The following is a 288358-nucleotide window of genomic DNA, read 5'->3' as shown; positions in this document are numbered from 1 at the left end:
GGAGGTAAGCTTTATTTCTCTTTGAATTTTATAAATGAGGAAACCTCCAGGAATTTAATCAGTCAACTAGTCAACAATCATTTATCCAGCATGCCCATGCTGGCCCCCATGTACTCAGAAAGAAAATGATACTATAGTTTTTCTTCAAGTGCTTAGATCAAGTCACATTCTTCACTGTTTCCTGAAAGGCAAATGTCTGCTCTAATCAATGAAAAATTGAACTTGGGGTCTTCTGTTAGAAACTCAATCTAAATGCAGTACAGATGCCTAAATAGGAAAAATAATTAAAGGCTTTCAAATCATTGATTTTTGTTCTATCGTTTCCCAGGGTATGACCAGGTCTTGACATGCACATAAAAATGTGGATTTTCCTGTTCATAACAAGTAACCACAGAGCTACCTGAAAACAACCCATGGATGAGCTATGTCATCACAGCTGAAAAATGCATTAGAACCAAACCTTACTAAGAGAAATAGCAAGGCCATATCTTCAAGTGTTTTGTGAATGTTTAAAGTCTATAAAAAGTCATGGAATGTATAAGAGATTTCTGTTTCATTAAGATAAAGTCAATGATGAAATTCAATGAATTTTTTCTTTTAGTTTATCCTGTGCATTCCTGCTTAATGCTTACTCCTGTGCCTCGTGCTATACCACAGCAATTTTCCCACTGCTTTAGAGGAGGGCTCATTAGACTTTGCAATAAGAAGTACTTTAAACTTCTGGGCCAGAAGATCTATGTGACATCAACAGAATATTGCTTTGGTAATGCAAATGCAGCCACAGACAATATTAAATGAGTATTTTTATGTAGTCATGTTTCAATACAACTTTACTTATTAGAATCAGTGGTGGGCCAGAATCGATCCACAGACTGCAGTTTGTCAACTCTTAAAGACTTTAGAGTCTTTTCAAGTCCCTTGGCTCCGTAAGTTCTGAGAACAGGCGCCATAGGCATTGTCCCTTATTATTGGGGAAGAAACCAGATCTGAGGGGGTCAGAACGAGAGGTAGAAGCCACCTCCTGGTTTTTCCAATCCCAAGTCTGGCATGTGCAGTGCTTATTACATAAAAGAAGCCCAGCCAGGAAAAGCCTATGGTTAGTCTTCTTTGGTTCTGACTGTCAGGAGTATGGAAGGGACGAATTGATGGCTTTTATCAACAGAGAAGTTTTTGATCATGCAGACAGAGCCATTGTGCAAGGAGCCCAGGTTTCCATTCCAGTTTCACTTCAGAAAACACAGCATGTTGAGGCAAGATGCCAGACTCCCCTGAAAGTCCATTATCCCTCGAAGGATTTTATGGGTTCAGGGTATCTGGGAGGAAGGACACATGTGGTACTTCTTTTCTTGCCTTTCTAGAGACCTGGCTCTACCCTTGAAGGCGAATCAAGCTACTGCATGTGTCCAGCCCAAACACAGTATCTAGCTCAGGGAAGGTGTTCAGTAAATTTCTAAATGAACCAATGACCTTCTGAGAAGGCACTCAAGACATGGAATGGACTAGTATCTTTTTTGTATTCTGTTTCTATTAGGGTTTAGGGGCTTACTTTTCTTGACTTTAAAATGGAGCCCTCACAATTCTCACAAGATCAGAGGTGGTTGAGGAAGCAGCTACTACAAATGGAAGTCAAGAGTTGGGCAGATGCCTTTATTTCAAATGAAATAAAGGCCTGTGATGCTTGTGAGACAGGAATGAGACCAATCATTTCATTTTCCTATACTAGCCAAAATATTCTATTTGAATCAACTTTATTGAGTATGGTTGTGTATAATACAATATACTTTTATATAGATTGTGTGTGGTGCACTATACCTCAATGTGTTCTTCAGTATATTATGCATGATTTGTCAAGCTTTGACATAGGTGTATACCTGTGTAACCACACCACCACCCATATAAAGCATTCCACAACTCTGGAAATTTCCTTGTATTCTGCCAGTCAGTTCTCCATTCTGGCCTCAGGTCATCTCTGACCTGCTTTTTCTGTATTGTCTTTTATTAAACACTTTTTCCTTCATGATGAAAATAATACATACTAACTATAAGGTACAAAAATTTAGACAATCATAACAAAGAAAGACAAAACCTTGGAAAGTCACATTATCCAGAAATAGTCAATATTGTTATTTAAATTTATCTTGTTGTCTCTCTATCTCTGTCTCTCTTTCAACCCCTCCTCTCCACCTTCCCACCCCCCAATAGTGGCAGGATTGCAATCTAGCCACAGCTCCATGGGAATTGCTTATGTGTCTGAACTCATGATTTGCTCACAGAACTCCTGACTGATTTCTAGGTCTTGAATAAAGACATAGTTCTCAATAACAGAATCCTGGGTTATTATTAAGACTAGATCTTTTGTTCCCCATTATGTTTTCTAGTTAGTTGTTTCTGTTATAAAAGAATACTACTGGGGTTTTTCATAGTCACTTTACCTTGTATTCTCATTGACCTCCTTAAATTCTGTTATTTCCTGTAGTTTTTATTCCACTTTCTTAAATAGTAGATTCTACTATCATAGATTCTATATGTGGAAGACTTACTTTTGTAATAGTCATTTCATTTTTTGCTGTCTGATTTTATGCTTATTTACTTATTTTGTCTCATTGAGTTGGCTAAGATTCACAAGTAAGTAAGGATGGTAATAATTGGTGTTCTCATCTTTAAAAAATATTTTTATCTTTCCTCAGAAAGTATTGCCCTATATTTTTTAGTGAGGACATTTTTAGGTTAAAGAAATTAAATTATATTTCTAATTTAGTCACAGGAAAATAATTAGAAATATAGTCAAAGACATAGTTAAAAATGTAGTAACTCTGGCATATTGGAAACATGAAAATCTAGAAATAGTTTATTTTAAAAGTTTTGGATGATAAACATTGCAATAATTAAATATGCTTTTGTATATTAAATTTATTGACATAGGAAAGTGTTTATCAGATATGATCAAGTGCAAAGAAGTAAAAAATATATTGTATAACATTATCCTATTTGCATATAATTACATGTGTTGGCTATGATTATCTCCATGAATAGAAATAGGAGTGTTTTTTCTTTCTTTTCCTCCCAACATTCGTACAATAAATATTTGCCATTTAGAAATATACCCAACTCATAGCCACATGACAAGTCATTTTCATGTTTTTATAGTCATTAGGACAAATATATAATGACTTGTAATTTAGCTAAACTTTTAATAGCAGGGATATATTTATCTCTGTCCAGAGATCAACCCATCTTTCCAAATGTGTTGAAACACTACCATCAGTAAATCCTCCAAGGAGTGTCAGCAAAGGCTGTGGGTAGTCTCTAAATTCATGGAAAGAGTTTGGAAACTGCTTTGCAAACACACACAGTTTTCAAACACATAGGGAAACCAGGCTGTGCTATCTCAAACCAGTGGTGTGCTGGTAATGTTTAACAACTAACCAACTTCTCTCTCCTCTCTCTCAAGAAAAGTAAGAATCAGGTTATTGGAATCACTGGAAGAAGAACCTATGGTAGGCTTGCAGTCAATGTCATTGTGTGGCTGGTACAAAAGAGAGGGTAAGTTTTTAGAAACTTTTATAGACATTGTCCACAAAATCTTATTCCTGTTGAATGTGAGATTTTTTTTTAAAGAGAGGCCTCATTTTGTATATCATCTAAAATTTCATTTTGTGTTAATTGACTTTCACTGTCTGTGACAAATTAGAAAGAAAAGAAAACAGGTCTTCCAGTAATAACTTGAAGACAGCAAGGTGTCCCATGGGGTAGATAATGGGTCAGTCTATGTGAGGAACTCAGTGACGGCAACATACTCAAGGGAAGCTTCCTGTAGGAGGTGCTCAGGTTGGCCTTTAGAGGATGGGTAAGATGTTAACATACTGAGAGGCTTTCAGATAACTCCTCCATCTGTGAAGGGGTATTCATGCTTGGTGTAGATATGCTGTCTGCTTTTACCACATATCCAGTTCACCCCAAGCTCTACACTAGGTACCATAGGCAAACATTGGCATTTAGGGCTGAATGATGTCATGGGAGTTAGGGATCCTTGTTCTGCTTCCAACACAGTCTCCCTGTGCAGTACCAAGAGGCTTGTTGTTCTTCCCACTAGCCAGTAAGAACCATGAAGGGAGGGCTGTTCACCAGAAGGTGAATGGCACATAGTTCAAGCCTGGCAAATGGTGTGCCCCCAACAAAATTTTTAGCAAACAAATGAATTGGGTGAATTTTCATCTCACCACCTGAAAAAGGAAGCAATCAAATAAAATTGGTGGTTTTCAAATCATGAATTGTAAAAGCTTACTGAAGGGCATTGTGATCCAATAGGCAAAAATCAAGCCTCCATTCCATAGTCTCTGTCGGATTTCATTTGATGAAAGAATTTGAAAAATTCCACATTACCTGACTTCTAACTTGGATTCTTTTTGTTCTAAGTGGGTAAGAATGTAAACAATAGAGACCCTATAATCATTGGCTTGAGCAGTCTCAAAAGCATTAACATAGATACAGGAACTCTAAGGATAATGGAACAGAGAGGCTATTGGGCAGAAGTATAAAACAATGCTCTTGGATAGATTTTTGAAGAAGTCCCCTCTGCCCCTAAAAATGAATGTGTAGTTTGTTATATCCTTTTATGTCCATTGAGAAAGCTATGGATATATGTGTTATAGACAGATATCCAGAGTGGAAGGAAAGAACACCATAGCAAAGTCTAGCCATGGCAGAGGCTTTAAGTTAGGAAATGTTTGGTGCTTATGTATTAAGAAGTCAGAGACAAAGGGACCTAAGGCTAATTAATTTGTTCAAAACAGTCATTACAATGTAGGCTTATAGCATGTGGCCTTTTCCCCAATGGTTCCCAAACAGATGCTCTGGCTCAGTCATGGCATCTGCTCTCCAACAAAGAGAAAGGTAGGGGAGTCAATCTGTTGCTAGCTGAGCCTTTCTCTTTATTGGGAAAGTCAGTTTTCCAAAAGCTCTAACTAGTGAACTTCTATCTTCATTGGCCAGAACCATAGTGTGCGGCCAAACATGGCCTGCAAAAGGCCCAGGAACTCAAGTTTTCAGGCTGGATGGTCAACAATGGGATTGTGTTATTAAGGAAAAGGAGAAACTAGGCAGCCTACTACTTGCCATGATGTATTTTTCTTTTATATTGCCAAAATGTCTCCAAGGAGAGAGTTCGTTTGGAAGAGGATAAAGAAGATTTTGCAGGGGAAAATGTGAAGGATACTGAAGCAGGACATGTATGCAGCTAGGAGGCAGGCACCAACAGAAAACAGCCATTGCTGCCCTGCCGTAGCAGGTGCACAGACCCCGAGAGCACAGGGCTGAGCTTTAGCTTCCTGCTTCTCTTCTCTCTGCTTAAATTGTAAGTAGAAGAGGCCCCTGTGACATTGCCGTTGAAGGCTCCAGGACCAGCCCTGGTGAGCACTCCTTCTTTCTTCCCAGATCTCCCACAAGGACCCAGCATTTGAGCAGATGCTCAAGGGCCCCACTCTCTGGTACATGAATGGAACCTCAGTCTCTCTTACCATCAGCTAACAGCTTCTTTTATGTCCTCTCCGTCCCCTTCAAGAAGGGAGTAAATTGACAGTCTTGTTTTGTTTCAGGAGCAACAGAAACCATCCAGGAAGATGAGTGGGAACCAAAGCCATCACATCTCTGTGGCCACTCTGTGGCCTGCTAGACCCGTGCCTAAGCAACCACTGCCTCTTCAGACACAGTAGCTTCCAGGGCATCTATTCCATTGTCAACTGACACCTTGCCGTCATCTTCTGGATGAGGCCATGATGAGACCCTGGGAGGGAGCTGTGAACAACCACCTGTGGTAGGGTACTGCCTGGGCCTCAGGCCTTTTGGATACCAGATATAACATACATAAGATAAAACACCAAGCCTTTTTCCTGTTCTCTACTCTCCATTCAACATGCCAGACACTCTGACACTGTCTACCTGCAGATAGCATTGCATCATTCAAGCTGGGGTTCATACCCAGAAGACTGCTCCCGACCTTTGGTTCCAATCCCAAGTTCCAGGCCCATGTTTCTGACCCATGGGTTATAAATCAAGGTTTCCATGTCCTCTTCCTTGGGTGCTTCTTTGGGTTAATTTGTTAGAAAGATTCACAGAATTCAGAGAAATGCTTGCTTCTGTTTATGACAAGGGATATTATAAAGGATAGAGATGACTTGACCATAAACATGGAGGAGCTAGGGGGAGTCAGGTGGGAAGGAATGTAGACCCTCCCTGCCCTCACCAGCCACTACCCTCCAGGGACCTCCATGTGTTTAGCTATCCAGAAACTTACCAAGTTCTGGCCTTTGCGGGGTTTAATGGTGGTTTACTCAGCCCTTCTTTACCACCATAGGTTGAAACTGGGGCTGAAAATCTCAAGTCTGTAATCATGCCTTGGTCTTCCCAAGGACAGGTCCTCTTCCTGAAGCTATCTGTTGGTCCCAGTTGTCATTTGTCTGATTAGAATTCAAAAGACACTCTTATTACCCTGTAGATTTTGGGGGGTTCCAAGAGGAAGATAAAATATGCCTTTCACAATATCACAGCATAACTCACTGTGGCTAATGCTTGTGAGAAGGGAACAAGGAAAGTCTCCACGTTTCCATTTTCCAGGTGGAGACCTAGGGCCAGTCTGAGAGTGGTCCCTGAAAGCTCACCCAGAAATACTCAGGTATCCCTGCAACCAGAAATAAACCAAGATCTTCTTTGGCTTCCTCAGTGATGGCAGGCCATTGTGGGCCACAGCCAATCCCATCTGCCTGAGAGTTTTCACACATCTCCAACTGCCTCCTCCAAATCAAGTTCATGAGGAATGCAAATTAAGAAGCTATTAATCACTTTCCAAAAGTACTCTTCACTTTGTGGATTGCGTCAACAGTTCCTTTAAAAGGCAACATCCTGCTTTGAATGTGATCCATCTCTCCCAGATGTCACTTAGGAGCTTTCGGGAAGTTGGCTAGGGAGCCCAGGGAAGGCACCCTGTGCTGTGTGGTTCCTCTCTTTTCCATTCCCTACTCAGCCATCACCCTCACTGCCTGCAACCCAGGCGTTACCAAATCCCTACTCTATGAGACATTTCTGAGGGGTCCTCCTAAAGCAGATGGCAGCCGAGATTCTATTTCTTCTCCCAGGATATCAGAAACTACTGAGTAACTCCATCACAACTTGCTCCCTGGGGGGAACAGAGTCAATGCCAAAACAAAGAGATTTACTGCTTCTGTAGATCTGAGGCCTCCCCCTTCTTCTTACCCACAGCCAGTCCACATTTCATCACAAAAATCTAAAGAAGCCATTATTTTAGGGGCTGCAAATGAAAAGGAGGAGTAGGGGAGAGAGGAAAGAGAACATGATGTCTAGGAATAATGAAAATCCTCCCTTCCCATTAAAGGTGCTTTGATTTTTGACAATAATTCCAAGAAAAGGTATTTTTGGTACAAGTGCTAGTTGTCAGTATCTGCAGAGTTCTTCAGAGCTCTTACTTACATGAGTTGTAAGTAAGAATGAGAAACACAATGGAAACAATCTATATCCTGGGTTTTCTGGGCGCAGAATTGACTTTACATATATTCTCTATCTTTGTGCTCTTACATGGGCAAACATGGTCACTGTAGCTCGAATCTGATCCCTCTTTTTGTGTTTAAGGTGAGCATGGTAAACTCCACACTTGAATGGAAGCCCTAGTTTGGACTGATACCAATAGAACCAGGCCACAGTGGGAATGGCTTTGGTTATAATAGCCTTGTATAAGAAGCTGTGATAATGTCTGACTTTACTGACAAGCATTTGTGTGTGTGTGTGTGTGTGTGTGTGTGTGTGTGTGTGTGTGTGTGTGTGTGTGTGTGTGTATGAGTGAGAGAGAAAGATAAAGAAACAGGGAAAGAGAGACAGAGACAGAAGTAGAGGGAGAGAAAGAGAGATCATATGCTATCTTTCTTTTCTTTCTTTCTTTTTTAAATCTAAGAGCCTCAAGAAATTCTATACTTCTGTAAGGAAGTCACTGAGCCTAGCATAGAACCAATAAATTTTGGAATTCATTAAATCCCTTAATAACTACAGAAGGCTAATATTGAAGGCTGTCACAGCATAGGAAGGGTGATAAATCACAGTCTTGCTTGTGTTATGAAGTCTATAGTAAAATAGACCTAAAACATATGAGACATCAAGGGACACACAGCCCTTCCCCTCCCCTCCCTCCGCCACCTTGGAGACAAGAGACAAGAGAATAGAAAGGAGATAAAGAAGTCTGTTTTAGCCCCCAAGCAGCCAGGAGGAATCAAGGAAGAAAGCTGGGGAAAGCCAGTTTGGGAGGGTGGAAAACAAGAAAACAAGAATGAAAAGCACAATTTCCTCAGGTTTGATTAGATCCAGCAAAAGGATTTCTATAAAGAAAGCATTTTGAATTGGGTCCTGTTTTTGTTTGCTGGTTGGTTTGTTTTTACCTTCTGCAGGAGTACTGATTGCTGCCAATGCTGTCTATTAATATAAAAAGAAAATGTTATTTATGTTATACTTACTTTTTTGTGGCACTGGGGATTGAACCCAGAGCACTGCATTTGCTAGACAAGAACTTTGCCACTAAGCTACATACCAGCTTTACACTTACTTTGAAATAGAATTTTGGATGATCTACAACAAAAAGTGGAAACCAAGGAAGACAACAAATCGGTCATAAAAGTAGAAAGGTGAAAAAAGTCCCCAGATCAAGGCAAGCAATTGAATGACAAGGAAAACTAAGGACAGCTACTATGGCTGGTTTTTAAACTTACTTCTGGTATTCCTAGCAGCCAAAGCAAAGAAGCCACATGGATGATAACCTAGATCTCATTGTCTGATAAAAGAAAACATGCCTCGCTAAAAGATACATATTGGCTGGGTGTCAGTGGCTCAGGGCTGTAGTCCTAGCTACTGGGGAGGATAAGATGGGAGGATCCTAGTTCAAAGCCAGCTGGGGCAGAAAAAGCTAAATGTGAGGTCTTGAGTTCAAGTGCCAGTATTATACAAAAAAATAAACAAAATAATTCAGATTACTTTTAAGATAGAATCTCACATTTTCCCCAGTTGACATGGAGCCTCACTCCATCTGATCTCAGCCTTTCATGAAGCTGAGATGACAGGTGAATGTCACTGTGCCCAGCCTACTGGTTGAGATGGGGTATTATGAACTTTATCCTCTGAGTTGGTCTCCATTCACAATCCTCCTGATTTTTTTTAACTGCCTTGATCACAAGTATGCAAAACAGTTCTCCAAAGAATATGTGGCTACATTGCCTTCATTTAGTCCAATGAGAGGGCTTCTGGAGAATGGCTATAGATGTTGGCAAAATGTTTAGTAAAGTCTCCCACAATCAGTGACAAAATCTGGACTGGAAAAGAATAATACTAAATGTGTCCCTAAGTCATACAAATACAGAATTAGAAGGTGATTCCATGACACAGGTGAAAGTCCATGTATGTGTTTAGAAGTTTCCAAGAGAACCTCTAGATTGTGCATTTGGTGTCTTACACTTCCCTAATTTTTATTAATGGCTTGGAAGGAGACATGGAATGTAGCCTTATTGGGTTTGCAGATGGTGCAAGGTTGGGAGAATTCATTAATATAATAGATAGCAGAGCTGAAATCCAGAATGTTCTCAACAAGCTGTGCTCAAACCAAAAAGATGACATGCAGTCAGGATGATGATAAACCATTGCCATTGCGTTGTCATTGTCACTTCTGTTAATGGGCTATACAAGTTCCTAACAGAAAAAAAAATCTCATTTCGGTGGCACTGTACATGAAAGATATCTGGTTAATTTAGTTGCCTTCAGCTTAATATGAACTAATAGTTTCAAGTTGTTGCTAAATAAATGAATTCAAATTCAGGCTGCATTTAAGGAAGCATTTAGATTTGTGTCTGTGAAATGATGTTCCAGGAAACTTTGGAAGCCAAGAGCTTTTAGTAATTATCCCATAAAATAAAAAGGATTTGGTTCTAGGGTTAATGGTACTTGGGAATTTTTATGTTACACGAAATTTCAGTGCTGGCTAAGGAGCTTGGCAAATGGAGAAAAGGGACCATAGATTCACCAAGTGTCCTACATTTATTATGTTCCTTCCTTGGAACATAATTTGGGAAATGTTGCCTGAAAACTGGAAGCAATAGACTAGGTGTACTCTGTTTAACCTACTTGTATCTCAAGGAATGCATTTGAGTCTTTGTGCCACATTTATCTGCCTCTCTGGACAGTATAGATAGTCAAACTTCGCTCAAACAATCCAAGTAGGAAAGCAGACAGTATGCCAGAAAGTCACAAGGCTGAAAGCCAGGAAAGCTTAGTTTCTGGCATGTCTTGAACTACCCAGTCTCTGCTCTTTTCTGGTCTCTAAATGGAGCCATCATCCTGTCACTAAAGGAAAAACTCAGGTCCCAGGGGCCTTCTCCAAAGACCTGGTGAGCCCAGAGAATAGGTTACCACCCACAAGAGCTGCCTCATCCCTACTGTCAGGAAACAAAATTAGAACTATCCATGGCTACCACTGGTCACTTATGAGATGGATCTCTGACCCCAACACTTTGTGTTATCCACATGCATCCCCACACCAGTCCTACTTGTAGAACCACTTTAAAACGTGGAGCAATCTACTTCCAGTTACCTCCACCCAGACTGTCTATGCCCCAGGAAAAGAAAATCTCTCCCTTTTTCCAGAAGCTCTAGGAAATGTGAAGTAAGGCACTTCTACCTCAGACTCCCTGCCTGACTCTTATCTCACTAGTAACTCCACCCCCCACCCTAGAAATGTTGGCACTGGGCATGTTGGGCTCTCGGCTCTCAGATGGTGATTGGGCATGCCTGGCTTTCTTAACGCTTGCTCTTGGTTCTTTGCAGGAGGCTTTCTACAAGCAAAGCGGTAGTAGGGAGGATAGCCTAACTGTTCAGGTTCGAAAGTTCAGAGTACAGGTAAGAAAGACAGGTAAGCATGGAGGAGCTGGTGATTCTGTGCCTGAGTGTGCCCCCTTCTCCAGGCAGAGGCGTGTGGGAGGTCTGAAGTTCTGAACTGATTTTAGTACAGTGTCACTCCCCAAGTGCAGAGGCCTGAAGAAAACATCGATTACTATGATCTCTATGATCATAGCGAACATTTATTGAGGGCTGCCACCTCTAGGCTCTTATGTAATCTTCAATAACACCCTGTTATAATCCCCACTCTATAGAGGAAGAAATTGATGCTCCAACGAATTAAGAGAGTTGCCAGAGGTTTAAATCCAGGACTACCAGGCACTGAAGCAGATCTTCTTGGCTATTCCGTAGATTGCCTCCCGCCTTAGAGGCCAGCAACTTACTTGGTAAAAAGATCCTCAGGCTGGTAGTCTGTGGATGTGAGGTAGAGGAAGAGGACGAAATTAATTGATTCAATAATTAAATGACTTTAAATGAGCCCTATTCAAAATTCCCCATGCTATCAGGATTTAGGTCGTTGAAGCAGAGAGAAGGGGGTCTCAGATGATTGGGGACATGGGTACAAAACCCAAGCACGAGGGCAGAAGCCTGGGTTCAGTGATGGAATTGTGGCTGGGGTGATGTCTATCAGCTAATGCCCTCTGCTAGAGCAGCCCGGCTCCCTGGACTGACTTGGTCAGCTTTGTCCCTTTGATGCTGTGAGCAGAGACTATGAAGGTGGAAGGAGAGGGAGAACTTCCTTTGGATACTCTATGGCTACCTACCTGTCCCTGGATCAAGCTTGAGGGTTGCTGCCAGTCCAGAAACAGGGATCTGGGGAAACTCTGAGGATGTCTGGCTATGTGCCTATGAAATTGGCTGGGTCTGCTCACACTAGTTCATTCCCTGACTTGCTCCAAAGCCAAAGGTTTGAGGTGGCTCACTTATAATAAATGGAGCTCCATGATTCCCCATAGATGGAAATTGGTTTCTCTTGTGCTTTCAGAATGGATTAAGGTGCTTAAGATGAGGGGATTCATGGGAAGAGCTGGTTTATGTTTCCAACACACACACACAATCTTCCTTTCTGTTATATTTTCAAGATGTCTTCCAACATCGTCTCTGGGTAGAGGTGGCCATTGGCAGAACCAGACTCTTGTGAAGACTGTTTATTTTACTGAGTTTGAAATTTAATGCTGCATTCATTGCACTTATTCACTCATTCGTTCATTCATCAAATATATGCTGAGTAGTTGTTTCATGCCAGGAATATATGAAGGGGCAGGAGATTGATTTCACAGCTCTGATCCTAATAATGCCATGTGACAAATCCACAAACCCCAACAACATACAACACGAATGTATTTAGCTCCCAGGCTACATGGCTGGGAGTAGTGGGTCTTGGCTTGCTCATGTATCAGTGGGTTGGCTGGGATTTCGTTAGGGCACTTTAACTGAGGAAACTCTGACCTAGCATGCTCTTCTCAGAATAACAGTAAGAGCACATTATGAACATGAATACATAAGACCTCTGAGACTCACACTCTTGTTCAACTCAAGTGGCCTAACCCACTTCCACAGATTGAGAATAGCCTTCCCCTCTTTTTGATCACTTGGCCATCAGCAGGTCATGGGTGAGGACCTGGGTCCAGCAGTGAACTCTAGCTCAGGCAGTATGAGGAGAGCCTGTCTACAGAGGACATTGCTCAGTGGTCACTGCAGTAAGTGGCATTGAGGCTGACATTTCAAAGATAAGAAGGAGCCAGGCAGGAAGAGTGGAGTGTAGGAAAGGCCTAGGCTAGATGGAACAGTATGTACAGTCCTGGGAGAATCTAGAGAATGAGAGGAAGCTGGCTAAAAATAGTTTCGAGCTCAGGGTCAGATCAGGCAGACCTGACAGGCCAGAAGCATATCTCATTAAAGGGCTGGCCTACCCTTTTCCCCTCTGTGGATGTTTTGTTCTCTCTTGTCTGGGATCTTTTCCTGACTCTCATGCAATGCTTTGTGCCTAGTAGGTGCTTGATAAATATTCATGAACTAATGAAGCACTATGGTTAGGAAAAGACAAATATGTGCATGATGCCAGTTGCCTTCTCTGACCATTCCAACTACATAGGTTGCTGAACTCTGTGCCCCATACAGGGCTAGTTCCTGTCGCTACAAGGATGCTGGAGTCTGGAATTAAGTCACTTCCTCTGACACATTTTCCCTGTTCCAAGTGCTTAGACAGGAACTAGTAGAAAATATGAATTTCTTCCTTAATTTCAAATGAAATGGATTTCCAAGGAATAGTAACTCTTACCATGAGAATCCCCTCAGGGGCCCCAATATTCCACATGAAGGTGAAGATTGGGTACCATTGGAAGAACAATAGCTGGAATCTTCTGAGTCCATTTTGAGTTGCTTAGCCTCATACCCAATGGTGCAAACATGATCTCCAGATCCCAGGCAGTCCTGTACTGGCAGGCCTTATGGTTGGCGAGCTCGGTTATCCTGGCATCGAGGAAATCCTCAGCCTGTGCAATGTGCTGGCACAGAGGGAGAACTGAACTGGAGATCTAAGTTGAAGCCACAGCACTGAAGGAGCTGTGGTACCTTAGGTAAGTCACATCAAGACTTGGATCCTCTGCTGCCCTCTAGGGGTGGGAAATGAGTGGGCTCATCTGAGCTAGGTGGTCACTAGGGGGTCACTATGACCCCTTCCAGTGCTGACCATCTCTAGCTCAATCAGGAGGACACCACAAAGGCCAACCCAAATTCTGAAGGGAGTGGCTGCCATCTTGGTTGGATTTCACTCAGGAGCTTTCTCTGACACGACGGTGTCATTTCTTCAATATCTTCTTCATCAGTATCACTATTTGAATGTACTGATGTCATTTCCCTTGAGGTCCCCTCAATGTGAGTTAGAGGTACTGTTTTATCATCCACCTCACGCTATCAGATCAATGGGCCTATAAACATAAAATGTGTAGAATATGCCTTAATGGATTCCTGCTATCCAGTCCATTTGCACACCTGCACAGGGCTGGCATGAGCATGCTATATTGAGTTCGGGGGGGGGGGGATCTCATTGAGAATCAAATAAAGAATCAGCCAGTATCTTGGCTGTCATCACTCACAGGCACCCTGAGAAGTTGAGGTTGATTATATTTCAGGTTGATTTATACTTTCTACCAGGTGGTGTGGTCCCTCTGGCTAAACCATCCATTTATGTCCTATCTCCACAGCTTCCCAGAAGTGCGGGGAGGAGACTGAAGTCAGCTGCATCATTTGCTTTTATCTCATATCCAGTGGCTAGTGATTCCTCGTCCTCCTGAGAGGCTGGAGCTCTGTCTGCCTTCAATGAGGACTTTGCCTACAACCCAAGGGTAGCCTTTGGCCGAGACTAGTTACTATTCTTCAAGACCATGCACCAGCCATCACTCTGTGTGTGTGTGTGTGTGTGTGTGTGTGTGTGTGTGTGTGTGTGTGTGTGTGTGTGTGTGTGTGTGTGTGTGTACTTGAGCATGAACTCAGGGCCTGGGCACTGTTCCTTAGCATTTTTGTTTTGCTCAAGCTTGGAGCTCTATCACTTGTGTCAACCATAAGCCTTAGACCTCCCGAGTAGCTAGGATTTTTATTAATCCTTAGACCTCCTGAGTAGTTGGGATTATAGGCATGCGCTACCAGCATCTGGCAAGCCATCACTTTTGAAGATGGGAAAGTTTTCCTTCTATAGCCTTCTGTTTTAGATGGTAGTAATGATTGCTTTGGGTTTATTGAGTTTGGCTGTCCTTCCATGAAGCCATATTCTTGTCATATGCAGAGATAGTTCTTAACATATCCATAGCAATATGACTCTAGAGCTGGTGTTCTGTCCCTGTACCACATTTCCTTGGCTGTCTAACTTAAACTACCTTCCACTTGCCAAGTGTCACCACACCCAGAATTGTAGTCTATGTTCTATGGTCTACAGAGAGAATGCCCTATCTATGAGTTATTGGAGGTGAAGCTAAGTTTCAACTGTCCAGAGATGGGGTTAGTATATAGTTAGTGGGATTTCAAGAAAATAGAACAGAGATGCATTGGCAGGATCCAACTGGAAGGCACTGGCTCTGTCCTCAGAGGCCACTGATGTCCTCTTCTGGCTATCTCCAGATGACTGGATTTGGGCACCAGGGGATTTAAAACACCTGCATCTCTGAGACCTTCTTGATTGTAGCAGATGTTACTCTGTTTAGTTGATCTATGATCCACTGGATTCATTTCGAATCAGTGCAGAAATTCTCTGTGAATCTCCTACAAGAATAAAAATCCATGCTAAATTGTAGCCTGAGTTAGTTTTTTCACACTAGTGTTTGAATTAGTATGATCGGACATATGTGTGGCATCTCCAGCAACTCAGAACCCAGATTCAAAATCAGATCGAAGGCCATTGTCTCAAGTCCAGCCATTTTCCTCAGCCATTGTACTTTCTATTATTATTATTATTATTCTTTGAGACAGAGTCTTGCTATGCATCCCAGAATAGCTTCCAACTTGTGATTCTCCTGCCTCTACCTCCCAAGTTGCTGGGATTATGGCATGTGCCACAATGCCAGACTCACTCTTCTATTTACCCTTAATTTACAAACAATTCTATCAAATGTGGCTAGTTGGTTTCCAAGTCCTTTGCAGATTAAAGGAAGCAGCTGAACAGGGGAACGAGTGTCCACTGGCAACTGAGCTAAGGAGATTTGACAGCCTGACAGATGGACTCTGCACAGAAGAATGGATCACTGTCAAAGCATTTTCGTGGAGGTGGAAAAGTATTTTACTTAGAAAAATACTCTTCATTTATTCTAAATGATGAAATGTTAAATGGTTTGACATAAAGTGCCAGATACATGAGGAGTTGCTGATTTTATAAATGATGTAGTTATAGTTTTTTTAAGTTGTTGTTGTCATTTCTGAGACAGGCTCTCACCACATAGCTCAAGTTGATTTCAAACATACTATGCTTTTGCCTCAGCCTTCCAAGTTCTGCGTTAGAGGAGTCAGCCACTACCCTCAGCTATTTGAAGGTTTTAAAAGTTTTTTTGGTCCATTCATTTATTCGTGTCTTTCTCTTTGTATTTGTTTTAATAAAATAGTCATTGGATTGGTCCATGACTTGCAGGCTCATAGGAAGGTGAGATCATTTCTGACACTTTCCCCATTTCTGACACTTCCATGACAATGCGCTGGCTATGTTTGGTGCAGATGGATCAATTTCCAAGTTAATGAAGCCTAAGGAAGCCCCATCGGTTTTTCATGGTCGACACTGACTCCAATGCCAGTCATGTGCCGCTCTTCCTCCTTCAAGTCTCACATCACTGGGGCAACTCAAAGGTGACCTGTGTTCTGCTGACCTCCCCCATTGCCTGCAAAGGTAAGTGCTGGAGATCTGACTCTCCTCTCTCCTCTCTCCTTCCTATCTTCTGTCACTTTAGGCAGAGGAAAGTAGAGGCCTGAGACAGAATAGACTGGATAAGGGTGAAGGGCAGGGTTAGGGTGAGGAAAAGAGACACCAGCAGTTAAGCAAAGCCAAAAGTTTTCTATGATCATGACTTAGTGGGAAGTGTGCAACCAAAGAGGGGCAAAATGTCGGTCCTGGGGTGCTGAGGCAGGACAGGGAATTCAGAAGGTCAGGCTGTTCACAAGTCCACCTCAAGCAGACCAGTCACTTCTCAACTGTCAAACTCTCTGGAGGAAAAATAACCATTATAAAAGAAAATGATGGGCTGGGAAGGTGGCTGGGAAGGTGCATGCATGAAGCCCTGGGTTTGATTCCTCAGCACCACATAAGCAGAAAAAGCTGGAAGTGGCGCTGTGGCTTAAGTGGTAGAATGCTAGCTTTGGGCTGAAGAGCTCAGGGACAGTGCCCAGGCCCAGAGTTCAGGCCCCACAATTGACAAAAAAAAAAAAAGGCAAGCCAGATGCTGGTGGCCCATGCCTGTAATCCTAGCTACTCAGGAGGCTGAGATCTGAGGATCATGGTTTGAAACCAGTTGGGGCAGGAAAGTCCGTCAGACTCTTAACTCTAATTAAACCCTAGAAGACAGGAATTAGCACTGTGGCTCAAAGTGGTACAGCCTTGAGTGAAAAAGCTCAGGGTCAGTGCCCAGGTCCTGAGTTCAAACCCTATGACTGACCAAAAAAAAAAAAAAAAAAAAAAGACAATGGAAGAGGGGATTAACTCCTCTACTATTTTTAATCCATTTTTCTTCTTTGCTTATTTCATTAAAAAAAAATACATATTCAGTCACCCAAAAGAAATTTTTGGATTTCAGATGGTGCCCTGAGCAGAGTAGTCAATAGCTGAATGTAAATAGTCTTGCTTTTCCTGCTGTCACCGTGCTGGGTTGGAGAAATGACTAGCCTCCAGGATTTTCAATCTGATATTTCTCCCAGTGAAATATATGCATTTATAATAGGGGAAAGGAGGGAGTGAGCAGTATGAGCTACATGTAGGTAAAAGTGGGCCAGCTTGGCCTGGTTCCATGGAGAAGCAGGCTGCGTGTCCTGCCTGCAGGGGGCCTCTGGCCTCAGGTCTTGAGTTAGCATCTCTTCTCCAGTGTCCTGAGGTCAGAGATCTTCAAAATCCAACAGGAATAAAAGTTAAGAGTGGCTGGGAAGGAATCTTCCAGTGGTATGAAATTAGACTCTGGTTTATTCATTTGTAAAATAGCACTGACAGTCCCAACATCATAGGGTCATTATGGAGATTAAATAATGCCAGTGCACAGGCACCAGAAAATGCGGCTCTCCTGTGGTTTTCTTTAATGATTATTATTACTTATTTTTATTTTTAGTCTTTGATGTGACCTCTCTTCTAGAACACTATATCTCTCTCTATATATAGATACCCATATCTATATATCTATAGATTTATCTAGATATCTATGCTTATATATCTGTATATATAGATACCTATCATAATGATCTCTCTCTATATAGATATAGAGATATATAGAGATATATAGAGAGAGATCTATTTCCTCTTCTTCCAAATCCCTTCTCTGAATATATCATACCACTTTCTTTAAGATGGCCTCAGGGTGCTGCCATGGTCCCCAGTTTATAGGGACTCTGCTGCAGGGACTTTTAAGAAAGTAATCGTCTTATTGTTAAAGAGCAGGCATGCTCCTTGCTTACCTCTGACTTCAGATGCAGCACATATATTCATCAACTCCCTAGCTTGCATTAAGAGTTTTGCTCCACTGTAGACCAAGCAACTCTGGAAGACTTAATACTGTTGTGTGCAAGAGACTGTTGTACAAGAAACTTTGCTGGGAAATCCAGTTCTGGATTAAACTGGCCTGACACTCATAGTAGGAAGACATGGCAAGATGTGCAGTCTGGAATGCAGTTACTCCCTGTGGACTTCTGCTCTATCCTGATTGGCTGCTTGTGAACTCTGCTGGTTAGTCCTTAGAATTGAGGAACCCTAGAATATTGAGGCTACTTGGGAAATGAGCTTGCAGCCGGCCATTGGAAGACATACTCCTACAGTGGGTCAAGTACCATGCTAGGCACCTGTACGCTGAGCTCACTGTTTAAGCAACGGATGAGCGACAGGTAGTCTTGCATGGGGACACACAGAGCACAGAGGATAGGCATTTAAGCTACCCCAAAAGAATCAGTGTGGCTTCTGTGAGCCATCTGAAAGGAAAAGGAAGTACTAGATAAGACAATGGGAGATAGAAGGAAAGGGGGACATGGTTCAATTGTTAGACTGCCTGCTTAGCAAGCATGAGGCTTTGAGTTTAAACCTCAGTACCACCAAATAGACATGAGGCCTTGAGCTCAACTTCCTGCACTGCCAAAAAAATTAAAATAAAATAGTAGAAAAATAAAGAGGCAAAGATGTCCTACACCAAGAGTACTGCCTATGGTAAAAGAGATCTTGAAGCCAGCAGTAGACTGGTGGTTGGAATACAAATGGCTCAGATGAGGTGGAATTTAGCATTGTCAAAAGAAAGAGCAGTGTGGGTTCAGATGCACTAGCAACCAAGCCCTGACCCCTGCAGGCCCCAACCTCAGGGACTGAATGTCCTCCAAGAACTCTGAATCTAGGCAGGAGAAGCCAGTGCCTTTTCTCATTACTCGCAGAGCCAGCAGGCATGAGGTGAAGCCAATCCTGCCTTGTCCTGCAGGGACTGCTGGGGAAATGACTTAATTTCTCTGAACCTCTCAGCTTCATCAGCGAAATGGTGACAAGGCTGACCTCCCATGGCTCTGGCAAAGTGTAGGTAAGATAACATAAAAGAAAATGATGGCATCTGCCATTTAGCAACTGATCTCTGCTGGTTCCTCTGGAGGAAGGCGTCACTCCCCCCACCCCATCCCCATGGCTGTGGCATGTGCAGAAGCTGATGCGAACGCTAGATGGTGCACTCTTCCTGTCCAAAGGCTCCTTCAGAACTGTGGGACAGTGGATGATAGCTTCAGGGTCTGCACAGGCAGCCTGGGAAATGCTGGCTAATCCAATGCCCTAATTTAGCTCAAAAGGCCAGCTTCAGCCCTACAGCGCGTCTCTCTCTTTGCCTGGACTCTTTTTTTTTCTCCTTAATTTCTTAGTGGATATACTGTATTTTGTACCTTGTGTTTGTTTCTGGGGGAAAAAGCATTTATTTAAGCACTCCTTATAAATGCTTTTCCTTGTGGAACATGGCAGCTCCCAGCCATTCATTTGCCTGTCTCTCCTAGAGTCTAGTTGGTTAGCAGATGAGTATTTATTAATTTAATAAAGGGAAGGCTTTAAAGTAAACTTAAGTGAATCCTGTCATTTTAAAAATTGCCACAAAATCCAAATATCAAGATAGAAGAACCCATGTTTAAAGAACCCATGATGTCTCTGTAAAAGGATCCCTCCGATGTGGCATGGGTCGGGCGTCATTTCAATGTGAGGCATAGAGCCGTGGCCTCCACCTGCACCCGTCTCTACCTGTTGACATTCTTGGGCATCACTCTAGATCCTTGGGTATCACAACGCCTTCTAGGGGCATACTCTAGTCAGGTCAAATCCTAGAGCCTTCTGCTTTGTGTTGCAAGTCAAAGTGGATGCTCTGGTTTAATAGGAGGTGATGGTTCTGTGCCAAGCCCACATTGGGGTAAGGACTCATTACTGTGCCCTTGTCCCCTCACTTACCTAGGGGGGCCCAGGTGTTCAGCAGCAGTACGGCCCACAGCAGCATGCCCTGCAGGCCCAGTGGCATGGGCTGGTGAACCCCAGGACACCCCTCTTCCCTCACCTGGCATTACACACAAATGGAATAATGGGCCCAGATTAGACCTCACCAAAGGACTGGCTTGTGTACCCACATGGCTTCTTGTTCTGTGTGGCTGTTGGTTCTCTGAGTAGCTTGGATGACCACACAGAACTTTACTTCCTTAGACCCTGGCTTCTGGAGGATAATGAGTGTGCCCTGGCCTGGGTTTTCTGCTGAGAGGACCACATGATTGTCAGGAGGTAGACGTTCTTCTTCCCTCTCCACTTACCCTGCCACTGCCCACCATTGGAGCTGAGGAGCTCCTTGTGTGGCTGAGTGCTGGGGCCTCATGCTAACTCCTATTGCAGACTAAGGACCAAGAAGACAGCTTGTAGCATATGGCCTGGAAATGGCCCTTGAGATTGTGACTTGGGCCTATTCATGGGAGCAAGCCCTTATTCCATCACCTGTATGCATGTGCTTCATAAAGAATGCATGTGATACCACTCACCGTGAGGACTCAGGCTTCTGTCCCCCGTGGCCTTAGGGAAGCTATGTAGCCTCAGGGTTTTGGATTGATCCTCTTCTGAGCGGAGATGATACCTCCTGCCTCACAGGATGGGGGCAGGGAGGCAGTAGATGCCGTGTGTGGAAGACCTTTGTGAGTTCTAAGTAGGGTTCAGCCTTGGGAGTTAACTGCTGTGGTGGACAGGCCAGGTATAATGCTGTAGTAACTGAAGACAAACAAATAGGAGGGTGGCTAAAAACTGAGTGTAGAAGCAGATGGCTTGTGAGACGTGCGAGACCTTGATAAAGAAAGTGAAGTAAGTGTGTGCGAACAAAGATAGCACCGGAGGAAGGAGCTGAGTCGGCACTGAATATTCATGATTCACACTAAATATACATGAGGTGCAAGAAGCCCCAAGTATTCAGGATGCATCAGCCATGCAGGAGACCCAGGAGGCACTCAATATCTAATCAGTCATTCTATAGTGATGGCATGATGGTCACATTCCAGCCCCTAGAAATGCAGATCAACACCCCTGGCCTTCAGCAAAACTGATGAGCTCAGCTGTTGACACACTTGCTTGTCCTGTGTCTCCAGTGGAACACCCGTGTGTTTGGGACGCAGGCATCTTCCATTATTTGAGCTCCATGACAAGCCCCAGCTTGGTGCTTGGTGCTAACTACATTAGCAACAGGAAGGGCTAATTTGGCAGAGCTATAGCACATAGTTGCATCATATAATCTAGGATTTGGAGGTGGTTCTTCCATCTCTCTCATAATATTGTGTGTCTCCATGCTGTCTCTTTCCTCTTGCTACTGTGTTTTGAGTGAATTCAATTAGCAATGCCAATCTGAGCCACTTAACCTAGGTCCATGAGCCCTTTGGTTGGGCGATTGGGCCAGCCCACTGGGAGTGGACTTAGGGATACCATTGCAGCAAGATCATTTTCCCCAGAACCCTTGGAGTAGAATGGAGTCAGGCAGGAACAGAATTACATACAGCCCAGGGCAGCTCCTGAGCTGTGGGTGCTGTGTTTGTGGGGGCAGAAGGGGAGCATCATCATGCTGTTCCTCTAGGGAGGTCCCTCAGGCCTGCTCCTTGCTGCCCTGCATCAAAGACCAGCTCCTAGAGAGAAGGCTGAGTGTTTCCTCTTACCACATGCCACAGATGGCTTGATAGGGATGCAGTGGCTTCCTCCCCTAGTTCTAAAGGCACAGGGTGACGTGAGCTCAGCAACCACTGGTGGACTCATGTGCCTTCCTAACAGCCCGACCCACATTCCACGATCACTCTCACCTCCCTGTGACCCTCCCAGGTCATCTGTGAGGAATGAGAGGTCCTTCTAGTTGTGTGACTTAGCAATCCATATGCACACTTTGTATCTTAGGCTCCATAATAGCAGACATTTGTTGAATAGTGCCAAGCATAGATGAGACCTTCCCCTTCCTCTTCCCTTCACCCTTCTCCCCTCGCTTACTTTCCTCTCCCTCCCCTCCTTCCCTCTCCTCCCCTTCCATCTCTTCCTGTCTCCTTCCTACCCTTTCCTTACCTCTTGGCTTCTCTTCCTCTTGGTTTCTATTTTTTTCTTTTCATTTCCTCTCCTTTTCTTATATAGCTTTTGGTTTTTTAAAAATAGGCATACAGGCATTGGAATAGATTCTAACACAGAGATGAGAATCCAGTTTCTGTTCTTTTCAAAAATTTTATTATTGTTATTGTAAAAGTGAAATACAGAGGGGTTCTAGTCACGTAAGTCAGGTAATGAGTTCATACATTTCTTTTTGAAAGATGTCACCCTTTCCCTCACTCTCTCCCAGTTCTTCCCTCCCATTCTCAGTTACAAGTTATTTGATTTGTTTTCCACATAGTGTCTAGTGAGTACCACTGCTGCATTTGTTCACGCTTTGTCTCTCCATGTCTCTACAGTGTCTGTTCTTACAGAGATAGCAGCCTTGTGGGGAACTATACCAGCAAACCAGCCCAGCACTGAGCGCAGAACACATGTGGGGCCCACAGATCTGCAAGGAGAGGCTTGGAAGACATCCTGGAAGACATGGTGCTTGATTTAAAAGCTGAAGGCAGAGGTAGGTGGAAGGCAGAGTGCGGGCAAGCGACAGAGCCTTCCACAGTAGGATTCATCAGGAGAGTGACATGTGGTTGTAATAGGATCCGAAGTGTGGGGAAAAATCACTCTAGTAGCTTAGCAGAGGAAATGTTGGCAGATAGAGAAGTGGGAAAACGCTGGAGTAATGTAAGTGACCTGTTATAGGAAGTGGCAGGTTCTCATAACTCACTCTGGAACCTTCTCTCAAGTGTTTCTTAGAACTCAAAGGATCCTCACAGGTATCTATCTATTCAGCCAAGTCCACTTCTAGTCCACCACTCTTCTCAGCACACCCTCAAACATCCAGGAGAAATCCCAGGCTGAGAGGGTGACAGAAAAGGGGCAGTCTGAGGATATGTGGGCACAAAGACAGCCAAGGGGGGAGGAGAAGAGGGAAGAAGGGGACTACCAGCGGATTTCAAAGGTGCTCTTCAGCTCCAGCTGCCAGTCACTCAGCTGGATAGACACTCTTACTCTGTCCATTTTGCAAAAAGTAAGAAACCAACACAACAGACTTAACCAAAGAAGCCAACAGAATGTTCAGTGAGCAAGACCAGATGCTTTTACCCTGGCTCCCCAGATGCAAGACCAGGCCTGCTGGACAGGTATCGACCTCTTTGCTTCCATGGCATTTTAATGCACATGGGCAGGGGAGGGGGGGAAGAAGGGTTATCTGGGGGTTTCTTGATTTCTTCTTCAGAAGAAATCATTGTATTGGTAGGTATCAAAGTTAGGCCCAGTCAGGAGAGAGATACCATATGGGAAGTTGAAAGGAAAGGTTTTGAAACTACAACAGGGCCTTGGAGCTGGGAGGGTTATAGGAAGAGAACTATTCAATATGATAATGGGTGTAAGAGGATTACTGTTCATCCTGCTGAGATAGAGAGACCGAGGAAGGCCTCCTCCAACCCTCCTACCCACAGTGGGTCCACACCTTGTTGAGGAGCACACTGCTGTGGCTCACTCAATGGCAGAGAAGTAACTGTGGTACCATGCCCCCAGAACTTGCTAGAACTTACTGGAATTTTTCCCCCCTTCCCTCAGGCACCAAAGGAAGCTGTTCATAGGAAGATGTCTGAGCAGAGGCTTTGCTACTAAATGGCCCACTGTAAAAAGTGCAATTTCCTCACAGAAAATATTGAAAAGACATATATTCAGGGGTTGAGATTTAATAAAATTAATCATTTTTACTGCTTCATCGAAGACATTCTTAGATGAAATTGGCTTTTTTTCTTCTTTTTACTGCAGGCATATGGCAGTAAGGGACACGGTGGCTAGTCAATGGGTCTGGTGCTGCTGTCTTGATTTCTGTTAAGGCACCCACACAACTCATTTACCATGGCCTTTGTACCATCAGCATCAATGTCAACACAACATGCAAAGGGGAAAGCATCTTTGAATGATTACTAAGATAATTTTGAAGCCACAGTCCCCTGGAAAGGATCTTGAAACCCCAGGAATCTACATACCACCCTGAGAGGACTACTGAGTTCAATAACTTGTCCAAACTCCTACAATGGGAAGTCATAGAATAAGAATTCAGACATTGCCCTGCTAGCTAGGATCTTTTTTTTCCTCCCTCCCCCCAAACCTGTCACAGTCACCAATACATTGCATACTTCTTCCCTGTCAGAGTGCTTGGTAGTTGAAAAATAAAGCAAGAATCCAAACGTCACTTTTGTTTCTGGTAGAGACCTGGTTGGAAGATGTAGCATTAGTTCTGCTAAACAGCTGAGCTTATGGACTTGATGTTAAGTCCAGCCGGCCATGCACAGAGCACTGGCCTGCCAAGAACTGGAGATGGTTAGAAGAGGACCTTCCCCAGAGAGGTCTAGTAGAACTGGGGCCTTCTGCTGCTGCCTACCCCAGCAGGTAGGAGAGCAGTGCTGAGCATGGCTACTTATTTCCAAGTCAGGGAAATCTCCCTGTGGTTTTTTTCAGCAACCACAGATGAAAATTCAGTCATAGAACCGGATTTTCAGATGCTTCAATTCCTCTCTTTCCATAGTGGAAATGTTTTCCCTCTACTTTACCCAGGATCCTCGTTGTACCTTGCCCAAATAGTCTCTGTAGACAATTTCCTGTCATTTCTTTGATATCTTCTACATCCTTTATCTCCCCTTTGCAACATCCTACACCATCAGTGAAAAGTAATCACATGCTTGTTTAGAGAGCTCAGGCACACTGACTCCTGTAAATACTCCATCCTTACTAAGATACAGTGGGGAGTCAGGGGTACAGTAGCAGGTCTCCAAAGGGCACAGGGTAATGGGGACTTCAAAGCTTCAGGCTCATCAGGCCAGGATACCCAGAAGAGATTACCCTCTGGGATACTGGATCCTCATCAGTGCTGCTCATATATCATGGTAATTCAACCTATCTAGATGGTCTGTCCCCTAAGAAAGACCACCTCTGGGTACCTGGAGAAATAAATAAATCATCCAATGGCTAAGCAGCCTTATAACATCAGGAATGGGATAAGTCAGATCTGCTATAAAACAGGCCTTTCTGGTGATTCAATATTCATGCTGCCAGATGTGCACGGGCCTTGTCCCCCTGGACAGTCCTCCACAAGCAGCAGCAAGCTCTGCTTTCTAAGACTTCACAGAAGCAATCAGCTCTCAGTTACTATCATCCATCTGTCTGTGCGTGTCCTGATATCACCTCTTAGCAAGTGGTGCTCTCAAAACAGGCCACACTGTCACAGTTTGCAGATCATTTCATGTTTATTGCATCTGTTTCTTTGTTTGGTACTAAGGATTTAATTCAAGGTCTTACTTGCTAGGCAAGTATTTTACCACATGTACCATATCCCCAGTCCTTTTGCTTTTAGTTTACCTTTCATATAGGATCACCAACATTGATTATGTTGGCTTCAAACCATGATTCTCCTATCCTCACCTCTCAAGAAGTTGGGGTCATAGTCACATACCATCACACCTGGCTAGTTTTTGAGGTAAGGTCTCACTAACTTTTTGTCCTGGCCTTGAACCATAATCCTCCTATCTCGGTCTCCTGAGTAACTGGAATTACAGACTTGCACCATATATGCTTGATTTACTGATTGTACTTTTGAGTGGTTACTTCTCAGTGGTTCTCTCCTAGCCATCCCCACAGTACAATTTACTGCTGCAGAGATTTTCTTTCAGTGGATCCTAATCCCAGTAGGTCTCATCAAAGAGCTTCCTACAACTCACCCTTCCCATAAAATGACACACTTGGTTTCTCTTAACTTATACCGCCTACCTTGTCTATATAACCCATGGAGCTCATATGAATATCCTTTCAATCCAAACACCAGATTGTCTGCAGGGGCTTTAAGGACAGTCATTTCTTTGAATTTAAGAGTTTGGAATTTCAAAATTGAGACCTACTCTTTACAAATACTTAAAAAAAATATAGGTAAGCAGACAATTAAGTGTTTCTAATAGGCATTTAAGAGCTAATCTTTAGAAGAAACAAAACCTTACCAATAAACCCTAAGTATTTATCTTTCAGTCTGAATTCCCCACTTAATCTTCCATATTTGAGCAGTTTCCTTTGGGGATTATCTGTTCCTTCTGGCTTGGTGTCTGTATTGTTTGAGTGTTTTCACTATGAAAGTATTAAACAAGTTGGCCTTTGAAGGCCTCTATATGCTTAAAACAAAAACAAAAACAAAAACTAGAGGCTCCTAACTTAATTGTTGACTTGGTTTACAAGAGTTTGCTCAAAGGGATTGGTATATGTACATATTGTGGGATGCTGAGATCTCTTCTTCCTGTGTGTGTGTGTGTGTGTGTGTGTGTGTGTGTGTGTTACTAGCAGTGTTCTAAGTTAGAATCACTTGAGGGGTTTGAAACACAGTTTCCTGGGTTCCACCCATCACCTTCTTCATTGGAACACATGTTACTTTCACAGCATGTCCCATTCCTCATCTTTACAGATGATTTGATGTTGGATTCATTTTGGAATGACTGATACCCTGGATTTGCCAAGGAGGTAACTTAATTCACAAAAAGCTTCTTCTTCGCTCTATGCAAAGAATCCTGTTTCAGAACTTACCAGATAACTTTTCTTTGTCAGTTCTTGCTTCTTCCGCCACACTCTAAGATGGACTTCAGGAACAGGCATCTAGGACATGCCAGCTAGTAGAAGGCCTCTATCAGATGGGCCCTGGTCATCTTCATGTCTTGGACAAATGGAAAGCCACATCATTTTGTTTTAATTTTTATTTTGTAAATTGTTATTATAAAAGTGATGTACAGGGAGGTTACAATTACATAATTCAGGTAATAAGTACATTTCTTTTTGGGGGCAATGTCACCCTTTCCTTTATTCTCTCTCTTAGTTTTTTCCTCCTGTCCCCACCTACAAGTAGTATAGCTCATTGTCAACACGGTATCTAGTGAATATGACTGCTGCATTTATTCACACCCCAATTTTATATTCCTCTTCTTCTTCCTGATCTGTTCTTCCAGACTTCCCCCCAGTTTCCTACCCTTGGAAATAGATCTGAAAAGGCTGCGTCTGACCTGAGCCACATGTGTGTCTCGTGGAGAGGAGAATGAAGGAGTGAGCATTTGGTTTACTGGTGCTTGCGTACACATATTAATTTTTGGGTCTTCATCTGTTTTGGTAGACAAATCACAAACATTTCAGTGAATAACCGCGTCTGTTATGCAAATTGGTTTCCGTCTGCTGGTCTGTTGAGAATAATCTTCCATAATTACAACAGTTATTTACTTATGGGCAAATCAGCTTTCTTACCACCTTCTGCATTCGCCAGGGACCTCTACCTGCTGCAGGAGCCCAGTGTCTGAGTAAGACCGTGGGCTCTGACTTGATGAGCCTGTGGTCTGAGCTGGTGGGCCCCAGGAACAAGGGGATACACAGTAACTTCAGTCAATGAGTGGGAATTAGGCATTCCAGTGCTTCTCCACATGAAGGTATCTAAGACTTAGTCCTGAAGGGTTTTGTAGCTAGTTGAGGAAGCAAGTCATGTGGAACAAATGAAAGGTAATTAAGCCCTCCAAAGTGTAGTTCTTCTTAAAATTGTTGCTGTGAGTATTCAGCCTGGAAGATTTAAGTGTGGCCTGAAGGATTTGAAGATGCCTTCTGGGAGAGGAACTTGTCATGGATTTACAAAGATGAGACACATTCCTGGAGAGCTTCAGATGGAAAGGCCTAGAGCTGAGGCCGGAGGGAGGAGTTAGTCTCCCAACGCCTGTCTGGGTATTGAATAGCTGCCTCCGTTCTCCTAGTAGAGTGAGAGGCAAGGAGATTACCTAAGAAGGCCAGGAAGGCTGAGACAACATTGGAAATGGCTTCAGAATCAAAAGACAATAGAAGGCTCTAGAAATCTGGGTGAGTACCATGAGCCCTCCTTATCTGTTGTGGGTTCTGTACAGTGTCTACAGATTCACCAACTTGGGGACTGAAAATCTTAAAAAGTTTTCACCTTAAACGAACTTTATAACTTTGGCTCCAGGGGAGTGGGGAGGGGGAGGAGGGGAAACGGGGGGGGGGGGGAGATGGGAAGGGATGGGAAGATGAAACAAAGGAGGAAGCTACAATGCTTGATAAAAACGTACTCATTACTTTGCCCATGTAATTGTAACCCCTCTGTATGGTATTTTCACAATTAAAAAAAAGTTTTCACCTGTACTGAATATAGATAGACTACTTTTCTGGTCATTATTCCAAAAACAATGTAACATAGCAACTATTTATATTATTGTACCTATTTATATTGAATTAGGCATTCTAAGTCATCTAGCCATGACTTAAAGTGAATGGGAGGAAAGGTGTAGGTTCTAAGCAAATATGATGTCATTTTATACAAGGGACTTTGCCATCTTTTGCTATCTGTGGGGGGTTCTGGAACAATTCCCATGGATATCGAAAGATGGCTACTTGAGACCTGACTCAAGGATCTTGCTCTATGGTGAAGCAATCCGTGTGGAGAGGATGAACCAGATTAGAGGTGTGGGCAGGGGAAGCACAGCCCTGCTTCCTTTCCTGGCTCTTTTTCCTCTTCCCTTCACAAAATAGAGTTTTCACATTGAAATTGTGAGGATATGACCCAAAGGGCAGGACAGAACTTGTCCGCCATATTTTACAAATGGGTAAATAAGACCAAGGAACAGTGTGTAACCAGACATTTGGTTGAGTTATGGGGGGCTCTCAGGTGGTGGTCGTTCATTTCACTTAGTTATGATTGGTAATAATACTTTATCATGTAGGAAAGTAGACATAGGGGATTCATGCCATGCATTCTGTACTGTTCTTAAGAGTCTGATTATGATATACCTTTGTCTTCAAATGCCTCTGTTACAACAAGAAAGAATTCAGAGATGTTTCTTGGGCAGGGCTATGGGGAAACTACTGGATTATCAGCTGACAAGCCTTCTTCATTCATCTGGTGACCACTTTGGTGGAAATGATTAGAAGATTGAAAGCCTGAGGTACCCACATGAAGAGGCTAATAAGAAATCAACTACAATGGAATGACATAGTCTTTTCCCTTTTCCATGCAGGACTGGGGAGTTTCATGAAGAAAATAGGTGAATAACAGAAAGTAAAGCCACACTGTTTTCTCTGCATGTAGACTTGTAATGTCAGTAATGTGACCCAACCATACTTAAGCGTCATGCAGTGTTATGCAAGTAAAGACTTGTCTATTGTTCACGCATGCATTTATTCAGTTAGTATTTATTGAGCAGTGATGTGCAGGCAAAGGCATGCAGATCTGAGCACTCAGAGATGAACAGACATAGTCCTTGCTTTCCATGATTCAGTCTAGTCAAGGAGAACCAGATATTTTTGGAGCTATAGTCAGTGCAGTCCTCTGATGAAGGGAGAGTGTACGGGGTTATGCAGTCTAATAAGGGCTCCTATTCAAGGGTCAGGAAGCCTTCTCAAAGGAGGTGACATTCCATTGTAAAAGCCACACTGGTTTGCTGGCAGTTACACATTTCTTTCTGAGGACATTTGCACTTGCTGGTCCTTTAGGAACAAATGTTCCTGTTCCTTTTGGCTGTTTGCTCCTGTGCTTGCTCAGGGTTTGGTATATATAGAGTACTTTCTCAAAGGGCCTTCTCCTGACCTTCCTCCCCCAAATCCAAGTGATGATTGCTCTGTTATTTATACCTCATTTTAAAAATTACTTTATTGTTATTTTAGAGGTGATATGCAGCGGGGTTACCTTTACATATGTCAGGTAATAAGTACATTTCTTATCATTGGTTCCCTCATTCTCTCCCATTCCCTCCCTCCCATCTCTGTCTGTGAGTTATGTGTTTCACTTTCATCAAGGTCTAGTGCAGCCGGGGGCTTGGCTGCACTTTTTCACTCATTTTCTGCTGATTCTGTGCTACCTACTCCACCCTCTTTCAGATATGCACATGTATATGATGTATATGAGGTAAAGAATACAATCATCTAAAAATGAAAAGACAATTAAGAAAAGGTCCTTTGTTTCCTTATCTTTGGAGTTTGTTTCAGTGTGTTTTTTATTTTATATACCTATGAAGAGGTGCTTGGGTATTACAACTTGGTTCTTTTCTCCTAAGACTATCCTCTTTTTTTTTTTTAAATTGTGAAAATACTGTACAGAGGGGTTACAATTACATGGACAAGATAATGAGCACATTTCTTATCAAGCATTGTAGCCTCCTCCTTTGTTTCCTCTTTACATCCCATCCTCCCCCCTCCCCACCTCCTCACCCAACCCTCCTCCCCACACCCCCCCCCAAAGTTGTAAAGTTTGTTTTCCACATAAGGACTTGTACGTCTCATTGTTGCAATGGGTCCACCTGTATCCCTATTTAAACGATTTCTTTTTTTCCTTCCTCTCCACAAATTATAACAACAAACAACATCAAATACAGTGAAAGCAGGGGTTATACCACGGGGTAGGGACATACAAAGCAACAAAGAAATCATCTTATAAATATGTTAGAAACAATCGCATGAAAGAAAAAAAATTTGAATACTTATCTTGGGGTTCATTTCACCTAACATCAACTTATCTGACCTTTTCTGATTGTCTCAGACACATACTAGTTATTGCAAATAAGGGAAACCATGGGACCTATGTTTTTTTGGGCCTGGCTTACTTCACTTAATATAATTTTTTCCAAGTCTTTCCATTTCCTAACAAATGGGGCAATGTCATTCTTTCTGATGGAGGCATAGAATTCCATTGTGTATAGAGACCACATTTTCTTGATCCATTCACATACTGAGGGGCATCTGGGTTGGTTCCATATCTTAGCTATGGTAAACAATGCTGCAATAAACATAGTCGTGCTGGTAGCTTTAGTGTGGTCTTGTTTGTGAACATTTGGGTAAATGCCCAAAAGTGGGATTGCTGGGTCATAGGGGAGCTCTATGTGGAGTCTTAAAAATATGGAACGCTTCACGAATTTGTGTGTCATCTTTGCACAGGGGTCATGCTAAGCTTCTCTGTATCGTTCCAATTTTAGTATATGTGCTGCTGAAGCAAACACAAGACTATCCTCTTTTGGTCTCACTGTATATGGGTGTCTAAATCCTTTATATTTTGTCACATGATGTTGCATTTTAAATATAACTTCTGCAGATCAGGGAGAACATGCACCCTCTGATTTTGGCTTACCTTGCTTAACATAATTTGTTCTAGTTCCATCCATTTTCCTGCGAATACCATTACCTTATCCTTTCTAATGACTGTGTAAAATTCCATTGTATATAGGTACCACATTTTTTTGGATCCATTCATCTGTAGTGGGACATCTGAGTTTTTTCCATATCTTGGCTATTGTGAGTAGGGCAGCAATGAACATGGATGTGCAGATGTCCTTTTCATATCCTAGTTCATGATACTCAGTGTAGATGTCTAGGAGTTATACCTCATTTAGTTTATTTTTTTCTTTTTCTTGGCCAGTCCTGAGGCTTGAACTCAGGGCTTGGGCACCGTACCTGAGCTTCTTTTGCTCAAGGCTAGCACTCTACCACTTGAGCCACAGCACCACTTCTGGCTTTTTCTGTTTATGTGGTACTGATGAATCAAGCCCACGACTTCGTGCATGCTATGCAAGCCCTCTACCACTAAGCCACATTCCTAGCCCTATACCTCATTTCTTTACAACACAAATATATTTGTCTCTATGTGAAAAAACAATTTTTGTGCCAATCTAAGGCTTGAACTTCTTTTGCTCAGAGCTAGTGCCCTATCACTTGAGCCATAGCTCTACTGGCTTTTTTTTTTTGGCTTTTATGGTAGTTTTTTGTTTGTTTGTTTGTTTTAGTGGAGGTAAGAGTCTCAGAGATTTTCCTCTCATGTTGGTTTTGAACAGAGATCCTCAGATCTCAGCTCCTGAGTAGCTAGGATTACAGAGGTGAGCCACCAGCACCATTTCTATGTGAATTTTTAAATAACTGTTTACTTTCTCCAATAGTTTATAAATCATCTGTGTCTGACAACCAGAGAACACTCAATAAATACTGGTGGAATACATGAGTAGAGTTATATAAACAAGGAAAGTTAGAAACTCTGAATCTCTGTGTCTTAATCTTCAAATAGGATTATTTGTCTACTGATTCCCCAGAACTTTATATGGTGAAAGGGACTTTGCAAGTGAGCAAAGGAGTTAAAGGTAGGAAAAGTCTCTGAGAGGTTTATCTGAGAGGATCGAATGTAAGTTACAAGTTTCCTCATTAGAGTATGACAGGCAATCAGAGGTACAGAGGTATGATGACCAAAGCAGGCACTTAAAGGTGTTAGGCAGTTGACCTTGAAAGTGGAAGAAGGAGCCTTTGATGAAGGGGCATTAAATTGAGATAGGTAGGAAATGCATCTTCTTCTGGAACCTTCCAAAGGGGCCATCCTTAATGACATGTTGATTTAGCTCCATAAAACTCACTTTGAGTTTCTAGCCTGTAGAACTGCAAGAGAAAACACTTGTATTATTCTAAGCCTCTAAATGTGTGTTGTTACAGCAGCCATATGAAACTAATACATGTTGGGAAAAATAAGATAATGTGTAGGAAGACTTTGGAAAACACAAAGCCAGTAATTATTAGTTCATAACGGCTCATCCCTTGTTTATTCCCTTTCTCTGTACAATGAGATCCAGTTCCCTAATGAGGAGAGATGCTTGAAATAATAGTTTTACACCCCAAGGAAGTATACTTTTTTCATGGTTTATAATTGCCATAGAGCTTGAAAATCTTCCAGGTTTTTTTTTTATTTTTTAATTTAATTTAATTTTTTTATTTCTTTCGTGCTAACTTTTTTTTTTTATTGTGAAAATACTGTACAGAGTAGTTACAATTACATGGGCAAGATAATAAGACCATTTCTTATCAAGCATTGTTGCCTCCTCCTTTGTTTCCCCTTCCTATCCCTTCCCATCTCCCCTCCCCCCCCCACTCCCCCTTCCCTGGCCAAAGCTGTAAAGTTCGTTTTTCAACATAATGACTTGTACATCTCATTGTTGTAATGGGTCCACCTGTAACCCTATTTAAACGATTTGTTTTTTCCCTTCCCCTCCACAAATTATACCAACATCAAATACAGTGAAAGCAGGAGTTATATCGTGGGGGAGGGACATACAAAGCAACAAAGAAATTATCTTATAAATATGTTAGAAACAATAGCATGAAAGAAAAAACATTTGAATACTTGTCTGGGGGTTCATTTCGCCTAACATCAACTTATCTGACCTTTTCTCTTCCAGGTCTTATAGTTCTTAATTATGTTCTCATACATATGCATCAATTACTCACATGCTTGTACCTGGATTGTTATTACAAAGATAATTTCTATATATTATATAATGTGTCATATTATATATAATATATATCCCTCTGAAAATATCCTGTGAGATATCTCACCTCCATTGCAATTATCTGCTTGAATCAGGACCCACTTGCCAATCTTCCCTGTGCAATGGAATTAAACCTCCACTCTTCTTCGCTTCAGTACTAATGCCTGTTTATTCAACCTGGCAATTTTCTTCTTATAACTCCCAGTGATTGCAGATTGGGTTTTCTGGGCTCCTATCTGCAATCCTGGAAAGAATCAGGACTGTCTAGTCCAGGAGGTGATATGTAAATGACAGTGTAGAAGAAAGAAAGAATGTCCATATTTTTGCTTGCTATTTTTTCTTGTTAGAAGTGGTTTTGTCAAATTTGCGCCTACTCAGTTCTAGCAGTGTCTCAGTGATAGAGAGGCAGGTTACCAGCAAATCAACCACTCTGCCAACTGAGAGCAATGTGAGTTTCCCAAGCGGCCCTCTGGTGACTCTGATTCCCACATGGCTCTATTTACCAGTCTAGAAGCCCATCCCTCTCTGATCTCTGCCCCTTTCCTGTCTAGCGGAATCTTCATGGGGGATCTTCCCTCACACAGACTTATGATATTCTCTTGATCACTTTCCACTGCTATTTGGACTTTAAAAGAAAATTTCCTTTGTGGGAGAAGAAACTTTCTTTGGAAACTGCACATAACATGAGCTGTATTATTAGGCACCTCTCTGTGGTAAGGTTTTCTTATCTGCACAGTGGAATGCATAACATAAATGTCATAGTGTCAGTGAGAGACTAAATGAATTAATTCATAAAATGCTGGTCACTGCTCACTAAAAAGATTTCTTTTTTCCTCAGCTTCTCACTCCCATTTTCACACTTGAGAGGACATAAACACTCCCTGGTATGTTTCCTGTAAAGGAAGACACTGAAACTCCCACCAGCCAGGGAGTTAGCATCAACTGGTCTGGAGAGAAGCCTGCAGGCCATGTTTTGAGCAAGCTGCCTGGGTGTGGGTGCCACTGATGCTAGTGATTATCAGGCTGAACTCTCGTGAGATTCTTTTATGCGGTGAGCTTGGACAAGAGCATTTCAGCACATGTATTAGTTTCACAGTGCTGCCATAACAAAATACATTTGGGGGCTTAAGGTAGTACAACTATTTCCTCGTGCAGTTCTGTAGACTGGGAGTTCAAAACGTATTTTATGGAGTTAAATCAAGGCAGTGGTGTCATCAGTGTATATTCACAATGACTGTTACACAGGAGACACCCAATGTGCCTGGGCCACGTCAAATGAGTGCCTCTGTGTACTTTCAGTATTCCCTGATTGAAGACTATGTATAAAATACACCAGTACAGTCATCTAAACCTAAACCATCTTCCTAAGGGGCATCTAATGCTCCCATTCCCCCATTCAGCAGATCTAAATCTCTCAGCGATTCCCAGTCCAAATGCCACCTTCTGGAAGAAACCCTCTCTAGTTCCAGCTAGCACGGCCCATCTCTCCTACCAGCTTCACTTAATCATTCTTCCCTCCCTCCCTCCCTCCCTCCCTCCCTCCTTCCCTTCCTTCTTTCCTTCCTTCCTTCCTTCCTTCCTTCCTTCCTTCCTTCCTCCATCTCCCCCTCTTTCTTTCTTTCTCTCTCTCTCTCTCTCTCTCTCTTTCTTTCTTTCTTCCTTTCTCTCTCTTATTCTTTGTTTCTCCTTCCTTCCTTCTTTCCTCTTTCTTTCTTTCTTTCTTTCTTTCTTTCTTTCTTTCTTTCTTTCTTTCTTTCTTTCTTTCTCTCTTATTGTTTCTCTCTCCTTCCTTCCTTCCTCTTTCTTTCTTTCTTTTTCTCTTTCTTTCTCCTTCCTTCCTTCCTTCCTTCCTTCCTTCCTTCCTTCCTTCCTTCCTTCCTTCCTTCCTTCCTTGCTTCCTTCCTTCCTTCCTTCCCCCATCTCCCCCTCTTTCTTTCTCTCTCTCTCTCTTTCTTTCTTTCTTCCTTTCTCTCTCTTATTCTTTGTTTCTCCTTCCTTCCTTCTTTCCTCTTTCTTTCTTTCTTTCTTTCTTTCTTTCTTTCTTTCTTTCTTTCTTTCTTTCTTTCTTTCTCTCTTATTGTTTCTCTCTCCTTCCTTCCTTCCTCTTTCTTTCTTTCTTTTTCTCTTTCTTTCTCCTTCCTTCCTTCTTTCCTTCCTTCCTCTTTCTTTCTTTCTTTCTTTCTTTCTTTCTTTCTTTCTTTCTTTCTTTCTTTCTTTCTTTCTTTCTTCTTTCCTTCCTTCCTTCCTTCCTTCCTTCCTTCCTTCCTTTCTTTCTTTCTTCCTTTCTTCGGGCTTGAACTTGGAGCCTAGTAGCTGTCCCCAAGCTCTTTTGCTCAAGGCTAAGAGTCTCATGGATTTTTATTCCCAGGCTGGCTTTGAACCTAGATTCTCAATATCAGCCTCCTGAGTGGCTAGGATTGCAGGCCACTAGTACCTGGTTTACTTCATCATTTCTTTTTGTGTGTGTGAAAATACTGTACAGAGGGATTACAATTACATGGGCAAGATAATGAGTACATTTCTTATCAAGCATTGTAGCCTCCTCCTTTGTTTCCCCTTCCCATCCCTTCCCATCCTCCCCCTGCCCCCTAGTTCATCATTTCTTACATACGTTCACTCCTTCAGCAGCTTGGCAGCTCTTGATGGTCTTCCTCTAATCTGACTCAAATCTTCTCTCTTCTCCTATTTCAGCTACAAGTGTTTCAGTCTTCTCTGTCATCCTGCTTGTATTTCCTTCACTAGATTCCTTTTTTAAAAAAAAAATTGGATCTTCCAAATACCATTCTCAACTTTTTTTCAGAAAATGGCTTTCATCATTGTGTAGCCAAAGGAGGCCTTTGAACCCCGGAGTGTGTAAGCATCATCTCCTGTTACCCTTCCTCATCACACTGCCCATTAAAGCCCTGCAAGGCTCCTGCTTCTCTGTGCTTGTGGGATTAAGCCCAGAGTCTTCAACGTGATCTCCAAAGCCCTGTGGGGTCTGCTCTTCCTCTTACATCTCTAGTCATTGTTCGATGAAAGTAACTTAGTCCTGCCCACTGGGCGTTTGATTATGTCTGGGGTTGTTTTTTTTTTTAATTCTAGCTTATTGTCCTAGCCAACTTTGTTTTCCACATTGAATAAAAATCTCATTTCTTTAGCAAAGTCTCCCTTGGGCCCTTAAGTTTCCATCACATTTCTTTGTTATATGGTCTCCAAGCTCTGTATTTCTCTCATTGGCCTTTTCTTACTATATATGTATATGTATACTATATATGTATATGTATACACACATTAATATATTATATATAACATAATATATCATTATATTATACACACACACATCAGATGTATAGGTACTTGACTAATGTTGCAGGAGAGCAAGGACTTGCATGCTTTTGCTCATCCTGTGTGTTCTTTACCTTAGCTGGGAAGGCTTAACATGTGCCAGGTGCACATACGTGTGGAAGGAATGAAGGAATAAAAGCTTGCAGGAAGAGTGTGTGGTGTTTACTTAGAGCTGAGACCTGTGAACCCACCCAGAAAGCATTTGGCATCATTAATCCTTAGGAATCAAAGTTAAGCAGTTGATCTCTAGTTCATATGTCAGAATTGAATTTTACTTTTGTGTGTGGAAAGGAATTTATAACTTAACTTAGAAAGATGGACTACTATGATTAGTTGTGATAGGGAAATTTTCATTAAGTTGAAGTCCTCAAAATTCTGGAAAAAAGTAGGTTTGGCTGATTAAATATCTTATAGAACAGGCCCAGGAAGAAAAATGTTTTCCAGTGAACAAGAAGGTAATGGCTGTGATAAGACAAAAGAAGTGTGTGTGTGTGTGTGTGTGTGTGTGTGTGTGTGTGTGTGTGTGTGTGTGTGTGTGTGTGTGTGTGTGTTTGTGTGTGTGTTGGAGTGGGGCATGGGAGAGGTGGAATCCAGGAGGCTCTGGATTGAGATCACATACCAAAGGACTTATTTAGAGTAGGGTGCTTGAAAGGTAGAGGAAAATGTGGAAGGATCAGACAGTATGCTTATTGAAGGTCAGCCGTGCACAGATACTGCAGGAAATACGAAATCTTGCAAGATTCTGATCGTGGAAGCTATAGTGCTTGCTCTGGTCCTCCAGAGCCTCTTCTCAGATATTCCTCTAAATCTGAGAGTGACGAGATTGTCCAAGGCAGTCATAACATCTCAGGCAATTACCAGGTCTAGGGAGGTTCCTGTGTCCATGTGGGTCAATCAAGTCCCTTTCTTGAAACTCAGAATTGGAATATTGAAGGACGTGAGGGAATTAATTCGTCAGAACCGAACATCAAGCCAGAGTCAGTTTTTAGGCTAACCAGAGCTGAAATCACAGGAGTAGAAACCAGGAATGAGAAAGAAGGTCTGCAGAGAGGAGACACACAGCCAGTGGGAGGCCAAGAAGCAGGACTCTTTGTATCAAACAGTATAGCTGCTTGGGCCCTGTGCTTTCCAATCCCTTACATTCTTCTTCTGGCAGGCCTGGCTGAGATAGGTAACAGTGAGCTCTCTATTTTTTCAATAGTTTAAGTAAGTCTCTCTGTCTTTTAGAGTAAAAAAAAAATTCAAAAAGCAATCCATGATTGAACAGGCAATGGGGAAAGTAGTTTCAACTTAAATCTGGGATATATTTGGAAGGGCTAACTTTGCCAGAGGAAAGAGCCAAGAACACAGTCTTAGAAGATATGAGGTAGAGACTGGGCACAATGACTCATACTGGTAATTCTGGCTACTTGGGTTATAGAAATAGGAGAATGTGACCCAGGCCGAAAAAAAAAATAGTGAGACCTATCTCAGTGAACAAGTTGGGCATGGTGGTTCAAGTCTATCATCCCAAGTATGTAATAGGCATAGGTAGGAGGATGGTGGCCCAAAGGCAACTGAAGAAATAAAAAACTATGAGCCTTTATCTAAGGCAGAAAAATCAAGGGGCACTGGATGCTTGGCTCAAGTGGCAATATGCTTGCTCAAGTGTGAGGCCCTGTCCCAAACCTGGTACATGTTTTAAAAAAAAGATGAAAAAATAAGAAAAGAGATGAGATATGGTACTCATTTATAATTAAGCTCTTGCATTTATGCATACATTGGCATCTTAGTCACTGTGAGGGAGGGGGTTGCTCCTGATTGGGTACCTGTAGTAAGGCTGTTGCTGTATTAGCCCTCCCAAGACTGAATTCTGAAGTGCAGACTCTTCTTTGTCACCTTGGGAGATGGTAGAAGAAGAGATCACCAGGGAAAGGCCTGGTCCAACATTGCCTTCATTCCCAAAAGAGCAACCTGGCCAAGGAAAATCTCATAGATTCCTCCCCTGCTTTTTAAGAAATCAGTCCCTTCCTGAGGCCCTTATGAAATAGCACTGGGTTCTGGTTCTCTGGACAGAGTCTCAGCCACCAGCTATGTGCCTTCAGATGTTCAAGGGCACAGTCTCAGCACTCTCTTCATCTGCCTGTATGTTGTCAGCTGGTCGGCGAATATTTACTGAGCATCTCCAGGATGCTCATTTCTGTAGCAGGTGCTCGGTGTACTTGGCTTTACTTGTGTAAAGCAAACAGCTAATGGACTACTCCACGTGCTGTTCTGTTGGAAAGGTTCAGATGCTTTGGTAGGCATTGCCAGGGCAACCAGACCAGGAGTCTAGTAATTAATTAATGATGCAGTAATCACACCCAACCCTCCCTAAACGAAAGAGGAACCTGGCTGGAATAATTTTCTTCTTGATGGGGTATGGGCCAAAAAGAAATACATTTGGAGGGGTTAAATACCATTTTAAAGCTACTGGGGGAAAAAACCAGAAAAATATGTGTATGTATGTGCATGTGTATGAGGGGGAATTGTGGATGAAAACAGTTCAATTTCATAATCAAGCAAAGGGCTAGCAGCTAGTTGGGTTGTTCTTAGGAGAGAAAGAAAACATCACATTAAAAGTCTATCAAGGGTGAAGCTCCAGCTCGTGGAAAAGCTAATGAGGACTCCTGAGAAGATCCATGTAGAAGAAAAAATTTGTGAACGAAGATGCTTACATATTTGTTTTATATAATTGTCACTATATGTGTGGAAGTTTATGTAATAACTGCCCTAGGGTTCTGTGAGATACCTCTGCTATACATGTAATCAATTGATCAACTTTGCTTAAGCTAGTTTAAGGGTTTTGGATCCTTTCCCTCCCCTTTCCCTTCCCTTCTCTTCCCTTCCCATTTCTTCCCCTTTCCCTTCCCCTTCCTTGCTCTTTTAATTTTCTTTCCTTTTCCTTTGGACAACTGAGCTGTGATTTCATGAATCAAGGGCCAGAACTGGTTTCTGTTTATACAGCTCTTTCTTTGCTGATTCTAATGATTCTCTATGTAATTCTGGAGGATGATTTATTCCTGCCCTTCTATCTCACTCTAGCTAACAAACAAACCAATAAAATCAGATCTTTCTAGGATTTGTAAGGATGCCCAAGGCACAAATCCCTCAAATATCAACAAGGACTATAAGTAACTCTATGAGACTATGTATGACTGATGCCGGACTTGACTTTGAGGGAAAAATTTTTTTCCCCTGGTGACAGACACTTGACATTTATTATTTCTTAGAAATAAGCTCCATTTTAAGATGAGAAAACAATGTCAGAGAGGTTGTGTACCCCCCAAATAATTGAGGGTTCCAAGCTACTGAAGATTTAGTTGGCTAATGAAGTAGAAACAATATGAAATCCCCAATTTGGGGATCTCATGGAAAAGCAGGACTAAGCTTCTAGAAATGATCCTGGACTCACACTTAAGAACTTCTATGAGCTGGTCACTGGTGGCTCACACCTATAATCCTAGCTACTCAGGAGGCTGAGATATGAGAATTGCAGTTCAAAGCCAGCCTGGGCAAAAAAGTCTGTGAGACTCTTGCCTCCAATAAATCACTAGAAAACCAGAAGTGGCACTGTGGCTCAAGTGGTAGAGTGCTCATTTTGAGCTGAAGAGCTCATGGACAGTGCTCCAGGCCCAGAGTTCAAGCCTTTGTGATTGGCAGAGTGAAATCTAGGGCTCTAGCTGCAAGGGAGGCAGAGCGGGAAGTAGCTAACTTTTCCTTCTTGCTTGAGGTTGTTTTACCTCTCAGCAAAGGGAGAATTTCTTAGGGATAGAAAGTGGTTCAGATGTAGCCTAAGAAAATTCACATGCCCTCCAGAGTTGTGAACAAAGACTTGTTTAGAGAGAGGTAGCTGGTGATTGTTCTCCAAGAATCATCCCTTCACATTTCCCCTTATAGGGTTATTGATGTACAAGGAGACACTCATTTTAAAAAGTCATTGAACAAAGGGAGTCAAGTACTTTCATCACACTTACCATGTCATTAAATGGTGGAGGCTTAAGAGTACAAAAGGCCCATTTTTAACTTTCAAGGTGACAGCTCAGTTCTCACAGCCTGAACGACTGTGTGGGTGGCTGGCTTAAGATGACCTCTGTGCCAGGGGCTTTGTATGCAATGTCTTGTCAACAACCCAGTCAAGATGAGTTCCCAGTGCCACTTTTGGTCCAGACAATGAAACCATGTTGTATAGCTCAGAAGGGCTGCACGTGTGCAAGTCACAGTCAACAAGTAGCCAATCCCAGGCAGGAGCCTGAGGTCTATCTTGTCACAACTGTCATCCCAAACTGGGGAAATGAGGACACAGTTGCTTATATTGGTGCTGGCACTAGGTGCATCTCTGACTGGGGCCTCATATGGGATCCCCCACTGACTCCACACTCAATGTGTTTCTATCACTTGCCTTGACGAATACTTGCTTGATCCTCTTGCTTTTGTTGTTTTAGTTGCTATTTATTTGATCCTAGGGTTTTTAACCTTGTCTGTTTTAGCTCCTGTTTGAGCCACAGCAACAACTTCAGCTGATTCTGAGTAGAATGGTATCATGGAGGCCCAAACACTCAGAGACCTGCCCCCCACCCCCCCAGCCATGGGCAGGCTAGAGAGTCAGGGCCTCCCCTAGCCTATCTAAAAACTCTGACTCTCCACGATGACACCCATCCTTGACACGTGTGAACCATCGATGAGAGGGAGCTCAGCCTTTTAACACCTTCTGAGAGGCTTCAGGGTCTTATATCCTCAGGCCAGTGCACTGAATGCTAGCAAGTACTTTCCCTGAAGAACAAAGAGAGTCTGCCAGTGGTAATCAGGGGAAGGAGTGCTCAATGAGCATTGTTAAGGCCACTCTGGTGAGATTGTCAAGAGGGTCATGAGGGATGACTTCCAACTGAAAATATTTAGCAGGAAAGACTACTGTCTTTCTGAGAGACGTTTTGAGTGGCTAGGAATGTAGGGGAAGACATGCACACATACATACACATGTGCATGCACATGCACACACAGAATAACTATGAGTCAGTGAGTATAACTGGTCTTTTATTCTTGTTTTATCCCACCTTCCACCACAGGCCCATGCTCTGCCATAATAATCTAGCTATAGAGTTTTAGATTGGTCTTAATGAGCACATAGTCCACATCTAAGTTTAAACACTATTGTTATTGCATTAGCATAGATGGCCATTTCCATCAGTTCTTGCAGAAGAGATTCCATGCCTATCTCTAACACACACACACACACACACACACACACACATACACACACACACACACACACACACAGTCTAACCCCCCACAGTATATGTCTCATACATACTGTTTCTCTTACACACACTTAAACAGTGTGTGTCTCATGCATACATTGACATTGACATGCTCTCTCTCTCTCTCTTTCTCTCTCTCTCTCTCTCTCTCTCTCTCTCTCTCTCTCTCTCTCTCTCTCTCTCACACACACACACACACACACAGAGTCTCTTACACATATACACACAACACACACCAGTGAAAAGTTCAGAACCATTTTCTGCACCCTGGAGATTGCTTTGTCTTTGAGAGCCCAGAAAGAAAAACCCATCAGCCGTCAAGGATTTTAATTATTTATTTTTAATTACAAAAGCAACGCATGAAAATGCTCTGGTAGTAAAAAATTCACACAATACATATCAAATGAAAGTGTCCCCAGGTGAGGAATTTTAAACAGCTCTGATCCTCACCCATCAACCCCTAGCTCTGCCATGAATCTGTTCTGAGGAAGGAAGTGAATCTGGGAGAGGTTATAGAATCACAGAGCACTCAGATAATGGGGAAAGTTGGATTCACTTGGGAGACTTTACTAGAGCTTACTCTTTCTGTTTCAAAGTTGTTGACTTTGTCAGAAATGTGCTCATAGAATTAGCTGTTTTCTCTTAAAAGTGGGAGGGAGAAAAGAGCATGCTTCGGCTTCTCCATGGAACCTAATGTCTGTCTCTATGCCATGCCTCCTTCAGGCTTTAAGGCAGGTGCTCACCATTCTGACTGTATCTGGCCATTGCAAGTGGGAGAGTTTTTGTCAAATTCATCTCTCCCTCAACAACCTTCTAATAGTGCGCATTTTCCCTTATGACTCAATAAACCCCTGTATAAATTTGCTTCGGAGCCAAATGGAGATGGATAGAGTTTTAGAAAAGGAGTCAGAAATGCATTGCATGAAAGATCGAGATGGAAAGGATTGTGGAGACCATCGATTGAGTTCTCCACTTTACAGATGAAGACATCACACTCCAGAGAAGTTTAGTCTCATGCCACAAATCACACAGGCAGAGTTAACAGTAAAGGGAAAACACTCAGCCCAGTTGCATTTTCCATTATACCGGAGCAGGGATCCAAACTGTCACTGTGAGATGCATAGAGGACCTAGGCAGGATGCATTTCTTGGTCTCAGTTTCTTTATCACTTCTGTCTACCTGAAGGCAGCACTGCTAAGAGGATCAGATAGAATAACGGAGGTTAAATATCATGCCAAATTCCGGGACATTTTCACATGCAAAAAAAGTTTAAGTTGGAAAACCAAATATTCTTAGTTATCTATAGCAATGGTTCTTTTTTTTTTTTTTTTTTTTGGTCTTTTCTTTTTTAGTACTGGGATCGAACCCAGGACGTTGCACTTGCTAGGCAAGTGCTTTGCCACTGAGCTACATCCCAGCCCAGCAATGGTTCTTAAAGCATGATCATCACCCAACTGAATCAAACAAAATTCTGGGGAATCTGGGCCAGGAAACTTTTCTTCTTTCTTAATAACTCATTAGAATAGGAGCCCCTTTCCTCAGCAGTATTGGTAACGTCTTACTTCCCTCTGTCTTGTTTTATCTGTCTGTGTTGTTTGTCAGATAAATTTCAGAGACAGTGGGTATTTTTCCCCTTGAGTTCATTTAGAGGCAGTGGATTGACCAGTGGTTCTCAAACTTGGGTGCCTGACACACTACTTATAACATTTCAGCAGGCAGAGGTGAGACGGAACCATCTGACTGCCAACAACAGAGTTAATTCCAATGTGCATCTAGGTCTGAGACTTAGAGGTTTAGACCATGCTAATTCTGATGTGCCCTAGGCCTGAGACTCAGTGTTTTAGACCATGCTGACAACAGAGATGGGGTTTGATTCCCAATGTAAGATCTACTTGACTTTGCATAAAGAAAAAAAGCTCAGTTTCTTAGTGATATTCTGGATACTTTCCCTGGTGTGTCATTTCAAAATAGGGGCCCTGGTAGAAAATGAACAAGGAAAAAGATGACTGAATGAATCAGGAGCATTTACTAATGAGTCAGGGCAATCAATATACAGAGATGCATATATATAGGACTATGCATTTTTACCTATAAAATATTTCATTTCTTGTGAGAAAATGGCACATTCTCTTGTAGAGGTGATTGTATTTTTTATTGATAGGTACATAAAAAAGACTTTTATTCTTCTCTGATTATAAATGTATTAACTAACTCAGGAGCTGGGGATGAAAAGGTAAAAATGTTTTGTCAGCATCAGTGAATAGTGATCAAAATGAGTGATGTTTTTAATGAGAAATACTTGATGCATACATGTAAGGAGAAACTGAACCTCAGGAAACAGAAAGAAATCCCCTCCCCTCAACCACCTTTATCATGAACCCTTTCTGGGGCCTTCTTGTAGCCCTAAAGGAAGACCAGAACAAGCTTTCAGGCAGAGCCTGGTTGCTGCAGTAGAAATCAGCAGGATGCCTCCCTGGCATACCATAAAGCAGCTCCCCCTGTTCTTATGTAATATGTCTTTGCAGCCTAAACCTTTAATTAACCAGAGATGTCATCAAGAAAAGTTTGCCAGGGAAGAGGATGCCTGGTTTAATTAAAAAGATCTTTAATAGTTATTAAGGAAATCAATTTGGAATTCAGGCCTGAGAGCGGTGATGGGAGAAGAAATCACTCAGAGGAAGTTTCCCATCTCTGTAGCTAAATGGATTTTAACCCTGTGATCCGTACTGCCTTCACATTCCCCAGGGCAGTTGGTCCAGGGTATGCAGATGGATGCTTGTCACTCATCTTTTTTGAATTTTTTAAAATCCCAGATTTAAGAGGCAGTTCTGTCTTGTGCAATAAAAACCTAACCTTCCTGGAATGCAGTTATCTGGCCAATCAAAAGAAATAGGAAACCTTTATAAATTGAAAATCTCCTACCTCATAAGTATAAGCGATTTCTTTTACCCAAAGAGATGCATTATTTCTCCCTGAGGATTTGTGCTGGGACTGTACATCAGGCTTCTATTACAGCTCAGACCAGTCCTTTTTTTTTTTTTTTTTTTTTATCAAGCCAGAAAAAGAGATTTGGCTCTCTAGAGCACAAGAGAAATATTATTTTCACTTGTCTCATGAAAATGATGACACAAAAGGTGAGATAGCCAGAGGATGAGCAAAATAAATTGTCTGCATGGAGAACACTGAAAAAGAGAAAGTCCTTTATTTTTATTTATTTTTTTAAGCAGCAGTTTGCCAACAGGGGGATGACATTAATATCATTCTCTGATGCAGCCCAGTTGAGTTCAAATGCTAAAAGCACTTTTCAAATAATCTATGTTTAATTAATATTTGTGTTGCACTTAGGGAGGGAAATGGTAGACAGGTGCAGGAGATGGCTCCAGAAATGCCTTTGTTGCTGTAATGCAGCCATTTCTCAGGTGGACTGAAGGGCTCTCACTAAGGAGCCATGAAAAAAACACAAGAGGAGGAACTACGTCTTTTTGCATTTGAGCCTTTTCTTGTTCTGATTACCAGCTTATATCTTCTAGGAGAGCTGGGGAGAGGCTTTCTGTTATTTGTATTTCTCACCATAAATTGCTCAATGTCTGAGCTCACAATGTCTTTGTTGATTGTTTGGCCAATCAACTAGAAACTTTTGGGGTTTAGTAGTCTTCCTAATCCCTATATTGAGAAGTACCTCAGCTACCTATGAAACTCGAGAGAGGAGGGAGGTCAATTTGGAAAATGGTATGCATGTGGTAAGTATGTGTGGTAGGTATAGGGTAAATATGGAATAACCCAAGTTTTACCATGAACATGGTGTGTGTGTGTGTGTGTGTGTGTGTGTGTGTGTGTGTGTGTGTGTGTGTGTGTGTGTGTGTGTGTGTGTGTGTGTGTGTGTGTGTGTGTGTGTGTGTGTATGATTTCTTGGGCTTGAACTCAGAGAGCTTGGACACTGTCCTTTGGTATTTTAGTTCAAGGCTAGTGCTCTACCACTTGTCCCATAGCCACCCACTGGTGGCAGCTTCTTCTCCTTAACTGGAGATAAACATCAGACAGACTTTCATGCGTGGGCTAGCTTTGAACCTGGGTCTTCAGCTCTCAGCCTTCTGAATAGCTAGGATTATAAGTGTGAGCCACGGTACCTGGCTTGATCATGTTATCTTTCCGTAAGCAGGTCATATGGTTTCACAGAGCTGCATTTCCTCACGTACAAAGTGAGGAACATTGAACTAGAAAAAGGGACCAAACTTTCTGTTTGTCTTAGGTGGGCATGTCTGTCCTCAGGATTGGAGATGGTATCTAGGAATATCTTAGTGTTTATTAAACCACTGTTGGTTGCATATTATTTGCAAACTGGCTAGATCCAGCTTGCAGATCTGCTTAGTTTAGCCCACCCAATTTTTGTTTGGCAGGGGGAAGGGTGATTGAATTAGTTAACACCAGTTAAAATCCCAGAGTTTTCACATCATCATCTAGATTCCTGCTTCTATAGAGAATTTGGAAAGTTCTGGCAGCACTTGCTCTCCACTGGCCAAGATCAGTTGAAGCTGATTCCTTGCTAGTCCTCCATGAACTCCCCCACCCGCCACTCCCTTCTGTGGCCTCAAATGATGACTGAATATCACCTATGTTGTTGTTGATTTGCCTACACCATCATTTCCCTGACACTGCTGCATTTCATTCACTTATGCTCATTTTTGGTCCATTTAGGCATGTAGGCTAGAAGTAGTGGTTGAAAGGATGATTTGAAATGGAGGTCAAGGACTTCTTGCGCTCTGAAGGAACCTACTTTCTAGGATATTTGAGTTGCGATATGGATAGAACAGTTTCTGTCGAGTGGATAGGATCAGAACAGTGACTAAGGCACGGGGCAGTTATTCCCTTTTATAAATTAACTTAATTTATTCATATTGTGTCTTTGAATAAATATCTTGCATATATGGTTTGATCAGAATAGTAAATAATAGTACCACTTAAACATTTAGAGTATTTCAAACTCTAAAAAACAGTTAAAACTCACATTTCTCATCATCTGAGAGAAGCAATCTTTCTTCTAGAAATTCAATCCCTCTGTTAGTGGCCATCTAATTTATTGTCAAAAATAGAAATTTCTTGGAAGTGAAGGGGCGATTTTTATTAATTATGACAGAAACATGAGCAGAAAACAGGACTGTCTCAAGAAAACTAGGGCATGGAGTTATCCTGCTCAGTATGCAGTACCTACTAGTGACTTGATACAAAAGGTGTCATTGGCTTCTAGAAGCTGTCTTGATTTGTGGCTGCCCACTGTTGGGACATGCTTGGTGTCTGAAAGTTCTGGGGAGACTGGAGAGACCCCAGTGCAATTCTGTTTCCTTCTAGGCCTGTTTTGATCTTTTGCTCATACTGTCATACTGAAGCCACTAAGAAAGATTGTCTTTAGCTGTCAGAGGTGCTGCAGGTGGCTGTTGGACTTGGCTATCTGACATGTGGGCCCTTGGGTATGATGTCGTTCCTCAGCTATCTCCACTCTTTGGTTTGTGTTCTCCTCTTTCAGTGCCCCCTTCCAGATACTTCAGGTTAAAGAATTTTCTTTAACTTTTTGCTAAGCTAATTGGGTCACTTCTTCAATTAGAACTTTGCATTTTTTATGGGAAGTAGGGGTGGGGAGGGGGGACAAGTCTCAGATCACCATCCCTGAAGATGAAACCAATTTCAACCACCAGCAAAGACCTATCATCCTTGCAGTAGTAAATTTTTACACTTGACATTTGGATGAAAAACAAAGTTTGGGAGCATTTCAAAATAATGTAAAAGCAGGCTTTTGAAATGCAAAGATGAAAATCCCTTTCAAGGAAGCAAATTATACCATGGTACATAAGAAAGAAAAAAAGAAAGGGATAAAGAGAAGGGCTGAGGATAGTGGGCGGGTAAAAGGAATTGTTTAATGGATAAAGATCCAGAAAGGTGACTTTCACCTCCCTTATCCCTTAGATAAAGCCACCTCTCTGCTCGTCAGAGATGAGAAGAAAAGTGGCCTGGCTTTATTCTTTTGACAAAGGTGTACCCATGTGGCAGGCAGATAGAGGAGCTATGGGCTTGGTAATAGTGGATCCTCACTTGCCAATTGGCCTAAATGATTCCATCCCTCGTCATGTAAAGAAGCCCTTGCAGGAGATCTGGGACATGTGCTTTTGACAGGATCTCCAGTGGCAAGAAAGAGAGGATCATGGGGGACAAGGGAACTGATATATTATTTACAGTCATAGAACCAGAGCCCGCTGCAGGGGCTGCCCAAAGACAGACAGCTTTGAGTCCTCACTGCTGCTCTTTTTTTATCTTTTTTTTCCCCTCTTGCTCTTGGGAAACCCTGCCAGGGCTGGGCCAGTGTTGTGTGCATCTCATCTCACTGAGCTGCCATCTGCCTGGCCACCTTTCCAGGTGGCCCAACACCTCCACAGAAAACTGCCTGGCCTCTGGAGGGTGGCACCAAGGGCATCTCACTGGTTGTGACAGGTCTGACGGTGTGCAGATGGTGAGATAGACATGTAGCCATGCACACGTGTGTGCACACACAAACGCACATGCGTGCACATGCATGTGTGCACGGTACACACACACACATACACACAGACATGGCAGAGAAGAGGGACTTGGGGAATCTGATCCAAAAGGAACAAAGGCTGCAGCCTCTGCAGTGAGCTGAGTGAGAGTGACAGGAGGACAGCTAAAGGAAATGCAAAGCGAAGTGTGAAAACCCACAGCACTCGCCGCCAGAGAGCATATGCATCGGACTTCACAGCTTCCTCCTCTTCCCAGCTTACATTTGCTCCATATGCTGCTTTACACAGCTTTCCGGGGCCATAATGGGTTTTATTCCATAGTTTTTATACTAACACGAATGACTCACATCTGCTCCAGTACCCAATTTGCTCTCTAATGTCCTCGGCTGTGAGGAGAGAACAGCTTACACACAACTTGCCAATGACAGGAGTGGCTTAGAGTCCTCATTCAGGGACAAGGCAGGGGAGGGCCCCCAACCCTCCCTACCTTGGGAGGGTCTCTCTGAGAATATGATATTACCTATGGGAAAACAGATAGAGTGAAATGAGGAACTTGCTCAAGAAAATCAAGATCTTGGAGAGAGATCCATTTTCATGTTCCGAGTGTCCTAATTCAGAACACCCATATTTTTCTCATTTCCTGCCATGTTAAAAATCTTTTACTACATGCTTTTCTTTCCTATATTGGCTGTGATGAGAAAAAAAAAAAAAAGTAACGGATTAACCCGCACAGATAGCTAATCTCCCACTGGGATCTATAGTGTGCTGTGTTATTTAAGCTGGTTATTGATGAGTTTGAAATACCTTCTAAGCATGGTGACCTCTGGAGAAGCTGCATTCCAGGAGATATCCAGAGGGCTGAGCCCTGCACGGAGACTCACCTGGCTTCCAGATGTCGGAAAACTCACCTGAAATCTATTTCAATCCTAATGACACTGCTTTGACAACCCAGACTAATATGCCCTTTGGCTGGATCAGGTAATGACACTTAACAAAATTGGATTCCCTTAACAGCTTTCATAGACCCAGGGAACCCTTCCCTCATATGAATGGGGGACCAAGTCATGATTCAAGAAGAAAGCACCTTGGAAGGAAATTTCTGCCCTCCCCAGGCACTGCAAGTCCCACATGGAACTTGTTCACCCCCGGGCCTCGGTTTCCCCATATGCTAAATGGAATGAGGAACCTGAGCGGCAGCAGGCAGTGTGGAGCTGCACCATCTCGGAAGCTTGGCGGTGGTGTTGTGTAACTGTCTGCCATCTGTTACTCAGAAGCAGCATCACAAAGCGCTGAGCAATGGACTCCGGTGCTGCAGCTCCTGCCTGGAGCTGACAGCAGCTCTGTGGCCTGCCTAGGGTCCCCTGCAGAGCCTGCTGCAGAGCACTTTGTAGGCCCAGGCCTGCAGGTATAGGAGTCCTCTCTGGGAAGAGATCCAGGGAACTCAGCAGGCTGCGGCAGGGGGCACTCTTGCTGCTACCCACCCCTCCCCATGACAGTTGTCTCTCTGGGCCTTTGCCTGGCCATTGTGGTAGCTGGGTAGCCTACCCAACCTTACAATGGGTAGTGTTTTGGAAAAAAAAAAAAAAAAGGCAAGTGCACGACCATTCCCAGGGCCTGTGTGGTGGTCTACAAGCTGTTCTGAATCTCCAATTGGGCTGGCAAGCTTTTTCTGGTTCTTGACTAAAATCTTCCCATCTGTAGTCTGGTCAAAGAATTTAAGGGTTATGTGGCAGCATTGGCCTGTGGCTAAAACAAACAAACAAAAAACAACAAGGCAGTAAATGTTGGGAGGCTTTGTTTGGTTTCTCTGTTTCTGAGTACATGTGGTCCGGGGCTCCCTCTTACTGGAGGAGGAGTTCTGAAGCCCTGACTTAAGCCTTTCTACCTGCAGGCAGGTGTGGGCTCTTCCTTTATACTGAGCTCTGTGAACAAAGAGGGTGGTGGTGGTGGCTGGAGCGGTTCATACATCATTCTCAGGTCCTCCAACAAAAATAACATGGCCGCTACAGCTCCTGCTCTCCAGGCAGAGCAAGGTTTTTGTTTCTCTTTGAGTTTATAGCTAAGACTGACACTTTGCACCATTTCAGCACTCATAGCTATTCACTCAATTGTCAGAAAAGTATAGGCCTATCCATTTTACAGATGAGGACCTTAAAGGACTTACCTAGGGTTTGCACCGCTAGTGTGGCTGAACTGGTTAGTGTTACCTAGTGAAAGGGCCTCTTTACTCCAGACTTACTGAGGACTACCTGGGGATGGCATGCACAATTTGCTATCTCTAGCTCCAAGTACTTTCAATCTACAAGTAAAAAGAGATTGTACTTCCTAAAACAGTTGGGAAAGGGACTTCTGAAAAATAATCTATTACCCACCCAGCCTCCTGCCAAGTGACCCTAGTTGTTCAGTTCAACTTTGATACCCCTTTCTGGTAGGCACAATTCCTTGATGCTTATAAGCAGAAGAAAACCTCTTCAGGGAGATAATTGCGCCTTAATTTTTAAAAGGACATCTTTAAAGTTAAATTTAGACTAGCTCAGCTTTCCATTAAGTAGAAAAAAAAAGTTGTCAGGCACCTGCACCGCGGCCTAGAAATACCCCTGGGGAGTTGGCTGAACTTGACCTTGGACCTGAACGGCCAGGCAAGTGATCCTTTGCAGTTCTGCTAGCCCGGCATAGGCTCCTGGGGAGCAGACACCGGTGTGAGCGCCACGTGCAGCCCCCCTGCAAGGAGCGGGAACTCCTCCCAGACAGTGCCCCGCCTGGAAGAGCAGAGCCTTCGACCGCAGCTTGCCACTGGAGTGGTGGGCTTCGCGGTGCGCGGTTCCCGCCCAGAGTGGCCCGCTAGCTGCGCCCCAGGCTCGGGGCGCCTGGGTGGGCGGGCGGTGGTAGCACCCCTTGGCCGAGCCTGGGATCGCTCGGGCCCGGCTTCCCCGGAGTCAGTCTGTCTGTCGGGCCCGCCCTCCCCTGTGCTCCCTCCCCTTCGTGCTCCTCTGGGGGTGCCCGGCACAGCCTCCGATCGCGATCGCGCCCTCCCCTCGGCTCACCGCTCCCGTCAGTTTGCCTCTCGGTGGCGGCGGTGGCAGCGGCGGCGGCGGCGGCGGCGGCGTGGGGAGTATCTCGGTGGCCACCGCGCTCTTCTGGCTGGAGAGGGCTCCGGGCTTGGCCGCCCCTGGGGCCCCTCTTCCCCGCCGCATTTCGGGCGCCCCGAGCTTCCGACCCCCGGCTCGCTCTTCCAGGAAGCGGGCGGGGCGCCTGGCGGGAGGATCCGGCCACCCTGCACGCACTCCTGATTCCGGGACCAGCGCTCCTCCGGGGAAGGTGCTGCGGGCGCCTCCTGCCCCGCCAGCCCTGACCACCGGGGGGTGCCCGGGGGACGCCGCTCCGCCGGGGGGCGGCAAAGGGGGGGGGACCATGAGGCGCCTGACCCGCCGCCTGGTGCTGCCGATCTTCGGGGTGCTCTGGATCACCGTGCTGCTGTTCTTTTGGGTCACCAAGAGGAAGTTGGAGGTGCCGCTGGGACCTGAAGTGCAGACCCCCAAGGTACGCGGCTGGGCTGCGCGCGGGGCGCGGGGCAGTGGCTGGCGGGAGGGATGGGAGGGCAGGAGGAAGGGCGCGCATCCCGCACGCAAGCCGGGCTTTGCGGGCTCACGGGAAGCCAGAGCGGGGAAATGGGTTGGGAAGGGTGTATGGGGGGGGGGCGGGGGGAGTCTGGGTGCTGCGACCGAGCAGGTAACCAGCGCGGCTGCAGCAAACCACGGGGTGTTTCTGGAATGTCACCGGCCCCCGGCGTCTCCGACCCCACGGGGTGTGTGAGCGGCGGTGGGTGTGGGCGGTGGGCACGCGCGCTCGCGGGCGGAGCGCGCTTCCCAACTTCAGCGCCGCGCCGGGGTCCCGCAGCCAAGGGGGCGCTGCGCACCAGCCTCCCGGGGGTTGGCGCACGGCGGACTCCGCCTGAGGGTCGCTAGCGGGTGGGCCTGGGGGGTGGCTATCCACGACAAGCGTGTGCTGACCTCTTCCTGGCAGCTGCCAGGCCGGAGCAAGGGAGGCTGCAGGATGCCCGCACGCCACGCTCTCGCGCGGTGCACTCGGGGTCTCCATCCTCCCCGGCCCAGGCAGGTGCCCTCCTTGCTCCCCCATCATCCAGGCCCATTGCTACTGGCTCCACAGCTCTTCCCCGACCCCTCAGTCGTATAGGAAGTTGAACACACCATCAGGGAGCCTGGCACCTTGGTATTGGTGGGGAGTTGGGGAAATGGGAATCGAAGTGGCTTTTCCAACTCCTGCCCTGTTAGTGCAGGAAGCTGCTCATTCATATTCACTCTTCAGATACTGAGCTCTGGTTCCTCTCCACAGACCTGGCCTTGGGACTCAGAGGGAGACCTCTGGGGGATTTTCAGGCAGACCGGGAAACATTTATGAACATGATCCAGAGCAGCCCTCTAGGGAAAGGCTAAAAGCCTTAGAGGAGCTTGAGGCAGAGTGGTTAGAAAGGGGAGTCAGAAATATGAATGTGTACCTGGGATGGGGGTGGGGAGGGGCTCATTAATAACAAGAGGTCCTGCTGTGTGCCAGGTGCATAGTGGGTGCTTTTTTCATAGGCCCTAGTGTGAATAGGGTGGTGATAATCTTTAGTACCTAGTTTGGGAAGCAGGTGGAGAGTTTATAAGTAGTTTTGAGGTCCACTCTGCTGGTTTGAACTCAAACCTCCACACTCAGGTTTCCCCCACTCTTATCAGGTTGCCTTCATGGATTCTCCTTGTCACTCCTGTTTTGGAATCTTGTGACTGCTCAGCTGATCTCAACAAGGTTTATTTGGAATATAAGTGTGTGCCAAGCACTGTGCTAGGTGGTCAGTAGAAGCTGTTCTTGGGAATGAAGATTTACCCCGCAGCAGTTCTGTACTACATGGCTCCCTGGAAGACTTAGGAGAGCTGAGTTCTGTCTGGTCAGGCTCACCAATGGGCAGGGGGTGACTCAGGTAGTGGTAAACGGAAGACCCAGAGGATCCATAATGCCTAAAGGTAGTTGTGATAGTTTGGTATAATTTCAGAGCAAAACATTCAAGGCTGGGGGTGGGGTGGTGGGGTGGGGGAAAGGTGAGGTCAGACCTCTTAGGGGCTGTGGATGTGTGGAGTAGGTGGAAGGGCTGAGCAGAAAAATGAGAAGGCCAGATTGGTGATTTCAAACAGCATTTATAGCACTGGATTCCCCCCCTCCCTTCTATTTCCCTAGGTGTTTCTGCTTCTTGTGATGCAGTTAATGATGCCTGCAGGGATATGAACTTTCTTGTTTTGCATTGAACCTCATTAGCTTAAGCTTACTTATTCTTAGTTTACCCCAGGGATTTGGGACAAGAGATCTGCTTTCTTCTGTATGTACTTTGTCCTTCCTCCTTTCCCATATCCTCACATCCTGGCTTGTGCTCAACACACATTGATTGATGGCAAGTAATTGCTAGGTTTTGTGCTAGATTTGGGGGTGCTGTGTCCCTATGTCTTGGCTGTGGTGTGTGTGTATGTGTGTGTGTGTGTGTGTGTGTGTGTGTGTGTGTGTGTGTGTGTGTGTGTATGTGTGTAGGGGTTCTCATAAATTCCTGGCTGAGGCAGAATTATAAACAGGAGTCCAGAATAGGGCTCTGTAGCCATAGAAGACCTCTTACTCTTTGTCTTAACATCTTATTACCCCCACCTCCCCCCATTTTGTGTATTCTTCTATAATCATGAATTCTATAGACTTTTGAAATCTTGACACCTTTTATTATCAGCTTGCCTTTTTTTTCTTTGTGTGTGTGTTTTTTTAACCTGTATGCATAGCCTTTTGTGCCAACATGAACGTATTGTTTGTTTTCATGGATGTATTCTTCATCTGGCAGGTGAACTCCCCTGTGTATTTCATTGTGTGGTTATCTGAAGAGAAAGATACAAAGAGAGATCCCTTCATAACTCCAGCCCAGTTTTATTCCCTATGACTGGTGTGAACAGGCCATCTGACATATCCAAAGGAGCACAGCTTTTACCCAGGTGATTGTGTGTCCGAATCACCTGGAGAGCTTGATTAATGTACAGCTTCTTGGGGTGTTGTAGATTACAGTTAGTTCTTCCGGTTTGGGAGAAGGCCCTAAAATTAGTATTTTTCTAGTGTTCTATGTGATTCTGAAGCAGCCTGTTGCTGGATAGCACTTGGGTGCTAGACAAAGAATGGCAGTCTGCTGGTGTTTTGTGGTTTGGTTGGCTCTGTGTAAACATGGCCAAATGATTTTTTTCAAATTTTTAAAATTAGAATATGTTAACTATACAAATGGGTTTCATTATGATATTTCCATCTTGCCTTACATGCATCTAATACATTTTGGTCATTTTCTCCCCATTACCCTTATTTCCTCCTCCTTCTTCTCACAATTTTTAATGGGTTTCATTATGCTATTTTCATACATCCATATGATATACTACAATCAGATTCACCACCCCATCACGCTCTCTTTTACTCATCTCCCTCCTAGGAGATCTCCTCACAAAAGTCCCCCATTTACATTTATGTTATATAGTTGTTTTAGGTCTCGATTCTTCATATGAGAGAAAACATTCATTACTTGTCCTTTTGAGTCTGTCTCATTTTGCTTAACATGATGATCTCCTGTTCCATCTGTTTTCTTGCAGATGCCATACTTGAGTGTGATGTGGACCTAAGTTTGTGTGAGCATTTGCATCCCTGTTAAGTAACAATCACTAGCATGTGGATAGTGTTTTACAAATTCGTAGACTCTGTTTCACATATATTAGCTCACTTAATCTTCACAACAGTCACACCAGGGAGATAATACTTGTATACAGATGAGGCTGAGTAATTAACCATTTGGCCCAAGATAACAAGGATCTTCAAATGGTAGTGTCAGAACAAGAATGAAATGAGATCTTTCTGGCAACAACTTGCCCCATGGTATTCTGTGTTGCTAAACCTGACCACCTAAGTCCTCTTGCAGTACAGCGTGCGCTCCCTACCCACTTTCTAGGGCTTCCTCACCGGTGCCCTCAGAGAGCTCCAAAGGGATGGGTATAATTATGAAGGTGAGGAGACAGGCAGTGCCTCAGGAGGCATTGCCTCCTGATCTGTGCTCTAAGGCATTCATAGGGGCCACAGGAGGCTCCTTCGGCTAGATGTAGCACACTGTGTTGGGGAAGTTTTGTTGCTAGGGGGTCATATACCCAATGGTTGCAACAATATTGTTTTATAAATTCAGTTGCCAATACAGATTGTTTCCATAACAGAAGGAACTCAGGTGGGATACTTGCTGATCACAGGGAAAATTGGGCTTTGAGTGAGTTCAGTATACCAGGTTTTCCTAGGAAGTGGCCTTGTACCATCACAGGGAAAGCTTTTGACTGGATACGATGAAGTCTCCATGAAGTTTTCCTCCTGCTGAGGATGTAAATCTCATCCTTGTGTGGCAGTGGAATCAGGGTGATGTCTTTCCAGTTTGTCATGAAGGGTCTTGTTGACAGCTGTGTAACAAAAGACAGATTATTAGGAGAAAGACAAAACAAATTCCTTTGATTATGGTTTCACATGACTAGAGAGCCATCAGAGTGAAGACTGAAAGATCCAAGGTGAACTATGTGTTCTTATGCTAAGATTTGGTGGAGGATGGCCAGCTGTGTAGCAGTCTCATGGACAGAAGAGTATGATCTAAGGCTAATAAATAGAGTGGGTGAACCAGCAGGGCCTGCTCAAGTATTTATTTTAGCCTCTCTGTGCAGCATTTTTTTTTCCCTCCTGATATGGAACAGGATCTTTTCTGAGAATGAAGGTCTTATGATCTTCTATGAGATAAGATAGGTCAGAATTACTTTAGGGCCTGTTGTAAGACACTTTAGAGCACAGGGCAAGAGGTGGGGATGATGATTAGAGTAATGGTTGTAGGCTTTATGATTTGTTTTAGGGTGAAAGGAATTCTGATTTCTTTTCTTTCTTTCTTTTTTGGGGGGGGTGGTCCAGTTGTGGGGTCTGAACTCTGGGCCTGGGCGCTGTCCCTCAGCTCTTCAGCTCAAGGCTAGCGCTCTACCACTTGAGCCACGGTGCCACTTCCGGCTTTTTCCTTTTTGCTTATGTGGTGCTGAGGAATCGAACCCAGGGCCTCAGGCATGCAAGGCAAGCGCTCTACCACTGAACCACCTTCCCAGTCCAGGAATTCTAGTTTCTGAAACCTATCATAGGAAAGAAAAATTTTAGCTTCTATGCCTTAGTGGGAAAAATGATAGGACGAGAAAAGTTCATACAGAGACTTTGTTTCTGAGGTTTTTACTTTGTTGTCATTGTTTGTTGGTCGTGGGGGCCTGAACTCTGGGTCTGGGAGCTGTGTTCTTCAACTCGAGGCTAGTGCTCTACCACTTGAGCTACAGTGCCACTGTTTATGTGGTACTGAGGAATCGAACCCAGGGCCTCATGCATGCGAGGCAAGCACTCTACCACTGAAGCCACCTTCCCAACCTGTTGTTGTTTTTCAAAAGTGCTGTCCTGGGGATTGAACTCAAGTCATGGGTGTTGTCCTTGAGAATTTTTTGCTCAAGGCTAGTAGTCAGTTGGAGATAAGGGTCTCATGGGATTTCCTGCCTGGCTGGATTTAAACCATGATCCTCAGATCTCAGCCTCCTGAGTGGCTAGGATTATAGGCATGAGCCAGTGGTACCTATCCTGGGTCTCAGAATGGTAGAAAGGGTCAGCTTATTTCCCAAAGCAAGAGAGGAAGGCTTTCTTCCTGTAAAGTCTTACTTACTTATTTATTCATTCATTCAAGATACCCATTTGTGAGTACATAGTATCTTAATCAATGTCACCCCCTTAATCATTCTCCCTGTCTCTAACCCCATCCACCCCACAATTTACCTGTAAAATCTTCTGAGAAGTTGGGAATGATTGGCAGCATTTGGGCTGCCCAATCCTTAGGTTCTATGAAGCAAACCATGTCCACAGGGGTCTAGTTCCTAGGCTCTCAGACCTCACCTTGCTAGGAAAAGTCTCTGTTTGCCTAGTGATGATGTTTCCACAGTGGGCCCAATGTAACCTATGCCCCATCTGTCACAATCCCAGCGATGTGGACAAGGCTCAGGCGGGCTGCTGCACTACTGGTTTAAGAAAATTAATTGGATTTTTTCCCCCTTAGTTTCAAGAAGGGCTGATTCTATTAATAGCACAAGTAAAGATTTCTTTAAACTTGACTTTTTAATGTGAATTCGATTTTAATACTGGTTTCCCATCCCCAAATTATTCAGCAGGGCTCAAACTTCTAATTGAAATCATGTAACAAGTTTGAAGTTTTAATTCAAACTGTATTTTAGTGATAAATACTCTATCACTTAAAAGGGCCTGAAAAAAGGGTTTTTCTTTCTTTTCTCTCCTGTCATTTGTTTGCCATTTAGAAAATTATACAATAACTGACAGAATTTTTTTTAAAGCAGCAAATTTGTCTCTTATTTCTAAGAAACTAAATTTAGTCCAAGGCTTAGGGCTTAGTGAAAGCAAAAGAGTTTTAGGCCCGAGGGTAATTTTTGAGGAAGGTATTAGAAATGTAAAGGCTTCCAATAAAGTGCCTGGGGCCCATGAACATAGATGCATTCTGTACTAGAAATATAGCAAATGCTATTAGAAAATAGCTTGTCTTTCTGTACACTTGCATAAAATGAATGCCTTAAGTATATGACACTGTTATTTTATTTCCCATTTAATAGGTAATTTCTCCCACTTAAAAAGTTATGAATTTTAGAGAGAGATCTTATTAATCTAGCCTTGCTCGGTGCAATGCATGCATGTTGGCCTCTGTCCAGGAGATGTTGACTCTGGCATCACCAGAAGCAGCTCATTATCAGATGTGTGTTGTCCTTTCATTTGCCCTGTGCAGAGTGTTGGGCTGGTTTCCCTTCTAAAGGTGGATCCCTAGGGCAGGCCTCACAGGTGGTTTTGCCTCATGGTTCAGATCACTCCTTGCTCCTGTAGCAGGCCAGCAAGTATGTCAATAGGTTAGAATCTTAGGTATTTAGGAAATAGCAACTGTTCACTTTTGGGCTGGTGGGATATCACCATGGGTCAGTTTTTGGTCCCAAGTCCCAGGGGCTTGTGTAGAGTTCATTTATCTGGTCCTCAGTGCTGGGTCTCGGCCCATATCCCTGGATGTTTTCACTTTCTTTTTTTTTTTTTTTTTGGTTGGTCATGGGGCTTGAACTCTGGGCTTGGGCGCTGTTCCTGCACTCTTCAGCTCAAGGCGAGCGTTCTACTGCTTGAGCCATAGCGCCACTTCCGGTTTTCTAGTGGTTTTATTGGAGATAAGAGTCTCATAGACTTTCCTGCCTGCGCTGGCTTTGAACTGCGATCCTCAGATCTCAGCCTCCTGAGTAGGATTATAGGTGTGAGCCACTGGTGCCTGGCTTGTTTTCACTTTCTTGATCCACTCTCCCTGCATCTGGATCCTGTTTCAGTGGCCAAGGGAACTCTGTTCTAGGGGAATCTGTTTGAGTTTGTAGGGAGCACCTGCTCTCCTTAACTCTTGTTTCATAGCATGGACTGGCACTTTTGAAAACAAAGATCAGGAATCTTGATCTTACTTATTACAAGACTTTCCAATCTGTCCCCAGAGTAACTATCAGGGCTGCCAGAGTCTGTTGTGTTTAAGAGTGCTGTTCTTCACTCCTCAAAAGTCATTTATAAGTGGAGCAGGGACAGCGTTGGCTAATGTCAGAAGCCTGGAAATTCCACACAGCCTCATTTAAATGCCATCTGATTACCTGCTTTGCCACACCTTTCCATTCTGGATTTCCAAGAGTTCTAGCCCTTATCAGGCTCCTAGAAACCAATTTTGAAGAAATGTGTTGCTTGTGCCTTTGTTTGATTTCTAATGTTTACAATTTTGTCATTCTTCCAGAGCATCTCAAAATCCCCAGTGCGCTTTTGGAAAACAATCTGAATTAGAAAGCAGGGATAGATCTCGGGCTCTGCTTTTAGTGGGAGAATGTGAACCCTGCCATGGCTTTTGCACATCTCACCCCAGAGACCTAAAATGACAGCCTTGCCATCTGCTTGGGGAGGTGAGTGTGGATGTGTCCTATGTCCTCTACAGCTGGCTGTGGGCTCTTTCCAGCCTCGGGTTATCCCATGCTGGGTGCTAAACTTTCTCCCACTATGGCCCTCAGGCACTTTCTGCTCATCAGAGCCAAGAGGCAGACTCTGACCTTCTCTGTAGCTCCCATAACATTGAAATCATGTGTGGCTTTACTCTTTGGTTTAGCTCATAGACTTGACAGCTGAGGGTCTGTCCTTAGCCGTGCCAGCAGTAACAGCCTCTTCTTGACTGTGAAATGGGAGCAGCACACTATAGCACTGCATCTACTGCCTTTCTACAATAGTCTGAGCCAGTTCAAGTAAGCGGTGAATAACTGAAGGGAGAGAACTTATGGCTATAAATAATTATACCTCAGACTCTGTTACTTATCTTTTAATTATTTTACCAGAATTGCTAGATTAACCAAAAAGTAAATCAGTCACTGAGTCCTCAGATGTTGAGCTGATTAAGAAAGAATCCCTTTGGGATAGGGAAGATCTCTCTCTCTCTCTCTCTCTCTCTCTCTCTCTCTCTCTCTCTCTCTCTCACACACACACACACACACACACACACACACACACGTACCCTGGGGAGATTTGCAGAAGCTCCTGAAATTTGCTGGCTTTGGTATTTTGGTATTTCAGAATAAATGGCCTGAGATGACCTTCTGGGGCAGCATCTTTGCATTTGGCAGCCATTGCTGCCATCACAGGACCTAATGAGTGCTCAGAAGCTGTTGGAGACAGGAGATGGCAGTGGTATGAGGAATATTGGTGCAAGCCAGGACATCCTTTCTCTTCCTGCTTTTCTGTCTGCCTCTTTTCTTGATTCTTCCTCCCCGCCCTTACATCTTCTGCAAAGGGAGTGAGCCTGCAGATCCAAGAGTCCTCAGTGCTGGCGTGGAGCCTCAGGGAAAAGACTGGGGATATGATGGTGGCTCCCTGTTTCCTAGTAAGCTCTAAGGTCAGGAACAGCCAGCCTCTTTGGTTCCTGGAGATAGGGGACTGCACTGGACACAAAGAGAGTTGTTTCTGGAGGAAGATGCTGCTTTGGGCCACTTTGAGTCATTCTGTTTTCTTTTCAGCACCAGTCCTTATCACTGGAAATAATAAGCCATCTGATCCTCTGTCTCCTGGACAATGCTGATTTCAAGTACAAAACCTCTTCTGCATACCATTTCCGGAAGACAAGATTAGATACTTAAAAATAATTAAATTCTCCTCATGTCACCTGTCTTAACTGTATGTACTACAGAGATCTTTCAGGGAAACACACAGAAGGGCACAATCTACCAACATGTTTCTGCTATTGAGTTTGAAGGCCTGGATGAAGAGAGCTGCCACCTTAGCTGCGTTCTTCCTGAGAACCCTGCTATTCACACCCATTCTGTGTCTCATTCCAGACCAGGAGAGAGCCAGAAACATGTATAGAGCTGGTGGGATTTGACCCATCTTGGCAGATTCTCTCCTAAGAGGTTTATCTCTTCTCTCTGTTCTCACAGAGCCTTGGACGTGAGGATTCTCCCCCCCCCCCATTGTCTGGACTGAAGATTTGTGTGGCTTTTCCTACTCCTTTGAGAACACTCTAAACACTCATGCACATCCCCCTCCCCCCAATAGACTGGTCCAATCAATATTTATGCGCCCATCAGTTGCAGCTGCAACATGCAGGCATAATGGATGCCAAATCCCTTGATGACCATTGAAAAATTAGCGAGTGCCTGTATTTCAGGCCCATTGTTTTCCAGAATCTCATGGAGATCAGATCACATGGTGCACAGATTAATTAAGCTACCCAGATAATTGGCTATTAATAGATGGGCAATTGATGACTGCCAGCTGGGTGCCGAATTGACTAATGTCCTTATGGTGGGCAGGTGGTCTTCATCAGCAGAGAAACTGGCTGAAAGACATGACTAATTAAAAGGACTAGTCAGGAAAAGGGAGATAAGGATAGCTTTTCCACCCCTGTACCTTTCCTGTGATGTTCTGCAGTTTACAATGCATTTCTATTCACAGATGCTTCATTTGATCCTTAATGTACCCATGTGAACAGGATGTTATAATTCTTCTTATCTTCTCAAGTGTAAGGAATCAAAGATTTTAAGAGAAGACTTTGGCAAGCTCCTCTAACTAGCCTATAGGCTTGAGCTTACTTGTTTAACTATAAAACATGCTCATTTTATTATGGCTGCACTCAACTTTTGGTTAGCATTTTTCCCCTGGTGGCAAATGAAATATATACTGGATGTGTATGTTATATGAATATTTGCATATGGACAAAATACTAGTGTTCTTATAGAGAGTAAATGTCCTGCCTTTGAGAAAACACCAGCATTGCTTTTCTATTCATAGAATGGGCCTGAGGAAGGGATAAAGGGAAATACAGAACTGGTCTCTAGAGAGGAATGGGGTGCCAAGAAGACTTTGAATTTTCTTCTAAAAGAGGCCAAATCCAATATACCCTTGGTCTCTTCTGGTAGAGAAGATGCTGGGGCTGAAATGCAATCCTTGTATGAGAAATGGAGAGAGGGCTGTCACAATGTGTACTCTTCTACCTCCAATTCCATTATGCTAGGAGCCTGTACACTCCAGCTACCTCCATCCCAGCCTGTAAGGTTTAACTATAGGAAATGAGGTTCTGCTATCTATCATTCATGAGGGTGCTTCAATTCAGAACTCAACAAAGCTAGGGAATGAACACAGGAACTCTGAGTTTGATTCCTTTTGTGATGACTGTAGTCCTTAAACAATCAGAAGCAGGGGCTGGGAAGGTGGCTCAGTGGTAGAGTGCTTGCCTTGCATGCATGAGGCCCTGGGTTCGATTCCTCAGCACCACATAAGCAAAAAGAAAAAAAAATCAGAAGCATTTACTTTCTAAGAGGAAAAGTGTCATTTGTAATTATCTATCCCCTTTTTTGAAATGTAAGGTGGGTGCAAAGGGAATGACTCCAGGAAAATGTCTTGGGAGGTCACCCAGCATCACCTTAGACCTTAGCTGCAGAAGGCCCTGCTTATGTCTGCTTTGGGGATTAGTCTGATAGACTACCAATTGTTCGGTTAGCACTGGTAGATGGACTGCTGGTCTACCCTCATAAGACTAGTTTGGAGGCTGAGTGTGAAAATGTAATGTATAGACCCAAGCTTAGGGAAAGTATGAAGTTGGGGGCTGCACCTGTCTTCCAGGATATTTTGTCTGCACTTGAAGTAAACCATGGAAGACTCACAGTGATAGTTGTTTTGTTATGGGACTAAGTGACAAGGGTGCTCTACTCCAAGATCCTGAGCTAAAACAGGACTTTTTCACTTTTGATTTCTCCTGAGCATGGCAACACATTAAACTGCTGTACTTTTTGTTCTTTTCTTTCTCTCCTTCCTTCCTTCCTTCTTGTCTCCCTCCATTCCTCCCTCCTCCCTCTCTTCGTTCATTCATTCTTTTGTTCCTTCCTTCCTCCTTCCCTCCCTCCCTCCCTCTCTCTTTGTCTCTCTCTCTCTCCTCCCTCCTTCCATCTCTTTTTTTCTTCTGGAACTCAGGCTAGTCTAGAACTTGCAATCCTCCTAGCTGTGGCTTGTGAGTGCTGAGATTATAGACATATACCACCACACCAAGCAGACTATATGCAAAATAAGATTGGCAGGAAATGCAAATCAAGATAACCTTAGTACTTTCCCTCTCTACTCAGCCACCCTGACTACTTTCTCTTTACTTGCTCAGTTGATAAGATCAACTTTGTACTTTTCCTCCACTCTTCTTACTGTTTCTGCATTGGGCTTTAGCTTTTCTCTTAAAAGGGAGGATATATTTTGGATAACATTTGGTGTGTTTATTATAGCTAAATATGTACTTAAAAAACTGTAATCTTGCAATTTCACTCCTGGACTCAAACCCCATAGAAAAGTATTGTGTATATGCAAATATATACCACTCAGATTGGAGTTGCCAAACTGTTGTGGGCAAGATAATACATATTTTTTTAAAAATTAATTTTTTATTGTTGTTCTATAGGTGATGCACAGAGGGGTTGCAGTTACATATGTCAGGTAATGAGTAAAGCTTTTTTAAAAAGATGATGTCACCCTTTCTCTTGCTCTCTCCCAGTTTTTCCCTCCAGTCCCCATACCCAATTTGTACAGTTCATTTTTAACTTAGTGTCTAGTGAGTACCACTGTTGCATTTGTTTACCCTTTGTCTCTCCATTTCCGTGTTCCCCTTACCTTCCCAAAGACAGGTAAATGAACAAATAAGACAAAAAGAAAAGAAAACCAAAACAGCAAAGCCAAAACCTCTTGTTTCCATTTCCTGGAATTTATTTCAATAAATATTATTTTGAATGATTAGAAAGTAATATGTATTTTTTTCTTTTTTAAGGTTAGGCGGTTTGTATTGCAACTACTCAACTACTCAATTCCACGGCTGCCCTATGAAAGACAATATGTAAATGAGGGAGTATGCCTGTGTTCAATAAAACTTTTTTGAATTTCAAACTGAAATTTGAACTAAATTCTCTTTTGCATTTTGTAAGATATAATTCTTCTATTAGTATTATCATCAACTATTTAAAAATGTAAAGCCTGTGCTTTACATGTGGGATGCACTAAGCTAGGTGGCAGGCCACATTTGCCTGCAGACTTTAGGACTCCACTTATTAAAGTACAGCTATGTCAGAAATAATCTCTGCTGCTTCTCTGGTTGAGATTAGTGGCTGGAGGAGATCAGGGAACATTGAAAGAGGACCTGAGGCAGTTCAGGTCTTGATCTGGATGGTGGTTACATCTGTGTGTTTACGTGTGAGAAGTCATTGAACATATTCTCTGTATCTGTTTCATGTCTACACAAAGATCAGAAAGGGAACTCTGAACTGAGTGTGCTTTGGGAGCATGACTTAGGTTTTAGCACCTCATGGAAAGGCAGAGCTCATCAGTGGTGTTTATGATTTTTATAGGCTCTTATTTCCCCAAATAAGAGGGTCAATAGAGAAGGGTCTTACTTTGACTTTGCTCTTTTGAAAATCTTGTTCCTTTTTTTAATAGACAAGGAGATAGTTAAAGTTAGTTGTGTTACTGGTTTATTACTGGTATGGTACTTTCAATCAAAATCTATGTTGAGTATTTAGTCTTTCGTTTCTGGGTCAGACAAAGATGAGGTATTTGGAGGTGAGATGGGGCAGTGGACCCTGGGAACTGTGAGTTGGATTTTGGCTGACATGGATGTCCTGTACTATAACTGATCTGAAATCTACCGTGTTTATAGGTAAACAGTCGAGGCTTAATTGCAGAGAATGCAACAACATGGCACAAGCTTCAGACTTGTAGGAAAAACTGATTTATCATTTTATCCATCTAGGGTGAAATGGTAGAGAAGCAACACTGAGCCCCTAACCATCAATCACTAAGTTCTTTCTGCGTTAGTCATCTATTCTTCACGACAGCCCTATGTGGGAAGCATCCAACCTTCGTCTTTCAGAAGAGCACCAAGGCTCCAGAATATTCAGTGACTTACTCAAGGTCAGACTGCCCAGAAGCAAGCAGAGGAGGTAGATTCTCAACCAGATCTGACTGGCCCCAGAGTTCCCCTCTTCTTTGCCTTTTACCCACTTTTCCACTTCACCTTGTTCACCCCCAGCTTCCTTCTGTTTCTCTACAGTCACACCAAATCTGGTCTTTTGAAAGTGAAGACTCAAGTACTTTTCTTTTTTTCCTAGCAACCAACCTCTAGAGCTACATTTGTTCTGCTTTCCAGAATTATACACATGTTGTTTGGAGCAGAAACTGCTGAGTGGAATAGTTTTGTATCAGAACCCATCTCTTCCAGGATAAGTCATTTATAGCAATATTAAAGGAGAAAAAAAACAGTTCACCATGTTTTCAGAGAGAAATATGTTATGCTTTTACCACTGTCTGACATGTCCTTAAGAACACGGCTCCACTGTAGAAGACTGGGGATGTTTCCGCTCCTAGACTTAGAAGTTTCCAAAAGGAAGTCTCTAAAGTATCATATTCCTCAGAGCATTAAGGTGTTTCAGAAATGCCCGAAGACTGATTACAGACAGCAAAGTGAGGAATTAGTCAACAGATGCTCAACATACAAAGGCCATAGTGGATGACTAAAAACTCCCCAACATCACCCCTTAGAGAGGAATCTTTCTGAATCTAGCTTAATAACACCAATTATTTGGTTGTTTGTGCTGAGGAGTTGAAAGCTATCATGTGCTGGTAAAATACTCAGCATGGAGCAGTAATTATAGATCAGCTGATAATAGAGGATGCATTGGTTTGACTGCTAATTAGATTATTAGCACTCAAAACAAATACCTGCTATTAACCATAAAGCTGCATTTATGATATTTTCTACTTTTTAAACTTGTTCCTTTTAATAAGTGTGCTGTTTTTTTTCTGTGCCAGGACTCCTCATTTCCCTATCATATGAAATCTGTTTTTTTATTGAGTTGCCATTATATTGTTTTCATTCTTAGAAGGAAGTCAGGAGAACTGGCATACATTGAGTGTGGTATATTGTTTCTTGATGGAATGTAGTATGTCTTCTTAGTGAGGAAGTAGTGGTTACTCTGAGGCCAATTCAGCCTTTGCCAAGGGCTCAGTCTTTTTCAAGAGTGATCATCGGAGTTTGCCTATGAAAGCTATGATCTGTGAAACTGCTAAAAAAATGACCTAGTTTCTTTTTCTGGTAATGTTTGAGTTTGGGCCCTTGTTACTTTGCACTCCTGGAAGATGGAGTGAGCATTTGGGGCTGCATTCCCCCACCCATTCCACCAATTATGGCATCTTCCTATAAGTAGATTGACCAGCTATGTGAGATGCCAGCTGCTTCCATCCCATGGTACCTCTGAGTACTTAGATAGGGTAATCAGAAGGGGCTCTTGGGAGTGCTACAGGATTTCTGGCCATGCCTTCGTATATGGTACAAGTGACTGTCAGCCATCCTGCATGATATGTGACAAATGGAATTTATGGGTGGTTTTTATTATATGCTTGTAATCTATAGGAGAAGGTTTCCAGCGGAGAAAGGAGTATAACTGTCTCCTAGAAGTGCTAGGGAATTTATTCGTGTTAAGTCATTCATTCTTTAAAACACTCCATCAAGTGGGTGGACTCAAATTTAGTGCTAGGATAGTCATGCTGGTTCCTTGAGGCTGGTTCATTCTTGATCAAATAGAGCCTGAGCGATATCGATGGTTAAATGTTCTCTTTTGAATATTATCTCTAGATAATGTGATAGTTGTCCTTAGGTTACTGAAAAAGAGACTTGACATTCCAAAAAATCCAATAAACATTCCTAAGGCAATACACCTTGTAAGTGGTAGGGTTAAGAGGAATCATGTGACACCGGAGCCTATGTTGGGGGTGTGCCATTGGGGCATTTGATAAATAAGAAAGATGAGTGAGCTTCTTGACAATGTAGGGAGACAGAGTGGGAAAATCTATCTGCATGAGGCCACTGGGTTACATTTGTCCATTCATGCAGTAAATCCTTTGCTGTGTGTGAAGCCCAGTCTGGGCTGGGTGCAAAGATGCTGAGCCAGTGTTCTGCTATTCTTGCCCAGGGCAAATTCCCAGGAAGTATAGAGTGTTTTTTTTTATTGGCCCTTGGCCAGGTTTGTCTCTAGAACTCTGTCTCCCTCTTGCATATAAGCTGCACTTCTCTGTTACTGGAAAGAGACCTGAGTCCTAGAGATAGCTATGTCATGGTAGAAAGGATGCACAGGATAGATAAAAATATTTTGTCTCTTTTGAAGCAAAGTGGAATCTGAGGCTAAGAGGGTGGAGAGAATCTTCTCCTGGGATAAAAGTTGGAGACAATTGCTTTTGAATTTACTTGGAGTTGTTCTGCAAGGTTGACTTTCTTTCCCCAATCACGTCACTTTTCTGTTAGCTGGGAAAACTGTGGTTGAAGTTTAATCTCATTCTTAAAGCTGTTTCACTAAAATAGGAACCTGTTATTCCACAGGGCCTCTTATTAGGAGAAGAAGGATTTAGGGCGGTCTTTAAAAGTCATTTTAGTGATTTTTTGAAGAAGCATTTACCAGGATCCACTTGTCCCCAAAGTGGCTGCTGTTTCAGAAGCATAGCACTAGTGCAAAGATAAAGGGAAAAGAAACCAGAGTCTGGAGGGAAAATAGGAAAAGAGGCAGCCCATTTTCATTTAATCAATTAAGGATGCTACTGTAGGTTCTATATCATTTTGGATACTCTAAAATAGAGATCAGCGTATGGACCAAATTTAACCCTATTTTTTTTCAAAGATGGTTCATTGGCTCAGGGGTATTGCTGTCACATGTAAATCTGTTAGAAATGCAGAATCTCTGGCCACTCTAGACCCACTGATTCAAAACCTGCCTTTTAACAAGATCCCTCAGTGACTGGTGTGCAGTGAAAGTTTGATAAGCCCTGTATTAAGTGACAGGCTTGTTCATAAAAAGAAAATCCTACCTCACAAAATGAGGCCTTGAGTTAGTGGTTGATGTTTAATTTTTTTAAAGATAAATGGTCTCTAAACTCCTATTCTCCCTTTAGTGTAGAGAGTCCTTCTCTCCTAACAGCCTCACAAAGATTCAGAACTTTCTCCATGCTAGGAAATATAGAAAGAGCCTTTAATTGTCCAAGCATCATGGTCATAGCAGTAACATCATTGACCAGGCCCCTAGCAGCCTGCTGCTCTTGGGTTGCTCCTAGTGGTGCTAGGAGCCTCCGGTCTTAGAGGCTGACCTCCTGAGGGACACCACCAGCCATTTTCCCTTAAGCCCTGCTACCCCCAGACACCTACCACTCTCTGGACTGGCTGTCTCCCACTCTCTTTCCACTCTAAGAAATTCCCTCTTTCATTCTCAAGAGTCATTAGTTGTATTACTCCCCTCCCTCCCCCCCCCCCCCACTGTCCCTCTTGCTGGGCCCTTTTTTCTTTCTGTGAACACAGGCTATCCCAAAAGTGATAGTTGAAGGACTTCCTGGCTTCTCTGCTATCTGTTTTGGAATATCACCTCTCTGGAAGCCAGGGGTATTGGGATTATCTGCTGAGGTTAAGGGTCCAGGCAGGGCAGGGAGGCACGGTGAGAACAAATACAGACATAGATCCCCCTTGTGCTAGCACACGCCCATCATGCTTGATGCAGTTGAAGAGATGTGTGACCAGTACAACCTGGTACAGAACCTCCTTTAGGATTTCGTCCTGCAGGGTAGAAGGTCATTTAGGTAAGGTAGTAACTGGAGAGTGGGAGACTGTGTGGGCACAGGCAGGGGCCAGGGAGGTGCCCTGGAGGTGGAGAGACTAAGCCAGCATAACCAGAGGTGGTGGAAACCAAGTGTCGGTGAGATTGTGGGAGTGTGAAAATTAAGACATTTGCTTATGTTTGTTCTATAATGAGAGTGGGAAAGTAAACAGACTTCCTCAGTTGGAAACATTATTCTCCACTCACTGGGTTGAAGGATTTTTAACTGCTCAGACGATGCCAATTGCCTTTAAAGGAGTAATTCAATGAAATTTGCACTTAGTTCCCTGTTCTTAACCTCATGGCCTACAAGGGAATCATTGTGAAAGTGTTGTATTTCTCAGCAAGGTTGATTCTGGCTTTCCTGGATTATCTATTTTCATCTTTAATTCATGTACCTGCTCTTAGAGAAATGTCCTGTGGGAAGTTACCTTACTTGTCTTGATTCCCTATAGATGAGACCCTGGCAGAGCCGTGACCAGAGGATCTTAGCAGAGTCTGTTCTGGGAGAGGTATGCTGGGTATCCTGAGTTGAAAAGGTCTTCATCGATGCACATTAGTTGGAGGAAATGAGATGTGTGGACATCCCAGCTGGTATTATTAGGGCCTGGAAAATTCCTTCTTCTCATGTACATCAAGTAGCCTAAAGGCCGGAGGATGTGCTGGTGTTACATGAGATATGTGGGTAGATGCCATTGTGCCCCTCTCCAAATTGCCATCTTGGGAGGTAGGACCAGCAAAAGATTTGGTATAGCAAACATGGAAATCTACTCATTGAGTTCAAAAGTATATCCATAGTAGGATACCACTTAAAAAAAAGGAAACATCAAAGTGGGTGACTTCCACCCAATGTACATTCATATGTACATTGCAATATTTATGCTCTCCCTGAGAGCATAAATAGTGCAATCTATCCATATACACGTCTGCATTGTTCTCGGTACACTGTGTAATCAATATGTAAGCATTTATAAACATTTACATATCTGTTTTGGTCATTTTTCAAAACAAGAGTGAGAGGCTGATCATGTATAATATAATGTTTCTTTCCCTTATCCTTTTCATTTAACTATACATTTTAGAACTCTTGTTAGTGAGCATGCTATTTTTAATAACAGAATTATATTCCACAGTATGGAAGTGACTTACTTTTGTCCAATCACTTCATTTTGTGGCCATAGAATTGAGTAACTAGCACTATAAGACAATGCTACAAGAATATCAATGTACATATGTGCTTATGTATTAGTGCTTTTACTTCTAGATAGATTTTGAGGTAAATTTTGGGATAGAATTTTGAGAAGTAGAGATATTGAATAAAAGGGTTTGAAAATTTTATATTAATGGGTATTTTAAGAATACTTTATCAAAATGTATAATAATTCCACATATCTATTGGCAAACTGAGAGAACTCTTTCCTCAATGTTCTCTTTGTTGTAAATTTTGTTACTTTAATTTTGGTAGTATATTTGGAAACTAACTTCAATTTTGTATTCCTGTTACTATCTGAGAGGTTGAGTATGTTTTATTTATTGCTTTCTAGGTTCTGCTCCTCTGTGAAGGGTCTATTCATATTTTTGGCCTGTTTGCCTCACTGGACTGTTTATTCTATTTATTTATTTAATTTATTTTTGCCAGTACTGGGATTTGAACTCAAGGCTTCATGCTCATTCTGTTTGCTTGCACAGCTAGTACTCTACCACTTGAACCATGTCCCCAGACTTGATTTTTTTGTTGGTCGTGGGGCTTGAACTCTGGGCCTGGGCACTGTCCCTCAGCATTTCAGCTCAAGGCTAGCGCCCTACCACTTGAGCCACCGTGCCACTTCCGGTTTTCTGAGTGGTTTATTGGAGATAAGAGTCTCACCCCTTTCCTTCCTGGCCTGACTTTGAACAGTTATCCTCAGATCTCAGCTTCCTGAGTAGCTGGGATTACAGGTGTGAGCCACTGGTACCCAGCTTCTAGTCTTGATTTTTACTAGCTATTTTGGAGATAGAGTCTCTTGATCTTTTCTACTTAGGCTGGTTTCAAACTGGGATCCTTTGGATCTCAGCCTCCTGAGTAGCTAGGAGTATAGGCATAATCCACTAGTAGCTGGCAAGACTGTTCATCTTTTTGCTGCTTTATGAGTGCTCTTGATATGTTAGTGATCCATCTTTATTGGTCATATGTTTTGCAGATTTTTCTTCAAATCAACTTCTTATACTTTTATGGTACATACTACCATATAATTCTTGAATGGTGAACTATGTCTCTTTCTCTTGTGTCTCTTTCTCTCTCTCCCTCTCTTCTCACTCACTCTGCCTCTACCCCCTCTTTCTATTATCATGGTTTGAGCCAACCTACCTTCGTTCCTTCGTTCCTTTGTTCCTTCGTTCCTTCATTCCTTCATTCCTTCCTTCTATCCTTCCTACCTTCCTTCCTCCTTTCTTCCTTCCTTCCTTCTCTCCTTCCTTCCTTCTCTCCTTCCTTCCTTTTTTCTTTGCACCAGGGTTTACACTCAGGGCCTTATAATGCTCAGCTTGTTTGCTTAGCTGGCTCTATCATGTGAGCCATACCTTCAGCCAAGATTTTTGCTGGTTATTTTGGAGATAGAATCTCATAGGCTTTTCTGTTTGAGCTGGCTTTGAATCATTATTTTCCAATTCCCAGCCTCTTGAGCCACTGGCCCCCCTGCCAACTATATGCCTCTGAAAACGTAGGTAATGAATATTCAATTGTGATTTAAAAGCTCTTCCTCACTAGGCACTGGTGGCCTGTAAACCTAGCTACTCAGGAGGCTGAGATCTGAGGACCATGGTTCAAAGACAACCCAGGAAGGAAAAGTACGTGAGACTATTATTTTCAGTTAACCACCAGAAAACCAGAACTGGTGCTTTGGCTCAAAGTGGTAGAGCACTGGCCTTGAGCAAAAGAGCTCAGAGACAGCGCCCAAGCTCCAAGTTCAAGTCCTAGATGGACAAAAAAAAGAAGAAAAAAAAAAGGAAGAAAAAAAAAAGAAAGAAAAAACTTCCTACCTCTTAAATTCTATAGAGAACATTGTCAATTTCCTCTTCTACATGATATTTAAAAATTATATTGTAGGCCCATCATAATTTATTTTTATGTCAAGTTTAAGTTAGAGATTCAGTTCTTTTTACTTCTAAATACTCATTTGGATCAACATTAATTCCACAAACCATCATTTCCCCACTAATTGAACTGTCTTTGCCATATATTTGTTTCCTGTAAAATTAGGCTTGAGATATGGGAATTCCATTTTGTTCTCCTGACTTACTTGTCTCTTACCATGGTGACAAGAGTTTTCCTTTTATATCAAATGGTTATGTCTCCTTACTTGGATTTCCTAGGTATAAAATCAGTAGTTCCATAATAAAAGACTTGCTTATTGTGTACAAGGCCATGGGTTCCATCCCTAGCACTGTCAAAACAATCCTATGCTGGGTGCTGGTAGTTCATGTTGTAATCCTGCTTAGTCAGGAGGTGGAGATCTGAGCATTGTGGTTTGAAGCCAGCTGTGGCAGGCTTTCAGGAGACTCTTAATCTCCAATTTAAGCACCAAAATAGCTGGGAGTAGAGCTGTGGCTGTGTCAGAGAGCTATCCTTGAGCAAAAAAAGGGACTGCCCAGGCCCTGAGTTCAAGCCCCATGACCTACACACACAAGAAAAATCTTTAAAAAAATTTTTTGGTCGGTCGTGGGCCTGAACTCTGGGCCTGGGCGCTGTCCCTCAGCTCTTCAACTCAAGGCTAGCACTCTACCACTTGAACCATAGCACCACTTCTGTTTTTTTCTTCTTATGTGATGCTGAGGAATTGAACCCAGGGCCTCATGCATGTGAGGCAAGTCCTCTACCACTGAGCCACCTTCCCAGCCCCACAAGAAAAATCTTATGGCTCTCAAAATGAGTTAAATTTATCTTTCATTTTTGAATAGCTTATCTTAGTATTTCATTATCTTAGTTTGTAGATTTATAGTACTTTAATGCCAGTTTGTTTGGTGCTTAGAAGTTAGTGATTTATACTTTGATAAATTGTATTTTAACTTTCACTGTATCTGATATTAATGTGGTCTGTCCAGCTTTGTTTACATTTGCATTTGTCTATTTTAATGTTTCTTCTTTAATACATATGTATATATTACACACACACACACACACACACACATACACACACACACACACACACACACACACACACACACAGCCAAATTGGAGTCCCTGTTGCTAGGCTGGCAGTCAGCCACTTGTGACATTCTGTTTTGCCCCTTTCAAGTTGGTTATTATATTATTATTATTATTATTATTATTATTATTATTATTATTATTATTATTATTATTATTTTGCCAGTCCTGGGGTCTGGGTGTGTCCCTGAGCTTCTTTTCGCTCAAGGCTAGTGCTCTACCTATTGAGCCACAGCACCACTTCCAGTTTTTTTGACTGGTTTATTGGAGATAAGAATTTCACAGACTTTCCTGCCCAGGCTAGCTTTGAACAATGATCCACAGATCTCAGCCTTATGAGTAGCTACGATTATAGGCATGAAACTCTGGCACCCAGCCTAGTTGGTTATTTTTGAGGTAGTAGCTTGCTTGTGCCCTGGCTAGCCTGGACTTTGACCTTCCCATTTGAGTTTCTCAGTGTTGCTTGAGTCACAGGTTTACTATACTCAGCTGTTCTTTCCCCATAGCTTGGGATGATAGTTGTGTGCTTCTACACACAGAAGTTGGTTGAGATGGCCCCTCAGTCCTAGATCCTCCCATCTCTAGCTCCAAACAGCTAGGATTACAGGCTTGAGCCACTTTTCTCATCTTTAAAATGTTTTTTTTTAAAAAATAAATCTTACCAATAAATCTCTAGCAACCAAATACCAATGTTCACTTTTCAATCCAATCTGATAATGTTTGATTTTAATAGAAGCAACCAACTTGTGATAATTAGGAGGATAATTGATTCAATGTTTGCATTTATTCGATTTATTTAGTTATTTATTTATTTTTACCATTCTCCATTTTATTACTTACACCGTGTTGACAAAACACAATTTCACCGTCTCTGTCTGTGTTTTGAAATGTGGACATCTTATCATAGTAGCTGATGTCAATTGTTAACATTCTTTTTAAAGACATTCAAGTGCCTCTTCTGGGCAAACATGATATCAAGGATGAACCCCTGACCCAGATGTTTTAATTACCTATTTATTATCACATTTTAGGAAGACCAATGCTACTGATGCTTTCTTACAGTGAAAGAAGATGGGCTTTTAGATATCTTTAGGTCATCCTACTTTCTCATCCCTGTTTTCTAGGCTTTGCTGAAATCATTTGATACTTCTAGAACTGAATGTTAAATTTTCTTTTTTCAAGTATTCCTGTTAACTTATATTTTGTTTCCAGTTGCTTTGTTGCTACCTAACTAGTTTTAACTGCAGGGTTGGTCATTCAGTTTCCATCTTACCCCTCCATCGATTTCTGTTTGAATTCATTCATTTATTTTGGTCAGATGGTGTTATGTGAGTTATATTTTTCTATGAACTCTTCTTGTGTTCCTATACATGTTCTACTAATAGGAAAGTCGATGCCACCTGGTTTGGCTAACTGGCTGTGGGTGAGGGGGTGATTTTCCATTGTCTCCTGGATCCCAGTTTTGCAGATATTTGGTACTTTTGGAGTCTAATTGCTTTTCTGTGGGAGGTTATCTACTCTGTGTGTTGGAGGTATGTAAGTTTTTTCTTATCCTTGATACTTGGGCCCAGAGCTGACATTGCTAGATGTCCTCCCATAACTCCTGAATAGGGCTCAGTTGCTCTTACAATCCTGTCTTTCTTGAAGCCATGGAATCTTGCTATTTTCATTTGTTTAATTTTCATCTATTTTGTTTGTTTCTCTTTTTCTCAAATATTCTTCCTTTTTTTTGCCCTGATCTTTATTTCTTTGTATGTTTGTTCTTGTGATATTTTTATTCCACTTGATCTTCTAAACTACTAATTTAGGTCTCTACAGCAACCATTCTTTTTATCAACTCATCTGCTGAGCTTTTGAGTTTGAAAATCGTGTTTTTTAGTTGCAGAAAGGCTTTTTTGTGCTATAATTGAATATCATTAAATGCTGTTATTATTTTTTGTTTGAGTTGCCCTCTGTCTCTCCTCTAGAGCTCTTGTTTCATCAACAGCTTCCCCCTTCTAAGTGTTTTACCCATTCATCTCTATTGCTTCTAGTCTTCTTTGTAAGGATGTTTCCTTTGTCAACACGGTGGGGCTTAGGACTAGCTATCAGCTACCTTTAGATTGAGATCAATGGAGAGCAATGATAGGGTGTTAGCCTCAGATTCTGTTCTCTGAGAGCCTCTGAACTCTAGGCTACAGAGGACTTAGAAGATCTGTGTGGCTTGCCTTGGCTATCCCTCTGCACACAGGCAGTATGTCCTCTAGAATGTTCTGATCACCTGCAGGTCCTCCCAGGGGGCCATCCAAATTCAGGGACACCTGATCTTGCTTCTCTGTCTGTTATCTGCTGTGGTTCTGCAGGTCTCTCACTCAGTCCTGATACAGACCTCTTCATCCAACCCTGCAGAACCTGGGTCCCTCTTAGATTCTACGCCATGCCTGCCTTCTGGTCTCAGCAGCTGCCAGGCTCAACAGAGCACGAGCCAACTGCATCAGAGGACCCCGAGGCTACATTGTTTAGAAATGCTTCAGTGATTTCTGAAATTTCCACAGAATTTTCAGAAGTATCCAAATAAATACTCTTTACATATTCAGTTTCTTTGTAAAGTGATTAAGGTCTGGAAGGAAAATGAGACGGCAGAATCTTTTCCATTTATTTTGGATCCTGCTACATTCTAACAGAGGGGTTTTAGTTTTAGTTTGGGAAGGATTTTAATTCATTGAAAAGTATTTCTGGAATGTCTAGTCTCAGATTATAGCCTTAGGGTGTCAAATGGGAACTGGTAGGTTTCATCTACCAGAGAATAAGAGTTCTAGAAGCATATGGTAATGAGCTGGAAAAAAGGAGGATTCTGGTCAAGCTTAAAGATTAAAGGGAAGAATTTTGGAATGTTAAAGAAGATTTGAAGTAAAAATCTGAATGCTGTGGCAAGCGAGGATGACATAGGGCTTTATTTCATAGAGGAAGCAGAAGGCCAGCCAGTCACGGGGTGCTAGTGCCCTCAGATTCGCTGGGGAATTTGTTGGCTATCTTATGAAGTGAGAATAACTGGAACACACCTGGGTCATAAATGTTGACCTTTCTATTTGAACATCATGACCGATGACAATGACCTATAACAACCACCAGCTTGTGAAAGAAAAATTCCAGCCATACATCCTCATCTTTTCTAAGATGTAGGGACCTGTTTCATGCTAACAGTGCCTGCGGTTGTCCTATTCATCCCCTGAGATCTTTCTCTAACACCATCAGGTAGCATTGTTTCACAGCTTACAATGAGAAGCTAAGGGATTTGTTTAAAGTCATGTGTCATTAAATAACTGAAGAACTTCATGTGTGTCAATCAGGTGGCTTGCTGTAGCTGTGACCATGTTTTTGGAAAGTAGATTCCATGTAGGTGTGGCTCATAAGGGGCATTGCTTAGGAAAGTAGTTGTAGTCTGCTTGCTCTTTCCCATGTGGGAGATGGGCTCATGACTATGTGGGACCAGCAATTTTTTTTTTTTGTCAGTTGTGGATTGAACTCTGGCCTGGGCACTGTCCTCAGCTCTTCAGCTCAAGGCAAGCGCTCTACCACTTGAGCCACAGTACCACTTCCAGCTTTCTGGTGGTTTATGGAGATAAGAGTCTCAGGAACTTTCCTGCCCAGGCTGGCTTTGAACTGTGATCCTCAGATCTCAGCCTCCTGAGTAGCTAGGATTACAGGTGTGAGCTACCAGCGCCCGGCTTGGGATGAGCATTTTAGAGGACTTCTGCTGCCTGGGCAGGAGCAAGAAACCCGGAGTATAATGGCTGGCCTCCTTCAGAGACCATTCTTTTATAGAATTGGACTGACATGAGATCTTACTTTCCAGATAGTAGAAAATAGAAGAGATTCAAGTCAGCAAAGCAACTACTACATAGAGTGACTGGGAGACCCAGCATCATTACAGAGGGCTGTAGCTCTTGGTAGGACTGTCCTCTGGGTGCATTTCATGGCCTGTTTTTTAAAAAAGGAAAAAGTGAATAATGAGAAAGAAGCAGAATAAATTTCCCCTATTTGCTCATGAAGGAAATGTTCAAACTGAAATTCATCATAAACAGTTAAAAAAGAGCAATACCCAAGAAAGACTTTTGTCCTCTATGGGGAAAAAATAAGTTTTAAGCAAGTATCTATTTACTTGTTTCGTCTCATTTCATTTTAAAAGGCAAAAAGCCCTTACGGTGCACTTTAGATGGTCACGGTGATGAAGCCAGGATTCCCAGAGGGATTGGTTCAAGGCTGAGCTTTGTGCAGTTTGAGCTAGTTTGCTGTCATTTATTTTTGGCTTGATGGGCTGTAGTTTACAGTCCAGAGTAAGAGTCAAGGCAAGGCATCCTTACTTCAACCCACGTGGTGAACAAATATTCAGTCCTCCTTGCCCTGACCTTTTGACTTTCTTGCTGTTGGTAATGATTAAACTAAATTTCACAAATGTTTAGTGAATAACTCTGGGCCTGGAAGTGGGGATATAAAAGTGTCAGCCATCCCCTTTGCCCTGGAGATAAGTGCATTCTTGCGGGGTGGCCACCCTGGGAGGTCCCTGTCTTCGTGTCCTTGGTGTTTGCTAATGTCAAATTCCTGGAGCTTCTTCCTGGATCACACAGGTTTGTATCCTGTATGTTATAGGGATCAACATGGTGGTGCCCCCTGCCCACATCCTTTGTGGTCCCTGTGGGCTTTGCCATGGAAACTGATAGGTAACCTGTGTTGTCTGCTAGCCAACGTCCTGTATTTGAGAGTCGAGTTCCCATTGTTCTAAACCCTCTAGCCTTACGAAAATCTATGGGGGAAGCAGCAGTTTGCCTAACTCTGTCTTGCAAAATAGGACATAGGAGTGAGGGAAGATTAAAATGTGCTTGGTCCTGGGTCAATCAGAGATTTTGGGCTGTGGTTCAAGCTTCCACCTTTTTCCTTAACCCATTGCGGGCAGAATGAATCATGTATTTGTAAATCTGATCTTTAAGAATTGTCTCTCTGTCTCTCTCTCTCTCTTTCTTATACTGGTTCTGGGAATTGAACTCAGGGCTTCATACTCTCCTTTAGCTTTTTCACTCAAAGCTGGCATTTTACTACTTGAGTCACACTTCTGCTTAGAGCTTTTTGCCGGTCAATTGGAGATAAGGGTCTCACAGATTTTTCTGCTCAGGCTGGCTTTGAACCATGATCTTTAGATTCTGCTGAATAACTGGGATTATAGGCCTGAGCCACTGGTGGCGAGGAATTCTTTTTGCATGAATCTGATACCTATATGGGAGTTGATAGAAGTCTTTTGGAGTCAGTTTTTCCTGCTTAGAGAAAAAAGACCAATCAGTATAACATTAATTCCTCCAAATTTTAGAACAGATGGTTTCCTGAGCACTATGAAAAAAAGACAAACTGTGGTAATTACCACAGGGTTAGCAAGGACTGTACTAAGAACCAAGCCTGCCACACAAGACTCCTTTCCCATGGCTGTTATTCTGGGAGGTAGAGTGAAGGATATAGTGAAGGCCGAGGGGCTGCCATTTCTGCTACTCTTTTCCCTATCCACTCTAGTTATCCACTGTGCCAGGACATGTCCAGTGTTCATGGACGCTGTGCTGACACTGTGCTTGCATTTCCTGCTGAGCTTTGGTTTTACTTCTTTGAGGTTGCCTTTTGGATAAGAAAGATGTTTCTTTCTTTCTGTGACTTTAAAAATCCTTGAACTATTTAATTCCCAAGATGCCTGCTATTTGAAAGATATTCTCCCTGGAGTCCCTTGCTATCTATAAGAAGGGGAAACCATGACTTGGTTACTAGTGAATAGTGCCTAGAAATAGTGGTTGGCAGGGATTTCTATGTCTGCATTTAGAGAAAAACAGATTTAAGAGGTAGGAAGAGGAGAAGGGAGGAGCTGGTGTGGCTATTTAGAAGCCTAGAATATTATTTCCAAAAAGCCAAAAAAAAAAAAAAAAAGACCGCAGAAATTAAACCAGTTTTTGAGAGATGGGTCTCAAAGACAAGGAAAGAATGGATTTGCTTTTAACGATTTCAAGTAGAATTGAGGCTGTTCGTACAATTGTTGAAAATAAAATTGGTTAGAAAATGATGTCAGCAGAGAGTGGAGACAGTGAACCAGGAAAATAAATGAGCCTGAAATCACCTTCTATTTTATAAATATTGTTTCTGGAGCTAAGAAAATTGAGATAGATTATTCTCTTTTTTTTCTCTCTCCCAACCCATGGGTGGAAGATGCCCTGCGTATCCCATTTGGACCTTGTGAAGAACATCTCATTCTTGCCCTCGTGCGCTAAGTAGCTTCGTCTGCATTTAGACACACTCCATTTCCCTTTCAAGGACCACTATCAGCGGTAGCCAATTACAAACACACCTCATAACACATTATTGAGACACACAGCACACAAATAAGCTGGAGAGATGTTTAATGATTGTACCACATTACGTCCATTACAATCTGTCCTTACTGCCATAGGACGGAGGGGCCAGTTCCTGTGTAAGCTTTTCTGTACCTGGTATCCTCCTGCATATTTCATTCCCACTCTCTCTTAATTAGTTATAACTCAAGCCAAACCAGTTTACACTTCCAAGAAAGGAACAGGGGTATCACTTCACATTCTGACATTCCCCTTTGAAGCCAGAGAACTCCTTGTCTTCAGTTTTCTTAAAGTATCAGCACTATTAACATCCTGAATTCATCTGAGAACAAAGGTTGATGCATTTTCCAGCTCGATGGGTGGCTTCCTTCTGTTATCTGTTTCTTGGGGAGAGGTAAAAGGTGGGCAATTTAGAGAAATGTTATGTAGGCAGTCACTCCTTCCACTCTTTTATCTGCAGGTTTGATTTTGTACTGAGAGTTTTCTGTGTTTTATTTGTTCTGCCATTTGTCATTGCTGCTGTTTTGAAGTAATGACTGCATTTGGCCACAAATAATAGCTACTTTCTAGGCCTGGGTGACACAGCTGCTGATTGAAGAAGCACAAGACCTTTTGTTATGGTGTTAGAGGATGGAGATCTGGGAATGGGATAAGAGCTAAGCTCCCAGGAGGGGAGCAGGGGATAACCAGTATCCTCACTTGGTGAACTTGGAGCTTTAGCATTGATCAGATTCATTTGCTTTATCCACAGTTGCACTGACAAAGGAAGGAAAGTTACTGTCTTAAGAGTTACTGGCTGGTTAATGGCAGAACTTATCTAGAACCTCATTTCTTGGTTGGCTTTTTGTCCAAGCTCTATGCAAATGCAAGCTGTGCTGCTCTTGCTTCTAAAAAATGCAAAGCTCAGTAGGGAGCAGGAGCTGCCCACAGGGATGCTGGAAGCTGGCTGGACACTCGGGCCATGACAACCATCACTGAGCATGCAAATGATTAATGCTCATATGGTCCTCATTCCCCCAAGGACACTATTTCCCTGCTGCAGAGGCTTCTGTAAGAGGGCATTCAGTTTCAAAGGATTCTTTTATCAAAAGATTGGTTTTGATCCTCATTCTTTTAGAAAAATAGAATGCCCGGTGCGTCTACTACGATTGCCTTCCTTATGTGTTGCTCTTGTAGTTCTGGGTCCTCTTTGAAGCAGTAGCATAGCACTGAGACAACAAACCTCTGTGTTTGCCTTTAAGTCAGGCAGAAATGCTTTGGAGCTTGATGGAAAACTGGGTTAGGTCTTCTTGAGGCTGTTTGTGTAGTTGATCTGGCAATGTGTCCAGCCTTTCAAACTTGGAAAAACTTACTGTTCACACTTCACTCATATGTTCCCTGGTCCTGGCAAGCAAATTGCTCTTGAAGAATTTTTGTTTCCATCTGCTACTTCTATTAGTGAGGGTAACATTTGAGACTGGTATAGTGAGGGTGGAGTCCTAGGACCATCGTGGCTTGATGTTGACCATCTATATAGCTTCAAACTTTAGTGTTCACATAGGGTCAGAGGCAGGAGTTTGGGCTTGGTGTTTCCTGAATTACAGAGCTTGGCTGAGGGAGCCTGTGTTTGCTCACAGCCAGGCAGATGGTGCCAAGTAGTAGCATGTTCCTACTGCTACTTTTGCAGTCAGTAAGAGAAATAAGACAGGGCCACTAGCAAATGGATGTTTTGAAAAATCTGTTGTCTGAGTGTGTGTGTGTGTGTGTGTGTGTGTGTGTGTGTGTGTGTGTGTGTGTGTGTGTGTGTGTTGCTGGGGAAGCAATGGGTCACCTGAGATGTGTAATAAGCACCTGATGAACCAACTGTCCCTGGCTGGTGGTATATAGTGGTCTAAGTCTCAAGCCCTTGGGGAAACTGGAGAAATGGGGGTAGGTTGATCAGAACCATGGACAGCACCTCAGCTCCTGAGGATTAGGTATTCCAGACAGCTAAGAGGTCTCTGCTTTTCTGATCTTTTAGAAAGAGCTAGCAAGAACATTAATTCTTCTGCCCATGAGGTAATGAGGAGACAGACTCAAGGATGATTGGCTTGAGATGTGGTGACTCAGTAGAACAAGCAAACAAGCCCTCTAGAATACTGGGATGGTTGGCATAAAACATCCTCATTTACTTTCTCCTCTTGGATTTTGTTACAAAAGCAACAAAGAGAACAATAGAAAAGTCCTCTAAATGTCACTTGCAGCAGAATTAGTGGATAAGAATAATCTGTCGAATCTGAAACAAGTTTCAGGGCTGCCCTGAGCGGTTGATTTTGAAAGAGAACACAAGGGGAAACATAGGAGAGTGATTGATGGGTCCATGAACAGATACCAGTGAGCACTAGCAGAATGCACATCCTGGAGGTGCAGAGAAGAGGGGACATTCTAAAGATCTACTTTCCTATTCCTTATTTTCAATGGGTAGGGACTAGGGTGAGCAGAGTTGAAGGAAGGCACCTCCTGAGCTTGTTGTTTCTTGTTTTTAAATGAGATATGGTTTTGCTATGTAGTCCAAACTGGTCTTGAACTTGTGGTCTTCCTACCTCTGGTTCCTGAAGGCTAAGATTGTAATTGTAGACCATTATGCCCAGCTCTTCCTGAGCCCCTGGATATTAGCTTCCCTCATAAACTGTTGTTTTTTTTTTAAATAATGAAAGCTGCTAGTCTTCCATCTCATCATAAGATCATCCTACAAAGAGGAAGTACAAGCAAACCCACCTTATACCATAAGTAATAAAAAATTATGCCTGTTAGTAGAATTGAAATAATAATAATAATGATAATAATAATATGGGCTAAAATGTCACAAAGAGACATGAAAATTGCCATCATATAAAGAACATTACTGAGGAAATGTTCTGAAGGAGCAAGAGGAAAATTGGAGGAAATATTCTCAAGGAACAAAGGAAAATTGTAATCAAGAATCTAATAATGAATTGAAAGAAGCCAACAAAGCAGACATCTCTGTGCAGAAAGACAGATACACCTAAGACATGAATATAAAGTTGGAATGGTTGAAAGGAAAGTAGACATTGTGGAAAATAGAACATGGAACATGAGAAAAGCAAAGTAATGCAATTGAAATAAGGAAGCATTCATAGAAATTAGAGAGAAAATGGTAGATATAAAAGACAGGCAATGGGGATCCAACATAAGCATATTTTAAGTCCCTGAAGGTACACACTAAAGAAAAAATATTTAAAGTATTAGTTTGGAAAGTTTTCATGAAAAGAAAATGACTTAAATCTAACCATTGAAAGAACATAACTTGGGTAGGAGCAGTCAGAAAAATTACCCCAAACAATTGTGGAAAAGGAGAATAATCACTGCCATTCCCACAGAAGCAGATCATAGGTGTGAGTGTGGAAAATGTGGCTAGTATGGCTAGAAGACTACTAACAGGGGGCACATAAGTATATGGATTCAACTAGTAAATAAATGTATAAAGAACAATGGGAACAATGTTTTTAGTATTTTAACAATGACTTATAAGCATGGAAAGAGAGAGCTTAGAATGATGGATTGGGATTAGAAGTATTGGTGTGCATCCAACTACTTATTAGCTCTTTTCGTTGAGGTAGTCCAGAGGCATCAAAAGTCTACTAGTAAGAGTACATCTGGTATAGTTAGATCTTGGTTTCTAAATACTCCCCATACACCAAAATTTACCAGAGAGCCTCAGAGAAATGATGATGATTTTTTAGGGATCTGGCATAGGAAGTGTGCAAGGAACCTGAAATACCTTCATATGCCAGAGTCAGCCAGTGCTCAAGAAAAGTTAGAGGTCTGTCAAAAGTACATGGGTGCTAGCCTGAATGGATTTCTACTGGCCCAGTAGAGACAAGATAAACATGAGAGGAAATCAGGGTATCAAATTATAATCTATTGAATAGGATAGGAACTCTTGAGCCCATACTGTTGTCAGCAAATGAATAAATGAATAACTATACAGATAAAGAGATAAGTAAAAAATAAGTGAGCTATGGAAAAATTTCCTTACAACAGAATTACAACTGATAATGTGATGGATTTTCCATGGTAATGGAAACTACTGGAGGTAGGAGGTGTTAATAGATGTGTCTTATGGGTGGAGGTTTTGTAAGGAACAATATTCAATATTGGCATGATTTTCAAACAGCTTCTCAAAAAATGTTAAGTAAATTAAGTAAAGACATGGTGAACTGTCACTGGCAAAGCCTGCAGCCAACCCCTTGACCAGATGACCAAAGTGGATATCACTACTGTTGGGAGGGATTGAGCTAGTTGGCCTGAAGATGTCCTATACAACAATAGAATGACATCATTTCTATTGCATTCTTGCCAAGAATACATGGCCTGTGTCTGGTCCCAAAAACATTCAATGAACATAAGCATTACAGAACGAAAAGACTTTTTCTTTGAGCCTTCTAAGGACTTAAGAAGCAGAGAAAGACCAAGATGCTATTCTAGATTGGAGGAGGCTGACGACACTTAAGAATTAAATGTAACAGGTGCTCATGCACAGGATTCTAGACCAGGCAGGGAAAAGAGCCATGACAGAACAGTTGGAAAAATTCAAACAGGTTCTGTACATTGTGTCTGTGCTGCTGTGTCAGCATTGAGTTTTTGACTAGGATATCTGTCTGGTGATTATAAAGGAGAAAGGTCCTTGTCCTTGGGAGGTAGGCACTGGAAATATCTAGAGACATGGGCATTGTGCCAAAAAAATCTCTATCTATTTGTGTGTGTCTCTTTCTGCCAAAGTGGAGAACACACAGTAAAATATCACCACCTAGGGAATTTGTGTGCAGAGAGAATAGACTTTATAGTTTCTTTGTAACTTTTCTTGAAGTTTGAACTTACTTCAGAATTAATAAGAAGATGCTGGAAAGCACAATAAATAAAAAGAAAGAATCCATTGGGAATGGAGGCAAACAGATGAAATCACTTAGGATGAGAAAAATACCATGCTGGCCAGCCTCCTCTGCAGCAACAGTCAATACCCAGATGAGAGAGAAATAGTATGTGTAAGACAAGCTGGGAAGGAGAGTATGAACCAATGATTTATGTCCATCCTAGCCTTCTCCCAAGTATAAAGACAATTTTGGGCATGCAGTAACTCAGGGAATATTGTTCTCCTGAGCCCTTCCTGAGAAAACTAGCAGTGAATGAACTTGAGCCAACAGTTGAAGACAGAGGGTGAGCACAGAATATTTCCAATGATAAGACTAAACCCAAACAAGAGGAAGACAAATAGGAGGATTAGAACAACAAAGGAGAATATCAGTGTTCTGTGCTCTGGTGATGTAAAAGTGACATTACTAATGTGCATGGCAAAAGGTAATGGGGAAAGGAGGAAGTTCTTGTATACTTCATTGTATAAGAGCAGGGAGTCAAGGATGTAATTTTGTTGTAAGCACAATTATATTTAATAAAAATGGTGAATATGTGAAAAGATAACTCCTTTTTTGGTGGTACTGGCATTTGAATTCAGCACCTTACACTTGCTAGACAGGTGCTCTGTCATTTGAGCTATGCATTCAGCTCATTTTCCTAAATTTTTTGGTTTGTGCCTTATTTTTGCATTGGACCAACTTAGACCATGGTCCTTATACCTACACCTCCTATACACCTGAGATTATAGATGTGTACCACCACTACACCTTACTTTGTCATTTTGAGATGACTGTTTTCCTAACCTTTTGCCCCATCTGGCCTTGAACTTCTATTTTCCCAATCTTTATTTCTCTCATAGCTGGAATTATAGTTGTAAGCCACCACACCTGGCCTGAGAAAGATAATCTTACTGACTGAAATAAGGTTGTGGAAGAGAGAGAGCATAGTCACAGATAGAGGTGCTCAGGGACTATGTAATGTCATTCTTTTTCTTCTTACATGTGAGTGCCATTGCACAAACGTCTCTGAACTTTCAAAACTGGCTTCCAGAGACATGTCTCTTTCCTGTCACACCCTAAACATGCCTTCACAATATCTTTGCAAAAAGAAACATGAAAAGAAGAGAAAACATTCCTATTTTATGTTTGATTATACTATAGAATTAATAAGTTAGATATAAAGACTGGTAAAGAATATTATATAATGTGTAGTTATGAATATAAACACTAGAAGAAAAATACAAAGCTTCCTAGAAGAATCACACAGGGGGAATAATCACAGAAACTAAAAATAATGTCGTAAGTCATATAAAATTAGAGCTAGGAATAGCTTGTTTGCCTTATTGCTAAATATAAGTGAATTTAACTTGCCTTTTACAAGGATTTTCAGATTGTATCACAAATCAATACCCAATTCTGTGTTGTTTATAGAGATCTCCCTAAAGGAAAGCCATATAGGAAGGTTGAAAATAAAAGGATGAGTAAAAGAACTGCAGGCAAATGCTTATCAGGTTAATAAAAAATAAATGTAGACATAAAAAGGAGTCATGAGCTTGCATCAGACAAAGTGGAATACAGCTTAAAAGGCATTAAATATGATAAAGGAACTTCATAATGCCAAAAGGTACATTTCGCAATGAAAACAAAAACAGACAAATAAGAATTCATAGCAGCAATACTGAGAAGATGAAATTTCAGGTGGTGGCAAAGAGAAATAAAAGGACACTAGTAACAAAGCACTTTAATTTACCTGTCTTAGTCTCCAGATAACTGGACAAAAGTAAAAATCAATATTGAAAACCTAATTAGCATAAGTAATAAAGGAGAGCTGATGGATAAATATCAATGCCTATAGATTAAATGAAGCAAATATATCTTTCAAAGTCCCATGAGGCATCCACAAATATTGACCTTCTATTAGGCAACAATGATAACCTCAATAACTCTCAAAAGGCAGAGAAAAACACAGGAAATACTCTCTGATGACAGTGTAGTTGAACTAGAAATTAATATGAAATAAGAAGAATATTGAGTTGAATGTGAAGTCAAAGCAAAACAAAGCAAAAACACCCAATATATGGCTCAAAGAGGAAAATGAAAACTAAAACCGAAGACTTTCTAGAAAATGACAATTAGAAAAAACATTAAGTATCTGAACAGATGTGATATAACTGAAGCAATTCTCAGAGGGAAACTGATGGTGTTAAATATTTACATGAAGGAATGATAAAACATAAATTAATCATCTAAGTCGAGGAGTTCTAACAGAATAAAACAGAATGCAGAAACAAGAGGTAGATAAAAATAGAAATCAATGTGCTGGGAAATGAAACAGTTGGAATACGTTCTGAAGCTGTTTTTTATTAGGGGTAATGAAAGCAACGGATAAACTATGAGTAAATGTAATCAAGAAAAAGTGAGAGCACGGGAAGGTATTAAAAGAATTGTGGACTCGAGAAACAAAGGACTTCTACTCATTTTGTTGTATCATTGCTAAATGATTCCATGCTCTTGACCATATATATGGTATATATAGGCACACAACTGATGGATATTAGGAGGAGGTCACAGAATCAGAGGGAAACAGGGGAACAGAGGGGCCCATCAGCTGCACTGGACATAGATGAACTAAGCAACGCAAAGGAAGTGATGGGATGGAGGGACTGAGAGGGAAAGAGGGAACAGCTTACACCAAGCAAAAGGAAAGACATATACATATCACCTGATGTGGAAGAAATCGTTGTATTGTCAAAACTCATAGAATGCACAAACTTTATAGAACGCAATAATGACAATTTGCCTTGTGAAGGTTAAAATGTGTTTGTGACTTTAAGTATCACTATTCTACAATACTGTAAAATATGTGAACTTTATATAATCACCTAATCTCAATAAAAAAAGAATTGTGGGTGATAATAATATCATAGATTACTTTGCTTATCTCTATGAAACTATATTTGAAAACCTGGGGAACTGGACTATTGTCCAAGAAAATAAAATTTTCCCAAATGATACTAGAAGCAGAAAATTCATACAATTATACTTTGTTCCAAAGGAAAAAAGTAACAGTCCATATGGTATTATGGGGAAAATCCTGTGAAACTTCCAAGGAATAGAAAATTTCAGTATCTTTTAGAACACAGAGAAAGAAGGAAAGCCTAACAAAAGTAAGCACAAATAGAAAAACCAAAGAATAATCCAACCTGTGAGTGCCTCTTCAAAAATCATTTAAAAATGAGAACAATTTTGGCAGTACACTTGAAGACAAATATGTTATGATCAAGAGTTATTGATGGAAGCTAGGTGTGGTTGGACATTGGTGATTATTAGGACTAAGAAATGATAGCTTCAAGAATGCTGAAAAGTTTTTTTTTTGAGAAAGTACAGCAATCATTTTTACAAAAATATACTCAAAAAAACAGGAATAGTTAAAATTATATAGTTAAGATACTTTCCTATTTAACATACTTAAATAAATTTATCATACTAAATGGGGAATCCTAGAGGAATTTTTACTGAAGAACAAGGACTTGTACTCTTAGTCTATTATTCAACACTCTGTTGGTGGTACTTACCACTGCAATTAGGTAAGGCAATGGGAAAGGGGGAATGATGAAGGGGCCATTGTTTTCCTGTGTGCATGATGAGGTTGTGTGGCTGGGAAACATAAGAAAAATCATTAAAAATTACTTCATATAATAAAATAATCCAATAAAGTAGCAATATGTAAAAGCAAAATCAGTGTATTTCATATCTACATACATCAAATATACAAGGAGAGGAAGAGCCCCTCCCCAGTTTCAATAGCACAAAAATTGTAACATAGCTAATATTAAACAACATAAAACATAGGCTCAATATGAAGATTTTAAAACACTGCCAAGGAATTCTAAAGGAACCTAGAGAAAATGGGAAGATATGCAATATTTATGAGTAGGAAAACAATGTGGTTCTCTCTAAGTTAATTTGATCTAAAATGGTGCCAGCAAATTTTTTTTTAAAATACACAAAGTTTATTTTAAAACTTAAATAAAAAAAAAAGTAAGAAATTCTGAAATGGTCGCACTAGATAACCAGAACTCATGATATTACCTCATTTATTGAGACTGTTATAGGCAGATGCACAGATATCTAAAAGGAACAGAGTGGACCATTCCGAAATGACTCAGATACAAATGGTTACTTAGCACTGGATAAAGGCAACATCTTGATGCACCAGAGGAGAAGGTGTACATAGTTGGATTGAATTCAAGATGAAAATAAACTTTGAAGTGTTGAACCTATAGAAAGAGTGACATAGAGGAGGTGAATTTTTATCATACTACATTATATTTACTTACAATATCAAAATCCCCTTTGTACAATTAATTTATGCTGATGGAAAGGAAGGGAAACAAATAAGCAAACAAATCCAAAACTTGAAACCAAACCAAACAACAACAACAACAATATATATAAAAATCCACATGGAAGTTTCAGGAAAAAAACCCAGAGATCTTTCTAACCAAGAAATGAACTAAAAAGACAAATGATGGGTGTACTCAAATGGTAGAGTGCTTGCTAGAAAGCATGAGGCCCTAGGTTCGATCCCTAGTACTGCATCTCCCAAATAAATAAAATAAAAATTGAAGAGACATGACAAGAGACCAATTAAAAGGTAAAAGGCTCCAAAGAGCCAATAAATAAAATAACATATCCAGTAGAAAATACTAGATGGGGAAATTGCTAGGAAAATGGTTAATGAAAGAGAAATATGAAGGTCTCTAAATATGTTAAAGGATATACTCAACCATCCTTATAAAAATCAAATTAAAGCTATATAGAAATAATGTATATTTACAGGTTTTTTCATCTATCAGGTTGCACAATGAAAAGAATAAAAATAAAATATAGAATATTGTATATACTAAGCAACATTTGTTCAAAAAGTAGGCAGGATGTGGGGGTTGCAGGATTAGAATAAATACTTATGCTTGTATCTATATTCATAAGCAATTTAAGGATATAGTAATGATGTTGTAAATTGGGGATGAGACAGAGTAGATGAGAATCTTTTCATTGTACACCCTTATAAAAATGTGATATATTTGTTTTTAAAGTAAGCTATTATACAAATAGAAATGTGATCTATTTACTGATATATTTAGGTCAGAGTACATTATATGCATTGTGTGTATAGGTGCACACTTCCTTATCTCCACCTATAGAAAATGATTTAAATGCTTCTACTTCAACCACATGTAATGTGTCTCAACCCTTTCCTACTCCCAATAAGCCACATAGGACAGAGAGAGTCTAAGGAGTCCACTGTGAATTTTTCAGGTAAAATCAGCATCATCTTGAATCACTAACTTTTATGAGGCACTGGAGTGTTTGTTTGCAGAATGGCAGCACATTTGCTGAGTGTGCAGTTTGCATCTCCCCTGATGATACCTTATGGATTGGGATCAAGCATGAGATGCTTGTTTTGCAGGTTTTTAAATAGAAACATAGAATTTGATTGGTATCAGCTTGAGAGTACAGTTTCCAATGAAAGTTTAATCCAGAGAAGCTCTGATCAGAGAGAGCATGTGACTTAAAAATGTTGGAGTTGGGACAGGTGGTGGTGATTCCTTTGATCATTTTGTGAACTTTTCCATCTTCCCAATGAAGAAGACCTTGCAATTCATATAGAAGGAGCTTACCTAGCTATTTCTGAGCTCCAACTACAAGCAGGGGTTCTGAGCTTCAGTTCTGGGTTCTTTTCTATCTTGCCCATTTCCCTAGATACAAATGTCAATGCTCTACTACTCTACTCTGGACAAGATGATATTAAGAGAGGCTCCACACTGGGTGGAGGTGAAGTTCCAACTGTGTTGAGACTGTAAGTCACAGGAAGCTTGACCCTAAGGCCTTAAATTAAAAAGAAGATTGAGCTAATGTCATTACAAGATCCAGGTAATGCCCTTGTGCTCTCTCTGCAATGTAAAACGAATTTTATTTTCTCCTGGCCCATAATGTTCTCCAAAAATATATGTTCAATGTTTTTGCTTATTTATTTGGTAGCTCTATGGTAGTGTTGTAAGGTAAATGATCCCAGAAGCCACATTTTAAAATACAGAATACTGGAGTCTTTATTATACAGTGAACAGGCTGCAGGCCACCAAATGTTACAAAGGCCTGCAGCACACAAAAACACATAACCCAGCTAGGAAACATGCTAAAGATGAAAGAAATAACAAGAACAATACCAACAAGCCAATTTAGCTCCATGGAAAGCTGAATTGAAACTCCATGATGCCTGGAGACAAGCCAGGAGACAGGACATAGGACGATCACCGAGACACATGTGGCAGCATGGAGTCCAGTGGCTAGGCTGGTATGGACCTAAATAGGTCGTCAAATGGGGCAGATCCTCAGGAAATTCCCCGTCCCAGACACTAGACTGACAGATTCAGTAACCTATCAGCCAAGTGCCTGCCCCTGCCTCTAGGAATCCGGGCATGCCCATTACCTGGGATGTGAGGTGTGGGGGGGGGGATGGCTTTCCCCCAGCATGAAGACAAGATGCCAGACCTACAATCCACCATGTGGCCAATATGGTGTTGGTCAGACCTGATCTCCTTACTTCAATAGCTGAGACCTTTCCTAGCTTTTTTAGGCATTCTTCCATGCCTGGAGCATGTACTATAAATATCCATGGAAGAAATTACTCCTCTCCTCGGGGAGTAGAAAGGTAGTGAAAGACCCCCTCCCTAACCAACCAGGCCCTGAGCCTCCTTTTTTTAGGGGAACAGAGTTTTGTATCTAACCACGCTATTTCTGGCTTCTGTAACATGCTTTGCTAAGAAAATTATATTACCCCCATATTCCCCCTTTTGATAACTAACCTCACCAGTTAATCAATAAGCCCACACCCTACTAACTAACCCCACCCCGCAGTCAGCCCCCTGGTGTGAGCGAACGATTAGGCGTCGACTCGGACAAAGGTCACTTCCTCATACCAAGGGCCGGAGACACACAACTCGGCACGTACACCGAGGGACCCCCTCGAACAGTGATTGGCCAAAACACATGATTTGTTTTAAAAGGATTGGCTGCCTGCGTGCAGACCAGGTTGTAATACTTTAAATTTACTGGCTGAAAAAGCGCGGGCACTCCTGTAACGGACAGAGGGGTCCCATAAAAGGACCATCCCCGGGACTGCTCGGGGTTCCCAGCCACTGACCCGAACCTTGTGGATCTCGAGGTCACGTGCACCTGGGAACCTGGGCATGCCCAAATAAAACCCTCTTGCCTTTTGCATCTGGTGTCGTCTGACTGGTGCTTGGGGCAGGGAGGTCCTGATATGGGGGACACCCGAAGTCGGGGGTCTTTCAGTAGAAGATGGAACAAAGACAAGCTTGGGGGAGGGCGGTAGCAAGAGGATTGTTTCCTCAGACATGAGACTGTGGCAATGGACTCTAGAGGCCAAAATATAACTGTTGTCCACTGTACCACCAAGACTTTGGAGGCAATCTACTTTAGCTCTCTTCTTTGTTCTCTAAGAAAAATCATCTTCTCTGTCCTATTTTCCCTTCCATTGGATTTGACTCAGGAGGACAACAAGGAGCTTCCATAACAGTGATTAGTTTTACCTCATCTCAAGCAAGCAGGAGGCCGAGGAGCAGCTGGCTCTGTAGAGAGGCTTTTGCTCTCCCTGCTGGAGGCTCATGACTTGACTCTCCTCTGTTTACATTCAGGACTATATGATGGTAGGGAGTCTCTCAGCAGGGAGGGAAGGGTACAGATTTTGATGATACTTCCAATGAAGCACAACCTGAATGCTGGCTCTACAAGGATCCAGTGTGGGGGCCCAGAGTACTGGGTTATTTTCAGAAACCAGCATCCACTCTTACCATACCTCTCTACTCAGGCCAGATTGTGATTTGGCTGATTGGTGGTGGTAGTGATAGCAGTGGTCTGTTTGTAGATGTATTTTCTCTGTGTGGACATTTCTGTAGTTTTCAGAAAAGGTGCGAGTCACCAGGTGTGTTTATCAGAAGACATTAATTGGAAACCAGGACAATCACATGTTAATTGTGTGAGCTTAGACCAATAATTTAGGTTCTCATTGTAATGTTAGACTTCTACAAAATAGTGATAATGGCTATGTCTTTCCTCTGTCTTCTCAGGATTGATATGAGGATCAAATGAGATAAAGCGTGGACAATAGCTTTGAAGACTATAGTGCACAGGACAGAAGCTAATCTTTAATGATCCTATTTTGTATCCCCATAAAATTATAGATCTTAAGGATTTCCCGAGACAAAATCCCTCAATGTCAGGAGAGGAAACTAAACCGACAGGAGAGTTGGTCAGGGTCATATGCTTAGCTAGTGAGAAAAGTGTTCTCCTGCCATTCTGAGACTGCTGCTATGATGGACAGAGTAATGCTACTCCTTCTCCCCCTCAAAAAAATCTCCCACAAAAATGATATATGTGTTCTAATTCCCAGAAGCTGTGACTAAGACCATCTGATGAAGGGAAATTGAGGTTGCTAACCAGCTGATGGAATTTGGTTACTAACCAGCTAATCTTAAAATAAGAGGATTATCCTATTCTGGATTACCCAAATGAGTCTATTATAGTCCTAAAGTGGGAAAAGAGGGCCTAAGAGGAGGTTGGAAGGATTTAATGAAAGAAGGATTTGGCCCATTGGTAGAGGAAAGGGGCCAGAAGCCAAGGAATGAAGGCAATCTTCTAGAAACTGGAAGAGAGAAGCAATGAGATTCTCCTTAGAACTTTCTGTTCTTGATTTTAGCTTAGTGGGACTTGTGCTGGGCTTTTAACCTCTGCTAATAAATTTGTGTTGTTTTAAGCTATCAAGTTTGTGGCCACTTGTAGCAGTGGTTACAAACTGATATAGGCACTGTTTTCTTTATTTTGCAGAAGAAAAAAACTAGTCATAGATGATAGACCTTTCTTTTTTAATTTTTATTGTAAAGAAGCTGTACAGAGGGGTACAGTTACATGAGTAAGGCAATGAGTACATTACTTGTTGGTCATTGTTACCTCTTCCCTTGTTGTTGTCCTACTATCCCTTCCCTCCTCCACCTCCCCCACTCCTCCTCCCTCCCATCCCATCCCCTCCCCCCCCAAGTTGTAAAGTTCGTTTCCAATATATTCCTGTGGTTATTCTTTTTTTTTTTTTTTGATTTTCCAGTTTCCCATATTTCTCTCTTTTTTTTTTTATTGTGAAAATACCATACAGAGGAGTTACAATTACATGGGCAAGGTAATGAGTACATTTCTTATCAAGCATTGTTGCCTCCCCCTTTGTTTCCCCTTCCCATTCCTTCCCATCTCCCCTCCCCCATTCCCCCCAGCCAAAGTTGTAAAGTTCGTTTTTTGACATAACGATTTGTACATCTCATTGTTGCGATGGGTCCACCTGTAGACCTATTTAAACAATTTGTTTTTTCCCTTCCCCTCCACAAATTATACCAATATCAAATACAGTGAAAACAGGGGTTATACTGTGGGGAAGGGACATACAAAGCAACAAAGAAGTCATCTTATAAATATGTTAGAAACAATCGCAAGAAAGAAAAATCATTCGAGTCCTTATCTTGGGGTTCATTTCACCTAACCTCAACTTATCTGACCTTTTCTGCTTGTCTCAGACATATACTAGTTATTGCAAATAAGGGAAACCATGGGACCTATGTTTCTTTGGGCCTGGCTTACTTCACTTAATATAATTTTTTCCAAGTCTTTCCATTTCCTAACAAATGGAGCAATGTCATTCTTTCTGATGGAGGCATAGAATTCCATTGTGTATATCTCTCACATTTTCTTGATCCATTCATCTACTGAGGGACATCTGGGTTGGTTCCATATCTTACTTATGGTAAATAATGGTGCAATAAACATAGTTGTGCTGGTAGCTTTAGTATGGTCTTGTTTGTGTTCATTTGGGTAAATGCTCAAAAGTGGGATTGCTGGATCACAGGGGAGCTCTATGTGGAGTCTTTTGAGTAACCACCATACTACTTTCCAAAGTGGTTGAACAAGTTTACACTCCCACCAACAATGCAATAAGATTCCCTTCTGTCCACATCCCCTCCAGCATCTGTTGTTGTTAGAGTTCTTGATTACAGCCATTCTAACTGGGGTGAGGTGGAATCTCAATGTTGTTTTGATTTGCATTTCTTTTGTGGCTAGAGAGGTTGAGCATTTCTTCGTGTGTCTATTGGCCATTCTTATTTTCTCTTCAGAGAAGTCTCTCTTAAGTCTTTAGCCCACTTGATGATGGGGCCGTTGTTTCTTTGAGGATTTGTTTTTGGAGGATTTAAGTTTTTGAGTTCTAAGTATATTTTAGATATGAGGCCCTAGACCTTTCTGAAGTCATAGCAACTTTGGGAACTTTTTCTGGAGAAGGGAATTGATATAATAAATGTGTTCAATAACTGTTCCTTGGAACATATCCTGAGAAAGATTGGGATATTAAAGAACTGGTCTTGGAAATAAAATCTCCTTTCTTTTTAGTTAATTGTACTCTCGACCCTAATGGAAGGCCAAGAGCTTTAAAATTGCTTTTACAGGATCTGGTGAATAGGTGTCTTTTTTAGGGCCTTGAAGATATCATAGGGGCAAGTCAAGGTGGAGATCACTGTGGTATACAAGGAAATAGAGCCTTTGGCATGCACCTTTTTTGGGGGATGATTTCTTGTGTCCCTGCTAGCATTTGCTCTGCAAGGAAGGGCTCAGTGCAAAATTCATGGTATGTCCGACATTCAGTTTGTAGTTGTTCTCTTGTCAGGCCTGAGACATATTTGTTAGCCTAGCTGGAACAAGGTTGAAATTCATACATTCTGAGAGTTGGCTGGAATCCCACTATCCCATGACAAATCTCTATAAAGACTAACTCATCTCTGTTGTTCTTTTTGGATTTTTGCCATGTTTCTTGCCTTTTCTGCTCTCATTGTTGCCTTTGGTTGTGCATTTTGCACTTCTTTAGCTCAGGGCATTAGTCGCAGGGTTAGTGACAGACCTGGAATGCTATGTGTTTACTGTTTCTACTCCAAAGGTGACATTTTCCTAGTGGGTCTTGATGATCAATTGCTAGCCTCTTCCTGATATTGATGTGAATAATCTTCCCTGTGGCTTTGACCTGCCATCTGGGGCAATCTGGTTAGAGGAATCACTTTGCTGAAACAGTGGCAGTAGAGAGCTGCATAGATTCCTATGTCCTTGAGGAGGCAATGGGGACCAAGCCCAGTTCTATCTTATCTCCTTCCTGATCCTCCTCTGGCCTTCCCCTTACCATGAGTCTCTATAAGAGTTATTACTTAGAGAGACAATGTATGCCTTCTGATCTCAAGGCCAGCCTCACACTATTTGGGAAACCTTAATGATGGGCTTTCCATTCTCCATGGGCAAAATGGAGAGAGCAGAGAAGCTGAGAGAAATCTGGTGAATGGTGCAGTCTGGCCTGCGAATAAACTAGAATAAGAGTGGCCCAAGGCCATTTCATGTTGGAGCAAAGGGAGAACATCTGGCAATATATTTTCCAGCTCCAGTTTCTAAGGCTCTGATCACATAGACAGTTCAGCTGAGACTTCCAGGGGCAACTATGTGAAATCTTGAAGCTGGAGTAGACCTTATTTCATAAAAGCCTGTAAATGACCTTGAGTCAATGGCTGCCAGTCAATCAGATGCCTGAGAGGGCTGTCTCAAGCCCTGCTGAGGCTAGTTCATCTCTGATGCAGAAGAACTTATCAGCCATGGTATTTGTGATCACAAATGGTTTTCTTTATAGGAGACTGTAAGTCTGCAAACGTGTTTCTCAGGTTATTTGCATTCAACATCTGTTAGATGCTACAGAAATAAAGTGATGTATATATGATAGATAATAATAAGAAATGTAGCACTTGTCATTTGTTTAACTGAGCTATTCATTACTCTTCACTACAGTGTGGCATGATAGATTCGTGTTATCTTCTTCCTAAAGAGGAAAGATAGAAGTATGGTGCAGCAGGCACTGACAAGCCATGGCTGAGATCCTTTCATGCTCAGGAGCCGCAGTCCCAGACTCCCCAGGCACTGCTTCTGGAGGGGGCGGGATCTCCCCTCTATGTTGGCTAATAGGATCTTGAACTTAGACATTGATACCACTAGGTAAGTTAGGAAGATTTAAGGCTACTTCTGCCATAATGACTCACTTTAAGTTCTTTGACTCATAAGCAGGAGACTTCACTTCAAGCCAGATTCTGCAAACTGGGACCATTTTGTCATAATCTTCAAACATCATCATGTAACCTAAGTCTCAGGAGGAGTTTGGAGCCAGCAACTACAAGGCTGTTGCAAGTCCCAGAAGAACTTTCCATATCTTCCTCATATATCTTCTTTTATTCCTGTTTTCTAGCAAATAAGACCTGCTCTGTTCCTTCACATGGGGGCGGGGCAGAAATGTTACATTCCCAGCTATAAGCAGGGCACCTTACTCCTCTCCCTCATTCTCCTCCTGATCTCCCTTCAAGGTCTCAGATAAGGGATCCCACTGGGCCCAACCTCAGACAGGAGACATGTGCCCTCTGGTTGTCTCTCCTACCATTCTCCCTGTGACATGTGTCTGAGTCCTAGCATGTTCTGGTTTGCTTTCTTTAACATTGTCTTAACATATTGCCATCCACTGCCTCCTCTGCTACAGATGGAATGTTCACTCCTTTCTCAGTAAATTCATACATAGAAATACTAATCCCCAATGAAGTGGGACTTGGAGATGGGGTATTTGGGTGTATTTTGAGAGTGTAACCCTATTGAATGGATTAGTATCCTTATAAAAGCAGTTCCACAGAGCTCTCTCACCATTCTGCCATATGTGTTTATATTGAGAAGAGGGCTATCTCTGAACCAAGAAAGGATCCATCACCACTACAGAGAATCTGTTGGTACACTGACCCTAGACTTCATAACCCATAGAATTGTGAGAAATTGGTTTCTGTTCTTTGCTAGCCTCCTCTGCCAACCCCCTGCTGCAATCCCTTACTTATGTACTCTAGTATAACAGATGTTGAGTACAAGACATATCTCTAAAAAAGGGATTCAGAGTATCAAATCTGACTTATTCTACATCCCTGTCTAGGAATGACCTTGGGGCAAGAAGAATGATGGCTTATATCAAGGGTTACCATTATTATTTTTCATTAGGGAAACAGTAGAAAATGGTTTTGGCTTCCTACTTCATTTGGTCTATGGTACAATTACTAGGCTTTGCCAGCATCAAAGCCACATACACATAATATGTAAACAGGTGAGCATGGCAGCATTCCAATAGAGCTTCATTTATGGAGGCTGTAATTTGAGTTTTATATAATTTTTTGTGTCAAAATATCCTTCTTTTGATTTTTTTCAACCATTTAAAAAGTTAAAACCATTCTTGGCTCATTTGTAATATAAAAACAGATGGTGGATGGGATTTGGGCTGTAGGCCATGATTTGCTGACCTCCCTTCCCTCGCCCCCCCCCCCCACCCCTGTCTGTCTTCTATAATTAAGGGCACTGAACACCTGTCCCAGCCCAAATAAATGCAATTCCTTTTACCATGTCTGACCCATCTCCACTGCTGAAGGTAGAAAACATTGCCCTCCACGCAGGAGGGAAGGGAGAGGTCAGAGGCTCTGTTTAAAATGTGAATGGTACTTTGGGGAGAGATAAGGCAGCCTTTGAAACTTATATCCAAATTAGCACTGACTTACCTTTGTAAAACACTTGCCGCCTTATGAAAAAGCAAGTGTTTAAATTTCATCCCCACAAAACCTGTGTTCTTGAAAAAGTGATACCCAAGGCCCCACGGTTTGGACCCCTCCTGGTGTCTTCCAGAAGTGTCAAATGCTCTGCCAACATATGCTATTTGAGTCTAGAATCATTTATTAGAGGTACACATTGCTTGAAGTGCTGCTAGAGAAGAAATCCAGTGAATAAGATTACAAAACTCTGGGCTCAGGGAGCTTAGAACCCTGTGGGAGAAATGCATAAGGTCATTGTCTGTGCTTTGCTAGAAAGGGAAACTTCCGGTAGCTCAGAAGAGGTCCTCAATTAGCCTGGTCATGGACTTTTAAGCATCTTGAGAGGTACTCAGAGGTGGAAATATACAGATTTGATAACTCTGGTGTCTGGAAATGATGGGAGCTTGAGATGATGGCGGAATGGGCAGCATCACTGGCTTTACTTGTCTGCCTCTGTGGCCCCGTTGCCAGGCAATAGTGTTCTCTGGACCAGTTCTGCTCTCTCTATCTACAACTGTGGTGGGCAGTACAGGATCTTCTGAAACGATCAGCTAGGTCTCCAAGGTTAGCTCATCACCCTGACCCAGGCTGGCAGGCCTCTCGAGAGCAAGCTCTCTTTGCTTTCTCAGGCATACATAACACCCACAGGGTTGGGATGAAGTGAGTGCACCAAATGCTTGTTATTTCTGGGACCCCTTGCATGAAATGCAGGCTGCCTAGCATCACCTGTCAGATAGAGTGCTTTTCGTTTCATTAAAAATAAAACAGAAAAACCCTTTGAGCAATGGCATTAAAAAACATCTGGAAAATAACCCTTCTTCTTTTCCAGGGAAGATGTCAGTATGTCCAAGGCAGAATGGATGAAAGAATTTTTTGAAGCAGTCAGGAAAAGAAAATGGATCAGGCTTCAGGGAAGTTGGCATAAGAAGCGAGACAAAAATAACCCTAAACTAAAAAAAAAATATGTCTTTCTCTTGAAATAATAGTTTTGGTGGGTAACTCTTAACAGCTGGTCTTGCCTGATTTGTTTTGGTCCAAGTTGGCTATGCCAGAAGGAAAGAGGGATAGACAAGTGTTTTTTTCCTTCTGAAGCTAGTAAACAAGTAATCACTAGGCCTCCCCAGTGTCACCATCATGGTGTCACTGGTATTGTGGGACATTCACAAGAGGCAAATGGCATGACCCACATCTCTCACCACCATCAGGAGGGAAAGGATCCTTCATTCTTCATCACACAATGAGAAATACTAATCAAACACTAGTTTGGGAGGTGATGACATGTGCTATAGGGAAAAGTGGGCAGCCTGGTAGGCTGGAAGAAGGAAAAGGAGAGCTTAGGATTTAGATCAGCAGAGAAAATTGGTAAGATTATTAAGAAAAGGTAAATAGTAGGTAACAAGACACCCCTCACCATAGTTAAAAGACAGTCTCTATAGAGTATGTTCCCTTATTGTCCTCCCTTGTTCACTGAGAAATTTGAATCCATCTAATTGGAGCAATTTTTCCTCCTTTTGGCAAACCTTTAACTTCTGGCATCTATGCCAATTCCATCCCCCACTTGTTATGATGGAGGCTGTGCCTGTTCTCTTTCTCTAAAACTATCCCCTTCCTTTATGCTCACAATTTCATTCTCTTTTGCTCACTAATGAGTATCATTCCTCCAAGGCCACCTTGCCTCTCCAAGCATCAGTATCCTCTTTCATTCACATGGCATTCCCCTTAGTACTCAAACATACCTATCTTAGAAATAATCTTATCTGCATACATATTTCCCCATGTTGGTCAGCTATAGCCACAATAAGGCTGCATAAGAAATAGTCACTGTTACCCTTAGCATATCTGACAGAAAGAAAGAGGGGGGGGTTGGAGAAAACACAACCAAAGGAATAAAATCAGAGATGAGAATGGGAATATCATGACAGAAACAAGGAAGATTCAGAACAATATTTGCAAACCTTTATGTTAACAAATTTGAGAATTAGAAAGAAATGGAAGAATTTCTAGCAAATACTGATATACCCAAACTAAACCAAGAAGATCTAAACCAACTAAATAGACCCATATCAAGTATTAAAATAGAAATGGCAATAAAAGACCTTCCACTCAAGAAAAGTCCAGGACAGGATGGATTCACAGGGAAATTCTATAAGGATTTCAAAGGAGAACTCACTCAGATTCTTTAGTGAAATTGGAAGTGAAAGATCACTACCAAATTCATTCTATGACTCCAGCATAACCCTCATCCCAAAAACCAGAGAGGGACCCAACAAAGAGAAATAACTATAGACTCATTTCTTTAATGGACATCAATGCAAAACTTCTCAATAAAATTCTGGCCAACCGACTTCAACAACTAATCAAATTCATACACTATGATCAAACAGGATTCACTCCTGGGATGCAACGCTGGTTCAATATATGCAAGTCAATTAATATAATTCAACACATCAATAGGAGCAAGGACAAGAAACATGTGACCATCTCAATAGATGCAGAAAAAGCATTTGACAAGATCCAACACCCCTTTATGATGAAAGTTCTGGAGAAACTGGGAATCCATGGAAAATTCCTCAATATAATAAAGGCTGTATATGACAACCCACAGTTGGCATTATACTTAATGGTAAAAAGTTAAAACCATTTCCTCTAAAATCAGGAATGAGAAAAGGATGTCAGCTCTCTACACTCCTCTTCAATATTGCATTGGAATTCCTAGCCAGAGCAATAAGGAAAGAGACAAACATAAAGGGACTCCAAATAGGGAAAGAAAAAGTAAAACTCTCCCTCTTTGCAGATGTCATGATCCTGTAATTAAAGAACCCCATAGATTCCTTTCTCAAGTTATTTGAGATGCTCCAAAATTTTGGCAAAGTATCAGGGTATAAAATTAACCCACAAAAATCAGTAGCTTTTCTGTATGCCAACAATAAGAAGAGCAAGGCTGAACTCAGAAAAGCAATTCCTTTTATAATAGCCTCAAAAAAATACGTAGGAATTAACTTAACCAAAGAGGTAAAGGACCTCTATGATGAAAACTTTAGAAACCTAAAAAAGGAAATTAAAGGAGAACTAAGGAAGTAGAAAAACCTCCTGTGTTCCTGGATTGGGAAGATTAACATTGTGAGAATGGCAATACTGCCAAAGGCTGTCTACAAATTCAATGCAATACCCATCAATATCCCAACAACATTCTTTAATGAAACAGAAGAAGCAATCCAAAAATTCATATGGAATAAGTAAAGAGCCTGAATAGCAAAAACTATCCTTAACAAGAAAGACAGTGCTAGAGGAACATCAATACCAAACTTCAAACTCTATTATAAAGCTGGGTTATAAAAACAGCTTGGTACTGCCACATGAACAGACCTGAGGACCAGTGGAATAGAATTGAAGGTCCAGACATGATCCCACAGAGCTATGACCACCTAATCTTTGATAAGGGAGCCAAAATTATCAGATGGAAGAAAGACAGCATCTTCAACAAATGGTGCTGGCAGAATTGGCTATACACATGTAGAAAACTGAAGTTAGATCCTTATATATCACCCTGCACCAGAAACAACTCCAAAAGGATCAAAATCCTTGAGGTAAGAGCAGATACCATGAAAATATTACAGGAAGGGATAGGAGATACTCTAGGCTTCGTGGCACAGGTTGAAACTGCCTAAATAAAGATTCAGACATACAATAAATCAAAAAGAGGCTAGATGAATGGGATTGCATTAAACTGCAGAGCTTCTGCATGGCAAAGGACATAGCTAGAAACATAAATAGAAAGCCCACAGATTGGGAGAATATCTTTACTAGCTATACAACAGACAAGAACCTCATATCAAAAATATATCTAGAGCTCAAAAAATTAAAACCAGCAATAAAAAAATCTTCAAAGAAAGAACAGAGACATCTCTGGCATGGAAATAAGAATAGTCAATAGACATATGAAGAAATGTTTAACATTTGGGTCCATAAAAGAAATGTGAAAAAAAAACCACATTGACATTCTACCTCACCCCAGTTAGAATGACCATTATCAAGAAAATTAATAATAGTAGATGCTGGTGGGGATGTGGCCAAAAGGGAACACTACTACACTATTGGTGGGAATGTAAACTGGTTCAACCACTCTGGAAAGATGTATGGAGGTTCCTCATAGAACTACCCTACCCTATGATCCAGCAATTCCACTCCTGGGCATTTAGCCAAATGATCACAGATAACGCCATACTAAAGCCACCAGCACAACTATGTTTATTGCAGCATTATTCACCATAGCTAAGATATGGAACCAACCCAGATGCCCCTTAGTAGATGATTGGATCAAGAAAAGGTGGTATATATACGCAATGGAATTTTATGCTTCTTTCAGGAAGAATGACATTGCCCCATTTGTTAGGAAATGGAAAGAAAGACTTGGCAAAAATCATATTAAGTGAAGTAAGCCAGTTCCAAAGAAACATAGGCTCCATGGTTTCCCTCATTTTTATTAATTAGTACATATCCAGGATAGTCCTAGCAGAGGATCACAATAGCTCAATAGCTATGTACATATGACCATTTAAAATTATGCTAATTGAAATGAACTCAAAGACATGGAAACAAGAGATTTTTCTTTGTTGTTGATGTTTTTAATGTACTGTGTGAACGTATTTCTTTTTTCCTTTATTTTTTCCCCTTTTGTTTTATCCCTTGTCGCTGTTTTTGATTTTGGTACCCCGTGTCTTGTTTATCTGATTTGGGGGACAACAAAATGGTGAGACAGAGGACAAAGGATGAACCAGTGCTACAGCAATACAACACACTATGTTGGAAATGAACTTTACTACTTGGGGAGGGGGTACTGGGAGTGGGGAGGGAAAGTGGGAGCAAAACAAGGGAGGGGGTAACAATGTTTGACAAGAGATATACTCATTACCTTACTGTGTAACTGTAACCCCTCTGTACATATACTACCTTTACAATAAAATTAAATTAAAAGAAATAGTTTTTCAGTATCATACAACAAGCAATTTTTTTTTTTTTTTTGCTGTGGTATATGGGTTGGCTGAAGTTCTACATATCTACATGCGGACCCAATTGTGGGTTGTGAATATTACTCATCCTTGTTTATCCATAGGCTGACTTGGATCTGTTTTTCTCATGGCAAAAGACATGACACAGGAGGGGAAACTCAGTCAAGCAAGCAATTTCAACTCCTGTTTAAATCTTAACCTGTGCCTCCCATTAGCCAGATGGAATCGCCTGCTCTGTATAGGAAACTTACTCCCGAGGAGCTCAAAGATGGTACTTGCCGAGTAATAATCTCCTGTGTTCTTCCTTCTTGCTCTCCCTCCTTTTTTGTTTTACTTCTTTGAAGGCATGGCCTTCATATGATGTCCTTTTCCAATGTCTCTTCACCCCTCTCCAGTGGTTTCAGCCCCAACAACTACACCTAGCTCTCTCCTTTTTCTCTTTCTTTGGACAAGATACCTAGGAGCAAGTGGCTTATAAACAACAGAATAGAACATGCTGGAGACAGGAAAGTCCATGATTAAGGCACCAGGGACTTGGTATCTGATTAGTGCATCTAGCTGCCTTCTCAGTAGAACCTCACATGTCAGAAGGCTAAGGGAACTCTTTTGGCACTCTTTGGTGGACTCTGTCTGTCTGTTTGTCTTTCTCTCTCTCTCTCTCTCTCTCTCTCTCTCTCTCTCTCTCTCTCTCTCTCTCTCTCTCTCTCTCTCTCTCTCTCTTCTCTCTCTGCCAGTTTTGAGGCTTGAACTCAGTACCTGGGCTCTGACCCTGAGCTTTTGTGCTCAATGCTAGTGTTCTGCCACTTGAACTACAGGTCCAATTTTGGCTTTTATTGGTGGTTAATCAGAGATAAGAGTCTCATGAACTTTCTTGCCCAGTGTGGCTTCAAATTATGATCCAGAGGTCTCGGGCTCCTGAGTAGTTAGAGATTATAGGCATCAGCCATTGGCTGTCTTTTACTAGAGCACTACTCATTATCCAATCACCTCCTCAAAGCCCCATCTCCAGATGTCATCTACTGAGGATTAGGTTTCAACATAGGAATTTGGAGGACTCAAAATATTCAGTACGCCTGTCTACTCTCATCTTACTTTCTCCATTACTCATTAGCATTGCACTAGATCAGCCTTCCCTTCTCCTTGAATTCTGTTCTTGCTGGGGTTTTATGACCTTACCCAGCCCTAGCTTTCCTTCTCCTGCCTCCACTGTTGTTCCCTGTTGATTTTCTGCTTTCTCCCTCTCTTTCCCAGCTCAGTTGTAATGTTTCTCAGAAATCCCTTCCTCTTGCCTTCTTTTTTCTAGATTCCCCCACTTTTCATTGAGTTTGAGATATCTTCTCTATGTTGATAACTCTGAAGTACATTTTCTTAGCACAGTTATCTCAGAATTTCAGTCTTCTCTAATTCAGCTATCTCAGCGTTTCCACCTGCTTGTCACACATGCTCCTTACACTTGAGACATCCCAGTGGAATTGCTGTTTTCCCCACTACAATTTGTCTTCTTTATGTCCCTGTCCCCAGCCATAAAGGCCCTTAAACTGGCCATTGGCACTGCCTCAGAGCCTTTGTTCTTTCTGCCTAAAAGGCTATTTTCCTCTCCCTCCCCCAACCTCCTCCTAAAGCATCTCTCAGGTCACATGATTCAGCATTACCACCTCTGAGAAGCCTCCCTTATCATTTAATCCCCCTATTCGGCCTCATTTTTCAAATTGTCATTCATCATGTTTTCTTTATCTATCACAAGTAGTCTTTCTGGTGGTTGTTCTCTTGGATTTTTCTCTCTCTCTGGAGATCTTACCACTGTTCTGAAGCTGGCGCTGGGATGCCCAAAGTCCTTTGTGGTCACATCACTGGGGAGGAAGTTCCTGGTTTGTCTTTCCAACTGCCTGGAAGATGAGGGAGAGAAGACTGGACATTTGGAGTCCAGTTCCTAGTTAGGCAAATTAGTCCGGCATGGTTAGGTGTCATGGGTGGAGAACAGGTTAGCTTGTGTGTAGCTTACAGTTCCAGAAGGTAAGTAGATAGTGGCTTAAATAATGCTCCCATGTTGCCCTGAATGGCAGATTCCTCTTCCAGTCTTGAAGGTTTCTGGAATCTTCCACCAATCAGTGCATGCTCCCATTCCATGTCCTGACTCATTTCCAAAGTTCCAGAGTTACATATTCAGGTTCATAGCCAACACACTGACCTTGTAGCGGATTATCTTGCTTGAATGGCCTACCTTTCTCAGGCACAGCCCTAACTTGTTTCTTCATTGGTAAGATGGTTACTAACAACATGTACATGATGGTTTTCTGTTGAGGATCAACTGAGAACGAGAAATGAAAAAGCACCTCACCCAGAGGCTGGTCCTAGTGTTCCTTCAGTGTGTGTTACTGGGGCTGAGCAGCTGAGCTGGGGAAAAATCCAGCTTCTGCTTCCTAATCCAGCACTTTTTCTTCTACTCAGCTAATGGGATTGGCCTCTAGAAGTCACATCCGACAATCCACCCTGAATCCCTGAGGGGCTGTGTGGTTACTGCTGTTTTATTTATTTATTTATTTATTTTGATCAGCTAAAGTTGCACCAAGAATTCCACTGTTAGAAGCTTTTCCAGCAGCTTGTGGGAGTAAGCGCAAGGTCCTGTGGCTGCCCTGTTCTCAGATGCCTCTTGGGGAAGAGTGGTCCGAGGAGCAGTGCCTGCCCAGAAATGATGCTGTGGGACAGTAATTCCTAGCCAGGCACTCCCACAGAGGCCGCAAGGCCCATCACATCCCCACTGCTCAATGTACTCAGATGTTGTATCCGCATGCCTGCCTTGTGTCAGGCTTTCAGTGGGCAGAGGTTAGAACTGAGTAAAGGGGGGGTGGGTAGAGGGGGCAGAGAGATCAGCTGAGGCTTCATGTGACCCCAGGCTCAGCAGACCTGCTTCCTTTCCATCCTCTTGTCCCCTGTCTGTTTTCTATAACTGGAACTGACGGCAGGGAATGATTAGATTGGGCAGCTTGTTAAGGATCATCGATTCACTTCCTGTCATCATGTGGCTTGAAGAGAAAAGCCAGTCCATGATCCTAGTAGGAGAACACTTGGTTTTGTCTCCACGGAGGTGCAGTGCCAGAATCTGCCTCTTTAGGCCTCTAATCCCCACTGCCGAAGGCACTTAAACCCACTTGCGTGTTCTCTTCACACTGTGACCTGGTAGTGCTGCACACAGGTGAGGATGGAGCAGGCAGCCATCCCGAGCCGCCCAGCAAATTCTAGGTTTAACTCTGAATTTCTGCTTCCTGGGAAACCCTTTGATTCTGGGCAAACTGGATAGTTGTTTATTCCAGTAGACACACCATCATTACTTCTACTTTCCCTTTTTCTTCTCCCTGTCCTACATCTTCCTTATTATTGCTTCCCCTTCCTTCTGTTTTACCTCCTCCTCTTCCTGCTCTTCCCCTTCTTCCTCTTTTCTCTTTCTTCTCTTCCTCATCTTCTTTTTATAGATGAAGATGTGTGCCACATACTTAAATCTTTATGGGTCACGTAATAGCCTTTAGGAAGCTGAGGCAGAGAGGTTTTATTTGTTCACTTGGTCAGCCGTTGTATGATTCTTTTTCCTGAACATTTCACACATGCCTCAGGTCAGCTTACTACTGGATGTCCCTATTCCCCTTGTTCTAGAAACTGGTTTCCTTCAGCTTCTGCTTTGTCCTAATCTCTGGCTTTTAGCCTCTTTCTCTTCCTCCTTTTTCTTCCTCCTCTTTTCATTTCTTTTTTTCTTTCTTCCTTCCTTCCTTCCTTCCTTCCTTCCTTCCTTCCTTCCTTCCTTCCTTCTTTCTTTCTTTCTTTCTTTCTTTCTTTCTTTCTTTCTTTCTTTCTTTCTTTCTTTCTTTCTTTCTTTCTTTCTTTCTTCCTTCCTTCCTTCCTTTTTTCTTTTTCCTTCTCCTTCTCCTTCTCCTCCTCCCCCTCCTCCCTCCTCCTCCCCTTCTTATCTTCCCCCTTCTTCTCTCCCCCTCCTCTTCCTTCTCTTCCCTCTACTTCTCCTTCCCTTCCTCCCCCTCCTCTTCCTCTTCCTCATCTTCCTCCTCCTCCTCTTCTTCTTTCCCTCCCTCCCTCCCTTCCTTCCTTTCTTCCTTCCTTCCTCTTTCTCCTTCTTCTTTCTTCTTCCTTTTTCCTTCTTCCTTCTTCCTTCTTCTTTTTCAGAGCTGAAAACCAAACTCAGGTCCTTCTACTTGCCAGGCATCTGCTCTGAGCTAAATCCCCCAACCCCTCAGCCTCTTCTATGACTGAGACTCATTGACCGTTAGAATCCCTGGTGATTGAGGCCAACTTGACATTTTCACTTCAGAATTTTGCAAGACCTAGATTAAACTACTGTAATTGATGCTCGTACTTTACTCCAGCTCCCTAATCCCCTAGGGCTGCAAGGCCCCTGTGTGTTGCCTGTAGTCTGGAAAATGCTGCTACTCTTCCCTGCTGCTGCGAAGACTATCTGTGGTCTCTTGACTGTCCAGGACCTTGCCTGATTCCAGCTCTTGACATCTTTGGGGACATTGGTCAGACTCTTATTAATTACAGTTGGTGCTTGGGTAGTCTTTCCAGAATTATCTGCAATTTGTCTGCATTTGTAGCAAAGCCTTTGCTCCCTGCCCTGTGGATATAATGTAGGAGTGCAACCTTTTTCATACTAGTTTTAGCATCCAGTAGTTAGGAATACAGTTGGACCACTGAGAAGAACATCTTGTACTCCAAAGGCATGTATAAATGACTTTTAGATAGGGTGGACTCGATTAAAATCAAATTGATTCAAATCATGATTTGAATCTCTAGTCAGGAAGAGTCGATTAAATCAATACTTTCCCTTCAAAAATGCATTCATTTTTGATATAATTTTAACGCACAGGCTTCAGAACTCTGACAGAGATAGATGTGGTTTTCATTTTTAGAAGTTACATACCATGCATTTTTAAGCTGTGATTTATTTTGACATTTCGTTGAATCAATTTTGCAGCCACGTCTGAGTCTTGAGTGATGACTTGGTTATTTTATTTACCAAAGCTAATCAAACAAATGTGTATAATTTTCCCAACAAAATAAGCATGTACACTTTTGAATGTTTAACTATTTTTTGCTGTAAGTGTAAAAATGTGTTTGGGCTGAGATAAATTACACTGTTTCCGCCAGATCCAACGCAAGACTCTTGTAACAGTGTATTTTGGAGTTAACCCAGTCTTTTCCCATCTCGTGCTGCTTATTTCAATATGAGAAAGAAAAGGAAGCTTTTCCCAAAGCATTTTTAAGTGTAGACTGAATTATAGCAGTCTCCTTTGGAAAACACTCCTGTTCCATGTGGAGAAGAAATCGCTGTAATTATAAACTTGACATTCTTGTTAATCATTGTTGTGAATCCAAGCGACTGACTTCTTGCCAGATACTGGTGTGACCTTCCTGAGCCCCTGTCAGCATGCTATGTGAAGAACTGAGCCAGATCATTTTTGAAACACATTTTCTTCCCTGGGATCAGTTGCATTCTTAAAACAAAATTTATTTTGGCAACAGCCAAACATTTGCCATCAGAGTGTTGTTATAAGGAGGGGAAGATATTTCCCATGATAGTAGCTGTAGGAGATTGGGAGGGATCCTTTATGTCCTGACAGGCTGAAAGAACATAGATGAGTTTATGAATTCACCTCTCTGAGCCTGTTTCTGAGCCTTTTTCTGTGCTTCAATCCTATAGCTTACTGTTGGAACATGGCCATGTCTGTTCCTACTGGCTGGGGAGAGTTAAAGACCTGCATCTTTCAAGCAGAAACAGGTGTCCCCGGCATTACTCTCCTATAACATATAATATTAATGAGGGTTGCAAAGAACACAAGGGGGCCTTAGAGCAACCTTTAAATTAATTCTTTAATGTAAAAATTAAGGGATGGATACTAGTGGCAAAGAACTGTTAAGGACTCCCAGAATAAGATACTCCTTGTAAGAAATCATTCCTGGACTTGGGCGGTTTTTCTCTCCTCTTTATTTTTTCAGAACATCGTTTCTCCGTCTACAGATGTGTGGCTGGTGTTCATCTATAGCCGACCTTGGCTGGGCACTTGCAGGGCTTTGCTCGGAGACTCGGGAGAGGCCATCCTATGGTTTTCCAGCTGGGATGCCAGATTCAGTGAATGAAAAACTGCAGGCAGCTGGCTGAATTCGAAGCAATGAATGCTTTTTAGTATAAGTATATCTTGTGCTACATTGGAAATGTATTAATTGTTTATCTGAATTTAACCTTGGGGAAGGTGCTGTGCATTTTATCTGACAGCCCCGTTCTCTCTATTACTCTGGCTACTCTGTTTTGTTTGGTTTCCCATTTGGCACAGTCCACTTTTTAAGTGGGTGTCCTCACCTGAGCTAATGTTTTCACTGCATTTTCTGCTTGTCTGTGTCCTGTTTCATTGCCACATTTTCCTCTTGATCCTCTTGGTTTTGCCCTGGGCCCTGTTCTCATCCAAACTGGCCCCTGCTTTGCTTTGGGTGTAGGAGGTCGGGCACTTGCAGGTCTCATGCCTGCCTAAGCCAGCGCCATCTTTCACCAGGTCCTAAGGAAGCACTGGAGGCAGTGCTCAGCCCTGACTGGCTCTGGTGGACTGCAGTGGCCTGACATTTAGGGGGTGACCACCAGAGGGAGCAGCTACAATTTAGGGGTGAGTGACGCCAACCTCATAGTGCCCAGAACAGGAGAGCTGCAAGTGCTGTGGGCTCTAGAAATGAGCTTCACAGGTGGATGGGAGCCTACCTAGAAGCCCCTGTCCCTTGAGGCACAGCTTTCTACCTGGAAGAGACTTTTCCTGCCCATCTTCCCTTTGGATGTGAAGCCTCAGCCATGACATTTGGCTCAAATAGGCTGTGTCCCCAAGGCCTGCTTACTTGAGCCAGATCTGATAGCATTCATTTCCATGTAGGCTTTCTCTGTCTGCCTGTCCATCCTTCCCTCCCTCCCTCCTTCCCTCCCTTCCTTCCTCTATCCCTTCCTGTCTCCTTTTTCATCCTTTCTCCCTTCCTTTCTCCCTTCCTTCCTTCCTTCCTTCCTTCCTTCCTTCCTTCCTTCCTTCCTTCCTTCCTTCCTTCCTTCCTTCCTTCCTCCTCTCTCTTCCTTCCCCTTCCTTCCTTCCTTCCTTCCTTCCTTCCTTCCTTCCTTCCTTCCTTCCTTTCTTCCTTCCTTCCTTCCTTCTCTCTTCCTTCCTTCTCTCTTCCTTTCTTCCTTCCTTCCTTTTTTGGGAGGAACAGTGCTCAGGTTTGAATTCAGGGTCTTGAGCTTGCTAAACTCTACCCCTACCTCCCTCTTTGCTACTTTCCCTCTCTCCCTCAGCATTCTTTCTTTCCCTTTCCCTTCCTCCCTCTATCCCCCTCATTATGTTTCAGATAGGGTCTCATACATTTTGCCAGAGGCCAGCCTCAGACCACAGTTCTCCTGCCTGTGCCTCCCACCTAAGTAAGGTTATAAGCTTGTACCACAATGCCTAGTTTGTTTGTTGAGATGGGCATCTCACTAAGTTTTTGCTGGGCTGAGCTCTAACCTCCAATGTCCACCTCCTGAGTAGCTGGAATTACAGGTATAAGTCACTGCACCCAGCTTCTATGTTTTATTTCCTAGAATTGAACAGTCTGAAGCTGATCTATGGGCCTCGTCCATTCCATTCTGAACCCAGTGAGTAGCACCCTAAGTAGCTTTCCATCTCTCTTGTCAAGGTTTGGACAGCAGTGCCCTGACATAAGATCATACAGCAAGTTCTCTGAGAGGCCTGAGTTTGCATTCCTAGGCTCCTGCTATGTAGGATCCCTGCTTTGCTCTGCTGTCTAAGGCTGGCTTCTCCTGGCTCAAGTCTCATCTTACCTCTGTCTCTGGAGCTTAGATTGTTGCTATCCAGCCTGGGTCTCACCAGGTGGTCTGGCTTCTGACTGTCAGAAATCTGTTGTGATTGGATGGTGAGACCCGAGGGCCAGAGCATCCCAAAGGGCTAGCCTCCAAAACTCCGTATAGCCACTCAGCACTAGGCCAGCAGAACTGATTGGTTAGGTCCATTAGGTTGGGAAGACACACTTTTAGTGGGTCAAATCCACCTAGGACTGTTTTCATGAGAAAGTCAGACTTCTACTCTTTATTCTGAGGCCACTTAGCTGGCTTTAACTCTGGACACAATTTTCTAGTAACCTTTAAAACAATGGTGGTTTCTTATCAATTTGTGTTTTTTAATAAGGGGAGTAGCTGATTAAGGTTGGGGTGGGGCCTGGGCAGGTGAATTTCAGATTGTCTAACAATATCTAAGCTAATTAACATTTTCTAAGCCTTGCTTGGAACTCTGAAAGTTGTCCAAGAGGATCATTCTTATTGCCATTTTCTCTTTCTAATGAGCCTGAACTTTCCCTGCCAGAGCTTAAGCCCGAGACTTCTCGGCTGTTGTCCCTATTGACTAATGAATTTAATTGGTCCTGGGCTTTTTTCCAGCCTCTTCATTTCAGAACAAGCACTGGCTCCACTGAAGCTAGTCTTTGCTAAAAATCACCCTGCCCCTTCGCTTTTGTACCTCTGGCTCACAGCAGGATCCCCACACCTGCCTTGAATGTTTTCTCCTGTGGCTTAGACCTCCTAACCTGCCAGAGACTAAGAATTGGGCTTAGTATTGGGAACCATTGCTCCATTTGTAACCGGGTTCCCATTTGCCCCTAGACACTTTGATAAATCTTGATCCAGTGCTTTGGTCTGCCCACAATAGCCCGTTAACCTTGACTGTAACTGGAAAGCTACCTGTGTGCCATGGAAAATAGGAAGGGATGTGTATAACCTACTAATTATGGGAGGAAACCCACAGGTGCTAGAATTGAGTGAGAAATGTGTGTGTTTTTCTGGTGCCGAGGGAAAAGGATGTTTAATTAGAGATGAGTCAGGAGGTAAATGAAGATTTCTGGGGTTGCTGAGACAGGACTTCTGGGTATTTACAATGCCATTTTTGGATGATACAACTGTTTCTTTATTATCTTAAATTTGATTTTTTACCACCTAAGCTTTCATTTGATAAAGGATTTCTTAGACTTGGGAGACTGGTAACAGGAATGGAAGTGAGAAAATATTTAGAGAGAGGAGAAAATATTTCCTTGAGGTTAAAGAGGGAAACAGATGGTAAAACAGGAGAGAGGGAGAGAGAGAGAGAGAGAGGGAGGGAGGGAGGGAGAGAGATAGAGATAGAGAGAGAGAGAGAGAGAGAGAGAGAGAGAGAGAGAGAGAGAGAGAGAGAGAGAGAGAGAGAGAGAGAGAGCCTGATGGTGGGAGCTGAGCTGGGAATGGCCAACAATAGAGGACTATGTTATTTGTATGTTATATTTCATAACCTTCTAGAGGAATGGAGGTGAGGAGAAGAACTGGGAAGGCCTGCAACTTGTAATTAAAATGAGGTCCTTTAAAGTCAGGTCATCCTGGGTTTGGATGCTCACGTTCTTGATTTTGGACATCTCACTTTGCTAACTTCTTTGTACTTGTTTTACTCATAGGTAAAAATAGATTTATACTTCTTATCATTGTGAGCTAATGTTTGTAATGTTTTAGCACCTTTTCACAGTATTCAATAGACAGAAACTGCACATTTTAGAAGGATTGTTCTAAAGATTGTTACTAGGTAGGCACTGGTTGTGCTTGCCTGTAATCCTAGCTACTTAAACTGCAGTTTAAGACCAGCTTGGGCAGAAAGAGTCATAAGATTCTATCTTAAAAACAAACAACAAGAAACAAGACTAGGGGCTGGAAAGGTGGCTCAGTGGTAGAGTTCTTGCCTTGCATGCATGAGGTCCTGGGTTTGATTCCTCAGCACCACATAAGCAGAATAAGCCAGAAGTGGTGCTGTGGCTCAAGTGGTAGAGTGCTAGCATTGAGCTGAAGACCTGAGGGACAGCATCCATGCCCAGAATTCAGTCCCCATGACTGACAGACAAAAAAAAAAAAAAAAGAAACAGGGCTAGAAGCATGGCTCAAGTGGTAGAGTGCTAGTCTAGCAAATGGGAGGCCTTAAATTCTAACCCAGATACTGCCAAAAATATCTACAATTTGTGTTGTTGTTATATGAGATTAAGTGGTATTGTGCACAGGATACATGAAAGCCAAGTATGTATAACACAAGCTGGGATTTGTGACCGTCTAGCTGTAGTTGCCATACCTCTTGGGTCTTCTTAGCCAGTCTTAACTTATACCTGTTATCTCAGAGCAGGGCCTCTTTTCATTTAAAAAAAAAAAAACTTCTGTTTGGATGATAAATAATATTGCTCCCTATCTGTAGCCCTCAGTGTCTAAATAAGTAAGATACTGTAATTATATCATTCTATTTCCAATGTTCTCAAATAGCTTATGAGTTTTTTGAGCTACTATGTGTGTGTATGTGCACAGAGCTCCATCTCAAACTCCTTTTGCAACAGTGCTTTGCTGGTGCTCACCATAGATTTGATGGTGGCCACTTCCTAGAGTGGTCATCTGTCTAGGACTTGTCTCCGGACACTGTTTGTAGTTGAATGGACCTCTCCCAGGAAGGTGGTCTCCTACGGATGGTAGGCTGAGAAAAGGAGTGGAGACAGGGTGTTCATAGGAGCACAGTAGGTTCTGTGGTATGGAGCTGTGGATGGAACGTGGAGGTGCATTTTTGTCTGTCTCTGGGCCTATCACTGAACTCCTCTGACTTCTGTTTTGCTTTCACAATGTTGCTAATGAACATCACTCAGAGACATCTGGTTAGAAGGATTGCATTGTGCTGAAGAAGTCCAGACAACATCATCTCAAAACAGGATGCTTGTGCATAGTGATTACATTTGGGCACCAGCAGGCACAGGGAGAGATTTACACCGGAACTCCCCGAATCTTCTTGAAGGATCTCACAGATCAAGCATGCTTTCCAGGAAATTTCTTCCAGCTGGCAGGCTACCCGTGTCACAGAACAGCACATCAAGGACATAGGCAGTGTGTCACAGGCTTTCACCTGTTGTAAGGACCCATGCACCTTTCCCAACTCATTTACTGTCCTCTAAATTGTCTACTTCTTCCACTCCCTTTGAAGTGGGAATATAGGTTTCTAGATTTCACTGGCTTTGGGGAGGTCTTTACTTTTTGTTTCAGATCATGACTATCTTGTGCACATTTGTATGCTTTTTCTCCTCTTAACCTGTCTGCAGTCAGCTTATTCCAGAAACTCAATCATAAAGCCCTCAAGGAGTAGAAGGAGGGTTTTCCTAGCCTTGCAATGATACAGGTAACCATAATGGGGGCTCAATAATGGGAGAAGTGTTGAGAGTAGGACAGCTCTCTAACGTTGTGCGGATACTCTCATGTGCTTGCTCCCGGCCTCCAAGCTCCCTTCTCCAGCTCTCCCATCAGCTCTTTGCACATGTGGATTCCAGTTATCTGAGTCTTCTGGAGACAGCTCCTGACCATGGATGTGCATTGTTGGGGCCACTCATTCAAGAAGTGTTTATTGAAGTGTCAGGCACAATACCTGACTTAGGGAATTCTCTGCTGAACAACTAGACCCAACCCTATTCTTGTGGGAGTTGTTCCTTAGAGGCTTTAAAAAGATCTCTTTCCTGAGCCTGCAATCCAATCTATTCAGGAAACTGAGATCTGAGGATCATGGTTCAAAACTAGCCCAGGCAGACAAATCTGAGGGACTAGTCTCCAATTGACTAGCAAGTTTAGGAGTAGAGATGTGGCTTCAGTAGGTAGAGTGCTAGCTTTGAGTGAAAAAGCCAAGCAAGAGGGCAAAGCCCTTAGTTCAAATACCAGTAAAAAGAAAAAAAACAATCTTTCTTGTGCATATGCCTGCCAGGCTGCAGAGCCCCGCCTAGAGGAAGGGTCTTCTTCCTATGGGCTGTGAATGCCTGCCTGTCTTGAGGTGAAATCATGTTATTCAAATGGAATATTTGTGATTCAATAATCAATTCAACAGTGAAAGGAAAAGGAGCGCCTGCCAGTCCTGGTGGAGTAAATCATCCTGAAAGCATATGAGGAGCAACAGCCCCTAATAGCTCTTGTAAACACGCTGTCACTCTCGGGGTTGGGTAAGGGCCAGCAGAAAGAAGCTCTCTGACTCCTGCTTCTCAGAAGTGCTGTGATTTCCAGCTGTGACAGGCATTCTGCATCTACTGAGATATACTTTTCAAACCCCTACTCTCCAGGACCCAGAGAGTTTTCTGATTGTTTCCAGATCAATCAACAAACCTCTCAGGAGTAGATATTAGGTTAAAGATGCATGAGATACATTTGCATGTAGAAGACAAGACATCAGAAGAATCCCTGCTGTGTGCCCGGCTCTACAGTGTGAGATCAGGAATGAGCTGTTCCCTGCACTGTCTTTGTCAGCTCCATTTTCCACACAAGGAAGTTAAAGAAGGTGTAGGGGTCAGGTGACTTGTGAGTAGTCTACCAATGATAAAGCAGAAGGCGAGGTAGCAATGAAAAATATTACAGATACTCTTCTTCTTTGGATTCCTCCCACGGTCTAACTGATGTTTCTTCTGCTTTTTGCCCACAGAAGCCAATGGCACTTTAAAATGTGAATCAGGCCAACCTTAGCTCACAACCCTCCAGTGGTTGCCACATTAGAATAGAATTCACAGTGCTCACTAGGCGTCCAAGGCCAAGCCTGAGCTGGGCCGTCCATCTCTCCCTGATTTCATCTTTTCCTGGTCTTTCTGTCACTTTCTCTGTTCTTGTCCAGAGCCTGCTGGCTCATCCTTGAGCCCACAGCACAGCAGCGGGTTTGAGGGTCTTTGCTGTTGTTTTCATTCCAGGGTGTGGCAAGTCTTGGTCCTCACTTCACTTTATTTGGAGGTACCTTCTCTTTAATGCTGTCTAGGAGCATGGATTTCTGTTTTGTTCATTAAAGAATTAAAAGACAGGAAGGTGATTAAGGAAAACAGAGTAGGTTTATTTGAAAGTGAAAGGAAAGCTGTGAACTGAAAATAGGGAGGGTCTCCATTTGGAGAGGGACCCCAAAGAGAAGTCCGATGGAGTCTTCTCACAGGTATAGTATGAGGCGCCTCTTGTATCTCCTTCTGTGGGCTTTGCTCTGATTGCTTAATGGCTTGTGTATGCATTACCTGAGCGACTCTTTTCATTGGTTAAATAGGTACCCATGGTATTATGGGAAGAAGTGTTTGAGCAGGCGTTTGAAGCCCTTGGGAACCAGAAGCACAGTAATGGGCTACACGCTGTCTGCCATGTCTTAGGTCCTTAACTTTTTTTTTTTTTTTTTTTTTTTTTTTGGTCCAGTCGTGGGGCCTGAACCTTGGGCCTGGGCGCTGTCCCTGAGCTCTTCAGCTCAAGGCTAGCACTCTACCACTTGAGCCACAGCGCCACTTCTGGCTTTTTTCTTTTTGCTTATGTGGTGCTGAGGAATCGAACCCAGGGCCTCAGGCATGCAAGGCAAGCGCTCTACCACTGAGCCACCTTCCACCTAACATTTCCCCTTTCTTTCCTTTACATTGATGACATGCAGCAAGTATTTATAGTTTATTTAAGTTCCATGTTTATAAATGTTTTGAGCACATGGAATATGTCAAGTAGGTAGGATTCTTTATATTATTGAAACCTTCTTATCAATATTCTTGATTTTGCAAGTGAGAACCCTGGAATATAGAATAGTGCATTGCTTTCTCAGGGTCACATAGCTGGTCAGGGTTGGAGCTAGGGCTGTTGGATTGTAGGTAAGAAGTACTCAAACACTCTGTCTGGGTGATCACTTGCTGCTGTCACTCAAGCAAGTGGGAGGTGGGTTCTCCTTGCAGAGATTGCCTGTTCCTCGTATCTCCCCTCAGCTTTGTTGATTTCTTACTTGGATCTTCACCCAGTTACCAGAGCTCAGCTATTTAAAAGCAAAAGTCAATTTATCATTATATGTGGGGGACATAGGATCAGAGGATGCACAGATAGGCAATTAGCAAGCCATTCTGTCCTGGATTCTCTATGTCTCCCTGTCTTCCTCCCCATATCACCATATCTCCTCTTCCTTCTGCTCCTTGCTCACTACTCCTTTTCTTTACTCCGATACACGAGTGGATGGCCTTACTTGGGATGGCACCATAGTCTTATGTTTACTAGATGCCATCCTTAACAGAGGTGACTAAGTGAGCATGTGCAGTCCTAGGGCAGTGTCCTGGCTGTGTGGCACAGGGCTTTGTGCTTGGATTCATGCTGAGCGCTTGTCATCTTGAAATGCTTAGTGAGTTTTGAACAAGCAGCCTGCATTTTTCTTTTCATAAATTCTATAATCAGAGTCCACAAACAGCAGGGTCTGCAGGAATAGAGAGCTGTCAGAATCCAGAGGGAAGTAGGCAGAGCAAGAGGAAGGGAGGCTCAGGGAAGGAGGGGATACTTCTGAGCAGCTCGGAAACCTTGGGGGCAGAAGAGCCAGGTAATCAGGTGAGGCAGAGACCAGTTATGGACAGACTATCAGAACCTATAGATCCTGGAATACTTGGGGTCTAGCTGTGTGATCCCTCTCTCTGGGGTGGCCAGGGAAGGTGCAAGACCAGCTACAGTGAAGGAGGTGATATTACCTGAAACTAGTTTCTGAATGCCATCATTGAGATCAATTCCAAATTGCTCTCCTTGAAGTCACTGGCTCTTCATTATCTTCTGCATATTCTGGTATCCTCTGGACCTTGTTCAAAAATTAGCTGGAAAAGGTTAAGTCCCGGGAGAATACAGACTAACAATGGATACATCGCTGGTTTACCCTGGTTCTGTTTTCATTTGTCCACGTTCAAGTAGGCCTTGGTAGCTGTCTGCTGATAAGGACACATGGCCCTTCTGTTTCTACAAGCACTTTAGTGCCCGTGTCTCTCAGTGTCTGTCCTGTAAACACCTAATTACCCAACTTACAAATTTGTGCTTTCCAACTGCACAAAGGATCTTTTGGATTGCCCTACCAACTCGATGATTCTGGCATTTGCCAATACACTGATACTGGAGTGAACCAGAAAAAAAAAACAAAGACCAAAAACATAAAGCTCAGACTTCAGGATGTAGGCTTTGGAATTAAAATTAGAAGTGTGGTTCGCAGGCTGCCCCGGTTTGTTTGGGCTGCTCTGGCTCGTGGCTGTCAGCTGCCTCTTCTCTAGCACACTGATGAATTGCTGCTGCAGAGCTGTTTTTCAGATGGGTAAAAAATGGATGAGTCACAGGATTTTTGGAGCCTCGCTGCAAGCTTGTTTGAGTTCCAGGTAAAACAGGCAGGTGGAAGAAGATGGACTTCTTAGTCAGGGGCTCACCTAGGGTTCATGCACACTTCTCTGGGCTGGGTGCCATTCCTAGCTTCCTTGCAGAGACACATTGGAACCAAAGAAGTCCCTTTTATGACACCAAAACTGCTCTCAGAGGTTAATTTATGGGTTGTTTTTAGGAAGCCTGGTGGGTGACAGGAGACTCAGAGAAGGAGGCACTGGGAGCAGCTTGGGACCCATGGCGTATATTACTGGGAGCAGGTTGACCCTGGTTCTACTTTCATATTTTCCCCCAAGTTCAAGGAGTCCCAGGTAGCTCTCTGCTAATAGGGGTCCTCACTGACTTTGTGACAGCAGGTACTTAGGGAATAAGTGATGGCAGAAAAGCCCCAGGTAACCCCAGGAAGACTTTGACCAAGGGCTATAATTGTTTGTCCTCCCGCAGGGTAGCGGAGTTCTCTAGGACTTCACTCAGGTGACCTACAGTTTTCCTCTTGCAGCTTGCTTTGTGGGACCAGGAGGGAGGGATGAGTGTGGGCTGCTGGTGGCGTTGCTGCTGGTAGATTAAGCTGTTCTTTCTTTCACCTGGGTTTGGGCCAGCCTGGGTACATTTCTTTCCTCCCTGTCACTGTGCCTGCTTCTCACTGAGCCAGAAATTCCATCACCACGTGGGGCTGGGGGAGACAAATGACAGCCGTAACGTACACTGAACAGGATTAGATAAAACCAAAGAGCGATCACACACAGCAGTGGACAGTCATTTAAAAGGAAATCCATCTCATCGCTGCCCAGAGCTTCTCTAGGAAAAAAAAAAAAAGACATCTTCCTAGGATGGGTTCAGCTTTTCTGGCTAGGTGTGAGCTTGCTGTGTGAAGGGACACCTTTCTGGATGGGCTCAGGAGATACCAATGCCAGGGGTGAGAGGAGGACAGACTGCCTGTGTCCAGATCTCAGCGCAGTGCTCACTACCTGGCCATGTATTTATTTAATTATTCGGGGGGCTAGTACTGGGGCTTGATTTCAGGGTCTCAACCTTTTACCTGGCTTTTTCCCTTAAGGTTGACATTCCCATCACTTGAGCCATACCTCTACTTCCTTTTTTGTTGTTGTTGGTGGTGGTTACTTGGAGATAAGAGCCTCACCAATTTGTCTGCTCAAGCAGGCCGCAATTCTTAGATCTCAGCTTCCTGAGTAGCTAGAATTACAGGCATGAGCTACCAGGAACTTGGCTAAAAGGACATCTATAATAAGGACATTTTTGTAAAGAATGAGTAAGAGACCCCTAGCAAAGCGGTTAGTACAGAACCAGAATGCAATAACTGAGAAACCTGAAGATGAGAGGGGTGGTGGGGACTGTAGACACATATATCCTAATAAAAACAACTCTCGTCACCTTCCATGTGTGGCCTTGTAAATAACAATGAGGATGTTTAATGTGATTTCTGAGACATTGACCTTTTCCTGTCCCTCTCCAGGAAGGAAGATAAAGTCAGTGCTCACTGCATAGTGTTGTTTAAAATTGTTTTATTGTGATATAAGCCACATACCATGAGCTCTACCCATATAAAATGTACAGAGGGGTGGTTTGGGTGTGTTCATGGGATAGTGCAGCTGTGACTATGGTCTCCTTGTACAATGTCTTGATCTCTGTAGATGAAACCCCACAGTCATTAGCACTTCTCTAGTTCCCCCACCAGACAGCTAGCAATCTATTTTCTGTCTCCATAAATTTACCCCTTCTGGTCTTTTTGTGGGGTAAATAGTCTCAATAGCATGAAGCCCTTTGACAGACCCCTTTCATTTAGCATAGTATTTTAGGGGTTTTCCATATTTTAGAATCAATCAATACTGTACTCATTTTCATTGGAAAATAATATTCCATTGTATGTCTATGCACTTTTATGTAAATGTTCGCCAGAGGATGAACATCTGGGTTTGTTTCTACGTTGTGATGAGCAATGCAGTATTAATCTATTGCCCTTGGCTGCTGGGGCCTGTGGGGAGCTGCTGTGTTTAGAAATGGTGTTTCTGTCCCATGTCTTGTTAGATACTTTGGGGTTGGGATTTAGAGTTAAAACAGGGTAGTTCTGTACCTTTTCCTATTGTTTAGAAATTTTGGTTACAGATATCTCTTGGTATATAGTCTTCGTCTTCTCACAAAAGCATCCAGAACATGACGCTTCCACTTTGGGGAGTGAACTTGGAGTCATCTTGGCAGCCAGGCTTGAGGTCAGGATAAAGATCATGGTATCAGGGGAAAGTGAGGCTCCTGAGCTTTGTTTTGGGTGCAGGAAGGAGGTCAATGCCCATAGAAGGGGAGCAGATTCAGGAACCGTGGGTTGTGCCATAGCTTTTCCTCAGCCTCTACACTGGTAGCAGATCACAGGAACAGCAACCCTGTTGCTGCATATCCAGAGTACCTGGTTAGCCTCAGCCACTGGGTGACATTAAGCAGGCCACTGTGTGCTTCTGAGCCTTAGTCCTTATCTGAAAAATAGGGCAAGACAGGCCCATCTCAGCACACTGAGAGCCAGTGAGCAGATGGTAGCAAATGCAGGATCCTGATCTATAGGAAGGACCATCTTCTATGACCCAATGGGCTCTGACACCTTTGTCTTCCTTTGCCATAAAGACAGGCCCTCTTGTCCTTGGGTAAACTGAGGCATGGAGAGCAGTCTTGGTGACAGAAACAACAGGGTCAAAGCCGACCAGCTTCATGACAGAATCACTCAAGTATAGCCTGCTTCTGAGAGTGGAACACATTGAGGGGGAAACTCCAGGACAGTGCTGGGGTGCCATTTAGCAGGTCTGTCTCTGGTGATGGCAAGTCTTCCATATCCACCATGATATTCCAGGCCTCTCAGGGTCTTCTTGGGGGTTGCCTCTTCTTTGTCTCCATGAGGATGTAGTGTTTGCTTCTGGAACTGCTGTGAGGTTGGAAGGCAGGCAGTCACACTTTGCCTGCTGCTGTTCTGCCTCCCCTCCCCCCGCCTTAGCTCAGACTGATGGATCCAAAGGGGTTTTTTTTGTGTACCCCCTCCAATGTGACACACAGGAAGCCAGGGAGGCCTGGTGACTAGGTGGGAGCTGGACCAGCAGAGGTGACAGTCAACAGATAATGTAGCCACTGAAGGGTGATGAGGTGAGGATTAGGGAGGCAGAGGAAAGGGTTGAGGAGAGGAAACAGGGCCAGTGTTCACACCCCTGGGGAATGATGCCAGGTGGACCTGACGAGATTTGGGGGTAGGTTTTCCCATAGCAGGTGAGTGAGCTTCTCATTTTTCATTCTGTTCTCAGAGGGTAGTCCCACTGGGAAGGAAGCTGATGCCTTATGGTACCATCTGGGAGACCATCTTCTAGAGGTCCAGCCTGACCATCACTGCCCTGTATGCCAGCAGCCTGGTTTTCTGGCTGTTCCATACAGAAACCAATATTTGCAGCTGGTTTTATGTCTCCACTGGGGTTCTGGGGGATGATGATGTTTGGGCCGAGGTGTGCTTCCTGTCTAGCTCCTGTCAGCATTTCTAGGGGGAAGAGCTCTCATTAGAGGCTTCCCTGGGTGCCCCCCTCCCTGCTTGCTCAGCCCCAGTGACATAAATAAGCCCCTTGCTTCTCTTTCACAAGCAATCTGAGACCTTCAAGGTGGCAGAAAGCTGCTTCCCATCCCTTCTTTCAGCTGCAGGGGGTCGTTAGGCATAGCTGGTGAGGAATGGCTGGCTGTCAAAGCCCAGCCATGTGCCTCTGGCTTCTGACAGGCTCTAGGAGTCTGTAGGTAGAGAGGTGCTCTGAATTCTTCCTGTGCCTCTCTCCATGGTGCTGCTGCTCTGACTCCTCAGGGCCTAATGCAGCTTAGCTGAGAGCTGGAAGGAGGCATGGAACAATGGGCCTGTGCAGAATGGGACCTTCATGTGGCAAGAATGGGAAGCCTGTTTTTGGGAAGAGACCTGGGGGTGAGGGGGGCATCAACTGTTACCTTATTTCTCCCAGTGAGTGAGTTGTAGAGAAGTTTGGTCACTTGTTTGTGGTCACACAGCCAGGGAAAAGACAGAACACAGGGATTCAAATCCTGATGTGAAAACCTGGACTTTGGCCACTGGAGTCTGCTGCCTTCTCATGGGCTGAGTTCTCAGGGGACCTATGGGGATGTTAGTTAGGCAAGTTCCAAGGCACAGGCATGTCAAAACTGGAATCTGCCTACTTTCGCCTAGCTTTTCATTTCCTAGACACCCAGGGAGGCTGCATTAACCACCTAGGATTTGATGGCCACCCTGGTGGGGGGGGGGGGAGAAGGTTGATAACAGTGTTTGTTGCAGTCTTGATTAAAACTTGAAGCTCCCTAGCACAATTTCAGTGTGATGCTATCCGTGGTGCTTCAATTCACACATAATTTATTCAGTAAGATGTGAGTGGGACTAACTCAAGATGGCTATGCTGGCAAGGGTGCAGCAGCTTTTGCCCACCCTGGCCTTTCTCACAGCCTCTTCTTGGTCCTCGCTCACCCTCCCCTGCCTAGCACTATCTTGCTTCTCTTTGCCCTCGAGGCCTGGAGCTATGTGTTTTACCTATTGCCTCGATCAGTCCTAATTCTTACTCCTTCCCTGAAAAGTGACTTTCCTATTTTTCTGATGCACAAAACAGGGCTGAGACTGTCAGTTGACTGACCTAGGTTCATTGCAATGATACGGAGGGGAGAGGTTTAGATCAGCTAGAAGAGGGAGGTGAGAGGAAAGGAGGGGCTGAGAAAAGACAACAAAGCATCAGATATCTCTGTCCTCAAGGCCCTGGGGACTTAATAAGGCATCTCCGTGTAGTTAGAATAATAAAAGCAAAGAATGGATGATGACAGACCAGCCTGGATACATGGTCTGCATGGTCTGTGTGCATCAGGAGGTAGAGGGTCTTCTGGAATAATGTAGAAAGAAGTTCCTTGGAGTCTGGCTTCCAACCACTCCCTCATTTCCCCCACCTTCTGTTTTCTGAGCAGACTAGCCAGTCTGAAAGTGTGAATACTTAATCTGCCTGCGGTGGAGGAGGAGGCAAATCACTGTGAATGTGCTAACAGTTTCTCACCCTCGCCTTTCTCACCCTTGTTTATTCTGGAGATCGATACAGAGGAAGGAAAAGTTATTCCTAGGAGAGAACCTAGCTAAGCAGTTTTTTAAAAGTACACTTAGTCCTTCTTCCCTTGGTCCCCTGCCTTCCTTCATCTCATTTATTCAGAACAGAGGCATTTCTGAGAAGCATTAGTGGCTGAGGTATTAGATTGAGGAGCTCTGGCTACCAACTCCTGGTTGGAGATCTCCTGGGGTAGTCTTGTCTGGTGAGATTCAATGCTAGTCTGATACAGACAAGTGGCTTTGAGCTTAGATTTTCACATGTATGCACCCAGGCTTGGCTATTGTGTAAATCACTTGGATAACTTGAGGGATTTGAATAACAATTGATTTTTCAAATGTCTCTCCCTTCCAGTTCTTGAGTTGAATTTGGTTCCCAGATATGAATTAGCTACGAGTGGAGCTTTTCTGGTTTGGGACAGAGTTGGGGATAGCACTATGCTTTATTCTCTTCTTTGAACCACAATATCCATAGGCTGATTCTAGATTATAATGTTTTTAAAATTTGCCATCTTAGCCTGGTCCTCTCTATTTTGTGCTATAAGTAGGTTCCCTCAGGGAGCCAGGGAGAACTGTTTCGGTAGAGTCATTCTTTATGATTCACAATGTATCTTCACACAAAGCAGGAACATACCACATACAGTAGGAAGACAGCAACAGATTTGTACCCTGTTGATTTTCAGGCTCTGCTCCTACCAACTCTGTTTATAGCCATCTGTCTGGGGGAGAGAGCATCACTGTCCACCTGGCTAGAAGTGACATCTGTGCTGAGTTGTAGTAGAGCCAACTGTGACCTTTGACATTTCTCTTCTGTTGCTGTCTGGAAAAACAGACTCTTTTTCTACCAGGGAGGATATCAGAATGAAATCTTCATTTTGGAAGGGCCTTTTTACTAGAGAGAGCCATTTTATTTTAGACATGGAAGTAAATGCTGGGGTCTGAGTAAATGTAAACAATTTGTGTCTTTGTAGACTGTGTGGTGTGCTTGGTGACAGTAGGCACTTGGGGGCAGGTGATTTAAGGTTTAGAAAACAGGCAAGTATAATGGAGAGTATGTTGTGATGACTTTATTCTGAAAGGGAAGGGAACCGGGCTTCAGGGATAAAAATAAAGTTGGCTGGGTATAGTGACATATACCTATGAAGCAGCTATTCTTTCTATTCAAGAAGCAGAGATCAGGAAGATTTTTGCTTCAAGATCAAGCCAGGCAAAGAGATAGTAAGAGTCCATCTTAATCAATAAGCTAGCTACATGGAAAGTATAAATAGGAGGATTACTATCCAGGCAGGCCTCAGACAAAAATGCAACTATAAAACTATATATAACTATATATAATAAGTATAGCCTAAAGGGCTGAAGCAGGGCTTAAGTGGTAGCACACTTGCTCAGCAAGTATGAGGCCCTGAGCTGAAACGTCAGGACCACCAAAAAAGAAGAAAGAGAAAAGTAAAGACCATTCTACACATGCAGGTGTGCTGGACTTGCCTATTTTCATACTGAAAGCTGCACAACAGTCTAAAGTACCTGGAGTGTTGGGTTTGTTGATGAAAGTAACTGGAGGTGAGACTGAGCCGAGAGGTTGGGGCCCAAGTGGAAAAAAGTCCATGGGCTACAGGATAAAGAACATCTTTCCAGGAGGGGAAATCTATGGTGGTTGTTCAGGGTTAGGAAATCTCCCTAATGGTAATATGTTATTTACTGATTGGTTTGTTTTATTTACTTACTTTTTGGCAAAGCCTCCAGCATATCCTGCTGCCCCAGCTTTCCTAAGGGCTGGAATTATAGTTATGTGCCACGACACCTGTTTCCATGCATGTTGCCGTGAAGATAAAGGAAGACTCAGTGGTCCTTGGAAATGACAGGAGATCAGACTAAGATGGTGTTGTGTAACATGGGAGACAAGAAGAGACAGGGTGCCACAGGTATTTGGAAAAAGAGTTGATAAGTCCACAGGTGGTTGTAATGGTTGAAAAAGAGAAATTAAAGAAGAGGCTATATTTCTGGTGTGGGACACTGGATGACAAAGGAACATAGCACTGAATATGTGGTTAAGAGAGAAAGAGCACCTTGGGCATGGGAGGTGGGGTAAGACTGCAGATGTGTTGAGTTCTAGGGCTCCCTGAGTCACCCAGGGAGTTGAGCTCAGGTGAGGGGTCTGGCCCATGGGTATTCACTGACTGCCTGAGTGTGGATGGAGATGGATTGAATGGTGGAAGAGAAGCATTAAAAAGGAAAGAGAAAGATGCAGAAGCAGACATTAGATGCTTTTTGAAGAAAGCCTGTGGATTTTCCCAATACCCCCCAGCAATCCTGTGGCAATAGGAGGGATCACCCTATCACACCCCAGTCTTTTCCTCGAGAGTTGGGGCTAGAGAACAGACATGACACAGGACCTCAAGACAGAACCAGGTGTTTTGCTGAAGCAGCTGTCTCCAGGGCTCACACTGGCTTCCCTTGGAGAGAGATGACCTGCTGGGCCCCAAGCACTGGAACTAATTGAGAGAGCTGTTTAGCTTAAACACATCACCCCAGCTGTGCGGTGACTGGGCCCTAAGTGTCACGTTGACAGCAGCCGGCCCATTAAAGGTGCAGCTAGACTGGTGAGGCACAGTTCAGAGGAGCTGCTATTAACAGCATTTAATAGCAGGACTGTAGTTAATGGTTAGCAAATGTTTTATGAACAGGTTCCTCGTGCTCTGTGAAGGCTGATTCAATTTATTCAGAATGGATTTGCTTTCCCCTGTTAAGCTCAGAAGTGTATAATCGGTTCCTTCCCTCCATTGAAAGGCTTGCTCTCTAGTAAGAGTAGGGCCTGTGTCACACTGGTCTTATTTAAGCCAGTGGGGCTTGTTCTAAAGGAAGCGCTTGGTGGAAGGCTATGTGCCTGTCTGGGACCTATGTGCATCACTGGCCAAGTAGAGATAGGACTGACTGGCTTCTGATGGACAGAGAGAAAGCCTGGAAAAGCTGAGTTGTCTTGGGAGATTCTGCATAGCATGGCAGAAGAACCTTGCTCTGGGACTGCTTTGGTTACATCCTAGCTGGAACTCTGATCTCCTCTCCATCCCTGGACAAGCCTTTTAACCTTCCTGCCTCTGATCTCCCTACCTGTGAAGTGCAGTTCATAACATCTGTCTTCTTCTTTGTGGGCATTGTAGGAATTAATGACCATGAGGCATTTAAAGGGGTGGGAGGCGTGGGATAGGATGTCTGTAATACGCATTTAAAGATAGTCAGGAATTCCCTCTGGAAGCTCTGGTAGGGGAAATGTGATCTGGCACTGCCTTAGTCTGTTCAAAGCTGATATAATCCTATAAACTGAATTTCGTAAATAACAGAAACTTATTCCTTACAGTTCTGGAGGGTGGGAAGTTCAAGATCAAGGCAACCAGGGATGTTTGGGAAAAGCCCACTTTCTGGCTTATACATGGCATTGTCTTGGTGTATCTACACAGTGAGCGGGGCAAGGAGGTCTGTCTGGGGTCTGTATTATAAAGGCACTAATATTCATGAGTATTCTGCCTTTATGATCTAGTTATCTCAAGAGTCCCACCTCCTAGTACAATTACCTTGGGGGTTAGGGTTTCAGCATTAAAATATGGGAGGGATACAGACATTTAGACCACAGCAGGCATTATCAATCAGTCATGTATTAAACTGGATTTCTGGTAGCATTCACTCAGATAGGTATATAGACCATCAGACTTTCTGCTTAGAGTGGAAGCAGATGTGAACCACCATGCCTAGCACACACTTGCCCGTATTTTCATTTGTTTTTCCTATCTTGTTACTACCTCAACATTATAGCAGTTATTAATACTATATATTACTACATCACAATCTTTTTTTTTTTTGTATGTGTGCCAGTTGTGGGGCCTGGGCACTGTCCTTAGCTTGAGCTCTTTTGTTCAAGGCTAGCACTCTACCACTTGAGCCACACCACCACTTCCAGTTTTCTGGTGGTTAATTGAAGCTAAGAGTCTCACGGACTTTCCTACCTAGTCTGGTTTCAAACCGTGATCCTCAGATCTCAGCCTTCTGAGTAGCTAGGATTACAGGTGTGAGCCGCTGGCTCCAGGCACAAGTTTTAAAATTATTTGAAAAAACCATATCTCCATATTGTAGTACTGTGCATTTACAATTATTGTTCCAAGAATGGCGTCATAGGCTTCTACACATTATACATGCACAACAAAGGCTCAGAAGCTGGGCTAGGTGACCTTGGACTATATAGGAATGCTGACCTACAATCACAGGTGCTGGCTTTTGATGAAAGGGTCTGGTTCATAGGGTGTGGCCAGTAGCCCCCAATGTCCCTTACCCAAGCTCTGGGAGTCTCCTGGGGAGAGTTTAGGTTCCCTCTGCTCCTGACTTATGCATCTAAATACCAATCCTTGCTTATGATTTAATATCAGGTCAGATCAGTCGGAACCTACTTGTGGACATGGTTATAAACTGGAAGACTAGCACTGTTTATTCTCTGTACCCTTGTATTTTGTGAGCCATTGTCACCTGCCTCCACCAATAGTCACCTGGGAAGCTTATTGAGATGCAGACTCCTACAACTTCACCCACACGCCTATGTAATCAGAATTCAAGAAGCCAGAGCCTGGGAATGTGCATGCCATGGGCTTCTTAGGTGATTGGGATATATTGATTTTTAAGAGCCAGAAAGACTGTTTAGAAGGCCAGTACTCTTAAGTTTAAATTTTTAATTGAGTTTTCAGTAGTACATCTGATTCCTAAAGGAAGCTGTACTCTGGTTAGATTGAGAGGATGTAAGGGAAGAAAGTCCTGGCTGAGTCCTGGCATGTAGCACCATTCGGGTCTCTTTTCATGTCTGTCCCTAAAAATAGGGGTCCCAAGTCAGGCTGTGGCTCTTGCTACCCTCTCATGACGAGATCACTTTTCATAAAAGAAATAAAGCAGCTGGTCAATGTGTGAAAGTCTTCCCCCTGCCTCACTGTTAAATCCCCATGGTAGCCATTCCAGGAACCCACTCCAGGGACTGGCCAGTGCAGAGCCTGTTTCTTTTGTGCTGAGCCTGCTCAAAGAATTCTCATCATTACAGGAGGCCCCAATGCCCTGCCCCTGCTTGGATCACTGACACAGACCCTGTGGCAAGGCCATGCTGGAACTCAGAGATCAGATAATAATGTGCATAATGGCCCTTTTGACTTTGGCAGCTGGAGTCTCAGCTGACCTGGGCTGTTCAGTTTGTGACCCTGAAGCTCGATGTTCCAAAGGCCAGTCATTTGATCAAGTGAAATGACCAGGCTGGGGTCTTTTATGGCACCTTTAATTCAGACATTTAAAATGCTGTCCAAAGGTCAGAGCTTCCAAAGAGATAAGTGCTTAGATCATTTATGGCTTTATTTATTTATTTTACACTTTAGAATAAATGAAAAGCAGTATTCTGGACTCCAATGATGGGTTTAACACTTGCCCAATTTTCATTAGCCCTTCTAAAGATTGCCAGTGTTAGAAAGATCATCCATTTGATAGTAGTGAGCCTGAAGGTACATGGTATCTGTGCTGTGAATAATAATTTCAGCTTTCATTGAAATTATTCCTTTTCCAGGACATGATATCTTTTATGAGCCGTATTTTTATGGCTCAGTCTGCTCAGGCAGTTCAGTGGTCTGCATGTATAGGTTTCCTGTTCTGGTCCATATGGCCTTGAACCTCACTCAGTGTGACCACCCAGAAAACAGATTTCTGAGGCTTACCTCCTCTAGGAGGACTCTTTCATGCTTTTTTACATTTAACTCCATGGCCTCCTCCTTACAAGATGTTATCTATTCAATAAATGCCTCTGATGTCATGGTTGCTATTATTTTTCTACTTTTAATAACCCAAATCTGTTTACTAATTAGAGTTTCTGATTAGCATGGGAACTAGTAATACTGTGTTGATATCATTCCAGTCCAAAGCAAAGAGATGTGACATTTTATCTTTCCTATGGGGCTCTATCAAGGATAAATAAACAAATGAAGCCTGTCAGGCTCTGGAATATTTTGAACCTAGCTCCAAATGCAGTGTGGTGACATTCAAGGGTCCCTGGAGGTTGGGAGCCACAGGATTGTTCATTCTGTTCATTCTTTTTCTACAGAATATTTGGGTGGAATAGACTCCATGCTCTGGGTGCCGGGGGCGGGGTAGGGATGATGGAGACATAATAATTTGCTGTAAGCAGAGGACAGAGGAAGAAACAAGAAAAGGCCAGACACTGCTAAATGCCATAACCACAATAAGACAGGGCGATGGGATGGGAAGTGACAGGGCTGCATTAGATCAGGCCTTCAGGGAAAGCTTCTCTGAGGAGGGGACATTCCACATGAGATTGAATGACAAGAAAGAGGCAGCCACACCAAGATTATCTTTGGTCATTTTGACAGAATGGTCAGAATAAGTCTACACATATGTTAATGTGACTTCAGTCTTATATCAAACCATTTGTAAGAAAATAATCAGTCATTGAGCTCACCGCAGGTGATCAAAACATTCTTCACTTTTCCTTGCTGTGGGCATTGACTTCTCTCTCTCCATAAATAAGTGACCTGCTTTCAGGCGGGGACACTGACTTACTCTTCTCAAAGCCACAGAATCTAATGCAATGAACAGGTACATACTATGCCATGTTTGGCATAGAAGAAGCATGCAGAAAATTCACTGAGTGGAAGAGTGAATGAACTGTGTGGATTTTCACTTTCCCTAGGCTTTTTGCACACCTCCATTGAAGGTACATGATATCTGTATACAAGAATGGGGGCTCAGAGGAGACTAAGAACTGTCAGGAAAAGCCAAGAGGACTCCTGTTAGACTTGATTGGATTTGTTAGTCCCTTGGATACTAACGGTGGTCTAAAGAGTGACATGAGAAAAAAATAGTCTTAGTAAAATATGAATGCCATGGTATATCTTGTTAGAGAGCAGGGGTCCTGGGATAGGTAAGAAGCCAGTCCAATCTGAAGCACTGTGGTCTTGTACTGAACCACTAAGAAACAGCATTGCCTCATGGCATGGCTGGTAATGTCTGGGTTGTTAGGGGTGCTGGGACCATCCTGGGATTCAGGCCACAAGTGGAGCAGGTGCCTCAGGCAAGTGCTGAGACTGCTGAGAAGCCTTTTTTTTGTGTGTAGTACCAGGGCCTGGGTTCTATCTCTTAGATTCTTTTGCTCAAGGCTATGTTCCACCACTTGAGCCATAGCTCCACTTATAACTTTAAAAAAATATTTTTTATTGTGAAAATACCATACAGAGGGGTTACAATTACATGGGCAAGATAATGAGTACATTTCTTATCAAGCATTGTTGCCTCCTCCTTTATTTCCCTTTCCTATCCCTTCCCATCTTCCCCTCACCCACTACCTACTCCTTCTCCCGGCCTCTCCCCCCCAACCCCCCAGCAAAGTTGTAAAGTTCATTTTTCGACATAACATCTTGTACATCTCATTGTTGCAATGGGTCCACTTGTATCCCTATTTAAACAATTTATTTTTTCCTTTCCCCTCCATAAATTATACCAACATCAAATACAGTGAAAGCAGGGGTTATACCATGGGGGAGGGACATACAAAGCAACAAAGAATTCATCTTATAAATATGTAAGAAACAATTGCATGAAAGCAAAACATTTGAATACTTACCTTGGGGTTCATTTCACCTTTTTTGGTGGATAATTAGAATCTCATGGACTTTCCTACTCTGACTTTGACCCATGATCCTCATATCTTAGTCTCCTAAGTGGCTAGGATTACAGGTTTGAGCCATTTTGCCCAACTTGTAAACCTTATTTTGAAGGGTGGTCTTAGGTAAGTTCTGACCTACAGCTGAGCAAGCTAGGAGGACAGGCTAGAATAGACGGGGAAGACTGGGACTCAAGAAGAGTCCCATTCACCTGAGTGGAGAGCTCCCCCAACTGCGGGTGAGAATGGGCCCCTCAAAAGTGTAAGATTTGTCTTAGAACCACTGGGATGAAGTGGTCCACCACCTATCATCCAGGACCCATCACTGGTTATGCTGGGGTATAGGTACTAGAACCGAGGGCAGGAAGATCACCTGATATTATCAGGCAGGTCAAGTTCCCATGTCTCAAACTGTTGCTGGGTGATACCCCAACACAAGCATGTCTGTATTTAAAGTGGAACACAGGCTGGGGTCAAGTGGGGACCAGCTGGGAAAACTGGAGCTGTGACTTGGTGTAGCTCTGGTGCTGGGTGAACTCCTGACTTGGTTTGAGGTTGGGCCTAGGCTCAGGAACTGGCTCCCCCCTTGGGGTACTAGGATGGCCACAATCGGGGTCTGATTCAGTTGTGCTCACCTCTCTCTACCCCTGGAAGTAGGGATGCCCATGAACATACAAGATCCCGGTGCTATTTGAGTATCAGAAACAATGAATGATGTTTTCTTTTTATTTTTAAATCCCATGTTCAACTATTGTACAAAATGTTTTTGTAGTTGATCGGAAATTCAGATCTAATTGAGTGTCTTGTATGTTTATTTGCGAAATCTGGCAACCTTAATTTGAAGTCAAAAGACTAAAGCTCCTAAGGAGGCCTCAGACGTCTAAAACATCTGTCTCCTGTCTGCTCTCTGCAGTCAAGGCTGGTTGTGGCTGGTGCTTCTCTTTTGCCTGCCTGACCATGTGCGTCTATTCTGGGTCAGCAGTAGAGCTGTGAGAGCTAGAGCTAGAGAGGTGAAGCAGTAGGTAAGACCAGGCTTTCCCAGGGGGCAAACTGCTGCTTTTTGCTGTGTCTCTAAAGTGGCCTCCAAAGTATGGGTGATATCAGCCCAGCTTCCTCCTCTGTTGTTTGACTTCTAGGATTTGATCAAGTGACTCCTAGCTGTGACCTTTGCATGTCATCCACTTATCTAGAAGGGTCACTATATGGTCTCTGTCACTCTTGCTTTACCCAGTGAGGAAGGGAAGGCCATTAGAGCATGAGGAGAGGCGCGGCTCAGTGTGGTGAGGGACGCTGCTTTTCTTTGATGACAGCAGAACTGTGGGCAGGACACTGAAGGAGGACCAGCCTGAGCCAGTGCGGCACTTTCATTGTATACTGCTGGATCACTCAACACACGCCAGGTGTTGGCAGGCGGCACATTTGTCCTCATCGCTGAGGAAACTGTCAGCCTGGGGCATACACGTATGAGGATGAGAGGTGGGAAGGTGAGTGATGTGTTGTTATTTTTGAGTGGAAAATGAGAGATGGTGAGGAGAATGTCCACTAAGCTGTTTCTGAAATCTTTGTCACTTGTGAGCAGAGGAGAAGACATCCCATTAAGACAATCGATATGAAGTCTTTATTCCCATGACGTTGTGATGAAGAGATGGTCTCGTAAGTGGCAGATGTCACAGTTTCTGAACCACAGAGGTGATGTCAACAGGGAAACAGAGAACAGGAGACCCCAGATCTCTGCCTAGGATTTACTGGCTTTCTGCTTTTCTCATATTAGTTCATGTTCTTTGGAGAAACAGGACCAAGAAGAGATAGAGATACTGGTTTCTTTTATGGCATAGGTTCATGTACTTAGGAAGGCCAGCAAGGCTGAAATCCAGGGCAGGCCAGCAGACTGGAAACCCAGCAGGATTCTGTGTTCTGTGTTTCAGGGGTGAGGCAGAGTTTCTGTTTGAGGCCCCAGGAACGCCCAGTCTTTACTCTCAGGGTCTTTAGCTAATTAGATGAAGCCCCCTGCATGATGAAGGGTAATCTGTTTGACTCAAGGTCTGCTTGTTATAAATTGTTAATCACATCTAAAGAAGACTTTCGCTGCAACATCTAGTCTGGAGTTTGACCAGATACTAGGATACCGCATCCCCACCCAGTTGTACATAAACTTCACCATCATACTTTCCTTGGGTTTCATCTTTATCCACTGTCCCATTTCTCCCCAGCAGTCTGGATACCATGCTCTTGCCTTGACTGAGAACAGAGCTAAGAGAATATAACCTCATATTCCTGTGCAGGATAGGAGCAGGCTAAGGGAGTTCTCCCTCCCTCCCTCCCTCCCTCCCTCCCTCCCTCCCTCCCTCCCTCCCTCCCTCCCTCCCTCCCTCCCTCCCTCCCTCCCTCCCTCCCTCCCTCCCTTCCTTCCTTCCTTCCTTCCTTCCTTCCTTCCTTCCTTCCTTCCTTCCTTCCTTCCTTCCTTCCTTCCTTCCTTCCTTCCTTCTTCCTTGTTTTTCTTTCTTTCTTCAGATAGGGTCTTGTGCTTTTTCTTAGCCTGGTCTCAAACCTGGATCCTATCTCCTCCTCCTGAGCAGTTAGGATTGCAGGCAAGTACTAACTACCACAGCTGGCTTATTTTTCAGATAGGGTCTGGCTGACCTTTGTGCAAGTTGGCTGTGAATTTTGATCTTCCTATTTCCACCTCCCAAGTAATTGGTGTTACAATACATTCACTATCAAGCTTAGAATAATTGTAGCCTTACAGAGAAAAAGAAAATAGGGTTCCCACATAAGCCTTCAACCAGGTTCCTGTAAGTTATCATCTTACATAATTATGAACTTGACAAAAGTGAAAAAAACACCAGGAGTCCATCACTGTTAAACTCAGTCCAGATGCCATTTGGATTTTACTGTTTCCTGCTCATGTCAGTTTTCAGGACTGGATGCAGGATCCCACACTGCATTTGGTGCTCCTGAGCTTTTCAGACAGTCCTTGTGCACCTGCCTCTTTTCTCCCTTCTCAGCTCTCCCTCCTGTCCCCCCCAGTACACCCATCTCTGGCTGACCCATCACTGACTGGTAAGAGCTGTTGATCTTTGTGCAGGGACCCAACTGGGGGCTCTCTTCCCTCATGCATGCTGGGAAGAAGGCAGGCCCCTCGGCTGCTTGGTAAATATTTTACAGCATCTAATGGAATCAAGTTGTTTACTCTGCAGGAAATAGAAAGGCATTAGTTAAGGAAAGTAACAAGCTGGCTGGTTGCTGACGCTTCAGGTTTAGTGAGAAGGCTGGGAGCTTGAATGATTTCCACTTAAGGAGCTGTGATGCTGGCTACAGCTAGAGCCTCTCAGGAGAGGTTTGCTTCTATGTTTTCTTTGGGATAGGATTCTGGCCACCAAAGCCCTGAGAGACCAGGACAGAGAAGTCAAATTCACTGTCACTCTAATATCCCCAAGGCAACTTTCATTCCCCAAGATTTCTCTCCTTGGCTTCTTCCTCTTCAGCCTGGACACATATTGACTCTGCTCCCTGTGGGAATCCTGTGAACCATGCTCATTAGCAGGTCCTCTGTTCTTGTAGGTCTATGGCTTGTGTGTCTGTAACAGGTAGGATGGTTTTCTGCACGCAGCCCAGAGGTGGTGAGACAGCTTGATTGGTGTGGTTGGAAAGGGAACAAACTCCAAACCTGTGCGTCCATAAACTCAGTTCCCTTTCATTTGGGATTCTGCTCAGACCTCTTTTCGGATTCCCTTCTGACTTCACATTAAATTTTACTACAATGCGCAGCTTGTAAACGGCATCAAAACCATTTACGACAGGCTTTATATGCCTTGGTTTAAATAATCAACATTTTCACTTCACTCTTCTGCAAAATGAAACTCTTGGGGACAGAGTATGGAAGAAGTGGGGAGGGGCAGGGCAGAAGGAACAGGAAGCTGATACAACAGGCAGCCACCTGGATGTGTGAGTTTGGTCCCTCCTTCTAGCCCTGGCTGTTTGCTGCCACTCCAAGGCTTGGTCTACTTTGAACCTTCTACTTTCTGGAGCCCTGGAGGCTTACTCTTTGTCTTCTCAGCCTGAGTGGCTCACATCTTCATACACATCTCTATACATCTTTCCTCACATCAGGAGTTCTGAGATTCTCTACAAATTATGGCTAGTATGATACCACAAGGCCCTGGGCCAGCAGCTATGCCCCTGGGACCTGGAAGTCCAGCAGCTGAGCCAGCTTCTCTGACCTGGAGCTTCAGGAGCCCATGATTGGACCTTAGGGATTGATGAGGAGTCTTAGGGCCACCCTTCTTGGTGGGCTTGAGCGATATTAGTTGCTGTTTTCAGCATTTAATCAGTGCCAATTTGCATGTGATGTTGCAAATTAAAATGAACTTAAGATGAGCTCCTGAGAAGGGGTGATTCAAGACAGCTGACTTCCATATCAAGAGTAGAATGGACAAGGTCTAAAAAGGAGGACTTGCAAAGAAAGTAAGTGAAAAAAATGTGTTACTCCATGGAAATCAACTGGATAAAATGCTTATTTTAAGAACTTGGAAAGGGTTATTTCCCATGGCATAATGTCTTCTCTTCAGGAGGAAAGGCTAGGTGAACAGGATGGGAGGAGGAGGAAAAGGAAATAAGGAGGGCCTGTGTCTAGCTACTCAGAAAACTGAGACCTGAAGGATCATGGTTTGAAGCCAGCCTACAAAGAAAAGTCTCTGAGACTCCACCTCCAAGTAACCAGCAAAAAGCTGGACTAGACATGTGGCTCAAGTGGTAGAGCAGCAGATGTGAGCAAGAAACTCAAGTGAGAGCATGAGGCCCTGAGTTTAGGCCCTGATACCAGTACACACAAGGAGAAGTGGTCTGTGGGAGCAGTTGACCAAAGCAGGGCTCTTGATGAGAATGAGCAGTCAGCAGCACAGCCTTAAATCTTGGCAAGTGATAGGAGAGTCCTAATTTCAAGACCATGAGCTCTCTGGGGTTTGAACAAGCAGTTGACCTGGCCTGAAATCAGGACCACCTAGAGTGAAGGAGTCCATGTAGAGCTCTTGGAAGATCATGTGGACAGGGGAGAAAGGATAGCTTATGTGCTCTTTGTGGGTTGCTCAACTTGGAGAAGAAATGTCAGAGGCCATGAATGGATACAGATGTTGAGAAGGCAGACAAGGCAGATGTGGGAATGGGGGAGAATGTCCCAGGACCTGCCATGTCTGCAACTCTATATTGCTCCTAACTATCCTTCCATTCATTGCTGGAGCCTCTGGGAAGAGGTCTCCCCTGTCGTATAAGCCAACTGCTATTAGGATTCTTAGTGAATGAAGAATCCTCTCTTCCTTTTGTCATCTATGTCCTCTAGCTCAAAACCATGGGCCACCAGGGTCCCAAGTCTATGGTTTCTATTCTAACAGAAAATGCAAAAAGAATAGTATGGGATTTCTTTCTTCTTTCACCCTCTCTTTTGGGTGGGGATGCCTGGAGTTCCTCTTAGGACTGAGGTTATCCTTATCCCTGTACATTTCCCTCTTGGTCTGGGCAGATGATCTCATGGTCTCTAAGAGTGGCTTATTTCTCTCATACTGTTAGAAGCTGGCTCTTGGGTGTTGCGGAGCAACTTACATGTGCATCAGCTTACAATTAAGATGTTCTAAATCTGCTTATTATGACCCCTAAGCTGGAGCCCCATGGGGCTGGTGCTTGGCTGTGGGCCAATGCTTCCCAGAATGGGTTGGCTACTGGCACTGAAAATGAGTCTAGAGATAGATGTTGTTGAGCGGTGCTCACAGCAAGGTTCTGACTGTGTGATCCTCCCCTTCCAAGTGATGGGGGAGAAGATGAACCTATCACAGCTTTGACCCCTTCAGTATGAGACCCACGTGCAGAGATGATAGATATGCAGACCCCAGGGCCTGCTTACAATTTGTCGTTCAGGTATGTCTAGGGTTTGGCCCAGGGATCCACATTTTGATAAGGTTCTCCTAGGTGATTCTGACATGCAACCAGTTTGGGAACCCTTGCCCAAAGCATTGCCTTTTCTAAAAACCAACTCCTCAGAGTCAGTATTTCAGGCTCTCATGAGTTCTGAAACTAGGGGGAACTAGAGACAGCATGGAGCCTTCCTTCTACTGTGCTTTAGATCTCATAGGGCTGAGTCCATATGCAGATCTGATTCTGAAGTTAAATACTTACAGTCCAGTGAGTGACCTCAAAAGGGAATCCTGGGCACTAGGACATCTTATTTTCCTACTTTCTTAGGAAGTAAAGAGGTAGAGAACAACAGCAAAGGGAAGAAGGGGAAAGATTTTAGGATGAATCAGGGTTTTTCTAGCAGGGTGAACAACTTCCCCACTAATGACATGGTAGTGTAAAAAGCCCTGTGTTTACTCCATACCTCAGGGGTTATGTTCCTGCTTTTCCTTCTTTCTTTGTGAGGGTGTGGCTGGAGAAGATGCTGCTACAAGGTGAGGTTTTTTGGCTCCAGTCTTCTGAGGTCGGGCCCTGCTGGGTGCTCCTTTCATCACCCACCTCTCCTCCAAGGAGTGTTCACTGTACAGATGATGGTTGGTGCTATGCAGATTCTGCAGAGAAGGTGACCAAGGTCATGAGACTGAGTCCCTCAAAGGATACAGAACGACTGGGTGGGATAGCATTTCAGCCAGGCCTCTTCATGGCATCTGAACCTTGGTGAATAGCTCAGCTTCTCAGAGCCTTAGTTTCTCCATTTGTAAAGAGGATTATGATTTCTGCCTTGCCTCCCTCATCGAAACATTTCAAAGGGGAAATGAGCCAACAGATGTGAGATTATCTTGCAAATTCTAAAGCAAGCTGCCTGACTTGAAATGAGTGAGCTGGGCAGTGAAGAATGGCAGGAACTATAGGAAAGTGAGAACAAACTTAGATTTCATTAGATAAAAATAAATACCAGAGGTTCACATAACTCATATGTACAGATCACATTTGGCCTGTGGGCTAGCAATCAAAAAGTGTTGTTCAAAAGCCTGATAGTTATCATAAATTTCCATACTATAAACGCTAAGAGAACAATGTACTAAACAGTACCCTGAAAAGTATTTTGTGTCTGGATATATGTGTAGGTTCTCCTTAGAGATGGGCTCAGGTCAGCCTGCCTAGAGTCAAATCCTATTAGAGCATCTTAGTTTTCTTCTTCTTCTTGTGTAGAATGTGGATCATGATAACACTTACCTCATTGGACTCTTGTAGGGATTAAATGAGATAATCCGTGAAGAGTGATTAGCCTCAAAACTTAACTTTACTATCACTATTATTATTATTGCTAGTCTCTGCTTTATTCCGTGGAGGAATCAATGTAGCAATAGCATCAAGATAGCAGTATTGGTATTGAATTAAAGGTACAGATAAAGAAGAGAACTTCAAGGCAAGCAAAAATGTCCCCAGATGTCTCAAGTGGTTCCAGTTGTAAAAGCTTTGAGCTTCCTAACAAACCCAGGGAGCAGGGAGAAATAGCTAATGAAATAAGGACACAGGATGACCCATCTCAACAAAGAGACTCACAAGACACTACATTGGAAATGAACTTTAAATGGCGGGAGGAGGAGTAGGGGAGGTAGGGGAGAGAAGGGATAGTAGGAGAAAAACAAAGGGGGGGGTAACAATGCTTGACAAGAAATGTACTCTTACCTTTCTCATATAATGGTAACCCCTCTGTACAGCATCTTTACAATAAAATTTAATTTTTTAAATGATCTAAAAAGTAACCAAACTTGGGGAAGAGTCATGGAAGTTCTACCTGGGTCTGTCTTTATCTTTTATCCAAGGAAAGAAATTAGAAAAGACTGTCTTCATCATCCTGAATGTCCCAGACTGCATATACTTCAGTAGTCCATCCTGGCCTGCACCTTGTACTTGACCCTTGCCTTTGAGCAATCTGATCATTTGTCTCTTCCCAACATCCATGTGGCTTCTAAAGTCCATTTGTGTGCCTTGTTTCATCTTGATGTATTTCTGAATGTTTTAATTTCTAATGCCTGAGATATCTGTTAACCCATACTTCCAATTACCAAATAGACTTGAGACATCCTAGAAGAATCTTTTCTGGTTTATGTACTATGAATTTAGAATCTGAAGTATTAGTTCCTAGAATGGAGAGAGTACCTTTTTACCCTGCTCTAAATTACATCTTAGGCACAAAAGGACATTTAATAAATTAATGTCTTAATGGAAGGGGTGGTGATGTCAGCAAATGATAATACATGGGAATAAGAGAAGAAAACATTGCTTGCTATGAATGTCAATGTTGGATTCTGGGTGGGGTGGAGCTCTAGTCAAAGTGTTTATTTTAAGAGCACAATGTAGAGTCAAGAAGAAAAGGTCAGATAAGTTGATGTTAGGGGAATGAACCCCAAGATAAGTATTCAAATGTTTTTTTTGTTTTTTGTTTTCCTTTCATGCAATTATTTCTATTTATAAGATGATTTCTTTGTTGCTTTGTATGTCCCTCCCCCACGGTATAACCCCTGCTTTCACTGTATTTGATGTTGATATAATTTGTGGAGGGGAAGGGCAAAAACAAATCCTTTAACTAGGGATACAGGTGGAGCCATTGCAACAATGAGATGTACAAGTCGTTATGTCAAAAAATGAACTTTACAATTTTGGTGGGGGGTTGGGGGAGGATGGGAAGGGATGTGAAGGGGAAACAAAGGATGAGGCAACAATGCTTGATAAGAAATGTACTCGTTATCTTGCCCATGTAATTGTAACCCCTCTGTACGGTATTCTCACAATAACTATATATGTATATATATATATATATATATATATATATACATATATACATATATATAGAACACAATGTATTGAGTTTGCAAGCATGATTCAATGGCTGGATAAATTGAGTCGTGTGTTATTCAATGTTGAGTCTTTCCAAATATTTGTAGGAATATTGATGGGACAGGACAAAAGGTCTGTCTTCACTACAACTTGAATCTTTAAAAAGGCTTGCCAGTGGGAGCTTGAAGAATAATTGTGTGAAATAAAATTGGTCTTTGGATGATTAAAGGGTCTTTATAAACTGCCAGTTTTTGCCACATTATATTGTTATGAAATTGAGTACGTGAGATTGGTGGTTAAGAACTTGACAATGGCATATGGTGTGGATCTTTCTTTGTGGTGGTTTCTGGATACAGGGAGGCACCTGTAACCTTACAAAGCCATTTTTGGGTTATCCTTTATATTTGCCACCCCAGCACCATTGCATCACTAAGATATTGTGATTTCACTGAGCCTTTTATAAATAGGATAAATGATGCATGTTGAGTTATGATTCATATAGGTTGTTCTTTCTGTAGGGAAGGGGTAATGTAGCATGGTATCTTACTCATCTTTATATGGATGGGACCTAATATGTAATATACCCTTCATATATATATATATTTGTTGAATGAATGAATTTATAGGAATGCACTAAAAAAATTACCTGTGTACTTCTTTTGGGTAATGTAGACTGTTCCAGAGTTTTAATACCTTTTGAGACTCACAGTTAGACTCTAGATCCTGCGTGGACTGGATTCCCTGCCTTGAATCTTATCTTCTTTCCTTTCCCTTCCCTTCCCTTCCCTTCCCTTCCCTTCCCTTCCCTTCCCTTCCCTTCCCTTCCCTTCCCTTCCCTTCCCTTCCCTTCCTTTTCCTTCCCTTCCCTTCCCCTCCTTTCCCCTGCCCTTCCCTTCCCCTCCTCTCCCCTGCCCCTACCTTGCCCTTCATTTCTCCTCTCCTCCTCCCCATTCCTCATACCCTTCTTCCCTCCCCTTTCCTTTTCCTTTCCTTTCCTTTCCTTTTCCTTTCCTTTCCTTCCTTCCTTCCTTCCTTCCTTCCTTCCTTCCTTCCTTCCTTCCTTCCTTCCTTCCTTCCTTCCTCCCTCCCTCCCTCCCTTTTTCCCTCCCTCCCTCCTTCCTTCCTTCCTTCTTCTCTTCTTTTCTTTTCTTTGCCAGTACTGGGTCATAAACTTGTGACCATGTTCTCTTCCTTAGCTCTTCCTTCCTTCCTTTTCCTTCCTTCCTTCCTTCCTTCCTTCCTTCCTTCCTTCCTTCCTTCCTTCCTTCCTTCTTTCCTTCTTTCTTTCTTTCTTTCTTTCTTTCTTTCTTTCTTTCTTTCTTTCTTTCTTTCTTTCTTTCTTTCTTTCTTTCTTTTTCTTTCTTTTTTTGCTCAAGGCTGATACTCTACCACTTGTGCCACACCTCTACTTCTGGCTTTTTGCTGGTTAATTGGAGATTGGATTTACTGCCCAGGTTGTTTTTAAGCTGGGTTTCTCAGATCTCAGCCTCCTGAGTACTGGTGTAAGCCACCAGTACTTGGCCAGATGCCATTTTCTTGACTGGAGTTGTTAAGTTGCAATTCTACCATCTTGTACTCTATGTGTTTTGTTCTTTACTCATTCATTGACTCATTCCTACATTATTTATTGAACAGCTATTATGGGGCAGGTATAAAACAAATAAAGAACCCTAACAGCTTTTATTTTAGCAGGTAAGATGACTAATAAATAATCAGCAAAATCAATAAAGTAAGTCAGAAGGAAGTAAATGTTATGTGAAAAAGAAAAATGAGAGCCAGATTGGGAACTATTACAGAGGGGCAGGTAGCAGCTGCAGCAGTGTATGGGAGGAGAGGGAAAAAAGTGAGATTTGAGCAAAGACATGGAGATGAGGGACTTCATCTTGCATATCTCTGGGCAAATGTGTTCCAGGAAGGAAGAAGAATTCGAGCAAAAGCTCCAAAATCGACATGTAGTTGGAGTACTTGAAGAACAGAAGGATGTAGCTGGAATGGAGTGGGCTAGGATGAGGTAGAGAAGCAGCGTAGAGGATGAAGTGAGGCAGGTGGTAGGAGCTGTATCATGTATGCTTTCTAAGCCACATAAAGGGCATTAGCTTGGATTCGGAAAGAGAGCAACTCATGGATTTATTTTTAAATTAATTCATTATTTACTACGTGTGTGTGTGTGTGTGTGTGTGTGTGTGTGTGTGTGTGTGTGTGTGTGTGTGTGTGTGTGTGTGTATGGCACTGGGGTACTGGTACAAGGGTCTTACCTTTGCTTTAGTTATTTTTCATATAGAGTCTTGTACTTTTTCCTACATTAGATTCAAACCATCATTCTTCTACCTAGCTGGTATGCTATCTTGCCGGTCCCACTAGTGGGTTTTAAGGACAGGAATGAGCTCATCTAACTGTTCTAACAAAGGGCCATTCTCACTGATGTATTATGAAGAGAATTTAGGAAGGTAAGGGTAGAAGCAGGGGGATCTAATAGGCTGAAGAGGATGGTGGTTTGGGGAAGGTAAAAGGAGCGGTAGAAGTAATGAGAAGAGGTGGATGCTGTATCTGCTTGGAGTTGAAAGCCAGTGACACTTGTGATGGATTATACAAGAAGTAGAAGGCAGAGGAAGGGAGCGAGGGAGATGCAAAGGCTTTTCATCTTGACAGATGGAGAGATGGGGGTGGAACAGACTGTGGGTAGATGTAGATTCCCCACTTCCCAACCACTTCCCTGATTCCATTCCAGGAAGAGATGTAGAGGGACTATGTGAGGACACTACATCCCTACTTTCTGGAGCCCTTAATTTTTTTCAAAATTCATACGCTGCCCCTTTCAGTATTGCCTTTAAGACCTATCAGATCCTTCATGATATCTACCTTGATTAATTTTACTTAGCTTAAGCCTCCTAGTCCGTTTCATATTCATGCACAGATATGCTTTACTTAACACAATAGATGAATTTTTGAAAAGAGAGGTGTAAGTCATCCTTTAAAAAAATATTAGAGCCTATTTTATATTCACCAGGGAAGCTGACTATTTCAAGTATCTCATTATTAACTCTTTTGTGAAGTGAAGAATCCTTTGGTTAAATCACTGTGGTCTCCATTAATTTATCTGTTTTGAAAGATCAGGTTATGTTATAAGACTGAGTGCAATCTTATGTCACGTGTACTGTATGCAGGGACCTTCTGCACATCTCATTGGAGTGGCCTACTGAGACCTCAGGATCATCTTCTAATCCTGCTTGCTCTTATCCTTGATCACTTAGGGCTGAAAGTTCAGATTCAGTTCTGGAGATTTCTCTTCTTCATTCTTCCTCTACATCCTTATTTCTTCATACTTGTGAACCCTCATCCACCTCATTCTCTGTGTGAATGATTTGGGTTCTCACAACATAGCAACGGACTTTATAACTCTCTCCCATATAATGACCTTACCTATTGTCCTTGTGCATCATTCTTCATTCATTGATTTAAGTCAGCTCCCAAGAGCATGGTTCTTTTCATGACCCTTCTTTGCTGAAAGGTCTGAAAACTCATCACCTAACTCTTGATCTATACATCCTGGAGAATGGTCACCCTGTCTGGGACCATTGCTTGCAGCATACCATTTATCCATTCATCCTTCTGTACCATGGAGACCATCTATGATGAAAGATTCACTGTACCCCACAACCCTGAGTCTGAGCAGGTGAAAGCCCATCCCTTCACCTGCCCTAGCCTATATACAGGTCTCTTTAAACTACCTCATTCTGTTCAAATCTTTCCCATCTTTCAAAGCCCAACCTGATCGGCTCCATCAATTTAGAACCCTTCTTTTATTCCTGACAGGATTGCCTCTCCTTCTATAGCACTGAATGCAAATGATTTGTGTAGCCCATGTCTTATTATCCCTCCTCATAGCTTCCTCATCAACTGTGTGTTTCTGCCCACTGGATTCTGGCTTGTGTCTCATTTTTATCTGTTGCCTGGCATAAGTGTCATAAGTGCTTAATGCAAATAAGCTGGACAACTGTACAACTGCTGTTTTATTGCTGACCCAGGCTGTAATAAATTGTAAGGGTTGCAAAATTTGGAACTTTCTGCCAGTTAAAAAAAAATTACTATCCCTTCCCATGTATTTCCTGCATTGCTGTGTTTTGTGTGAAATTTGAATTCCCTATTAGCCCTTTTGTGTTCAAGGTTGCAAGGCCCTGATGGAGGATACACAGAAAATTGGGAATGCATCCCAGATACTCTGGCCTCAGGTGTGTTTATTTATTCACTTATTTATATCCCATGTGGTGGATATGAATTTCAGGCCACAACAGTAGAGTGCAAGAAATGTCACATTTCTTTATTTCTCTAAATCAAATTTAAATGTTGCCAAGCTTCTTCCTGCTGAGCTGGCAGGAAATTCAATCTGTCTTCTGAGAGCCTTCCTTCTCCCCACTGGAGAATTATACAAAAGTGTCAAACATTCTCATCAGTCCTGAAGAGCTGGGAAAGGCTAATTTGAAGTTCACAATGGTCATGTCCTAGTTCAATGTTAAGTCCAATGATTCATCTGTTTCTGTGTTGAGAGAACAGAGCCAGGACTGGTAGGCAGCACAAGGTCCCCCTGAGACATCCTTGTAATCCCTGAGCACTGGGAGAAGAACATGGCCTTTGCTTCTTGTAGTACCTCCAGAAACCAGACCCTGTCTTAGCCTTGGGGAACAATCTCAACAATTACCTTCCTCTTTGGATATCTACTGGCCATTAAGGATGAGGTAAGGCTGTTTTCTTAATGTCTAGCAGCTTTATCCACACAAACTGATACCATGTCAGAGGCAGGAAGACATATAATTTTCTAGATGAGAAAGGGAAATGTATCTTGTGTTCATTTTATTCTCTTTCAGTGTCTTCTGCCCCCCACCCCCAATAAATATACAACCCCCCAATACAAACATTGCTATGTAAATTTTCTCTTATACATCTCAAGAAAGCAATTTGTACTTAGTACACTTGTCATAAACTTATGATAATGTGATACTGAAAATAAAGGGCTTAGACCAGAGAAAATGTTGATAGTCATAACCAGGAAGGAAGAACCCAAAATTTTATTAACTGTAATTACTATGGTAAGATTCACATTGGCTGTATGCGGATAGCCAAAGTGAAAAGGGAGATAAGGATTTTTTGTTTTGTTTTGTCTTTTGTCAGTTGTGGGGCTTGAACTCAGGGCTTGGGCACTGTCTCTGAGCTACTTTTTGCTCAAGGCTAGCATTCTACCACTTGAGCCACAGCACCACTTCTGGGTTTTGAGTGGTTAATTGGAGATAAAAGTCTCATGGGGACTTTTCTGCCTGGGCTGGCTTTGAACCATGATCCTCAGATCTCAGCCTTCCTGAGGATTACAGGAGTGAGGCACTGGCTGACTGGGAGATAAGATTTTAAAACTCCCTTAGAAGCTTTCAGAAAGGGAGAAACAATCCATTTCTCAAGGGAAGTAAAGCTTTTTCCCATTCCATGTTCCTATGAGGCTTCTTTAATTTTTTAAAAAATTATCTTCAAGTAGTGGTATAAAAGGGTTTTGAATACAATGCATCTGGATCAGCATTACCATTTCCATCATTCGCTCCCAGTTCTTCAACCCTACTCACCCCCTCAAGCTTCCTGATTCCATTTTCACATATGTGCACTGAATATTATGATGTATTTGCCCACACTTCCTTTCATTCATCTGGCCCCCTATCCCCACCCAACATGTTTCAGCTTTCTAGTATTCATTTAGATAAACTGTGAGTTAGTTGTTCTCTTAAAGTGAATAAAAAACAAAAAAAAGGTCTGTTACCAAATTCTTGGAGCATTGAATGCAGATCTCTGTTTCTTATAGCTTGTATCTCTTGATATCAACTTAGGAGGGCTACATACAAGAGCCCTGACCACAAACATTGGCTCCTTCTTTTATGATCTTTTATCTATTCTTCAAACTACTGAAGATGGGCAGATATTGCTGATATCATTACTGCACCACATCTATACAGAATACAGTGGTATAAATGTTACTAAAGATCATAAGCTAAGGGACAGAAATGCATGGCCAGACTGGGCAAGTAAGTTCTGATCTGATCACCTTTGCTTCTGGATGGCCTTGGCCATTCCTTTCTCCTACTGAGGTCTCATTGTGCACAGCAGTCGAGATTCCGTATCCTTTACAGAATCACCAGTGCCAGGCACAGTGCCTGGTATTTATCAGATGCTAAATTAGTCATTGTTGAATTTTAAAAATGTGTTTTTTTCTTTTTTTATTTCTTATCTGTCACATGATTTTGAAACACTCCTATGTTTCAGAAATAATATGAAGCCAGTTGACACTCCCACCAACAATGCAGTAAGGTTCCCTTCTGTCCACATCCCTTCTAGCATCTGTTGTTGTTAGAGTTCTTGATTTTTGCCATTCTAACTGGAGTGAGGTGGTATCTCAATGTTGTTTTGATTTGCATTTCTTTTATGGCTAGGGAGGTTGAACATTTCTTCATGTGTCTATTGGCCATCCTTCTTTCTTCAGAGAAGTTTCTCTTTAAGTCTTTAGCCCACTTATTTATTGGGCAGTTGTTTCTTTGAGGATTTGTTGTTGGGGGATTTAATTTTTTGAGTTCCAAGTATATTTTAGATATGAGACCCTTGTCTGTTGTATGGCTAGAGAAGATCTTCTCCCAATCCGTGGGCTTTCTATTGATCTTGCTAGCTATGTCCTTTGCCATGCAGAAGCTCTGCAACTTTATGCAATCCCATTTGTCCAACCTTTCTTTGATTTGTTGTGTTTCCGGGTCTCTATTAAGAAAATTTCGGCCTGCGCCAAGGAGACCTAGGGTTTCTCCTATTCCATCCTGTAATGTTTTCAGAGTGTCTGCTTTGACTCTGAGGTCTTTGATCCATTTGGAGTTGATTCTGGTACAGGGTGATATATAAGGATCTAGCTTTAGTTTTCTACAAGTAGTTAACCAATTTTGCCAGCACCATTTACTGAAGAGGCTGTCTTTCTTCCATTCTATTTTTTTTAGATCCCTTATCGAAGATTAGATGGCTATAGGTCTGGAGGTTCATTTCTGGGTTTTCAATTCTATTCCATTGGTCCTGAGGTCTGTTCTTATGCCAATACCAAGCTGTTTTGATTACTATGGCTTTATAGTAGAGTTTGAAATTTGGTATTGATATTCCTCCAGCAGTGTTCTTTCCGTTGAGAAGTGTTTTTGCTATTCGGGGTCTTTTATTGTTCCATATGAATTTTTGGATTGCCTCTTCTATTTCCTTGAAGAATGAGGTTGGAATTTTGATAGGTATCGCATTGAACTTGTACATAGCCTTGGGAAGTATTGCCATTTTCACGATGTTAATCTTTCCAATCCAGGAGTATGGGAGGTTTTGCCATTTTCTAAGTTCTGTTTTGATTTCCTTTTTCAAGATTTTAAAGTTTGCATCATAGAGGTCGTTCACTTCTTTGGTTAAGTTAATTCCTAGGTATTTTATTTTTTGTGGGGCTATTACAATTTGCTTTCCTAATTTCAGCCACACTTTTCTCATTGTTGGCATACAGAAAAGCCATTGATTTTTGGGGGTTAACCCTGCTACTTTGCCAAAATTTTGAATCAGCTTGAGTAATTTGGGAGTGGAGTCTATGGGATTCTTTAAATATAAGATCATGTCATCTGCAAAGAAGGAGAGTTTTATTTCTTCTTTCCCTATTTGGATCCCCTTTATGTTTGCATCTTGTCTTATTGCTGTAGCTAGGCATTCTAATACTAGATTGAAGAGAAGTGGAGAGAGTGGACATCCTTGTCTTGTTCCTTGTTCAACCACTTTGGAAAGCATTATGGAGGTTCCTCAAAAGACTTCACATAAAGCTCTCCTATGACCCAGCAATCCCACTTTTGGGCATTTACCCAAATATTTACAAACAAGACCACACTAAAGCTACCAGCATAACTATGTTTATTGCAGCATTATTTACCATAGCTAAGATATGGAACCAACCCAGATGCCCCTCAGTAGATGAATGGATCAAGAAAATGTGGTATATATACACAATGGAATTCTATGCCTCCATCAGAAAGAATGACATTGCCTCATTTGTTAGGAAATGGAAAGACTTGGAAAAAATTATATTAAGTGAAGTAAGCCAGGCCCAAAGAAACATAGGTCCCATGGTTTCCCTTATTTGCAATATCTAGTATATGTCTGAGTCAAGCAGAAAAGGTCAGATAATGTGATGTTAGGAAAATGAACCCTTAGATATGTATTTAAATGTTTTTTTTTCTTTCATGCATTTGTTTCTAACATATTTATAAGATGATTTCTTTGTTGCTTTGTAGGTCCCTCCCCCACAGTATAACCCCTGCTTTCACTATATTTGATGTCAGTATAATTTGTGGAGGAGGTGGGGAAAAACAAGTCGTTTATGGATACAGGTGGACCTGTTGCAACAATGAGAAGTACAAGTTGTCATGTCGAAAACGAGCTTTACAACGTTGGTGCTGGGGGGGAGGGGAGAGGCTGGGAAGGGATGTGAAGGGTAAACAAAGGAGGAGGCTGCAATGCTTGATAAGTAATGTACGCATTATCTTGCCCATGTAATTGTAACCCCTCTGTACAGTATGTTCACAAAAAATAAAAATTAAAATTAAAAAAAATAATATGAAGCCAAATGAGCAGAGTTCTTCTAAGGTAGACTCTTACATGATAGGACCAGGAAGGTTGGCCTGTGTTTCCATCAGTGGCTTAGGGAACACTGGAAGAAGAGCATGTGATACTCTTAGTGAAGACTATGAAACTAGTTGGCTGCTGGAGATAGAATGAGAGGTTGTGTGTTATAAGGAGTATGTGTGAGATTCATAAGCAGCAGGTTCATTTCAAGTCTCATCATGTGCCTTTACTGGGTATGAGTCATTTAGTTGTTTAGTTCCCTCATCTGCAAAATGAGGGCAATGTTGTCTATCTCATTGGTTTTTATTTGAAATAAAGAGGCTCTCTGCCATCTGAGAATTGCTTAAGGAATTGTGTCTCATTACCATTATTGTTGCTAGTCATAGAAGTAAGGGGCAAGCATTTCAGTCAGGGAAACTGCGTGGAAGGACTCTTAGTGATCAGAAAGGAAAAAATATATATCAAGCACCAGTGACTAGAGCACTTATAAAATATTGGTATCACCAACCTCCCCCCCCCCCAAAAAAAAACAGTGCTCCATAAAAAGTAATAAGAACAGGGCTAAAATTGTCAAATCAACTTTTGTAGAACTCTAGACATTAATCAAAGACTTTCAACATTCTGAGAAGCATTTTGTTCAAGAAAAATAGCTGAGGTAAGGAGCTGGCTTCAAACCATGATCCTAAAAATCTCCATGTCCTAAGTAACTAGAATTACAGGCTCTTGTCACCCGTCAGCTCTGCAGTATTCTTAAAAGGCAATAATTGCAGTAGCTGTGAAAATCAGCATTTTAACAACCACTAGAGGGGGGCAGAATGGGGTTGGAGTTTCTTCTCAAAGCTTTATTTCTGTAGAGTTAACACTATGTGATTTGTCTTGGTTACTCTCTGGAAATTCTCTATTCTGAATTTGTTTTTGTTTGAACAAATTCATGGCTTACTGAGTGCAAAACAGCTTTCTTATCATGACATTTGTCCAAAACAATCAGTGATAAATATATCACATAACTGCTATATGAGTTAGTGATGCTAGTTGGGTCAAGAAAGAGGCAGGCCAAAATACTTAAGAGGAAAATCTGAATAATGAGGTGTCCAAGGGCCCTGAAGAGCCCTGGCATATTCCTGAGCATATAGAAGGCTATGCACACATGTGAGATGCTGTGGTCTCCAGAAGAAAATCTGAGAAAGCCCATATTTTTCAACTCTGGCCAATTTGAGGCTCTATGTAAACAGAAGAAAATAAAGCAGAGCTGTAAACAGGTAGAGTGTTGAAGGCATGCTCTAGTGATCAGGCCAGGTCTTGCAGCAAGGACTGAGTGTCAGGACTTCAGTGGTTGCATGAATACAGGCTTTATACAATTAGTGCAAGGAAGTTAAACACAAACAGCAACAGCAACAAGCTCTTGGGAAGGAGCCGTTATGCTACAGTACTTAACATATTCAATTTTCAACTAAAAATACTATGAGAAATGCCAAGACAAAGGAAAATATGATTTATAAATAGGGCCAGGGGAGTTCTTAGGTATTGTCCCATGAGGAAAATCAGAGTCTGGTTTACTATATAAAATCTTTTAATCTTCTGTTACAGATATGTTCAAAGTATTAGAACGTAGTTCCTAGTTCAGTCGAAGAGCGTGTGCCTAGAACATGCAAGGCTCTGGATTCAATCCCTGGCACCACACAAGAAAAAAAATTCAAAGAAATAGGGGATAAAATGTCTAGAAAATTAAAAATAGAGTATGAGAATGCTGTCTTATTAATGAGAGATACTAATGCATATATGTATTTTTTAAAAAATTGAATATTTAGGAGTTGAAAATACAATAACTGAGATTAAAAAATTCACAGATGATTTCAACTGGCAGAAAGAATCAATGAATTTGAACATAGCTCAGTTGAGATGATCTGATTTGAAGGATAATATAAAATAAGGATAACTAAAAATGGGTGGAGTATCAGAGGCCAATGGGATCTTATAAAACATAGCAACCTATGTATCATTGGAAGACCAGAAGGAGAGAAGAGAGGAAAAAAAGGGAGGAAAATATGTGAACAAATAATGTCCAATCATTTCCAACATTTATGAAGAACATTAACTTACACATCCAAGAAGCTCAGAGGGCTCCAGAGAAGATAAACAGAGAAATCCACAATTCGACATAGCATAGTCAAACTGTCTAACGACAAAGAGGTAATATTAAATTAAAGCCAGCAAAAGAAAAGAGACATCATAGACAAAGGATTCCCAACAAAACTAACAGTTGATCTCCCATCAGAATCCTTGGAGGATAGAAAACAGTGTTATAACATATTCAAAATACTAAAAGAAAAAAGTCTCTCATCTGAGAATTTTATATACACAGTAAAAGCTATCATTCAAAAGCGAAGGAGAAATTAAAGACTGGAAAGAATGTTTTAGAAGACATTTCCTGCATGAAATACTAAAGAGAATTTTTCAGGTTCAAATGCAAGAACACTAGGCAGTAACTCAAATCCACATGAAGAAATAAAGAACAGTAGGAAAGTGAACTACAATGAGAAACATAAAAGATAATATAAATGCATTTCTGTGACTTTTCTTTGTCCTATCTGATAGAAAAGACAACTATGTAAGGTAATAATTATAAGTTTATAATGCATAAATTATAATTTTTATGGCATTTTCCTTAAGGTTGGGAGGAGGAAACAGTTATATGGAAGCAAAGTTTTTATATACTATTAAAATTAAGTTGGCAGTAATCCAAAATAGATTGTTATAAATTAAGCTGTTTGTTTTAATCTCTAAGTAAAATAATGAGAAAATTAATGAAAAAGTAACAACAGGGAAATAAAAATGGTACAATAAAAACACCTACTTCACACAAAAGAAGACTATAATAGAGAAACAAAGGAACAAAGATGTAAGACATATAAAACAATGCAATGGCAGACATAAATCCTACTTCTTCACTAAGTGTATTAAGTATAAATGGATTATCCACCACCAGTGAGAACGAAGGGATTATAAAATGGATATAAAAAGTAAATCAAAACTATATTCTGCTTAAAAAGACACACCATGGATTAAAAATACAAAAGGTTGAAGGTAGAAGAATGGTTCAGTATATAGCAAATACATCATAACTAAAGGAGAAGCATACAAATACCAGACAAAATAGTCTTGAAGATAAAATTTTATTGAAGGCAAAGAATATTAAATAGTGATGAGGGTCAGTCTATCTAGAAGATATGACAAATAGAAACATTCATGCATCAAACAGCACAGCCCCAAAATACATTAAGCTAAAAGTGACAGAACCGAAGAGAAATATAAACAATTCAATAATATCAAGTCTTTAGCTCCTGACTTTCAATAATGGGTGGAACAAGTAGACAGAAGATCAATGAGAAATTAGAAGAATTGAAGAACACTATAAACTAAAAAGACCTAACATCTGTAAAATATTCTTTTCAACAAGAGCAGATGACATGTGTTACAATAAAATATTTGTTAAGCTACAGGATAACCAGAATGAATTCCAAAGGATTGAAATCATACAAAGTAGCTATTTCAACAACAATGGAATTAAATTGAGGTTCAATAAGATGTGAAAGATTCACAAATAGAAATTCAGCCACCTTCTTATACAACTAATGGGTAAGTGAAACAAAATCACTAGAGAAATTAGAAAATACTCAAACATCAATAGTTGGTTCCTGGAATAACCACCAGGAGCTCAGGAGGACCTATCAGGTAAAGCTCAAAGTACTGTGAGTGGAGCCATTCTTGAAGAGTTCTGGTACTGGGCTGCATCTATTTGTTCTGTTCCTGGAAGAGCAATAGAATAGAGTAAGTATTCTAAAAGATTATCTGGTGGTAGTAGTCCAGATGTTGTATAAGTAGCTAAGGAATAAAATCAGTAAAGTAAAGCAGGAGGTAACTATGATAATCCAGGAAACTAGGGATGAAGCTTAGAGTACTGTAGTGAAACAACTGAAGTCCAGGGTCAGAATAAAAGGGAATAGGGAAAGATAGACCTCACAGAGCTTGTGGCTCTGATCTGAAAAGTCAGAGAGGAAGGAAACTAGCTCCATAATTTACTGTTCTTTTGGTCTAAGACCTTTCTTCTGAGCCCTTATTTCTATCATCTATGAAATGAGAAAAGCAATGCTTGCCTGCCCATATGACATGTGACTTGAGTAATGTGTGTAAAGTAGGTGTAAAGGCCAGTTGTGAACTCTCAAACCCTTGACAAGTGTGAGTGTTGATTTGCCATTGCCACTGCAAGTTCAGTGTCTGAGGAGAGCTGTGCATAATGAGCAAATCCAAGTGGAAATGGACAAGGCAATGTAGGTGGGAATTCTGGGAGCAGTTAGTGTGAAAAATTAGCATTTGAGTGTCAGATGCCTGTCTCAGGGAGAGGAAAGGATAGCAGAATGGCAAAGGGCGAAGTAGGCAAGGATTCAGCCATGGAGAACCACAATGGTGAGGTACAGAGTAGGCAGGCTGAAAGGAACTCAGAGCTCAGAACAGGTCTCACAGTGCCATAGGTGGTCAACATCCTGAAATGAGGAAGAAAAAGACTGATGGAGATTCGTCTGTGAATTCTAGACAACAGTCTCCTTAGAAAATAAAGGAAGCAGAAGCCAAGTACCAGTGGCTCATGCCTCTAATCCTAGCTACTCAGAAAGTAGAGATCTGAGAATCATAGTTCAGTGCCAGCCTAGATGAATCTATGAACTCTTATCTCCAATTAATCTACAAGAAAACAGAAGTGGAGATGTGGTGTAAATGGTAGAGTCCAAAGGGCTGGGAGGTAGATCTGGGCAAGCAGGAGAGGCCCTGAGTTTAAGTTCTAGTTAGTACCTGCAAAAGAGAAGGAGGTGGTGGGGAGAGAGGAAGGAAAGAAGGATAACTATTTACATATTGTCTGAATTTAGCTAGAACATCACAAGTAGTAAAAAGACAACAAGGTAGACTGCTCTGGTCAAACAGTTGCCTTGGGAAGAGCAAACTTGGACAATTCTACAGTCTTTCCTTGAAAATTTTAAAATATTTTTTATGATTTTTTTATTGTGAAAATACCGTACAGAGGAGTTACAATTACATGGGCCAGATAATGAGTACATTTCTTATCAAGCATGATTGCTTCCTCCTTTGTTTCCCCTTCCTATCCCCTTCCCCCCCCACCAAAGTTGTAAAAATACTCTACAGAGGGGTTACAGTTGCAAGAGTAAGTTAATGAGTACATTTCCTATTGAGCATTGTTACCCCCTCCTTTGTTTTTCCCTTCCCAACTTCCGAACTCCACCAACTTAGTGTCTGTACATCTCATTGTTACAGTGGGTCAACCTGTATCCTTATATCAGCATTTTGTTATTTCCCTTCCCATCCCCAAATTAGAAAAATGTATATACAAAATGCAGGGCACTGGAATCAAATACAGTGACAAAAGGGCTTATACCATGAGGGAAGAATATACAAAAGAAACAAAATCACATAGTACAATAAAAACAACAGCAACAAAGAAAAAAACCTCTTGTGTCCCTATCTTGGGGTTCATTTCACTTAGCATCATCTTGTATGTTCATAGGTAAATAGCTTTTTGACCTTTTTTGCTTGTCTGGTAAGATTATCCTAGATGTATACTAGTTATTGCAAATAAGGGAAACGATGGGACCTATGTTTCTTTGGGGCTGACTTACTTCACTTAATCTGTTTTTCCTTGAGATTTCATGATTCTTTATTTTGAAATAAAGTCTCTTGTAGATCTGATTTTAGTAGAAGCAGATCTACACCTTATCTATGCCTCTGGTGCTTTAGGTTTTATAAGAATGAGCCGGGATCCAGAGCTCCTGTCCAGAGAAGCAAGCTTTACAGCTCAGTTACTTTTCAGTGACATGATGCTGCCAGCGAGGCAGCCATGCATTGGCTGATTCTCTATCATCTTCTCTATCATCTGTCTCTTCACCTGTGGTACTAGCCAGAATAGGCTCCATCTAGTTCCTGACCCTGGGATGATCATTGACCTCAGTATGGCATTGAATATGGGCTTGGATGTGATTGTAAGTCCCTCCCAGTTCAGGGCTGCTCAGGGTTGCTCAGGGCTCATACATCCAGTGGTCCCTTGAACTTAGGGTAGAGCATACAGCTTCCTAATTCTTCCCATTGAATCTAGCTATTTCTCCAGCAGGACTTTCTGGATTCCAAGAGCAAGTCATATTTTTTAACCTGCCATGGTGACCTAAGGGGTGTTGATCTGGCTGCTCAGTAATGCTACAGTTATGCCTGGAGGTGCTTCCTGGACTGGGAATGAAAAGGGAGCATTCTTAACAGCTTCCCTGGCCAAAAACAAAGACTTTGGAATCATTGTGTCCTGATGTACATGAACCTTTGGGCTGCTGCAGTCACTTCCCAGCCCCAAGAGACTTCTTAATATGTCCCAAGGTCCCAGCCACCCCAACCTGCCTACTTTATCTGTTTCCTGTAACCTGTCGGGTCTCCTTCTGTCCCGCGGAAGAAAGACGGGGGTCGGAGGAAAGGTAAGTGGGCCACTTGCCCGTTCCCCAGCCTCCCTTAGCCCTGGAGACAATCAGACGCATGGGGAGTCAAGTCAAGCAGGAACTCATTTATTACCACACAGCAAGCACTTTTTAAAGCTAAAGACTGCGTGGCATGGGAGGGGAGGAAAAGGAACCAACCAATCACTGTAAAGGTTATACCCTATCATACACCTAAGCTTCCACAAGCTGTTTACGCACTGAACGTAAACAAATCGGGCTCTCCACTCAACACCCTCTCAGTGCCATCTTTGTTGCCTGTGGGCCTTACAGCAACCCAGAAATGCAATTTGCTGGGTTGAATGACATTTGGTTGCTCCCTGGTACAGTGGCCACTCTTCTCCCTACTCACTCCTCGTCTTCCTCATTCCTAGCCTTGCTTGGGCTCTGGGAGGGAGGTATCTTGAGTGAATCCTCAACCAGCCACCACCACCAGTTCTCCAGGAACCATGATTACAGCGGACTTACTGAGAAAAGTCACATGTTTGCTCTGAGACTCCGTTTAGTCCCCTAACTCCGTGAGCTGAGCTTGTCACCATAAGCCTTTAGGACTCCTTTGTACCCATGAGAGACTGTTCTTGGTTTTTCTTTCAGATCTCACCATAGTTTTTCAGGCTTTTCAAGACAAAGGTGCCTCCCTCTAAGTAGAGTAAGAGCCCTTGCAGATGTTTACAGTAGTCACCAGGGGTTCAGGGAAGCAGGAAGATGAAGCAGGACACCCCTCAGCAAAACCCCAGCTGGAGGTTCACAGTAGGAAGACACTTGATAGCAGGTATTTGACCCCAGTGTTAGATGTTTCCCCCAGCACTTGCTCCTCCCTGGGCTACAGAGGGCAGGTAGAAGCCTGTTCCCCAGTCCCTCAATGCTGGAATCATGTTCTAGGATGCTACACTCAAAAGCCACATTTCCTTTGAGGATTCTAAGAGTGGTCACTGTTTTCAAGGCTTAGGCAGGGCACTGCATTCTTTAGCACTCGATGATTTTTGTTTGGTTGGATCCTAGTGTCATGAATGAGTGCTACTGAGCGGAGACAGTTTAGGGACTGGGTTTCCCCAACCTGTTGAGTTGAGAGTAGGAAAGAAGAAAGAGAGGGGCAAAGCAGAAGGAGGCACTGGTGGTGAAGGAGGAGTGTCAGCAGAGAAATTTCTGGGCAAAATACAAGTTGAACTGGACCAAAAATAGGATTTTAATCACTTTTACTAAGCTTCAACACAATTTCTTCATAACCAATTCTGTGATGTTAAAAATCGTATCCAATAGTGGTTATTTGAAAACAGTAGCCCACAATCCTCCTCAGAGCAAAAAAGTTGCCCCAAGTCACATGCTCTCTTTGGTCAAGTTTTAACATGGCCACTTATTTGAGGCCAGGCTAGGACAGTGACTAATAAGACTTGGGGCTACCTGTACCACAGGGTCATCTGACTAGACTTCTGACACTGTCCAGACTTATCTTAACTGGTTTCATTGTGTCAGACCAAGAATTAGGATGTCAACAATTTTGAGAAATTATAGTCACTTAAAAATGACCTAGATGTCCTCTTGTGAGTGTGACAGAAATGCTACTTCTTCTATGCTAGGTAGAAGCAACCATTGATAATAATTTCTTACAAATTAACATTAGTAACAGTTTCTTGAAAATTCTGTATTTCTCTTTTCCTGAATATTGGCTTTTGTTTCATCAGCCTTTTGAACAATTTCTTTTCCTTTCCATTCTTTTTTGTATCTGGTGTGTGTGTGTGTGTGTGTGTGTGTGTGTGTGTGTGTGTGTGTGTGTGTGTGTGTGTGTGTGTGTGTGTGTGTGTGTGTGTGTGTGTGTCGAGATAGAGTCTTTCTATGGATCCCTGACCAACCTTGAACTTACCACCCTTCTCTCTCCATCTCCTGAGTGCTGGGATCATAGATGTGTACCACTGTGTATGGCTATTTTGAACAATTGCATAAGCTTCTAAGTGCTTCCCTTAGATTTCCTCTGCATAAACATACCTGGAATGGTTTCTGATTCAAATGATTTGATTTTCTTTTCTGCCCAGCCTGATGCCTGATTTCCAGGAGATAAATGGATAGATATGGCCATGTTAGCATGGATGTCTTACACTAGTAATGAGGAATGGCAGCAGTCCCTGTATGTCTTGTTGGCTTTATTCCTAGCACACCATTTAGGTACTAGAGACCCTACGTCTTTCTCTTTGCTTTTCTGAAAACTCAAAATGGCCTGATTGTTCCATACTTAATTATTTCTAATCCAGTTTCTAGCATAATGAGGACTCTTGAGATGTCCTGAGATTGTCTCGTAGGGAAATGATTCATTTGTTGAACTTTGTGAACATAATTTTTATTTACATGGGTAATGCTGTTTAGGCCCCTGAGATATAAAAAGAAGATGCAAGCACTTCCCCAGCTCCTCATGGTAGTTTTTTGGGTTTTTTTTTTTGGTAATAATTACTGGGGTTTGAACTCAGGATCTTGTGCCTGCTAGATTACTGCTGTACATTTGAGACATGCTTCTAGCCTTCTTTTTTGCTAGTTACTATGATTATTTTTCCCTTTTGTTGGTACTGAGGTTTGGATTCAAGCCCTTGTATTTGCTCAGCTTGCTTTGCTGGTGTGCTACCACTTGTGCCAGGCCTCCAGTCCTGTTTTTTTGCTGGTTATTTTAGAGAGAGAGTCTTCTGGACATTTCTGCCTGGACTGTCTTCAAACTCAGTCTTTAGAGTAGTTAGAATTATTGTTGTGCATCACCAGCACCCTGTTTTATTGGCTGTTTTCAAGATAGAGACTTACTTCCTGCCCAGATGTGTGCCTGAGTTCTGATCTACCTGCTTTAGGATCATAGACATCAGCTTTCCTACTTGAAGATTGAGTCCTATAGATTTTTCTGTCTGGGCTGGCCTAGAATCAGAATCCTCTCAATTTTAGCCTCCTATGTGGTATGGGATGTCAGACATAAAACCCTATACCCAGCTGTCAGTTGGGAACTGGTCTCCTGAACTTTTATTTTCCCTTTTGCTGGCCTTGAACTGTGATCTTCCCAATCTCAGGCTCCCAAATAGCTAGGATGTGAACCACTGGTTCCCTTCAGATTCCTGAAGACACAAAAATAATCACCAGATAATTTCCTGTGTTGTTCAAAGTGCAGTAATAGAGTACTGTACCGTGGCTGCCAAGAGTAGTAGAAAATGTATATTAGGATACAGGTGAAGCTACTATAACAGAGACACCAAAAATTATAGTGGTTAAACAAGATGGGAGCTTCCGCGTCTCTGCAAACAGCCCTCAGATGGCCCAGGGTGAGTGAGTAGCTCTCTGCAACATGAGGTCATACAGACAGGTTGGTGTTTGCTCCTCCTCAGTGCCTTATATGTTGTTCTGTGTACCTGGGTAAGGTCCATTAAGCATTGTACACATCCTGGTCTATAAGAAAGGGAAAGACAATCATGTCTGTTTTAAAGGTTGTAGTCGGTGTGTTATACAAATAACTTCCAATGTGTGTGGAGGTAAAGTCATAGTCATGAATTGGGCAGTCAAGCCAAGATAGGCTGGAATGGAAAAAGACTTGATGAAAAGATCATTGGTCTCCCTCTGAGAAGGAAGCCCAGAACTAGTTCATCACCATGGTAGATGGGCTTTGCCAGGCCAGACATCCGTTGCTGGTGGGGAGGCTAGTCCATGAGAAAATGATGGTAGAGGCCATGGAGATGGCATCTAGTGCAGAGAATTTGCCCTCATGATGATGCAGGGTCTATGTGAATAGCAGTCTAACTATTCCTGACTTGGGCTTTTTGTATTTTTCAGCTTTAAATAAGAGTTATAGAGCCTGTCTCTGTTTCCCCTCCCCTTTTCTCTGTCTCTGTCTCTGTCTCTCTCTCTCTTGCAAATGATCAAACAGATCCATAGAGCAGAAGGTACTGACTTGGGTTGATACCACTGGTGAGTTCTTGAATAGGGATAGGAACCCGGTTTCCTCTCCTCTGGGCCATTCTCTGCCCTTTGGACATACGGTGGTTTTGTTGATTGGGCAGCTTGATGATGAGGACTTTAAGAGAAGTGAGGGTGCTTACTAAATGCCCTTGCTCCTCACGATTAGCTTCAGGCTTTGGAAGGCTGCATTCACCTTTCCTTGGTTTGGAACATGGCCGATTGTTGAACTTGAAGGCATCCTCAGTGGTTGCTATTTAGCATGTGAGCCATCTTTTTTTCCCCTCACCTTCTCTTCCCCACCAGATAGAGTGGCAATGAAATACCACCTTGGCTGAGTTGGGGAATTTGTCATTTTTACATCTCCACATCCTAGTGTCTTCTGCTCCCAGTGACAAATAAATCCCTGGGCTGATGGCTGGCCCCAGCCATTCATTAAGCAAATAAAGCCCCAGTGTGGGAGTCAGAGGCTCATAAATAATCCCGGGTGTTTTATCCCCCCTCGCCTGCTGCCTCCCGAGCTTTGCATATTTATAATAAAGGAGCAGTATTTCTGACACTGACTATTATGTGTGGGAGCGCGTGGTGGAGAAGGGCAGCTATGGTGGCTCTCTGTTAGAACAGAGAAGACCCGCTAACTGTGCCAGAGTGAGGGCCCTTGGCCACAAACCCAGAATGGTGGTATGATCCTCCACTGGGACCAGATCAAGGGCTCTGTCTTGTCAGAACAGAGCTGGTCTGATTGCTTGGGGAACTCTTTGCTGGTGCCCAGGCATAGTGGGCAGCAGAGAAGGGGAGGTGGGGAGAGTAGCATGTGGGGCCAGAGTATCATTGCTATTCTACAGAAAGGGAGTGAAGGGAAAAGGTAGAGAGCTCTCTATACCTGTCAATCTGTCCAAGTTCAAGAGTGACAAGATTAATCTTCCTGTTCTTAGGTATAGGGGAAGAGGAGCAAAAGTCTTCTCTAGTAACAAGAAGGATGAGAATTACTAAGGACATTTAACATTAAAGTGAGGTTAGAGTTATAAGCATGGATATATTATCCTCCTCACCATGTGTGCTCATTAGCAATGGGCTGAGCAACCCTCTTCAACCTGGTGAGATGTTCTGATGTAGCCTCCTTGCCCCCCCCATGCACATGTGCACACACCTGCACATATACAAATGTTCATGCATGCCACAGAGTACACCTTGTCCCCCATAGCCTGTCATATCCCCTAAATAGCAATTGTTGCCCCACCGCCTTCCAGAGGCAAACACATTATTTGGAGAGGTATATAAGCCACAGAAGTGCACTGCTGCAGATGTGAACTGAATTGAGATTCCTGTTCTATTGTACAGGGTGGAGACATGAAATTGTGATCTGCAGAAACACAAATAATGGCCAACTAATACAATATGCCAGTCCTAGTAGGAATGTGTGGGCCATATTAATCTGACCCCACTGCTCTCCATGTACCTGATTTTTTCCTCTACTTGCCAAGAATGCTGATCTCACACATGACTGCTTTTGCTGGGATCTTTTGCATAGTGCTAATAAGGCACTGCCAGGTGAAGGTTTGGTCCCTGGCTGTGTCCCTTTTGGCTTCCCAGAGTAATCAGAGGCCAAGGACAGGTATTAATGCCTGTTTTTAATACCTAGATGAGAGGACAGGTATCCTGATTTTTCACCATGCATGAATGACTCTGTGTGTGTGAGTGTGTGTGTGTTTGTGTGTGTGTGTGTGTGTGTGTGTATTTATGGGTTATGATGCACCAGTGTATTGTATTTTGAAATGCTTGAGACAGGAGAAAGCACTACAAGTCAAAAGAAAGTTTCGCTCATAAAATGTTGGTCTCTGGTGTGTTTATAGGAGTATGTGCTTGTGTGATTACAAGGCAGAATGTAATTCTTAGCCTGGGTTGTACTCAAAACAGTGCACAACACCAGGGAGATGAAGGCAGAAAGTACGTGGAGCTTGGAGTAGAGAGTCCTGGTTTGAATCCCAGCTATTGCACGTATGTCCCTCAACCCTTATTTATGTGCTTGGTGCAGGCAAAATGCCCTTGTTTGTATGTAGGTGGGATAGAAATGACCTGCTATGATGTCATGGAGAATGTTAGAGCTGAGAGAAACCTTTTTGATTAGCGAGGCTTGGGGTTGAGGTTGGGGATTGAAGGGCAGAGATTAGAAAAGGCTGTCCCCGAGCCCTTGGTACATTAGAGGCAGAGGCAGAATGGGGGGGGGGGATATCAGTCTCCCTTCTGGTAAAGGATATGCACTCGAGTCTCAAGAATGCCCTTACAAGTAGTTGTCTTCACAAGATGTCAGTATGACCCTGTGTCATTCACTCTGGGGCTCATTCATCTCTAAGCCAGGGGCACTCAGGCAGCTACTTCACCTATTTATTTAGGCCATGCTCCACTGTCTGTCTGGGGAGAGGAGACAAGTTACTCTGCATCCAACTGAAAGCAACAGGAGGTATAAGGAAGACAGAAAGTAATTCTCCTTGGAAGCCAGCCAGTGCATCCTCCTGCCAAGATTAGCAAGGATAATACAACAGCTATAATAGAAGGAGGAAAAGACTTGTACAAGACCTAGGAGACCTGGAAAGTAATAAGAGGGAAAGGATGCACAATGGACATTCTGACCTTTGAAAAAGCCAGTGCCTCTGCCTCTTACTGTAAGAAATGTCCTCCTGAAAAGGCCTGTTATTCCACTGGGTCTCTGACCTGCCTGGAATGTTCTGTGCTTCTGAAGACAAGCTTACTGCAATGGTCACTGGAATATGTCGTGTCCGTAAGACAATGGCACTCAGTTTTTGCTCAAACCCTAATCAGCTGTGAAGATAATATTTGTGTGTGCAATAGTTAAGTCAGAAGACTTTGAATAAAGATTTACATTTGAATCAGTAGCAGATTCCCCTGTGTATTGCATTGTGGTCTTGTGAACACCACAGTAAGGTTCCCTTGAAGAGAGACCCCTCTTCAAGACTGTAACCCAGAAACCATGCCTGTATCACCAATCTTCAGACTCATGGCTTGCAATTTCAGTTCTTATCCAAGTTTTTACTCAGCCTATGTGATAGCATGAGCCAAATCCTTAAGATAAACCTCAGTGGCTCTTTCTGTCTGTCTGTCTGTCTGCCTGCCTCTGTCTGTCTGTCTGTCTGTCTGTCTGTCTGTCTGTCTGTCTGTCTGTCTGTCTGTCTGTCTGTCTCTCTCTCTCTCTCTCTCTCTCTCTCACACACACACACACACACACACACACACACACACACACACGAGACCTAGTAGAATTCAGGTAAGAGGTATTTTTGGATTGGGCTCAGATAACAGTGACGTTGCTTGGTATATGTTTCATGAAAGACTCCATAGGGTTTATTAACAGAAGGGCTGTGGAGAATGAGTCAGAGAGGAGTCTACAGATGCACCCATGTTTTAAAGCTCTTATAGGAAATCTTCGGAGGAGCAAGTGAGAGGGTAGCCTTGGACTTACATACCCAATCTCAGTGTATGTTTTAGATCTTAGCACAGAGACATAGGGAGAGCAGTTTCAATGAGAAATCTCTGTAAATCTGGAAGTCACCTCTACGTGATTAGACAAGACGCATGGATATAGAGTGTGGTGGATACAGAGCATGGTGGACAGTGGCGAACTGGATTTCTTCAGAAGGCCACTGAGAAGGGACAACAGTAGGTGGGAAATCAGGTGACAGTAGTTTCCCAGAGGTGGAGGAGGATGTTGGGCAGGGAGAGTTGGAGTTACTGTGTAGATGCTGTTGCTGGACCACATTTGCTGGAGATCTAGAAACTCTGATCAAATTTAACTACACAGAACATGTGAGTGACCCCACTAGTGGCCATTTCAGTGGGTCAGAGTGTCAGAAAGGAAAGGGGAGAAAATGAAAACAATATTCTCTTGTTCTGAAGGGAAATTAAGAACAGGGTAGCTTTTGGAGAGGGTTCTAGTGGTGTAGGGAGGTGTGTTAAAGAGAGGGAAGACAGATGAATGTGTACACTAATGGGGATGACCGGCAGAGAAGGTAACTTTGTGGATGTAAGAGAAAGTGAGCATAATTATAAGAAAGAATTTATTGAGGAGGTAAGATGGGAAGTGCCAAATAATACAATGAATAGTTAAGGCCATCTTTCTGTGACCTTCACCTACCCCACTAACATTAGTTTTCATTTACCTGAACCTTTACTCCAAGTAAAATTGAAGTAGCATTTCTTTATGCATGCTTTATCTTTCCACTTAGATAGCTTTCCTGGGTCAGACCATTTGAGCTAAACTAGAGAACTTTTCTCCCCCATCTCAGTCTGAGGAAAGGTGAGCTAGTCTTTCAGGCTGTCTCAAGTGTATGCTGCATGAGGTGTCCCTGCGTAGGCCTCCTACAAGTGGTCTGTCTTGGTGGTAGTGCCTGGTGGCTGCGCTTAACTCTGAGTGATTAGCTCTTCAATCCGTTTGCCTATGACTGCAGGACCACCAATGGACATGGAATATGAGAAAACATTCAGTAACCCATGAACTTATCTGGAATTTTGACATTAGAAAAGCTAAAGAACCTTTCTTCATTTTACTACATCCATAAGCCTTGTGTTTTAATATTGCACATTGCTTTTACTTAGAAGATGGGAGGGGTACCATGATTACCACTCTGAGAGATCCTGCTTCCTTCATGAGACATTGCTCCCCTCTCTCCCACTAGGCCTGAAGCCTTGGAAGTCTCTCCATGCCTTCTATGTAGAAAGACAGATTTACAGAAGTGTTCCATGTCAGTAGGAGATCCTGTGAGAGATGACATTCTGGGGTCAGGACCTGCTGATTAAAACTGTTCTTATTCTAAAACTTGGAAGAGAGATGGATTACAGGGCTGAGTACTGGTCCAAGATTTGTTGTACTTAGCCTAAAATGAAGCTGACACCCAAGCCATGTACAGAGATGGAGCCCTGCATCTCACCATCCCCCATTGAGGACCTAGGGGTGCTAGGGCCATTATTTGGGAGTATTGCAGTGTCTGTTAGAAAAAAAAAGGAAGGCAGTTTGGTACCAAAGAGAAGCTCTCTTCTTCCCTCTTTTCCTCCCTTTCGTGACACATACTTCCTACCCATTCACATATTCACAGATTCATGCATGGGTCTCTGAAAATATTTCAGTGCAGAATGAATAAATGACTGAGATGCTAAGGGACATTCCACAGCCACAGGAAAGGAAGACTCTTCTGGTAGTCCAGTTATTTCCTGATGCTTCTGTCTCCAAGATCTCTATTGCATAACCAGCTTGTCTTATTGTATTAGTCCAGATAGCCCTGTAAGGTAGATTTATAGCCTTACCTTAGTGATGAGGAATAGTGATCTCTAGAGAAGTGAAGAACCTACCGAAGGATACACATCCTGGCTTAAACCCAAAAGACATTTAATTCCAAATCTCTGGATGTCAATTCTGGGTTTAGTGCTCCTTCTGCTCCAACAGGGTCAGTTAACTTTCTCTTTAAAGGACTAGATAGTTACGAATTGAGGCTTTGCCAGACATGGCATGCAGAATGTTTGCAAGCCTAAGTTCTATTGTTGTTAAGAAAACAGGATGGGGATAGTAGGGAAAAAACAAAGGAGGGAGTCACAATGTTGAATAGGAAATGTACTCATTACCCTACACAGGTAACTGTACCCCCTCTGTACAGTATCTTTACAATAAAAAAATTAGAACAAAAGAAAACAGGATGTACACAAATGGGTGTGGCAATGTTTCTGTAACATTTTATTTATAAAAGCAGCTGGTAGGTAATTGGGGAGGAGACCTCAGACCTTCTTCAAAACTGCCTGCTACCTTGCGTTTTTTTTTTTTTTTTTTCAACCAGTTACACAAGGCCCAGGGATAGCTCTTCCACTCCTTCAAAATGCCTATCTGTACAGTGCCTGCTGGCTTTTCCAGCTCTTATCTATGTCTCTCTTGGATCTTGGATGGGCATTTGTGCTTCAGGCCCATTGTCAGGTGATTAAGAGCCCAGCTCTATATTTCTGACAGCAGTGGTTGGCAGAAGGGCCCGCATGGCTGAGATAAGCCAGCATGTGCTGGGGAAGGGGGCTGGCCACGTGGGACGCGGGTTTCATTCCTGGAGAGGAGTAATAAGCATGTAATTGGCTTTTCAGAAATGTGCAAGCTGCTACAAAGCCTATTTCTCCTGCTCACCCTACTCTCGTCAGAGCAACCCATGCTGGCTCACCAAGAGCTGGGTGGGCTAAGTGGATTTGCATTAGTGACCAGCTTGTTCTAAATGAGCTCTAATAGCTCTGAGACTGGACAAGGCAGAAGGTAGGTATATACCATCAGCAATAGACTGCCCTCCCCGAGAGCCAGAAGGATGGTTTTGGGAAGCATTTGCTAGGCTCACTAAGAAAGATGAGGAAAAGAACACTGGGCAGTTTCCGTGAAGGGGGAGGGGGTTGTCTTGGAGCTATAGATAAATCCATCTTTACATCATCTCACAGGCCACCGTGAACTTGTGGTTTAGGTAGGTACTGCCTATCCCCAACTCTATTCAGTCCCAAAGCATGCTATGATTGATATTAGGTGTAGTGGCTTGAAATTCCAGCACTGAGGAGGCTGAGGCAGGAAGATTGTGAGTTCTACACTAGCCTGGGCCATATAGCAAGACTCCATCTGAAAAAAAATTAATAAGAGAATAAGTGAGTGAGCACAGGTTTCCCACAATGACAGCATGCTGAGTTAGCATGGTGAGTCAGGTGTCAGATACTAGGCTGTGCCTGATTTCCCAACTTCTTTCTCTCTGTTCCCTAGGGCGTCACTGATCCATGTGAAAACTGTAGCCATGTTTTTGATGGAATACTTAACAGAAAACAGTAGCTTCCACTTTAAGGTTTAACTGCCTTTTCATGGCATGATTAAAGCATAAGGTTTTAGAGACAGAATCTGTTTCTGTGTGGTGGATGATGACATGCTTTGTAGCACATATCTATGTGACATGTCTGTGCCCCTGAGTCCCTGGCTACTGATGCTTGTCTTCTCAGCAAAGATGTGCCCATAGGGTAGATGCAGTCACTGGTGTCCTACCCCACTGGCAACAACAGCAAGCCTTTGTAGTTGTAAACAGCTGGTAGATCGTCAAGGCCTTTGACAGTCACTCCTTCGCTTTATTCCTACGGTGACTACATTCCTACGTTCCTGCAGCTGGGATGTCATTATTCCCTTTTCTCAGAGGGACAAGCTGAGGCTCTAAGTGGGTCTTTTGGGGGGGTCACAAAGGGAAAGATGAGGCTAGAAGCTGTTCTCAGGAGGCTCTAGGCTCCAGACTAAAGTGAGCAGCAGCCACTTAACCTCTGTAAGGAGTCCTTGAACTCCCTGGGGGTCTGCACCATGGCAAGACTGGATAGTACAGTTATTCTAGGCCCAGGTCCTGACTAGCCCAGGCTCTACAGGTTACAGAGAGCTTCTCAGTGAAGAGCCATTCAGTGAGAGAATAACTGGCTGGGTGTGGCAGCCTGAAATTCCAGCTCTGAGGAGGCTGAGGCAGAAGGATCTCCTGTGTGAAGCTAGCCTGGGTGCCATCGCAAAGACCTCATCTAGAACAAACAACAACAAACGTCTCATAGCATCAGTGAGGATGGTCGCAGCCTCCAGTCCCCCAGGATGACAATGTGACAGGGCTGGCTAGTCAGGTGTCAGACACTAAGCTCCGCAATTCCAGAAAGAAGCGTTCTTTCTAAGTGAACCTTAATTAAAACCTTCTCAGACTAAACTCTTCAATCACTACCTTCTCACCCCACATGGGGTCTAAATGAGTACCGTTCTGGTTTATGTGGGATAGTCCCAGGAAGCAGTGCTGCTCAGAGGCTGGGCAGCGCTGCCTTCTCTTGGAAGGTTCCTGTCCTCGGGTACCTGTCCCCATTCCTGAGACAGAGGCCACGTGGAGTGGTGATTTAGGACGCCTGCATTTGAAGCCTGACTGACTGCCTTGTACCAGCTTGTGGCCTTGGAGGCATACTTAATCTTTCCTCCCTCAAGGAGTTATTCTGGGGATTATATGAGATGATGTCCAATAAAGCGTTAAGCACAGGACCCGATGTGTGACTCTCCTTTCTGCCACCTTTGTGGGGGGCTGGGCTCACTCAATCATTCTCTTCCTTGCATGGCCACTTAGTGAGCATCTCTTTGTGCCTGCTGGGCTAAGCTAGGCAGGAAGTGGTAGGGATTCAGCATCTGACTACTCAACATTCCTGAGGCCTACGTGCTGAGTAAAATCATCTGGGCTTTCCTCTTGTCCCCATGCCAACAATTGTGCTCATACCAAAGAACCTTATTTATAATTTCCTTACTCTTGTCCATTCAGTCACCTTCACTTTTGCAGGGGACATTTGTTAAATATCTTAAAACAAAACAAGAAAACGATAAAAACCTATCTACCTCTTCTTGGCCCCTTAGCAGGAGTGAATCATGTATGGTAGCTATACCTCTCCAGGGCTTTTGGAGCTATCTTTTCCTTATGCCTGACATCAAATCTGCCATCACTGGCTTCCCAGTGTCTGGCTACTTGCTCCCCAAGGATTTCTTCCTTTTGCACCCTTTTCTTCTCTTGAAGATTGCCTCTCCTGGGGCTGGGAAGTGCTGAGAGGTTGGCTTTGACCTCCGTGAGGAAATGAGTGCTGTGCAGCCCTCAAGGCCAAGATCCTGTGGCGAGAGTAATTTTACCCTTGTCGCTATAACTACAGATGCCCTTATTACTCACACGGATGTCTCACCCTTGTTTAACAACATATTAAACCATTAGTCTCCATGCCAGTGGGTTCATCTAGTTCATAGTGGCAAAAGCTGATCATTAAATCCCTTTTCCCTGCTTAATCGCTTTTAAATTGGTTGCCTTTTAATTCTATCAAGTGCCCTCTTTCTCAGCTGTTCACAGTGCCCTGTGCAGTTCAGGTCCACCCAAGATGATGGACAGTAGGCTTCCCCGGTCTTACTGAGAAGTACTTACAGACTGTAAGATTCAGGGCAGAGGCTAGCCAGGATTCTCTCACTTGCAGAGTATAGAAGGGGACTGATTTTTGTTCCCCTTCCCCTTACTTCATCCTCTATCTGGAGCAGAGGTGTCTAATCCTAAACACTTCACCACTTGGAGAATCTGGGTCCTCTGTAGGTAAAAATAAAAATCTTAAGTTTTCAGTAGGAAATTTAAATTATTTATAAAAATGGGGCAGTACAGTATATGCATTATTTACAGTGACTTCAAATGGTTGTAGTAGAGTTTGGAAAATTCATATCGCTAGCATTTGTTAGCAATGCCTGTAGTACACAAAGGGACAGAAGATGGCACATGAATGCTGGGTATCTGTCGGGGGAGGTGATCTAGCCTGCCATGGGCCAGGGACAGTTTGTGTCTTATGAAGACCATAGGATGGAGGGAGATTAGAGTCGTAGGAACCTTTGTAAAATTATAGGGGCAAAATTGATTCATGAAATCTAAATGGCATTAACAGATTGAGCATGGGACCAGCCAGCCTATGGCTCAAATGAGAAGGCTGCTGCAGCTGGCTTAAGGCCTTGGCTCACCCATAAAATGCTCCTCACATTATTTGTCTTATAAGGTTGCGCTTAGGATTCAGTGAATTATAAGGGTACTGCACATAGCAATGAGCTTAACATATAGTAGTCATGATAGTTAATACCTAGTGAGCAGTTATTTTAAGTGGCCCTTTGAGTCCCAAGTCAGATTGCATAGCATCTGGAGAAAACCTAACATGAGTTCTCCCAGGAGTAGGGTAATGAGGTGAACAAGACAGGGCAGATGCTATGTTAGGATGTGGATTTGATTGCAGATAAGCTTTAGCCTGCTCCCAAGGGCATTCCTAGAGCAAGAATTGCCTAGGTATGGGACCTGTTCACTCCCAGAAGTGGGATGAAACTTTCCAGGAGAAACAGATCTTGGTCAGTAGAGGGCAGGTCTCTTTAGAAGGGGGCAACTGTGGACAGATAGCTGTGAACACTTCCAGCAGTTTGGGCATGATTACACAGGTTCCATGGAAGGGATCTGTGTTCAGTCACAGCAATGTCCACTGCAGTTTACTCCATTCTGAGCAATCCATTTTCCAACCAGCTGAAGCTTCTCTTGGATTCTGGTTAGTCACAGTTTCTAGAAGAGCTGACTATACTAGGGAATATGGCCTATAAGGGCGTGGGGGTGGATAATTGCTATAATCCAGTCTGTCTGGCATCTTTGCAAGAAGACGAATTGAGAGATATGCCAGGGATGAGTGCATACTAAGATGAGCCCAAGTAAAGACACAGGGAGAAGAGATACATCTGTAAGCCAAGGAGAGTGGCCTCAGGTAAAACCACTCGTGCTCACATTCTGATCTTCTAGCCTACAGAACTGTGAGAAAATAAATTTCTGCGGTCTAAGCCCTCAGGTCTGGTGGGATTTTGTGATGAGGCTGATATAGGAGGGCGATAGAACATTCTTGGTCTTGCTCTGAAGTTGTTGGAAGGTAGAAGTGGATTCTCACCATCGCAACTTAGATTTTTCTTCCTTGCTCTATGCCATGATCTGGTCTAGTCATATTGCCGGGTGGAGGGATTCCTGAGGCCTTGTTTGCCACTTTAGACTCCTTTGTTGCATTTACTTATTACATCTCTTTCATTTCTTCCAATCTGTGATTCCCTTCTTCATCTTTTCCTTGTCTTTCATGACCTTAAACTCTGTTATTTTGTAGATTCTCTCTCTATTTGCTTCATCTGCAGTATCCTCTTGATCACAATACAATTGTGTTTTTGGTAAAAATACTGGATTGGAAATTGAGCCCTTCTCAGTACATCATTTTATGGATATATGATATCAAAATGTCTTATAGGTGATGTTAACCTTGACCGCTGGTCTGAGGCAGTGTCTGTCAAGTGTCTTCAACTGTAAAATTACTAATTTTCCACTTTGCAATTAATAAATATCTTGGGGGATGTACTTGGAGACTCTGTGAGTATCCTGCATCTTGGTAGGCATTAGCCTGCTAATTTGGGGATGATGGATGTAGCCTTTCCTGGACCCTTTTTGTAAGGTGTAGTTGCCTTTTCTCTGCAGCTACCTTTCTGGGTGTAGATTTCACAGTACCCTGTTCAGGGGGGAGGCGGCTAACTCTCAGCTCTCACTGGCAATGAATGGTTGAATTCTGTCATGGCCACTGAGTGTTAGTCCTTGCCTGCTTCATTTTGCTATTCCCTCACCGGCTGATTTGCAGGTCAGTCTCTTGTCACTTCCCATGTTTCCTCCTTTTCTCTGTTTTCCTCGTTGATTTAATTATGGCAGCAAACATTCATGCAGGGGACAGCCTCCTGAGTAGGATTACAAGCACATGGCCACTAGTGCCCAGCTTTTGACTTTGTGTCTCTGTGTGTTACTGTTTTTTATGCATAATTTATAAGGTGATTTTTAATCAACATGTCAATTTATGCATACCATGCATCTTGATTAATGTCATCTCTTTCATCATTGTCCCCCATATCTCCTGATCCCTTCAATTTACTGGGTTTCATTTTTACGTATATACATTGAATATAATGACTGCATTCACCCACCTTTGATAGTGGGTTTTAACTCAGGACCTTGCACTTACAGGGCAGGCATTCTACCATCTGGGTCATGCCCCTGCTCCATTCCTGGCTTTTGTTTTGAATGATATCTTAATTGACTATGTGATATCATCTAGCAGATTCTTCTGAGTGGTCTCATAGATGCTGCTAGAGTTTGGATTTTGAATGTTACTCAAAGGCTTAATCCCAGTCCAAGGCACTATTGAGAGGTGGTGAAAAACTTCAAGAGGCAAGACTTGGTGGAAGGAAGTTGGGTCATTGGGAATATGTCCCATGGCATGGGTAGGACCCCAGCTCCCTGTTTCTCTTCTTTTTTCTTGCTAGTCACCATGAGGTGAGCAGCTTTCCTCTACCATATGCTTCTTGCCAAAATTCTGCCTTCTAACTGGCTCAGTAACAATGGAGCCAGCTAACCATGTACTGGAATGTCTGAAACTATGGGCCCAAATAAATTTTTCCTCCTTATAAGTTGAGTCTCTCAGATTTTTGTTACAGTGATGGAAAGCTGACTGACACAGGGGCTGTAATTCCCTGAGCCCTCAGATGGTGAGTGCCTCTCGCCTTCCTAACTTAAGTATCATCTCTGCAGGTTCAAATGCACGGGAGCCACATCTAGAACGTGCCCTTGTGGATTTGTTCATTGTCCCCGGTGTCTCATGGTCTGATTCTGTGGGAAAGTTTGAGGTCAGCCAAACTTTCCCTCTTTTGCAGGTGATTTGTTAGTTCTGCCTAGATGCATAATGATTTCTTTCTTGAATTTCAAGGTTCAGTACCCCAAACTAGGAAATGTCTTTATGTCAGTTGCTTCATATCAATTTTTCATGGGATGTGGCTTGTTCTATTAATGCACATGGTCAATTCTTTACAAGCTTTAAAAACACATAAAATAAATACCATTTTGTCTGTTACATTCATTCCTCTGCTTGAATTCATCATCTCTCCAATGTTAGAACGTGTTTACTATTTCGCTGTATATTTTCCTCTTATGGTTGCTTTTTAATCACCTAAGGCATTCTTCTCTTCAGTGACTTATCCAAGGTCCCATTGCTTGTGGGCAGCAGAGCAGGACTGGGACTTTTAGTTGGTACCAGTAGTTAGATGTCCTGCTGTGCCTGCACTGTGTCTTGCAGTTTCTACACCTATTTATTGGCTCTCTAAAACTGTGTTGTGGCTCTCTGTTTTTAAATTCTTTTTTCCATTGCTTTGTTTTATCATCTAATCACTTTGTACTTATTTTATTAAATTCATGTTTTTAAATTGTTATACAACATGAAACATGTTTGGGTAATTTTCTTTACTTCCAAACTAGGACTTTCGTTCTCTGTGGGGTGCCTATTTAATTTATTCACACTGTACTTATTCCATTCTCTGTTTGCTTATTAGCTCTTGGGACCTTATTCCTCATGATATCATCATCATCATCATCATCATCATCATCATCATCATACAATTTGTTGTCTCCTTGCCTCACTTAATTATCCTGATTTGAGATTCTTGAATCCCTTCCCACCAAGTCTAAGCCTGTTTATTTTCTCTGTGAAGGACAGTGGAGAACTGGCAATTCTGTATCTGTCCACTTTTCTTGACTAAGGTGGGGAGAAGAGGAGAGCTGGTCTGAGAGCATGAACAGTCTCCATTAGGCTGTTCAGCCTCTCTACTGGGGACTTGTGATCCAGAGAGAAGACCACCAAGGCATATGAGTTTGGAGGAAGAGACCCATTCAATATCAATGCCTTATGTGTCACAACCTAAGAAGCGAACTACAGAGTCTAGAGTTGCTTGGCTCACTTTGCCATGTTGAATTAATGATGGTAACAGTTTCATGTAAAGATACCAGTAGATGGGGCAGCAGGATTAAACCAGATGAGATCCAAGGTCTGGGAAAGGACTTTCAAGCCATGGTGAAAAACTTGGTGCCCTTTCTTCCAGAGATGTGATCCTGATGTAGTTAAAACAAGTCATTTTAGCAGCAAAAATATGATAAGAAAAATGAATATAAATCTAAAGATTATAAATTCCCCAAATCTAGATGTTGTCGAGTTCTGCAGAGAGGACAAAGCAGTACTTTACATTGGGGCCTGGAGCACCAAGGAGTGAAGAACTTCTAGACAAATTGACATCCTTACTCTTCTTAATCCTTGGCCCACCTCAAACACATTCATCTTTTGTACAACAGCCCCTCCCAGAAGTGTGCTCTAGGGTTCAGATGTCAGCCAGGGTTGGAGTGGCAGGTCTAGGGGATGACTCTCGAAGTTGCTGGGTTTTTTTTTCAAGCACAGAGAAGAGACCAATTCACAGCAGGCCTTGTTAATGTGCTCAGCCTGGTGTGGGCAGAAGCTGGCAGTGCTGGAGAACCAGCTTTGGCTCCTTAAGGGACAGCCTGGAGGGGAGCAGAGAGACCATTATTGATTTCTTTGCTATAAGATGTATATTCCCATGTAAGTTTATCTTTTCAGAGAGACAGGCTGTCCCCTGTCCTGGACTTGACAGTCAGTCTCCTGTGGCTCCTGTGGCTTCAGGGTGGCACTTGTCACACATAGGGTGATACTATAAGTAGAATTTTGTAGCTGTGACTTGAGGTACATTCCTCTGAGAAGGACTATGGCTTTCATTGTATTGAGAGGGGGATAGATAACCTCAAAACAGTTAAAAATTCCTGATAAGTGGCAAAACTGACTGGAGACCTAGCAGGCAGATTCATCCATGGATGTGAGGTAGTGAGAGTCCAGTCTAAAAGAGAGGTCCTGGTTCCTTCTGGGACTCCTCCCTGCCTTGCCAGTGAGGCTACCCTCCTGTCCTGTGGATGCACAGTGTGCTCTTTGCTTTGCTAACAAGTTAAGTTGCAGCTTGGAGTATGCTTGGAGCAGTGCTCAAAGTGTTTGATTTACCAATCCAAACCATTAGATTCATAAACTTGTCACAGTGTCGTAGCATAGGCAGATACCAGTCTCTTGGATGGGAGAGAAGGGTAGTCACTTGTCCAGAGTCAGAGATAGTTACTGGATAGAGATACAGACTAGTTTTCTTGAACATCCACTTTGTTGTCTGTCTGTCACTCTCTCCTTGTGTGTTCTTCTGTATCAGTATAGTCCAACTCTGAGGCCCTGAGGCCTGGTCTAACCATCTTTTCCTCCTTGATCCATTTTCTTTCTTTCTTTCTTTCTTTCTTTCTTTCTTTCTTTCTTTCTTTCTTTCTTTCTTTCTTTCTTTCTTTCTTTCCCTCTTTCTTTCTTTCTTTCTTTCTTTCCCTCTTTCTTTCTTTCTTTCTTTCCCTCTTTCTTTCTCTCTTTCTTTCTTTCTCTCTTTCTTTCTCTCTCCCTTCCTCCCTCACTCCCTTCCTCCCTCTCTCCTTCCTTTCCTCCCTTTCTCCCTCCCTCCCTCCCTCCCTCCCTCCCTCCCTCCCTCCCTCCCTCTCTCTCTTTCTTTCTTTCTTTTTTTCTTTCTTTCTTTCTTTCTTTCTTTCTTTCTTTCTTTCTTTCTTTCTTTCTTTCTTTCTTTCTTTCTTCTTTCTTTCTCTCTCTCTGTCTCCCTTCCTTCCTTCCTTCCTTCCTTCCTTCCTTCCTTCCTTTCCTGGTCCTGGGGCTTGAACTCAGGGCCTGGGTACTGTCCCTGAACTTTTGTTCTCATGGCTAGCACTCTACCACTTTGCCCACAGCTTCATTTCTAGCTTTTTGCTGGTTAATTGGCGATAGGAGTCTCACAGACTTTCCTACCCATGCTGGCTTTGAACCACAATCTTCAGATCTCCTGAGTATCTAGGATTATAGGCATGAACCACTGGCACTTGGCTTGAGCTTCTTTTGATGGAGCCCAGACCTTTCTGGTCTTTCTTTCTTGGACACAGGATCATTGCAAGTTCTTTGTATGTAGATGGACATGTTCCTCATCTTGCTGTTTTCTTGCTGGCCACCCTTGGGTAGTTATTTATTCTTTCCAAACCTCTTTGCTATGTGTGACCAGGGGTTAATAATTATATTCAAATATTGGAGCTTTTAGGAGGAGAAAATGGGCATTATCTTCACCAGATATTTGAGGAAGTACAATGAATGAATGATGAACAAGATTCAGGTGTCTCTGCTTTTAAGGCCATAGCCTAGTTAGGGAGGGAGGCAAAAAACAAAGAACTTAAAAAGCATTCCCAGTGTAGGCCTTGACTGCCCGGTCCCATGAAGGACATCAGCAAGATTCTAGAAGAGAATAGAAGCGGCATGATTCAGCCTTGAGGATTCATGAAAAGTCTTCTGAAAGGTAAAGCACTTTCTTTCAGATTTGATAGATGAACAGGAATTAGTCATACAAAGAATATTCCAGGCAGAGTGCCCAATTGACTTAGAGACCTGAGATGGGAGAGCTGATCTTGCTTTTACAAATAGTAGAAAGGCTAATGCATGATGTTCTAGAGAGCATCATGAATTAAGAAGGAGGGTGAGGGATGAGACTGGAGAGTTTGAAGGTCTAGATCATGTAGGGCCTGGGCGGGGGGGGGGGGGGGGGATGGCAGGGAGAAGAGCAGAATGTCATTCTGAGTACATAGAGAGTCAGAACTGGAGAGATGAAATCAGATGTCATTTTTGAGAAGGTGACATTGGAAAATGGGTTGGAGAAACATAGAATGGAAGTATTGAGTCAAGTTGTGCTAATTATAACATTCTAGAAAAGTCAAGGTGTTTGGGTATGGGTGCAGAGTTAGGAGAAGGTAGAGTAGACAGATGGCTGGAGCTATGTTTAGGAGGTAGAATTGACAAGAGTGTGATGATGGGTTATTATGCATTCAAGTGATCGGTAAAGTGAAAAGTGAGGGAGAAGGAGATGTCCAGGGTGACTCTCAGATCCCTGTCATGGGCTGCTGTGTGGCTGGAGGTGCCATCTCCTCAACTGGGAAAGCTTGGGGGATGCTAGTAGTGACAGGCAGGCAAGGACTCCATCTTACCCTTTCTAGGTAAGGTACTTGTGAAACTCCTGTTAAGTAGACATTGTTTAATATAGACTCAGAGATCAAGAAAAAAAGTCAATCGTGGGAAATGGCTTGGGATCTTCTCCCTGTAGAAGCACAGCTATGGAAGGTGTCCCTTCTGGTGGGATATATGAGAAGCAAAGGAGTGGGGCAAGAGGCAGAATAGGAGGAGGACTGCAGATGAGAGGAAGCTGGGGAGCTAGGAATAGGAACATTTGAAGGAGGCATTAACAGGGGGGATAAATGTTGCTCAGAGTCAAGAAAGACAAATGCATTAACTTGTGGGTATGTAACAGGTGCCCAATAAATGTTAGATTGTTTTCCTTGCCACTCCCCTTCTTCATTTGTTCTCTTAGTTCTGCACATTCTTGGCCTTTCCCCTCTGGTTACAATAAGAACTCAAGTAAGGAATGCAAGGATGCATGCATACATGCACAGAGTGAACGAATGAGTGAATTCCAGTGCAGCTATTACCGGTGAGCCTATAAGTTGGGGGTACTTGCAGCCCAGAACATTGGTTTTATCCTAAGCTAGGTCACATGCAAGCTTCCTAGAAACTGATGGGTCTTGTCTAGCAGAGGGTCCTTGGGGAGCCACTTCTCATGCTAGTCAGGCATCCTGGCCTGAGCAATGCTGAATGGTCTTTCTGGCTACCCTGTAGGAGACGCCTCTCCTCAGCAGGTCTTGGGAATCCCTGTCGCCTTCCCTCCCCAACCCGTGTTGAGTACACTGTAATCACACAATTATGATGCCATTAAAATGTCACATTTGAAGAAATCCATATAAACAGAGCATTAACAACTGCCTGAAAATTGTAGTCTTTACCACTAATGACCTACTTTCTCTACATACCATGCCCTCCTGCCACCTCCACTCTGCTGCCTCTTTCCCCAGCTTTGATTTCCAAGGCAGACAAGCTGCAGTCTGCTTTTCTGCCTGGAGAGCCTTAATGGTTAGTGTACTGCGAGAGGTTCTGGGATGAAGCCAGAGATAGCCAGGACAGAGGGAGCCGAGTATTGAGTGGCTGAGGGCAGGAGACCAGATGATGCCACACCCAAGCAGACTGAAGATACTGAAATGTTCTTGGAGAGGAGTTGGTCCTGGGGAAATTGAAAAAAGTTGATGGATTGAAAACATCTGAGGACCAAATTCATTTGAGGATCTAGACTTCCTTACCTTGGGAAGAAGAGATGGGACCTGACCCATGGTGACCACACTTCCTACATAACAAAGTGTCAGAATGGTAATGCCCTGCTCACAGAGAGAGACCAGAGAGTGTTGCCACACTTCTGCTGTGAGTTCTAGGCAAGGATGGAGGTGGGCAGAAAGGTGAGAGGATGATAAGGATTTCGGGACTGTCAAACTCATATTTCAGAATATTGCTCTGGAAATGCTGTTCAGAGGCTGCAGCTTCTTTGTCTTCAGAATCTAATTTTAATGCGCTAAGGAAACAGATTACTTAAAGGAATCTTGTAGTAGGTACGTTTTATAAAGTAAGACATAAACTAGAACAGCTCAGGCGAAGTGATTAATTGCTTGCCAATGTATCTCAGTAGCAAATCTAGACCACAAACAATACTGGGTTGGATTAAAGTAAGGGTGTGCCTCATTCTGAAAAGGGAAGAGACATCTATTGTGGAGGAAAAGAAATTGAATCAGAATGTGGGGATATTTCAAATGTTCTTCTAGCAATAACATCCCTGTGGTATCAGGAGGGACCTGCAGAAGGGATCATGCCACAGGGGCTCTGGACAAAGAGTAGTGGAGATGAACATGTGGTATGAAGAGCAATCATTATTGGTGCTTGCCAAGGTGAGGGTAATGTCCCCGTGTATGGTGTCAATGTAAGCAAGAAGATGATAAATCTCCTTTTGACAGTTCATAGGAGATGTCATAGAAGAGATTCCCACTGTGTTGTGGGACAGTATTGGGGACAGGCTCCTAAGGAATGCCTCCTTAATTTTTAGCCTACGGTCATTATCATTTGCCATGCCATCTGCAACACTTACATTTGCCCTTGGCAGAGGCTGGCACTCCATCCCCCTCCATTGGCAAGCATGCATCTGAAAAGTGTGGGTCTGCTTTTGATATAAAAAGAGCCCCTTCCATGAAAAGCCAGCCGGCAGCCCTCCCGGAGTCCCATAAGATAAAGTCATTTCGGAGTCATTCGCTCCTACCCCACACCTACGAATTCAGTGGCTGGCCTAGTTTTGAGGGAGCCAGAGGGCATGTGGATGTCACCTTATTTATGGAGCAGATAGAAAATGTGCTCAGCTTGGCCCTTGCTGCACACAGTATCTGAGGAGATCTGTCTTCCACCTCCAAGGTACAGGAGAGAAAAGGAAACATATTCTGTTCTGCTGAGAGCTGGAGGATTTTTGCTAGTATCACTTTTGGGAAATGAGTGACAAGGGGACATTTAACTCTGAAACTCTCTTTCTAGCTGAATTCAGGTTGGGCACTCGAATAGTTTGAGCCTGTGCTATGGAGAGGTGTTTGACTGAAGATAGAACCCAGCTGCTGGCCAGTACCTCTATTCTCCACTTTTCTTGGCCTGTCCTGAGATAGACAAGGAGGAAACTTCTCCATGGCCCTGTCAGGTCCTGACCAATGGTGTACACAGAATCTGTTGGTATGTGTTTAATCCCAGCATCTCATCTCCACTTACTTTCTGGGCGGCCTTGGCTAGCTCATATTAACTTAACAAAACAACACTTGTTTCCGCTTCAGGAAAGTGAGGTAATAGTCCCTATCTAAGGCTTGCTTGTGGTATTGAAGGCGTGGCACTTCTGGATAGAAACTGGTAGATGGTAAATGCTACACAAGGAGTATCTGCTATAACAGTCAGCATCATCGTGGGCCATTGTGCCCAGTGTGAGAATTTGTCACTTTTTTCAAGCCATTCATTATGCCTGGTTTCCCACAACTTCCAATCTTGATTTATCCCCCAAAGAAATCTTCTTTGCCTGGGAAGAAGCTAGAGGGATCTTGAGGAAATTGCAAGCCTCACCTAACCATGTTGTTTGTATATTCTAAGGTGAGCCTGGCCACTTCAGCGCAAAGCACTCTTTGGGGCTGACAAGTCTAGAGGATGAGAAGGAACCAGAATGTGAACAGACAGCCTCCAGTCCAGGCTCTTTAGCTGTCTGGAAGCCCCGGGTCTGTGGCAGCTCCAAAATTCTATGATCCTGCCCCATCTCAATTGGCCAACATAGCTCCACCTCCACATACATAAAAAGAAAGCATAGAGCTTTATGTCTAGCTTTCTCAGCTGATAATAACCTTATGCATTGTGTTCTTTAAAATAGTTTCTTGTCTTATCATGTGCCTGGTACTCTCCTCAAAGACATAGATGAGATGAAGATGTGGGTAGAGTAGATCTTCCAAGGCCCAGGAGACGTTAGCATTGATAATAACTGATCCCTACAGCTGCTGGACAGTGAAGTAAGCCATCCTGTTGTCTGCGGATGCTGTCAGAGACCCCCTATCTGCCACCAGGAAGGAAGAAGCAGCTGAACATAAATTGGCTGAATGCAAATTGCATTTTCTCTCCATTAGCAGTCAGCCTCCAGAAGAAATAATAGTAACCACAGCCATGTCGACAATAATAATACGTTACATATGCATTATGCCTTACCAAGCAATTTTTCATATCTTATCGCACTTCTGAGATGAGATTTGGGCCAGTAAACCCAGCTGGGGGAAAGGATTAGTTTTACCCTTAGGATGGAGTGAGAAATTGGCTGTAAAAGGTTGAAAAAGGAGATGTTTTCAGGATAACTTTGGCCCAAAATGTAGAATACTAAGCCCAGCCATGCTCAGGGCTTTCTAGACAGACAAGATCATCCCTTGAAAGAAAAAAAGCATTCACAAAGCATGATTCTTACTCTGATCCACTTTTTTTTTATTGGTTTGACTCTGTTTTTTGGCTTTATTTTACAAGCTGTTTTCCTTTTATACCATTGCTGTCACAATCTGGTGGCCTGCAGGCCAAATTTAGCCCATGTCATGTTTTACTTTGCCCAAAGGGAGGATTAAGGCAATGTAACTAGGCAGGTATTGTGCCACACCTATGACATCTGTACCCTCTCACATTTCCATTCTCAGTGACCCCAGGCCTGTTCATTTTTGACCTCTACCAGATACCTTAGTTCAGTAGGGCCCCTTGAAAATTGCTTGGCTCCATAGCTATTTCTTGCAGTTAAAGAGCTTTCTAATATTGCTTTAAGATATTTCCTAGTCCTGTGTAGCAAGCTTAGGAGGAGAGAGAGAAGTCTGATTTTTGAAGAGAGAGCCTTTTTCTGACTGAAAAATCCAAATCTTGTTCCTCGCATGGCCTTCTAGAAGTAGTTCTCAGTGGAGTAAGCCTCTGATCATGAAGTCCCACCTCTGTCCTGCCATTATGGAAAGATCTGTTCTCCCCAACTGTTCCTGGGAAGTGTCTGCAACATTATGCTTGCAGACCTGCCCTCAATCTAATGAGGTGGCTCTGTACCCAGCCCAGGTGGATTATGTATCCCAGAGACAGTGTATTTCAGTGTCTAACACTATCTAGCTAACCACTTCTGATTCTTCCACTATATCCAGTCCCTCCTTGGTTTCTTTTGGATGCTGGTTCCTGCACTTGGTCCACGGTCTCCTACAACAGTCTTCTAGATATGAACAGATCTACCCTCTTGTGCCACTGTGACACCTACAAACCCCTTTTCTCCTGAGCTCCATGTGGATACCTGGCTCCCCTGTGCCCTTGACCTCTTGCCATCTGGTTACCAGAGCTGAAAGACACAGAGGCGTCTCAAATCCTAGTGATCAGCTTACTGCTCCAGACTCTGAACACAAAGAGAAGGGATGCACAAAAAAGAAATAAATGGTGTGGGTAGAACCAACTCCCTTAGTCTTATATTCACCAACAATTGGGTATATTTTTCAGGCAAGTGACCCATCATTGGAGACACTTATCTACATAAGGGAGTTTGGGGTTCAGTCTCTCTGGGTGAGATTATAGGTGTTTGGGAGCAGGAAGCAAGACCCATCAATATCAGCCTTCATTCATCCCAGTATGTGCCAAGAGCCAGTCTTCCTCCCTTCATCACGCTGATTTCCACTTCTCTGGTACCCCCTCTCATGCTAATTAGTAAGCAAATTAATCTCCATATAAGGTCCCCATGATGTAAGGTTTTTTTTGTTGTTATTGGTTTTTTAATTCCAGAAACAAAAACTGGGCTTCTGTCCATTCAGCTAATCATATTATATTTCGCAGTTGGAGTTTTCAGGCAATTATAATAATTACTGGAAGTTTTCTTCTTCCCAAACCTGGAAGCTTCCCCCAAAGTTGCATTTGCCTGTGGTGTGCAGTTTATATGCGGGCGGTGAGTGCATCTATGGGACGGTCATGGGGAGGTGAGGCTAGGCGGTGCCTAAATGAGACCGAAGTCAAATGGACAAAGAGAGGGATCTAGGCTGAGTGTCTCCTCTCAGGAGCTAGAGACACCACACCGGAGCACATCTGTTCTCTAGTACCTGACAGTTAAGTCAGGAGGGAGAGGAGGAAAATGGGAAAAGGAAAGGAGGGGGTAGAAGAGAAGAGTAAACTCATCCCTGTTGAATTATATGCTTTCTCATTTTGTCTGAGAAATAGCCCTTTCCTCCTCTATTATATGTCCATTCTATCTATCAAACTCCTTAAGGAGTGACGCTCCTATAATTAATACTAACCATTAAACGACAACATTGAAGGAGCAATTGCCTAATTCTGAGGAAAATTTAAATTTATGACCAGCACCCGTGATAAAATGAATACTAAAGAGAAGGAGAGAAAACCCTGCGGAAGATAAATAGAAAGCCAAGTGGGATATTGACTTGATCCTTCTCCAGTGCAGGGTAATTTGGCTTCTAAAGTGAGTTAGATCATAATAAATTAAATTTAGATTTCTGCACATCAGTTAAATAACTCCCAAGACAGAATTCCAGTGAGAAGAAGAGGTGATAATACATGGAGGAAATATTAAAATGAAGATCTGATCTAATAATCCATAATTGATGTGCTGTCCCTTGGTGTGGGAAAAGGATTTTCTAGCTCTTTCTTTTGTCAGGAGCCCAGATGATTGAGGGCTGGCCTGCCCCTCCTTTATTGGAAATGGTCTTACTCACTGAGGGGAGTCTGCTAGCAATAGTCATTTCTTTTCCAAACCAATCCCCGCACTAACACCTCCACTTGTATGCTAGGGCCATGATTAGGAGAGGATAATGTTGTACTTCTCTTTGTTGGCTACCCTTACATAAATAAGGTCATTCCTTCTGGTTGGATAAGACAGAAATATAGGGAGGCACAGAAGTTTTTATTTTTGTTTTTCTTTCTTTCTTTCTTTCTTTCTTTCTTTCTTTCTTTCTTTCTTTCTTTCTTTCTTTCTTTCTTTCTTTTCTTTCTTTCTTTCTTTTCTTTCTTTCTTTCTTTTTTTTTTTTTGCCAGTACTGGGGATCGAACTCAGAGCCTTGGCACTTATTCCTTAGCTTTTTCACTCAAGGCTGGTGCTCTACCATTCTAGCCATATCTCTGCTTCTGGCCTTTGGTTAATTGGAGATAAGAGTGTTTTGGATTTATCTTCCCTGACTGGCTTTTGAACTGTAATCCTCAGATCTCAGCCTCCAGAGTAGCTAGTATTACAGGCATGAACCACCAGTGCCTAGTTTAATTTTGTGACTAACTGGCAGGAGAAGGAAAGAACCTGGGCTGGAATGGAATATCTGGTAATTAAGAACACAGAATTTGAAGTCAAATATCCTGAGTGAGAGTCTCAACTGTGAACTTATTATGACCTTGAGGCTCCTTTGCTTCCCCAGCCTCAATTTTCTCATCTGAGAAATGAGAGCAATATAACTGTATGCTTCATAAGGCTCATGACAATGACATCGGTCGTGACATTGACAGTGGTCAGTCTGAAGCATTTTCAAGTGGAAATGCTTTGCAGGTTCTAAGCCTTTCACTTTGACCTGAGTTGTATTGAGTTTCAGTCAGTACTTTTCATTTCTACAAGTTCTGTTTGGTTCTTTATCACAGCCACCTGGTCTTTTTTTCTTGTTAATATTTGCTCCTTACTTTAAACATTTATCTACAATTAAAACTCTTATATCTGAAGTCCTTGGAGAATTTTAATCTATTTATAGTTGCTACTGATTTTTGCCCAGAATGACTTATTTCCTTGTGTATCTGGCAAGTTTTTGCTATGATCATATCTTTGGAGGAACTTTAGTGAGAATCTCAGGGTGTCAATTGGAGATGCTTCTGTCCAAATATACTTGGGGTAGATATATACCCATCTGGATCACTTTGTCCTCTTCTTGGCTTAATTGAATCAGATTTGAGTACAGTTTCCAGTTAATCTTTTTTTGCATTTTATTTATCTATTTTTATTTTTTTAATTGTCAAGATGATGTACAGAGGGGTTTCAGTTACATAAGAAAGGTAATGATACATTTCTTGTCAACTTGTTGCCCCTTCCCTCAATTTTCTCCCACTTCCCCCGCCAAATCCCCCCAAGTTGTACAGATCATTTCCAACATATTGTCTTGTGTAACTCGCTGTTGCATTGGTTCCCCCCTTGTCCTTTGTCTCACCATTCTATTGTTCCCCTTCTCTTCCCTAATTCAAATAAATGTATATACAATACCAGGCTACCAAAATCAAATACAGTAACAACAGGGGATATACGATAGGGGGGAGAACATACAAAAGAAACAAAAAATCATATAGTACATTAAAAACAACAACAAAGAAAAACCTCTTGTGTCCATGTCTTGGAGTTCATTTCACTTAACATCATCTTATATTGTCATATGTACATAGCTATTGAGCTACATATGTACATAGCTATTGAGCTATTCTGCTCATCTGCTAAGATTATCCTAAACATATACTAATTATTGCAAATAAGGGAAACCATGGGACCTGTTTCTTTGGGTTGGCTTACTTTACTTAATATGATTTTTTCCAAGTCTTTCCAATTCCATACAAATCGGGTGGTGTCATTCTTCCTGATGGAAGCATAACATTCTATTGTATATATATGCCGCATTCTCTTGATCCATTCATATACTGAGGGGCATCTGGGTTGGTTCCATATCTTAGCCATGGTGAATAATGCTGTGATAAACCTAGTTGTGCTGTAGCTTTAGTATGGCCTTGTTTGTGGTCATTTGAGTAAATGCCCAGAAGTGGGATTTGGGGGTCATATGAGAGCTCCTCAAAAGATTACACATAGAGTTCCAGTTAATCTTTTCTAGCCAACATTTAACTTCTCAATGACCTTTACCCTTAGGGAAGCTTCACATTTTGTTTTTGCTTAGCGTACCATGAGCTACCTCTAGTTATAGCACCTGTATCTTCCCTTGCCTCATCCTTTCTTGCGCATTGAAGAAAATTGAACATGGAAACCAAGTTTGTTGTAACTTATGTAGGGTTAGCATAGAGGGTCCCATGGGACTATCTGATCTGCCATGAAGCTAGGAGTAAACAATTTCAGTTATGGGAAGTAGAGGTAGGCTGGGTAGGAGGCTCTGGTTCTAGAAACATCTGGTATGTGAGCAGATAGAATTCTAGTGCCCCACAGGTGGCTTAGAAGTGGGCCTATTAAGGGCAGTATAGCTACAAGATAAACACCCGCTATGTGCAATTGTGCAAATCATTTATCCTCTTCACAATTCAGTGTCCTCATTTAAAGTTTTGGATATAATTGTCTACTATATTTTAGGTTTGTGAGGATTTGAAACAGCCACTCCCTATGAAACTCCCCATGGGGAACTGTGATCATTTCCTTGTATGCCAGCTTTCTAGACCACTGTGCCTAGAAGTTTGGTCAAACATTGTTAGAAGGGCTGGGAAAGTGGCTCAGAGGTAGAGTGCTTGCCTTGCATGCCTGAGGCCCTGGGTTCGATTCCTCAGCACCACATAAGCAAAAAGAATAAAGCCAGAAGTGGCACTGTGGCTCAAGTGGTAGAGCACTAGCCTTGAGCTGAAGAGCTGAGGGACAGTGCCCAGGCCCAGAGTTCAGGCCCCACCACCCACCGGACCCAAAACCCCCCCAAAAAACAAACAAACAAAAACATTGTTAGAACATTGTTCTGGATATTTCTTTAAAGGTGTTTTTTAAAGATGACATTCACATTTGAATTAGTGGACTCTGAGTGAGTTGGATTACTCTCCATAAAACAGGGGGGTTTAAATCCAACCAGTTGAGGGCCTTTAGGAAACAAAGACTGAGCCCCTAAGGAAGTAGAATTCTGTCAGCAGACATTGCTTTTGACTTCAGGCCACAAGTCTCAATATATAACTTTTTCTTCCTCTCTCTTTTATTTTTCCTGTAGTATTAGGGATTGAACTCAGGGCCTCACACTCGCAAGGCAGGTAGGCACTTTACCCTTTGAGCCATGCCCGATCCCTTTTTGAATTGGTTATATTGAAAGGATGGTCTTGTTTATGCCTTGGCTCGCCTGGGCTACAATCCTCCTGTTTGTGCTTCGCTGTGTCACTGAGGATATAGGTACACCATGCTGTGCCCTGTCCCTGAGTGAGTCTTACAAGCTAACGTGGCTGGGTTGACCTTGAACCATGAGTCACCTGGTCTCCACTTCCCAAGTAGCTAGGATTATAGGCTAGAGCCACTGTGCCCAGCTAGCAGTTTCTTCCTCTCTCTTCTTCTTCAACTCTCCCCTACCACCACAGTACACACCTCAGATTCTGTTTTTCTGGAGAATGCTGAGAAATACATTCAAGAATCTGCAAATAAATGAACAATGATATTAATCTTATCAATGTCATTGTTTTAAGCAAGTAGGCAAACACTTTCCCATAGCTAAGTCAAGTCCGGGCTCTTTTTAGGAGAGGGTTTCTCCATAGAGATATGATGGGGTTGGAGAGAGACGGTGTCTCACCTGTGAAAATAAAATTTGGTAAGCTTCAGGCATCCCCATCAGCATAACTCACAGAGCAGCTGTCTAGGAACCCTGGATGTAGAAGCTGGCCTTCACAGTGGGCAGTGTCCTGGATGAATACCATGCCCATGCTATCTGACTTAAGAGCTTAACCCTTTGGTACACATCTTACCCTCCTTGTTGTTCCTGTCTATGGGGCATGAGAAGCTCTAAAGGAAGATTAAACCAGCAGATCCATTACTTGCTTTCCAGTGAGTAAGTAAGCTACCTATCAAAGCTTTCTAAGCTAATCCATCCTGGAACAAATAGGGGTTTGGGAGGAGTCTGTGATGATCTCTGTTCATGCATAACTATGAAATGTTAGTGTTGCTATCTTAAACTCACCTTCACTGTTATACAATACATTCAGTTTTCCCTGTAGGAAAGCCCAGCTCCCCATGCAGGCTGTATCACCTCAAGGGGTATTGGTGTAGCAAGCTATAAAGGAAATCTGCACACATGACACCTTGAGAGAGAGAGAGTCCTTCTACTGATGTCTCCCACTGACAGTTCATATCACTTCTCTTGCCAGTTTGGCTATTCTGGCTTTCTGGGGCTAGAATTCCAGCTGAGTTCTCACTGTACCCTCCTCTGAAAAGCAGTTCCTACCAGATATGCTGAGGATGCTCAACTATCTTGTAATGACAAGTACGGTGCTGAGCCTTTTGCACTCCTGACTCTGCGCCTCTGTTTTGGTGTGAGTAGAGAGTAGGGGGCTGGGATGATAGGTTATAGGCCCTCATAGAATCTTCTTTTGTTGCTATGGGTTCTTGACCCTCTACTTGCTTCTCCAGCAGATGAATAGATCCATTCAGTGTTTTCCAACAGAATCCCACTTTCATAAATCAGGTGAGATAATCAAGGTCACTCTCCAACTAGTCTCTTTGTGGAAGTTTTCCTCTCTCTACTCCATCTCATATTTGTGATCAAAGACAGTTTCCCGATGACCTGCTTCCTAAGACCCCAGCTTTCCTTCCTCATGTCCTTGTTGCAATCCACATTCCAGACTCTGCCCTCCTGATTTAGCTGTTCCTTGAATAGCCCCTGCCTCCTTATGATGGTTAATTTAATGTATCAACTTGACTGGGCCCTGCAGTGCCCAGACATTTGATTGAGCGTTATTCTTGGTGCATTATTCTTGGTGTGGTACATCATTGAGGGTATTTGTGGATGAGATTATCATGTGGATGGGAAGACTGAGTAAAGCAAATTGTCTTCCTGTACTTGATGGACTCATTCATTCCACCAAAGCTGGAACAGAATAGTGATACCAAGAGCGAACTTCTCCTGCCATACTCTCTTTGACCTGGACATTGCTTTTGTCTTACCCTTGGACTCAAACTGCAATGTTAGCCGTGTCTGGATCTCCAGCTTGGCTACTGCAGATCTTTGTCAGCTTCATATCATGTGAGCCAATTTTGTATAATTTTTTTTAAATAATCTCTCCATAAACTTAACTCTCTATCTCTAGCTCAGTCACTGTGTCTTGCTGTGTCTCTGTCTCTGCCTGTCTTTTTCTGTCTCTCTTACTTAAAATAGCCCTAATTAATTTACTGCCTTTATCTAGTTTTTGTTACATACTTATTTTTTCCTCAGTCATCCTTTAAGTGAAGCCAAGTCCCTACCCATTCTTCAAGATTTAACTCATTGGATCCTCCTCTAGAAGCTATTCCATTTCACTCTTCTGTGCTTTCAACTTTGTCACTGAGATTATATGACTAAGCTCACATGGTATGACGTGGCATAAGTATGTCCAGGCATGTCTGTCTTTAACATTACAATTTCCTCTAGGTCAGGGATCATTCCCACCTCCCTCCTCTCAGAGCACTATGAGGCTCTCAATTTATTTAGAGAAATGCAGTGAGTTAAATTGACCATGAGCCATGGGAGACAGTTCTGTGGCCCATCCCATGAAAGTGGGATGTAGGGTCACCTCAGGGTGATGTTGCAGCCAGACGTGACAGCTGTTAGCTGTGGCATTGTACAGTACCGGCTGGGAGTTTCTGAAATGCCCCCACCTAAATTCCCCTGAGCATGTTCTGTAGCAGCAGTATCACTGGATGTTAATAAAATCAATTATTGGATAAAAATCACTGGTTTCCAGAGCTTCATTTTGTGTTATTAGCAGGAGAATGCTGTTCAAAAGGAGATAACAGAAAGGGAAAGAGGGAGATCCATTACCAGATAAGATCACCAGGTGCCTGAGATGAACGGGAAGTGTGTACGGCCCTCTCCCCTGCCAGGCGGGCCCAGCACCTGCTTTGCTGCCTGCTGAGCCTGTTTTGGGTCTTCCTGCTCAGATGCCTCAAGCACAGAAAAATGACTCTTCCCTCAGATGAGCTGGGGACTCCCTTCAGAGGATACAGCGTGAGACTCTTGTATAACAATTGGGGTCAGGAACATAGGAATGAGTATCTCATGTTTGGTAACAGCCCTGTTTCTGATGGGTTGTACATTATTATAGATGGATCATCTATTTTCTGTGCCCACCTTTCCCATGGCAAAGGAGGACTGGGTGATGGTCCTGGAGTGCGTGCTCTGTGACAGCCATTGTCCCAGCTCATCTCCAGTCTCCCTGGAGAGATGTGCTACTTGAGAGAGAATACTACAATTCAAGTCCCAGTCCTGCTACTTCCTCATTGTGAATGTGGACCAGAGCTTACCTATGAAGACTATTTTCTCACTTGCCCAGTGGGAATATGAGCAATTTTGTGAGAATTATATGAGTTAAGGTCCTTGAACAGTGTCTGCTATGTAGCACTCAGTAAATGGCAATGACCATTGTTGACATTGTTCTGATGGGATTGTTAATGCTCTGTCTCTGGCTTCATCTTCAAGCCTGACATTGCCAGAATAAGCCCCATCTCTGGGCACTGTGGATGGATGGAAGTGACTGGCAGGCCGGTAAACCATTCTCATAGACTTCTCATTTGTGTTCCATAGCCTTCTGATGCTGACTGGGACGACCTGTGGGAGCAATTTGACGAGCGGAGGTATCTGAATGCCAAAAAGTGGCGTGTTGGTGATGATCCATACAAGCTATATGCTTTCAACCAGAGGGAGAGTGAGCGCATCTCCAGCAATCGGGCAGTTCCAGACACTCGCCATAAAAGGTACCTCCTCCTCTTGCTTTCAAACCACCACCCTCTACCCTGCCTTCATGTCAGGCTGGATCAGTAGGCTTGATCTGGGGGCCCACTCCATGCCATGCTCAGCACTGAGAACTGGGGCAGCCTAGCTATTTGCCACCACTTGGACACTAAAGAGAGAACGATGTGGTAATTTACCATTTGTGATACTGCTTACCACTGTGAACCATCACAAAGTTCCTACTTGCTTCCAGGAGGCTGAAGAGGATAAAGGCCCACCTGAGAGAGAATGGCTACCCCCACACCTTGTGACCACCAGAGGAAATACTTCCTGTGAACTCAGAAATGCTTAGTTAGAGCTGGCAGATTCTCACAGCCTGCCTGGCTTCCAAAGTGGGGCACAGTAGGATGGGAACACCCTGCCGAAGTCATCTTGGTGTCTCCTCTGGCATTAAGAGACTTCCTGTGACAGCTGGTAGAAAGAGAAGCCAAGGGACCTCTTCACTTGGTGTTGGTTCTGCTGTCTGCTTGCCTGCCACCCTCTTGGACGGGCCATTTCCCCAGCTGGTGACAGAGATCAGGCCTGGCACTGTTAGGAGCTTTATTTCCCAGTTTTCTTTTTTTTTTTTTTTAATTTTATTTCATTGTAAAGATGCTCTACAGAGGGGTTATAGTTACGTGAATTTTCTTTAAAGGAGGCTTTGCGAAGATATTTTATCTGATTGCCAATCTAAGTGATAGCAGCCTTTATGCTTACTGGTGAAGCCTGAATGAACAGATTGGTCTCAACTCTAGAACATTGCTTGTGACCTCCATGATGCCTCTCATTCTCTGTTTGTTTGGGTCTGATGGGTTTGAAAATCCTCTGAGTATGGCCCTCTGTGTTGCCAAAACAATCCTGCTCTCTGTGACTGAGCACTGATAGATGGATGGGATTTAGTACAAGGCAGTAAGGATTTCTGTGACTTATGAGGCTCATTATGCTAATGGTTCTTAAGTTGGTACTATGTGAAGGCATGTAGACTCAGTTTCCCCAGTTTGGCTTTACAACTCCGAATCCTTATCTTACGTCATAGTATGGATCCTGTGGAAGTACTCAGCTGGTTCTCATTAACCATTATTCCCCAAAGAGCTGGACTCTTGGTTTCCCCATGAAAATAGCAAGGGCACGGAAGGATGATATTCTGGCTTCTAATCCTGTCTGAGAATTTATCTCTGCCCTAAAAATAGCATATCCTTTCATCAGCAACAGTGTCTGGCCTCCCCCAATGCCAGAGACTGAGACATGGGGTCCCTCCCACTCCTTTCTATTGGCCTGAAAGCTTCTTAAAGTCAATATCCTATTTAAGTTCCTATTTAAATTCCCTAGTCCTTATCCTGTTCCTTGCCATCTGAGAGAATTTTATGTAAATATCAGGTTATTTTATTTCTCTGAGCACACACTACACATAGGAGAGTAGGCAAGAGGGCATAGACAGGCTGAGACCACGGGTCTCATAGTTCCTTCTTATTCTGAGCCTAGATGCCAGAGCCCTCAGGAAAGCACAAGGGTACCTCCTACCCAGGGAGTTTGCTGGTGCATTCAAGTGAGAGCCCCCAAGGGACACCTGCGGAAAGGAGACACCAGGAAGTCACGGAGCAAGCAGGCACCAGGGGACATGGAATGGGACTGTTTCTACACTCTTCTCTACTATGCGAAACAAAAGTCAAAGTCTGACAAGGGTAGACTTGTGCTAGTAGGTGACAACAAACTGAGCCTATCCCCAAGGAGCCAAACCCAGTCAGCCCCCAGGCTCTGCACATTCCCAGTGGGCTCCATCTGTGAAGAGGCTGTGATAGAAGAACTGAGAAGATAGAGACAGAATTTGCACACCATTTGGGAAGACAAAAAGGGAAAGCATATCTACCATATGTCAGCCTCCCGGCAGCAATCTTGTCCTACAGGAACTGGGATTATGTCACTCAGAGTTTTGAGTTTGTAGGACTTTGAATGAGCAGGAAGATGAAAGGTCAGGAGACAGAATCAGGGCAAATGCCTAGGTTTTGGAAATCAAGCGGGCAGTTGTGAGCCACCACCTTGCTTTCATAATCCTAGGCTACAGCAGCAAGAGACATTGAATCAGCCAGCCCTAGGCAGAGTTTGGTAAAGTGCTGCCCCCTGCTGGTATCACCCTTGTGCTTAATAGGAATTCCAGAAGCTGTCAAGGGAGTTCTCCCTTTCAGCCTTAGTTTCTCAGGGAAACCATGGCTCTGAACCTGAACACACCTGTTAAATCCCCTAATCCTTCTGTAATTCATCCTGTATCTTTTGACTTCATTTTGATGTGGGAGCTGTGCTTTGCCTGCAGGGACCAACAGAGCCCTAAGACTCATTTTAGGGCCTTCTCGTCTTGGTTCTGACTAGCTGTGGATGCTGGTCGCAGACACTGTATAGATTAGGGAGTCTTACCAGCAGCACTGCTGACATTTGGGGCTGAATGATACTTCATTGTGCATAGGGGGATTTCAGAGGCATCTCTGACATCTACTTACTAGATACCAATAGCACACCCTGTCCCCCACCAAGTAGCAACAATCAAAACTGTCCCCGGACATTGCCTTATGTCTCCTAGAGGACAAAACTGCAGTGAGGGACACTGTTGTAAATATGACCTTACCATTTTACATAAATTCTCAAAAAAGCGATACATATATGCATGACCAACCTCATCACCAGCAATAGGATGGTACCAAACTTTCTCCACAAAGCTCATCAAGAGGATGCCAGTGTCAGAACATAAACTCTGAGATGAGAATGCCCTGTTTCTAACACTAACTGTGTCTGGAAAACTGAATGAACTTAGTTACTCCCTCTACTTCACCATACCTCAGTTTCTTCTTTTGAAAAACAGAGGTTAAAAATAACAGTGACGATCCTATTTAGTTTCTCTAAGGGTCAAATAAATTCAGGTGCAAGTAACTGCTACATAGACATTTTCAGCTGGGCTTTGATGACTTGATTTGTGGGCAGGCAGATGCTGCAGAGCCTGGAATGGAAGGGTCTTCTAGAAAACCGGAGATACTCAGACATGAGGTACAACCCTACCTCAAACTAAGGAAGCACCAATATCCAAGAATCAGGAAGAGGAAGGAAGATTACATGTTAGGCATGGTGGGGGGGGCAGGGAAGAAGGGATGACAGAGGTGAGTGGGTTTCAGAGTAATATAAGTAGAATCAAACAAACTGGAGTGTTGCTCATGAGCACTGGCCTTAGCAGTTCTCGATTTAAGCTTCTATTAAAAGAAGCAGCACTCAGGAGTTTTCTTAAAATACTGATATCAGTCAGCAGAAGTGTTGCCATTCTAAGCTCCCCAATTGACTTCAGTGAGTAGTAAGAGTTGAAGCCCACAGCTCTAGGTATATGCTTCTCCAACTTTAGTAGGCAAAAAAAGGATGCAAATAAAGTAGGATCCTTTTCTTTTCTTTTCTTTTCTTTTTTTATTGTGAAGATACTGTGCAGAGGGGTTACAATTACATGGGCAAGATAATGAGTACATTTCTTATCAAGCATTGTAGCCTCCTCCTTTGTTTCTCCTCCCCATCCCTTCCCATCCTCCCCCCGCGTCCCCCACCCAATCCTTTCCCCCCACCCTCCACCCCCCATCCTCCACTCCCCACCCCCCCACCCCGCACCAAAGTTGTAAAGTTCATTTTCGACATAATGACTTGTACATCTCATTGTTGCAATGGGTCCACCTGTATCCCTATTTAAACGATTTGTTTTTTTCCTTCCCCTCCACAAATTATACCGACATCAAATGCAGTGAAAGCAGGGGTTATACCGTGGGGGAGGGACATACAAAGCAACAAAGAAATCATCTTATAATGTGTTAGAAACAATCTCATGAAAGAACAAAAACATTTGAATACTTACCTTAGGGTTCATTTCCCTAACATCAACTTATCTGACCTTTTCTGCTTGACTCAGACATATACTAGATATTGCAAATAAGGGAAACCATGGGACCTATGTTTCTTTGGGCCTAGCTTACTTCACTTAATATAATTTTTTCCAAGCCTTTTCATTTCCTAACAAATGGGGCAATGTCATTCTTTCTAATGGAGGCATAGAACTCCATTGTGTATATATACCACATTTTCTTGATCCATTCATAAAGTAGGATCCTTTTAAAAAGATTCTTTCCTCTCTCTTTCTCTCTTTCTTTCTCTTTCTTTCCTTCTTTCCCTTTCTCTCTCCTCCCTTCCTTGTCTTTCCTTCCTCTTTCTTTCTCTCTCCCTTTCTCACTCTTTCTTTTTCTTTCTGTGTTGGTATGGGAGTTTGAATTAAGGGCCTCATGCTCTCTTGGAATTTTCAATTAAGATTGAATACCTGAGCCATACTTCCATTTCTAGATTTCCGTGGTAAACTGGAGATAAGAGTCTCATAAACTTTTCAACCTAGGCTGGCTTTGAACTGTGATTCACAAGAGCTCAGCCTCTTGAGTAGCTAGAGTTATAGGGTTGAGTCACCAGAGCCCCTCTGAGATTCTCCCTTTCTAACAAGCTTCCAGGTGATACCAAATGGCACTGATCTGTGGATCACACTGAATAGCAAGTGTTCAGAACAGTGGTTCTCCATGTCTGGTTTCCCCAATTAGTAGAAAAGTAGCATCAATATCCTGAGAGCTTTCTAGAAATGCACATTCTTAAACTTCACCCAGAAATTTCTGGGGATGGAAACCAGTGACCTGGCTTGGTAAACAAAGGTGACTTCAAGACCTGCTTATTTGGAAACCATACAGCCTAGTCTTACTCTTGTGGCTTTTCTTTATGGCCCAGATGAAATCCATGGTTGATTTGGTTCAATAGGAAGGCTCAGAGCTGCAGTAGAGAATAAGAGGTCCTGGAATAATGACCCTTTTCCTCTTATCTTGGTGACACAAAGTATGTCTCTGACCCTGTGAGATTGGCCTCTGCTTCCTTCATTCCACTTCTTCCCTGGTTCCTTTGTCCACAGAGTCCATGTTCTATCATTCCCTGGAAATCATACCATCTTCACCATGAAGTTTCTACTACAGAACCCTTTCTTAGCCGGTGGCCATTTACCTCCCCTTGGCTCTTGGCTCCTTCTTGAGATCCATTCCTATTAATACAAGCTTTGCTCTCAATGACCTTCTTTGAGTTCCTATCATGGCCTGAGGCTAGGGTCTTTATTAGTTATAATGTAGGTTTCACTGTAGGATGACAAGTTAAGCACCTACTATAGTGTCTGGTATGTAACAAAAGTTCAATGGCTTCTGAACAACCAGAGAGAGTCAGATTGGAAATAACATTGGCTACTCACTTCCACCTGCCTGACGTGTAGAAAGGAAAGGAGAAGCTGAGCTCTCTTCTTGTTTTCATTATCTTCCCACCCTCAGGGACCTAATCTGAGGAATGGAGAAAGCAGACAGTTAAAGGAAAAGGCTTTTTCCCTTAAAGAGTTCTCATTACTGAAAAGAGAAGAGTGAAGAAACAGCACGTGGGAGGGGTCTGAGCTTATTAAATTTGCTTCCAATTTTCTTACCACAGTAATTGGATTCTGATTTATAGGATGCGTTTGGACAGCGACTGAAACAGAGAACTATTAGCTGAGCATTAGAGCAGGAGCTGCCAAGAAGGCGATGTTGGGGTGAATAGCTTAGGAATCTGAAGATGCCTCACAACAGGGTGGAGGGAGGAAGGTTGTAAGAGTCTTCACCCAGCAGCCACTGTGCTGATTGAACTGCCACATGTATTGGCACAATCCTGTCATTAGGTGCTAAGAGAAGTTTCAGAGAAGCCCAGAGACCTCATTTCTCTGTAGGAAATAGAACAGACTAACCTTTTCTTTTGGTTCTGTGTCCCACGTAGCCCATGGCATATCATGAGAAGTAGACTGGTGTATCTGGAGCTCAGGGTTGAAAAAGAGGCAAGTAAAAAATCCAAGCTAAGACTGTTCCAGGGTGTGAGGAGTCTTTCCCAGGGTGTGCATCCATTTGATCTGATTTTCACAGTCTTCAGGCTATGACCTGCTCTATGCCTTAGACATGCATATCTCTGCTGGGGCCAGGTAACACAGTGGGTATGAGGAGAACAAGAGCAGGATTTATTACATCCTAGTTCATCTCTCAGCTTCATTGTGTCTTGTATATAACCTCACTGCTTTATCATTCTTAGACCTTGTGCAGATGTGGATCCATGTGTCCTTTGTTAGCTGGTCTTCAAGGTCCAGATAAGGTCATCTATCCACATAATCCCTGCATATCTCAACTGAACAGAACAATAGACATTCCAGTTCCTACTTTACCCCTCAAATCATGTTAGTCCTGTTAACACTGATGAGAGTATCAGTTTCAGGTCACTTCCCAGGTCCTGTGGGGTCATGAGGATGAATAAAATGGGCCTTTATCATAGAGGTAGTAACAGTACGTGATATATAAGGAAGAGGAAATGTCTAGTTGGGAAGAGTCCTATATTTCTCAAAAGAGCTCTGCTGTTCATGAAGCAATGACTAGTCCAACAAAGAGTCCTTGGTTTCCAGAGGTCCTACCTTTACCCTGTTGTCACATTTTTGGTGACAATAACTGGATTTGCTATCATCCCAGCAGCACATAAAATATCTGGCAGACAAGAAGACATACTTCTCAAGCAGGAAGGAAATATTTTGATAGAACAATGAATATTTCTGCTGTTGCCTAGCAATTCCTATTATGGGATTACTTGGATTGCAGGGGAGCAGGTGGCAGGGTGGGCTGCACCGAGTTAGAGCTTTGGAAGCTTCATTAGGTCAAACCTCCTTGGCCTGACTGGTTCTGATGGTCCCCCTCTACATATTCTCTCCCCGCCCTAGTTCAGCCCAGTGTTAAATGGTTCAAACAGTGGGGTGCCCATTGCTGGCCTGGAGGGAAAATTCCACACTTCGATACATCTCACCAGGAAGACATTTTTCCTTTGCTCCTTTTCATCCTGGGAAATGAAGGGGCAGTGGCCCAGTCTCTGAACGCATTTCTCCCTTCTTGTATTTACTCGGTTGGAATGGCTGCCAAAGATCATCATCATTTCTCTCCTTGTGTTCGTCACTTAGCAGTAATAGGATAAAAATCTTTACGGCTGGAACGGCTAAGCGTAAAAAATGTTCATATTCCCTCAGAGTCAAGGCTATTCTACCAACTCAGCACAGCTTTAGTGATTCCACATCAAGGCCGAGGGAAGGGGAGGGAAAACCCATCACAGATACTTAGCTTTTGCAAACAAGCTATCCCCATCTGCTACTTTCTGGTCCCTCTTGTGTGCCATTTTTCAACACATGATGTGAGTCCGTTGACAGTGGCTCTGAGTAGCTTCACTGGGGCACATCTCAAAGTTCAGATTGCTCTGTGAGGGGGGAAAAAAAGAAATCTGTAGGAGGAGCTTCCATACATCAGATAGTGGCTCTCCAGCTGAATTAAGTCAGAGTTAATGCACAGACTTTTTGCTTTGTATTCAGGCACCTAGATTTTGCCCTGTCCCAGGTTTCAATGAGACTATTTCTATTTTGACCATGTAGCAAATCAAGGGAGATAGAAACCTGCTGGGAAAAGGACAAACCAGGATTAGGTTGGCCTATGTGAGAGAAAGAATTTCCTTCTGGATGGCAAGAAGAGGCTTATTGAAAGATAAGGCATTTGAACTGGAATTTGGGGATATATACATACTTGAGGATTTTACCTTGTGGTAGAAATTCCATGTCGGGATAGGAACATAAGAAAGTAACAAGAGGTAGAAAAATCACAGTGTTCCATAGAAATCTATCCAGTTGACCTGGAGTATGGGACAATGGTGGGGGAGAAGTAGAGAACATTCTTGAAGCAAAACTTGGTTTGGTGTCATGTTTAGCCACGTCTTCACTTTATGATAAAGAACATAGAATTAATGCAGTAACACTGGAGTGTTCTCATTCTCATTCTGCCATCGCCCTATTGTTCTGGAAACTTGGGAGATGTCTTGAAATACCTCCCTGGTTAGTACCACATTATGAGAACTCCTGAGAGGAAAAGGGGACCAAAGGGGACTGAGCAAATAGGAGCAGTGATGAACCTCCATTAGTCCAGCTTGGATGAACTAGTTAGTTCCAGGAGAGAGCTTGCTATGGGATCTGACACGGGACACCAGCATCTTCAGGATGGGTAGGTATCATTATGGGGAGTCTCTTCCTAGGTGAGGTGGAAGAAATCAGATATAAATATTGGTACTGGGAAGAAAAGAACTAGGAAGGCATTGAAAAAGGGACCTTTCTTTCAACTACTCAATTTCAGACCAAGACCAATATGGACTCCTAAGATCTGAGCACAAAAACAAGACTAGAGGTTAATCACACACCTAGGATCAAAGAGATTAAAGGGGCTGGTCAAAGTTCACACTGCTCATCAATGCTTGGCTCTGAGGCTCAAAATCAAGTTTTATTATTATTATTATTTTATTAGTCTCCATGAACACAAAACCTCTTAGGCCCAAATTTACTGAGAGACAGACAGACAGACAGACAGACAGACAGCAGACAGAGAAAGAGACAGAGACTGAGACAGAGACAGAGACAGAGAGGAAAAGAGAGAGAAGTAGAGGGATAGCACAAGAGAGAGCAAGAGCACCTGTGTTTGACTTGTACTTTGGAGGGAGGAGACAAGGTAAAGTGTAAGGTTTCTGGGTTTCCAAATTAAGATCATTTTTATAACTATATTATAGCTTTGCCTAGGGACATAAAAAAGAATATACTTGAATCATCCAAGAAACACAGAAAGTCATCTGGTGTTCTGTCACCTCACCTACCTCTTAATAGGTAGATGACTTAAGAAAAACATGAGTGGCTTTGAAAGGTGCTGAGTAACCTAGGTTTTTGGAGGCGATGTCTCTTCCTCCTCTCTGGGTTTGCCTCCTGCATTTCACACTATCAAAGGAATGAAGAAGGAAAAGAGGTTATAGATAGAGATGCAGAAATATGTTCCATGCCAGGATGGGAAATTGGTTTGATTAAATATTGACATGAGGATTTCATTCTGAAAATTACTGAGTGTAATACTATTAGTGACCTATCAGTAACAAAACAGACAAAATCTGGAACATAGAAACTCCACACAAGCAAGGTCCACAGGTAGAGGACAGGGAAGTCCCTGACTGCCTAGCTCAGGCCACTGTAACATCTCGTGGGAAGTTACAGCCATTGCCCATAAGTTTCTGGTTTCAGTAACACATAGGGGATATAGTATCAGATTTCTCTATTCTGAATTATCTTTTTTAATGCAGTTTTTTATTGTTATTATAAAGGTAATGTACAAAGGGGTTATAGTTACATAAGTCAGGTAAAGAGTACATTTCTTTTTGTACAATGTCATCCCTTCCTTCACTCTCTCCAAAATTACCTTTTCAAAAAAAATGGGTTTTGGCTGTGCACTTTGAAATGACAGGAGAATGGCTGGGGAGAATTGGCAGTCTGCATTCTGAGATGTTCTCTTTAGTGCCCTGGGAGAAATGGTAGGGTGAAAAATTCAGCATTGTTGAGCTTGGCTTCAGTCTTGTTTCTTTCATAGATTGCATTGCGTTGAATTTCTTCCTGGATTCTGAAATTTTCCTGAAGACCAAAATCTGCTCCAACACACACACACATCCTCACACACACACACATGCACACACACACGCACACACACACACATCACACTTCAACCTGTGTAGCTTGCAGAATTTCTCCAGAAAGAACACACTCATGTTCCTAATGTTCCTATGTCACGAATTTTTCTAAAACAATACACCCATGCTTTTTGTTCTAGATAATAAGAAGACATTATTATCAGTCACCAGAATTCACCCTCGTACCTCTGCTCCATTGGCACATCCCTTTTCCATAAGTACAACTGTCCTGGCTTTGAATACCATAAATTAATGTTGCTTGTTTTTGAACTTTATAGAACTGGAATGAGTCATTTTGCAGTCATTTGGATTTCTCAAAAATTATGTGTGTGTAATTCAGCCACATTTTGGGAGGCACAATTTGTTCTTTCTGATTGCTGGGTGGTATTATTTTGTATGAAAACATTACAGTTTATCTATCTATTCAATTATTAATTCTCATTTTGAGTTTTTACAGTTTGAGGTTCTTATGAATAGATGATATCAATCTGTGATTTATATTATCTTGTCTTCTGGTGAGCATGCATATGCATTTCTTTTCTCTTCTTTTCCCTCAGTACTGAGAGTTAAACTCTAGACCTTGTGTTGCTAGGTAAGAACTCTGCTACTAAGATTTCCATCTGACCATACCCTTTGTCTAAGAATCAAACACAGAGCCTGATTCTAAGTCTTCCCTTAGCAGTTTTTTCTCTTTTGGTTATTTATCTATTTATTTGGCATTTTGCCCAACAATCTAAGGCAAAGTAATAAAATAAAGAAAAATAACTAGGCTAAGCATCAGAATACCCATGTCCTTTCTAAGAAAACACCCCCAACCCCTTTGAGTTTTTAAGTGTCCATTTCTATACATGTAAGATGACAAAAAGTCAGTTGGAGACGTTTATTGGGGTCATTTCCAGCTCTGACTGTAAGAATGTGCGGGAACTGGCTTAGGGGCGGAATCAGGTTGGAAGCTATTTCCAGAAACATGATGCCCTCCTGATCGGCAGCATCTCCCTCCCCCAAGATCCTAGATTAATCTTTCCTCTTATACACTCCCCTTTTTAACAGGGCTCAAGGGCCCTGCAGAGCCATTAGCAGGCCTTTTTTTTATTGCTGCCCGCTCCATTTCCTCAAGCCAGCCCTCCCTGCCTGTCATATCTTCCATGTGGTGGAGGTTACCAGACCCTTCCCAGACTGATACACAAGCTTTGGTTATGCTCACATGTCTTTTCACTTGCCGGAAAACCCATCAGGTCTGTTTGTTCCTGGAGCTGGCAAAGCTCCTGAGTGGTTGCTTGATGCACACAGTGGTCACCTGCCCACATTTTTCAGTCAAGGATAAAGAGTTAGAGCACTTCAATTTTTTTTTCCTTCCACACCCAGAACATGGTCATGTGCGATTACCTTTCCCCCTAGTGTTTCAAAGAACTATCACCAGCTTGCATGATTTAAGGTATGTGCCTCTAATGCCAAGAAGAAACAGGGCTAGTAGAATTGCCTTGAAAAACTTCTGAGCCTCTCATGACTGGGACCAGAGAGCCTGCAGCAATTCTTAAATAAAAAGATAAACTATAGTAATGCCTTAGAATGAGACTATTTGGACCTTGAATTTATAAAGGACTTAAAGTGCTTTTCATCTCTTTCTTGTGATGTTCTCAAATATGGGTAAGAGAGTCATGGCAATGTCAGGAAAGGAAGGTGCTATGGTTTGAATATGAAAATTCTCTCACTGGCTCCTGTGCTGAAGACTTGGTGCACAGCCAGCGGTGTCTTTGCTTCCTGTCTGCTATGAGGTGAACAACTTTCTCTGTCACACGCTTTGACCGCTATGATGTTCTGATCAAGGTCATGGGACCAAGAAACTATGGACTGGACCCTCTGAAACCATGATCTAAAGTTAATCTTTTCTCTCTTAGGTTATATCTATTAGGTATTTTGTCACAGCAGCAAGGAATATTCACTAATATAGAAGTTGAGTCCCAGGCAAGGGAACTAGTTGACTAAGTCCTATGACTTTTTCTTACAAACCCAGAACATTGTCATTGCCTTTCCCCTTAGTGTTTCAAAGAACTGTCCTCAGCTTGCATGACTTAAGGTATGTGCTTCTAATGCCAAGAAGAAATGCAGCTAGTAGAATTGACTTGAAGAAATCTTGAGCCTCTCATGCTAGGGACTAGAGTACCTGCAGCAATTCTTAAATAAAAAGATAAACTATACTAACTCTCTATGTCCTAGCTCTGTAAACTTTAGATAAAATGTCTCTACCACTTACTAACTGGCCCTTAGGTGAGTTACTCAAACTCTCCAAAGACTCCATTTCTTTATCTTTAAAATGGGAATAATTATGATCCCTAAAATGGGGTAAAATAATTTCATGTCAAATTCTGAACATAGTTTTCTAACATCTTTAAGTACTTGGGGACTGCTAGCTGTGGCTAAGAGGAGTGAAATTATTTCTAGCATCAGGGCCAGCATTAGCATAAGTCCAGTGACCTTTCCATTGTTCTGCAGCTATGGATAAAAAGCACCTCAGGGAATTAGAGCAAAAATGGGACAGGTGTGGAGGTGGAGAAAGGGATGATGGGTAAGATGAGCTTGGAGAGGTTCTGGCCCAGGTCTGCTCCCTACCTCGAAACTAGACTTCTGTGGCTCATGCATGATGGGCTGAGCTAAACACAGGGGGGGTATCAGGGAAGTCCTCACAGAGTTCTGGGCCACTTCCACATCCCCCTCACCATTTGCTTGAATGGCACGCTCCCTTTAAATACAGGGAAGCAAAGAAAGTGTTGAGGCTGTTGCAACACCATGTCTGGTGAAGTTTGTTCTTGAAAGATGCTGAGGAGAGAAGCCAAGGCCAGCAGAAGGCGTGATGTAGGGCCTGGGGCCAGCAAGTACAAAAAGTGTTTGACGAAAGATGAAAAGAGCAGGAGCGTAGATGACAGCTGTGGGTGGAAGCAGCTGTGAAAAGGCGCTCTGATCCCGCCGTGGTGACAGACAGTGGGATGGCACTGGGAGAGCCACATGAGGACTTGGGTGGCTGGAAAACCAGCAAGAGGGGGCTCTGCCAGGAGCCCTGGACCACTGGGCCAGTTGGACCCCTGAGACTAGCAAGGGGGAAGTATCTATAAATGCCTCTGGCAGGTTTCCTAGGTGATCTTGAGGCCACAAGAGAAAAGCCCTATGTTGATTAAAGCTTTATCATACTCACACTGTTCTTACCTTAATACTTCGTCTGACCTAAGCCAGAAGATGGCAGATCAGCCATGCTGTGTCACCTTCTCCTGCTTTCCCCACTTCCATCTCTCCATGCTTCATCATAGTGACAGTTCCTCTATTCCTTACCCAAAGCTCTCTGAGCTTGCCTGGGCCGCCTCACCTTTCCTCAGCTCTGTTCCCTCTCAAGCCAGTTCCAGCCTTCCCATTCACCCTTGACCCTAGCCTAGAGTTGTACCATCATTCTCACTCTTCCACATTTTGTTTAGTCTGCTTCTTGGTTATCTGTTGGGTTCTGCACCTGCACCAACTCTTCAGCTAATCTTCTCACCTGTGTAACTACAGCAACGCCAGCTTTCCTCTTGCTTGGCTTAGGGCCATGCCATTCCATGCTTTTACCTCCAAGGCTGAGAGATTTCCAAGCACAACTCTCAACTGACAGCCTTTTTCTGACACCCTTGCTGGGCTGTCAGCTCACAGCCCTGCAAGACTCCAATCCACACCCTAAAGGCAGGCCAGGGCTCATTGTTCACAGGGCTCATTGACTATGTTGGAAGGTCTGGCCTCTTTGTTTTCTATTGCTGATTTTCTCTGCTTAAGACACTCCACACACTCCTTTTTTTCTTTTGGAAATCTAGATAGAGAGTTCCCTCTGGGAAGACATCTGCTTCACTGGGCTGAGTTCAAAACCTGCTCCTGAACTCTCATGCTCATTGCTAAACTCATCACCTATGCACTGCAAACCCCAGTTTAATTGCTTGACATGGGATAAGGAGGCTGACTTCTCCTTGTGTTTCCAGAGCTCAACACAGTGCCTGGCCCTCAGAATCTATTAATCAGTGTCAGCCCCATGAATAGGGACCCAAGGACTGCTTTGCGTATTCATTCTTGAACTGTCTTCTAAAACATTCAACTCAAGAGTGGAGGCATAGGAATGAATCCTCAGAACAGAGTGAGAAAATCAAATCATGGGAAATTTAAAGCCACCTTTACTTCATGAAGAATTCTCTTGTTTGTCCATAAATCCAGGACCATAATTGGCAAATTCTTATTGATCATACTGCTCCCCTGACATGTAGTAGGCACCTTATATATGTTCTCTTGGTTACGCTTCCCAGACTGCCTATGATCCTGGGTTTAGAGCTGAAGAAATTGATTCCAGTAGATGGAGTAACTTGCTCAAAGGATTATGAACAAGTAGGAACACAGCTGTCCCTACGAGGACAACTATGTGGGCAGAGGCAGTCTATCAGAAATGTGTGGAGGATGTGACTTGAGCTGAACCATGCTCAGTAGTTACATCTCAGGTCCCTTCAGAAGGGAAGGTGGCTCCAGGTACCTCTAATGACTGCTTGGACAGGTGCAGCATTGGCTTGGAATGTCCACCAGGCTTAAGAGAATGCGGAGTCTTCAGGCTACATTAGACCTCAAGAAATGACCACTGATTCACTGTACCCCAGGATCACTTTGCTTTTCTAGAAAACTTAGGACACTTGTACTGACCTGCTGTCCCCTTGAAAGTGAGTCAGATACTGAGATTGAGTAGAAGCCATAGAGGGCAATTCATTTTCTGCAGGCTCTCTGGACACTGCAAGGACATGACCTGTATCAACTGATACCAACACCACCCAGGTGGCAGGTATGTGTGTGTGTGTGTGTGTGTGTGTGTGTGTGTGTGTGTGTGTGTGTGTGTGTGTGTGTGTGCATGCGCGTGTGCATGTGTGCATGCATGCATGGGTGTGCAAAGTAAAGAATTTTCCAAAGGCAAAAGCAGAACCTCTTGATAGATGCAGCACCTCACTGGGCCCAGCAAGTGTGAGGGTGGGCCAGGACATTATTTTTATAATGTTTCTTGCAAAAGCTTCTTCAGTATCTGGAAGCAGGGCTCCTTCACATCTTATTTTAGCCCTGCTTGAATCATAGTGCAGAATAGTAATAATAGATAACACTTATTGAATCCTCACTCTGTCTTAGTTATTCTTCCCAGCACTCTAAATCTGTACAATGATTCTTGAGGTAGGTGCTGCCATTCCTCCTCTCTCTGTAGAGGAGATTTTGAGGTCAGTCAGAGTCTGGGGATAAAACCAGACTCTGACTCCCAATTCATCAGCTCCATCACAAGCTCTACCTACCACCTGGATTCACTTACTCACTCACTCATAAATATTAGTTTAAAGAGTGCAGGCTGGATAGTTCTTGGAGGCTGGAAAGTTACAGGATGTGCCCACACTTGCTAAAGAATGAGATCCCTCTTGGTGTTCCATGACATAGTCTCATGATGTTCCCCAGGTTTTCTATCTAGAAGCTGAGAGGGTGGATACTCTACTCCATCCTTTTACCTGAAGGGAGAAACTTCCTCACATAGAAGCACCTAAGATCAAGCTTGGAGCCTATGACTCGGGGAGCGGGCAGCTCAGATGTGGTCTGCTTGAAGGTTGGATGCCACATACTTCTCCAGGGACTCTCAAATGTGTGTTCATGGAAAAGCCCAAAGAGGGGGTAAAAGCAAAAGCTCCTACACCTTCCCACCTATGATCCTTCTCCCAAATCTGCCTTTGTCACCTTCTTTTGCTCTCAGTTTTGTGCCCCTAAATCTGACCTAAACCCAGCTCTGCCATACAGCTTCCTGTTGATTCTCCCTACCTGCAACCTCTTCCCATTTTTACAGCAATCCTTACACATTGCTGTCCCAATATGACTCTTGCCTACCTTTCAACGCCACTAGAAGTCAACGTTAGCCAACACCTGAACATCAGCAGCACTAAGATCAGAGTAAGGACCAATAATTGTAAAAGAAAGGAGAAGGAGCGTTCTTGTCTTTGATGTTAGTATTTATGTTGTCCACCCTTGGCATCTCATCTTATGCCAGGAAACATACATCAGGATTTAGCAGAACAAACCTTTGGCAGATACCAATTGGTAAATTAGTGCAGGTCTTAAAACTGAATTTTATGATTGGAAAAAATTATTAATTGTCCTAGATTATGTCTTTTCTTTCTTTTATGAAATGATGGGATTTTAAAAAGTATATTATTTTCTACAAAACCTAATAATGATTTCTATTGTTTCTTCCTTATACAACACCTGGAAATCATTGTTTGATACTTATGTTGAAATTTTAAATTGGATTAGATTTAAATTTTAAGTTCAGTAATCACTTAAAACAATGGTATCCAGTATATCTACATATCTAATTTAAAGAGTTTTAGGATTCATGTGTAAAAAACAAAAGTAAAAGAAGCAAATGAAGCTGGGTGTGATAGCTCATGTCTGTAATCCTAACTTCTTGGAAGGCTGAGATTGGGAGGATCATGGTTTGAGGCCAGCCTGGGCAAAAAGATATCATGACACTCCTCTAATTGGACCATGGTAACATGCTTCTAGCATCCAAGCTATGGTAGGAAGAATAAATAGGAGGACTGATATTGAAGCTGACCCAGGCACAAAGTAAATCTTATTTCAAAAATAACCAGAACAGAAAGGCTGGATGTGTGGCTCAAGTGGTAGAGCACCTGCCTAAGAAGTGTGTTCAGACACAAGGACCACACAAAGAAAAAGCAAGTAAAGTCTATTTTAGCAGATTTGTGCCAACAAATTGTCATTTCAGTATGCAATCAATGTAAAAACACACCACGGAAACATTTTGCATTCTTTTTCACACTAAGTCTTTGAAATATTGTGTGCATTTCACACTCATAGCCCATCTTCATTCACACTGGGCATATTTTTGCATGCTCAGTAGCTGCATGTGGGCAGTGGCTACCATATTAGGTGTTACCTTCTAGAAGAGAGTCTCTGGGCCACAGTAGGAGCCCATTCTTGCTGAAGGAAATCTTGTTCATCTTTTCTGGGAATTAGGTAAAGAAGAACATCCTGACCTTTGAAACTCAGGTAATAGAAAAAGCTTCAGAGTTCTCTGTAGATCCCAGATGTTCTCCCAGAACAACTTCAGCCCAGGGCTTTCTGTTTGCTTCACTGTGGCTCTGTACTCCAGCTTCAGGGCTTTTCTTCAGTTTGGCTGATTTGTTCACTCCTTGTTGCATTCTTGACGTTGACCCTCAATCTCTACAGCTCCCTAATGCTACTGTCACTCATAGCTTAGCAAAGGACATTTTCTGCTCTGGCTTTGGCCCTATGGAAGCCTCACCTGCTTTTCTTCACTTACCTATGCACTCATTCCTCAGACATTTAGTTATCATACTAGGTACTGAGGTGACAACCATAAACATCTGTTTTCATTTTAGCAGCAGCTAAAGAAAAGGCAATTGGAAAAGCCTCAGGAGATGGAGAAAGGTTTCCTAAGAGAAGTAACTTTTAAGACAAAATTATAAGAGAAAAATAAATACCAGGCCTCAGAAGAGAGAAGAGTACAGGCCACCAAAAATGGTGAGCCATGATGATGAGCACTTAGATTGCATTTAAAAAATGTAGAAGATGCAGTTTTAGAAAGATCATTGTAGCTGTAGCATACATGATAGATTCGAAAGGGATAAAGCTAGTTAGGAAGTTAATGTAATCATTTAGAAAAGACAGGATGAGAATGTAGGGAAGCATCCAGATGGGGAGATAAGAAAGAGAAATCGACATGATTAGGTTTAATGAGATTGGGCATTGGGGAGAAGGGAGGCAGGGTTATAGAATATCTTTTGGGCTTGGATACATGGTTGATGGTAAGCTTAGCAGCATAGAATTGATGGTCTTGGTTGCAAGGTGGATAAAGAAATTGTTCCTAGGAACATTGTGAGGAAGATGTTCATCAGGAAGCAGGTGAGGGCTAGGTACAAAAAAGGGGCAATAAAAGCCTTAGAAGCAAGTGAGAGGTTCCAGAGAGAAGGAAGATTGAAAAAATAAAAGCCTGGAAGCTAGAGGTGAGTCTTTGAAAAGTCTTAGTACTTAAGGTGGAGAAAGGAATAGGAAAACCAAGAAGAAACAGCCTATGAATAGCCACTCCAGAATGGCATTACCAAGGCTAAGAACAAATAATTGAGCACTTAGTAAAATACAAAAATTCAGAGCCAATGTCTCATGCCTGTAATCCTGGCTACTCTGGAGGTCGTGTTCAGAAGTTCATGGTTTGAAATCATTCTGAGCAGAATTTTCCATGAGATTCCATCTCTAATTGATCAGCAAGGTTCTAGACTGGAGTTGTGACTCAAGTGGTATAGCACTAGCCATGAGCAAGAAATCCAAGCCAAGGCTCTGTGTTCAGTCAAGCCTGGGATGGGACCTTCAATGACAAGATAAAAGCTTCAAGCTGGGTGACGGTGGCTCATACCTGTAATCCTAGCTACTCAGGAGGCTGAGTGCCAGCCTGGGCACGAAAGTCCATGAGACTCTTATCTCCAATAAACCACTTAGAAAACCAGAAGTGGCACTGTGGCTCAAGTGGTAGTGCGCTAGTCTTGAGCTGAAGAGCTGAGGGACAGGGCCCAGGCCCAGAGTTCAAGACCCACAACCGACAAAAAAAAAAAAAAAAAAAAAAAAGAGAGAAGAAGCTTCAACATTTCCAATAAATTTTTACCTCACAGAAGCAACAGAGACCTTGGTGGGAGTATTCTGTAGGGAGAGAGTGGTAAAAAGAAATTTGAAGGTAGAGGTGACCAGTGATCTTATGTGGATTAGGGCCTGAGGTCTGTCCGTGCTATCTGATAGGGCTCCCCAAGTCTGAGTTCCTTAAAGGAACTGAGTGAGTTCAGTTGCTAAGAAGCAAGAAAGCCTGGCTCTGCTACTAGAGGCTGTCCTTGGGCAGATCAGTTCACTAGTCTGGGCCTCAGTTTCCCCATCCATTAAAATTAGAGGCGGATGGAGTTAGTGTTTTCTAAACAGATGTCCCACAAAATTCTGCTTGGTACAATATGTGGTACACTTTACCAAGTAAAAATCTCATTAATATTTGAGTTCTCATTATGTATGAAAGATTGCATGTGAAGGGAAAGGAAGAGATACCAGACTGTGGATGGGGCAGGTTTGGAGATATAAGTCTGATGAATTAGCAGGACTCTCAGAGCCTATAACAGGGACATGCGCATTGATGAATCACCAGCAAAACAATAATCCAGTATTTATCTATTATTTCTCATTTGCCTAACTTACTTGACCCTTGTCTGTTTACTAATCACGCATAGACATCTGGCAGTACTAAAAACTCACAGTGAGGGGAGTTCACTTAACTAGGTCATCTTCATAGTCCCTTCCGGTCCAATTTTGTTATAGCCTATGAGTTTGCTTGGAGCCAAAGAGATAAAAGGTCTTCCAGCTGCTGGTGGCTCATAATAGAGATTGAGCTTTTAAGGGACTCTGGAAAATTAGGCTTTATATCATATAGCCCCCTCCTTCCACAGTTGGATTCTCAGTTTGTTAGGGCAGACCCCATGGGATACCATTACATTGCCAGGAAACCGGAATTGAAGAGCTGATTTCTGAGATCATCATTTTGAGCTGCAGCCAGCAATTAGTCAGGCAATACAAGTGCCCTTAGAAGCATCAAGGTGTAGATTTTTCTGAGAAATCTGATACTAGTGGAAATAGCTGTGAAATCCAGGAAGTGTCTTCCAAGGATCAAGCAGTGAACTGCCATCTCTGAGCTGTCTGGACAGAGAGATACAACCACCAATATGATAATAGTTGACTGCAAAGGTATGCATATGTGGTCTAAGTAGGCCTGACTACTGTAATACCGGGTGCCTTGCCAAATGGCCTTGTGGCCAAGGAAGAGGGAATATCTGTGATAATACTAGGATATCTTTTTTGTTTTTATTTTTGTAAACTGGGCATTTATAGCAGAATTTAGCCTCAGAGCTTGTGGGATACCCGTTGGGTGAAATAAATTAACTGCTGTCCTATGTATGTGGAAGGGTACTAGTTATATACCATTCCTGGGAGAAAATAAGAAAATAGTGACTTTCCTCTACATGTGAGAACCAAGGTATCATTTCCCTGACATCATCTTGTGAATTCAGCCAGCAGAGCATGGATGAAGGATCCCAGGGGACTCTGGGGCCATAGTATGGCAGAAGGAGAAGGGGAATATCTATGGCTCTTTGCTCTAATTCTAAGGGATTTGCCTTTTACCCAGGAGAACTGGTCTTGTTTTTTCTAGGTAGCTAAAGGTGCTTGTCTTTTCTTTCTTTCTTTTTTTTTAATCTGTTGCTGTGTAACAAGTTATTCCAACATTTAGTGACTTAAAACCTTTATCATCTCAGTCTCTGTGAGTTAGGAATCATGGCATGGTTTAGATGAGTCCTCTACTTCAGGGTTCATCTGGAGATGAACCCTAGGGCTGGTTGTCACCTCAGAATTTGAGTGGGGAAGGATCCTGTTCACAGCTCACTCATGTGACTGTCAACAGGATTCAGGTCTTTGTCATATGGGCTTTCTAATATGGCAGCTTGCTTCATCCAAGCACAGAAGGCAGTCTTTTATAACCTAATCACAAAAGTGCTATCTACCACCTTAGCCACATACTGTTCCTTGGAAGTTAGTCATCAAATTCAGCTCACAGTCAAGGAAGGTGTGGATTGGGGGCCACACTGCTAAATAGTCCACCTCTCTGTTCTGGCCTACTTTTTCCTTTCTGAGTATACTGGAATTTAATCACATGCTAGGCAATTAAAATGTGGCATTATAGTTGCACAGCAGAGCTCCATGGCACTTTAAGTATCTTTTATGAGACATGGGATTTCTTTCACACCAAGTGAGAATGGCTATTGAGGCAAGAAGCAAGAGCAGTAGATGTTTATGCGGATGAACAAATTAATCTGCATGTGAAATCCCAGTGAAATTGACATGAAATAAAAATTTCATGCCTTACAGTGTATCAGTGTTGCCCATGAAATGAGATTAAAAGGAATTTCTGATTTTACACTTGTCATACTTTTTATGCGGCTTGCGTTTTTCTCTTCTGAAGAATTGGGTGTGAACCTAGGGGTCAGCTTTAGAGTTGGTGTTTTATATTTTTTGTTCATCTTCTTTTCCTCCTGAGAGCAAGTTTCCTTACACAGAACAGAGCTGGGAGTGAATTAGATGGTCTCAGATCTAAAAATGAAATCTGATTTGAAAAACCAGTAGCAAGCTTCCTATCCCCTGTCTCAAGAGAACTGACCTCAGGAAAGGTCATTGGACCAAAAGCGTTTCTCACCATTCCTCTTCCTCCTGTATATCAGCATTGGGTTGGGTCCTGGTGGAAAGGAAGGAAAGGAAAAAAAGTGTTATGTGTGAGGCTTCCCCTGGGCCAGTGCTGCTATTTGACAGAGTGACAGACAGAAAGGAGGGAGGGAGGGATGATGTTCTGTACCTTACCTACATAGACCGCTACTCCTGTGAGAACACACACAGCTCTTTCTCAGGAAGTGAGTCCCACCCCACCCCATGTGATGTTTTAAGCCTCTGTTTCCCTTTGCCTCTCTGGCTATGGAGTTAAAGAAATGGAACATGTAGATATAGCTTATTCATTTCCTCAGCCAGGGCCATGAACTATCATTTCTAAGGCCTTGTGGGACAATATATAGGAGCCCCTATTAAAATATTCCCCATTCTTCTGCTGCCATAAAAGATGGCAGCCTGTCCTTTCCTCAAGGTAGGTCACTTCAGCTTCTGGTTTCTATTTGGTTTTCTTTTCTGGCTGAAATTGTCACTCAGACTCAGTATCTGATGCTTTTACTCATTGGCTGGTACTCCTACTACCTGAGCCATGCCACCAACTCCAGCTTCTAGTTTCTAGAGCTCAGTAAAAAGAGTAGACTGCTTCTTCAAGTGGGGGTTCAGGTGTGAGTGTATGGATACTACACTGTCCAGGGGTATAGACTAGACCTGAGTAGCAGTCTTGTCGCAAAAGTATGATAGCATAAGACAAGGACTCAGGGGTCCAGTAAGGTTGGGGCTCTAATTGAACCTTAGCTAGCTGCAGTGAGTAAGTTAGTCTTTCCATAGTAGTTGGAGAGACTAAGTAACTTAGTTGAACTTAGTCATTCTCCTTAGTAGTTGTATTAGGTACTTTTCTTGTTGCTGACAAAGTGCCTGACAGAAACAACTTAAAGGAAGAGAGGAAGGTAAGCAGAGCAGCTTACGTCATGGTGGACAGGAAGCAGAGAGAAAATGGAACAGATCATACCCAGGATAACTTTCAAAGAAATGCCCCCATGACCTATTTCCCGGTTCTACCTCTCAAAGTCCCCAAAACCCCGTCCCCCCAAACTACACCTCTTGCTAGGGATCAAGTGTTTAACACATACACCTATGGGGGCTCTTCATAATGTCCCTAACTGTACTGAATCTATCAAACAATAGCTACTACACTGGACTGATAGAAGTCTTCATTACTTGAATGTTCCTTACAACCCCTGACAGTAAGGTCTCCACCAGTGATCATTTAAACACATATTATAAGATGGATATTATCACCATCATAAACCAGGGAACTCAAGCTTAGTGCAGGGAAATCAGGTTACTACCAAACTTCCAGGCAGCCAAGGTTCATCATGAAGTGTTATCCAGCCAAGCTTTTATATTCATGTGAGCTTTTCCTGTTCAGTAACTGTCTTTGGTGGTTTCCCCTTGAGGATATCAAAGCCCCCTTCAAATCTGGGAGTCCTTGTCACTTCTGGAGTAGCCAGAGTCATACCCCTTTAGACCAACATCTTGGTAATAATAAACACACTCTCCTCTCGGCTTCAAAGTTAGTAGGTCTGCCTCTCTATCATCCCGTCTGGTTTTTATGCTGGAGAATAAAATTCTGAATGTTTAGAATTTATGACCAAGGCTTTTCTTCCATGGAGACAGTATAAAGCAAGAGGAAGACCACATGTCCTGCAGTTAGAAGACCCGGATCCCAGCCCCAGTCCCAGTCCCAGTAGGCAAGCTGCAGGACTGCCAGGAACCCCACTGCTCACTGACTGACAAAATGGCATGGCCTTGATCATCCTCCTCCTCCTCTCCTTTATAGGCTGCTGCAGGATTTTTTATGAGCCTGTGGGAGAAAATGGAAGGCACTGTGTACATCATTATATCACTGCTATCACTGGCAGCAGTGTTCACTGAGCACGTTCCTGAGGTACCCACATGGCCACACATACCTGAGTTTTAGAGATAGTGGACTAACTATGGAAAGGGTCAAAAGGGGTTCACTTCTCCTATACCCGTAGGTTACAGCCTCATAATGTCTCCTGGGAAGCATCTCCAGCTATTTAGTAACTGAACACCACCAAGGTTGGGGGTAGGGCAAGGAGGTACTTTGAGCCTCAGCTTAACTCAGAGGAAGTGAGGAGTCTTCATTGAGTCTTTTCAAAAAGCAAAGAATAACAAGCAACAGAAACCATCAGATATTGACTCGGAAGAACATACTATTCAGAAGCTGCTGACCGTCAGGACTCTCCCCTTCTTTGGCCATCCCCCCCTCCCCAAGTCTGTTTGCTCCTACAGTGAATGCCCTGGTTCTAGGACATAGGCTTGGTGCCCTACCCCCACACCATCTTTCCTGCTCACTTGCTCTTCTTTCTGATCAACCCTCTGAATCTTTAATAAATTATCAACATGCTTTCTCATCCATCTGCTGGCGCCAGACCTCCATGTAGGCTGCCTTCTCCATACCCCTGAGAGAGCTCATTGTTTGATTAATCTTTCAGGCCCCTCCCACAGAAAGCTCACTGTCTGCACCCACTCTTCTGTGGCATCAAGTTCTAAGGAGTTTTCTTGGCATTGATGCTAGCTTCTAATGCTTGTTCCTGAGTGAGCTGCAGATGAGGTCTTGAACAGCAGGTGACTTGTGTGTAGGACTCGGAAGCCAGTAGGCCCTGGCAGCATCAGTGCTTTTGGACCATGGAAGCATGGCTCCACTGCCTGCCCTTCCTGGGTCTTTAGTGCTAGGGTATTTCATGGGCTCTCTGGCCAGCCTCCAGGTAGGGACCTGTATCCTTCTCCTGGAGGCACAAGAGGCTGGAGGGCTCAGACAACAGTGTCTGTTGCTTGTCCAATTCTGCCTCTCAGCTTCAAAGTCCCCTTCCTCCCTTAAACTGTGAACCTGTGATTCTTTGCATAGCACAGAGGCTGGTTCAATGCTCTGATTGCAATAACAATTCTGGCTCCTGTTTACTGAGTAACTATTAAACACTAGATACTTTCTGTGCTGTATAAGCAATCTTCACTGCAAGCCTGGAAAGAAAGGACTTCTTTCCTTCCTTGTGCAGGCCACAGATCGAGGCTTAGAGGAGGTAAGTGACAAGGGCATGTGACTAGTTCTTGACAGAGTTAAAGGTCCCTTTAACTAGAACTGCTGCTGCATTGTTTTAGGTCTCCTCATCCTCCTGCCTGTCATAGTCCCTTACTCAGTTAGGACCATGTAGAACCATTTATGGCAGATGCCCTCCCAGCCCACATCAGATCCAGCTCTGCCAAACAGGGCTTATCTGCAGATTTCGACTGATGTTAGAAATTTATTTTTTAAAGTCCCTGCTTGCCAAGCATCTGCTACTGTACAATATATTAATAATCTAGGGGGATATATCTACAAGTTAGCAATTGTTATCTTCCTTTCCTATGTGAAAAAAATGAGGCTGAGCAAAGTCAAAGTCACAGGTGACACAGGGACCTAGTTGAACCTCAGTTGTAAAATGGTATTTTCAACATTCTGTTCCAATTCCCCATGCATACTGAACATCGGCTACAGCAGGGCTTCTGCTTGTCTGTGCTATGAGAGCTTTAGCAAGAGAGCTTTGGGCAAGCTCACAGATGAGCTCACAGCCGCTGGAGAGGTGGGCTATTTATTCCAGGCCCCATGCTAGTAGGTTGTATCCAGAGCCCTGGACCAGGAGTCCGAACTGCTGTTCTCTATTCTGTCTATCTACCTGTCCCTTGCTTCTTCACCCCCATGAGATTCAGCTTTCCTCCTCCAAGAATTCAGCTTTCCTCCTTTAAGAATCTCTCTTTAGGGAGATGGGAAGGGATGGGAAGGGGAAACAAAGGAGGAGGCAACAATGCTTGATAAGAAATGTACTCATTATCTTGCCCATGTAATTGTAACCCCTCTGTACGGTATTTTCACACACAAAAAAGAATCTCTCTTTACTACTCAAGGTATTGCACCTGTGCCTAACTGTATGCGTGTGCTTCCGGGTTATTGCACTGATACACATACCTCCTTAGATGCTATCTCCAAGGCAAGAGAAGTGACTTTTGTCTCTCAAAAGCTCTCCAAAATGTCAGCTTCTGAATAACTTTCATCATAAAACCTGGGCCTTGAGGTCTCACTAGCCACTGTGGAGGGGAGGGGAGAATGGAGGGGAGATGACAGCCAGATTCCAGTTAATATTCAGGGCCTGACCCCACCAGGGAGTTCTAGAGCATCTTCCTCCATGGCAGTCAAGAAACTTGGCCACTGGCTGTGCCCCTCTTCCAGCAGTGGCCACCTTCTGGATCTTTATGCTCTGGGTCTCTTTCTTCCTGTCTCTGAGGGATACAAGGAAGTTCTGTGGAGCTCACTGATTTGTTATGTCCCATTCCTAAGACGGTCAATTACCCCAGTCCCTGACATCTGGCTGTTGGTGCCGAGCATGTTCGTTGCTGTACTCTCAGCCTGGTCTTCTCCAAACCCCTCCAGGCCTTGAAGGACCCTACCATTTACCAGCCAGTAACCCTAATCGCATTGTTCTGCTCCCTCCCCATTGATTCTAATTGAGTTAGGATTGTGTCCAAAGGCAGGCAAGGCCAAGGCCTCTTCTCACACTGGGGGCTGTTTCAAAACCGATTGCTTTCCTGGACATAATAGTTTCTAATGTACAATGAATCAGCTCTGTTTAGACAGAATAGCTTAATCATGGATCATCTCCACCATGTCTGTGGGGCAGGAATTGGGAGCATCTTGGCTGGGCATTGCTGGCCTAGCAGTCCTTCTTACATTGGAATCAGAAGACTGCTGTGACTCTTGTCATCTTGAAGGTGTGTGGGTCCCCTTCCCAAGTGGTGCTGAGGTGGGCAGGTGGCCTTGGTGACTCTATCAAGATGACAATGCATGGCTGCTTGAGGATCCTCACAGCATGGCGGCGGGCATTGTTCCATGTCGCCAAGGAAGAAGCTGCGGAGCTTTTGTACTTTGAACTTGGAAGCAATATACTCACTTCCATCAGGTACTATTGGTCATATGACCTGCCCTGATTCAAAGAGGGAATTCAAAGAGGACCAGATAGTGAAAATCCTAGAAGCCATCTGCCAACTTTTTAAAGCATAAAAGGCTGAGTCTTTTGCTGACCAGGGAATGTATTTCCTGACTTTTCTCCTCCCTTTCTCCATAAGGGGATGTTTGCTATACTCAGTCCTGTTCTTAGGGACATAGAGATGGATAAAGCCACGAGTCTTGCCTTAGAGAAGCTCAAACAAAATGAGGACATAGCCTCCTCATGAGACATCCTAGAAAAGAGATACGTACAGAATTATAGGAGCACAAAGGACAGATCATTTACCTATTAGGATATATGGTAATATTTTCACAGGAGAAGAGACATTTGCCCTGAGTCTTGAAGAATGACTAGGAACTCCTCAAATGGGGAGAAAAAGGAAGACATTAGATGAACGATGGCAGAGAGCTATGACAGAATACGCATCTATGATTGTGAAAAGTCCAGAAGGCCCTAACAGGGAGCTGAGCCTTATGCATCTGGACCACGGAGGACTTCAATCCAGGGGAGAGCATGGCATTGCTATGCAATGGGCAGGACAGGACTGTCAGAAAGACTGGAATGGAGGCTGCTATAGTAGCCCTGAAGAAGAAGAAAGACTTCCTGAACTGGGGCAGGGAATCCAAGAGGGTGGGCCTTAGAAGGTGGGTCTAGCAGGATGCGGGGAGAAAGTATTTCTGGATACCTGCAAGCCACAACTTACCTTTCTTTCATCTCTGCCTGGCCTGAGCACAGCAGCTCCACTTTCTGTGAATAGGCTCTCTGACTTGCACTGTGAGCCTGCAGACTTTGCTCTGCTAGAACCAACTGGGTATGCCACAGGGTATGCCTTGCCCGCTGGGCTAGGACTGGGGATCTTGAGTGTTTCAGGCGACAGACTTCTTTGAGAATGGAATGAAAACTAAACAATCTTCCCAGAAAAAAGAAAATCCCATTTGCACAAATGGTTTACAAACAATTTTAGAGAGCTCAATCTCTTTGCAGCCCATCTCTGGGGGCTCTGGACCCCAAATTAAAATCCCAAGGAGAAATGAGAAAATAAGGGCAAATGTCGGACTCCCCAAACATCTGTTATTAACTTCCCTTCTTTATGCTTCCACCCCTGCCCATAATTGGGCCACCCTGAGATAACGGGAAACAGAAGGAAGTGTTTACCCGCTGATGGCCCTGGTGGCACTAGCCTCACTTGGTGGGTTTATTTCCACTATTATAGTAATTTTCAGACTACAGGCTACAATTTCCACTTGCAGCAAAGGTATTAAATTGAAATTACCCCAGATGTAATTGTCATACCAAATAAACCCAAACACTTGGAAGTGAATGCTTTCTCAAGATGAACTTTTATTGCTTGCACTGATGTTTTAGGGATCTGCCTCTTTAAACCTGCTATATTTAAGTGTATGAGGTAGAGAGGATCAGGGGACAGTATATTGTAGTCAGTTGAAACTTCTGTCCCAGAACACAGCATGGGGAGGCCTCTTCTCTGGTCACAGCATAGAAGAATAGACAGGCACAGGCTTGGGGCAAAGTTCAGGACTTGGAGTTTGGTCTCTGCAGCTGTTGGGTACCACTGAACACTAACTCAGACACACATGAAATATAACATTTGTTTTCTATAAGAACTTAGGATGGTTCCAAACCCAGTTGCTCCCAGATGGAAGGGATTCGAGTTCAGTCATTCTCACAGCTCTCTTTTATGGCCAAGTGAGTTCTGAAAGGCCTTACTCAGTGCTAAGCAGGTAGGGAGATGCTGCAAGCACTAAGCACCTATCTTTACTTTGGCCACTGTGTTGCCCAGGGTCTTACACCCTCAGATCTGCTTTGTTTCCAAAGGTTTTGCTAATCTTCTACCTTTCCTTCCCAGATGCACACTGCTGATGTACTGTACAGACCTTCCACCCACCAGTATTATCATCACCTTCCACAACGAGGCCCGATCTACCCTGCTCAGAACCATCCGCAGGTAAGGCAGGCTTTCTTGCTGACCTGACACTAAGTGAGAGTATGTCTGCTCATTAGGAACCAGGCTTGTGATGAGAATCAATGTTTGTGACTATATGCTGGGCATTACCCTGTATCAGTCACTCGTCACATTCCAGTGAGGGAGATCATCAACCTATTTGCAGGAAGAAAGACAGTCCCATGTTAGGTAACTTCTAGAAGTTCAGAGAGAATAAACAGAGGAGCTCTTCCCTGAGCCCTTGCCCCTTACCCTGTGCTAGACTGCTTGAGAAGTGGCCATTGGTTTGGTTCATCCACACGAACCTGGTACCCAGCAGATGATGATGGTGGCAGGGCTGAGACTTGGCTCTACTCTCCTCCCCAAGGAAGAGTCATACAACTTCATAGACCATGTCTGGGCATATCTGAGTTTTCTTGGTCACAACTGAAGGAGGAATCAAGCCCCAGGAAGCCTGGGTGTGTACACTATCCCCAGTATTAGGCTGAGATCAGAACACGGGTCAACTCAGGGCTACTCATCCCTATATCCTACCTCTCAGTAGTCTCCCACCAAATGCCAGGGCAATGGTAGTACATATCAGAGAGCCATGTATAAACTTTCTTGGCATTATTGCTTTCTTGGCATCTACCATTTACGCATGGGCCTCTTTGTCTACCTTCAGTGCATACTCTGGTTCGTGTTCATGCCCTAAGAGGTCTGTCTTGGATAGATTTTCAATATGCACAAATTGCTGTGTCAGCCCCAGCTAGGACTGTCCCTAGAACACAGAGCTAGCCCCCAGGAGACCTGGCTTCCTCTCTCAGATTCAAATGACCATTGGGGGCTTTGCCTTTTCCCCATACCATGCCTCTTTCTCTCCTTATGCTCACCATCTCTCTCTATGTCAGCTGCCCCAGTCTCCCTTGGTCCCTCAGGGTTCTAGCAGCATCTGCAGGAAAGGTAGTCCTGGTTTTCAGGAAGGCCCTGCTCATCTGCAGCAGGCCCGAGCTCCTGTCTCATCTGGAGAGGTCGGTAAGCCATTGCATTGACATGTCTGCTTTTCAGTCAAATTAAGTTTTAAGTCATGTGACTACGAAAGCCCTGACTCAAGGTTCCTCTTCCCCACAACCTGGACTAGGCTAACCTACTTCCAGCGGTGGCACTCAGATCAGTAAGGGAGACGAGGGGCTGGTGTTATACAACCACCTCCTCCAGCCAAGCCGCTGGTGTCCATGGAGGCTCCAGGCCCCTGTGACACACAGTCTGTTAGAGCCAACCCCTTCTGCTGGGCAGCACATGGGATGGTTGTCTGGAGCCATTGAGAAGAAATTAGATTAAATGTGAGTCAGGAGTATGCCAAGCACAGTAAATCTTTTATTATCTCCATTGGACAAGCCATACTATCTCTCTTTTTCCATGCCCTGTGTCTTGGGTCCGGGGAAGTTCCAGGTGGAATGAAGCAAGTTTAACAGCAGGCTTATCCCCAAAGGGTGTACTGTGCCTTACTCTTCTTAATGCTAAATAATGAATGTCCACTCTGCAGGGTCAGTGCATCCCTTGGAAACACAGGGAGGTGCCTGTTCAGGTCTGCTGGGGGGAAGCCATATCTGCTGCCCACATGTCTTTAGCTGCTTCCCCTCCATTGCCAGCCATCTCCCAGTTAAATGTGACTTCCCAGCAAGCCAACATCTCTTGTTGGGAAAATATACCTGGTCACTGTCAAGTGTTACTGTCGAATAATAAAATGCTTTGCCTACTCATAAACCTGAGTAGATATGTGACGAGAACTGGCTAAAGGGTGGCTCATATGTCCAGGTGTCCTTTCGTTACTGGAGAAAGAAGCGCCAAGTCTCAGCCCTGCTCCCATCATCATCTGCCGGGCACCAGGTCATGTAGATGGACCAAATCCAAGGCTGCCTGTGCCTTCCCTGCTGTCCTAGTGGTGGCTTTACCATATATGCCAGATGTTTCCATAGGAAACCATTAGCATCCCAGCAAGGCTACTGATTTTCAGCTGGCCTCTGCTTCTAGGACTTGAGGGCCCCTTCCCACCCCTGCCACCAGCAGGGTTCCCTGGGCCTTTATCTGACAATCAGCACTCAAGTACCTATTAATACCATCTTCAATGAGGTAAATGGTGAGTAGACTTCATTTCATAGTTAACTTCTCTATGACTCAGTTTATTAACTGAGGCGATGAGAGTACAATTGTACTTAGCACCTATAAGTGTTGTTAATTCCACTGAGGGAGTGAGATCTGCCTTGCCTTGGATAGAGAGAGCATCTGGTCAGCTTTGTGGCTAGTGTGCTCTCAAAAGAAGAGGTGTTGGGGGTAAAGGACACCTCACATGAAATCAGAAGACCTAGATCAAGTCCCTACCTTCACCATGTGGCCTTGGAAGAGTATTAACCTCAAGTATATTTCCAACTCTTGTCACATTTCTTTCACAATCAACTTTTCCCTCAGGAATGTCATGGGCCTTTTAGCGGCATGACGATATAGTGTGGGGCTCCCAGCTCCTCCTCTCCAGGGCTGTGTTTGTGTTCCCAAGAGCACTTGAGCATCTGTCCTCTGTCTCTACCTCTTCAGCAATAAGATACTTCTGTTTCCACTGCTCCTCCAACTCTTTATTCCAGTAACAATGACACTTAACAACAATAGTAATATGTTTACTCATCTTCAGCTTCATGGTCTACAGAGCACATCCCATCTCGCATTTCAGGCAGCACTCATGCTGAGCCTGGGAAGGAGGTGGTACATGTTGTAGGCGCTGCTACACAGCCATAGGGCTGGAGAGTCAGCAGCAGGCTTTCTGACTTCTCTGGGGAGGCAGCTCAGCTCCTCTATCTGCTGGCCCAGTGAAGGGCTTTCCCTTACACCCTGGGAGCATGGGGTTAGGGCTATCAACAGCACCATACTTTTCAGAAGTCACCATGCAATGCCAGACCATTTGGCTGAGAAAACCCTAAACCATTTCTGTTCCTGGGAGCTACAGATATAAACCAAGCCCTCAGCTCAATCCAAGGGTGAAGCACAAAGAACTAAACAGGGCACTGACTCCATGTGTGACCAGATAGGTGCTTATATCATTAACCCACTGGGTGGAAAGAAATTTAAGGGGTGGAGACAAGATTACTTCCAGAAACTTCTGTCTATAGGCTCCTTAGCTCCCTTCTACTGTTCCTCATATGATGCACAAAAATACTTCCTAGGCCTGGGAAAATTTTATGTTAAGTCAGGCCCAGAATTAGTTCATAAACATATAAGTAAATACATTGGTGGTATTCAAGTGTATCTAAATGTATTAACTGCAATATGGTAGATTCAAGGGAGAACTCAAACAATGTAATTCCTTAGAAAGACAAAGTCAGAATTCAATGAAATTAACACAAGGAAATGGATACTTGAAAGGGGTGGATGGGCTCAAGGAGGGACGGGTAGATGAATGAAGAGGAGCAGTGGAGAGAATGCACTCAATAATTCAATGTATAGCCTACAAGGCGTGGGAGGGATTGCTGGGAATGTTGAAAGGGGTGACATTGATTGAGACGTACTGTAGTCATAAACTACCTTGTTAAATGGCAACTCCCTTGTACAACTACTTAAAGATAATAAAAAATGTAAAAAGTACTTTCTATGTTGCCTTTGTCATTGACAAAAGGAAGTTCTTTCCTCTTTAACTTTCTAGAATTCTGGGATAGCTTTACCACCAGGTCTCTGCTGGGATGCTGCTTGAGGAACTGAAGTAGATTTGGACATGCTCTCTTCCTCTCTTCTGGACTTGGCCATCTTGTGACCTCTGCCCCTCCCAGCCCAGTCCTTTTAGCTCCCTAGGCTCTTAGTTAGTTAGGGAGCTGGGGCTGAAAAAGTTTATCTGGGGTTTCAGAGCCCAGCAAGAGGTCCAATGAGGTAGAGGAGATAGAAGGAAAGAGAGAATCTCAGCCTTCGCACATTGTGGACTTTCTTACTTGAGGTACAGTGCATCTTGACAGTGTTACAGAAAGTCCTTTGTCTAAGTAATACCAAGGCTGTCCCTTCCCCTTGTGGCATTCTTCAGTCCTTCACCTCCCATGGGGGATCAGGAGCATGCACTGTGTGTCACTCTACATCCTGACTCTTCCCACTTTTAGGTAATCCCCTCTAGCTGGGATAAGGAAAGGAATATTCTTAGATGGAAGTGGTTAAGAATTCAGATTCTGTGGCCAGATTTGCCCAGCTGTGCCCATGACAACTGTGTGACCCTGAGCAAACTACTTACTCTCTCTGCCCAAGAGAGACAATTAGTAATTCCCTATCATGACTGTGGAGAAGTACCAAGTACAAATAGATGTATTAGCTTTCTCTAGAGGAGCAAAACCAATAGTGTGTGTGTGTGTGTGTGTGTGTGTGTGTGTGTGTGTGTGTGTGTGTGTGTGTCGGGACATGTTAGATTTATTTACAAGATCAAGGGCAGGATATAGTCTCACAATGGCCAAAGCTGGAAAGTCATAGAAATTAGTAGCTTCCTAAGCCAAGAAGCTAAAATGTTCAGTGATCAATGATGCAGATACGAGGACTGGAAGCAACCTGGACAGTGGCTTGAATGAGCCCATGTTCAAAAACTGAAGAAGCTGGAGTCTGACATTCATCAACTAAAGCAGCAGCAGCAAAAATATATATACCCTCTGAAGGAAAGTTGAACTTACATGCACTGATGGATTTCCTCTTTGGCTTTTGGTTCCATCTGGGCCACCAGCCTATTGGACAGTGCTGTCCACATTCAGGATGGGTCTTCTCTCTTCAGTTTGCTGACCCATGTGTCAGTCTTCTCTGGAAACATTCTCACAGACAAACCCAGAAGAATGCTTTACTAATTTCTTGAGCTTTCTCAATCTAGTCAAGTTAATGATCAAGATGAACCATCACAATTGGCAAATCACAGAACAGTGCTTGGCACATTGGCAGCCTGCCCAGATAGCAACAGGTGTAACTGTGAGCCTCTGGCCCTGAGAGACAGCACTGAAAGAGAGCAGTGTTCCAGAACAGTGGCTCTCCAGGATAAGCATGTGTCAGAATCTCCTGGAAGGCTTGGTAGAACATGGTTTCTTGGGCTCCAGCCGCAGAGATTCTCACTCGGCAAGTCTGAGGTGGGGCCCAACATTTTGCATTTCTGACAAGTCCTCAGGTGATAGTGATGCTGTGGCTCAGAGATCAGACTTTGAATCATGGCTGCATGATGCCTACTGCTGTTTGTCACTTCACTAGTCTTAACAAGGTCCACATAGCAAAAGCAGCTCCCATGTGCCAGGTCTGGTGTTAAGCTATTCTCATGTGGTTGGAGAAACTGTAGTGCTTGAAGCTCAGTACTGACTGTTGGTGAGTAGAAGCTGCCCAGATATGTACTTGAACCCACACTGTCTCACTCCAGAAGTCAACTGTCAGCAGCCTTGGGGCAGGGGTGGGGGGAGTCTACATTCAACTGATATTTATGGAACGTTTGATAAAACCTGCCTGCGTACAGCACCGTGGAGTTCACGAGGCAATTTCAAATACATTTCCTCGTTTCATACACACAAAAGCCTGTGAAGTAGGTCAAGTATTAATATATCTCCTGATTTTACAAGGGAAAGGTAATTACAGAAGGAGCGGAGGCTGGGAGCAGCCCGGTTCAGGACTACATAGCTAGTAAATGGCAGAACCCACCTAGACTGCGAGGCCCACCCACCCTGCAGGGCCCTCCGAGTCCCCCAGCTTCCATATGGCCCTCACAGTTAGGATATCAAATTTAGGGAGGTGTCTGTATAGAAGCCCCTGTGCAGCTGATGTAGGAAAACTCCATTCCAGAACAATCCAGAGAGACTGACTACTTTGCCAGTGAGGCGAGTACTTGCTTCCACAATAATGCCAGGTAGAAGGGGCAACTGGATTGGGGTAGGATTGAAGTGAAGTCAAGCCTGCTCTTGGTTGGGCTCTGGAGGAAAGGAAGAATTTCTTTTGCTGTCAAGAGGCTGAGGGAAGGGAAAGAGACTGTAGGAACACATGTGGGAAGCAGGGCATGTGTATTCTGAAGGGAAGGCAGTCCAGGTTCCTGGAGCTAAACTTGACCTGCTTTCCCAGCTGCCCCCGTGTGCCCCAGAGCTCATGCCCATTTCAGGCCTTTCCAGCCAGGAGCCACTTTTAGGGAGACCCTGCTATCACTTCAATTGCTTTGATTAGAGGAGCAAAAACAAGCCAGGTGTTACCAGGAAATGGTCTAATTAGCACTTACTGCTGACAATTTCTTTTTTTTTTCTTTCTTTTTTTTTCTTTACATTTTAAACCCTGGACATTTTTTTTTTAATTCACTAATCATCTCTCAGTTCAACCAGTGCAGAGCTGCACACGATTTACCTTTTGATGTTCACAGAAGAGAACTCTTGAATTTCAAAGAGCCGGCAGGGATTTGGGGAAATCGAATGCAGAAGCTACAGCCGTAATCAAACCTCATTAGAGGTTATTCTTCGAGCAGGGATTTTTTTCCCCCTCTGTCTGCCTTGCTCTCCCCTCCCATCCTGATTAGAGGGCTGGTAGCTGGGTTTACTGTTTTCTTTGGGACAATCATAGTGAGCCATCTCTACCCACCACCTCCTGGTGGAGGCTGCAGCCTCCTTCCCCTCCTTCCCCCCCCAACCCCTCTACTTCCCCACAGACAGTAGCAGTAAACTCAGGGTTTTATGATGGGATTTCTCTGTCCAACCTTAACACTAGTTGTCATGGTAAGAATTGAGGCTACATCAACAAAGGTAGTTCCAGAAAAATTCCCTTCCAGGAGAGTCTATGTCCTGCATAGAAAAAGGTCTGCACCAGAGAAATCAGGCACAGAATGGGTCTGAGCAGAGGGACATTCACATCGCCTCTCCTATTACCCATCGGGAACCTCTTCTCCGACTTACACTGGAATCTGGGTATCCCACAGTGGCTGGTGTGCACCAGAGCTGTTTCTGAGAAACTATGAGGTTGGAGATGTGCAGGAAAAATGGGATGCAACCATCTTAGGGAGGCCTGAGACCCAGAGTTAGTTCTAAAATCCAGCTTGTGTGCCTTGAGGGACACAAAGCCCAGGAGAGGTACCTGAAATCAGTTCAATTAAAAACTCATTAATGACGCACAGCATAGTAAAACTGCTACCATTTATCATCACATAGTGCTGAACATGATGCAAGTGCCTAATATACATTTTCTCCTTGAATTCTCTCAATAGACCTGTGAAGTTGGTACTAAGCTCATCATCCCTCCTTTTTATGTGGGGTATGTGCTGCACAGAGCAGTACTGTAACTTGACCAAGATGATACAGCTTGGATTGAACCCACAAACTCCTGAAGGGAGAGCTGACTTTTCCTGAACTCATCATTTTGTACCCAGTGCCCAGCACATAGTAGGATATGTACCAAATATCCCTCCAGGCAATGGCTCTGACAGTAGCAGAATATGAGAAGGAATATTGCTCAAGTTTACTGCCTTCTAGAGAGTGTGGTAGGTGGAAGAAGCCTAAAACCATCTGCTTGGGTCAGGAAGTGATAAAAGCCATACAAAGCTTTGGATACAAGCCAAGGGATCCCACAGGAGGAAGCAATTAATTCTCACTAAGCAGATTGGAAAGCTGTTAGTGAGGAAGTGACATTTGAACTGGTCCTTGTGGGCAGTATAGGACCATTTCAAGCAGTTGGAGAAGAGTCTCTCCATTGTGAATGAGCAGCAGATATTCAAATAACAGCACTGGGCTGGGTGGTGATGGGAAGTGTGGGCTGGCTTCAGCTGGTGGGAATCTGAGAGGTATAGGCAGTCAAGAGACACTGTGGGGTTTCCTCGATGTGTTTGTGGGCAGCAGTGAGGAAAGTCACACCATTAGATATGTGTGTCTGGAAGCTCATTGGGTAGGTCGAGGCTGCTGCAGTAAATCAGTGAAAATAAGGTGAACAAAAACAAGACCTGATACAAACATATAGTGTATGTATGTGCATATATATAGTGCCAGCACTCAGGAGACAGAGGAAAGTGGATTTCAAGTTAAAGAGAGTTAAACAGGACAGAGGAATAGGAGAAAAAAGTAGTTTGAGTGACACTTCCAGTTAGGACCACCCATCTCTCTCTCTCTCTCTTATTGGATGCTGTTTGGATGTGAGGGTCCAGAAAAGGGAGTCTTTTGGGGGCTGGCTGCTGGATGGGTGGCTTAGTGGGTGGCAGAAACATTCACAAAGATGGAGAAGACACACCATCATTTTTCTGCTAGCTCACAGATGAGCCAAGTGACTGGACAAGTTGTTCTGTAGCTCTGAGTGTTCACTGCTGTGGACACCATGATGGCTGTTTAAAATGAATGCTTGCATTTTGCCACTGGAAGACATAATGATTTTTCTTCTTTCCCTCCCACAGTGTATTAAACCGCACTCCCATGCATCTGATCCAGGAAATCATATTAGTGGATGACTTCAGCAATGACCGTAAGTAATGCCACTGACTGGCAATTTAGGCTCAAACATCTGATCCCAGGCAGAAGGGAGTGTGTCGATTTGCTAGTGATGAAGGAAGACAGAGAGGTTGGTAACAGGCATGGAAACTTCAAGTCTGTGCCTGGGCTCAGAAAGGAGATAGACTTGATCCTTGACAGAAAATTTCTTGGATCCTCTGTTGTCAGTTTATGAGGGCTCAGTGAGCTACGTGTATAGATCCTTTCTTGATATGTGTGTGTATGCTTGTGTGGTTGTGCATCTACATGTGTGTACAAGTGTATGAGCACACAGGGCCTATATGTTTGTTGATGGGTGTATGCACACACACGTGTAGAGGTGTGCATGTAGCATGGAGGTTTTTTCCCATACATATGTGCAGATGTGTGTAGGTGCACATGTAGCAAGTTGTTGTGCACATACATGTGTTTCTATGTATATGGGGTGCAGAATGCACTTATATATTGGTCACCATCCTCTAGCTTACATTTCTGGACAGAGGAAAAGATACCATGCTCTCAGAAGATCAATGCTAGGGCCTAAAGCCCATTAGCTGTAGCCGTCACCAGAGAGTTCCAGTTCTTTTTTCTTTTGCTGATACTAGGATTTGAACTCAGGTCCTCACACTTGCTCAGTTTGCTTGCTTGCTAGTGCTCTACTACTTGAGTACTCTTACTCCCAGCCCAGATTTTACTAATTACTTTGGAGATGGAGTCTCACGGACTTTTCAGCCTGGGCTGGTTTTGAACCATGCTTCTCTAGATCAAGGTCTATGGAGTATCTAGGACAATAGATTCCTAGTTCTTATGTTGCATTAATCTGTCAGTCTACGCTCAGGCTCTCTCTTTCTCTCTCTTTCATTCCTTGGAAGGTCCAGGTGGGCTATGTCTTTATGATCCCCGTTGGATATCCTGTCACCCAACCACAAGACAGTGAGCAGCTGCCTTTGCACCTTCCAACATACCCTCTTAGCCTTCCTATCAAAGACCCTGGCTCCTACCCAGTCCTCACCCACTTTTCCCAAGAAAACCATGCTCAAACATGGAGATCTCAAACATCTATGTGTTAAATCTGAAAGATAGTAATTATAGAAGCATTGTCAGAGCTTGAGTATTGGAAGTGCCAACACCTCCTCTGGGAGCCATTATCCTAGCAGCCTGGGTGCAGATCTGTGAAGTCAACAGTATCCAGACACAACGGCCTCCTTCTGGTGGAAAACCAGTGGAAATTGGGTGGGGAATAGGGATAGTTCCAGGTTTCTGGAGAGTGGAGCCCTTTCCCACCAGCACAGATGCTGGGAGCAGGGCCCTGGGAGTCACTCTCAAACTGCTCTCCCAACCCTGGGAAACTGCACCTGTAACAGTCTCAGCACCTCAGGGAAGAATGCAGATGTGTGTTTTACACACAAAAAACCCAACTACTAAGGTCTAGAATCTTGTTTTGAGAACTCAGTAGTCTTCTGTCCTTTCCTTAGTGAGAAAGATTATGGAATTGGTGGATACATGCCTTGATAAAGGGAGCAGCCTGGCACTGAGGCAGGAGAAAGGAACATTAATAAATTCAATTCTGGGCAGAATAGCCTATGGGGCAGTGCCTGGACAGAAACCAGACTGCCTGGGCTCAACGCCGACACCTGGATTTCACGTCCTAGCCATGTGCCTCAAGCAAACCATTAACTCATAGCATCAGCTTCCATGTCTACAAAATGGAGATGAGTAGCAGTGTATGTTACAGACATTGTATTGTTCATAGGGTTTAAATGTATTAAGATGTTTAGAGTACTCAGACAGAACATGACTTGGCTCAGAGAAAGCCCAGAAAAGTCTCTTCTGTTGCTTCTTAGAGTCTAGAGTCCAGTAGAGAGGGCAAGGTCAGTTAACAAACAAAATAAAACCAACATAGCAAGGCTAAGCTAGAAAGTTCAGAGACAGGGAACTGATGAGCTACAGAAGGCTAGCTTGAGAATGATCAAATCGAGAGTGCCCAAGAGGGGTTTTTCACCCACCCTGGCACATTGCTGTGACAGTTGGAGCCTCTCCTTTCCTTATTAGCTGTGTGGGCTGGAGAACATCCTTCTATGATCAACTCTGATGGAAAATCCACCAGGTGATGCCTCCACAAAGAGGGCCTTTGGGCCCCGAAAGCAAGGTCCCGAAGCCATCTGTTTGCTTTGGCCTTTCAAAAGGCTTGACCAGACACTCTGAAGTGAACAGGATATTGATCTCATCTTTCAATAGCCTGTATCAAGGCAGCAATGTCCCCAGGTGACCAGTGAAGAATTCATCCCTAAAATGGTTTTTTAGTGAATATGCAGGTGCTAGTATATATTAACCTACTTGGAAGAGATCCAGCAGAGGCTACTTCGTCATGACTGAGGGATCTTGTCAGCCTCTTCCACAGCCCAGGAGCCTTGTGGAGTCAAGGTATCGATGACAAGCAGAGCTGCCTTACCCACCCCTGCAGCTCACCTGTATACACAGTGGGCCCTTGCTCAGCATAATGTTTCTCTTTGCAGCCGATGATTGCAAACAGCTCATGAAGCTACCCAAGGTGAAGTGCTTACGCAACAGCGTACGGCAAGGTAGGTTGAGGTGAGGGACAGGGCGCAGGACTTAGTGAGGCGGGTTTCTGGGGTGGTTGTGGTTGTGTTTGGATATTCAGGGGGAATGCCAGGTGACTCCTCTGTGGTCTTACTCAATGATAGAGGAGACAATGGCTACCGCCTGGTTATCTGTCCCTGATGCAGGTCTGGTCCGATCCCGGATACGAGGTGCTGATGTTGCTCAGGGCAGCACATTGACGTTCCTGGACAGCCACTGTGAGGTGAATAGAGACTGGCTACAGCCCCTGCTGCACAGGGTCAAAGAGGTGAGTAGGATCCAGGAGCCCAGCTGGGTCCCTGCCCCAACTCCCTCTTAAACCCCTGATTCTACAGGGAGCTCAATCAGACCAGTTGCAGTTACAATTTATAGATGATGGACATAAAGAGTGGCCTGACTAAGGTCAGGCAGCATTCAGTGGTTGAGCAAAGACCATGGTGTGTGTTGTTTGTCTTATCACATCATCACTCATAGCAAGCTTGCAATTGGGGCTACCCATGGGTCATATTTGATATATTCAACTTCCTGAGTAAGACAGGACGGACCCGGACAGTATCCTTCATTAGTGCCTTCTGTAGGAAGGAGGCAGCAGAATTAGCCAGGCTTTGTCAACTAGGTCTTGAGGCCTGTGTCTTCTTTTCAACTCAGGCATTACCTAAAGGCCCTGTGCCAAGTTAGCAGACTAGATTCTAAGAGACTTGAAGTTCTTGCCTCTTCCCACCCATAAATGACTCTGCAATTCTATATGATTCTTTTCTCCATGACTAAGCTATACCACAGAAAGTGAAAAACGATTTAAATTTTCCCTTCTTATTTTTTTTTTTTTGGTCAGTCGTAGGGCTTGAACTCTGGACCTGGACACTATCCCTCAGCATTTCAGCTCAAGGCTAGTGTTCTACCACTTGAGCCATAGAGCCATCTCAGGCTTTTTTCTGTGTATGTGGTGCTGAGGAATCGAACCCAGGGCCTCATGCCTGCGAGGCAAGCACTCTACCACTGAGCCACCTTCCCAGCCCTCCCTTCTTATTTTATATTGAAATATATCCACCTCCCCTCTCCAATACACAGCATGCTGTAGATATCAAACTCAATGATTTATTTGTGTTTATGCTGCTCACCACTCTTCAGTCTGGCATTTGTAACATACCTGTTTCGCAGATGAGGAAGCAGTTTGGGCCTGATATTGCTTAGCAGGTCATCCAGCACCAGGACCTTGATGGTACCTGACCAGTGTGTTCCGTGGGCTAGGATTCCATGATGGTTTCTTCTTGTTGTCCATGATAGCTGTTTGACCTCTCCCTGCATAATTTTGATGTCAGAGTAGGAAAGCATTAGGTGTGTAACTGCTCAAGAAAGGACTAGGAAGCCCCTCTGCCTGTTCATCCCAAGCTGTGTCCCATGTGGGTTGACAGAGGCTACATATGTGGGCCTAGATAATAAATCACACTGGGGACTTTCTCTGAGGTAACAAGGAATCATACTCCAAGTGTTAGTCTGAAAGGTCCCTACTTTATCATAAAACAGGTGGAAAGATCTGGATTGAAAAACACAAAGCTATGAAGGGGCCATTCGGTTGAGGAGCTTTGTCTGGTACCAAAGGTGCTCTAGATGCATCCATCCACTGTACTCTGGTCCTCAGCCTCAGAGTTTTCCATTGTTGCATTCTGACACAGCTGGACTGCTCCTCATTGCTCAACATGCCCCGACATTCCTCATGCTCCAACTCTGACCCAGCCCTTTCCCTCTGATGACCCTCTTCCTCACCACAATTCCTCCAGTTTCTTCAAGTCCTCTACTAGTTCTCCACATCCAGGAAGCTTTTTCTGATGGCAAGGCCAGCTAAGATTATTCCACATGGTAATTGCTCACTCGGCCTACCGTTTCCTCTTCTGAGCCTAGAAGTCTGTCTCCCTAATAGATGACTGAGTAGGTGCTCAGTGTTACTACTCAACACAAATTGATTCCTTGTGTCCTGGCTCTGCACTGGTTTGGAAGTGAACTTCAGAGAAGTGAAAACCTGAAAACTCTAGTAGCAAGGAAGTACTTCATGAAGAAGAGCTATGTGATCATCTCTCAATGATGTGGGATATCTGCTTCCCAGTGGGTACCTTTAATCTCTAGGGAAGTTATTCTTTCTCTGAGTTGTTGATAGGAGCTCAGGGCCAGCAATGTCTTCCTGCCACCACTCATGTCTGGAACTGAGAAGAATCTGAAATATGTAAATGACAACTGATGTTAAGGTAGCAGAACAGAAAAAAGGTTAGGGAATCCACTGTGGTTACCTAGGGAGAGGGGGAGAAAATGGGAGACAACATCTGTTCACATGGATTTTATACCAAAAAGATGATGTGTTCCCTAGTTAAACCAGTCAGAGGGAAAACAAGCGGATTGGAAAACAAGCAGTGTGGAATAAGAGGAGTCCTTTTTGGTCAGGAAGCAAAGGGCAGGACAGAGAAGCAAGGTTCTCTCATTTTCTATGGCAAAAGTAACCTATGGGCACTAGCGACAGTCTAGAAAATGTGGAACAGTAGAATGAAGACTAATCAACCAAATTCTACTGTCTGAAGATGTCTACTGTCTTAGGATCATTTTCTCTTTGTAGAAAGTGTCTTTTTATAATGTTGCAATCATGCAGTATTTATACAGTTTTATATCTTGCTTTTTTTCTCCTTATACAGAAGCATTTTCTAAGTGGTCTCTAAAGTAACTTCCCTCTTACCAGAATGGCAAATATATTGTGGTGTACCATGATCACTCAGGAAGTTCATCTCTGAAAAAGAAATGAAAAGCTGAAGCCAGGGCAGGGACCAAGGCCAGTATTGTTATCACTGTTTGCTCTGCTTCATCCCCCTGGTTACTCCCCCTGTTCCCAGCTTGCTGGCCATGGTCTAGAGCTGAAGGAAGCTGGGCTGGGTATGGCCAGGATTCTTTGAGAATAGCTATCACAGCTGTGGATTTGGTGCTCATGGCCTCTGCCCTTAGGGTGCGTGTGTGTTTGTGTGTTTATAAAATAAAGAGAACAAAATTTACCATTAAATTAGTTCATAGTAGGCAATTCAATGACCTATATTCCCAAGATTATGAAACCCTCCCTACAATTTAATTGTAAAACAAACCTGTTTTTTTGTTGTTTTTGGAGGGGGGGGGTGGTTGTGGAACTTGAACTCACTGTCCCTGAGCCTCTTTGTGCTCAAAGCTAACACTCAACCACTTGAGCCACAATGCCACTTCCAGTTTTTTGAGTGTCTAATTGGAGATAAGAGTCTCATGGGGACTTTTCTGCCAGTCTGGCTTCAAACCTTGATCCTCAGATCTCAACCTCCTGAGTAGCTAGGATTAAGGCATGAGCCACTGGCACCTGGACTATAAAACAATCTATAAAACCATCACATCTCAGACAAACTTTATTTACATTAGCAGTCATTCCTTAATGATACCCACTAATCTTTATCTTTGTCTAGTCTGTACATTCATAGCATTGAAATCATGACATGTGACCTTTTGATACTAGCTTCTTTCATTCAACATATTTTTTAACTTTATGAGCATTGCAGTACATATCCATATGTCTTTTCATGGTGGAGTAATATTTCACAGTATGTATAAACCACATTTTGCTTAGCCATTCATCCATCAATGGACAATTAGGCTGTTTCTTCCTTTCTAATATGAGGAATAATATAAAGGTAAATATTCATATACAAGTTTTTTTGAGTACCTTGGAGAATAGACCAAGGTGTAGAATTACTAGATAACACAGGAATTTGGTATTTGGACATATTAAGTAAACTTTACTCTCCTGGCTCAGCCATAATGGGTATGTGGGCTCACATGGCTCTGAGCTCATCTCAGACGCCTCTCTGAAAGATGCTGTTATTTCAGCTTCTGCAGCTAGCCATACCCCAGCTGAGCAAAAGCTTCATCTTCCTCCCAAAAAGGAGTGCTGTCTGCATACCTCTGACCAAATGCTTTATCTCTGTGAGTGGTTCAGCCACAAGACTAAGCGAGGCCTCCAAAGGACAATTCCTTAATTCCCACTGCTATCAGAGCTAAAACTTTCATAGCAAAGCAATTAGGCAGATACCAGAGTTGGGTCTGGCTGTGTCCTACGCAGAGGTGCAGAGGTTTTCTTGGGGCCCTTGCTGCCTTGGATGCTATGGGACCATTTAACGGAGGTGGCCCCCTGAGGGTTCATGTTTATGTTTCCATGTGTCTTGTCAGCATAGAGCAGGCTTCCATCTTCTGAATGAAGGTGGAAGTTTAAAGCTGCAATTGGAGCTGGGGATTTTCCAAAGTAGAGCAAGTTAATAAAGAGTCTGGACTTGAGATGTCCTAAGCCATCTTCAGCTGGTGTCTGCCACATTGAAAGCCTCCCCAGTTTTCCTTCTCCTCCCTCTACTTACCTCATGATACTAGAAACATACACCAAGTTGCTATGATTTTAAACACAGGATCCCCTTCCTTAGCTACATATTTCTTCAGTAGGGAGATTTTGAGAAGTCTTGATATTTTATTTTATTTTTGCCAGTCCTGGGGCTTGAACTCTGAACCTGCACTCACTCCCTGAGCCTCTTTTGTTTAAGGCTAGCACTCTACCACATGAGCCACAGTGCCATCTCTGGCTTTTTTGAGTAGTTTATTGGAGTCAAGAGTCTCACAGCTTTTCCTGCCCTGGCCGGCTTTGAACTGTGATCTTCAAATCTCAGCCTCCTGGGTAAGTAGGATTACAGGTGTGAGCCAATGGTACCCTTCTAGAGATCTTGATCTTTAACATTCAGTGAATTTGTATAAATAATACCTTACATATTCTTTGATGCCTTGTTCAGGCTTTACTCCTTTTCTCCTCACAGGAACTCTATTTTAAAAAGACAAGGATTATTTTGCAAATAATAGTTTGTCACCACTTTATAGATGAAAAAGAAATGGAGGCTCATGGAACATGTCCATTTTCTAAAGGTCATGTATATTCTCGATGGTAGAGCTGGAATGGAAATCCAAATGTCCTGTCTATATTCCATGGCATTACTTCTTTGATGAGGGCCCCCTTCTGCTCCCTGCACCTACCACTAGGCTAGTTTAGAGGACCCCCCAGGCTGTGTGTTCATTCCACCCCAAATTGAAATTGTCCACTACTTGCTTGCTTTTTCTACACTGAGGAATCTTGGCTCATCCTTGTGCAGCTGTGGCTCCTAAAGCAGAGTAGGTGCTAAGCAATGCCAGTGAGTGCGAAAAGAAACACCTCTAGAACTTCCTGATTGCTCATTCACAATGTAAATTTAATTATGTGAATCAGTGACAGCAGTGGTGATTGATGGTCCCTGGCTGATGCACTCAGCCTATGGGATTGCTTCTGATAAGGGACAAGAGATCAAGGAGGAAGGTGGCTTGGATTTATATGATGGAGGAGTAAAGATGGAGCAGAGTAGCAGTGATCTGCCAGGGATTCTACCAACTGCCCACTTGAACCTAAGTGTAGGCCTGGCTTTCAAGTTACAGCCTTCTGTCACACAGCAAAGGCCTCTGCTGGGTCTACTATTTGTATTGAGAGTCCCTCCATCTGTGAGCGTCCAACAGGAGCGGCCACCCTGCACAGCTGTAATATCTCTGCCTGCCTGCTGCCAGGCTATGACCCAATGTCCTTAGAGGGACTTCATTGTCACCATCTTTTAGCCAGTGCCAGTGAACACCTGCTGCCCACTAGGCCGTATGTGGGACATGGCTGAGGGACACAATAGTGGAGCTGACACTGATGCCCTCAGTCATAAAGCCAGGGCATATCCTGGCTTTGGTGACTCATTTACAGTATCTCCTCTAACCTCTTTGTAAGGTCATGGCTCCACATAGCACTTGGCCTCAAGTAGCCCCCTTCCCTGCCTGGTCTCCATGACTCTGAGCCAAGCAGACACTTACAGCTGAGCTTTGACAGGAGTCTGAGGACAGAAGCTGTAGAGAGAGTACTCCAAGTCTGTCACCACCCTGGAACAGCACCCATGGGGGTTGCTCTGTAGCCTATGGCTGGACTGAGCAATCAGCCCTTTAATTTACATTTTGGTTTTCAAAGATGATGGGGAGATTCTTTTTGAAATTAAAACAGAACTATTGTTTTAGAGTCCTCGGACCATTCTAGAGCCCAGTCATTTGCTCGAAAGACCCGCAGAATCATCAAAGCTGATGCCGTTGTGGCCATGTTGATTATAATACAAGGATGTAGGTTAAAATCTGTGGCAGGAAGAAATGCATGGGGAGGGTTCCAGCCATGAGCTCTCAGTTGTCATCATCTCCCGGGGCGGGGACGGGGAGGAGTTATAGGGACAGTATCCCAGCAAAAATGTCTGGCAGCTCCTGGGACATTGGAGGGTTGGGGGGAAATGCTGCCCAAGAGGAAAGTTCATCCACATGCTATGATCCAATGCTTTTATTTTGAGGTCAGTCACATAAATGCAGCTGTCCTCCCTTATGGTCTCCAGGCCCCAGAAGAGGTCATACTGGTAATTGTACAGGCCAAGGTCCTGCCCATAAACCATACTACAATTGACTATCAGCTATGGACCAAGGCTCCCAGGTAAACAAGGACTCTCTTCTAGACCACACATTTCTAGGCATTAGAGGTAGGATCAAGAATATGGCCCAAACATATCTTTACTTCACAAAGGTCACAGAAGGACTTAATGTAGTAGCAGGCACCCCATTCCCCCAAACTCAGCAGCAAGTAAAGACAAAATGAAGACTTTGTCAGTCTTATGCTGAACCATAAGGACATTTTAAAATTCAAATGGCAGGTGCATCTTTGAGGGCATGTGTGTGTGTGTGTGTGTGTGTGTGTGTATTGTGTGTGTACACGTGTGCATGTGTGCATGTGTGCAGTGGATATCCAGAAATAGACATACAGTGACAGTGGTGCAAGGTAGGCCCCAGAGGGTTGGTAGCAGCTGGGCAGGTACAGTACTGGCAGTGAATGTAGCATCTGTGACATCCCAGTTGTGGAAGCAATGCATTGGCAATGAGCATTGCTTGCCACCTGGGCCAATTGGTTTTCAGAGGCACCTTGTTACTGTCAGAGTGAGTTGAATGTAGGAGGCTCAGGACCAAATTAAGTCTGTGAACTCAGAATCAGGCACTCAGTAGATCTGGAGCTTAAAATAAGAAGACAACCTCATTTAGAGAAAAGATTGAACCAGGAAATTAAATAGTTTCAAGGAGAAGCAGAGATTCCTGCCTGAGTTGACCCAAGGATGGACAGTAACAGAGGATGGGAAAGTGATCCTGCCATTTCTCCGAGCCCTGTAGCCTCCATCATGCTGCTGAGTTTCTGGTGAGCTACATAAGGGTCTCTATGCTCCCAACCTGTCTGTATTACCTGTGGTCCTGGTTTACTGCCACGCAAACCATTTGTGGGGGTACTCGCTCAGGATTAGGAAACTTGAAGAGAACATGTGTACATGTTTAGCTTGCATAGTTTGAAAATCCTTCCTGGATGATTTTGATGGCCATTGACAGGGTGGGCCCTGCGGAAGCAGAAAGTGATGAGGTTGGAATGAAGGATGAGGGGATGTTTACTTTAATCGACAGAATAATTGTACATATTCATGGGACACTCTCTGACATTTCGATACATGGATACGATGAGTAATGATCAAATCAGAGTAATTAGCATTTCTGTCACCTCAAACATTTATCATTTCTTTGTGTGCTGGGAACATTCAAAAGTCTCTCTTCTAGCTATTTTGAAATACGTGATAAGTGACTGTGGGCTGTGTACACTTTATTGTGCTATAGAACATTAGTATTTACGCCTCTCTTCTATCTTGGTAACTGTTATCCACCTCCATCTCCTCCCTCCCTGCCATACTTCCTAGCCTCTGGTGACTTCTTTTCTGCTTAGATAAATGCCTCATGTTCTCACTCACATGAGGAAGCAGGTTTCCATGGCCTTGGTTGCCATGCTAAGGAATTTATATCTCATCTTAGAAGTGATCAAAGTTTTTGGCAGCTGAGTGACACAGTCAGATTTGCAGCCCTAAAAGTGAGCTTTGGCAGCCTTATGTAGAATGGGAGGAAGAGAAGAGGATGAGTGGGATGGGGTAGGGGTTGGGGGCCCAGTGCCATTTTCCTGGCATGAGGGGATAGAGGAGAGGCAGGGTAAATTGACAGCCATTTTAGAGTCGGAACTATAAGAATCTGAGTGGGTTCATGGGCATGTTAAAGCTTCTTAATTTAGTGCTGGGAGAGCAACAGATGATGATACGTCAATATAAGCAAGGAACTGAGGGAAAGGACATGTGTTTGGGGAGATGATGAAGCCATCATTTGAAGGCTGAGTGAATGCACATGGGGGTGCCTTATTGGCTGGGAAGTAGGAGGGACATTGGGGCTAGAATAACAGATATGCATCTTCAGGGGACTGCTATTAATCAGTTGATTCAGGAATCATAGGCTGAGAAGCAAGTATTTGGAAACACAAATTTCTACTATGAGTTGAAGGCTTTGTTTTTTTGACTTCAGGTGGGAATCACCTAGCCAGCTTCCTCAGGCCCCACCAAATGGTGAGGGGCTTCCAGTATCCCTTCTTCTTTGTCTCTCCTCTCCCCATGTGTAGTACTCCCTACCTAGCTTCTGCTATATTTCCATTGTTATCACATGGCCACAGTGTTCAGCAAGGCCTCTAGCAGTCAAGAGCAGGCTCTTAGCACATTAAGTCCCAGAACCAGAGGGGTCATAGGGTCCAGTGCTCCATGCTGTAGATGATGAAACTCATATCCAGAAATTAACATGCTTTTATTTACAGCCCTACCAGCCTTAGGCCCTGTCACACTCCCTGATTCCCAGACAGGTTTCCCCACATACGGATACAAGGTCTTCTGTTTTTCAGGACTACACTAAGGTGGTGTGCCCTGTGATTGATATCATTAACCTGGATACCTTCAACTACATCGAGTCAGCCTCAGAGCTCAGAGGGGGTGAGTGAAGACTTCCTTCTCCTCATCCTTGTCTCATATGGGGAAAGTAAGGACTATTCTCTTAATGCAGAGTTCAGAGCATCCAGCCCTTCATCTCATTACAGAATTCAGTCCATTTGGCCCTTACATACAAGAACGTAAGGGAAGAGTCAGGGGAATGGCAGGATATCCCAGACCCTGAGCTCTAGTTCCAAGACAAGGCTCACCCCTGGGCTTAAGGATGTGTAGAAGCAAGCGTTCCACCAGATGCATGAAGTCTAATACGTTCTGCCACATTGGCATTGACATTGCTCTCTTAGAGGCCCTCCTCCGATCTGTGCTTAAGGTCCAATACCACTTTCTCTCAACTGAAAACCAACTTGTAGGTGATTTGATTTATCTACAAGCTTATGGGAAACCTCTTGCTACCTTGGTTTCTGTACCTGGACTCTTATCCTCTACCTATTATTCCCTAACTCCACCAAGGAAGGTGTGAGAGGGACCTTTGATATCTCTGCTTATGATTAGGCCAGGGGAAGCCAGACATCTCAGACAACAGCTTCCAAAGAATGTCCATGAGCTGGACAGACTGCAGACACCTTGAGAAGCCAAATCAACCAGATTAATGCTATGTTTTAGGGTTTGACTGGAGCCTTCACTTCCGATGGGAACAGCTCTCCCCAGAGCAGAAGGCTCGGCGCCTAGACCCCACTGAACCCATCAGGTGAGTAGGAAGAATGAATCGGAGTAGCGAGGTCAGACTCTGTACCACTGGTCACTCCTGTTATTCCGTGGTACAGGGAAGGTCCACGATAAATGCTTAATGATTGGCAGACAAGGAAAGAATCCTGTACCAGGCTATTTCTACTTCTAGGAGGTTCCTGTATCCATAGGAACTTCCATCTATGTGGATAGGGACCAGGTAGAGACCTGTGCTCAGGAGTGGCATCTAATATTGTCCACCTTCCCATGGGCCAGGATAACTTTATAATTCCTACTAACAATGGAGGCCCTGAGATATTCTTGTTTGGGTCGCTAGTGAGGGAAAAGGTGGCTCCTTGGCTATAGCCAAGATCCCTCAGATCTTGGATGTCAGGATTAAGTCTAGGAAAGATGAATAAGTGGAGGCTAATCTTAAGCCATGGTCACTGCTATGAGTTTTAACCAGCGTATCTGTATTCTCTATAAGAACATGGCAGCATGAATTCTGGGCTGCTGGTGTTATACTGTGGTGCTCTACATTCTTTCTTCAGGCCTCATTATGATACATAGTTCTTGCTGGCAAGCTGTCCATCTGGAATTCAGAGTTGATCAGAGGGCTTGGCCTAGAATAGAACTGAACCTGTGATCTCACCATTAAGAATGGTCTTGAGATCTCACTTGGGATTAATGGCAAACTCATCCCAAACCTCTTGGGAGACTCCAAGCTAATATAAGTGCCTTATAGGTGGCAGGAGGTAGTAAGTGCTTTAAGAACTAGAAAGAGGCCACTGGAGTCTGATTTCTCTGTCTAATGACTTAGGGAGACCATAACTATTCAAAGTCATCGTTGTCATTTAAAATGACATTGGTCATTTTCATTGGGTTGACTTTTTCTTATGTATCATTTTTATAAGAATCCCAGTTATATTGAATTAAGACTCATCCCAATGATCCCATTTTAACTTGATTGCCTTTATAAAGGCCCTGTCTCCAAATAAGGACATATTATGAAGTACTTAGTATTACAACTCCAACATGCCTCTTTTTTTTCTTTGTGGAAGAGATATAATCCAACACATAATAGAGGGGTAAAGAAAAATAACAAGGTGGGAGAGCCTAGTTCAGAAGATGGATGTGTTACAGACAAATTCTATCCAAGTGCTTCTTTGCCTAGTTAGTGACCCACTGCACACTCCCCAGTAATATAGATACCCAGAGAACCCCACTGAGCAGGGCCTAGGGAGAGGTCAGTAAGCATTCATGGGAAAAGTATAGTTGTCCATCTTCAAGGTCAGGAGATCTACAAGCAGAGGATCAAACCCTGGACCGGTCTTTGTTTTAAGTTATTGGAAAAGACATTAGCCCTTCTGAAGAAGAGCAGAAATAGGAAGAAACTGTCCTTAGTTCTGAATACCCAGGATAGAAGAGTTTGAGAGCATCTCTTTCTATAACTGATCTCCCATTTTCTTTCAAACATACAGGACTCCAATCATAGCTGGTGGACTTTTCGTGATTGACAAAGCCTGGTTTGATTACTTGGGGAAGTATGACACAGACATGGACATCTGGGGTGGGGAGAATTTTGGTAAGTAACCATTTTGTACAGATCTATACCATATCAATCAGTACAACCTGGGGACTGGGGAGGGTATCTCTGTAATCTCAGGTCCAGCAACATGATGAATGGTCACACCTGTTGGGTATGAGGACCTGGAAGTTTTGAGTGAGTCATTCCTTTGGTGGAAGGCTGGACAGGGCATCAGAGCAGCGACTTTAAGAAGGAGGTCACAATGAGAGAATTTCTCCATGAGGCAGCTTGGATACTAAGGACCAGGGAAACACCCAGATAGATTGCTGGGGAAAAGTTGAGATGTAAAATCTGATAGGACCAAAAGGAGCACTGAGTCCAAGGGGTCAGGTGCAGACTTGAATTGAGAGCAATGAACCTGGGTATTTGTAATTAGAAGAAGTCTAAGGAGGAAGAGAATGAGGAACAAGAGTGACATTAACCTCCATTCATGTTCCTTGACTTCCCAGAGGATAGCTCGTGCACTGGGTACATAAACAGAGTCCAGGCTTATTGTCACAGAAATCTTTGGGTTATCTTGGCTATGTCTCTTAGTGAGAAAGGAAGGAATAAGATGGGCTGATTACAGAGCCTCAAATCATGCACAGATCTGGCCACAGTGATACATGGCTGGGGCTTGCAGGCAATCAGCAATAAGAAAACCCTATTACATCCAGCTAGTAATACCCTCATTTCCCTTGTGGATTCAAAGTGTGACTTCAGGATAATTGTTCTGCCTCTTGGTATTGCTGTGAAAATCCAGTGAACTAAGCATGTGGCATTATATGGGCCCAGTATGAGTCTATGATCAGTTTTGTCATTGCGTATCTCCAGCCCTTAGTGTATATAGTGCCACCATGTGAGAGGCCCAAAATCACAGTTGGCCAAACAAATCAGAGTAGAGTAAGAGGGAGAACCCTAAAGGGAACCTTCCTTTCTCAAAGCACTGGGAGAGTATTGGCATGGGCTCTGGGAACAGGGTGCAAGCCAAAAGAGTGATCCATGGGCCTATGCTGGCAGTTAGTAGTAATGCCAGGCATTGTCCACTGACACTGTCTCCTATCCCTGCCCCTAGAGTGGTTTATGGCTTTCTTCCCCAGTCACTAAGAATTATTTCCTGGAAATTTATGGCTTCTGGCCTGACCCACAGCATCTGTTCTCCCAAACTGGGCAGTGTAGAGACATCCATCAGAAAACTTGGTCTCCTGCCAGGCAGGGGCCAGGCTGAAGGCCTGGAAATGAAACAGAAAACCCAACACCCACTCACCAAACTGACCCTCTTGAGACCCAGACTGGGAAGGCTTTGTGCATTATGATAAGGTTCATTGTTGTGCTGGTATGGGGTTCAAGGGCAGGTTTGCCTGCGCTAGCCTTGGAGACCAGCGTTCTCAACAGGGCAGGGATTTCTCTAGGAAGATCTGAGAGCTGATTGTCTATCCTGACCTCAAGCACCCTCCTCCCTCCATTTTTGTGCCGGTATTAGGGCTTGAACTCAGGGCCTTGGTATTGTCCTTTAGCTATTTTTTTCTCAAAGCTGGCACTCTACAACTTGAGCCACAGCTTCACTTCTGGATTTTTTTTATAATTAATTGGAGATAAGAGTTTCAGAGACTTTTCTGCCTGGGCTGGCTTGAAACAAGAATCCTCAGATCTCAGTCTCCTGAGTAGCTAGGTTTACAAGCATGAGACACTAGAGTCCTCTTTACTTAATGATGAGTTCTGGCCTTTCCCCTCACCAGCAAATGAATGTTCCCTGTAGTCATTCTGATAGACAACAGTCATCCAATCTCTGTCCCAGTGCTCCTCATAATGATGCAATCCCTCTCTCACAGTTCACCACGTTCTGAGTTGAGAGAGTTTTTTTGTGGAATTGTTAGAATATTCTTCTAAGTTGCAGCCCTGTTCTCTCCAGCTTGCCTGCTGGGGATTGTTCTGCCCTCTTGAACTACACAAGGTGAGGATAGTCCTTTTTCCAGTCACATTTGCATGCAGGCAGCATGTCATTTTCAACGATGGCACATTTTGCTCCAACTTCCCAGCACCTTTCCTTTATAGCAATGTTAACACACATCTGCTCAAATCAAGAAGCAATCTCATCTAGCTGGTTTCTGAGTCGCTTGGCATTAGCAAGGGCTGATTTGAATAGAAAAGTTGAGAAAGGGTCACCAGAGGTATAGGAAAGACATTTTATAATCCACCACAAAAAATTTTGAACCACAAAAAAATCACACTGCAGATAACTATCATAGGAAACACTTTGTTTTCTTGTACTCCAATATTCCATTATGTGATGGCTAGGTAGCAGTACTTTGAAAGTCAGAATGGATTTCTAGATTTATTTTTTCTTTTTAGCAGAATTTTCAGCAAAATGCAGTGCTTTTCCAAGGGTGGATGCATCATGTGGCTAGGGTAACATCTGCAGAAACCTCTGACTAATGAAGGTGGGAATTTACAAGTGGATCTGCATGATGATTGAGAGTTAATGGGATCTGGGTGCAATGCTTCAGCTGGTGCCAGGGGTAAAGGGAGCTGTCCATTAGAGCAAAGGAATCCTGGCTCAGAGTTGTTGCAGGAGATGCTTCCCTGTCTTCCCAATCAACAAGTCTTAGAGGTCCACTTCCCTCAGTATCCCTCACAGCCATCCTCTTCTCTCTGTCCTCCTCAGTCCCCTAAGTATCCTCCCCCTCTTCTATTCCTGTCATGTCTGCCCTCCCATTTTTGTCAATATTCCTTTTACAATGCAAACCTTTCAAGCTAGCGCCACAGTGGCTCCCATTTGTCCTAAGGAAGAGGCCCACACTCCTCTTTGACTTCATCTTCAACCCATTCCACCCTCTAGCTTTCAGGCCTCCAGCTGGCAGGACCACCAGCACCTTGCAGGATTCACAGTGACCCAGCCTTCCTTCTCCACAAGACTGGTTCTCCTGAAGAGGGAGGCTCTGGTTGGCTTCCTCTGGAACTGCACCACCTTCCCTGCCCTTTCTCTCATCTTATTCTTTCTTCCTTCTGTGTCTTCAGCAGCAGATTCTCTTTGCCTGTCATTGTACTGTGTGCCCTCTTATGTACTTATATTTAGTTATCTGTGCCTAATACCTTCCCCTGTTTCCTGCTTGACCTGGAACTTAAAGCAAGAACATTCACCCAACTTCTCATCCATGCAGCCAAGAACAATTGGACAGTTCAGAAGTTTCTCACTAAAATGTATTTTAAAAGCAAGACATTGAAAGGGGAGGGAATTCAACATGTGAAAAAGCAATAAAGTTGTCCCTCCAGTTCTTGGAGTATTGGTTCCAGGACAGTGCCTTGTATAAAATGGCATAATATTTATAGATAACCTATGCACACTCTCTTGTATGCTTAAGTAATCTCTTAATTATATGTAATTAATTATAATTAATATAATGTAAATGTTACATAAGTAGTTGCTATACTAGGTAGGTAAAATGACAAGGAAATGTGTATTCAAAGCCTCAAAATGAATATATATCTGTTCAAAATGGACATTTTCTCCAGTATTTTTCTATAAAACATAAACCATGGTTGGTTGAGTTCATGGATGAGGAACTCATGGATATGGACAATGAAGACAACATTTAAAAATGTCTTACTGCATTATAGGAGTCATGCTTAAAGTCATGCTTAAGAGTTCTGTTTGATCATAAAAAGCAATAACAACAGCAGGCCAGAGTATCTTTTCTTTCTGGAATTTCTTTGTGCTCTAGATGCATTTACATATGTAAGTTGATTTTATTTTATAGCACAAAAGTACATGAAAGTATTAGCCAAGGTAACCACAATGGTGTTCAGTCACAAGACACACTTACCCTTCACCATCTCATTTTTCATTTGTTGCTTATAAATACTGAAGGTCATGTCTTGGCCACTGTACCTGTACCTGTACCCACTCAAGCCCCTGACCCATCATTCCATCCTGGGGCTTGAACTCAGGTCCTTGGTGCTGTCTCTGAGCTTCTTTTGTTCAAGGCTAACACTCTATCTCTTAAGCAACAGTTCCTCTTGAGCTTTTTGTTTAATTAGGAGTTTATTGGAGACAAGAGTCCCACAGCTCTTCCTGCCCAGGCTGGCTTCAAACCATCATTATCAGATTGCTGCCTCCTGAGTTGCTGGGATTATAGGCATGAGCAACTGAAGGCCAGCTCCACCAGGTGTTTCTAAGATGAGCTGCATAGTTTTGATAATTATATCCACAGTTTGGGATATGATCAGGCTTTAGGGAAATGTGACTTTTCAACTTTTTTTCAGAGTTAATTTGCATTAAAATTGGATGCTTACATTCCAATTTACATACCATGAGATATATATATATATATATATATATATAATATATCTCCTTACTCTCAGGCTAAGCCTTACTTTTAGCTTTTGGTCTTCAGAGATAAAAGACTCCATTGCCCAATAAATGTGTGTGCGTGTGTGTGTGTGTGTGTGTGTGTGTGTGTGTGTGGTGGAGATAGATGGGTCTGCATTTCCAACGAAGGAATGCTTGGCGCACATACAAGGGAAAATATGGGATTTCTAAATTTAGAATGAGGATTTCCAAAGCACAGCAGGCACAAAAGACAAGGCTGTAAAGAGAGACGAGGTATAGCCCAAAAAGGATTCTTCACCACCCACCATCCCCAGAATGTAGGCTGGGATGCCAGGCTATTCCAGACTTAGGGATATGTGTATTATAGGAAGAGCACAGATTGTGCACTCATACAGGAGTAACTTTGAATCCCATAGTCATCACAAGTACCCTTGGGAGAGTTACTTCACCTCACTCTTAACACTCTCAAAACTTTCCAACTCTTTAAAGCAGAGATAATAATCCCTGTGGTAGAGAAAGCAACCCCACAAAGACATGTGCATCCTAATACCTGCAACCTGTGCAGATGATCCTTTATATGGCAGAAAGGACTTTGAAATGATTCAATCACTAAACAATGACTTGAAAGTAGAAGAAGAAGCAGGTGGGTTCTGTCTGGGCACAGGAACCCTTAGAAGTGGAGAACAGAATGGAAACAAAGGATTTTTATCTTTGTTGTGGTTTTTCTTTTCTTTTGTTTGTTTGCTTATCTGTGTTTGGGATTATAAGGGGAGGGGCACAGAAACGGAAGGACAAATACAGCAGTGGTACTCACTAGACACTGCATGGAAAATAACTATACAACTAGTGGGTGGGGACTTGAGGGGAAAACTGGGAGAGAGTAAGGGAAGGGGTGATATTGTCCCAAAGTAAATGTACTCTTTACCTGACTTATGTAACTATAACCCTTCTCTCTATATATGTCACCTTTATAATAACATTAAAAATACAAATTAAGAAAAAAGAAGTAGGGAACAGTTCATGCTAGAAGCAACAGAGAAGTGTCACAGTCAGAGCGATTTGAAGCTCCAGAGTGACTTGAGCAGCCATTGCTAGTTTGAAGATAGAGAAACAACCAGAAGTAACTGAGAAGGGTCCCAGGCCAATGACCAGCAAAAAAAAAAAAAAAAAGGATTGTTAGTCCTGTAGCCTTAAGGAGCAGAGCATTACAAATAACCTGAAGGAGCTTGAAGCTGAGTCTTCTTTAGAGCTCCCAGATAGGAGGAAAATCCTGCCGTTGATACCTTGATTTTGGCCTTTTTGAGACCCTGAGCAGAGAAGCCAACTAAACCTGCCAAGTTTGTGAAGAATCATTATGGTAGCACAGGAAAGCAATTGCATCTCTGTATCACAGTGAATTAGTTAGCCCATGAAGTGCCTCTGTTCAAGCCATAGCCACATGCCAGCAATGTTAGTTAAGGAAGGATTGCATCTGACTTGTTGAGGTAGTTCATTCCTCAATTAGGGAAATGGCTTACTCTGAGAAGAACACCCATGTCCAATGACATGTCTTTAGGTGCAAGTATGCTAAAGCAGCTCACTGCTCCGTCCATTGCCTGAGCTATTCTGCTAAAACCTAGTGCCCAGGTGTGGTTGCATGAGGCCACATTTCATGGCTCTTCTGTATTTTCCCAGATCTAATGGAGTGCCTTCAGAGAGGATACTAGCCGTTCATTTTTCATCAGGTGTATGGAAAGATAAAGGGTTCCATCTTGGTGTTTGTAGTTGTATGGCCACTGGAGATTATGCTGTGTCTGTGGTTAATACTTGTCCAGAAGCTAGGACCTGGGTAGGCCTTGACTGTCTCAGATATAAGGAAAATGCAGTTCTCAAAAATTCAAGACCAGTCTTTTGCAGGTCAGCAATATAAGATTATATCTAATCAAGCTCATGCATTCATTAAAGAATAAAAACAGAATCCTAGCCTGTTTTGTGCTGCTATGACAGAATGGCATGGACTGGATAGTTTACAAAGAATGGAGACATTTCTTCATAAGAAGAACCATCTATTATTTTCAAGTCGAGAGGACCACCGTTGGTGATGGTCATCTTGTTGCAATTATCCCATGGCAAAAGGAGGTAGGGCAAGAAAGTATGTTGTAGGGTGGGATCATGGGAAGTGGTGAAAACTTGTTCTTCTGTTAGTAATCCACTCATGTCTTAACTAACCTCCTCCTGAGATAACAGGATTAGTCCATTCATGAGAACAGAGCCTTCACAGTTTCTTGGAAGATCCCACTTTTCTCAGCCAGGTACCAGTGGTAGAGATCAGAACAATTATGGTTCAAGACAAACTGGGCAAAAGTTAATGAGATCTCATCTTAACAAATTATCTGGGTGTAGATGATGGCATATGCCTACTTCCCCAGCTATTCTGGAAGCATGGGTAGGAGAATCAAGGCTCATGACCAGCCACTGGCATAAATAATAAGACAAATAGAACTAGAGGTAGTTCAAGTGGTAGAGCACTTGCCTAGCAAACACAAAGCCCTGAGTTCAAGCCCTACTACTACCAAAAAAACCCACCCACAAAGCCCCACATCTCAGCACTTCTGCTTTGAGGAGTAAGATTCTAACAAACTTTGGAAGACATTCCAGCTATATCAGAGTTTGCTTCCTGTCCCAGTAAGCCCTGAGGACTTAAAAATTATTGGAAGGTAAAATCCTTATCACACAAATATATCTGTGGACTTATGAATGACAGTGGCCAAATTAGCCTGTGCCTTCTTGCCTGCCACTGTCCCCTCTATTCCCTTGATTCCCAATAGGTATAAACTTGGACAGAGGCAGAAGGGGTAATGCTACACTGACTATACATATACATAGGTGTAGATAATATAAAGCTTGATGTAAAGCAGGTGCCATTTCATGAAGTGCTTCCCATGTGCCTTTGTTAAAAACCAAGTTACAATATGAAGTTAGATCTGTGAGTATCACTGACAGCAGTAGGGGTGCGAATACCCATGTACAGGTATAATGTGCTTCCTGGGGAAAGCAAACTCCCTTCTCTCCTGCCCTCTGCTCATGGGCCTGTCAGGTGGGTATTGGTTCTGATAAAGGGTTAAGGGCCTGGGAAGGCTGGAGAAAATAGTGGATGGCTTGATGAGATGGAAGGAAAAAGACTGGAATAGAGGGCAGAAGGGCAATTTGCTCTCAAATATTAATCTGAAGTTCAAAGATAGCGAGACCATAACAGTGCCCTAGTGAAGATGGAGAATTGCACATCTTCCTGCCTGGAATGCAGAGTGGATCTGGGCCTGCATGGCATTTGTTCATCACCAGGGGAAGATGATGTAGGCCCTGAGTCAGTGAGGACTCTTCACTGAGGATGCTGTGTGACCTCAACTCTGGAGAACAAGGCTCTTATATGTACCTTTACTTCCAGTCCTTGCAGTTTTGGCTAAGCAGCCTGTTTGTGGCTTTAGGATCAAAAGACTTTTGTAGAAAGGATCAGCAGAACAGCTAACCAGAAGGCCAAGCTCCCTAGCCTGAGCCGACACACATCCTTATCCTGAAGTCCATGGTGTAGAACATAGCAGGATTACCATACATCCAGGGTCTTAAGTATTCTGCTGTGCCATACCTACAAATCATTGCACTAACTTGAAAACTCCAAGCTTAGACTAGAAGTGTCTGGACTGGAGGGAGCACAGGGACCCAGAACAGCCCATATATTTCCCCAAAACCTCAGTTATAACTACTTGGACTCCAGAGTAGAGCAACTTAATGCATCCCAAGCTGTGGATGCCTCTGGGTGGAGAGGAAAGGAGAAGAGAACTAAGATGGGCATTTTGTAAGACTGAATGAGTGAGTTGATAAGGTAGAAAGAAATGTGGCAGCCAGTTAGGTGTTTGTGACTTGGGTTAGTTTTTTAAGTGCCTTGAAGTCAGTTTGTATCTATAGCCACATTGGTCAGTGGAAGTATTTATTATTGAGACAGGATGATGGCAAAGCGCTGGGTTTTAGAGTTGTGTCCATTACCAGCTACTTGCTGTCAGTTGCTCTGAAAGGGATGCTTGCTTCTGCATTAGGAAAAAATAAATAAAAGCATCAAGAACCACTAAGTAGGATTGTTCGAGGATAAATAAGCATCTGTTTGAGAAAGAACCTAGAAAAGCCTGGACTAGCAGTATAGGAAGGGGCTGTTTTCCCCCATGGCTAATGTTTGAGGAATTGTGATAACCTACATTGTTACATTAACACAGCAGACACAGGAAAATAAGGAAGAAGAATGGGTTTCAATGAGGAGATGAGGCAGGGCTGCAGGAGGACACCAAGAGTTGAAGAGGTACAGGGTGGGTCAGTAGCAGGGTCATGAAGCATCAGCCAGCCCTAGAAAGGGGCATTGTGGCCTGGAGTAGAGCAGAGGCTGGTGGGATGGAGGTGAGTTCTCAGCATCATTCCATGAACACTGGGTCACACTGGGAAGTTGTGTCAGGAAGTCACTCAGAGACAGAGTTTGGGATGAAGAAGAGAAGGTGGAGAAGGACCAGGGCCAGGTGATGGTGCTGTCCAAGGTGGGAAAAGTTGAATTACTGTGGTCTAGAAGATAGGCTAGTGGATTCAGAGGGAAACAAAAGACTGGTCAGAGGGAACACAGCAAGAGAAATAGTTTGTGAGTCCGGGACAATAGAGGTGGGGTTGGATGGATTTGCTTTGCAAATAAAGGGGGCCATATGTCTCATTTGAATACATGAAGAGGAAGACACTTTAGGGTAGCAGAAACACATGCATATCTTTAGAGGAAAGCTGGCACACAGCATGTAGGTTATATCTAGTAAGCAAGGCCATCATCTCTCATGTTGGAGGATTAAGAAGGGCTTCATTTGGAGGAAGTGAAGAAGACCCTACTTGGAGTCTCTGCAGAGGAACTGGTGGCCACTCACAGGAGTGAAGAGGACTTCCTGCGACCAGAGTCACACATGACCTGACAGGATTCCACGCCCTCACCTCGTGTCCTGGATTGTGATGTGGTGTCCAGCAATGGCTCAGAGCCTACAACACAGATAGTGCCAATAGCCAAATACCAACTGCTGTATATTGGGGACCTTTGCTGGGGAAAGTCAAAATTACAGATAAGTCCCCAAGTTCAGGTGTGTCCTTCATGCTGCAGAAGATAGAAAGGTGAAGGAAGCTGGCTGTAAATGGTCTAAGAAGTTAGATGTACACACCACTGGACAATGCACATCAGTATCTGAATTTTCAAGAGACTGGATTCAGAAGGGGAATCTCAGATGTGCTGCTGCGCTTCTGATTGCACTTAGAGTGTACACAGTCATTCTCAGAATTGTATTTCATTTGATGTGAACGGCAGTCCTGCAGAGTGTTTTTATGATCTTTGTTTGACATACAGGGAAATTGAGCCTCAGCAATCTAAAGCAGGTTGGCAGGGATGCAGCTAGTAGGTTATTGTAGATTCAGGTATGCAAAGCCAAGTTCTCCCTGAATCTTCTCCTTCTGGAGGTGAGCTGCACTCTGTGTAGGAAAGCACCTGGGCCACAGGTGAAGTAGTAGGTGCTCCCTTGACTATAGCTCAGTGACCTCATCAGGGAGACATGGAAGAAGCAGAAAGGGAATAGTGAGAGCAAGTGGGAATGGATCAGAAGGAAGAATTCAAGCTTAGCTACTTGCTTGGAGAGCTGGAAAGATCAGGATATGGAAGGGAAGCAGACAAGAGATGTCCTGAGGTGAAGACCCTGGAATCTTTTTTTCTTGTCCCAAGACACCTGGCCTTCTTCCCCATATCCCTCATGGGCAGTCACCCATAGGCATACATATTTTTCCCATCTAGCCTGTGTCCTTTACATTTGAGCTTCACTGCAGAAGCCTGGACCATGGAGGAATTCCCACAGATTGGAAGCTGCCTTTTCTAGAGTGATATAAGGTGCAGGGGGGTGTCTAGCTCTGAGTGCAGTCAGCAAGGGGATTTATTGATAGAGAATTTAGAAGCAATAAAATGCCTATCTAAAATCATTCTGCTTTCTTAAAAACACCATTATGTGTGGCAGTTCTGAACAATGGCAATGATAAAGTGTTTCCCTCTTATCGATCCTCCCTACCCTCCAACCTGTCCTGATATGCTACAGCCTCTTTGGGAATGAAGCTGGGGTAAAAGCCCTGCCTAGAGCCTTCTCTGAGCAGCAGTCCCAGGGGATATTGCCCTCTCTAACTCTACCCTACCCACCACTCTGAGGTCCCCACATCAGTAGAAAGAAATGGAAGTGAGGGAAGATGAAATGCCCACCCTGGAGAGCATCCCCAACCACAGCATTGCAGCTTCTTGCCTTCTTCAGCTCTAGTTACTGTTCACAGCACCCTCCCCTGACCTTCCTGGCCCATGTTTCAGTGGTAGGCTCTTATCCAGAACTGGTGGCTAGGTGTGGAAGGTATTTTCCATACCTTGCCTAAGTGCCTTCTGGAGGTCTAATCCCCTCTGTTGCCTTTTACCATGTAATTTAGCTTGTGTTGATTCTTCTCATGATAGATTTCTGGTCCCTGACTTACTTAGTCCTCCTTTATTCTCAAATGGAATTCCTTTTTTTTTTTTTCCATCCTCTTTCTAATTGTTTGGGATCACAAGAAGTGAGTTTAATCCACCACAGAATCCTTTTACAACTCCCAAAGCAACTCCATTGCTGGCCTTTTTTCAAGCTAATCATCCAGGCAGAGCACCATTGTTCTGGCTGCTCCATGTATTCCAGAAGCTGCTGTGCTTCCCTAGGCCTCTGTGGCTGGCTAAGAACAGACTCTACTGACCTGGCATGGCAGTTCTAACACTTCCCAAGGGGTATGGGCTAACACAGAGGCCTAGGACTGGTTCCTCAAAACCAGCATAGTGGCATTAAGCAGTAATGGGAGGGGCGATTGTCTTGCAGAAATCTCCTTCCGTGTGTGGATGTGTGGGGGCAGCCTGGAGATTATTCCTTGTAGCCGAGTAGGCCATGTCTTCCGGAAGAAGCATCCCTACGTTTTCCCGGATGGAAATGCCAACACATACATAAAGTGAGTGTGTGTGGGTTCTGTGCTTGTGGACAAATGTCATGGATGCCATGGCTGGGGGTTTGTGTCCTGTTAGGCACTTGAATGCGCTGGATGGATGTGAGCTACACATCTACCTCCTGAACTCTGCCTGGGCATTCAGCATTAGAGATGGGGCTTCCCTAATGCTTTAGAGCAAATATCTGATGGAAAACAGAATGCTGGCAGAAGAAAAGATTTAAAGACATGGCTTGAATACTTACAATATACACCACATTTAATGAATGGCCTGTGTAAATGCTGACTTTCCTCTTGGAAGCCTAGAACTCCAACATGCCCCTGTAGTAAAGGGGGACCCAGAGGAAGATTCCAAGAATCAGGTTGGCCAGAGGCAAGGTAGTCACCATAGTCTCTGCTTTTTTTGCTTCAAGTGACTAGCAGCAAATGGGTGTACCTGGTTCTTTTATCTCTATCTCTATTTCTTTTCTTTTCTTTTCTTTTCCTTTCTTTTCTTTTTGTCAGTCATGGGGCTTGAACTGTCCCTTAGCTCTCAAGGCAAGTGCTCTATCACTGAGCCATACCATCACAGTTTTATGGTGGTTCCTTGGGGATAAGAGTCTCACGGACCTTCCTGCCTGGGCTGGCTTTGAACCATGATCCTTAGATCTCAGCCTCCTGAGTAGCTACGATTGTAGGTGTGAGCCATCAGTGCCCAGCTCTTTTCTCTTTATTTCTTTAAGAACCACAAAGTTAAGTTTCTGGTGTGATACTTCTGATCTTTCTAATCTGAACCTTTGGGGAAAGTTTTGTTGCTATTACTATAACACTGTCTTAGAGACAAATTTGTCTTTGGAGATTAAGTAGGACTTTCTATCTGTGTTTTATTATGGTGGATCTACCTGGTAATGCTGCTGTCTTGGAACATGTACATAGTATATATCAATGTGACATAACACAGGCCCTGCTGGGCAGTCTACTCCTGACATTTCTTGTCTCCCCAGGAACACGAAGCGGACAGCTGAAGTATGGATGGATGAATACAAACAATATTACTACGCTGCCCGGCCTTTTGCCCTGGAGAGGCCCTTTGGGAAGTAAGTGTGCCTATCGGTTGAGAAAAGCAGAGAGGCAATAAGGTCCTGTGCACAAAGGTCCATCAGCCTTGCTTGTCTCTGGAGCCACTAAACTCTCCAGGCTGGAGCAATAGCTATGCTTCTTCATATCCCTTAGAACTCCAGCCCCATTCTGGGTGTGCAGGTTTCTTTTGTCTACAGACCACCAACTCAATAGAGGAAGTTTTTAGCTGACACTTGCATGTTCTCACTTCTTTTGTAAAATGATGGGTTATGGGGTTGTTCCCTAAGCCAGAGGTCCTTCCTGTACTTCTCAGCCACTCAAGCCCAACTTCCCCCTATCCTTGGAGGAATGTGGTATATTCATATGGATCCTCCAGGAATACTCAAGCTTTATGGGCAAAGAGGACAAGGAAAGGAATATTTATTAAGAGCTGGGTACCATTACATGAGCTATCTCGTTACCTCCCCCAAACTCTAATGGGGGTTTTAGTTAACTCTTTTGATAGACTAGTATAAGAGGAAAAAGGAGACTCGAACACACCTTGCATTTCCCAGCCCAGAGTTGATTAGAGTAGTGAGAAATAGTGACTGAGTTTGTGTTATAATTTGTGCCTCTTCAGGGGAACCATGGTTTTTTGTCTTGCTAATGTCATTCACTAGTCACAGGTAGGCTGTTGAGCAAGAGTTTAACAGCCTGAAATTCTAAGAGCACATATTTACACAGAGGATTAAATCAGAACCAACCAAAATGACTTGCACCTCTGACATCACAATACACTGTAGCCTTTCAAGTCTCTCACTCCACCCTTCCTGATGCATCGGTTCTTGTCCTCATCAGAACTTTTGGTCCACTGGCCGTGTTCCTCCAACCAACTTCCTTTCTTCACCCACATCCTTCTTCACTTTGAATGCCACTCTTGCTTAAAGACAGACTTCAAAAGGTCTCACACTCCAATCTTCTTTTTTTCCTATATACCTGTTAATACCCTCCTCCATCTGCAAGGCTTTTTTTCATCCCTGGATGAACCTGACTTTGGGCTTTCCTTCACTATTCACTTCTGCTGACCAGTGCTAGGAAATGATAACCTAGTGCTCCTGAAGGTACTCAGTATCGTTCAGTCTCAAGAAGGATGTGGTATGCCTTCTTTGCCCTGCTGTCTTTCCTAGTAGCACATCCTCTCCATCTTCAGAAAACCTTCAGTCACCCATCTCTGAGCCTGAATCCAAGCCTATCCCTTCCTTTCTCTTGTACAAATGACAACTGTTTTCTAGATGAAAAACATCTATTTCCCAAGACAAACCAACCCATTAGCTTGGCCGCATCTTCTCGGTTTCTTTTGTCTCAGAGGACAGGTGTGCTTCCTGTGGTGGTTGGCCAGCTCTCCACCAGCAATCTGGATGCACCATTCATGCCTGTGCTCATTCATAAATCAACTTTGATCCAGTTCCTGCTGTCTAGATTCATCACTTGCCTCCTGGTGCTTCAGGGCCTCTCAAAGTTTTATATGACACAGATCTCCAGGGGATGGTGTGAAGATGTGATCTGAGTTTCTGATAAGCAATGCTGTGATACTGGTCTGAGGACCCACTTTGAAGAGCATGGAGGATAGTTCTCAAACTATACTGTCGAATTACCTAGAGAGTTTGGAAGCCCCTTCTTCCTGGGCTCCCTTTTGCCCAGGGTAGTGGCTTGGACTGGGGAATAGGTAAAAGGTAATTCTAGTATACATGAGGACTTGTGAGGTTACTCCCATTCTCCATAATTGAATTTCCACACACATGAACACTACTCCTTGTCTTGAACTACAAAATTGTCCTTCAACTCAGCATTGCTCATCGGATGTGCCTCTCTTTGTCTGACTGTTCCAAGCCCAGCTTCATGAAGACCACTGGATCTACCTTCTCTGTTACCCCCTCATATTCTGTCACACTCATTCTCCGTGGTTGTTCCCACCAGGCTCATCCTGGATCCTCATCCCTTACTCTCCTCTGATGCTCCTGACTCCCTCCTGGAAGCCTCTAGATCTCGAGTACTCTGCAGTGTTTCTTTTTGTTTTTTGCCAATATTGGTATTTGAACTTATACTTACTAGGCTAGCACTCTACCACTTGAACCACACCTACAGCCAGCTCTTTGATGGTTATGTTGAAGATAGAGCCATACAAACCTTTTTGCCTAGGCCAGCTTCAAACTGTGATCCCCAGATTGCATCCTCCTGAATACCTAGGATTGCAGGCATGAGCCAACAGTGTCCAGACATAAAAGCCAAGAGTGTCTGGACACTGTTGGCTTTTGTACTGCTTCTAGTCTCTGCCTTTTCCATCTAATTTGCAGGTTCAGTTGTTTTTTTCCTTCACACTCCTTATATGCTAGTGTTCCCTTAGAGCCTGTCATAAGCCCTCATCTTAGTACACATTCTCCCTGGCACAAATCACCATATCTCTCCTGTCTGTATACACACACGTACACACACACACACACACACACACACACACACACACACACACACACACACACACACACACACACACCTTTCTCCTCACATCTCCCTCCTTTTCTCCTTCTCTTGCATGTCCTCACATATCTGTCTTACTTTCTTCTCTTCCTCCTCTTTCTCCTTTCTGTAATAGTATGGCTTGAATCTAGGGCCTTGTGCATTCTGGGCAAGCACTCTACCACTTAAGCCACGTCTCAGCCATTTTGTTTGTATTTTGTTTTGTGAAGCAGCGTCTTGCTGCTGTCTTTCTAGGCTGGCCTTGAATTCCCTATCCTCCTATCTCCATCTTCTGAGTAGCTTAGAACTATGGTATACCACCACTTACAACTTCACAGCTCTATTCCTAAGACCTCTCTTCCAGTCACTTACCTTTAAGTATTGTCTGGACACCTCTAACAGAGTGCCCACACACACCTAAAACTCAACAAGTCCTAGACTGAACTCATGACATTTGCTCCTAAAACCATCAGCTCCTCATCCCCATGAGCAGTCTTCCTTGCTTCCCATTCCCATTCTCATGCGCATCTGTTTTAAGACCCCACAGTGCTGCTGTCTGGCAGAACTTCTTTCACTTCTTAATGTGCACTGTCGTCTTTGTTCTCTCCTCCATACTACTTCCTAGCAGGGCTTTGCCTCATCTACTGTCTGGTCTTACTATATCTGCTCTTCCTTCCAGATCCCAGTCTTGGCCACCATTACCACCTTGATCACCACAGACTTCATAAGGGTGCATCTCCGAGATATCCTGTGACCTCCACAGATCCCCCTGTGCCACTTGAGCTATGATACTTGTTTTACTGTCTGGTATAATTGCACAAGAGCTTTCCCTCATATTTCATACTGGGTATAATGCCTGACACACACAGAAGTATCCCAGGAACAAATACATGGCCAGACCCCTGTACTAGCCAAGGAAGAGGAGTCACTGAGGCTGGGGACAGTGAGAAGTGGTATGTCTTCCTAGGCTGGCCTTGAATTCCCTGTCCTCCTTTCTCCACCTTCTGAGTAGCTGGGAACTAGTGTATACCACCACTTACAGCTTTACACTTCTATTCCTAAGACCTCTCTTAGGAAATGGTCTATGGAATGCAAAATCCCCAGAGAGATCGTGAGTACATAGACTCAGATCCCAAGCAGTGAATCCTGAACAACACACTGGATGTTCTTGCAGCTTTGCATTTTAAATCTAAAGTAAAAATACCCCTAAATTTCATTTTCAAGTCAAAGTACTAGTCCCGTTGTTATTACTGCACCACTGTGAGATATTGCAAGGCATTTCTATAGCTCTGTCTAGAGACAGAGAAATCTCTGTTTGCTCCTAACTGTCCAGAGACACATGGATGCAATGTTTGGTTGTCCATTGCTCCTAGTGTTCCCCACCTGAGCCATGGTTACTGGTTCTGCTTCTGATGGCTATGTTTTGTCTTTGCTTCCCTTCCCACGTCCTTCTCCCCTGGCCCCATTACCTACAGCATTAAGAACAGACAGGACCTGAGAAGAAGCCTGCCCTGCCAGACCTTCAAGTGGTATCTGGAGAATGTCTACCCAGAACTCAGGTATCCCTCTCCATTGGAGCCTTGGCTAGCCACAAGGGAGGCTCTCAGCTAGCTTGGTCTGGGGAGACGTAGTGAGCCACATACTGGATAGAGTTTTTAAGTCTAGGGAAGTAAGAAGACTAGTTGGCTCTCCTTTTCCATGAAACCAGAAGTGAAGTTACATTGACTCAGCAGCATGAGGGATGGTGAGTAGCTAGTTACAGTATCTCTCCATAACTGAGGCTTGTGCTCCAGGCTATGTCCTGAGAGCATGGCTCCATTCCAGGCATCTGTCCATCATCTGGCTCCTGAGTGCTGGCTTGCTTCCTCCTGACAGCGTCTTTCCTTTTCTGAACAGTGCTAAGCTTTGTGACAGCCCAGTGGGAGGTGGCCCTGCCATTTTCAGAGTAACCTCCCCTTACCTCTCCAGCTGCTAGTGAGGTCTCATCTCTCCTTGTGGCTTTCTTCAGGGTCCCCTCAGATTCCTCCATTCAGAAGGGCAACATCCGGCAGAGACAGAAGTGTCTTGAGTCTCAAAAACAGAACAATGAAGAGCTCCCAAGCCTAAGGCTGAGCCCCTGCATTAAAAGCAATGAAGCAAAGTCCCAGGTAAAGTATTCATCTGGGGCCATAGCACCACATGCCACAGAGGAGAGCGGCAACTGCAAGCACTTGAGGGCCATTATGGAAAGGTCTGCAGGAAGGCAGAGCTCTTCTCTGGGCTGAGCTGCTCCTCCACTCTGCTTTGGGAGAATGCTTGGTTTGTGTAGCGACCATGTGACTGTAAGTTGCTAGAAGATCACTGGAAGATGAGAAGAGTTTCCATCCACATCAACAGACAGGACCAAGGTGTCCTGAGCTCCATACTGCCGACTGGGGAGGCAGGTGGGATGGGCAGAATTAGATACCACTTCTGGTTGCCAGAGACCCAAAGCTCAGCATCAGGATTGGGCTACATTTCCTAGTGCTTTGAAAGTGTTCAACCTACTTTAGACAGAGAGAAATCTATATAACTGTCACACATGTCACACGTGTGTGTATTATTCATCTCTTCCATATATCACCTGTATGTGTAAGTGCGTGTATCACACAGTCTTCTTATGAGACTATATGGCAGCCTTTGCTTTATGGATTCTGCGCCAGGCAAGGACCATATGTAGTCTCATACTGGCTTCCAGCCTCTGTCTCTTCCTTTTCTTCAAACCCCTCAATCCTGTCTTTCTACACCCTAACCTGTTCTGCTAATATTGGATATTAATAGGGTCTTATCCTCTGAACCCACTCTGCAATATCTTCTCTATATCTTCACCATTTGTCCTACCTCTTGACCTGTCCAGAGAGCATGGCATCAGCCATCCTCTCATTGTACCCACCCCTTCAGTCTCTGAGAGGCCACATCAGGAAGGTCACACCCTAGTCCCATTAATCTCACTGCCATTTTATGGCAGATTTTTTTCATGTAAGTTTAGTCATGGGAGATGATTTCTGATCCAGAGGTTCCACTTCAAGGTTGTAAATGTTAAAACCATAGATGAGTTCCACCTTGACAGGAAAGAACTGCCAAGAGAGTCATAATGCAGCTAATTTCCAATGACAACCCCTGTAAAGAGACAACGCTTGCATTTACATATCAAGGTCTGATGTAGGCAGGCCAGAGAGTTCTCCTCTCCCTAATGTTTTTGGGAATTGGGCAAGAATGTGAATGGAGACTCTTGCACTGTGGATTGCGCATCAGGCAAGGGCCATGTGTAGTCTTAGCATTGATTTCCAGCCTGTGTCTGCTGCCCTTTTCTTCTCACCTTTAGCTCTGCTTCCTACTGTGAATCTCCAGCCTGTACATCTCAGCTTGGTCATTCCCCTCTAAAAGGTCACTTTGGACCTTGAACTGCAAAATCAGCATCGCAGTTTATTTTCCCTTTTCGCCTCTGACTGTGGCTCTTGCAAGGATTGAATCGACTATGAAAATGGAACACTAGATCTGGCCTAGCCTGAGAGAGTTTTTCAGACAGAGGTTGTTGTTGACTACAACAAACTCAGCAATGCTGGCTTTGGTTTGCTTTTTGCTTTTGGGTTTAGTTCATGTTCTCCACATTGGGCAGGGAGAGAGGGGGGAAGCGTGGTGGGCCTGGGGCTTGAATACAGGGCCTGGGCATTGTGCCTAATATTTTTGCTCACTTGAGCCCCAGCTCCACTTCCAGCTTTTTGGGGGTTAATTGGACAGAAGAATCTTATGAACTTTCCTATCTGGGATGACTTTGAACCCTGATCCTCAGATCTCAGCCTCCCGAGTAGCTAGGATTATAGGCATGGGCCACAGGTACTTGGATGTACAGAATAATTAAAAAATATTTTTGTTATTTTTGAGTAGTACAAAGGAGTTGCCATTTAACAAAATAGTTTATGAATACGATGTGTCTTGATCAATGTCACTCATTTCTACATTCTCATCTATCCCCAACCCTTCCCTCACTTTTCTTCATTTTGTAGGATATATATTGAATTTTTAAAGATGGAACTCACTATTAGTAAATGATATTAGCTCTTGCTTTCTGAAAACCCACTACCTAACTTCCCTGCATGGGTAAATGGACATTTCTCAAGTAACATGGAAAGTCTCCTTGTAAAATAATTATTCTGAGCCAGGGTCAAACTGAGCCAAGTACTCACCAAGCATCTCATTTAGTCCTCACCGCAACCCCAAACACGGACTATGTATGTCACTGTCCTGCTCATGTGACAGCTGGAGCCATCTAGGCTTTGCCTGTCTACCTGGTGGCATATTAATGATACCAGAGCAGGGCTCAGATTCAGTTCTACTGTCTGCATAGGCTACGCCTGAAAACTAGGGGTGTGGGGTCAGTTACTCAGCCTCAACACTCTTGGTATATATTAGGACCAGAGGATCACACTTTGTTATGGGGACTGTCCTGAGTATTGCAGGATGTTTAGCAAGATCTCAAGCTTCACCTAGGAGATACCCAGAGTACTCAGTCAAAATAATCAACACAACATCTCCAAACACTTCCATGTGTTTTTTGGGTGGGTATGGTGGTTGGTAAAATCCCCCCAACTGCTCTAAACAGATTGCTTCCGACCGATTAGAGAACAGAACCTTAGACCATTCCAAGACCAGCCCCTCTGCCTGGGCTTCTCACCCCCCACCCCTACTCACTGGACTCTCCATTCAGTATATTATGAGTTCCAGGCTCTTTTCAGTTTTCACAGCTATAGCCACAGGATCATTTGCTGGAGAAAGAAACTCACTGCCCACATTTGCCAGGTCACTCCCTACTCCAGCAATGCTCATTTCTGAGTATAGGGGTCAATGTTTTCCTCTTGGAGGGCCATGAGTGGATTTTCCTCCTTGTCCTCTGGCTGGACTGTCCTCGAGGGGGCAAAGGTACATCACAGCAGTCACCAGATTGGCCTCTGGGTTATCTTCTTGGAGAGAACTTTGTGTGTGTGTGTGTGTGTGTGTGTGTGTGTGTGTGTGTGTGTGTGTGTGTGTGTGTGTGTGTGTGTGTGTGTGTGTGTGTGTGTGTGTGTGTGTGTGTGTGTGTGTGTGTGTGTGTGTGTATCAATCATGGGCAGTATTTTTGCAAATGGAGGCATCAATAGAGGGCCCAGTATTTACCAAGCCAGGCCAGACCTGCTTGAGCAACTCTGCTGCCTGCCTCCAGACCATATCTGACTCAGGATTTGTTTAATAAACCCATTCATCACCAGCCTCTGAGAAGCCTGACAGGAGCAGAATGGGACTTGGAGCAGCTCTCTTTGCTTTCCTACCTGACCTGCTCCAGTCTTTTGTTTTTTAATTTCCTCTCTTCTCTCCTCCCCTGTTGCAGATGTGGCTAGAGGTCAGCCCTCTGCTGGGAGACTCTGAGGACAAATAATTGCAACACCAGGAAAGAACCAGCTGTTGAGTCTTCTTGTGTATGGGATCTCATGGCAGGCTCCTCTTGGGGGGGTCTTTGGAGTGGCTTCCTCAGTCTCCAACCCACGGGTATGCCATCCAGCTATTCCACCCTTCCAAGGGTATTTCTGGATGAGGGGGGTCTCAGATTTCAAGAGAATTTATCTTGAGTACTTCTGGACCCCTAGGATATTCAAAAAGAAATGCCAGATCGGCTTTCAGAAACTGGTTACATTTTAAATGTCTGTGTTTAATCCGTTAATACTTTTAACAAAAAAATGCAATGCTGTTGTATCGTGGTTGTCTTAAGATAATGACAGGATTTATTTTTAAATGCTAATTCCTGCTTCCCCGTGGGCTGTAGAGCAGGTAATGGAATGGAGGATCAGCTTCATCTGTCGCCATCACTGGCTGGCCTTATTTTCAAAGGGTGATAGAAGGCTAACTTTGAGACCAGTTGTTCTGTGGGCCTGAACAAATGGCTTCCTGGTAGCTCTGTTCTTGAGCTTGGACTTGTCCATCTCTCTTTTCCCTACAGGCCAAGGAATATTTTAGGCTTAAATGTAAGATTCTATCCTTATAAGATCACATTTCACATACCTAATACTCTAGGATCCCCCAACCAATAGTCTTGCCTGATTTCAGGATTTGCATAGATCTCATGCCTGGATTTAACCTTTTAGATGGATTGTGATACTAATACATACCTTTAGGCCCCAAGGAGACCATTTAGAGAAGAGTGACCATACACTCATATGAAGGCTGGGGTGAAGAGATGGAGAAGACACAGGCAGGAAATCAGTGCTGGGTGTGCCCTTGTTGCTTGGGTTGAAGTCTGAGGCACACTGGCTTGCTTTCAACCTCTTGCCACCCTTCCCCTAAGTGTTAGGTATGGGACTACTCACCCTCTGGCCTTCCCTTGTCAGCTGCTGACACAGGGTGTGGGGGGATGTTACCACCTTTGTCTTTCATAGGAGTTGTTATTAGAAACTGATCAAGGGGAGAGCCTCTTCTAGATATTTCATGTCAAAGTAGAGTTGATGTGTGGTTTTAATATTTATAAACTTGAAGAGGAAACTCAAGGACATGTGCCTTCTCCCAGGACTAAACTTACCTAAACAAACTCTAGCTCTAGCCAGGACTTGGCTAGCATCAACAATGGCAGACCTCTTAGAGAAAGCTGGTATGGGGGGAGGCACTTACTAGCATATGGTCTTGAATAACCTCAGTGAGCCTTGGATGTCATCTGTAAAGTGGGAATAATAGGAATGCTTCCTTAATAAGATCTTATGAAGATCAAGCCAGTCAGTTAGTGGCAAGCTCTCAGAACAATGTCTGACACAAAACTGCTGTGTCAGCACCATTCACCACCCCTACATTCTTTCCCCCTTCAGCTTGCCTTATCCTGGAAGGAAAGAAATAGCATGTATACAATGATGGTATTCACAGGGCCAGGGAAAAACTTCTTGATGTGTCCCAAGGAATCTACTTTATGACTTTATATTACAGAAAAGTTCAAACATAGATAGATGTAGACATAGATGGACTAGTGTAAACAACTCTCATATATGACCCATCATCTGGCCACAAGAATTATCAGCTCTGATAGCCTTGTTAGTATCAAATATGGAATTCTTCTCTGGTGGTGAGGAAGGGGCTACCTTCCCACCGTTACACCATCAGAAGGAGTGAAGATGTCTTGGGGTACTCATGCCTATCCCTTGGTTTCTGGACTGTCCACGGTCTGCGACTATCTGTGATCAGCAAGATGAAGATTTCTGCTACTTGATGGTTCATCAGCTCCAGCCTTGTGCCATCTGTAATCTATCTACTCTGCCAGGAGAACTTTCTAATTCAGATAAGTTGTAAAGGGACAGGGAATTCTCAGGCAGGAGCCATCTCTAAGGGACTGTGGCTCCCATTTTTGCTGGTGACCCCATCCATGGATGAGAAGGTAGAGGACATTTCTAGATCAGAGAGGCAGTGGTTATCATCTAGCAAGTGGAGATTAACTCAAGGGGAAGCTAGTCATATGGTTAGTACAACACAGAGACCTGAGCCTACATGAGAAGAGAAGGAAGAATCCAGGTCTCAGAAAGCCAGTAGACATAAGCAGACCATGGAGGTCAGGGTAAGACCTGAGCCAGGAAACAAGTAATGAAGGTGAAGAGTAAGAGGTAAATGAATACCATGTCAGCTTTAGGAACAGGTGGTCCTCTGGCAAAAGCTCTCTACCAAAGGTCTTATTTTTATTCATGGGATAAAGAGAAGTAGCCTGGCCCAGAGGCTGAGGTCAGCTAGTCCACAGGGATACAATAGAGAAGAAATCTAGTTCTTGTCAAGACAGAGCTCTCTTTATAGTTTTCATTGGTCTGGAAGGGATCCAATTCAGGAATCATCTTTTCCTCCATGATGAGGGCAAATGGCAGGCATTACCTTGTGTTACAACCTCGTGGTTTACAGTTAGACAGTCTTGGTGCCAGCATTTGCTGTCTCCTGGCTTGACACCTGGGGAGTACTCAGGCACTAAGCAGTGGTCACTCTGTGGTCTCTGGCACTTTGAAAGAAATAAGTGAGATCCACTCCAGATAATGGACTCTCAGAGTGCCTAGCTCCTTATATTGTCAGAATTTTTTCTTGTCTGTCTGTGTTCTCAGCTTCTTTTCCTCCAGAAGTTCAGGGGCTAAGTTATCTACTATACTGGCATACCAAGGTATGTAGGTGTATGATGTATGTGTATGTGTGTGACTGTGTGGTGTCCTCTTAAAATAACTTCATTTCTCTTATAACTTACTTCATTTTCGCCAGCTCTTCTTCCATCCACTCAGTAGGAGTGCTTCCTTATTCTTTTTATTACTCAGTCTGCTTCTTATCATAACCCTCATGGTCTTAAGACACGGGCTTGTACTCCCTTCCAAAAAGGTGATATTCTAAAGACAGCTGGGGGAGAGGACTGCCAGGGGGGCTGCTTCGCACATGTGAGAACAGTCACCCCTTAAGACAGACACTGCTGAACACACAGCTCTGTGTGAGGTGGAGGCAGGGGGAGAGGAGGGGATGTTGTTACAAACTGCTGTCCAGAGTTCTGAATTATTCAGTGCTTTCCAGTGACTTTCTGCATGACCCAGGTGTAATCCCCCTCAAGGGGTGTGGGGACAGATTTCCATTGGAGGGTGTGACCTCTTGGTCTGGCCTTGGAGTAGCGTTTTTCAAGGTGACCTTGTTGATAATCTGTACCTACTGAGACTCCTGGAGCTTCTTACCAGGCTGTACTGATGATCTCACATGGACATTGTGGTATTCCATGCATAGTGTCTTCCTTGCTCCTGAGTTAACCTTCCTGGTCCCCCAGGTATGGGCTTTCACGTATACCCAGCAGATCATCCAGGAGGAGCTGTGCCTGTCAGTTGTCACTCTCTTTCCTGGCGCCCCAGTGGTTCTCACTCAGTGCAAGAATGGAGATGACAGACAGGTGAGTACCCAGCAGATTCCAGAGATATGGATGCCTTCCATACTATGATTGGCAAGTCTACATCTCACAGACAGGCATAGAGAGTTTGTTGGAAAAGGAAGGGTTAATAAGAAGCCATCCTAGATAGGAGGCAGGAGGAGGCAGCAGTGGTCATGGTGACTCCATTGGTCAGCTGGCACATGAAAGCTTTTAGATCTCAGCTGGCCATATCAGTTGACCTATCTGCTTCTGTCACAGCTCCATTTTCCCACCTGGAATTCCACACAAGCATTTCAGGGCCACAGAGGTGAATGAGATTCAACTCTTTGCCTTCTGGACTTTGCAATTTGTCCCCCCACCCCACCCACCACCAAAAAAATTCATAGTATTCTAGCTGTGTCCTGTGCCCAGGTACTCTACCAGCACTTAGTTTCTTGCCTATTTGCTACTGATATGAGAGACTGAGATACAATATGTTTATAGTTCCCTAGCTGTGTGAACCTTTTCTTCTGTGGAGTTAGTGATACTCCTAAGTAGCTGTGTAGAACAATTGACAGTGATGGTTTCTATGAAGTATAGCACTCAGTACCCAATCAGGAGTAGCCCCCAATACTTGTCCATCCCTCTTTCCTGGTTATGTGAGGGAAAATCTAGGCAACAGTGCATGAGGCTTGTGAGTGATTTGAAGAAATCCCTGTCCTCCTGTCCCCATTGCTGACCCTTCCCTACTTCATAAACTAGAAGACATGGGAATTAGATTGTTCCTTTAGTGCCCCATGACAGATTCCCTTCATATCATATGACCTAGTGTGAGAAAACCTGCCTCCTACTGATATTATTTTAGCTTTTTAAAATTCAGCTTATAAAAATATCCAAACTTCTTGGTGTAAATCTTTTGACAATTAACAGACAATATAACAAAGTGAATATCAGGAAACCGAAACATCTTTTGAATTGGTAGGGGGTTGGAGGTAAGAGAGCTGATGAATGGAAAAGGGAAGGGTAGATGAATAGTCATAATACTCAATGTATATATGGGAAAAAGGAAATGATATGACTAGTGAGGAAAGGTAGGTAGGAGGGAGACATGGTGAAGTGTAAACTCTTTGTATACCATTTGTAGATTTTAACAAAATTAAAAAAAAACACCTAGCAGAGCAATTAGGGACAGTATTTCTCTATGAGACCAAGGAATCAAATCTTTGGCTGACCCTTGATATGTACTGTAGCCCAAAGGCTGCTAGAGCAACTTAAATTACCAGTAGGATTTGGGACCTCACCCAGAGATACCTCTCGTTCCTCCTCTCTCCTCTTTATTTCCTCAGCAATGGATCAGAACCGGCGCCCGGATTGAGCATATAGCATCCCACCTCTGCCTGGACACAGATATGTTTGGTGACAGCACTGAGGATGGCAGGGAAGTTGTTGTCAACCCTTGTGAGTCTTCACTCATGAGCCAGCACTGGGACGTCGTGAGCTCATGAGCATGGGGGTGGTGCTTCCCCAGACCAAAACGGACTGGAAAAACCGGCTGTGCACAGCTTAGGACTGCACCAGACACCTTGGACTGGAGGTGGAACAAAGCCCCCTCCCCTCCCAGGATAGGAGTGGCTGCCTCAGGGAAGATGGAAAAACAGATCACCAGCCAGTGGGACTGAGCGAGAAACCCACATTTTTTGCATTGTTGTGAAGTTCCAGTCCTGGCCATGTCTTGCCCTAATCGGTCCCTAGAGACAAAGATCCAATGGGAAGTGTTTATTGTTCCATTTCTTCAAGAGAAGGCCAGATAGAAAAGGAATCCTTTGTCATCAGGTTGGGACTAAAATTGAGAGATGACTGAATAGAAGTGGCTTTCAGGACAAATAAAGTTAACCTTAGAAGTTGTCTTTGGGTACCTCATGCTGTGTTGTCTTATGTTGGCTCAGAGATAAGCTCAATTCTCCGTTGAATGAGGGCAGGACAGAGGATAAGGAGAGGGAGACCTGTGCTCCTAAGTTGCCAACAACTAGCTATGTGATATATAAATATACACATAAATATGCACATACATATGAATAGATATACATGTTTATATACACATATATGTATATCTATACACACATATAGATATATATAGATAGATATCTATATGTGTGTATATATATATATATATATATATATATATATATATATATATATACACATATATATAGATTAGATTGAACTGAGTTCAGGGCCTTACATTTGCTAAGCAAGTACTCTGCCAATTCAGCCACATCACAGCCCTATCTTTAAAAAGATATGTCTCTTCTTTGGCCCAAAACCTGCTGTTATGTCACATGGTCAACTGGTCACCTGGTTGAGTGGAACCAGATTTGTATTGTTCACTGATACACATTTGCCTCATTCAAGAGGCTCTAAGTTTCCTGTGAAAATTCTGATTTGGTAGAGTTGGCATGAGATCCAGTCTCCTTGGTTAATTCTGGTTTCCTCCATGGTTAATACAATCATAGAGCTGTGGCAACATGGGCGCCATATGGTCTTCCATTAGCATAGGAGTTTCTTATTCCAAAGATTCTCCAATGTACTGCTATGCTCTGGAAAGTGGTGGTGGTAGCTCATTCTTATTAACTAGGACTTAGGAGAAAGAATAAGTCATATTGTTTAAAATGTTTCTACAAGATGCCCATACTCTGTTCTGCTATATGTTTAGTAGCTGTTTTTGTATCTATTGCTGCATAAAAAGTTACCCCCCAAATTTAGCAGCTTAAAGCAACACACATTTATTGTCTCAGTTTTTGTGGGTCAGGGGTCCAGACTCAGCTGTGATTGAAGAACTAGCTGAGTCTGCAGTCAGCTTCACTGGGGCCAAGTCTGTTCCAGGCTCTCTCAGTATTTGTTGGCAGGACTTGGCCTCTCACAGGCTGTCGGCCAGAGGCTATCCTCAGCTCTTACCCTGTGGGCCTCCCCAGCATAGCGGCTTACTTCTTCCTAGCAAGAAAGCCAAGGGAAGCAAGAGTATCAGCAAGATGGGAGTCATGGTCTCTTATGTCTGAATCCCACAAGACATCTCATAATGTGTTTGCCACATGCTATTCTACAGAAGCAATCACCAGGTACAACCTGTGTTCAAAGGGGAAAGGATCACTCAGGAGAGTAAAGACCAGAGTAGTAATCATGGGGAGCCATTAGAATCCTGAGTATCAGATCCTGAGCAGAAAGGCTTTCAGTGATAAGAGGTTGTTCAAGGTCATTATAAAACCCATTGCTGTATTTCCATTATAGACTTGGAAAGTAAAGGGTTGTACACAGATCCAGAATCTCCTCTGGTGGCTGTGTTTGCTTATGCAATACTTTTATCCCCTTGTCTAGTTAGGAATAGGCATCTTTCTTGAGGCTACTTCATGCTGGGAAATGAAGAGGAGGCCATGAAGATGAAACCAACCACAGAAGAATTGCTGAGGTTCCTCAAGGTATGTGTTCACAGGGGTCAAGGCAGCTTTACAGGGAAGAGGTAATTCCCAGTAACCTGTCCCCTAAGTAGATGAAGCAGGTACTACACTAGAATAATAAAAACAGAGCTCAGAGTTGCCTTCTAACTACTTCTCACCTCTGTATTTGTGTCAGTTTTTTAGTTCACTGGTGGCTTAAAAGGTATCTCTTGCCTTTCACAATCCAAAGACCTGGGCTAGACAAAATAATTCATTGTAGGCTGTTTTAATGAATAGATTATTGACAAAAACCATACCTTGTCCAAGATGAAGTGACGTTACTTATATATTACTGCCCCCATAAAGTTACCACATTCTGGTGGGTATCTGAATCTCAGACACCAAAGAGGATAGGGGACAGGGAGAGAATGGAAGGCTCTGCCCCAGTAGGACAAATATTTCTATCCCACTGCATTCCATGTGGCAGAAGAATGAAGGCTCAGCTCTCACTGACATCCCACTTACCAGAAGACATTGGAGATGATAGTGAAGAGACCCATCCACTGAAGAGTGTGGAGAGAAACCTGCAAGAGGAGATACAATGGCTCTCAGAGAGCTGCATGCAAAGTATGCATCTTAAGACCTCCTTCCTGTGAAATGGAAGCTAAAAGTTGAGGATGCAAATAGGAATCACTACATCTGTGAAGATGTAGTGATGCGTGCTGTCCACCATCTTCAGGATGATGTAGTGAAAGAGAGTACACTATGATTTAACAGCAAGCATAGCAGGAATTTCCGACTTTCATCAGTTCTTAGGGAGACCTCTGGCCTGTGTGTACACAGTGGCGTAAATGTGGTGTCAGGTTAGGCATTTGGGCAGGTTAATTAGAGTCCTTGTTCTTCTCTGATGATCTGAGTTTGCATATCAGATGCTGATAGCCTGGGATGGCTCACTTTAGTAGGTCACCTATAACTGTGAGTAAAAATGAAAGTGTATCAAATGACAACAACCAGTGAAAAAAACACCTCTAATTGGAAGATCTTAAAAGCCCATAAGATTTAGGCCCTAAATTATGTTGGGAGATTCACTCTCCTAGAGCCATCTTACCACGCAGGATCATATCTGAATAGTGAGAACAATGTGAACATCTTTCTGAATGCAAATTACATGAGAAGGAATTTATACATGCTATATTTGAGTGCGTGTGTGTGTGTGTGTGTGTATGTGTGTGTGTGTGTGTGTGTGGCCAGCCCTCCCTAGCCATAGGTTCTATATCTGCAAATTCAACCAACTGTGGATTGAACATATACAAAAAGAAATGCACACATGCAAAACATACATAAGCTTTTTTTCCTAGTCATTATCTCCTAAACAATATAGTATTAAAACTACTTATATAGCATTTGCTTTATACTAGGTATTTTAAGTAATCTAGAGGTGATCTAAAGTACATAGTAGAATATGCCTATGTTATATACAAATACTACAGAACTGTATGTAAGGGACTAGAGTAGTTACAGATTTGGTGTTCTACAGGAAAGTTCAAGAACCCATCCCCCATGGTCTCTGAGTGACTGACTATACACTCATTAACTGAGAAGAGAAGCAAGGACTTCCAATGCTGTTGTGTTTAGATTAGAACTAGGGGCAGGAGGTTGTTGAGGGAATAGGGATAGTTGAGGATTGAGGGTGAGTCATTGTTTTGTTTTTGTTTTGATAAATCTGGGCTATACACAAAGGTGATAGATCCTGGTGCCATGGTAAATATGAAACGTACTCTCCTGGCAGTTGGTTTCCCTCCCTACCCCGCATCATGAGCTCATCAGTGGGAGTTTTTTTCCTCTGGGCATCATGAGTAGTCTGGTTGCGGAGGCAAGCCTCAGGGGAGGCTTGCGCTTGCCTCTGCTTGCCTCTGCTAGGATCCTGCTGGATTGCTTTGATTTCAGGCCAATTTGGGCATTGATTTCTCTGTCGGTGGTTTTCACACTGTGAGAGATGAGAATTTGGACCTGGCTTCCAGGCTTGGCACAATCTTGGATTGTTTTGTTTTTTTTTTTTCCTCCCCCAATTTTAGTCCTGTTTCCATACCATTGTCATTCCCTCAGTTAGTAGGTAGGGCTTGTTCAGCCCTTCCAGGCACCAAGTAATATGGAAGTTCTCATTTCCAGCCCCTGCTACCTACCCATGAGGCTGTGGGTCTATTTGCTCCTGCTAATTTGTGAATCCCCAGTCTTGCTGACATGTTTCTCCTTTGATTCCCCTCCAGCTCTCACTCAGCACTCTCACTTTAAATTTCCTCTTGTTTTTGGAATCTGGAATCTCTTCCTTCCATTCAAATGCAGCTGTGATTTCAAATTGTCTTATCCAATATTTATATGTGTGCGGGTGGGAGGGAGCTTCCTGTGTTGGCTCAGAATTCCTTAGTGCTGTAATTAGCTGTCAGCCCTGTCTTACCCACTGGCTGGAGGACCATATCTTATTGTAGACACTCAATAAATTTCTGTGAATGAGTGAGAGAATGAGCCTGTGATTCTTTAGTACCACGTCCTAATTACCTTCTGGCTAGTTATCAGACATTAGAGTTTTAAAAAGACAACCAAGGCAGAAATGGAAGACCAAGAAGACAAATTTATAACAATAAAATCTTGTTATAATACACATAGATTTAGAGATCATGCATATTTAACTTCATAATGACATAGTTTAATACTGAAAATGCTAACTGGAAAGAACTATCAGTAATGGAAATCTTTAATACTGCAAGAGAGCCTGACCAGAGAGAGACAGAGACAGAGACAGAGACAGAGACAGAGACAGAGACAGAGAGAGAATATATGCTCATAATACTCGGAATGGTGATAGAAGAGTGGGTGGGAGCCTTTGGCTTTCATCCATGAGCATCTCTGGCCCAGCCATCTGAATCATTTCTGGATGCCAAAGGCACACTTACCTTGAGCCTGTGGTGCACCTGGGTGAGCCACAGTGAAGTGCATTGCTTCCCTCACTCCTGATCTAAGCTCCTGTCCTGTTCCTGGTACCTATGCTTTCAGCACCTGAGACAGCACCCGGTATGGAAGAAGTACAGGGAAGGAAGAAAGGATACAGGAGGGGTTTGTCAGCTGTGCAGAAATCCCACGTGGCAGGTGGGAGCCTGCTCACCCTTGTCACACAGAGACAAGTGTCTGCACTCTGCCATGGGCTATGGTCCTTGGCAGCCCAACTCAGATTAGCCAACTCTGAAGCTCCGAGCACTTTTCCATTTGCCATGGAGCCGACTAATTTAATGAAGCCGTCACAGTGCAAACCTCGGGGCTTATTGGAAAAGGACTCGAGCACGACATTATTTCACAGCAGTAGATTGCATCATTTTCATTTTGCAGCTTTCCAATGGGAAATAATAAAACAAAATTACAAACATAATGAAGAAAGAAAGAAGGAAAGAATAAAGCGCTGGTGAGAGATGCATCCTTGGTTCTATGACAGGGCTGGATCCTTTTACTCACCTGAGCCAGTAAATATTACCTGGCTTCACACCGCAGGAGAAAGCAGCCCAGGATGGCTGCACCTGCGACTGAAGATAAGAGACTGCAATAACTCACTGTCCAGACTCAGCGAGGAGCCATGGGCATCTCTGAAAATATCCTGCTACCTTGTGTTTCCAGAAATCGCAGTCTCCAGAAGCACATTGTGACCTGAGCTAACCACAGTGCTGGGGTCAAGAACTGCTATGGGGGGGGGGAGGGGACACCTTCCTTCTAACTGAAGACAAAACGATATCATTAATAGGATTTTGCCCATCCCTGGATAGGGGAAACAAAACCGGTCTTGCCTTCATCCATCCTGCAGGGTGCGTTCAGAGTGATCTGACAGCCAGAGGCTAAATAGCAGTCAACAGAGGGACAAAGCTTTTACCAAAACCTGTTCTCATTAATTGCACTGAGGTGTACAGATGTGGGGAGATGACAGCGCTCTTCTCGGCCTTCTATTCTCCGCTGTGGGCTTGTCCTGCAGCCACTGAGTTGCCCCAGGCCTGACCCTCAGCAAAAGGACAACTCCTTTCTTCCCCCAGATTCCAGATTCCTCCCTGACTTTATTGAAAATAGCATCCTTCTTGTGACAGTGGAGGGGTGTGGGACCATTTGAAATGGGTACCCTCCTAACTCCTCCTAACTCCTCATCCAAGGCTGCCCAACTCCCCTTCTCCCCACTAAGATGCCTCCTCTGCTGCGAGCCCGTCCCCCCCCCCCAGGGTGGCATCCATTTCTCTCCCTCCCAGAACTCAAAGCAAAGGTGCTTGGGGCCTCATTTCTCCTTTGCATTAGCATCTTCTCCAAAGTGCAGGAGGTGGTCCCTCTGCTGTAAGATAATGCAGGTCTGATCCTAGGTCCTCTGGGTCTTAGCTGTGTAACTAGGGATTTATACTTAATCTCTCTGAGTTCAATTATCTCCTCGGTAAAGAACCAAAATTCATACTTGTCTCATAATGTTATTGTGAGATTGAAGGATTACAAGCATGAGCCATCAGCACCTAGCTCACACATTTCTTATCACTTTCAAGATTGGCATATCCACAATCAAGGCACCAGCAGATCTGTGTCTGATGAGTGCACACTTCCTGGTTCATAGACAGCAACCTTTTATGCCCTCACTTGGCAGAGAAAAGGGTAAGAGGTTTCTTTTGGGTCATTTTTAGAAGGGCACTGATCCTACTCATTTGGGCTCTATCCTCATAATCTAATGAAGCTCAAAGCCCCACCCTAACACAGTTATACTGAGGGCTAGGATTTCAACATTCAAGATCTGGCTATATAGAAACAGTCTCTAGTACCCCTCAGTCATATGGGTCCCTTAAAGGACAGACTGGGGTTAGAACCTCTCCTGTGGGACTGCGTAGGCTCAGACCCAGGCAGTAACAAAGCAGAGAAGGGAAGTGAGGATCAGCGAGGAAAGTATGAAACCTCATAGTTTTCCTAACATGCATCTCGCTGTCTCTCCGTTTTCTGTTTCCATGCCCTCATCCCCCCCACCCCCACCTGTTCAGGGCACAGGTTCGCAGGAGAAGAGGCTAAGACAGATATGGAAGGTGCTCCATGGAATGGCAGAGTTAAGTACCTTCTGGAGCAGTACCCCCAGAGGATCCCTCTTCTCAGCAGAGGTCAGGCTTCACCCCACACCCAGATGCTCCCAGCTCTGCTTTCCACACTTTGTTAGAAACTTCCACTCTAGCACATGAGTGTAGCTCTTCTGTCTGAATCCTTCCTCTCTTCATTCCTCCACAGCACTGAACTGGCACCATCTCCACTGTGGCACTGCCCTGAAATGCTGCAACACTGCCTTTAGCTTGGGGACCAGTGCCCACTGTCCCCCAATCTTCCATTCTTGTTTCCTAGAAGGAGTCACTTGGCTAGGTGTGGGATCTAAGCATTTCATGGGACAAAACCCTTAGGCCCACTTACTATTTGTCAAAATGCTCTGACCGGCGCGAGAGGAGCTGTGGGACTGGAAACAATGCAGGCAGTCAAGGTCAAAGGTATAAGACAAAGTGTGCTGAGGTGGAAAGGAGGGAAGGAAGCCACATTAGATGAACCTGAAGCATAAGTAGGATCAGAAGAGGGGCTTATAGAACTGTGCACACCAAGGCTCAGAGCTGGCAATTTGGCCATTCTCAGCGCAGCCTGAAGGGGAAGGGGATCAAGTACAGCTAGAAAGGAGGCCTTGGACATCTTGCAAAAGATTCACAACTTACTCAGATAAATAGTCGGAGGTTTTAGAACAAGGGAGTTACAATATTGGCCAGAGTATCAGAAAATTAGGTAGCAGGAGTCAAGTGACTTTGTGATGAGATTCCGTTTTAGGTTGCAGAAGATTTATGAGGCCTGGCTGACGCCACTGTCAGAGAGGACACTGAAAATCACTAAGAGCTTGAGGCTGTGTGCAGAAGGGAGGAGGTGGAGACAAGATAAACCTCAGTGCTACAGAGACCCTGCCAAGCGGACTGCGCAAATGCCTTCCTGTGCCCATGTTCTTTGATAGATCTGTTTGTGTATCTACTAACCAGGCATACGGTTTTAATTATAAAACTTAAAAGGGGCTGGGCAACAGTGACTCATGTCTCTAGTCCTAGCTGCTCAGAAGGCTGAGATCTGAGGATCCCAGTTCCAAGCCAGTCCATATAGACACATCTGAGAGGCTTTTACCTCTGTTTACCCAGCAAAAAGCCAAAAGAGGAGCCATGGCTCAAGTGATAGAGTACCAGCCTTGAGTCAAAAAAGTTAAGTAACAGTATGAAGCCCTGAGTTCAAGCACCAGTAACACACACACACACACACACACACACACACACACAAATTAAATGGACAGAGCAGTGCATTATATCTACTCTAAATATGCTTCTTTGTGACCTGCATTGATCTAAGTATCAATGAAATATGAATCTTCATGGAATCTGGGGCTATAAACTAACAGCTTACCCCTTTATCTATCTTCTAGGAGTGGCTTGAGAGTTAGAAAAGTAACTTGCCCAAAGTCATACAACTTGAACCACATGTAAGAGTCAAATCCAAGAAGACCTCTCCCTCAGTTGTGGGTCCAAAACATGAAGGCGCCACTGTTCACATGAAGGACAGAATAACAAATACTTATATTCTCACCAGAAAGAAAATTCTAGAAATGTGGTCAAGTTTCCTGTGCTCTCTAATAGGCTGACTTTTAAAATTGAGTCATTCTCCATCTGTAACAACTGGATATTCACACTGACCCTTAGATTTATGCCTTTATTGGCCATTTGTTGGGTAGGGAAGGACAAAACATTTAGCGAGCTAATAGGATGTGCCAAAACCAGGCATATGTGCTCTGCATTCACTATTTTATTTGTCACAAACAGCATTTCATACAGGGCAGGTATTAACGCCACAATTTTACAGATGACATACCTGATTCTCAGAGAAGTTAAATAACTGGCCAAGGTTGCCCAAGTGATAAATAGCAAAGCAGGCACCGCATCTCAGTGATCGGGCCTCCAACACGCACGATAGTTCAGCCTCCCTCCCACCAAATATATATGTAAATCGCTCAGCAATAAATATTTACTAGGTACCTGTTCTATGCCAGAGCCTGGACACCAGTCCTTGCCTTCAAGGACAAGCAGAAGAGAGAATCAGATCTCATTTTAAAGAAAGTATGGAGAAGTGTCCAGGTGCTTGGTAATATCATTGATATGACAGAGCTTGCTTGGGTACAGGGGAAACAGAAGGGGTGGGAAACACTGTGCAGAAAATCAGGTGGCTGCACTGTGAGGTTGCCAAGGAAAAAGGAATTGGGCTTAGCTCTACACAGAGGAGCCCATGTCTGCTCCCCAGCCCTGTCTCTGAGGCCCAGTTAATCCTTTCTGTAATATCAATAAGGGAGTCTCTTTATGGACTGAAGAAGGAGAAGAAAGTTGTACTATGAGCTCTCCTCCAAGAACTTCTTTTGCTCCCCACCCCCTCCAGCAGGAGAGGTCCAAGAAGCTCAGTATCCCCTCTGTGTCCCTGTGACACCTTCTGTCCTCATGGAATGCTTTGTGTTTCCACATCCTGTCCTTTTGTGTCTTCCCAGCATTCTCTGAATGCCCAATCTTCATTACCCATGTATCCTGTTAGGATGTCTTTCTCCCTGGCCCCACCTGTGTGTGAGCCCTTCAGAGAAGGGTACCCATCCTCCAGTCCCCTGGGCCTGGTTGTCATAGGTGGTCAAACTGCACCATCCTAAGTGGATCCAACCAGCTTGTCCAGGGGAAATGGATCCTTAGTCTACTCCTCCATCTGACCCAAGATCACTTGCCTGGAACAGATCTTTGATCTTGGACAGCATAGAAAGTCTACCATTCACTCTGACTACCCCTAACCTTTTCTGATGGCCAGTAAACTGTTGAGTACCTCTCTGTCTCAGCCTTTGGATAGACTCCAGGTGCTTCTGAATTTCAACACTAGGTAACTGGCAGTGTAAATTCAACAGGACCTTCAGAGCATTCAGGAGCTGCCTGGAGGTAGGAGCATCAGAGGAGAATCCCCACTCCTGCAGAGTTTGCCTGGCCTCCCTGAGTGGGGCTGATCTCATCAGAATGGCCAGGCAGTAGGCTAGAGTCCAGAGGGATGACCCATGACCATCCTCTCCTGCATAGCTGGTTTGGGACATTCAGACCCAGTCAGTGCAAGAGTAATAGCAGATCAAGGGGGACCCAGGCTTCTCTATGTTTGCATCACAACCACTAGAAGCAATTCAGATTCTAGAGGCAGACACCACAAAGCTGGGAGCTTGAGCTAACCATTAAATCCCTGCATCTTCTAGGAAATCTCTGCTATAAAACAAAGTGAAGCACCATGCCTATGAAAGCAAGCCTGGCCATCTTTGCCTCTGCTTGACCAATTCCTTCTTCTTTCAACAGCTCAATTCGATTGCCTTGCATTCTGTATTTCTGTTACAAAATGAAAGGAAGGTATATAATATTGACACATGAACAGAACCTTAGAAAACATACTTTGAGTCCAGCCCCAGTTGCTTGGCAGGCTTGTGCCAGTCATAGTAGCCACTTGATTCTTTTTAAAACACCTTCAGAAATCATTCTTTGTTTGCTCAAAACAGGTCAAACATGGTGATATTGCAAATAGGGGATAAAGGCCACAATGAGATGATGAGAGCCTCAAGCCAAATTTCTACACACCCTTGGAAGAGGACTGGGCTATCTTGGTCTATAAAATAGGAAATTTCTCAGAGCCATACAGTAAACTGTTCAAGGATATATAGTAAGAAAGAGGCAAACATGGCTGAAATCCACTCAACTCCAGCTCCCTGGGCTTGTTCTTTTACTTTTCCTTCAAGAAAGGTTCACTTTTACAAAATTTAATCTAATCAAGAAAATTTAAAAATTATACTGATATTTCTTAGAATATCAATTTTAGACATTTTCTATCGACTTCATGCCATAGCAAATAAGGACTTAGTTGTTCTATGCTGCTGCACACATTTCTCTCCTTTCATTCCTGTAACACATTTATAAAATAATTCATGGCAAAATCAATAAACAACATTTACATGCTGAAGAAGATAGCATGTTATAACTGAACTGGGTTTTTTTTTGTAAATCTTTTGTTTTTCCTGGAGTTAATAATTGCCTTGATTTTTTCATTGCCCTGTTTTTCTGAGAATTTTTCACACTTTAATCCCAAATTTCCAGTACATTATATAATAACATTTTTCATAATCTCAAACCATCATTTGTTTTCTTCTTTCTACTAAGAGTCCTCACTGAAGAGGATCTCTGTTTAAATGTTTTGAAGTCAATAGTTGCTCTCTCTACTCCACTCTCCAAATTTCCATTTGGAAACCTTATATCCTACATTTTATACCGGTTCTTTGGTTGCTAGATGATTTATTTCTTTTTCTATGTTATTATGAAAGTGTCTAGTTTTCTTTCTTGACTTGCTTGTTTTCTTTGTTCTATGTCTTGAAATTTCCAGTCACCTAAGAGCATCAGGGTGTATTTCAGAATAGGACACCAAAGCAGCTAGAGACTTACACAGAGATGGTTTGGCTTTTCTATTTGGAGGGCCCATGTCTATATTGGTAGATATTTGGTTTTGATCTTTTTTGTTTCCCTGGAGAACTATTTCCTTCCTCAGAATGTATGCTAAGCTTGGATTTCTGGACATAGGACTGGAGAAGAAAGTTGAGGCTACTACATTTCAACAAGCAAATCTTTTATTTATTTATTTTTTATTGTGAAAATACTGTACAGAGGGGTTACAATTACATGGGCAAGATAATGAGTACATTTCTTATCAAGCATTGTAGCCTCCTCCTTTGTTTCCCCTTCCCACCCCTTCCCATTCTCCCCCCATCCCCCCACCCATTCCTCCCCCCCCACCAAAGTTGTAAAGTTCATTTTCGACATGACAACATGTACTTCTCATTGCAACAGGTCCACCTGTATCCTTATTTAAACAACTTGTTTTTCCTCTTCCCCTCCACAAATTATACCGACATCAAATATAGTGAAAGCAGGGGTTATACTGTGGGGGAGGGACATACAAAGCAACTAAGAAATAATCTTATAAATGCGTTAGAAACAAATGCATGAAAGAAAAACAACATTTAAATACATATCTTAGGGTTCATTTTCCTAACATCACCTTATCTGACCTTTTCTGCTTGACTCATACATATACTAGATATTGCAAATAAGGGAAACCATGGGACCTATGTTTCTTTGGGCTTGGCTTACTTCACTTAATATAATTTTTTCCAAGCCTTTCCATTTCCTAACAAATGGGGCAATGTCATTCTTTCTGATGGAGGCATAGAATTCCATTGTGTATATATACCACATTTTCTTGATCCATTCATCTACTGAGGGGCATCTGGGTTGGTTCCATATGTTAGCTATAGTAAATAATGCTGCAATAAACATAGTTGTGCTGGTAGCTTTAGTGTGGTCTTGTTTGTAAACATTTGGGTAAATGCCCAAAAGTGGGATTGCTGGGTCATAGGGGAGCTCTATGTGGAGTCTTTTGAGGAACCTCCATACTGACAACAAGCAAATCTTTTATGAAGCATAAAAAAGAAATACATCTGATAACCCCAAAACTTGACCCTGGTGCCCTCATAGTTGCCCATCTTTCATCCAAAGACTCTCAAGGGATGAAACTTAGTCACTTTCTTCATCACTATGACCAAACTTAAAAGATAACTTGTTTGGGATCAAAGTATCAGAAGTAATTAGTCCATGGTTGGCTTGCTCCATTCTTTCTGAACCATAGTGAGACAGAGTGTCACGGAAGAGCGCCACTGCTCACATAGTCCTCAAGAAGCAGAAAGAAAGAGGGGGCAAGGTATTTGTTTCTGGGACATAATCCTAGTGGCCTACTTTCTCCAACTAGGCTCCATCTTCTGTTCTCCATCACCTCCAAAAATAGCTCCTCTAGCTGAAGAGCAAGCCTTCAACATGTGAGCCTGATTTCATAGTCATACCCTGCCAGAATCTCAGCTTCCTCCCACAAGCTAAGAGAGTGCCAAGAATGTGATGATAGCAACAGGAAATGAAAGTCACATCCTTCCTGAAGTCTATGTCTCCTCACACAGGCGTTGCCATTCTTGGGACTGCTTGAGGAGACAAATCTGATACAAGGCATTTGACAAGAGAACTGAGGCCCTTCTTGACTCACTCCATTTCTATACAGCAGTCTCTTTAGAAAGTAGCTGTCTTCCTTTTTGTTTTTATGCTGATTGACCTTGGTTTCTTGGACTTCAGGTGGTATTTGCCCTTCTTTTTAAAGTTTCCTTTCACCATGTGATTTTTTTTTCATATAACTATACCTTGATGGCTCTCCCTCTTAGGATGCCTTCATTAACTCTCTAATTATGTTTCAGGACCACAGCCATCATAGGATCTCCTCTAGTGATCACTTGCTAAACATACACACTGGAGCAATGAAGTCCAAAATTCCTTCCCACCTAGGTTGTCAGAATTTTGTGACTAGAGTCTGGGAATCTGTTATTTGAGCACATTGTTTGGGTAATTCTGATGATCTATTAGGCTTTCCAGACCTAATGTCTGAACCTGAGGTTCTGCCATACTGGGTCACATGTTCTTACCCATTAGAAAGTCTGCTGTTCCTGCCCTGACTGGACAGACCCTAAACCCCAGACCTTGAACTCTGAATCATCATGCAGCCAAGTTCCTCTCAACCATGTTCTTCTCTGTCCTCACACCGGTCTCCCCATCTCAGGCTAGCTTCATGGACTTTCTGCCCTTTCAAAGGCTCACATCCTAACTCCCGAGTTATCACCCACCCAATCCCTGACATTGGTCCCGTTCTACATTGACCTTAGTGTTGTCTGGGTCTCAGTTTGAGTAAATAAAATGGATTCTATTGCATGCAACATTTGACCTAAGGAAAGATGCAGATGAAGTGCTTTGAGAAATGAAGTAATGACTTCCAGTGGCCAGCTCAGGGATGTTCACACTGAAATGACATCTCGGTGGGCCTTTTAGTGAAAGAATACTTTTGTATGTTCCTGGAGAAAGGGAAGTCTAATCTAGGAATGTCTCCTATTGCATTACAGGTACCACTATTACTATGTCTCCTCATCGGATCCCTACTAGATGATTAATACCACAGATCCTATTTTGCCCTTATTATTTATGACTACTCAACAGTCCTGCAAGGCAAGCATGCTTATTCACATTTTGGAGATGCTGAAAACAAGATACAGAGGAGAATGTTTCTCTGAAGACCTTTAAGTGTAAACAAGGAAGAGTCGCAAGCCAGTCCCTGAACTGGATTCTTTTCTTTTCTAGGGTATCCCTACTGCTGCCCTCGGAGAGAAGAATGCAGCTCCTCCCTCTGGGGGAGCAGTATCCTTGCAGAGAGATGGCTGCAGATGAAATTCAAACCAAGTTCTTCTGTGTCTCCCTAATCATCCAGGGGTACAGAGATGCCGCGGACCGGGTTCTGTGGGGACGACGGAGGATACCTAGGGAAGGAACCTGGAATAGGATGGGGAGATGGCAAACAGACAACTCACACACATTAGGAGTGGATGCTGAGTGCGATTTAATGCAGAGGATAACAAACTTTTATAGCAAAAGTCTCCAGAAGAAAGGGCAAAAGGTTACACAGTCTTGCTGCAGGGCTTCATCCTTGGGTGGTCACCAGCTGGTCGCCTGATAGGCACTTGTTTCCGGCTTTACCTCTATTTTTAAGAAATACAATGGGTTTCGATGATTGTCACCAATTAACCACTACTTTATTCTATAGAGGCCTTAACTGTCCCATTAAGATCTTTCCTGTTTCTTCTTTAATAGTAAGCACCATGGAGGCCTAGATCTAGCAAGTCTCTTAACAAATGAAAGAGAGTAACAGGAAGTTCTTTCTCCTAAGTAGTTATCTCAGCAATTGCCATACATTCTTTCTGTTCTAGCCGCGCCTACAGCTTCTTGTAAATTTCTTACAATTCCTTCTGCTGGAGTGACTTTGTGAAACCCCCAATACTTTTATTATTTGCTTATGGCTTGTCTACTAGCCTCCATAAGAGGGTTTCAGGGTAGCACTTAACTCTGGTGAGTTAGTCATATTTTTAAGACACTCATCAGATATTGGAGTCGTCAACACTCTTAAGAAAGAGCTTTGAATAAGGGAACGTTGACAATGAGTAAGTACAATGAGCAGTAGAAGCAGTAAAAGATTAATAGGCACTCTTATGAGGAAAAGATAGGCAGAAACACATCTTTTCCAGGGGTTTTGCCAGCCTTTTCCCAGGAGTAGGCCTCTTAGAAGCCCTATTCTAAGGTAGACTTCGGTGAAGTCCCAAAACTTGGAGATAGGTTTCTGTAAAGCCCCATTCTCTGAGGTAGACTTCGGTGAAGTCCCAAAACTCAGAGATAGGTCTCGAGGCCCCTATCATGGTCTGATAGATGGTTTCCCATGCTAAGCAGACTCTACTGGGGTCGGCGTGGCACAGAGACAGGCAGGCTTCTCCCTCATGGGCGACTCTTATTTAGGTAGGTAAAGTAGGGTATGTCCTGGCATTGATGTCTCCATGGCCAGAAGAATTAAACAAAAGGCAAGCTGGCCTGGACAGGCTGCAAGCTCATTACCTTCCACCCCCCTCTGTCATCTCCCCCATAGCTTTCTGAGACATTTGCTCAGAGAGTAAAAACACAGTTTGATGTAGTATCAGATTGGAATTCTTTTGTAAAACTTGTTAAGTGCTTTTAGAATTAGACAAGCAAGGAAGTATTTGATTTTTGTTGCAATGAAAGCTATTTCTTAACACCTAAAATATGCAAAGAGACTATATGTTGGCATTTCACATTCCAGTATTTGGAATGTGAACTGCCTGCAACAATACAAAGCCCTTTAAGTATATCATACATGAAAATCTAGACAGAAGAGTTAGAGGAGATTATTTGTTTGATGATAACAATGTCCTTGAGGTGAAGCCCAACCACTTTCTGGTATCACCTCTTTGTTCCCCTTTCCATCTCTGTTACATGGAGATATAGAGTCAGCTGTTTAACGGGCACCTCCCAATCTGCCTTGAGAATCTAGTGAGGGAGGGTATGGAAGCTGTGGGTGGAGGGTAGGGTGTGAGGGAAGAAGGTCCTGCTAGGGGTGGTAAACTCCAGGTTGTGGGAAGACCACCTACCCCACACCCACCTTGTTAAGTCTAGCGTTAGTCCCACAGCAATGGAATATGAGCTGTTCCCAGTTCCATTACTCTGCACAGTCTCACCCTGCAGCCCTGCAATTCAGTTAAACACCGCAGCTCCTGAGCACATTTTAATTTCTGATCATTAGTTACAAGATTTTCTTGTTAATTCTGATTCAGCAGATTTTGCCGAGACAGCTCTATTTTCCCCCCATTATTTTGGTCACACGGCACAGAGCTTATTCAGACAGACAATAAATCCAGCAGCGAACCTCCCTCCTGGGAATGAATCATCTGTCCCCTCTAAAAGGATACAGCTTGGGAGGTGGCAGCAGGAGAGGGTCTTCCTCCTAGGTTTTTTTACAGGTGATTCAGGATCTTGAGGTGACTCCATCAGGAGATAACAAGATTCCCTCAGAACTGGACCGCAGGCAAATCGAGGAGGGGAGAGAAGGCACAGCTCAGGAAAATTCTGCAAAACGAAGTGCCTGGTTTATGCATTTTATTAGATCAAGTATTATGCAATGGAATTTGCTTTAGATTTATGTAACCTCACAGGCACCAACAGAATTTTGTAACCAGAAAGATTGTTCTGTCCTCCTCTCTTTCCTGCCTCATGCCTAGGTACTTGCCTATGGCCAGTGGCAAAAGGAGATTTATTGCTGTCTTTAGTCTGGGAGGCAGCCCTCCTCCTAACCCTGAACATAGTAAACTTGATGAGCCCAGCCATGCTAAACTGTTTTTCTGGTTGTAGTGATCTTCCCAGAGAACCAGTGGCCTTGTTAGGCATGGTTTGTAAGAACTAATACTCATGGAATATTGATAATGTGTTCCTGTGACTTCTGATTCTTTTTGTATGTGTGTCGGCATTAACTCACTTTATTGGCACATCAGCCTCATAAGATAGTTATAAAAATTATCCCTGTTTTTATAGATATGGAAAATAAGGCCCAGAAAGGTGAAATAGTTGTTTGTAGTCACTTATGTAGTAAGTAGCAGAGATGAGATTTGGTCCCTAGTTCTAGAGTCCATGCGGGAGTATCCTGGCATAGTACCAAGACAGTTCAATGGAAAGGTCTTGGGTGAAGCCTATGACTGAAATGGAGCTGAAGCTGCAGAAAGAAATCTAGCTGGGTGGCAGAAAAGAAATCCCATATAGTGGACTCTAATTCAGGGCAGAAAGCAGTGTCCAGGCAAGCCATCTGGAGGCCAACACGGGGTAGAAGAATGATATTCGGAAACATTCAGTAGTGCAAGGATCTGGCAAGTGTTTCCACCAAGCTCTGCGTCCACTAAGCTTTGGTTCCACTAAGCTTTGGTAAAGGTGGGCTTGAGACTAGGAGCCAAGAGTAAGTTACCACTCCTACTTCAAAACATGTACACAAATTGGCTCAAAGTGATCACTGACCTGGATATAAAAGGCAAACATTCTTAACAGAAAACATAAAAATGTCTTCATAATCTCAGATTTAATTATTTATTTGATATGATACCAACAACATAGATGGAAAAAAAATAATTGGACTTCCTCAAGACTGAAAGTGTTTGCCATCAAGTGATGCTATTAAGAAAATGAAGTACAAAGAATTGAGAAAATATTTACAAATCTTATATGTGATAAAGTGTTAGTATCAAGAATATAGAAAGAGCTTTTATGGATCAACAAAAAAAAAGACAAGCAGCCCAATTTTAAAACTAAATTAAATAGATATTTTCCAAAGAAGATATAGGAATGGCTCATAAGCATTTGAAAAGAAGCTCAGTGCTTTACTGATCATTGCTCATTAGAAAAATGCCAATCAAAACTACATTGAGGTTCCACTCATTAGGACTGCTATGGAAAGTTATAATAATAAGCAGGAATAATTATTGGCAAAAATATGGAGAAACTAGAATCTTCATACCATGCTGATAAAAAAGTAAAATGGTTCAGCTTCTGCAGAAACTTTAAAAAAATTTTTTTGGTGTGGAGGGTAGGGCTTGGTTCTCAAAAAGTTAAATAGATATCCTTCCACCCAACTCCACTCATTGGTATAAATGGAAAAGAACTACTTAAACCAATACAACACAAGCATATTTGTATCACCACTACTCATGATAGCTGAATGTGGAAAAAAATCCAAATATCTATTGACAAATGAATAGAGAAGCAAATTGTGATAAAGTGACACAATGGAATATTGCTTAGAAATAAAATGAAGTCCTGATATAGGCTACATGTGGATGAGCCTAGAAACTATTGTGAAAGTAGAAGCTAGTCCAAGAAGCCTTACATTATGCAACTCCATTTAGAGGAAGTGTTTAGAACTGGTTAATCTATATAGACAAAAACATATTGGTGGCTTCTCTAGGAGCCAGGAGAGGCAGAAATGGAAAGTATCTGCTTAGTGAATATGGGATTTCCTTTATAGGAAAAAAAATGTGACGAAACAAGATGTGTCTTAAATATCCCTCTAAGGTCCTGTATTTAGGGCTTTTGCCACCTGCATGTGTTGCTCCTCAGAGGTAATAATGGGTGGAGCTTAGTGAGAGGAAGGTAAGTTATTGGGAGGGGTGCCCTTGAAAAGGCATTGGTACCTTAGCTCCTTTCTCTTTCTCATAGCCACAGGAAGTCAACAAGCCTTCTTCACCACCTAGTCCTACCATGAGCTAGTGTCAAGGACTAGAAACCTTCAAACTCGTGAGCCAAGGCAAACCTTTTCTCTTTTTATGATAGATAGAGATGGTAGTTATAGAACATTATGAGTGTATTAAAGGCTACTGAATTGCTCGGTTGTGATGGTTAATCTTATGCTGCGTAAATTGTACCTCAGTCTGACAAAAGAAAAAAAGTATAAATTAAGATCTTAGACCAACCATGGAATCAGACAGGAGGATTGATGGGCTCCCAGGAACATAAACACTGGTATAAACCATCTGGGAGCCAAGTATTCTGTACATGGCAGCCGCCCTGTTATTTAGTGCATGGGTAGCTTGGTTCTAACCTCAGTAACTAATTCCCAGCCTTCCCTGGGAATGGTGCAGGGTTGGAACCCACAGGGGCAATGGACTGAGTCCAGCTTGAAATAGAGAAACGTTAGGATCTCCTTTCCACACGAGGAGTTTACTAATAGTTGCTCCATGCCCATATCCCAGAGAGGAAAATGGAAGTGACCAGAGGACACGATGCAGCTTCCTACAATTCAGGCGTTTCTGCCTTCTCTCTCTCTCTTTCTGTCTCTAAAGTTGTTGTATAATCCTGGAGGCTTAGACCCATGCATTTGTCTGATAATGAATCTCAAGCACAAAGAAACCAGAGAGAGGGGAGGGGAAGGAGGCAATGTTCTGTTGTTGTTTAGAAAATGAACAAAACAGCTGGAGGTAAAGCTTTTGTTACAGGCTGCCATCTCTGATTCATGCGTCTTTATAATCCTGACTGCAGTTTGAGCCAGCCAGGAAGAGCGATTATTACCTCTCACGCGGCACCTACCAGCATGGGGTTTATTGGAAGTAGACGGCCATTTAGCACTGTCAGGAGTCTGCCTGTCATTGTGCAGAATAGGCCACTGCCTGGGAGAGTGCCACCCTTCTTGATCCAAGGCCCAGGGAGGTGTGTTCAGATGGTCCAAGGGTCAGCTGGGGAATCTGTGGGCTCTACCTGGAACTCTTGGCTTCTATCAATGACTTCTAGCATGCATGGAGGCCTGGGCCTAGACTGAGCAGAGCCAAGCTTGGGAGAGTGTTTTAGGGTCTTCCAGCCTCTCTCTTCACCATCAGTTGGAAGCAGCAGGAAAGAGAGATATTTGTGAAAAGAAACACAAGGCCTTTGTTGCTCCTCTCCTGCCTTCCCTTCCCCCTCCAATTTCTTCCTAAGACTACTCCTCCCATTTCTTTTAGACTGCCTTATTCTTACAAATTCCTCTGAATTCTCTATCCAAACTCTCATGGCTGCTTATCTGGGGGTCCTGGGTCTGCTCCAAGTGGCGTCACCTGTTGCTCTATTAACGGCCACTTTGTGTTTGCTCCTTCTCAACTAGACATGCTCTCCCATCCTCTGAACAACCCAAGCCTGTTTGTGCATCTCTTGAAAGATCTTCCCATTCTGTTTCACTTTGCAGTTATCTATCTATGGATTGGCATCAGTCTCCATTTCTGAGCAACGCGGGTCCATGTGGACCCATCTCACACCAACACAGGGCCTTGGCACATGTGGGTGGAAAGCTGGAAGAATCCTCCTAACAAGTCAGGTGGAAAGATCTTGAGCTGAGCCCTTTCCCTGTGTTAACCTAATGTGGCTCCTTGGACAGAAAGCACGGCTGGTTCAGTCTCATCCAGAAAGGATGTGAGGAGAAAATGGAGCAGAAGTTTGGGCCTCTGTTTCTCTGGAGAGGGTCCCAGCTCTCTGCAGAATCATCACAGGGAGCAGACCTAGAGAGCTGAACAGAAACAACAAATGAATCCTTTCTAGCCAAACTGAGACCAGTCAGTCCCAGGTACTCTTGAGACTTCAGGAAGGAGAAAGGGCGAGGAGTAGGTAGGGCAGGAGCAGGAGCAAGCCAGACATCACGAGTGCCTAAGGCCTCAAAGCTCACAACTCTCACGCAGCAAGAAGACAACAAGTAGGACTGTGAGGACAGGGGATAGGAACAAGACTTGCATGTGTTAAGGCCCTAACAAGAGCTGAGCTTCTTGAGGGAGTCTTCTCTTAACACAGGCCCTAAGAGTTCACTTACCAAGACACAAAATGTGATAATACATCTTCCTCATGAGCTGAGCATCCCAGCAAGCCAGAATGAAAAAGCCCTCCACAGATGGATCCTATGAATCGCACTGAGCCCAGGTAGACCCCTGGACCATATAGGGAGGCCATATAGCTTTTAACTCTGAATCTAAGCTAGAGACTGCAATGAGTGTCTGGCTTCTGTCAGGACTGGCTCAGCTCAGACAGGGCCAGACCTGTGCTGACAGGCTGAACTTCAGCTCTTCAGGGCTGGGGAAAGGTTTTCCTCACTTGCCATCTCTGAGAACTTGCTTCCCTTGAGCCCCTTCCCCCAACCATGAAGTGCAAGAAACAAGGCAGGAAAAGATAGAATCCAACCAGCAAAAGAGGAAAGCAAGAGTAGAGTAGGATTTAGGAATGTTAAGACACAGGTAATCACAGATGAAACCAGGTGCTGGTCGCTTACACCTGTAATCCTAGCTATTCAGTAGATCTGAATATCAGTTGGAAGCCAGCTCAGGCAGGGAAGTCCATGAGACTCCTATCTCTAACCACCAAAAAGCTGGAAGTGGAGGTGTGACTCTAGTGGTTGAATGTCAGCTTTGAGTGAAAAAGCTAAGTAAGAGCACAAGGCGCTGAGTTCAATCCCCAGTACTGGCACACACTCAAAAAAATTACAGATACAAAAATTAGAAATGAGATTTTTGAAAGGATTTGTGCCAGTGATGGCCCTATACAGCTCTATTATCTTCAAGGTCTCTCATATCCCATAGAAATACATGAGGCTACATCTACCTCCTTGCCTTTTCTCCTGCCTCCTCTCCTTCCCCTTCTCCCAATTAAAAAAATCGATTCTGTATTTTCTGCATTCAGAACCCTTAATATTAGGCCCGAAAACAATTTGCAATCAGTTGCACTAATTAATCTAATTGAATTTAATTTCCCTTTCTTGGTGTTAGGGGTGAGCAAACTCCATATGCTGACTTATGCAAAGCAATATGCAAATTGTTTATCTTGAGCTCAGATCCCTGCAAATGTGTTTGATTATAAAAAGGGGTTACACTGAGGCCCTATATGAATGAACTGCTCATTGTGGTTTCTGGCTTGACACCTGTGTCTGCCGTTAGTTCAGATAATAATGTCACCTTGCTGTGTGTCACTGGGGCCTTGTACCTTGTTCCTGTCTCAGATTGTACTGCTAGGACCTGGATAATAGGTTTTCTCCCCCTACTCTTTGTGTGTGTGTGGGGGGGGGGAGATGGAGGGAGAGGTGCTGGGGTTTCAACTCAGAGCCTCACATTTGCAAGGTAAGGCTCTACCATGCCCCCTGACTCTAGTACCTAAACAGCTGGGCTCCTCTCCTTGCTGTCCTCCCTGGACCACAATTAAGATTGGAGCCAACCCTCGTGTGTACAAAAAGCCAGTCTGATGAGCCCCTTGATGGTGAGGCTTCTCTTGGGATGGTAGTGAACAGTGTGTTGACAGCAGTTCCATTCCCCTCCAGCAGAGGGCAGCTTAGAATTGGTCAGAGTAGGGGGAACGAAAAGGGAACAGGAAGAAACCAGCCCAATGCAGATAAATGAAACTGCAGGATGATAAATGAAAATGCAGGAAGAACAGGGTGTCAGTCACCAGAGATGGTAGTGGAACAGAGAGACATGAGCCACAACCAGCCACAGACGGAATCCAGGAGTCCTTTGCATAGCCCTGCATCCAAAGGCCACCAGAGAAGCACAAAGAAGACAGAAACCTAGACACAAAACTGTGATTGCAAATGGGTAGTGCACCCAGCACTTCAGCTCAGAAAAACCCCAATATCTTACTTTTAAATCTGCTTCAAATACCTTAAGGCAGGAGAGGAGAATTACATGGAATAAAGAGAAAATAAAATTGACCACTCATCCAAAATGGTTGAAATTGTATCATGGCTCATTAGGGTCTGCTATACTTTTCCATTTCCATATATGTTTGCATTTTTAAAAATTAAAATATTGTGTCCTAATGCTGAAATTTGATATAAAACCTGGCTGCTTTGCTTCCCATTGAGTAGGAGCTGATAGAGGAAATGAGGCAATTTAAAGGGGACTATCTTGTTACATCCTGCCATACTTGACTAATGTGAAGACTACACTCTTCCACCTTCCTGGGCAACACAGGGGCAGTTGTGTCCCTGCCATCTGCTGGTCCTTGGGTTCTCTGAGTCCATCTGTTTGGCTATAGGAAGGATAACAGTCCTAGAAGCAAGTTCTGGACAACTGAATTGTGATGAAATGGACCAGGAGTTTGGGAGACAGATTGCAAAGGAAGGTAGCTAAGGGGAAGAAGACTCAATGAGGGTGGGAGAGTCACTATTTTTGCAAGGCAGAAAAAAATGTGAGGGTCTGACTTAGTGTAGGGACTATGGATGTAAGGGAGGAAGAACAGATCCCCAAAATTTGACCAAAGGCAATCCATAGGGTAAAGACTATCCATAGATTATGATGAGTGGGAAAGATTCATGGGCAGGCAACCAGATGACTAGAGGATGACTGGATCCATGGTATATCCCTGAATTGAGAGATGAAGACAGTGGGGAGGAAAAGCAAATATTGTTTCTTGAACAAATTTCATTTCTAGCCAGACACTGGTGGCTCACACCTGTAATCCTAGCTACTCAGAAGGCTGAGTTCTGAAGATAGTGGTTCAAAGCCAGCTCGGGTAAGAAAGCCTGTGAGATTCTTATCTCCAATTAAATGCTCCCCCAAAATCCAGAAATGGAGCTTTGGCTCAAGTGATAGAGCAGTAGCATTGAGCAAAAAAAGCTAAGGGATAGCACCTGGCTCCTAAGATTAAGCCCCAGAACTGGGACACATAAAGCAATTTCATTTCAAGACAACAGGAATCAACTGGAGTTTTCCAAGCAGCCTCAGAAAGAAGTGAGAGCTGGAGAGAAAGTTGAGAAGTCTCAGTCTCAGGACTATCAGAGCATGGATGGGGCAGTGAGGAGAGAGGAGAGGAGGAAGGAATTCCAGGAAAGCCTAACATTTATGGGAGCAAAAGAGGAAACAGACACAGCAACAAAGGCAAAAGAGCAATGAAAGGCCATCGAAATGGAGCAATCAATAAAAGAAGGAGTTAAAAAAATAAAGCAGAAAATAAAAGGAACAATTCATTTGGAAGAAGGGGAACCAGAGAGATGGAAGCCATAGAGGAAAGAATTCTGATAAATGCTTTTGTTTAATGATGCCAGGGCAAGAATTTGAAGAATCCATGTAAATGCACTTCCTTTGCTCCCCTCCCCCCCCATTATATAATACTGAAGAAACCATTTTTAAAAAATAAAAGCTATTTCCTAGCCTAAGTCCGTTATGCA

At 43.2% G+C, this 288358-nt stretch overlaps 1 protein-coding gene and 1 non-coding gene across 3 annotated transcripts; one reads left to right on the top strand and one right to left on the bottom strand.

The window, feature by feature from the left end:
• Positions 1 to 31126: 31126 nt before the first annotated feature.
• LOC138829340 (U6 spliceosomal RNA) lies at positions 31127 to 31233 on the bottom strand. The gene has a single exon (XR_011372548.1). It is a non-coding gene; the product is annotated as a U6 spliceosomal RNA (small nuclear RNA).
• A 20842-nt stretch (positions 31234 to 52075) lies between these two features.
• On the top strand, positions 52076 to 264681 carry Galnt14 (polypeptide N-acetylgalactosaminyltransferase 14). 2 transcript variants are annotated; one of them, XM_070024996.1, is made up of 15 exons: positions 52076 to 52204; positions 188510 to 188679; positions 216539 to 216637; positions 225009 to 225076; positions 227598 to 227663; positions 227829 to 227950; positions 236552 to 236639; positions 237258 to 237342; positions 238802 to 238905; positions 250132 to 250258; positions 251236 to 251328; positions 255280 to 255363; positions 255813 to 255951; positions 262608 to 262727; positions 264032 to 264681. In XM_070024996.1, the coding sequence occupies exons 1-15, from the start codon at positions 52076 to 52078 to the stop codon at positions 264188 to 264190; spliced, it is 1653 nt and encodes a 550-aa protein (XP_069881097.1). In that variant the 3' UTR covers positions 264191 to 264681. The 2 variants fall into 2 exon arrangements, with proteins under 2 accessions (XP_069881097.1, XP_069881099.1); XM_070024998.1 differs by lacking the exon at positions 52076 to 52204 and adding an exon at positions 59709 to 59736 and having other exon boundaries at positions 264032 to 264679.
• Positions 264682 to 288358: the final 23677 nt, after the last annotated feature.

Source organism: Dipodomys merriami, unplaced genomic scaffold, assembly GCF_024711535.1.
Source record: "Dipodomys merriami isolate MVZ:Mamm:240054 unplaced genomic scaffold, mDipMer1.0.p SCAF_17, whole genome shotgun sequence".
NCBI classification, from domain to species: Eukaryota; Metazoa; Chordata; class Mammalia; order Rodentia; family Heteromyidae; genus Dipodomys; species Dipodomys merriami.
Note: the sequence above shows the minus strand (reverse complement) of the source record. Positions and strands in the feature narration are given on the sequence as shown.

Bases quoted from the DNA above. Each gene is read 5' to 3' on its own strand.
- Galnt14 (XM_070024996.1), top strand. From the start codon at position 52,076: ATGAGGCGCCTGACCCGCCGCCTGGTGCTGCCGATCTTCGGGGTGCTC. The intron at 216,638-225,008 runs GTAAGGCAGGCT...TCCCTCCCACAG, and splicing joins CTGCTCAGAACCATCCGCAG to TGTATTAAACCGCACTCCCA. The intron at 227,664-227,828 runs GTAGGTTGAGGT...TCCCTGATGCAG, and splicing joins ACGCAACAGCGTACGGCAAG to GTCTGGTCCGATCCCGGATA.